Below are 229,238 nucleotides of genomic sequence, written 5' to 3' on the forward strand. Positions count from 1 at the left end.
CTCGAGTGCTGGACCCTGTACTTTTTTCAACGAACAGAAAAAAACACAACATGTGTAAAAAGCGATTTTATGATTTTACGATGAGTTATGACAAGATATGAGTCCCCTAACTATTTATAATGAATCATAATCTGTTAAAACAGCAAATACTAAATTCTAACCGTCTTACTAGTAAATCATGTGATTCATATCTTTTCTCGGAAAATTTAAAACTACATTGGTGTATTTATGTGTGGAATAGAGCTTGTACCCTTTCACCTATAAATAGCATCATCTGAGTTATCATTTAAACGTAAATAATTATTATATTTAGCTTAGGGTGGTTCTTAAATCATCCAGCCAACCCGTTGTTTTTTTCGGATGAAATAGCAGCTCTTGAATCTCTTCAGATTGGTCTTCGTCCCAAATGCGGTACTTTTGTTTGTTTACATACCAATTGACGTAAAAAGCGCCAAGTCGTTCCATACGTCAATCCGAGCTGCTACTCACTAAGCTTTTTCTACATACGTATATTTAAGAACCTTCCCAATAATCTTAAGACCTACTTTATATCAACTACGTCATCTGTTGTTATTAAAATAATATTTCATTTTGTTGCTTATCCGTTCCACATTTTTCTTCTCGCCCGTTAATATTACATACTTTTATTATTTATATTTTTACAACAATAAATACATACTATTTATGAATAAAAATACATTCTTTCAATATTTTTGTATAAATTTATTAATATTCTAAAAATAAATGTAAACTTTATGATGCGTAAAATTGTCAAAACAATATAATTAAATTGAAAATATTGTTACATCCGCTGATAACAAACGATTATTCTTTGTAATTTTGTAGAAATTTAATTTTAATATACGCGTTTGTTTTTCATTCTAAAAACAATGTGGGGTTACTTTTTCATATTAACTTAGGTGCCTATATGTTCGATATACATTGTGACAAAAAAGTACTACACACAATACATTTATGCCAACAATTTTTCCAGATCTCGTAACACTTTTTATAAGCGCATTTTGGGATGGACTTCAGCTCCTTCAGTGAATTTTGTCTTATCTCTTCAACGAGTTTTCTTCCGATGATTGTTGACTTGTCTGTATGTCAAACTCATAAAATCATCGGTAGTTATAATGCTCTCCATGAATACGGGATAGAAATTCGCAGGGTCAAGCATATCCAAAGCGACCTGTTTACGGTACTATTTTTGAAAAAGTTCTGCTTTATAGGGTCGAGTCGAACAAGAATGCGTTTCATAACCAAAATATCCACCAAAATTATTAGAACGGACTCGCGTGAGACGTCAAGCTCTCTTGCCATTTCTCGTACACTTTCAAGTAACATTTCCCATACTTTTTGATATTTTAATCAGCTGAAGAGGTCGAAGGCCGTCCAGAACGAGGCAAGTCTTCAACGATCTCTTGACCGTCTTTGAAGGCTTTGTACTAATCGTAGGCATGTGCGTTTGATAAAACTGAATCACTGTAAGCCTTTTCCAACATTTGCAATGATTCCGCGCACGAAATTTTCTTCGAAATACTAAATTTGAAACAAATTCTTGGTTCGATATTTTTTATCCATTATGAAAACCGCAACGGACTACTGAGGTGTACCGACTTAAGCAGCTGCTGTAAACGAATTGCTTAAAAGATCGCGCTCATATTTGGTATGGTAGTTAAGAACAGCCCTACCAACTTAGCAAAAAAAATTTTTTGAAATATCATTTATCGGGGAATTTAATTAGAATTTCCGGGTTCTTCAATGTCACAATGTATTTTATAAATGGAACATGGAGGCTCAGTAAGGCAATATACTAAAGATACCAAATCGAGTTCAGTTAATTTCGACAGTTTGAATTATTTTGTTAAAATTATTACAAAATCAAACTTATAATTTTGTTCAATCATAGTATTGAGTTCGGAAGCTTTAAATTATAATAATTTTCTGTATCAATACAGAAGCGTACGGCCTCATGTGGTTTCTGCTAAAGAATTCCGTTGTGCACGTTGTCGGAGCAGCAGGATTTCTCGATACACGGTTATCTCACGGAGACTTACCAATCTTGAAGTTTAGATTTGTGGACGTTGCATTTGTCTCACTGAGAGCTTCTCCACTGCCGCGTCTACGACATGAGCCTACCGACTTGTATGGCTATTGGTTAGATAAACTTTGAACTTTATTTTACTGGTTATAGCATAGATTGCTATCATTAATAGTTATTGCATGGCGACAAAATATCAACCATTTCGCTAGAGAAATCATTGGCACTCCAAATTTTTGAGGAATTCAGTGCAACCCAAAGTTGCTGTCCGGTACTGCTTATTGGCTATCCGCAGCTAACTCTTATAATATATCCAAAAGCCTTTCGCTATCCGTAACCTGTGACCCGTTCGAATTTTTAAATCTCGCTTCTAAATTTTGATCTGAAATAAATATAAAATAAGGAAAACGTTATCTTCCTCTGCACCAAAGCTCTAAAACTCTCAAAGGTAGATAAGCATTCCTCCCAAAGGGTAAGAAAGATCTTTATTCTGATTTCGATCAGTCAATTAGAATGGCAGCTATATGTTATAGGTCGGAGCTGAACAATTTTTTCGGAGATTATACATTTGGAGAATCTATGTTAAATTTTGTCAAAATATCTGGTTTTCCATACAAGGGCTTGATTTTAATCAGTCTATTTATAACTTCTATATTAAAGAATCGTTCGATAACAGCGATCCCGAAAAATGAACAGCTTCTTGGGAAAAAGAGGAAGAGTGCAAAATTTCAGATCGATATCTCAAACACTAAAGTTCTAGTTCGCAGACTCAACTCGTCACTCTGATCATTTATAACATTCATATATATATTTTATTTGTTCTCCGACGTTTCCTTCTGGATGTTATAAACTACGAGGCAAACTTAATACACATTACCTGTTCAAAGTATAAAACCTGACTTTCAACATAAACGGAAAAAATTCTGAATTATGTAAGTGTTTTAAAGGTGTTGCCATCTTAAAAATTATTTATCTCTCAAAGTCGAAACAGACCGCTTGTTGGTGGTCACGCTTAAGCTATAGCGCTCTCCAGGGAGTAAACTTATTTTTGATAACCCCAAGCGGCCTCACGTCAATTTAGAGTATTAAAATAAAATTATATTTTTACACACATGTGTATATGTATATGTACATATTTATATTTAAGTGCATAGTGAATAAATTATCGCCACTCGTAACTTGTGAATGAATGATGGCTTCATTTTAATGGCGCGATACAACCATTTTTTAAATAGCCTGAGTTGATAATCGAGACATTTTTTTTAATTATAGAAAATCTAATTAGATGCGAAATAGATGGTGTACTAAGCATATTTATATTTTTACTGATAGAAATAATAGGCCAATTAAAAAGTCCCCGGCCTATCATAATAGGTACTGGCCTACAAAAAAAATGTTTGTTCGAAGGCTTCCGTCGCCCCGGACGTCTTGGGTGCGGCAAAACGATCTTCGCTGTTTTTTAAAACTCCAATTCGGGCAAAAATTCCTGAAAATTGTGTCAAAAGTGTACAAGACGTCTTGTAAATTTACTATCAATTTCCTCAAAAACCGTATTGTGAGAATTTTGGAACTTCAGAATTTGCGTGGCCTTCCTAAATTTTATATGCTTAATATCGAAGATATTTAGGTACGTAAATAAAGGGGGGCGGCAGAACATCCTTGGCCCCAGGCGCCCGAAGTTATAGCTACGCCACTGTCGCACGAAAATGTTCACGAGTTAATTCCATTTTTTGGCCGAGATGAATTTTTTAATTCCCTGTAAATAAAACAATTCACGATTAAATGACAAAACGTTCTGAGTGATGTTATGCTAAAAAATGTCAAACTTTCCAATGGAAATGTCAGATTGCACCTGGCAACACTTAGTGTTGCCCTAGGCCAGAATATATATAGCAGCCCTCGTAGTAGGTAGCTACTAGATGTTTTTTACTGCTTTCTTATGAACTAGAGCTGATATGGAAAAATGTGACTTGTTTTCTCATATCAACTCATAAAATACATCCACAATCAGGTATAAAATCTTAGGCACCAAAATGAGTGTAGGCCAGGTAGTCACTGTTCACAGTCTTCGGTCCGTGATCTTTGATTTTCCAGAGATTTTCCCCTTCAAAAAGCTATATTTTATCAACACGTGAATTTCCTTTTTAGCCATTTTTCACAATAAAAAAGATGCTTCACTCCAAATGAAGCCATCTATGTGTGAGGCTGGTAACTTTTCAATTGACCTGTTACCTATCAACAAATGTTCAGAATTGACAGCGAATAAGACGTAGCTGTTAGTATATACATGAGTATGTATATACTATATGTGCATGAACAAAAATATTTGTAAGTGAGGCCGATGGAAATTTTCCTTATTACAACTTTGCAATGAAACTCACAGTAAATAATACGAAATTAAAATATATTTCCATTAAATAATATACTAATGTGTTTAGTAAATATTTTTATTTTAAAAAATACTAAAATTGATTAATTTTTATGGCATTTTAATAAGCCCATACACGCTTATTTCGAGCGTCTAATACAATAGATAATGTCTATTTATACATATAAAAATTTTTATTTTTATACGCCAATTAATATAATATGTACAATGTACATATGTATGTAAATTCTCTATCAGCCTCGAGCTTCACACCCCCACACGTGCCAAACAAAGCATAAATCACGTTTATTCAATCGCGTGAAATATCGCTCGTTGCTCGTGAAGCGAGTGGGTGAATCATTCATTAAATAGCACAGCTGTTGTGCTGAGAATGCGCTACATATGTACATATGTATGTACATACGTAAATAAATTATTGAATACGATGCTGTAATTATTATTTGAAAATTAGGCAGAAACAAAATTCATAATCAAATACATACATTTGGATTCAAAAATAGGTAATTAAGTACGTTATTATGGAAAATAAAACGCGCAATTTCTTCGATTTTTATACTCTATCTACACGATTTAATTCAATTTTTTGACTGAGATGAATATTTTTAGTTACTGTAAACAACACAAATAGCGTTCAGAATGTTGGAAAAGGTCTTCGGTGATAATTGTTGGCCGCGAGCAAGTATTTTTGATGGCTACAAATTATTAAAAGAGAGTCGCGAACGCGTTGACGACGAACCAAGTTCAGAACGGCCGTCAACATTAACTGATGATCAACACGTCAACAAAATGGAGAATTGGAGCATTAGAGTCGACGATCAATAGTCAGAGATCTCAATGGTATTGTTGAAATATCGGAAGGATCAGTGAAAACCATTTTGAAAGATCATTTGGGCCTAAGAAAAGTGAAAGCACGAATGGTTCCAAAATCACTAAATTTTTTCGAAAAACAGTTTCGCATTAACGTCTGTGAAACAATGCTTTCCGACTACCAGAATGCCATGAAATGTATTATTACTGGCGATAAGCCTTGGATCTATGCTTACGACACAGAAACAGACGATTAGTCGGCCGCATATCGTAAAAAATGTGAGCCGAAGCCGAAAACAGCACTTCAAAGCTAGTTAAATGTCAACGTTATGGTGCACTCCGAATGTCTTCAGACCGGCCAAATTGTCAACAAGAAATACTATTTGAGTGTCATGCGTCGATTGTACGAAGCTATTAGTAAAAAGAGGCCGGAACTTTGGGCCGACAACTATTGGGTTTTGCACCACGATAATGTACCATCGCATATTGCATTGCTTTTTCGTGAGTTTCTCGTCAAATTTTCAACCAATAGCGTGCCAAAACCATCGTATTCGCCCGATTCGGCTTCGTATGAATTCTGACTGTTCAGCAAACTCAAACGAGCGCTCTGGGGAAACCGTTTTGAGTTGATTGAAGATATTAAACGTGAATAGCTACGCGCTTGGAAGTTTATTCCAGAAATTAACTTTAACAATTATTTCTAGAATTGGCACAAGTTTATTGGGGCCGAGGTGATTGCTTTGAGAGTAACGACATAGATTTTAAAGAATAAATTAAGAATTTTAAAATTATGAACAAAGTCTTACTATTTTTTCTAAGAGACAAGTAATACGATAACTATAAGTTCTTTGCGTTTTCTACATATATAAATATATTTTTCCATACAGTGATCTACCAGTAATTTTTTTCTTTATTCTCTCTGGCTTTTTTAAGTTGTTACAAGAATTATTTTCTTCAAAAAACTATGACACGAAGGAAAAAAATCTCTTCAAATAAAGGCAATTCATGCTCAAAAGGAGCATACTTTTTATTTTGAATAAACTTGCCTGAAAACGCCATATGATTGAGGATGTTGAGCATCAATAAGGTATTATCACTTAATGCCGCTTATACGCTTTTCTGAGTTGCATAAAGGACTAATACCTACGAACTTAAGTGCTATGAAATACCTAGAAATATATATGACCTGGTCTACGAAAAGGCGGCTAACGTGCGAAAACTAGTTTTCTGGGAAAAGCTGTTAAAAATAATCGTCAGTTTCTCGTTATCTCATTAATTGTTCTCCTTTTTTTTGACACCTAAGACCCCTTTTCGTAGACCAGGTCACATATAATGAATTTCGAAGTATTTCTGTGGAGTGAGAGTCTGCTGTATTTGAAGGTGAATGTGTAATATGTGGTATGTAATGCTACTTTTTTAGACATGAGCGTCAGTGAAGTATGATCTGTCTGATCTGAATAGTTGTATATAGTCCAAGACTTTTCCAGGGAATAATTATCGGGGTCCATATAATCGGTATCTTGGGGCTCGAATAGTTTTGTTTGGATTTAGACAATTTTTGGTCATAAGGTATCACACCTTAAAGGAATTAGTGCGAAATTTAATCCCTTTATATTAAGTACTGCTTGATTTGTATACTGGAAAGTGAGAGAATCGGAAGGAATTTAAAATAGTGTTATATGGGAAGTAGGCGTGGTTGTGATCCGATTTCACCCATTTTCACACTATCACATAAAAATTTGAAAAAAATGCCACGTACTAAATTTAATCGAAATAGGTTGGTCCAGACCCAAGGTGCCCCGGCCGTCGTCCAATTTTACACACCGGCTCCCATAGAGTCCCCTCATGCCATCTTGTAGGTAAATTTTAACGTCTCTGGCGTGTCGAGTTGTTGATTTATTACGCTTTTAGTAGCTTTGAACAATACCGTTATATGAGGAGTGAGCGCGGTTATCTTCCAAGTTCATCCATTTTCACAATGTCGGTAGGAGTTCTTATAATATTTGCGTTTATCAAATTTGGTTGTTGTAGCTTAAGTTTCTTATAAGATTTCTACATTTACATTTTTTTTTTCTCACAGGTGCCTCTTGCTACTAAGATCACCTGCTCAAAATTACAGTTGCATATCTTAATTTAGTGCTTCGTAACAACACTTTATAGGGCATGGTGTTAGTTCGGTTACGCTCATCTACGAACTCGTAATTTTTTTGTACAAAAGACCCTGCATACCAAGTTTGGTCAAGACAGTATTTCAACTCGTCTCGTCATCCTGATCATTTATATTTGTATATACATAAATGACAGTTTATACGTACAACCGTTAGATGAAAAAAAACTATAATATTCTGTAGCTGTTGGTGCAATCAGGTCATGTCCGACTGACGGGCTCAATGTGGTCTTACATCAATTACCCATGGATATCTTTATTCACGAAACAGCAGCATTTGCGGTTATAAGAACAAAATAACTGGGTGTTTGGAACCAGCAGAACTACGGACATAGTGTAATCTTAAATAAGCTCTTCTTCTTCTTCTCAATTGGCGTAGACACCGCTTACGCGATTATAGCCGAGTTAACAACAGCGCGCCAGTCGTTTCTTCTTTTCGCTGCGTGGCGCCAATTGGATATTCCAAGCGAAGCCAGGTCCTTCTCCACTTGGTCCTTCCAACGGAGTGGAGGTCTTCCTCTTCCTCTGCTTCCCCCGGCGGGTACTGCGTCGAATACTTTCAGAGCTGGAGTGTTTTCATCCATCCGGACAACATGACCTAGCCAGCGTAGCCGCTCACCATCAATAAATCAGACTACATTCTCCCAAAGCTGGATTTCAATAGACACTTCCAGGTGAGGATACCATCTAGACGAGAAAGAAGAAGAGGCTCAATAAGACAGGAGGATACGATCTCAGTCTATACCGACGGGTCCAAAATGGACTGCGGAGTAAGCTTTATACGTCTACCGAACTCAACTAGCATCTTTCAAGCAGAAGTACTGGGCATAGAAAAAGCCTTCAAAGTTCTATTGAAAAACCACGAGAATATACATAAAGCAACTATATTTACGGATTGCCAGACAGCGCTCCTGGCTTTGTCTTCACCCATGACAAATTCCAGTATAATCCACAACTGCAAGAAAGCACTAAGCTCAATAAAAAACAAGCTCCAACTAGACTTGATCTGGGTTCACGGTCACAGGAACATTTGCGGTAACGAAAAAGCAGACGAGTTGGCAAAAGCAGGAGCTTTCCTGAACGAAGCCGAGGCGGAGCTAATACCAAGCCCGCTAGGATCGATCAATAGAGAGATCAATGGACAATTTCAACAAGTTGCAAATAAAAGATGGAGAAACATTACAAGAAGCATCATAACAAAACAATTATGGCCAACATATGACAGGAAAAGAACCAATGAATAATTAAAGTATCTACAGAGTAACAGCTACCACAACAGCGCACTGACCATTTAGGGAACATGCGGCCAAAATGGGTATGCCCTACAACAACATCTGCCGAGGCTGCGGAATAGCAGGGAACAAGGAAACAGTTTTCCATTTTCTCTGTGAATACCCAGCCCTAGCACAGATCCTACACAAAACACTTGGAATCCTTCAAGCACCAAACCTTGAATGGATTTCTACTAAAAGCATATCAGACATAAGTAGTCTCTTCGAAACCTCAAAATGATTTGAGAGAGAAGGTGAAACGTGATAGCAGATACAGAAGGTTCTACGAATAGTGCATGAAAATAGCACATCAAGTGCTAATTGAGCCCGGTAGACAAAAGGGCAGCACTCCTACCTACCTACCTGTAGCAACATCTTGCAAGAGTATAAATATTAAAACAAACTTACGATCAACATTTGTCCAAAAAACACGACGAACTTTCCAAGATGTTGCATAAAATGAATCATGATTTAAGTTTTGGCATATTTATTTGAAAACTATTATTTATTTGCATTTCCACCAGCTAGCAAATAAAAGTAGTGTATTTTTTCGAACTAAATGCTTTCGCAAATGTTGACAACCAAATCAACCCAGCGACCGAAATAAGCCAACACATCATCGACAGACTTTACTTAACATCTATATTTGCAAACTAGCAATTCAAGCAAAATATTTTCTTTCCAAAGAAGTAGTCAAATGTGATTTTATTTTATAAACGTCACAGAAAATGCGTCTAAATTCGAAAGCACATCAATAAAATCAATAAAATATTGGATATTTGCCCACGCAAATTGGCTAAAACGCAGCAAATAAACATTTATCAGCTGTGAGTATGTGTATGTGTGCGTAATCGAACTGCCTACCAAGTTGGCACCAATCAACTAACGCTTGGCTGTTGTCAATATCAAAATAATCCAAATTGTGTTGTTTTCGAAATTCAGATGTTCCATCACTGCCGCAAAGACAAAATCACTGGGAATTGTATACATTTCGGTAAGTGCTTACGTATTCATTGGTACTTGCCGTAAGTAAAATGTGTGTGAAATCTTATTTTTGGGTTGCAATTAGCCGAAATAGAATTTCTGCTGAAACTAGCACAGATTGTTTCAAAATATTATAGTAAACAACTTACATAGAGAGTATCGAAATAGAACTGCATCATTGCGCCGAAGGCCACAATGTCTTCATACAAATATGTCATAGTGCCACAACAAGGCAAGAAAAGAGGGTCACTTTCTATAAAATAACAAAATGGTATAAAAATTGTAATCGAATTTCAAATCTTCCAAGCGCAAACAACAGTTTTAATCAAAAACTACTTACCCGTAGCTCTCCAAGATTTCATTTCGTTTCAAGCCTGTTAACGGATGTTTATTTCGATTACTAATCGATAGTACAAATATTTTCACTTCTCATGAAACTGAAAAAGTCCCAGAAGCCCAATTTGGGTAAATATTTTGCTCTGTAATAGTGTTATTCACTGCGTCATATGTAATAAAGAAAAAAATACAAGTTTTTCCCCGAAATTCTGACAGTTCAGTGGCTTGCGTATACACAGGAACTTGAATAAAAATTTCGCAAACGGCTTCAATATTGTGAAATTCGTAAATGTCACCATATAACTTAGGGGGTATTCTGGTCTAGAAGCATGAATTTCAGGTAATTTTTAAAGTGTCGTAAAAAAGGCAATTAATATTTTTACTATCCATTTTTTTTATTAGTTATTTGTTAATTTTTGAAGAGTACAGAAAAAAATTAAAAACTAAAAAAAGTAAAAAATTTCAAAAATTATGAGCTGACGAAGTGGGGGGTCTCTAAAAATTTCCACGTGACCACACCCATGATTTCAACACTCCTAGTTATCTGAAACCAAAAAAAAAAAAGATTATTAATCTAGAATAATGTCGCAATGGCCGGGACTACGGTAAAGTGGGAAAAGATTTTTTTCACAAAGTGGCGGCTGCCTGAAAAAAAAGTTTTTTTGGTTGACTTTTACAGACTATTTCGATTTTTTTAAAAATAATAAAAAAAAATTTGGAGATGGGGCTAGTTCCAACCATAGACAAGCCTATAAAGAAGACTCTATAAAAATTTCAAGTAAATCGGTACAGTAGAACCTGAGAAATCGTGGGTATCGTTCCGAAAAAGTCAGTTTTGAGAAAAACGCGTTTAAAGTTTAGGAGACAATTCTAGTGAACACAAAATCGGCTGTATCTTCGAAAATAAGTCGAATTTTGAAAAAAAATCGATTTTTTCAAAATCCTAGACAAGAATACCCCTTAATGAGCCATTTTGATCAGCAAAAAATTCTTTCAACTGAAATGCAAGAGCATTAAGATAGAAGATAGTAATTGAATAAGAGAATGAAAATATTCAAACCACGGACTGACAGAGCTTTGAAAAAGAAATTAGTTTCGGCTCTGACATATTTCTATTTGCACCGATAGTCCAAAGGTATATTAAGCTTCACATATAAGTACATATATCTTCTACGGTGAACTCATAAAATGAGCTATATATGTTCAATCCTTGCGGTAGTTTTGCCATTTCGTTTTAAGTTCTTCTTTTCTTGCGGGGTGTTATTTACGGGACGGAGGTACGAGTATATTCACCTTCTCACTTTAGCTCGCCTTCATACGGATGTTTTTTGGCAAGCGCAAGGATCTTGGTCTAAGACTGGAAGTCGCGAATTGCTTGAGCCATAGTAAAAGAATCATTTCTGGCGATTCAACAGTTGCTACTTCGGACTAAGTAGGTAATTAAAAAGTAAAGTTCTCTCTCTACGAACGAATATCAAATTCTACAAGTCACTCATCATCCCCGTCCTGAGACAGAGGCATGGACGATAACAACATCTGATGAGCCGTCGTTACGACTTTTCAAGAGAAAGGTTCTGCGGAAGATTGATTATTCTTCGCGTATAGGCAACGGCGAATACGGCAGTCAATGGAAGTGTACTCGTAACCCTTATAATTTGGTCAAAAAATGTAACTGTTTTATTTCTTTAATTCGATGAGAATCATTTCCGAATCATTTTATGAAGTGTTGACTCAATTTTACCCATCTTTTGGAATTCTGGTAAAAGATTATCTCTGAATTCCAATAAAAACAACTATGGGCAAAATATAGTAAGACTTTTTAATTTAAAATTCGAGCGAATACCCATTCGTCGAAATATTTTTTTTCTAGATCATATGACTGTCAGTGACATCTGTGTCAAATGTCATGTTAAAATATAGTATATGTTTAGTATATACTTGCCTTTCTGATGTACATAAATTGCATTCGATGATTTTTACGATTGGTGAATTAATCAACAAAGAAGTTCAGTTAAATTTTGTGTGCGGAATCAAGTTTCGGAATGTTGGAAAATACCTTCGGTGATAACTGTTCGTCGCGTAGCAAGTATTTTTGATTGGTACAAGTTATACAAAGAGGGGGAGAACGAGTTGACGACGAAACACGTCCAGGCGGCCATCAACATCTACTGATGATTAACACGTCAATTAAATAAAGGAATTGGTGGTTGAGAATCGACAATTAATAGTCGAAGATCTTATTGGCACCATTAGAATATCGGAAGGATCAGAAAAGCTATGTATTTTGAAAGCTAATTTGAGCATAGGAAAAGTGAAAGCACGATTTGTACCAAAATTACTCAATTCTTTTCGAAAAACGCCGTCGCGTTAATATCTAAGAAACTATGCTTTCGACTAACAGGATGTCATAAAATTTATTTTTCCCGGCTATAAGTCTTGGATCTATGCTTACAACCCCGAAACAGACGATCAATCAGCCAAATATCGTGGTAAAGGTAAGCCGAAGATGAAAAAACCACGTCAAAGCAGGTCAAAAATTAAGGTTATGTTGACAGTTTTATTCGTTTATCGAGCTGTGGTACACTCCGAATTCCTTTCAAATGGCTTGCTTGTCAACAAGTAAAATAGTTTTAGTATTAAGGGAGTTTGAGTGAAACTATTCGTAAAAAAGAGTTCGGAATTGTGGGCGGACAACTCTTGGTTTGTACCACGATAATGCACCGTCACCTTGGGTTCTTCTTGAGTTCGCCAAATTTCCAACCAATGTCGTAGCGCAAATGCATCGTAATCGCCTGATTTAGCGCCGTGTGTTTTCTGGCTATTCAGAAAATTCCGGGGCGACCGTTTTGAGTCAATTGAATCCATTAGACGTGAATCGCTACGCGCGTTGAAGGCTATTCCGGAAATTGATTTTAGCAACTGTTTCGAGGATTGAAAAAACTTTGTCACAAGTGTATTGAGGACAAAGGCGATTACCATGAGGCCGACGCGAATAAATTAAGGATTTTAAAATTATGAACAAAGTCTTACTATTTTTTGATCATAGTGGTATCTCAAGGATATTAAAATCAAAAAAAAAAAAAACGGACGTAGACATAGACATACATATTCGGTGCAGGGGCCATGAAAAGTTATGGACGAATTTTGAAATTTTTGGAGTCGAGATGGCATCCTTTGAAGGCACAATTCATTCACAAAACATCATCTGTGCTTGAAAGGTGCGTAAAAGAATCAGACAGCTTTTAAAAATGTAATATATACTTTTTTGTGGCTGAAATTCTAGAAAGAAATCATTCGAAAAAGTTTATCTGAAGTAGCCTTAAAACCTGTTGAGGCGCGCGAACACGCCCACTACACAAAAAAATTATAACCACAGTTACCGCTTCTCAATTTGGTCCTCTGACTTAGTTATAGTACAATTTTAAACTTTTTTCAACTAACGGTATTTTTTAGCTCTAGTCCGGATTTTCGCATCTGCAATGCCAACTCTTCATGCGGCCAAGGAACATACAAGTCCAAGAAATAACTCAAAAAATAAAATGGAAACAAAATTTAGAACAGAAGAAAAGTAATAAAGAAAAAAAAACAGAACCTGTTCTGTGGACGATACTTTTAAAACTCGCTTATTCATAATAGTATTTCCAGCGATTACTTCATCACTTTTGAAAATTCTTTTTGAAATTTATTTACTTGTTCTTCTAATACATTACACTGTTCTATAGTGGTTTTGTTGCCCCAGATATAAGATCGAATTTGGATATATTTGTGGTCACAGTTCATGAAACTTCTATAGTTAATATAGATCAATATTTTATCATTTGTTCTCATTTACTTTTAAATCTTTATTATACGCTGAACAGGGTATATTAAGTTTGCCACGAAGTTTGTCGGAAGGAAGCGTCGGAGACCCTATAAAGTATACATATAAATGATCAGTATGTTGAGCTGAGTCGATTTAGCCATGCCCGTCTGTCTGTTTGTCCGTCTGTCCATCTGTCTAAATATATACGAACTAGTCACTCAGTTTTTAATATATTTAAGAAACTGTTCAGATCGGCTTACTATAGCATATAGTTGTTATACAAACTGAACATCGGAATCTAATGCTGGTATGCCAAACTTTTGCATTTGACAAGATATATTCTCGAAATTTGGTATGAGTAATTTTTTATAGAAATAATGTAATCTCTGAAGAAATTGTTCAGATCGGATTACTATAGCATATAGCTTCCATACTAACTGAACACATAGTTACTAAAAGAAATGCACCTGTGAAGGGTATATTAGCTTCGATGTAGCCGAAGTTAACGTTTTTTCTTGTTTTTATTTTATTTTGTATAAATCAGAAAGCATGAAACAGCTGAAGCCTTTGTAATGTCAGTTTTGTTTTGAAAAATAAGGAGGCATCGAAGTAAACAGAGAAACAAATATCGAAAACATATGTATGTTATATTTAAAAAAAAACTTGTTTTATGCGCTTCTCTTTTATAATTTTCCAGTCGACAATCTTTTTTAAGAACTAGCAGTAATCTACCATCATGTGAAGATCGCATCAGCATTGATACCGTTCTTTCATCACTTTTAGTTCCCAGTTAAATCGATTTCCCTTTTCCTCACTATCCTTACCGAAAATTATCTGAAACTTTATCCAGATTATTACAGATAGAGTTTAACTTGATATCCTTGTTTGCACCTAGAATCTAACAGTTTGTCAGAATATTTTTCGCAATTTATTTATAATTTGGCACTTAGTGGAAAGGAAATGGTTCCAAGGAAATTTTCGACTATCAGCACAAACCTTACCAAGCTTTAATTTCCGCAATATTCATAACTTTGAAAATGTTTTTATGAATCACCGTATTTGAGGGCTATGAAATAGTACACTTTTTCCTACCAAGCTTACGAAATTTGATCACGTATAATCATATAATTAAATCACTGAGTTCATTTTGAGAAAAAATCTTGGGATAGATGTTTCAGACTACATACGAGTATTATTCATATCATTTGGTAGACTGCACTGACTTCTGTGTATTAGGCGACATTATTGTCCAACCGATTTTAACAGCACGAAAAGTAGCTGCCATTATTCCGCGATGTCTGGATTTAGTATTCCCGCAAAACTAATAAGGTAGTGTAAACTTACTTTGAGCAATATCATCTAGTGATATTCTCATATCTCAAAATGACTCCCTATCGTTCGACTTATTCAATCTACTTCTGGAGAAAATAATTCAAGCTGCAGGGCAGAATGGATAAGGTACAATCTTCTACAAGAGTGTTCAACTGCTGGGGTATGCCCATGATATCGATATCATTGGCCATAGCAACCGAGCCGTTAGTTATGCTTTCTCCAGGTTGGACAGAGAAGCGAAGCAAATGGGTCTGGTAGTGAACGAATGCCAGACGAAATATCTGCTGTCATCATACAAACAGTCGTCGCTTTCACGACTTGACTCCCCCGTCACTGTTGACAGTCATAACTTTGAAGTTGTAGATAATTTCGTGTATCGTGGAACCAGCAACAATATCAGCCTCGATTGAGAAGAAAAGTTCTCTCTCGACGAACAAAGATCAAATTCTACAGGTCACTCATCATCCTCGTGCCGCCATATGTTTCAGAGGCATGGACGATGACAACATCTAATGAGTCGGCGCTACGAGTTTTTGAGAGAAAGGTTCTGCGAAAGATTTATGGTTCTTTGCCCATTGAAAACGGCGAATAACGCATTCGATGGAACGATGAGCTGTACAAGATATAAGACGACATTGACATAGTTCAGCGAATTAAAAGACAGCGGCTACGCTGTCTAGATCATGTCGACCGAATGGATAAGTACCCGCTGGGGAAGTAGAGGAAGAGGAAGACCTCCACTTCGTTGGAATTACCAGGTGCAGGAGGAACTGGCTACACTTGGAAAAACGACCGGCGCGCTGTCGTAGACTCGGTTATAACCTCGAAAGCGGTTTCTACGCCAATGAAAAAATATAGACTACAATTTTAAAAGCTTAAAACCTGCCGCATATTTTTTGTCATACTTCCGGTAAGGAGCTTGAGAGTAAGGTTTACGTAACGTTTGCATGTGCGAAAAAGGTGCGCAGAACACTAAACCCCGAGTGGTAAACTAATTGGTTATTATTAACAGGCCGATATTTGTCAAAATATTAGATATGCAATTATCTCAAAAACAAGAGCACGTCCAATATTTCCATAAAAAATATTGTGATCTGAACAGTAAAAGTTTCAAAATTTGCTAAATGAATGAATTGACTCTGGGGCAACAAAAAATAAAGTTTCTGTAGAGCGGTGTTGTCTACTTTTACTGTTTTCAAATATCGACTGCTCTCATTTTGAAGCATCTTTCCAAAACATCGAAACCATTGTCATATATTCATTTTATTTAATCGGCAACAAAATCAACGCTGTTGTTGAGAGACGACGCGTTAGAGATTTGTCTTTGCTTACGTATGGAAGATTGTATAAAGAGTTGGTTGGCATTGCAAATATTGTAAATTGTTATTATTGCAAAGATAATATACATAAATATACTATAAGCATTAAAGACCAGAGAAAATGAATAAAAAAGCACGTTTGAAGATTAGCGACCGGAAGGGTAACCAACCACGTAAGCGCTGAGAAAATATAACAAAAATAATAGCAAAGCGTCTAAAAAGGGGGTTAAGTTTTTTTTATTTCTTTTTTAAGTAACATGGAGAAACGTGTATCGCGCTTAGCTCCCATCGCTTTGTCAATGAATGAAATGCGTCAAAACTTGGAAATTTGTGTTGGTGTTAATTCAATATGTATATTTTTTTGACACAACTCTTTATTGTTGTTGTACATTCGCGTTTGCTTATTACGAAGCGTAGCGGTGTTAATATCGCGCTTATTTCACACTTCAAGCTGGTTTGTTGATTAATCATTGATTAGCATTTCAATTGGCGCTTAGGGTTTTTTTTATTATTATTTTTTTAGTTTTTTATTAATTTTGTTTTTGTATTTTTGTACATAATTTTTGTGTATTTCTTTACATTGTTGCTTTTAGTTTTTGGTTGTGCCCACTTTTGATATTTCAACTTCGCCGAGCGCATTAACCTCAAGCAAACAGAAGAAGGCAGGCGGGCATATTGATTAGCTATGCAATTAACAGAGGAAGAGAGTGAGAGAGTAGGCAACCAACTAAATTTAAGCTTAGAAAAGATGCGCTTACACATACATACATGCATGCATATGAACATATAAATATATGGGCAAAATAGGAAAGCACGCCGGAATGAAAGCATCTTTATAGGTGAGACTCACTGATTGTTAAATTACGCAAATGGCAAACTCATCTTTTATCAAGGAAAGCTTGATGACACATGCAATTCGACGAAACTCGTTAAATGAGTGAGTAATATTTAAATTATTATAATTTTTTTTATGCAAAAAAGTTTCCATTGACAATTTTTGAAGAGTGCCGATACTCTACAAGTATATATCGGTATATTATAAAACCCTTAATTTTGGATTTTTTCACAAAACGTGATACAAGAAATTTTTAATATTTACATTAAAACATCAGTTACGATTGTTAGTAATTATTTTATATTATATTCACTCAAACTTATTTACTATTCCTTAACAAAAAAGAGGCTTAAAATTCTTTAAAAACTTTCAAAATAGGCTTCTTTTGCGTCGATTTAGCGCTTCCAACGCGATTACGAAGCATTGAAGGCGTCACGGATGGCATTCTCCGGAATAGCCTTGAGAGCCGAGGTGCATGCTGTGTGGATCCCCTCTGTCGTCTCAAAATGCTTGCTTTTATAGGCATTTTCAGTCAAGGAAACAAAAAAAGTCCGGGGAACCCACATCCGCGCTGTAGGGCGACTGCAGAAGCGTTGGATTGCCGGGCTTGTTTGGGTAGCTATTCACAAGAAAGGCGGTGTGAGCCGAGGCTTTGTCGTGGTGCAACTTCCAATCGGCTCCGGTGTCTTGTGGCACCCGATTGACCCAAGTAAAACGAATACATAGTCGACGGTCTGAGTTCAAAACTTTGCGCCTACGAGTCACATTGTCGGTGTTTGTTGAAGTCGCAGGTCTCCAAGCACGGTCTTCATCAGTGACCTCTTCCCGACCCTCCAAAAAGGCCTGGTGCACACACCACACCACTTCTTGCTAATGTAACATCTGGATAAGCCTGCTTGATCATATCAAACGATTCTGTTGCAGATTTACCGAGTTTCACACCGAATTTATTCGCATACCTCTGCTCTAACGAACGCTGCATTTTCGGCTTGCACCACTCACAGAAACACGTCGCGCGAAAATGTTTGTCTTGACTTTCCAGTTGCTCGAAGACAACTCACAAGCCGCTCGTTCGTTAGCTAGGAACGCCTGATGTGGTAAACAAGGCTGTTTTTTGTTTGTCTTTCGCGTCGAGAACCACTTTTTCATATCTTCTCGACTCTTTCCTGGTAGAAAATTCGGTGGAATTGGTTCGGTTTGAATAATTTTTAGAAGTGTGAATCGTAAACGAAATTACTGTAAAAATTTATTTTACTGTTTACTGTTATGTTTATTTTATGACGTAATCTATCATGCTTTTATTTACTACGTCCGATGCTAAAACCTCCAACCAAAATAATAATTCTAGTAGAGGTACTTTTTCAATAGCCCCTTTTTGACAGATCACGCGTGAGTCGTGTGAAACTGTCATGTTATTTTTGTTCCATATTGTTGGGCATTTCATCATGGAAGGACTTACGCCGTAATTTTGGCGACATTTGGTTTCAACAAGACGGCACCACTTCCCACACATCGCATCAATCAATGGATTTATTGAGAGAACACTTCGGTGAGCTGATAATTTCAAGTTTTGGGCCACCGTTAGATTTTCCCAGTGGCGATATACTATATAAAGTGTAAAATCTATGCGAACAATTCCGCTTAGATTCAGACCTTGGAGCAAAACATCACGCGTATCATTTGTCAGTTACCAGTCGAAATACTCGAACGAGTCTTCAAAAATTGAACTCAACAGATGGGCTATCTGAGACGTAGCCGCAGTTAACATTTGAAAGAGATAATATTCAAAAAATAATTGCGAAAGAGCATTCTTTCGAATAATCAGTTTAAAGTTTCTGTGTTTTTTTTTTAAGTGAACCTTGAAATGGATAACTGTATACAAGCAGTTGATTAATATAGAATTATTAGAGCTTCTAGTACATTTCTTATGATAACACGACAGTTTTCCAACATAATTTCTTTTTCTTTTCACTATAACCGTTAATTGTCATATTTATTCAAAGTCGGTGTCGTGGAAAAACAGAGTTCAACGCAAGATTCGTTTACGTTGTGATTACGTGAATTTTTTTTCGCATCGTTTGACTTATGGTTTATAAGTACAAAGGTTTTAAAAAACGTAATAACATTTGTGGACCCCCTTATATCGGTTTTTTTTGTTGTTGCTTGAGACGCAATAAGAAGGCTTTTAGTGCATTTCCATACTCATTCCTCAAAAAACAAAAACGTTATTGACCTTTCAAACGCGCTCTTATCAAGCAATTTCCTCTAAGTACAAGTGTACTGAAGCATATATATAAACAAATATATTATATATGTATAAAAATTTATATGGTATAAGTATCTGCACTTAAAATTGTCTATGCTTACGACTGTCAAGTAATTCTCAAATCAAATTTTTATAGAATCAAATAACGCGACGTGTTCCAACTTGACGCTAAAAATGCACAAGCGAAATGTAGATCAAATGATAAAGAAAGTCACTCGGTTCATTGAGGTTATGGAATAGCTGATATTCATAAATCCAGTTAAAACTAGTTTATAAAATTTAAAAGTGTCACTATTTTAGTGATTATTCAAATTCACATAACTTCATAAAAAATAGCTGACAGCTGTTCTTAAGGTCATTTCATCATGCCGAAGATGAGACTAAAGCTTCAGAATTTTGTTACAAAATGTCTGTTTTGTCTAATGTGAAACGAAAGCTCATCGTGCCGATAATGCGTTACGTTTGCTTGGCTCCTCTCATATTAAAAAAAGTCTATTGATAATGCCGACATACTTATGTATGTATGTAATGTTCTAAAGAGAATATCCCTGCGGCTGATGAATGAAATGAGAGATTTTCTAATGTCAGCATTAAATTTGGATTACATAAAAAAAGATTAGCTCTGAGTTTAGATGCTACAAATCGAGCAAATGAGGTTCACGCCCTAGGGTTTAGGATGAGATAACCCATTTCTTTCGATTTTCTTCAACGCTTACAGCCATTTGAGGATGATAGGACTTGTTTGTTTCCAGACTTCATAAACTTACGTCTTGCCACCAGTAATAATGCGTGTCATGAGTGCAGAGTTTTTTGGTATGAGTCTAGCTTTAGCGCTCTTCAAAGCCAGAACATTAAACAAAATGAGTTGAGTTGACCATCAGATGTTGGCATCCTATGTTAACTCGCTGATGCCAACCGCCGCCGAGCTCATCTCTAAGTTATTGCATCAGCAGGCGACTCCAGAGTTGACATCAAACTAGGTGGAGAGCAAAGCAGCAATCAAGGCATTAAGCTCGTTTCGCATATCGGCCAGAAAGTTCTTGGGAAGCCGGTATCAATGGAGAGTAAGCAAAACGATAGATCAGAAATACATAAAGTTCCTATTTACTCTTCATAGTAGGGACTGTAAGAAACATGATTGGAATACTCACTAGACACATGCCTGCAGAATTGGGTTGACTAACCGATGTAGCTGCCAGCAATTTTAAGGGTAAGGCACCAGAGATACTAAGGAGTGGAGCATATTTTGTTTCACATTAGCAAGGCAACGCTTCATTTAGTGACCCCAAGGTAGTAAACATTAGAAGTAGTATCGCTGGCGAGGTCTACTGAAGCGCACGTGCAGCGCTGGCATGCTGAAGAATGATTACTTTTCATGAACTATGTAAGGGCACTTTATCTGGCATCGTCAAAAACCAAAACTGGTGTATGCGTGGCTCATTAGCTCAGACTAACCTGTCGTCTGCAGCCAACGTGATGATTTCAAAAGCTGTTTCTTTAACTAGTTGTCAATGACATCACGTCCTGACCACTTTGAAAAAGGATTGGAAAATAGAACCGACAGATGGTGTATATATTGCTCTCATGATGGCTATAGATTCTATTCGAACTACTTATGTAAATGCTATAAAAATTTCTAACTAAAAGACGCAAAAGTTTTATGTGAACCTTTAAACGAAAACCCTGTTATATTTTAGTCCGCTAATTTATTTTAATTGCATACTTAAAAATCTATTTATAAACTCAATACAGAAATATTTTATAATCATCATACAAAAACTCCCATGAAAAAGCTGCTGCAAAAACCATCAATAATGGAGATAACTAATTAATTTCCAAATAAGTGTCAGGCGATAAGATCAAAAGCTAAATTTAATTTAAGAAACAAGTGAATTGCATAATTTCGCATTTAAATTAATTTTTTGCGACTCGAAGTAGACTAAACTAATTATTTCCAGTTTTATTTTATTGAATTAATTTGCTGCTACATCAGACATTTCGAAAATATACATACATATGTACATATATAGAAAGTTAATTCATAAATGTTATATACTTACATATACAATATTATATATGTACTTACATATACATACATATGTATGTGTTATACTAATATACTTATTATATATCAAATTTCCTGCAGCTTTCTTTGAATGAATCGAAATTTACTTTATAAAATAAGAAGGCACCATCTAGAGACTGATCTTTTCCCACAGATTCACAGTTTTGTACGTGTATCTCTTGCAGGAAATGCGAGAAAGTATGAGTTTGAGAAATATATTTATTTATTTTTCATTATAACCAACTATCAACTTTAGAAGATTCAATGTGTGAAGTAGTGAAGCTAGAAGCTCTAAACTTTCCACTGATCATGACGAAGTCAAAAGAGGACGGAACATGCCAAAACATTAAATGAAATTCGCATTGCCCTACCTTTGCCTCCACAAAGTTTTTTTACAGAGATAACATATGCAATGTCTTCAAAGTCGTTAGAACTCCTGTATAGTTTTGATTTCGATTTTTTTCTTACTATGAGGAACATTATGAAAAATTGCAACCACTCTTACAAAGCCACATATCAAAACCTGACACTCACACCTCGTTGCCGGATGAGTCGGAGATAATGGCTACCATCAGCACATTAAAAGCAACAAAGCTCCTAATTCCAAAGCTTCTAATTCCTGTAGTCCATGGATGCTTACGAATATGACAGCAAGATGTGGAACATCACAGCGGGTGTTCTGTAAACGCTACAATATTTTTTCAAAACTTTGAAAAATTATGTAGGTATTTTGTTCAAGTGTTATTAGCAATGATAACCTCTGGGCCGCATCCAAACAGCTGCCGATCCATATCTAAATTAGAAGCCACTCACATATGGAGTCGGGAATACGAGGCAGAAACGCTGGTAAGCGGTCATTTCTATCACAACGAAAAAATATATGTAAGCATATGTTGACGATCCAAAGCGATCGTTCGTCAACCTAACTTCGTTTAAATGTGAAAAACAAAGTTTTTGCCGAATCTCAAATAAAATTCGAACTTTTTGTGTAATTACAACCTTCTAAAGGCTAACCTGTGCCGAAGAGCAATTACTGGGATTCAGAAGGTCTTAATTGACTACATAGCTGAAGATAGTCACAAGACTCTACGAGGCCGAATTATTGCGTCCACTCTATGCCGATTTGCAGAAAAGTGGCACCATTTAGCGAAGAAAAATTGCAATCCTGAAGCGGTCATAACCGGTCAGAAATTTGTGCCTGAAGAAGAGATTATAGCCGCCACGGTGGTCTACTTTGCGACCTCCAGAAAACGTTTCTTTGCATGTAAAAGAATTGGAGGTTCGCTGGGTCAAATGTATCGATCTAAAAGCAGACTAAAATGAGAAATAATTCGCCATTTTTCCACTTTTTTTTGTAATCTAAGTAGTAAGAAAAATCTTTGCCGTAAAAATTGTATGACCACTGATAACAGAGGCACTTTACTGCAAAATTTACTTAAATCAGGTTACTGCGTGCTTGAAGTATCATTATGTCACACTAGATGGGGAGCAAATATTTGTTTTAAGACTACTTTGATATTACGTATAACATTTCAGTTGCGATGCAATATTCGAGCATGTGAGTTCAACACACAATTTTAAGTACTCTTAAAACAACGTCAGAGCCATCTTATTCTTATAACATGATGATATATTTCCAAACAAGCGGCGCAGCTGATGATGATGATGTGATGACAAGTAGATAGCAAAGAATGAGAAATATGTTGTGTTGAAAAATTTATAATTACTCTTATCTATGGTATACACGTACTTTTGAGAAACTTAATAATAAGATTACATTACAAATACTTATATGTTCATGTATACACACATAGACGTTTACGAGCTGGATACCATACTATAATCTACTTAATAAAATACTCGTGTTTACTTGAAAATATAAATCTTTAAAGACCTTGTTCTGTGCATTAGCCGCAGAGACAGTTGAAGGTATTCATGGCTGTCATGATAAAAATATGCATCTTAAATTCTTCTCAACTTATCAGCAGCAGTGACAGTTCAAGGAATGCTCAAAAACAAAATTTACTCTTATAACTGTTGTCAGTTCAGGGATCTGAGACGAAATTGACTAGCCGTTATAGTTTTTTTGAAATTATTGATATTCTGCTGACTTTATTTTTCGCTCACTATGAGAGTTTGTTTAAAGGTCAATGTACTAAAAAGAAATTTAAGTTTATATTATCAGTTTTTAGTAAATTTATGGAAGACCGGAAATCTTAAAACATTGCCAAGTTCAACAAGAAAACGCCTAATGGATCAATTGAGACAAATTCATCAAATTCAACATCAATTCTTCCTAGTTTAACATATAACAGAACTTTTAACCATTATTAAAAAAAATTCTAAAAACCCTGTCGACTTTCTTTAAAGATGGGCAGTACAAGGTGCTTTCCCAAGTAAACAGGACTTTAAAAAGAAAACACAGAACAAATGGTTTTTTCAGCAAAATCAATTTATTTATTCAAAATAGTCTCCTTCTGCTTCAATACAGCTTTTTGCATGGTCCAAAAGCATGTCGAACGAGTGTTTTAGGCGGTAAGGCCGCCAGTATGCCGGTGCAAGCCTTTTGAATGGCCTCTCTGTCGCTAACGCTTTCCTTTCAAGGGCAAATGTATTTTTCCGAAAAGCAAGTAGTCGCACGGTGCCATTTCAGGTGAATACGGCGAGTGGTTAATGGTTAAAATGTGATTTTTGGTCAAATAATCGTCCTTCGAATGTTGGATTCCGAGCAATTTTTAGTCGTCAGTCTATTTGTGCGGAACAAACCGTACATACACCTTTCGTAAGCCCAAATAATCGGTCAAAATGCCATAATTCGATGTTTTGGAGATGTTCAATTCCATTTCCATGAATTGCACAATGACTTCGGCTGATTTTTGATGAATTCACGCACAGTTTCAATAGAATTTCCGGTGATCATGGACTTTGATTGGCCCATATGTTGATCGTCATTTCGTCCTCACGACCACTTTGAAAACGTTGAAACCGCTTGTGTGCTCTGCTACGGGATAGACAATCATCGCCATAAACTTCTTTCATCAATTGAAACGTTTCGGTAAAAACTTTACCAATTTTAAAACAAAATTTAATGTTGGCTTTTTGTTCGAAGCTTATTTTTGCACTGACTTCACTTTCAATCTATAAAATATCATGAAATGGACAATCGACAAAGGTAGTAGATTCTATCGCACCAGTGGACATATACATAGATGGCGACACCAGGGTGCGCTAGATTCTAAAAGTCCTATTTACTTTAGAACGCACTTTGAAACATTTCTTTAATAATTAAACTCTTACTCTTCTTCTTACTCATTTTATATTTCGAGAAATAATATTAAGAATCGACAATTGCTTTATTATTTTCATAATATTCTCAATCAGGATCCATTCACTTTGCATACGTTTGAACCAATTGTCAGCAATGTCGCCTCTCAGATTGAGATACATCCACAACCTGCGTTCGGGACGTATCAACCGACTCTTGAGGTGTCGAAAAATGTTAACCTCTTAGTTGATTTTTTACGAACGGGAATAAAAAGAAGTCATACGGTGCCCAGTCAAAACTTTACGAAGGATTACTAATCAAATTAATATTTTAAGTGCTCAAAATGCACTTGTTTCAGTTGATGTGTGAGAGCTAACTTTGCCGTGGTGAAGAGTGATTCAGGGCTGATACGTAGATGTAAACTGGGTCGATGAGGTCTGTTTTTAAGATATTATTTTTGCATCTAGCCTTACTTCAATAGTGCTAAACGGTTTTGTATGCAATGTCGGCCAGGCTCGTCGATTTTCATTATTTTATCGGTACATTGGACAATTGGCCTTCCACGACGAGGTGCATCTTCAACATCAACATTCCGGAACCGAAACGATGAACCCAAAACTGCTCTTGATTGATCCTCTAACGAAGTAAAACTGTAAAATATGGTGTATTTTCTCTTTTTTGCTGTCCATCATTGACGCTTGCTCAAATAATACTGAGTCAAGCAGTCATAAAACTGTCTGAACATTTTTTCCTACGAAATCTTATCTTGCAATCCGGGAAGTCCAATTAATATTATAGCGTGGATAATTTCTAGGGACCTGAAAGTTTGGTTTTTACTTGATTCTTGATTAATAATATGAGAAATTATACCAAACCCCGGAAAAATTAAAATGTAAACTTTTGGGTGTCCAAAGAATCAAAAAAACTCGATCGCACTTATACAATGCGACTACAGATCAATGGATAAATAATGTCATGTACAATATTTGAACTAAACTTTGGGAGAGATGTTGCTTAATTGAAAGGATTTTTTTCATTACCATGGAGCAAAATTTTATCAGGAAAGCGCATATGATAGCTGGATATGATTGGAACTCCAAGAAGTGCCGTAGCTACTGACTGCTTACACGTCGAAATTATGATTACAGGTTTGAGATCGGATTTCTTTTATACACTTCACACAATTCACTGAGGGTCATATCGGTAAGAGTTGAAGCAAGTTTACTTAACGGCTTAACTACTAAGTTCAAAACCTCCTTCTAGCATGTATTAAAATCCAATGAGTTCACTGACAGCTTCATGTCGATGCCTTTGATATTTGTTTATCGCGTGTTAAGAACCCCTTTAACTAAGTGATCTGAAGACAAGTGCACATTTTGAAAAGTTCACTGTCTGAAACGTTAACATTTGGAGTAAATATTTATGCATGATATGTATGTATGTATAGGTGATGATTTAAAAACCGTTCAAACGCATATGATACTACACTCTTTGGCAAATAAAATTAAAAAAAAATTCATAATAAATACAAATAAACAAAGTTTGTGAGGTTAAGCCGCTGCGAAGTAAATACTATTTAAACAAAAAAGCCACACATACACACAAATATTATTATTTAGAGTAAAGTAGCGGTTAGATAAATATTGAAGACTTGTGGTCAATACGCGAAAGCAGACGGTTCATAAATAATGAGTAATTCTTAATGGGTCTGACTCAAATTTAGCGTACAAACTCATTATTGAAATAATAATAAGTAAAGTGGGTTTATTGGTACTGTATACGTAAATATATTTGTTTGTATACACATAACGCACACGTTTATTACAGTTACAGCATGACCCAATTGTATTGGGTGGTACATATGATTTCACGGTTAATTTAAACACACACATCTTAAGAGCAAATTAGTACATACTTGTACATATGTACAGACATATACTTAAATTGGTATATATGTACTTATATTACATATGTTTACAAAGTGCATATTTAACGAATTACTTAATCATCCCAAAAAGTAGCGATTACGTTAACCTTTCAGTTACACAAAAGAAAGCCAATTGCACACACTTTCTTCCGGTTCCCTTACATTTTCTTCTTTCGCGTATTTGTTCAACTGCATCATTGCTAGGTTGGTTTGATAACACAGTGACTTTTCTTAATGGAATACCCATAAATTTAATCGCTTGTAACATTTCTGCTAAAGCCTTGTGCCTTCTCATATGGTTCGTATATTAAACACGTTGTCCATCCTACACATTTTATTGTACATCTAATGATTAACCTGAGGTATTCTCCCTATAAAAAAAGATCCACATGTTTTGAATTTACAGTTGAGACGTAATATTTATTCAGTCGGATTTTATTGAGAAGACTTTTGCTGTCGCATACCAGATTCTTCTTCTTCTTTACAGTTATAGCCGCATTAACAACAGTATTGCTGTCGCATACCAAATTCTTCTTCTTCTTTACAGTTATAGCCGCATTAACAACAGCGCGCCAGTCCACCTGCTCCCGCTGGCGGGTACTGAATGGAAAATTGATTAAAAGTGAAGTGTTTTCACCATACGGTCAACATGACCTATCTAGCTCAGCCGATGTCTCTTGATTCAGAATTACTTATATGTCAGTTTCGCCGTATATCTCGTACAGCTTATCATACCATCGACTGGGGTACTCGCCGTTGCAAATTCGCAAAAGACCATAAATCTTCGCAGAACCTTTCTCTCGAGCTTTCCTAAGGCCGACTCATCAGATTATGTCATTGTTCATGCCTCCGCACCATGTAGCAGAATACGAATGATGAGTGACTTGTAGAGTTGGATCTTTGTTCGACGAGAGAGAACTTGGCTATAGTGTACGCTTTCATTTAATTTTAAAGTAGGAGATAGATGGTTACAGGTTTATCAGGAAGATTTCTTATCAATTCGGAATTATGCATCTTATGGGGCTCGTCTACTTCAGCGGTAACTTTAGAATAAATATAAAAGGTTCCAATATTCCGAACAATTTTCCGAAAGCTACTATCCTTATGACTCTTTTTCAGTAAATGCCATTCATTTCAAGCGTAAGCAGAAACGTTTTTTTACTTTTAGCTTGGAAAAGGAAGAACATCCTGGGTGACCAAAAAAGTTTGAGAATGAGGAACTGAAAGTATTACTCGATGGAAATTGTTGCCAAATATGTACTAGAACTGCTCGCAAAATCTTTGGGAGTCACTCAAGCAACCATTTCGAAACGGTTAAAAGCAACTGAATACATTTTAAAGCAATGAAGTTGAATGTTAAGCCGGTAGGTATTGAAAGACGACTTTGCTTGTCAAAAATGCTGCTTGAACGCTAGAAAACGAAGTCTCTTCTGCAATGAATTATCAGTGATAATGAAACATGGATCCAACTTGACAACCATAACTGAAGAAAATCATAAGTAAAACACGGCCAACCAGCCAAGTCAATGACAAAGCCGAATATTCATAATGCCAACGTAATACTCGCATTTAGTGAGATCAGAAGAAAGTGAGTGAAATTATTAATAAGCAGGCAACGCTACCGACAACAACAGATAAAATTCAAGAGAGCGATTGCCCAAAAATAATGAAAAAACGCGGCTAGACACGAGACAATACTTTTTTAAGACCGTCTAAAAACTACTTAGTAAATTGAAGATGTTTTCCTCATCCGCCTTATAGTCCAGACCTTGCATCTTCTGATAATCATTTGTTGCGATCGGATGTTTTTTTTTTGGGATGGAATCCTCAAATTGACAGAAAGATAGGAAAATGACAAACATAGCTTCAGATGGCCAATGCTTTGTATCGGGTTTTCCAATAGGTACAATATGACTTCTAAGGGCAGTTTTGGTAATTTTCATGATCTGTAATTTTTTTTTTCATTGCATTCAGTAATGTTTACAATTTCAGCAAGGAAAGATATGCGCAAGAAATTTTCCATTTTTTTATCAAGATAATCGTTCTCCAATTGCAACTTTTTGTGTGCTTTTGCCATTTATGGTCGTAATAATCGTCCACCTGGGCTCGCTATTTGTCGAAATTTTGGACATTTCGAGCGTACATTACGCGTACTCGAAGTAATAAAAATATTGCCGCCGTTCAGGCAAGTATTGCTGAAGACCACAATTTGTCGATTCTAAGATGTTCTCAAGGATTGGGACTGCCTGGTATATTGTGAGAAAGTATTTAGGCTTGTATTCGTATAAAATTGTTCTCACTCATGAACTGAAGCCATTGAAACAACGTAAAAGCGATAACAAGTCTTTTAAAAAAGTCATCTTCTCCGATGAGGCTCACTTTCTCCTAAATAGATATGTAGTTGGGTGAGGTTTTTGGTCTGGTAGAATCAACGGTCCGCCTGTAGAGCGGTATAGATCGATGATAACTAACTTTTTATAGCTGTTGGAAGACTTTGATCTTGGCAACATCTGGTTTCCACAAGGCGGCGCTACATGCCACACAGTATGTGCAACAACCGAATAATTGCGAGAAAGGTTTAGAAATTCGATTATTTCAAAAATTGTGACATTAAATGGCCTCCAAGAAATTGTATTTTAACAGCATTAGACTACTAATTGTGGGGTTATTTAAAGTTGTCTTTAGCAATAAACCAGACCTCTTCAATCTTCAGAAGTCAATATTAAAAGTGCCGTTCATGACATATGACTTGATTTAGTGGATGAAATACTAGAAAATTACTTGATTTTCTTCGATAACAGCTTCCAATTGTTTTTAAATCCTTAAAGTTTAGTAAGCCGTTTGTTTAGCAACAAAAATAGTTACAGCAGCCAGACAAATTAGTTAGTTGGAATACTGTAAGAATGAGCTAATTTGGCTCCAAGTAACGTCTATGAACTTATGTTGATTATGATGTGGTGAACGATTTGTTAAGGTCATACGAAACTTTTCATAAATAAGATTAATATTATATTTACATCTGCTATACGAATATACTAGTCCTCATTTAACTTTTCTAAACATAACATAAATTTGAGTTTGTTTGCTCATTTTATGCCACATCTTCTTAAACATTAAAAATTATACCGGGGGTCTTAAAATCGTTCCTAAATTTTATTTTAATGCTTGTTTACTTTTTTCAGACCTTTAAGACTACTCTGCGAAGCCAAACATTATTTTGTGTTCAAAAATACTGTCAACACAGACTCACCAAACTATCCCCGTTTCTTCGCACATACTTGTAGTACCCAATATTTACCCAAAATGCATTTAAACCGAATATACACGTAACTTTCTATGGACTACAGCAAGACAGTGTGTACTTAAAGTATTTGCGCGAATTTTCCCACCCGCTCATAACACAAATCGCATAACTGTTGAGCGCAGCGAACTTCACACGTCAGACACGCAGTGCCATTGTTAGTCGGTCGGTAGGTTTTCTGGGTTTATTGTCGTCGCTACTGATCAATTCAACAAACTTAATTGGCAATCATCGCCGTCACAATTGACCGTGCCATTATTGCAACCGCATACGTATTTATTCATCTCTTTATATAATATAATATGTTGACACGTATGACTTGTACTTTTACCGTCATTACGGCATGTCATTTCGGTTTTATAAATTATGCAGTAAAATCGAAAGTGTGATTGCTCACACTCGCTCGAATATACACGAACATACCGGCTGCAGTCGATGTGGTTTTGCATGGGCGGAGCTGCACTTCACAGTGGGAGCATATGTGGGGGTGTCAAAACCCCACGATGTTTTTATTTTGGTTTCGGCAACTGACAGTATTTTTTGTCCTATTGCCATATTTAATGTAAGGAAGCTTTTAGTAAATTTTTTCAACCAACACAGTTTTTACGACAATCAAGGATTTGATAGTCATGTAGATTAGATAGATAGACGAGAAACTCACACGGACCTTAGGTCTACTGGGCCCACTGCTAAATCGCAAAGACTGATGTAAGGTAGTTTTATAATATCACTTTATTAGAAACTTCATTCCTTTGGACAAAAAACTTAGACAGCCGATTTTCACAAACTTCTCTTGAGGTGAATTTTTAAATGGACAAAAACAGGCTGTAATCAGTTGGTGACCTGAACTGTAAGCTGCATGTATTAGAACCTCAAAACCAAGCTTCTGACGAGTCACTATCGGTGCGAGTGGCTAAGCGTTGGAACACAATTCCTCTCCTTTTGGCCACATTCGAACGATTACTTCCTTTAGGCGTTCCAATTGTTGTCAGTACAAGTATAAACTAAAAGTTCGGTCAGAGGGAAGCAGCTCATAATACCATCTCATTTAGAGAGTTACATATTACACAAATCTTTTGGAAAAATAATGATTTTCTATTTATTGTATCGATTATTATTACCAATTTGGATAAGTTATGTAGAAAACAATTTATAAAGAACCCCTTTTCTTCTCTTCTCCCCAAACTAGCTCCTTTCTCAAGTGTCTTCTCTCGAACTTCTGCATTTTTAGCTATAACTTATAATGTAAAACATCACCAAGGGTCAACAAAAGTATCTAGAAAATTCTCGGTAGTGGTCGAATCAATTTCTTGGTTCTAGAAATGTTCACTTCATATTTTTATAAGCAATATTCGTTCTCATTTTCAGATAGGTCGTAGAAGAGAAGTCGTGAAAGTCATGGCTCGAATAGTGCTAAGTATTGATTTCATTTGACGATCTCCGAGTTTTGGTTTCTTTCGTCACCACGGTGTTCAAAATGTCTAATAGAATGTATTCTCAGTCAACCAATCAAAATAACAGTCATCTTAGAAATGTTGTCCAGGCCGGATCACTTTGGCATTATAATTTTTTTGTTTACTTAGGGAGCTTATTATGAGATATTTTAGTCTACTGAGCTTACTTCTAATTCTGAGCTCTTGAGGCGGAATATTCTCTCTGTGACGTTCAACATCAGAAGCCATTTGAAAGCATCAAAATACTGCTTCTCTTAAAGTATGACTAATACTAAAGAAACAATGTATCCCCTTCTATCTACACCTATGGTTTTAAGTACGTCAGCATATGTGCAGTTAGTCAGCGGTCTATGATGTTTTTGCATAAGTTTGTCTAAAAAAAGGTGTGTCAAGACAGCGTACGAGATTTTTACTCATGCTTTATGTAGCGTCATTGGAAAGCGTAAGTATAATTATTACATCATAGAATATGTGCTTAGATCAAGTTAACTCGGTATACATAGTACTTGTAAACGTGTTCTTATGTGTTACGTCATAACTTCTACTAATTACCGCTAAATGTCAAGAGCTGCTAAAAAAAAACACAAACGCTCGTATTTCATGGAAGCATCCCAAAAATGTCTGAATAAAATAAGTACTGACAATTTAGAAGCGCTCATGCTATTCGTGACATACATAGATTAAAGTTAAACACGATTAGCAAATGTGGGAAATTTTTAAATATTAAAAGAGTAAGTCGAGTTATTATAATTAAATTGCTGTATGAGACAATATTTCTCTAATACACACACATATGTACATATACATACATATATTATATATGTAAAAAAATATTGTGAAATAGAATATGCATCATTTGAGAACTGACTAACAATGTGGGATTGAAATATTTTCTAAGGCATACTACTATATAATACTTTTTTTTTCTAAAAATAGGCATAAGGCAAAATCTTTTAAAATATTTTCACGAACCGACAGGTTGATGAGCTTTAAGCTCAAGAGGGTGCTGCATATGAAAGTGATAAACTCTTTGGAATACAATCAAACAGAAAAAAGTAGAAGTGATAATTAGAAGGCAGAAAGAAGCAGCGGGCTTAAAATTTCTCTCTACAACATATCGAAAACGCAGCGGTTTGCCGATAAATTTTCATCAGCTTCATTCAGAGAAAGAATTATGAAGATATCAGATACCTTATCACTTTCCATGAGGACCATCAAAAGTACGAATTAGAAGCCACACCCGAGCTTAAAAATGTAGTTTGATTCATCATAATTCTAGAAAATCCAGATACAGCGGAATCACACGGAATTCTAAATTCTAATCCTTCTAGATTAAATTCTGGAATCTTGTGAAGCGATATTAAATATAATAGGGCAGTCCGATTGGCATCGAACTTTTGCTTCGAGAACTAAGAATTGGAGCAGGGTAGAAAAGAGAAAAAGTTTTTTTTTAATAAACCAAATTGGGATATCAATGATATTCTTTAGTTCCTGTAAAAGTACATTCGACGCCATTATGTATGGAGTTCGATTTCTTCTGCATGGCCCGCACGGGCACGCTTGCAGGAGTCCAGATGCTAAACCCAATTTTCGACGATTTTCAAGCATAAATCGGCCGATACTGCTACAATTTCACATTCGATATTCGTACGAAGTTCATCAAGCGTCGCTAGCTTGTTAACATAGACCACAGACTTGACGTAACCAAACAGGAAATACTCTAACGGCGTGAAATCGCACGACCGAGGTGGCCAATTGACTGGGCCATTTCGTGAGGTAATAAATAGAATGCGACATTCGCTGTGTGGTTTGTGCCGCAGTCCTGTTATTTTCCAAGTCTATACGTATATCATTAAATTCGGACCAAAAATAATCGGTTATCATTGAGCGGTAGCAATTCCTATTCACAGTAGCGCGTCGGTAACCCCGTCAAACCGAAAGTTTTCGGAATGCAATGGTGAGTCATGGAATACGTGTGGATGGCTGCCTAACCCATAACGCATATTTAGATTATTGACGAAGTCGTTCGCTAGAAATGAGCCTCAACCCAATTCACGAATATACGACGACCAAGCGGCTTCAGTTCTTGTGCCAAGTTGATCTTGTACGGATGTAGGCCAAGATCTTTTCACAAAATTCGACACAACGACCTCACAGAGATGCCCAACGCTTGAGAGGGACGTGTGATTTGGGTCTTTCTCAATTGATGCGCTAGCTGCAGCAATATTCTTGACACTACGGGCACTTCTTTGGCTCACTGGCACGGAAATATTTTGTACTGTACCTGTGGATTAAAATTTTTCCACTAGACGCTCGATTGTTGATCTGACAGGACGATTATGACGACCTTAAGTTGGACGTCGCGCTCTTAAAGTTGAGTCCGAATTTCGTTAGTAAATTTTAATAATTTCGACTCGTTGTTGGATCATATATCTTTCCATAATTATATAGCAAACTTTACTGAAGAGAAATGCCAAAAGAACGGAAAAATATGGTTTACTTTTATAGGGTTCCTATTGAAAAAATATTGTAAGGATGCTCAAGATTTGAGTCTTTGATTTAAGACCGAATTTCATGTTTATCCAGTTCCTACTTCAAAGAAAGCAGTCCCTGCTTTTGATAGAGACTTACATAGCAGAACATATTTAAAGTGGATCGATAGTTTATAAAGGCTTAACTCTACTCTGCTTTTGAAGGCTGAATCATAAGGTCCGAACTAGTAGTTAACGCTAAGTAAAGTGCGACTTTTATACCACAAGTAACTTGGGTGACAAGCCTTTTTCATTACTCTACACGCGTCAAAAACTGAATATGGTGTGAGTCACACAGAAGGCTTTAGTTAACCGCACTCCTTGGGAATACTGTAGAATAAAAAATCTTCTAAAGAATCAATTAGACCTACACAATAAACTTTACTCATACTTTTATTGATCAGTGTGACCACAAAAGGAGCTTACAAACAAATGTGTGAATAGCCACACAGTACTTAACGAATGTCGCAGAAAACAAAGGAACACGCCCACATTTCATTGCAATTTCTCGTGAGTCGGCGTTAGTCAGGTGAGATGTATCATCTTGAATAACAACAATGCGTCACTGAAGTTCAATGCCAACAACAATAATTACAGTAACAGTAAATGATCGAGTTCATCGAAATAAATGTGTCATGGCTATATTTTTTGTACGTAAATTGCCCATCAATGGACACCAGTCAACGGAGTGGGTTAGGTTAAGACGGGAACTATTAATTCTATCTAAAGCTCTTTCGATAAGATTGAAATATTTTACAAAATTGATTGTTTGCAGAAGATTTTAACCTTGACCTTCCACACGCTGTTTTATGGTGTACAGCTTTTTACAGTTGATGAGCTTTAAGCTCTGAGGGATGCTGGATATGAAAGTGATAGACCTTTCGGAAAGCAATCAAACACAAAAAAAAGTAGAAATGATAATTAGAAGGCAGAACGAAGCAGCGGGCTTAAAATTTCTATCTACAGCATATTGAAAACGCAGCGATTCGCCGATAAATTTCATCCGCAGGTCTAAGTTGGCCTTCAGCGCACATGAGAGTCTTTCAGGTCCTTCAGGTGGTCCAAGTGTTTATAGTACACGCACGACTTAAGGGCTTGGACGTAGGAGAACAGCTCATGATTTCCTGCCGATCCCATTAAATACGTAACAAAACCTGTCTAAAAAACCTCTAAAAAAATTAAGCCAACTTTCATATGTATTCATATTTCTTACGGTTTTTTTGTACAACATTTTTCGAATAACATTTCAATTTTCTGCTAACAACAATAACAAAATATTTTGTTTTTGCCCTCAATTAATGTCGCGTGCAATAAGATCGGCATTTAAGAGAGAGCAGCGCTAACTAAAAAGCGAAAAAATCAAAACACTTTAATAAAAATGCAATCAAAAGTGTTTACAACAACAAGCTGTAGGAATTTGTGTGCCGGCGAGACGTCATAATAAACAGCAATAAGCAAGATTTAAATAACCGCGAAGTAATATGCTGAAATTGGCAATTATTAAACACGACAATATGTCACCAAAACATAATAACAATAAAAACTGGTTAAAATTTTGTAAGACAAAAAAATATCGTTGGATATTATTGCATTTAAATACATTATATGTATGTATTTATTAGACATACGGCTGCATATTTATATTTTTCAACCGCAAATAATACTGATAGAGCAAACCTATAGAAATGCTACTAAATATAACTCTCAGACGCATACCCAAATGCCAAGCGATAAACTATTGCTATCACCCGATCCGATCGCATTGCGTTTCAACCGTTTTCTGTGAATATCGGCTGTTCTGCTGACGTCAAAATAGTTCAGTCACGTGTTCTTTATCAAGCTGGGCCGGCCCGAGAGATTTAATCGTCCTAGGAAAATGCAAAAGAAACGTATAATTTGCTTTAACGACAAAATACTATGCCATATATGCAACTTGTGAAAATTATACAGAATTATTTCAAAAGTTTAACAAAATTATAAGATTATAATTCGCTTTTTTTTGTTAATTTTTTAAAATGTTGGAAAAGGCTTTTGTTGATAGTCGTTTGCCACGAGCAAGTGTTTTTGATTGGTACAAATTATTCAAAGGGGGTCGAGAACGCGTTGAGGACAACCTCGTCCAGGATGGCCATCAACATCAACTGATGATCAAAAAGTCAATAAAATAAAGGAATTGATGCTTGAGAACCGACGATTAACAGTTAGAGAACTTACCGTACTAAATATGGGAAAGATCAGTGAGAATTACTTTGTAAGATCATTTGGGCCTAAGAATGCTTTCCGACTACCATGATATCATGAAACTTATTATTATTGGCGATGAGTCTTGGATCTATGCTAATGATCCGGATACAGACAATTATAGCGGGATTCTGTAACCAGTCTCTAGTCTCTATTTGAGACATTTCGAGGCAAAGTCTCAATTTGAGGCTAGTTACTATTCACTAAACAGTCTCTAGCGTTAGTCTCAAAATATTGAGACCTGGTAGTTAGCAGGTCACAAAACTAAAAAGAACTCTTGTCTGCCATTTTGAATATACTGAATAGAGATCATCATAGATATTAATCGATTGTCGTTTCTTTATATTTTGTAAGCAACTCAAACACGAAAAGGTTAAAAATAAATCAATTTTACATAAATTTCGTAAATATTATGAAACAAAGTCAACATATATTTTTATTTTCATTGATAATTATGTTTTTGACTATGTTATAGAAAATTTAATATTTTTTATCGACATATTTATTTTCATTCAAGTGTAAAAACATCTCTGAATAATGAAATGTAATAGATTTTGTGACTGTCACTTACAGAATAGCAATATCATCTCAAGTCTCAAAAATTGTCTCTAACTTAAAATCTCAAATTTAGAGACTTGAGACTGTCTCAAGTTACAGAATCGCACGGTTAATCGAGCAAAACTGAGCTGAAGCCGAAAATACATCAATACAGCTTTTTGCACGGTCCAAAAGCATATCGAACGAGTGTTTTAGCTCGTTGGCCGAAATGGCCGCCAATATGCCGGTGCAAGCGTTTTGAATGCCCTCCACGTCTGCATAACGCTTTCATTTCATGGTCAAATGCATTTTTCCGAAAAGAAAGTGCCATATCAGGTAAATATGGGGAGTGGTTAATGGTTAAAATGTGATTTTGGTCAAATAATCGGTCACAAGCGGCGATCGATAAGACGGCGCATTATTGTGGAACAAACACCACTGTTATCTTCGCAACATTCGGGCCGAACTTGTCGAATACGGCGCACCAAACGCTTCAAAATTCCAAAGTAGAATACCGCATTAATGTTTTGGCCGCGTGGAACAAATTCTTTGTGGACAATACCCTTAGAATCATAAAACAAATCAGCATTGTTCTTACTTTTGACTTCTCCATGCGCGATTTTTTGGGTTTCGTCTCGTCCGGTGCCTTCCTCTTAGCACTCAGGCGTTTCGGGATAATATTGGAAACTCCACGTTTCGTTTCCAGTCACAAAATTGTAAAGGAAGTTTTTGTTCTTTTTGACCTCTTTAATGATGTCCTTCGAATGTTGGATTCTAAACAATTTTCGGTCGTCAGTCAATTTGTGCGGAACAAACCGTGCATACACCTTTCGCAAGCCCAGATGTTCGGTCAAAATGCGATAAATCGATGTTTTGGAGATGTTCAATTCCATTTCCATGAATTTCAATGATAATTTCGGCTGATTTTTGATGAATTCACGCACAGTTTCAATAGAATTTCCGGTGATCATGGACTTTGATTGGCCCATATGTTGATCGTCATTTAAGTCCTCACGACCACTTTGTAAACGTTGAAATCACTCGTGCACTCTGCTTTGGGATATGCAATCATCGCCATAAACTTGTTTCATCAATTGAAACGTTTCAGTAAAAGTTTTACCAATTTTAAAACAAAATTCAATGTTGGCTCTTGGTTCGAAGCTCATTTTCACACCCATAACACAAACATACTGACACTTAAAACGCAATAACTTCACTTCCGATCTATGAAATGTCATGAAATTCTCACTAGGTAATCGATAAAAATAGCAGATTCTAACGCACCAGTGGACAGACTGGCGCTACCAGGGTCGCTAGATTTAAAAAGTCCTGTTTACTTTGGAATGCTCCTTGTACAATAACCTGCAAATCTTCGGCTGACTGTATATCAAAAATGTTAGTAAATTCGCGTGACATCTTAGGGAAACCAGTTGAGCATCTTTTCCCAAAAATAATGTGTCTGATACTGCTGATTTACTATTTTCCTAAAAATAATATGTCTGATACTATTGATTTGCCATTTTTACAACACGGCATAGAGAAACAGAGCTGTCACTTTCTTCTTTCAGTTGTGTCTTCGTCAAGCTAAAACTTCTACAGAGTGGTACCGGTCTAGTTTGGTTGTAGTATTTTTCTGATCAAAGTCTTTTGTTAACTAATTAGATTCAAGTTCTGAAATAGTATAAAATTAGTGGATTCGTTTGCAGGGTAAATGTGTTTCAAATAAATAAATAGTTTAACAACCATACATACACACAAATTGATCTATTAAGCTATTACAATAAGCGAGCAGCGCAATAAGTGGCCGACAATGAGAATGATGAATTAGCAAATGCAAAACACTTTTGTTAAATTATTTGTAGCATGCGTTCCGCTGACAGTTTAAATGTAATATTGTAATGCAAAGCAATTTAACTAATTTTACACGCTTATAAATAGTAAATGTATGTGGCTAGCAAATCATTTGTAAGTTAGTTTGAAAAGTAACTATTCTAATAGCTTGTACATACCCTTGTATCAACAAAGGGTATGTAGCTCTTTCAAATTGAAGCCACCGCAGTATTTAGGTACTAGAAATTAAGAGATTTGAACAAGAAACATATCGAAACTATTGTCTTTACAACTACTTACTACGAAAAATTATGTAATTTTTTTACGATATTTGATTTTTTTCTCCAAAACACTAAAATAGTCGATTTTCACAAACTTTTCTTGTGGCGGTTTTTTCACCATCAATAGCATTCTAAATAGCAAGGAACAGGTATGTATATCACTTGGTGTGAGATCAGGCCTATAAGGTAGATGCATAGGCACCAGCTAACTTAACTGGCGGAACTTTTGACGAGTCACTATCGATGCAAGTGGCCTGGCGTTGACGAAATGAAACGCAATTTTTTTTCTGTTGACTATAGCTGGCTACATCTGCAATATTGTTTCCGTTAAATGGTCCAATTGTTGAAAGTATAGATCCGAAATAAGAGTCCCAACAAATACGTAGCGAAGCCTTACTTACCGTCAATTTTGGCTTAAGGGGGTATTCTTATGTAATCACTTTGAAAAATTGTTTTTTTTTTATATTTTGACAGTAAAACCTATTGAAAACATGCTGTGAAAAATTCAGACCGAAATTCATAGTATTTGATAAGTTACAGTTCATAGTTGCCGACTGTCGTAAGCGACTGTCTACCAGGCGCCATGACAAGTCAGCAGTCTCTGGAAGCTTTAAACGCATTTTTCTCGAATCATCATTTTCTGAAACTGTCATGGTCCTAAAAAAAAGTATTCAACCAATTGCTTTAAAATATGCATATGTTCTTCTACTCATTTACAGTTATCGTCCTACCAGAATTGTTTATTTTTGAAAATATTTTCATATTTTTTTAAACGATTTTTAACGAAAAAAAAACATGTTTTTCGTGACTTTTTTTTTGAAGTTCGACATTTTTTTAAATGAAATTGATTATATTTAGTAGGCACGATAGCCGCAGAACTACTGAATAATAATCCAATCGATTTTTTTTTATTTCAGACAACATGAACAGCCGCTATCACTCTGACCAGTGAACTACTTTTTTTTGTTGGGGACTACTTTGATTTAAAAAAAAAATATTAAAAATATAAAAAACGAAAAAAAAATCTTTTTTTGTACATTTCAAAATACAAATAAAAATATATTAAAAAATTAAAATGATTGAATTTGTTGTAGCATAAAAAAAAATTTCCTAAAAATTGGCAAAATGTATGCGTTCACATGAGAGTACCCCCTTAATCAAATTAGCCTTAGTAAGTGACCCTCTTGACATAAGCAGTAAGTTTTGATTCAGTAACAATTCGCAGATGGATGTTTGAGTCATGAGAATGTTCGTTGTTAATCTTACTTCGGACCTATGCTTTCAACAATTGAAACATTGAATGGATATTCGATTCATGAGTATTTTTATGTTAATCCATGTGGCACCCATACACCGAACTTCTTCTTGAAACCAACTTTATTTAAATGGTTCAAATGGCTTTTTTGCCATGTTTAACTTAAGAGCAATCAAGACTGGGCTTCAATAACGATCGTACTCGACGATTTCCATTATTTTTTTATTGATATTCAATAATTGACTATTCAAAATCTGATTCAATTTTGACAACAAAGTTACCGGAACGGTGAAAACTTATTAATTTAACAGAGGTTGTTAACAAAATGGCTCTGCATAAGTTGAATCTCTGAAGGTTTGGCTGGAAAATTCATCGGAAAAAGAGGATCGAGGTTGAGAAACCGACTGTGGAGGACCAAAACATCAGCTTGAAAAATTGACGAGAAAAACTTCCTTCCAATTTCTAAATATATTTGAAAAAAACTAACTGAATACGCCCGTAGTAGCATATTGTAACAGAATAGGCGACTAACGTTTGCTCGTGTTTTATTCTAGTTTAGCTCATTCAACTTTCAAATTGAAAGCTTGAACTTAAAAAAGTTGAAACTAATTTTATGCTTTTCGCAAACTAACTATAAAATTTGCTAAATGGAACTCACAACTGCATATCATTAATTTTAAAATAAAGCAATTAAATGCCTAAAATTAAATTGAAAAGTTGATTCATTAAAACGAAAACATCACCGGCGCTCAAGAAATAAAATAAATTGCAAGCTAGTTGCTGCGAGAATATTTAAATTAATGTATGGTCTATATATAGAAATACAAATTTTGCTACAGTATACTCGTTAAAGAATGGATTAAGGCTGTTCTTATTTATATAAGATTTTGTAACAAGATACTTTTAAACAACAACGGACTGGTTGTTATTGCTTTCGTGCTCATAGTAAATGGTGTTTATTTCAATATGAACTTCTTCTTCATAATCTCAAAGTCATTTCAGCTAGAACTCAATACGGGTCCGACTAGAAACTCGGCGACAAAAATTACTAATTAAGAGCCATAACTCAATGTGGATGCGACTAGAAACTCGGCGAGAAAAATTACTAATTAGGAGCCATAAAAATGCACAGAAAAAGTTGTAGGCGGAATATTATGTACGGTTAATATATTAAACAAGAGACCGGATATCAATTGAGTGTGCCAGATCAACTACAACTGAAATCATTTCTGATGATTATTCAATTATTTTTGTCTAATAATAGCTGTCTTCGATTTGTTGAGCGTTGGAGAGTGGTGAAACGAACAAACTATATCGGTTGCTGAAACAAAGTAGCAGGACCCTGAGCTAATTCGTGCTCTGACGCATGCATCATTAGCTTAGCAAAGACTCTTTTTTTACCTCACTTAGAACAGTACGGAGCAAATATCGTCCGATTACACTAATGAAACCTTTTTTCAATATTTTATGTTCACGGTTGATATGATACTTCTGTCGATTAGCGACATTTTAACTTGTTTGAACTAGACTTCATCTCAAGTTTTTGTTTTTTATAAGTAACTACTATTTCGATTATACCTGCTGTGAAAAAACTTACTAAACTGATTTTAAACTAGTTCTGTGACGTAGTTGATGTGGACTGATTAATAAATGATATCTCATCAAGGATACACTCGTAACCTGAGCTTACTTATGCAGACGCGAAGCTAAAAATAAACTTTCATTCGTGCCAAATGAAAGGCAATTTGATCATGCCTAATTAAACTAGATTTAGACACACAGATGTGGCGAATAGAAAAGTGTTTTGTATGTTGTTTTTTTTAACTTTTAATTTTTAGTGAATAATGACGATACCGGAGCTGTGAAAAACCAAAATTTTCAAGCCTGACACATAGACGGCGTTACTAGAAATAAATCCATATGAGACCTGACCTTCAAAAAAATTGGTGAGTAAAGCAACTTATGTTATCATGAAAAAATGTATAAAAACGAATCTCGCGCGTTGATAAAATATTGCTTTTTGAAGGTAAACAATACAGTTAAAGCAAAAACGTGGCTTGATAACGAGATTCCGACCATTGCCACAGGAAAATCAATCATCAAGAATTGGTAAGCTAAGTTTGAACGTAGCGAAAAGAGCCCTGAAGACGGTGATGGTGGTTGTTACCGACGAACACATCAAAAAAGAAAGTCCACAAACTAATTTTGGATTGATTGGAAAGATATCAACTGAACATGTACATTATGTCATTCAGGAATATCTGGGTATAAGATAGCTCTGTGCAAAGTGGGTATCGCATGAGCTCATTTTTGACAAAGAACAACAACGAGTTGATGCTTCGGATCAGTGTTTGGAGATATTCTAATGGAATAAACACGCGTTTTGGCGTCTATATGTGACAATGGATGACACCGTCATTTCACTCCAAAGTCCAATTTGCGGACATCCGAGTGACCTGCACACGTTGAACTCTCCACAAGGCGTTGGAAAACGCAACAATCAGCTGGCAAGATTAAGACGTCTGTATTTTGGGATGCACATGGTATAATTTTTATTGACTACCTTTAACAAGGAAGGATCATCAACAGCGACTATTACATAGCGTGACTAAACCGTGTGAAAGTCGAAATCACTGAAAAACGGACGGATTTGAAGAAAAAGAAAATGTTGTTTTACCAAGGCAATGTCAGAAGCCAATGAAAATGATAGTAAAATCTCATGAATTGGACTTTGAAATACTTCTGCATCCACGGTATGATCCAGATCTGGCCCCAGGACTATTTCATGTTCTCAAATCTCGAAAGCACTTTTGCTTGCAAGAAATGTTCGTCGAATAAAAAAGTGATCGCCTAAAGTGAGGCCTACTTTGAAGCAAAGGACTAATCGTAAATGGTATCGAAAATTTGGCGGGTCGCTATACGCTCATCACTTTTTTCCCACAGTACCAATCCGCTTCAGAAATAGATAGATATTTTTGCGATTCTGATTGGAAATTCAATGCATGAAGTAAACGGTGATATGATGCTTAGCTCCTGGGCAATCAAATAATTTTCAGTCACACTTTACTCTTTCTAGTTTCCAACTTTGGCACTTGGTCAAAGAACATTCGATGTGTTTAACGTGAGTACCTGCTGGCGACAGCCTTACCCCACGGTGCTCAAAAGCACAGCGGATCAAATCAATGCGTTGCTCAGCAACTCGAAAATACAAAGCATTTTTCGTTACCAATGGCAGTGTGTAACTGGCACACTAACCACCTTGATACCACCCGGTTGCAATGCAACTCAAAATTCCTGATGTTCGAGCACATTAGACAATCTGCAGTGATATGTACCCAATCCTCAATGCGTAATCCACACACACACATACATTCAGACCCTTCCGATAAGTTTCTCTATGCAAAAATAATTCAAAGGTTCATGCCCAGTAAGTAGGAAGCCCATGCTCAGACAGAATCTGAAGTCTGAGATTCCTTCTACATTCCGAATTTACTCATAAATCACCCGACCGTTGTGGCTATTACCACAAGATTTTGGCACTTACTCCTAACCCTATCATCTAGAAGCCTCTTGTTCCTTAGATATCCTTCCTCCTTCCCCACATCGCCGTCATCCAGTCATTCTGCAGCAAACCGCTCCGTAACCTGAAAGCAACAGCTCGCTGTATGACAATCAGCTCAAGAGGAGGTGCTCCTAACAAAACCCGCATTGCATCCGTTGAGACAACGCTGTGCGAAAAAGAGTTTTTGACGCCCTTAGACTCTCGTGGCTGTTTCCTACCATACAGAGGCTCCATAAGTGGCACAGGCCACGATATATGGTGTGAATAATACCACCTCTGACCTCAATCACTCCTCAAGACGGACCTAATCCTACCCACGATTGCCTGCAGTCGCACCTTCACATTAACCAAATGTGAAGTGAAACACTTTCTTCCACTCATGGTCAACCTTAGGTATTTGACTTACGTCACCCCAGTTACCCGGTTAATTGGTGGACGAACCGGCGACAGTCTGCCTGTAAAAAGCATTGTCACTGTTTTGTCCATCGATATGCCCACACCCACACCTACGACCCAACTGTAGATAATTTCTAAAATTTCCACCTACTTGTTCAAACAATACTAAGCGAATCAATCATAAAACTGAAACTAGCCAAAAATGAAGCGAAACAGAAAAAAATAGTGCAAAGTCGATGGATGGATAATGCCGATATTTTTGTTCGATCTTATTTCATAGTAGGATTAAGCAACCTCTAATTCACTGTCCACAGTACTTGCTAGCTACTAAAAAATACACCTATTATCAAATAGCTGATGTGATTCTTTGGAAGACGTCTATATGGACGTTCGAAGTTAAACTTCAGATGCTTCGGCTAGTAAGATACAATACTTTTTTTTAATTTTATATTTATTACTCAGAAGTTGTATTCGTTAAATCACTTAAAATAACCCAAATCATTAACCTCGCTAATCATAGCCACAAGGCCATCCAGAGTTTCTTCGCCAGTGGGAATAATCTTATCAGCTGGCAGCCTGAAACCTGTTATCAAAGAATTTGGACCTGGACGCAATTCCAGGCAGAATGACATGCGAACACCGACATTGGCGTACGCCCAATCCACACTAGCACCCGAAGCAGGGTAAATAGCATCGTAAATATTACCACCGGTATATTTGGTGCCATAACGCTCCTTTATAGCATCCACAGTAACATCGAAGACACGTTTGTAATCTGCGGCATTGTCGGGTAGCTCTGAAGTGTGACCATAAGGATACAACACATACTGTGAGTAGGAATGGAATGAGACATACAATTGAATTTTGCCCTCCAACGATTTAATATAGTTGGCCAACGATTTAGTTTCAATTTCAGAGAACGCGCTTGGACCGGCATATGTGTCAGAGCAAGGATTAGTGCTAATACCGACAGTACCCCAGTAGAAGTCCCAATTACGGTTGGGATCGGCGCCATAGCAGCTACCATGTGGTTGACGTGTCTTACGCCACAAACGATCGGTGGTGTGAGTATAAACATAGCCATCGGGATTGGCATGTGGGAAGAAATACCAATCGTAATTCTTTGCCAAATCTTGTAAAACTGCATCATCAGATGTCAACAATTGATTGATGATATATGTAGTGGTTGCTGGTGCGATCCATTCACGTGCATGGATACCAGCCTCAATAAAGATACCGGGCTTTTGCGCTTGACCGTTGTTGTAGGAGATCTTAATACCCAAAATAGAGCGCTTTTCATAGGTTTTGCCACCTTCAATCAGTGTCACAACGCCTGGATATAATTTAGTCAATGAAATCAACCAATTGTAGGTATCATCTAGTGTTTGGTATGCAGTCCAACCATAAACATCGGCACGTCCCTTAATTTGCACTTCATCTTCTTGATCCAATTGTGCCTGCAAGTTATTTTCCAATAGCACATAGTCGATTTCATGATCGCCCATAGCTTGCAGAAAGTCGGGTATTTTATGTGGCGCTACGACCACTTCAATATCACGATCCACTGAATGTACACCCTCCATGAAGATGAGCGAGTCACTTGTGTCTTCCATATTTTTCAAGAAAGCCAACTCTGCGGCATTGGATGCGGTTACACGGTACACCCGATAGTTGTCATAACGCGCACGTTCAGCACCGTTTAGGGCCACTGCCGCCAGGCAGAGTGCCAAGATTAGACTAAATTTCAACGACATTTCGCAAGATCGCGTAAGCGAATAGCTTTAGCTAGTACTTCGAGGTCGTATTTATAGTAGAATTTTCAAGTGATAATAGTGGTATTACGGACAATTTACCACTGTATGCTATACCCTGATTGTCAATGAATTATAACTGTGGAAAACTCACTACGTTTTCGATGTTGCGTCGCCTGATAAAACCGTCTAACGGATATTACTCGCATGACATGTAGCCACGTATATGTGCTAATCTATCAACCTTTAAGTCGAAATTGTAAATTTTGACCGAGATTTCGTGGTTTAATTGGCATTTTTAACCATGTATGCCTCGCTATCAGTTTTTATGGACTCTTTCGATTTCGACTTTGAAGAAATCTCATAAAATCAATTTCTTATCAATTTTCAAATACCATACGTATTATATATCAATATCGTTGACATATCGTATAAATTTATGGCTGCAGAATGTAATATATCCGTGATATGTGTAATCAGTCATGGGCGTAAATTTATCAGTCTCAAAGATTGATTTGTATATATAGCCGTTATCAACGAGCTACTTCAAATAATCATTACTGTTATAGATTAAGCCTCGAGGGAAACCCTGTTTAGGAGGTAAAATTTTTAGAAGATTATAATCGAAGACAAAAGACGATCACCAAGTTAGGTTAGATTGATTTATTATCAGGACTCCATTATACTAAGTAGTTTTTTTACTTTAGAGGATACAAAATACTTTAATCCCATCTTCATAGATGACGGATATTTTTCGAGTAAAAGTAAAGCTCTGAGACTGATTTTCCCTTGATATACATAGATCATAACTTGTTAATTGCAAAACACGGCGGCTTTCACCTGTTTGACCGAGAGAACAGTTTTGTCCTCTTCAGTGCAGGTTCGCCTGGTGAAATCCAATATTTTAAGATTGATTTGTTTCGATGAATTCCAGTCCATTCATGCTTCGGTAGCGGCTACAAAACGATGCAGAAACTCTTGCATATTTGGCTTACATACCAACATGCAAAGCTCTAAGGTGATCGATTGGTTGCGCTTGGTTGCTTTGCCGAAATGGAACAGAAATTACGCAAATCGCTATAAACAATACGAAAGAAATTTCCGAAGGGGCAGAGAGGCGGATTAAAATGAGATGGAAAGCATCAAGTATATGCAGAACCACCAAAATAAGGTGCAATGGAAGGAACACACGCATGATTTTTACTAACAGGGTATCGAAAAGACTGCAGGATGGTTTTTGGCATAGTCAAAGATCAAAAATGCAGAGATATAGGCACGTTGGAACACAACCTGTTCCAAGGTCTTATATAGAACCATTTTTAGCGTGAAAATCAATCAATGATGCAGTGAGGTTTATACTGAAATAGAGACCGCATTTACAGATGCACTTGACTTCAATTATTTGCAGTGTCAAATAGCAAGTCTTCAAATTTCTTGTTATAGTAACAGCCGATTAAGTGGACGTACTTTTTTAAATTCTCTTGTTTTGTCATGTCATGTTATTTTTGTCCAATACTGTTTAGCATTTGTAATGGAATGACTTACGCCTGAACAACGTTTACAAATCGTTCAACTTTACAACGAAAATTTACGTTCTATAAAGAATGTGTTTCGCGCGCTTCGCTCAACTTATGGGCAATATAATCGGTCTACTGAGCGAACTACTCGCAACCTCATCACTCATCTTGAGACCCGGCATTTATTATTTGATAATACTCGACAGAATCGACCACCTCACGGGCATGATCGCTTCGCCAAGAGCCCATATCTTGAAAAGTTCCAAGAAGATCCGACGTTTTCAAGCCAAATTTTGTTAAGCGATGAGGCCCATTTTTGGCTCAAAGAGTATGTAAAAAGCAAATGTGCCGCTTTTGGGACGAAGAGCAGCTTCAAATTCAGAAGCTGTTATTTCATCCAGAAAAACCAACGGTTTACTATGGTTTGTAAGCTGATGAAATCATCGGTCCAAATATCTTCAAAAATGGTGCCGGTGAGAACGTTACCGTCAATGGCTACCCTTTTCGCGCCATTACAACCGACTATTTAATGCCTGTAATTAAAACTCGTGATCTCGGTGACATTTGATTTCAACAAGAAGGCGCCACTTCCCACACGTCGCATCATTCAATGGATTTATTGAGAGAACATTTTGGTGAGCATATAATTACACGTTTTAGGCCGTTCGATTGACCACTAAAATCGTGTGATATCACACCGTTTGACTTTTTCTTGTGGCTATATGTAAAGTCCAAAGTCTGTGCGGACAATCCCGCTGCGATTCAGGCCTTGGAGCAAAACATCACACATGTCATTTACCAGTTACCACTCAAAATGCTCAATCGAGTTATCGAAAATTGTACTCAACGGATGGACCATCTGAGACATAGTATCGGCCAACTGTTAAAAGAGCATCACCCTTTATTGGGGTATAATTTTTGAGGCGATTTGTCGTTGGTAGCTTAACTACTCAATAAGCCACACGCCTATAAGTAATAATCTTTATAATACTCATATCGGCCCTAGGCACTGATGACCGCCAACTCTTACGACGCTACGCAATTTATAACCTATCGCTGCGTTTTCGGTTTTTTTTCTGTTTTGTTTTGTTTTACTTCATTTCCAGTACCGTCCAGTTCAGTGGCCACAAGAGAAAACTTTTTAATGTGTATGTATCGGCACATATATAATTCAATTGACGTCAAACGATGAACAATAACAAAAGCATCGCAAGAAATCGCCACTGTTACAAATGGAGTAGCAAAACAAAGGTCTAAAAGCAAAAACAAAAATGCGAAAAAAAAAAATTTAACACACTTTTGTTTTGTTGATTTTTGTAGTTGCTTTGATCGTTTGATTTAATTTACTTTACGAGTATACGCTTGAATTTTATCATTTTGACATATCAATTTCGTTTGATAAACATACATATGTATGTACATACAAGGTCTGTCGCAAAAGACAAACTATCTAAATATAACTGTTTCTGGTGGCGCCATCTATTGGTGGGTATATGAAATAAAAATTTTGATCTCTTGTTGACATTTCGTAAAAATTTTAAGACAATTGGATAACTACAATCGATGTTATCGATCAAAAAGTAACAGCAGCTTTTGGTCATCGATCGTAAAATACAAAGAGCAAATATTAAATTTTGTTTTAAACTTGGGAAAACGTTTACTGAAATATGTCAAATGATGAAAAAAGTTTACGGTGATCAGTGCCTATCCCGTAGTAATGTGCATGAGTGGTTTAAGCGATTCCAAGAAGGTCGTGAGGACCACTGTGACGTTCAGAAGTTGGTCGTCTTCAGAAGTCAAAAATAAAGACAATGCTGATTTGTTTTTACGATTCCGAGGGTATTGTACACGGAGAGTTCGTCCCACGTGGCCAAACCGATTAATGCTGTGTTTTACCTTGGTGCTATGAAGCGTCTTTTGTCACGCATTCGTCGTGCTCGACCACAATACCGTGAGGCATGGTTCTGGCGCCTGTTGCACGATAATGCGCCGTGTCATCGGTCATTGATTTTTTGACAAAAAACTCCATTTTAACCATTAATCACTCACCCTACTCACCTGATCTGGCACCCTATGATTTTTACCTATTTGGAAAACTTCATTTGCACATGAAAGGGCACTGGTTTCAGGACATTTCAGCTATCCAAAAGGCGACGACCGATATTCTCAAGAGCATTCCGAAAAATGACATTAAACACTCATTTGAAATGCTAATTGACCGGGCTAAACGCTGTATCGAAGCACAAGGAAACTGCTTTGAATAGAAAAATATAACTTTTGAAAAATATTAATTTTTTGTTGTTTTTTTTAACAGTCCTGTTTCTTTTGCGACAGACATTGTACACAAATATAAGTGAAATAAATGCTTAAGCATGAAAATGTTAGACATATAAATATTTATATATATAGATATATATATGTACATACACACATCAATTGAAAAATGTTTAAATTTCGTTTGCGTTTTGATTTTCTGATATCTGTAACGCACGGAAACGCGCAAAAGTTCATTGCATTCCCCCAAATGAAGGCCTCAGTACTGGGCAGGCAGTGGGCATATACTATACATATAATATATATGTACACACTTACAAGCATAAAATAAAAATGCATGAATGCGCTTACTCACTATTATTCGCATTGCACGTTTCAAATGCTTATCCAGCGGCAACAACAAACGCGCATACAAAAAAGAAAAACTTAAATTCTCGAAAACCCAGAAAAACACATTGCACAAATTTGATTTGAATATCTTCTATGAATTTTACTGACAATGAATGATTGCTGTTGCAATTCTTTGATTTGCATATGCAACAGCAAGAGCAACAACTCGGCGCATTGTATTGTTTTTGGCGTTGGTTGGCATTGTTGTTGCCGATGGCACATGTCCAGTGCGCGTGCAGTACCGCTGTGACTGCGCTTACGCACACGGCATTGCACAGTGGACCAATTAAAGTGTTCTAAAAGACAAAATTTTAATAAGTCTTAAGTTGCTTAGAGAAATATGTCGCATTATTATAAAGAAGTAATTAAATTTTTGTAAAAAAAAAATTGATAAAATAAGTATATTTTTTGTTAGCTCATAATTATATTCGGTCGAGTCTTCTTTCCAAAAGTTTAAACAAAGCACGTACAGTGGTATTATTCAAATTATTGCCCATCGAATGCTATAACACTTTTCCAACTTCTTCCCAAAGAAATGGCCCGGCTTAGCGGACTAGAATCAATCAAGCCAATTTTTGCTATTAATGAAACAAATGGCTGTCAGAAGGGACAAGATCTGGGTGATAAGGCGGATAAGGTAAAAATACGCTGCCACTGTTTTCCAAATAGATTTTAACTGGTCTTGCAACTTAAGGGAAAATGGTGTCTTAATGGGATTATTGCCATTGTTGTAAGAGTTATCTGGTCCCCGTTGGGTTGGTAAAGTTTAGATAAAGATCGAGGTTATCTAACGGTAGTCCCAGGAAATGTGCTGTTTAGACGGGTGGGACCATAGGGAGAGGGGTGTCAGACCTGTATGGTTACCTTTGCAAAGCTGGTTAGGTATTTAACCTGCTACAGTATCCAGAACGAAGCTGCGCAAGGGTCACTCTCGATTCTCGCGACAAGTCGAGCTCTTCGTCTGCAATGGGTGGTGATTTTCTACGAAAGCACTTCAGCAGAAACTTCATGTCTAGTGAAGAATTCCGTGAATTCATTTCATTGATGAGTTGTTGTCGGGTTGCATTACTCGTTGAGAGCTTCAACTGGATTTCGAAGCTCTTAGCACAACATGCCCTTTGGATCCCACCAAATGCAGAACATTATCTTGGCCTTATGGATATTGGGGTTGGTTGTGGACTTGGCTGTTTGGAAAGTGTTCATGTATAACATCGTATGTCGCAATGGATCCTCTTTTCAACACCAGTGTCAATCCCATGCAAATACGACTTGTTTTTGGAACATTCAAGCCTCTTGGCTTGGATTCTTATGATTGCTTGGGTGATTCCCGCAAATTCTGCAAGCTCGTTCTATGCTTGGCAACATATCTTCATAGAGTAATGGTTCGAGTTTCCCATTATATTGAAATATACATACGAAAAGTTATTTTAGTGTCAAATCTACAATGTTTGTTCTAGTGCTTCTAGGTTATGAATAGGAAAACCATTTCTGACAGCGCTTTAATGCCTTTTGAAGCCCTACATTCTATCTCAGCAGTAAGAGAAAGCTACCTGACATTGTTCGGTGATGCAATATAACTTATAAGCGTTAATGTCCCAAATGAGCTTCTGGCCTAACCGTGGTAGATACCGTTGCTGTGACGACAACTTTGATGATCCGTAAAATATTTTCCACCCCTCACCGGCAAAACAAATCTAGGAAACCTATATATTAGCGTGTTTTTTTTCTTTGAACTATTAATTTTTTTCAGTCCCGTCACGAAATTTCCTTGGAAATACCCTAAAAAAATTCCTTGAAAATTTTAGCCCTTAATATAAACATTAAGAACTGGACCAAGGCCTGTACAAATTTTCTATAGAAAATATACTACAATCATGAGTTTTTGTCTTTAAATTCCTACAGATCAGAGGTATTTTATGGCATCGATTTCACTTTAGAAACATATCTCACAGAATTGTTCACTCTACAAAAGTGCCCAGTGGAACAAAGTCGTAACTCACACCGGCGTGGTAGTACGGGGTTCTAAACCGGATTTTTCCAAGAACTTCGCATTTTTGTGTATATATCTCGTAAATGACAGGAGCTATAGAAAAAATGTTCACGACAAATTTGTAGGAAATTTTAATTGCTATAAAAAAGGTCCACGGTTAAAATCGCTATCATTAATACTTCTCGAGATATTCGGCATTTAAGTAAGGCTATATGCAATTTTCATAGATTTTTTAATACGTACCATCTATAAAAATTCTATATAGCCCTACTTAAAAAGCCGAATATCTCGAGAAGTATTAATGATACTTGTATATGAATTTTGGCATTTATGGGATATTTTTGACGACCGATCATGAAGGAGATGATCGGATTTGGACTACTGTATGTAGTGCTTTTTAAAGCCATAAAAATATAACTTCTGCATCCGTACTTATAAGTCGACAAGCGCCTTGCGGCCAATAAAAATATGCTTAGGTGTTTAATATTATATATAATATATAATATAATAATATTAGGTTTAGTAGCTTATCTGAAAGTGTGAGCTCTTAAGTATTTAAGTCTTGAACTGAAGAATGCGGAGGCTAAGTGTTGAGATTTTTCCACCTCGTTTTCTTCGCTAGAGAAGCTCTCCCGAAGCGACCTACCCAAATATTTCTCGCCGAATGGCGGTAGAAGCTTTCAAACTAGAATACTTAAGCAGAAGCAATTCTCATATGGTCGTATATGTAACTGGTCGGGGGATTATGTACACGATTTTTTGTTAATGGAAAGTTAGGTTAATCTTTGCGAAAATGGAAATGGATATTTGAGATCATCGATCTCACACTCTATTATCTTTTGTTGAAATTCTACGTATGATCTTAACTCTTTTAGAAACGTTTCAAAAACAACTTAAAAAAACTAAAGAGAGTAAATATTGCTTCATGCTCGAACTAGCATTTACTAGTGAAAGAAAAAACAACTGACACGCCGCTGTCGACATTGCCAAAAACGCTCAGTTTATTAAAAGCTTGTTGAAAAAATATTTTAGAGAACTCGCTTTTGAAAGAACTTAACAACCTCCCCGATTTGGAAAATGTATGTGATCCCAGCGCACAATATTTATATATACTACCATTAAAATTCAATAAAAAAGTAAGAGCCTAAAGGATGGTTACAACTTATCGGTCTATAATTATTATGTGACCCACAGTGCATTTTTAATGGCGTTCTAGAAGAGTTTTGGTATTTCTTAATGCAATAAAATGCAACAATGAAAAAACTTGTAGGTTAAAATACGTTTCCAAGGGTAAAATTTTGCAAACGAAACGACGCCAATAAAAATATGAGGAAATTTTTGCCAAAGTGCGAGTTTAAAAACCGATGCGAAGGCCGAACGAAAGTGGTAATAATGGTAATTTCGTGTTTTCTCTTATGTTATGACGCTTTTATGAGTAATTTTAAAGAATGCTTTGCTCTAATGCATTTCAAGTGGACTAACCTATACATGATTCGCTGAAAAGAAAATAATTAAAAAGAAAATTTAATTTCTCCTCCGCTAAGTCCGAACTTCTAGAAAAAATTGCAAACCCTTTTATCTGAACTTATACCTGCTTCAAGTATGTAACTATATGCTATTCATTTGCAATGCCGATAGTGATGTATTCGATTACGAAAGCGATTTAAAAAACATCAAAACAGAAACGAGGTCATTTTTCAGCAAGTAAAGAAAACAGCAACCGAATTGTGCACAATGTAGATGGCAATTGGAAGAGCAAGTCGACTACTTAGATATGTACATATTCCAATTACACACAAAATAAGTAGGGGAAGGTCGAACACCGATAATACCGGCTGGCTAAACAAAATGCAAATAAATTGTTTGGATGGTTTTATTTTCGCATGCAACTTCTTCGGTTATATAAAGCGATTTGATTTCTTAACTTTTGATTGATGAGATAGTCGATTTTGTAAGTAGCAGGTCATAAATAGGTCAGTGATGACGTCGAGCATTTAAATTTAAGAGACTATAACAGAGGTTGTGGATATCATCACTCAAAATGCGACAATTTTGTTCAGTAACATACTCATTCAACCAAAAGAGAGCTTTATCGCTGAACATCGTGTGACAATCGCGATGGATGGCCATCTTGGTTTCGGTCCATTAACCGAACGTGTGAAGCGCTTGTTGGTCATTCAATTTGATTTTGTAAGCCCGAAAACTAAAAACCTTCCACAATATCTTCCATAAAGTGGATGAAGGCAGTTGCAATTTTTGCGCGCGATGGCGGACGGACTCATTCGAGTCTCCTTTGATAAACTGCTTCACAGCAGTATTGGCGTCTTCGGTGCGCATTGACAGCTGGAGTAACTAACTCGTCGTTATTGGCGAATAAGTATGATAGTCCATAACAGCAGCAGGTAGTAATAAATTGATGCCTAGTCCGAACTATAAGGCTCTCGGATCTTCTGGCGTATCGTCTGCCATTGTCAAAATATATTATAAACTCTCTTCAAACAAAGCTGATTTCTTCTGGGCCATTACTTCATACAAACTGTTCAATTCTAGACACTATATGTCCGAATTAAGAGCTTGGCCGTAAAGTAGTGGCTCATAGTAAATGACTCGCTGCCAAATCTCTCCAAACAAAACCTTTCTTCCCGTTAATTATGACTTTGCTACCAAAGTTGGGCTAACACCGACTACATGGCCCCACTTTTTAGCTGGGAAAAATGTTCAAAGTAAACATGGCATATGATGACTGGTGTAATGGTATGTTAGCTATGCGCAACACTCTAAACATCTATATGGATGGCTCGCAAAAGAACCATGTAGTTAGTGCGGGAATATACTGTCCAGAGTTAGGCCACTGCAGTATATTTCAAGCTGAGGTCCTTGCTATTGCGAAAGCCGCGGAGTTGGCCTCTAATGCTCATGCAGGCAAATACAGAGTCATCAAGCAGCAACCAAGGCAGTAATCTCGCATATCGGTCAGAAGTATCCTGGGATGCAGCAATGGAAAGTTTTTCCAGAAGCAAGCGACTTCACTTCTACTGGATGCCGCGTCACAAAGGCATTGAGAGCAATGAAATAGTGGACGACATTGCCAAGAATGGTGCACGGCTAGCACCCGAAAACTTGATCAATTTTGGGAAATTCATGCATTGTATGTACGACAATCTCCACAGAAAATGAAAATCAAAAACAGTAGATCGGAGTAAACGAAATTCTTATTAGCACTCGAAAGTAAAGGATGTGGGAACATGATAGGGATGCTAACTGGTCACTGTCTGGTGGCGACACACGCCCGCTGGATGGAGCTGACAGATCGAGAATACTGCAAACAAGTAAGGAAGGGCTAAGTTCGGGTGTCACCGAACATTTTATACTCTCGCATGATAAAGTGATAATCGAGATTTTATTATCCGTTATTTACATATTTTTTTATTTTGCTGTAAAATTAATTAGATTAGATCAATTTGTGTACTTTGAGTATTGAATTGTATTTTCATTTCCTAATGTATATACATACATATTATACAGAGAAGGCATCAGATGGAATTCAAAATACCGTTATATTGGAAGAAGGCGGGGTTGTGAACCGATTTCACCCATATTTCGTACATGTCATCAGGGTGTTAAGAAAATATTATATGCCGAATTTCATCGGTCAAGTAGTTCCTGAGATATGGTTTTTGGTCCATAAGTGGGCGACGCCACGCCCATTTTCAATTTTTAAAAAAAGCCTGGGTGCAGCTTCCTTCTGCCATTTCTTCCGTAAAATTTAGTGTTTCTGACGTTTTTTGTTAGTCGGTTAACGCACTTTTAGTGATTTTCAACATAACCTTTGTATGGGAGGTGGGCGTGGTTATTATTCGATTTCTTCCATTTTTGAACTGTATGTGGAAATGCCTGAAGGAAACACTCTATAGAGTTTGGTTGAGTAGCTATAGTAGTTTCCAAGATATGTACAAAAAACTTAGTAGGGGCGGGGCCACGCCTACTTTTCCAAAAAAATTACATCCACATATGCCTTTCCCTAATGCGATCCTTTGTGCCAAATTTCACTTTAATGTCTTTATTTATGGCTTAGTTATGACACTTTATAGGTTTTCGGTTTTCGCCATTTTGTGAGCATGGCAGTGGACCGATTTCGCCCATTTTCGAACTTAACCTTCTTATGGAGCCAAGAAATACGTGTACCAAGTTTCATCATGATATCTCAATTTTTACTCAAGTTATAGCTTGCACGGACGGACGGACGGACAGACGGACGGACGGACAGACAGACATCCGGATTTCGACTCTACTCGTCACCCTGATCACTTTGGTATATATAACCCTATATCTGACTCTTTTAGTTTTAGGACCTACAAACAACCGTTATGTGAACAAAACTATAATACTCTCCTTAGCAACTTTGTTGCGAGAGTATAAAAATGATCCAGTTCATTCCTAAGAAAGAGTGTTTATAATACTCATTCAACTTATATAAACTCTTGATTTAATATTTCTAGTCGATTTCGCCAATCTGTGTGATTTATAGCAGTTTTATTTACGACTTGCCAAGGTTTGACGAATATAAAACCGCGAATTTGCACACGCCTCCGTAAAATTGTATTTATTTCCCTTGGAAAAAACGTGTGTAAATATGTCATTAATTATCTTTGTTACTTGTAAACAATTACATCTAAAGTAGCAAACTCGAAATCACCTTTGAATCACTTAAGTATTTTATACACAAACAAAGAATAATTGATTGTATACAAATTGTATTTTTAACAAATGATGCCTGACTTTAAGAAGATCAAACAATTGTTCAACAGATGTTTTCATTCAATAGTATGCTAAAAACAATTAATACATGATGCGTTCAATATGTTTGTTTATAAATACATATACAATGTAAATACATACATACATATGTTCGTTCACTTGCATTAGCGTGTGGTTAAATCAACTAGTCACTTTCAAAAATTAAAAAAAAAGCTTAAAATCATTAGACCTCAGAGGGTGACGAATCAAACAAACGACTATGAGCAAAAAATAGTAAGACTTTGCCCACAATTTTAAAATTCCTAATTTATTCTTCATATTCTATGCCGTCCCTCTCAAAGTAATGGCCTTGGCCCAAATACACTTGTGCCAACGTTTATCCCAATGATCGAAATAGTTGTTAAAGTCAATTTCCGGAACAGCCTTCAATCCGCTTAGCATTTCACCTTTAATGTCTTCAATTGACTTAAAACGGTTTCTACGGATCGTTTGAGTTTGCTGAATAGCCATAAGTTACACAGAGCTAAATCAGGCGAATACGATGGTTGCGGCGGTGTATTATGTTGCTGCAAACACAAAGAGTTGTCGGTCCATGCTTCTGGCCTGTTTTTACGAATAGGTTCACGAGAACGAAGCATAACACTAATAGTATTCATTGCTGACAGTTTGGCCAGTCGAAAGGATTTCGGAATGGGCCACACCTTGATAATCGAAGAAAACAGTCAAATTACATGATTTTTGACCTTCTTTGACTTCGTTTTTTCGGCCTCGGCTCACCTTTGCCACGATGTTTGGTCGATTGATTGTCCGTTTCCGGGTCGTAAGCATAGATCCAAGATTCTTCACCAGTAATAATACGTTCCATGGTCATTTGACACAGATGTCAATGACAATCATATCAACCTGGAATAAAAATATTTCGACGAATGGGTTTTGGCCCGAAATTAATATTAAAAATGTCTTACTATTTTTTGCCCACAGTAGTGATTGTACATATAAGATTGGTATCATCGTGTGTAGAATAGTGAACGACTAAAAAACTTAAAAGGTAATAGGGACTACCTTTTTGCTGCTTTCATAAATAATCTTTTCACAAGAAATCACAACCGGAGCTTAGGGAGCAGAGAACTTATGTTGAAAATATTGTTTATCAGGTAAGTGGCTTGTGAATACGTATATTTATGTATGGTTTAGTATATAACGGTATTACGAAATCCACCATTTTTTTAGAATACGTCAAATTCGAGAGAAGACCCTCGAATAAAGTCGAACACCCATCGCCTTTTTGTCGACTTACAAGCCTTTTTCGACAGCACCGACATAAGCTGCCAATTCAACATTCTATCTAAATTTAGTTTTTCTTTGAGACTATAGCGGTTATGCAAAAGCATGTTGAACACAACCATCAGCCCCATCAAAATCGGGCAGCATCTCTCCCAACCGTCGATACCAAACGAGGTTTTAGTCAGTGTGGTACTCTCTCGTGGATCTTCTTTAATACCACGCTGGGAAAACTGAGCAATCTGAATCGCTGTGACGCTATCTAATCCAAAAGACAAAATTCTATGCAAATGATATTAACTTTGTATGCCTTAAAAACAGAACCGTCAGCGCAGACTTTTTCAGACTAGGACAAGAAGCGACAGAAGTTGGTCTTATCCTAAACAAAGTTATAACGAAGTACCTGGAGGTCATACACAAATATACCTTACGCCTTAAGAACTATGTCACTGCTGGGTGGTATAAAATTTAAAAATTAAGGACTTGGTCTATCTCGAAACTAGCATAATTCACTACCAATCTAAGCCCGGCAATCAAATGCAGAATACCTCTTGCCAATACGTGCTACCTTAGGATCGTTTGACAAATAACATCAGATCCCTCTCTTGACGAACAATAATTATACTCTGTAAGTCTTTTATCATTCCCGTCCTTGCGCTTGAAGTAGAGAGAACTTATGGCCGCAAGATTTTTAGAGCCGTCTGCGTGAGCGATGAGAACAAACCGTATGAGCTTTACGGCGATATGGTGTTTCATAAGGTTTTGAAGCCGTCCGCGTGAGCTGAGTATCGAAGAAGATGGAACCACGAACTGTTTGAGCTCTATGACGATGCTCCAGAAAAGTTCTTTCAATTCGAGCAAGCGCAGGCGCTCCCCCGAACCCAGTGGAAAAACCAAGTTCATAAGAATCTATCTTTATTTGGGACCACGGCGCCGCCGAAATAGCACGTCCCCTGGGCTTACCGTTGGATGACCTCGATGATGACTTATCTGAACCTTACCAGCCTAACGGGGACTAGATAACCGTTACAAGAACAACATGGGATGTACAACTGGCGCGACTTCGAAAAAACTAGAGACAACTGGCGAAGTAGAGTGTTCTTGGTACAGACAGACTCACGGTTGTAGTGTCAAAGAAGAGAAGAGTGATTACGAAGAATTTATATTTATATTTAAAAGAAATATGTTTTTTTTTTATATTTACAATGTTTTATATAAACCTTTCTTTATATAAATTTCTTTTAATAAATCTATCGATTCCGGAGGGAATATTTAACAGAAATATTTTTTACTTTTCCTTTCGAATTTTTTAATTTTCGTCTATAATAAAATTTAGTTAAACATACTGTGTCTGTATATTAGGGTGATTAAAAAAGAAAAGTTTTGATAAAATTTTTAAGTTTTTGAAAAATTTCGTGATTCTTAAATGGCTACTCTTCCTGTAAAGATAATCAGACTTTGTCTCAGAGTTTCTTTTTCTTTTTAATTGGCGTAGACACCGCTTACATGATTAGCTGAGCTAACAACAGCGCGCCAGTCGTTTCTTCTATTCGCTACGTGGCGCCAATTGGATATTCCAAGCGAAGCCAGGTCTTTCTCCACTTGGTCCTTCCAACGGAGTGTAGGTCTTTCTCTTGCTCTGCTTTCCCCGGCGGGTACAGCGTCGAATACTTTCAGAACTGAAGCGTTTTCGCCGATTCGGACAACATGACTTAGCCAGCGGAGCCGCTGTCTTTTAATTTGCTGAACTATGTCAATGTCGTCGTATATCTCATACAGCTCATCGTTCCATCGAATGCGATATTCGCCATGGCCAACGCGCAAAGGAGCATAAATCTTTCGCAGAACTTTTCTCTCGAAAACTGGCAACGTCAACTCATCAGTTGTTGTAATCGTCCAAGCCTCTGCACCATATAGCAGGACGGGAATTATGAGTGACTTATAGAGTTTGGTTTTTGTTCGCCCAGAGAAAACTTTACTTCTTAATTGCCTACTCAGTCCGAAGTAGCATCTGTTCGATTTCCAGGCTGACATTGTTGGTGGTGTTAATGCTGGTTCCAAGATAGACGAAATTATTAACGACTTCAAAGTTATGACTGTCAACAGTGACGTGAGAGCCAAGTAGCGAGTGCGACGACTGTTTGTTTGATGACAGGAGATATTTCGTCTTACCCTCGATCACTGCCAGAACCATTTTCTTTGCTTCCTTGTCCAGTCTGGACAAAGCAGAACTAACGGCGCGGGTGTTGAGGCCAATGATATCAATATCACTCTTATAAAAGATTGTACCTGCTCGATTAAGTTCTGCGAATTATTTTCTCCAGCAGCACGGTAGTTGGCGCAGATTGTGGGGTTTCCTTTTTTATGGATTGGGCATAGCACACTTAAATTCCAATCGTTGGGCATGCTTTCGTCCGACCATATTTTGCAAAGAAGCTGATTTATGCTCCTTATCAGTTCTTCGCCGCCGTGTTTGGATAGCTCGGCCGGCAATCCATCGGTCCCCACCGCATTGTTGTTCTTCAGACGGGTGATTGCTATTCGAACTTTTTCATGGTCGGGCAATGCAACGTCTGCTCAACGTCAAACGTCATCGATTGGGGCATCGGGTTCGCCTTCTCCTGGCGTTGTGCGTTCACTGCCATTCAGCAGGCTGGAGAAGTGTTCCCTCCATAAAGTAAGTATGCTCTGGGCATCGATCACTAGATCACCGATTTTTTTTACATATAATGGAAACATTTTCGAGGTTAAGAGTTGACAAATATTTTTGGAGTACCCTGATATATGCATATACTTGTACATCTATATATCTATATATGTATATATTCCAGCGACTAATGAACGCAGCAAACCCTGCATATGGTTTTGAAAAAAAAATTGCTTTTGCATTCCCTTCGGATTAATCATTTTCATTACCTCTAATGAGTTAAGTTGTTATTTCCTCCTTTTTTTCAATAACGGAATTCCCAATGTCATTAACAGTAAACACAAATATGTGCAAAGTGCTGATAAACATTGTTTTCGTAAATATTTGGTAAATACGATATCGGAGTGTTCGGAAATTATTTACAAACATACATATATGCGACGAATAATTTCTAATAGGTATATAATTCTAAGAACGATCAGACCAGTTGGAAAAAAATCTATGCCGTTGAAAAATATTTTCTTACGTACACATACTTATGCACATATTTATACTTCGATTTGGTAGCCATGAGGAATAACAGCTGGATATGCTTTATAAAAAGCTCAAGTCGAGGGAAGTCCTTTGTCAATCTTATTGATTTATGAGCGCTACATGGCGTATGAGTAACATTTATTTACACTATTTTTAAAAATCTATTGATTGGCAAACAAACATATTTTAAAAGATAAAATAGTATATTTAGTATGGTCTGTACTAATCCAGGAAATATGCCTCAGAATGCTATAATTTTAAAAGGAGAAGCAAAATTGAAACTTAGTAGAAATTTGTTATGGATTGCTAATCTTTCGTTTGACATATGAAATACTGCCGGACTGTTCTCTTTTTCCAATTAATGTTATTTTTTTTATCGAATTTCGCAAAACTAATCAAGATAACCGAATTTTTATATTCAACTGAAAAACTAAAAATTTTTTTCTAAAATTGAATAATCAAAATATTACAATATACGCAGAATAAGTATAGTCTATAGTAAAACTTTTTTTTTGGCAAAACTCGTTTTTTTAGAAGTCCCTTAAATAGTAATGCACTGAATATGGCGACCCTTCAACTTTTTGGTACCCATTTTGTAGTACGATTTGTCCTTTGCTTCAGAAAAGGTCTCAGTTTCGACGATCACCTCCTCATTCGACGTAAATTTCTTCCTAGCGAGCATAATTTTGAGATCTGAAGACAGGAAATAGTCGCTGGGGGTCAAATCTGGAGAATACGGTGGATGTGGAATCAATTTGAAGCATGAGTTCACTGATTTGTGACATTGTGCTTTGTCTATGTGAAACAGCACTTTTTTTCTTCCAATGCAGCCGTTTTTCGGCAATTTTGTCATTGAGATGATTGATGGTCCTTTCTTTTTCAAGGTAGTCAATAAAAATTATTCCATGTGCTACCTCAAATCACAGACGCCATAACCTTGTTAGCCAACTGTTGCATTTTTCCTCGCTTTGGGGCGGGTTCATCGTACAGGGTTTGGCGGCAGGTCAGTTGTCTTCGAGCTCCTGGATAGTCAGGACAAACATTTTCGCGCGACGTGTTTCTGTGAGTGGTGCGAGCCGAAAATACACCCTTAGTTAGAGCAGAGATACGCGATTAAATTCTATGTAAAACACGGTAAATCTGCAACAGAGTCGTTTGATATGATCAAGTAGGCTAACCCAGATATTACTTTAGCAAGAAGTGGTGTGTTTCGGTGGTACCAGGTCTTTGTGGATGACCGGGAAGAGGTCGCTGATGAATAAGCAAATCCAAAGTGAAAACGATACAGATTTTCTTTTTTGACATCAAAAACGTCATCCACCATAAATTTGTTCCTCCTGGACACACCATCAACGCCAAGTTTTACGTGGAAATCCTCAAGAGACTCAAACGAAGGGTCAATCGGGTCAGACATCGCAGCCGATTGGAAGTTGCACCACGTTGCTTTTCTTTTATCGCACTCGCTCTACAGTCCACTGGACTTTTTTGTTTTCTTGCCTGAAAAGGCCGATGAAAGGCAAGCATTTTGAGACGACAGAGTGGATCCAAGCAGCAGGCACCTCGGCTCTCAAAACTATTCTGTAGAATGCCTTACGTGACACTGCGCTTAAAACCCTGCATCGACGCAGAAGGCGCTTATTTTGAAATTTTTAAAGAATTGTAACGATTGATTCAATAAATTTTTTTTAAACGACTCAGTCCTTTTATTTTCCGGACAAACCGTGTAATATGGACTGGGCTGACTGTCACTTCGAAGGGAAATGATGAAACTATGATTCATGAATTGTGACATATTGAAGCAAAAACTCTGGTTTATTACGCTTGAATATCTCCATAAACTGCTCGGAATCATCAACTCGTCGTTTTTGGTCAAAAGTGAGCACGCTTGGCACCCACTCAAATATTCTTGAATGATATGATGACGTCCAGTTGATATCTTTAGAATGCATGCTATCTCGAACAACTTCACTTTATGGTCATCAAAATTATTTTCTGAACTTGTTTGATGTTTTTGTCGGTAACAACCTTTTTTTGGGCACTGTCTTTGTGGCTTATTTCACCATACATTTCTACTGAATACAGCAACAAAAAGGTTCGAAAAAGTTAACAGAAAAACGAATGATAAAATCTACTTTTATTAAAAATTTTGCAGTTTCACGCTCTAGGAAAATCGCTTTGGAAATAAAATTGCAACGTGTGAACCGTGCCTTAACAAGAATTTTATCTTATCTTTATGTGGTAAATGCGATGATTACACTTTGATAAATTTGTGTGTGTGTGTAAGTGGCGCGGGCATTAGCACTCCAACGACATGATACGATTTCCGTTTATTCGATGCGGAAATATATTCTTTACATATAGTATGTATGTATGTATATGTAATCGCTGTTATCGCATCACAACATTTGCATATCTTTTATGCGCCGCTTTTTCTTTTTTGCGATTCTTCGAATTTGCAGACACAACTATCAATGTGCTGCCGTGCCATGCCTTTACCTCGCGCAGGAGTCATTAACCGATGCTCGGGTGGTAAATAAATGTTTTACCTTGAATTTCGGAAATTTCTCCATATCGGCATGTTTGAATTCCAGCGAAATGTCAATAAACATATAAGGGAACATGCTGATTAATCGGAGAAAGACAGTGCAGGCAAGCAACTGGGGAAAGTCAGGAACAAAAATTTTTTTTCTATATGTACTACATATGTACATATGTGTGTTCGGTAAGTGCGCTTGCAATGCAAATGCCTTGTAAGTGACAATAATTGCCAATGTTAATGATTATTTAATTTGCAAATAGTATGATTGACGTCAGAGCATTTGGTATATTAAGTAAAATGTTGGGAAAACCCAAAGTCAATTAGAGATGCGTTCAATGACTTTGTGCAATGAAATCCGGGGACTGTTTTATCTACATTTGAAAGGTGTGGCTGAGCTAACTCTATGTGCAAAACTTAATAGGAATTTCGTAATATTTACGAAGGTAAGTAAAAAGGTGGGAGTGAACAGAAAAAGGACAAAATTTCTTCAATAAATCGATTGCTGCATGGCATGTAGCGTCGTCTTGTTGGAACCAAAGGTCCCTCACATCAACATCCTCTAATTCAGGCAAGTAAAAATTATTGCATTATAGCCGGCTACATTTTTTACGAAATTAGCTCAGTCCATAGAGTACACCAAACATTGACTTTTTGGGCATGTAACGGGATTCCACGATTAAACATCCCCAAATAGGTTGCGGCTGTCGACACCGCCGAGGCCGGATATATGATATATTATCTGTAGTACCAGATTCCAGCTAACGAAATTCATCAAATTACCTGGTTGTCTCTGGATCGAAAAGCCACCAATCAGATCGATAATGTTGAGATAGACTGAAGACACGTCTCCACGTGCGTAAGCTTCGAGACCCTAGCATTGACTCGGACACTATCTTGTTGCAGCAAAGATATGCAACCACAAGGAAGGTTCTACGTCTAGAAGCTGCAATCGAAATAGAGAACCGAACGATTTTCTACTTGACCTGCCTTTCTGCTCTCTAAAGGAGCACTTATCAGCAACTCGGTATAAGGGAACTGTAGGACGGCATTTCAAGCTCCTTACGTACAACTGCAAATCAAATCATTGGTTTTCGAAAAAGGCAAAAGATTAACTAGTACGATGAGTTGTGTCTTGTGGCAGTTAGGAGAAAACAGACTGCCTACCTCGCAACGCGTGACAATGAAAACATAACACCTTGAGATGGTGAAAGCGATTCCCCAATCAATGACGTTGGAGCAGACGTCGTTCCATTGCCCGAGCAAGAAGGAGTTCGAATAGCAATTACCCGTCTGCGGAACAAACCGGCGGGGCCGATAGCTTGTCGGCCGAGCTATTTAAATACGGCGGCGAAGAACTCATAAGGAATCAAATTTTCTTTGACCGGTGCATATCCCGTTTTGAACACCTTGCTATGCGCTTGATGGTCGTTCAGCTTCACTTTTTGCGCGAGTTGGAATTTGTAACCCGCATACTAAGATCCGTCCGCAAAATCTTCCATAAAGTGGATGGGCACAGCTCCAATTATTATGGAGGAACTTCGATTTACTCGGTTAGGAACTGCCGCTTCGATAATTAGCGCTGCAAATGAAAAAAGCAGTTCACCGATTTTTGAGAAGTATCGGATTCGTTGGAATGATAAGCTGTATTAACTCTTCTTTAGCAAACAGAAGCGATGAAAAGGCTCCAACTCTCAATATATACTCTTCGGCCTACTTCCCTTATAACACAATTCTAAACTCCATCTGATTCTTCATCTTTTCAAAACGTAAATCAAACATTGTTCGAACTTCCAGATATGAATGAAAAATTAATAAAAGTAGGTTGTTATATTAGGTTGTCAAATGTCTCCCTTCCGCCTTTTTTCTCTTTATTCAATGCTTTATAAAAAGTGTAACAGTGATCAGATTTAGTTCAAATATACCCCGTTTCGTTCATTAATCTGTTTCCATCTAGACAGCAACGTCAGAATACCCCCCTCGTAGGAACCCCCCTCCTTATTTGCGAAGGACTGGGACAGCCGCTTTTCAAAAGCCTCTTTTGAGTTCATCTTTTCACCTCACTTGGCGCTATATCCGGGCTATATGGTGGTTGCGATAAAACCTCCCATCCGAGCTCCCGTTGCTTCTGACGAGTCATCAACGAAGTGTGTGGTCTGGCGTTGTCCTTGTGGAACACTACTCCCTTCCTGTTGGCCAATTCTGTACGCTTCTGGTAGATCGCCTGCTTCAAGCGGTCCAGTTGCTCGCAGTAGATGGTAGAATTCAGCGTCTGACTATATGGGAGCAGCTCATAGTGGATGATTCCCTTCCAATCACAATAAACACACAGCAAAACTTTCCTGGCCGTCAATCCCGGCGTGGCCACTGTTTGGAATGATTCACCGGAATACGACCGTGAATCGTTTTCGCTTGATATTGTCGTATGTGATCCTTTTATCTTCGCCAGTCACCATAAGCTTCAAAAATTGGTGGAGTTCGTTCCGTTTCAGCAGCATAACGCAGGCGTTGATTCGATCCAGAAGGTATTTTTGCGTCAAATCATGCGGCACCCAAACACCAAGCTGTTTTGTGTATCCAGCCTTCTGCAGATGGTTTAAAATGGTTTGGTGACTAACTCCCATCTTCTGGGCGATGTCACGAGATGCCACATGCCGGTCTAACTCGATGTTTTCAATGATTTGATCGGTATTCATCGTCACAGGTCTTCCGCCGGCTGGCTTATCTATGGTGTCGTTTTCATCCACTCTGAAACGTCGAAGCCATTACCCCGCAGTTCGAAGTGATGGAGTACACTCCACCAAACCACCATTAATCTCACGGAACGTTTCTCTAGCGGATTTGCCTTTAACGAAGGAAAACTTTAAAATAGCGCGCACTTCGGCGTTAATGAACTCCATGTTTACACGTCTATAACTGTTGGACGCAATAGCCAAACTAATCATGCATAGCGTCGTTTTGTAGGTTATGTCAAGATCTTTCAAACGCTGTATACGATAATTTGCGAAATTCAAAAAACAAAAAGGCGGAAGGGAGATATTTGACATCCTAATGTAAAGAAGAACGTGATGGAAATCCTAGATGACTTTCAAATAATTAAAAGAACATATAATTACTAAATATATAAAAATTAGAAAATATAAAAAAAATATATATTGAAACAATCATTTAAATGAGAAAGAAATCTAAAACTAACCTACTTTAAATGAAATGATCAGATAAAAATGAATAAAGAATAGTTATAGAAACTAAAAACATAAATTAATTATGTAAAGCCATAGAAAAATAAAACAAAATAGCTAAATAAATAAAAATAAAAAATATAAAAAATAGTTTTTAACAAGGAAAAAATTATCAAATAATAAATAAAATAAAAAATAAATAAACATAATATAAAAATCAAAACAATATACGAAAAACAGAAAAGAAAAGTAATATAAAGAAATGTGAAAATACAAAATTTAAAAGTAAATGGGAAAATAAATATAAAAATAGCTTTAAAATTCAAAGAGATGAAAACAAAAATAAAAAATAAAAAAATAAAAAATAAAAATAAAAATAAAAAGAACAGCAAGAGTAATAACAAAGGCAACAAAAAAATTAGATAACAGAACGTAGAAAGTTTACAACACACTTAAAAATGGCGCAGTTAACTCGAAAGAAGTATACTGTTGAACCCAAACCATTTGTACTTATGACCATGAACTCCTATAAACTTCTAATGTATGCAGCAAATGTACAACAATCAATAAGAGACTGGCGGGCGTAAGGAGTTTGAAAAAAATAACATTTGAACTGGAGATAAGTACTAATGTAGATTACAAAAGGGATTAAGTACATTTACTTCAGTTTACAACAATAATTTTGGTAAACTATAGATATATATACAACTTTTTCTTTTCCAAATTCTCATCACTAATTTTAAGTTGAGAGAACGGTTTTAAAATTCATACGGCAAAAAACAGATAGAAAAAATTACCAAGATAATGACAAAGACGGGATAAACGCCAAAAATCGAATTATTAACATATATATTACTATATGTGACCTGGTCTACGAAAAGGGGGCTTAGGTGTCAAAAAAAAAGGAGAACAATTAATGAGATAACGAGAAACTGACGATTATTTTTAACAGCTTTTCCCAGAAAACTAGTTTTCGCACGTTAGCCCCCTTTTCGTAGGCCAAGCCACATATATTTTTTTATTTTCTTCAAATCATGATTTGAAGAAAAATAATGACAAATAAAAAATCGGTAGTAGAAATCTAATTACGGAGAAAAAAAGGGTGGATTAGAAAAAATGGTGCACAATCTGCCCGACGATTGAAATTTAAGTGTACTCTGCCAAATCCACAAAAAGGACACACTACAATCTGTGCCAACTACTGTGGGATAAGCCTCCTCTACATCGCATATAAGCTTTATCGAGCATACCTGGAAAATCAACAACTGATCAGATATTCACCATGCGCCAAATCTTGAAAAATACCCAAGAAAGGAAGATTCACACACACCATCTCTTCGTCGATTTTAAAGCTGCTCTTGACAGCATTGATATCATTGGCCTCAACATCCGCGGCGTTAGCTCTGGTTTCTGCAGGTTTTACAAAGAAGCGAGGCAAATGAGTTTGGTAGGGAACGAGGGCAAGATAAAATACCTACTGTCATCAAAAAATAGTCATCAAATTCGCGACTTGTCTCCCACGTCACTGCTGACAGTCATAACTTAATAAGATAGATTATTTCGTCTATCTTGGAACCAGCAGTACTGGTGCGCTGTTGTAAACTCGGCTATAACCGTGTATGCGACGTCTACGCCAATAAAGAAGAATAAGACAATTCAGAGGGATGCTGATCTATTTATTTTCTCTAGAACCACTTGGGAGTGTACGATGAAATACACTTCTCGCACGATTTCTAAGTCACTGAACCGGATTCAATCATGAAGTTCTCAAGCATTAAACCATCCGAATAACAGGATCCTCTTATACGAACCATTTTACCAACTAGTCTCGCCAAAAGTGTGTTGATATTTAAATGACGAATTATTCGTATGAGGACTAACGTTTCGAAGCCTTTTCTGAAGCATTTGATTGACCAGACATTGTTGCTATTAATAACTAAAAAAAAACATATGGTATGGTGTGTATTAAACTTCAGCCCTGCCCAGAAGTAGTACATCTATGCATGATAAAAATATATCTACTTGATATATACTGTAATATTAGTTTAAAATTAAAAAAAGTGTAGTTACGAGCTTTTATCGAAACGCACCAGACATATGTCTATGTTTGATTTTAGAATCAAAACAACAGCAGTCAGCAGTGAAATCAAATTCAACCACGTTGCGATACACCACACAACCACACCCTTTAACAAATTCATAGGACGACGGCTGGCTAGCGATTTCGGCGCCGCGATCACGTTTTAGCTCAGCTGCAGCATGACTTAACATATTTTTACAATGCAAATTACAATTGTCTTCTAAAGCATTAATCTTAGCGCAATAAATCTTCTATATTACTATGTAAGCTGGGGCGGGGGTAATGTGAGCGCAGTGCGGCGGAGTGCGGCTTTATTTGTTTCGCTTGCCTGATGTTGGGAGATCAATAAACGCTTATGCTAAGCAGCAGCACTACAATGTTGCGCTTGAGTGATCGTGTGACCGATGTGTTGAGAAAGAGATGGTCGTAGCGTTGAGTTGCAATAAGGCTATGATGTGTTGAAGAAGGTTTGCTTGAATATTTTATAATTGTAAAATTTAATTCTGTTTGCTATTGTTATTTTTATTTTATTTATTTTTATTTTTTAATAGGTTCCCGCCATGTATTGCTTGAAAATTGCGTTTATTGTTTATGGCGGGAGCCAGTGACATTGACATCGTACGATCACAGATATGCAGACGTCACATAGGTAGCAAAAGAAAATGTCTGCGATTCCGAAGATAGCGCCAGAAGTTGCCGGCTTCGCAATACGATAGCGTCATAGTATTCATGAAAAATGCTAATTGCAAGATGTTTAAAAAATGGCAAAAGCGATATGATCTTATTTTTTTCTTTATTTTTTGTGTTTCGCATTTTGTTTCATTGGCATTTTTTAAGAATCTGTGCAGGAGTAGCCCTTGAATATGATCGATTTCTGAGAAGCTCACCTTCATTTATTTACAAAAAATCATAATAAAATCTTAAACAAGTGTGGTGAATCAAGTACTTTTGTTAATGTGAAATCACAACGCTAAATCACTTAAATCATATGATGTGAGATCAAAAAAAGAAGTTATTCGCAATTTCAAGGATTCATTTATATCATTCTGGAAGCTTGGATTTTTTAAATTTTATATTTTTGTACGTATAAATATATCATTTATCATGTGCTTTTGAAGATATCAACACATCACTTGATTATTATGTGTCTAAGTATATTCAACAAAAATCTCGCAGCATTAATAAAATAATATTTTTTTGCTTTTTTATCATATCATAGTCTCGAATTACTTATATGGGATCATATCACATCACTTCAAAATCACAATATTTTTTATCACGTCATTACATCAACTCATCGGCCGAACGCATTTGATATCGTCGACACAACAGCAATAATTTTCTACCCAGCAGCCATATCACGTTATCGCTAGAGCACATGACATCCAATCGCATTATTATTTAAACTTATCCAGAAATTTCTGATCACGTTCGGTGTACTCAAGATAATAGCAATAATTTTTTACTACCAGTCATAGCATATCATATGACATCCTATCATATCAAATCACGTTGTGAGTTGATCACGTGATTTTCAATCGCAGCGTTATACATATTATAAAAAGTTAATCAATAATTTGTTGTCACATTTTTTTATCTGCCATCACAAGTCCTCACTTGAACACATGATTTACATATATTCGCATTCTGATTTCGACCGCTATATAATTTTAAATTATAGTTTATAAATTATAAAGCATGTTTGTTTTCAAGTGATATCACTTCCTCACTAGCGAATACTAGTAATGCTTGTAATGAACCGCTTGAACAAACACAGTGATATCATATTATACATTTCTTTCAATTTATTTATGTCATATCATGACATCACGTCAACATCATTATATCATATGTTTTTCATATAATTATGCATTATATCAAATCATTCCAACCAGAGTCTCAAATATTATCACAAGCAAATTACTTGATGTCACAAAACTTTATGATCACGTTATTTGATTATATCTATGTATCATCAATCATCAAATCATCTTAATTTACATTTTAAGCAAATTATTATATCAGATGATCTACATAGCTCCATATAAATGGTAGTTCAACTCAGTTCGCCAGACTTTATCAACTTTTCTCATATCACTACGATATCGCATAAGCGATATTACGTCAATTAAATGCCTATCTTATTTACCAATAATCTTAGAGAGTTAAATGAAGTGATATCATCATATGTATATGTATGTACATAAATTCTTTTGAAAACATAATATATATAAATATGGAAATATCATATGATTTTTAATGATTTCAATGCATGTACTAAGTATACAAATAACAGCTGTAACAAAAAAAAATCCAGTGTTTTTCCAAACTCGCGTTGTGAAGTGTGATCCATTTCGACGTTCCTCACTTTTTTATAAGAAAAAACAAAGAATTTAATGGGGAATATTTATTGTCCTTAGAAAGCACTTTCTTTGGAATTCATTTTTTGAAGATTATCTCTTTCAAACGTTAGCCGCGGCTACGTCTCAGATCATTCAATCCTTTAGTGCGATTTTCGATGACTCGCTCGAGCATTTCGACTGGTAACTGACGATTGACAGGCGTGATGGTTTACTACAAGACCTGAATCGAAGCCAGATTGTGCGCATAGACTTTAGACTTTACTTATCGCCACAGGAAAAAGTCTAACGGTGTGATTTAACACGGTCTTGATGGCCAATATATCAGCACAAAACGTGAAATTATCTGCACACCGAAGTGTTCTCTCAATAAATTCATTGTTTGATGCGATGTGTGGGAAGTGGCGACATTTTGTTCTTGTTAAAACCAAATGTCACCGAGATCATGAGCTTCAATTTCAAGCATCAAATTCTCGTTATAATGGTGCGATAACGGTCGCCATTGACCATTACATTCTCACCGGCATCATTTTTGAACAAATATGGACCGATTGTACTGAATACAAACCGTTGTTTTTCCTGGACTGAATGCAGCTCTTGAATCTCTTCAGATTGCTCTTCGTCCCAAATGGAACAATTTTGCTTGTGTACATACCTATTGAGCCGAAAATGGACCTCATTGTTGAACAAAATTTGGCTCGAAAACGTCGGATCTTCTTCGAACATTTCAAGAGGCCCTAGAGCGAAGCGACGTCAGTTGGGAAGGCTTCAGTTCTTGCACAAGTTGTATTTTGTACGCTTTCAATTTAAGATATTGGCGTAAAACGCGCCAAAACATTCCTTATGTCAGTTCGACAGTTCCGTGTATGGCGAATGATTTGCTGTTGAAAAACTCGCTTAAAGAGAAGTTCATTATTATATTACACAAATTGTAATTGCTACTAATGGCTGGCTCAGATTTCAACCAAGAATATGATATCAAAACTTTTTTAAAAAAACTCCATCGTGTTGTACCGTCTTTAGATCATTTAGCTGGTTAGCTCAGTATTTCTAACAGTTCCGATGAAAGTATTAATCGAAAACAAAATAATTCTTCGGGAACCAACGTTTTGCCTCTTTTTGCTACGAAAAAGGCAAGGTTTTTATATAAGCTTTTCTGATATATTTATTTCTATCACGATTGTTGAAGTAAGTCGAACTGTTTCTGATGGTTACTTTTTCCACATTTTTTTAGTGATATTATGGATGAGCACAAAGCAGTGTTTAACAGAAGAAGCGAAATCTCTTAATTCCAAATGGAACAACCGTTAATAAAACGCACTATTTCTTTGACCATAACTGTATAGCCATGTTTTTCGCATAAAATTCAGACATTTACCACTTTGATGCTTTTTTTGTCTAATTTCTTAGTATCCAGAGCGTGATTGCATAAAATCATGGTTCAATCGCCACAGTGACGCCAAGCCGAATCTGCGTATCCTTTTCATTTGAAATTAATTCGTAAAACTCTTTCAAAGTAGACATCCTAACATACATATATAGTACGCCACCACATATGCACTTATGATGGGTCGGCGACTAATTTCAAATAAATGTTCATGCTAAACGCGTCTGAAATGCAATACGCAGACGCGATTGATTTACATTTGTCACTGACATTTGATCGCCTTGACTTCGGGCTTTTGAAAGTGGAGGGAAGTAAGAGCCGCGCCAAACTTTTTTTCTTGATTTATTTTACCACATTTGGCAACATGCGCAGCATTAATTTGTGCGCTCTTGCTGCATAATAACAGTTATTTTTTAGACATAAAATGTGTGTTGGTGAGGTTTTAATGGAAATTGCATTAGGAATTCAGTGGAATGTACATATTTTGCACGCAATTCAATTTCAAATCAATTCAGTCGAAGTCAGGCTCTACGAAGAAAGATTTGCTACTCGTACGTTTCCCTTTCTCGACGAGTTCAAGGCTAACAAAAAGTGTATAACACACGAATCGATTGAAATCTCTACACGAAAAAGTACAAAAAATGTATGAATATAATGGGTTGTCAAAAAAGTCTTGCGGTATTTTTATTGACTTTTTTTTATTGAAATTGAAATGAATTTTTGATGACTCATGCCCAGCTCTTGACCGATGCTACGGCTGCTACTATGCCGGTCTCTTTCGACCAATTCAGCGATTTTATCGCAATTTTCGACGACAGGCCTTCCGGAGCGTGGCGCATCTTCGACCACCTCTACACCAGAACGAAAACGTTGAAACCATCGTTGTGCGGTGGAAATGGAAACTGTATCGGATCCATAAACTGCACAAATTTTATTGGCGGCTTGAGATGCATTTTTGCCTTTATCGTAGTAGTACTGTAAAACATGTCGTATTTTCTCTTTATTTTGCTCCATGTTTGCGACGCTATAACTCACGAACGACTTAAAAGAAACGACAATCAATCAAACACGTGTTAGCGCGTGAAATGAGCTTTCCAAAAAGGTATAGCATGACCCGATGCGACGAATAAAACTGGAACTACGCGCTTTCAGCGCCAACTAGCGAAAATACCGCAAGACTTTTTTGACAACCTAATATGCAAATATGTATGAATACTTATATGCTTAGCAACAGCCGAGATATTTTAGTCGGTTCTCAGATTAATTTAGTTGTTGGTTAGAAGAATTATAAATACCCATTCACAGCAATACAAAATTAGCACAAAAAAATTCATCAAAAATTCAAAGTAAATACAAGTAAGAATGGTGAAGTTCGGGTTCGGCCGAAAATTATATACGCGCAGAAATTTTAAGAATTAATGGCTTGAAAATATTATGGGTGTATGACGATATTGTATCGGTTTCGTGCACTTTTTATAGCATAAATTCAACTTTGACTATTTTTAAAACAGATCCTTGGACCTAGAAAAAGTACTGAACCGATTTTTAACACTTTATTATTATATTCAGGAAAAGCTGCTGATTTCAGTTCATAATATATTTCATAAATACTATATACCTTTTTTTGTAACATCAAACGCGTACATATTGGTTCTCATATTCAATTAATTAAGGTTATGTTAATTGTTCGATCCTAACAGGACTCTCAGTTGGGCATTTGGTCCGTTTTGGTACCTTAAACATCTATGTTATTGATCATAAGACAAATTGGCAAAGCGTTTTGAGCCGATCATAAATTGGATACGACAGCTAATGTTAGTTTCCGCTCTGCCCCTCGGTTCGCAGTCTAGCATGTATAGTAAAAACATACCACTTTGAAAATTTGCGTCCGACAGAGTTTTTAGCCTTGCAGCATGAATGCTTATTAGACCTTGCCCATTAAGAACATCTACAACTACGACAAGATGAACTTTATTAAGAGCAACCAGTTCAATAGATCTCTTACGTTGTACTCTGTGCCAGAAAGGTATCACATTCGCATAGAAGCTGGTCATCGGCCAACGTCTGTTAAGTATACGCAAGGTACATAGATCCAGTGTTAGAACGTCAGATAACGTCGGATAGCCAACTTATACAAGCTCCGGTTTGAACAGGTTAATCGCCTGGAAAGCTTCTAACGATTTCGCTATGGCCAGGCACCCAAAGGAGTCTTATAATTAAGTGCTTGATGCTATTTATAGTGAGGACAGACACTTCTTGACTAACTTTGGGCGCTTAGTTTGGGAGCTCCGCGCTATTATTGCCGCTCTGTTATCTGAGGAAATGCTCACTTCAGTGAAAAAGGCTGCGATTCGGAGCAATACGTCTACTCCTACCTTAACAGCAGCCACTTCTGCCTGAGAATCACTACAATAGATCGGTACAGTTTAAAGCTAAGCTTGACGTAAAGCTCCTTAAAGAAGATGCTCTCTCCTAGCTTCAATTTATTCGAAAAAAAAAAACTCAACAAAAGCAAGGTGGTAACAACATTTATACTTTTGTCCTTTTTGAACCATTTTAGGTACTTGAATTATTGTTGCTTGATTTATCATTTGTCAAGTTAAACAATTTGATGGAATTTAAATCGTATATTTTGGGAAATAACCGTGGCTTTTGAATTTCTCACATTTTCAAATAGAGTGAAAATGTTATGCATCAAATTCGGTTCAGCAGTTGGTAAGGTTAAATATTTCACCCAGAGGTGGATTGTGTCACACCCGTTGTCAATGTTTTCACCTTCTTCTTTTTTACTGTGTTAGAGTGTGTGGGATTCTCATGCAAAGCAGTTTTGATTTTCGTTCGCCTTCCAACGAATGTTTTTTGGCTACCCAGAGGATACTTGGTCGAAGAGCAGAAGCCGTAAGCTACCTGATCCATATGTAAAGGAATCGTTTCTGGCCACTTCCAAGTGTATGGTGCTCAGAGAACTTTCCTCACTTCCATGAGCTTCTACACATGATTCCATTTTTTTACTACATCATCTAATAAGAGACGAGGCCTCGCGCATTAAAGAAAAAAAATAAAAATTACCACAGTTGTCTTTCCCTACTTTAATGAAAGATTAGTTTGTATCTTAGTTATAGCCTTGCATAACTTTCCAATCTTCTCAGAGCGTCCAGAAACACGTTTATCAAAACCGGTATTCAAATCGTCTCGTCCTCATCATTTATATTTAATTAATCGAATTCGACTATTTTTTTTATTTTAGGTGTTTTGTAGAATCGTTAACGGCACAATGAAATTGTATTTTGTGTAGCATGTTGCGCTGGTATAAAAATATGAAATTATTGACGCAAACCATGCGATTCTACTATTTGTCTTATCTCTTTTTTTTTTGTGTTGCGACAGTGAGAAGTAGGGCCTCCATGGCGTATGAAGTGCAAATGTCAGCAAAGTAATTGCTATTTTTAAATTCACCAAAATTAAAAATACGTGTACTATAAAAAACTTGTTGTAAATAACACTATACAACAGCTGTTTTATAATGTTGAAGCTATAATATTTTTAATTTTTTGAAAATTTCGACTGTATGTGCCACATACTAAAACATACTAAAATGGTAAACTAATATTGCAAACATTTTTAATTTAACGGGCTTTTAAAGTGGACAATAAACATGCTTTTTTCTCGAAACAGAATTTTTTCATTCAGATAATTTATTTTGAGGTTTAATCCACGGAGAAGATCGGAATCACTACAGAAGTAGAGGATCTTGTTTTCACTGTCGTCGAAGATCGCGTGTAACTATTGTAAAATATTTCATACTTACTAAAAATTTATTGTGTGTCTTAAACATAAATATGAATATATCATTAAAATTTAAAAGAATTGATTTATTAGTTTTTTCTTGTTTGAATTTCCAAAAATCGTCTTTTTACGCTGTCACACTAGGTGTGCCCCTTTAATTGGTCTTGATGACTTTGATAAATGATTTACCGGTATTTTTTGCTTAACTATAGCGTACCTTATCCGAATGAGGATTTTTACTTTTATAACAAGCTTTTACATTTCCTATCAAGTGGTCAGAGATCATGGTGTCTATGTATGCAAAGAAACAGTTTTCGTTAGATGAAACGCCAATCTAGACCCATATCAGGTTTCCAATAAAACTAAAAAGAAGGCTCATTTCAAATAGTTAGTAATAAATATCAGAAAAATAGGCAACACTTCACTTATGGATCCAGTTCGAGCAGATATTACATGTTTTTTAAATAAATTTTTGTGTTAGATATAAATCGCTAAAATTTCTCTCTAGTTGCTTTATTCACCAATAGTGCCTATAACATATCCGTAACTTTTCTGAAAACAATGTTTAATGTTTAATTTGAAATCATTATCGTAGCTGAAAGTGTACACGAAGACCAGTGCCATTCACACTAGCTCAAACTGACGTATGGAACGACTTGGCGCATTTTACATCGAGATCTTAAGTTGAAAGCGTGTAAAATACAGCTTGTGAAGGAACTGAAGGCGCGCGAACTTCCCAGGCGAAATTGCATCCCTCCTTAAGCTCTGGAAAAGTTCCAGGAAGTACGGACGTTTCGTTTTTTTATTTTGCGATGAGGCCCATGAAGCGATTCAAGAGCTGATATTTCTTCTAGAAAAAAAAAAAGGTTTGGCGTTTGGTTTGTGGGTCGGTCGAATCAACGCTCCATTCTTCTTCAAAAATGATGCCGGTGGCAACGTAACCGTCAATGACGACCGTTATCGCGCCATGATAACCGAGAATTTGATGCCTGAAATTGAAGCTCATGATCTCGGAGATATTTGATTTCAACAAGATGGCGCCACATCCCACACATTGCATTTAAATAGCGATTGCTAAAAGAATTAATAATTTTTTCTTAAACTATTACAATTTGTTTATATGTTCGTGTGTTCTATGGATGAACAAAATTTACGCTCTATACATAAATCTCTAATCATTACCGTCCTATTATACGGCGCAGAAACATGGACGATGACGAATCGGGGAGAAAAAGCACTTAAAGCATGCGAGGGAACTATTCTAAGAACACGACAGTGGTAATCTTATAAAGGATAGAAGTTGGCGAAGTTTTGTGTTCTCGACACAGACTTTCCAACGGTTATTGAAACAAACTATAAGAAGAACTTGAAGCGTCGAGTTAATCACTTTAGTTAATATTTTGGTTATGAAGTGTGTCAGCACGTTATGAGAACTCTACGTTCATTAAACGCACTGATGAGGAGTCGTAGGGTTATGAATACGAGGGCTGCTATATATATTCTGGCCTAGGGCAACACTAAGTGTTGCCAGGTGCAATCTGACATTTCCATTGGAAAGTTTGACATTTTTTAGCATAACATCACCCAGAACGTTTTGTCATTTAATCGTGAATTGTTTTATTTACACGGAATTAAAACATTCATCTCGGCCAAAAAATGGAATTAACTCGTGAATATTTTCGTGCGATCATTTTTCACAACTTTCGACGTGGATTATCACGACAAGAGTGCATCGATGAACTAAAATCTTTGTATGACTATGAAGCACCATCCTATAGCACTGTGAAAAACTGGTACAACGAATTCAATCGTGGCCGACGCTCGCTCAAAGACGAATTCCAAGAAGGTCGTCCAAAAACAGTCGTTGTGCCAGAAAACATCGATGCCGTACGTGAACTGATAATGCAAGACCGTCATGTAACATACCTTCAGATAGAGGCATGCCTATGCATTTCTCCCACCAGCATACATTCGATATTGCATGAACACCTGGCCGTAAAAAAGGTTTGTTCTCGTTGGATCCCGCACAATTTGACAATCGCTCAAAAACAGGCTCGTGTGGATTGGTGTAAAGAAATGCTGAAAAAATACGATCGCGGTGCTTCAAAAGACGTTTATAAGATTGTCACAGGTGACGAATCATGGATCTATGCGTATGAGCCCGAAACAAAAAGGCAATCGACAAAAAAAAAAAAATAAAAAAAAATACATTGAACACGAGTTTAATTTTCATACAAATGAAATCTTTGAATAAATTTCAAATACAAATTTCTTCCAGCTAGTGACATTTTTTTGCAAGCTATTTATTTAAAGACCGCATTTTATGGAACTATACTGTTTTTGTAAAACTGTGGACGAGTACTTGGTTCCAATTTTAGCATAAATTCCAGCTAATTTGGAGAATTTCCTGTAAAATTGGCTGCGGTTGGTTAAATATACAAGAAATATCTGTAGTATTTTCCAAGAATTTTTATATACAAAAGAGGCTCTAAAATTTTCGGTAAAGTTATTCATTTTTTTTTTTTTTGCTGCACAGTGTAAGATTCTGATTAAAAAGACCATATCAAAATTTGTATTTGAAGGCACGTCGCGTGATTTGTGCTGAAAAAAAAATATTCTCTATGATAATAAATAAATTTGGTAGTAGATACAGGGTGAGTGTTTTACGTGGAGTAGAGTTTTAGGTTTTAAAAAAGTGATGTTGAAAAATTTTAATATATAAAAAAAAAAACTTTATAGCAAATATTTAATTTTTGTATTTCTTTTTAAATCTAGCTTGAGTTTTTATTTTCACTCCAAAGTATTGTGTCTATAAATACTATATCTTGTTTTTAATATTTTACTAACTTGTTTATTTATTTTCTTCAATTACATTTAATTACTAAACAAAATCATATGAGCTTCTAATGACTTGTGACTATCTTCGCATACGTCAATTCAGTTTCTGATACTCACCAGCGGAAAAATATCGGTGTTATCGCCAGTAATGTGACACAAATTAATATAAAAAAAGTCACAATCATTGCGTGCTTGACCGCAAAGTCCACATCGCGGGGGACAAAGTACCAAAATGCGCTTTGTCAAACCTATATACCTATAGTTTTGACGCAAACAAGCAGTTACTCGGAATGCATTACTTCTATAAATAACGATATTTCTTTGACATCATTTGTTTACAGCAATTACTTTTTTTTCTATAAATATATTCTTGAACAAAAGCATTAGATTTGAGTAACAGTGGTGTTCAAGGAAATGGTACTGTTAAAATGAAAGCGAATACAAATTGTAACTATGCTATAGATTTGGAACCATGGTGGAACAAGAAATACTCGCTTTCCGACGGCGTTAAAAAGGGGTTATCCACTATTGTATTGATTCCGGTTAAAAAAAATTCGACCAAAAGATATTGTCCACACAGAGACTTTCGATGAAAATATGATCAAAAATTGACAAATAAACGGCATTTTGTGGGCGTGACACTGGTCCGATAAAACGTGTATCAAGTTTCATTACGATATCGCAATGTTTACACAAGTTAAAGCTTGCACAAACGGACGGACGGAGAGCTGACATGCAGATTTCATCTCGTCTCGCGATCCCGATCATTTATATATAAGGTGATCCATTTCGAAGTCCCCAACTTTTTAAAGAAAAACCGCAGAAAGTTCAAATTTAGTGGGGAGTGTTTATTATCATTCGAAATAACATTCTTAGGCAATTATTTTTGGCAGATTATCTCTTTCAAATGTTGGCCGCGGCTACGTCTCAGATGGTCCATTTATTGAGTCCCATTTTCGATGACTCGTTCGAGCATTTCAACTGGTAACTTTAGACTTTACATACATATACCCAAAGAAAAGAGTCTAATTACACACTAATATCACACGATCTTGGTGACCAATCGACCGGCCTAAAACGTGAAATTGTATGCTCACTAAAGTGTTCTCTCAATAAATCCATTAATTGATGCGATGTATAGGAAGTGGCGCAGTCATATTGAAACCAAATGTTACCGAGATCACGACAACAAATAGTCAGTTATCATGACCCAATAATGGTCGCCATTGACGGTTATGTTTTCACTGGCATCATTTTTGATGAAATGTGTACCGATGATTCCACCGGCCTACAAACCACACCAAACCGTTGTTTTTTCTGCATGAAATGGCAGCTCTTGAATCTCCTCAGGTTGCTCTTCGTCCCAAGTGAAAATGCTTGTTTACATAACCATTAAGGCAGAAATAAGCCTCATCGTTGAAAAAAATGTAGCTCCAAAATATCAGATCTTGGAAGGGCGAGAAAAATATTCTTTAAAGAAAGTGAATTTTCGTAATAAAGTTGAACGACTTGTAAACGTTGTTCAGGCGTAAGTTTTTCATGATGGAATACCAAACAATACTGAACAAATATAATATGACAGCTTGACATGACTCACGCGTGATCTGCCAAAAAAAGGATATTAAAAAAAGTACATCTACTTAGATCATCTGCTATAACAGTGAGGGCGTTGTCCTACAATCGGAACAAATGTTAGAAAGTAGGGCAAGATCTACACATAAGGCGAGTGAGGCAACCGTTGTTTGCTGAATAGTTCCTAAAGGGTCTTGTAACATGGAAATTATTGCCTCGTGTTTGGCCGCAAATTGCCGTAGCTTCTGGGAATCGCTCACTTCAATTCAATGAGTTGTTGTCGATGGCGTTCCCCATTAATGGTTTCACACGCTTTTAGAAACTCAGAACACTGTACGTCCTTCTGATGCCACCGAAGTAAGAGCATTTTACTTTTTCGTCATTGGATATTCAGCTTTGGTGTTGATTTGGCTGGTTGTCCAGGGTTCACATATCACTCTTTGCGTTTTGAAATGTCTGCTTGCGTAACTCCCAAGTTTTCTGCATGCTCTTCTTGCGTTTGATAACAATCTTCAACGAACTATGCTTTCAATTCCTCATCTTCAAAAACGTTTGCCCACCAAGGCACCAATCATCATCTTTAAATCGTGCAAACCAATTTTGGCATGTTCGCTAAGCTAGAGCATGTTCATCATAAGCTTCCATAAAAATAAATAGTAATAGACCTAATATTAGTACTTAATATTTAAATAATACTTGTCAATGTTCTTTGGCATCATAATAATTTTACGAAGTTTTTAATAGATTCTTTGTAAGTGAAAAATTTGTATACGGTATTTGTGAGAAATACTTTTCAAAGCCACGTTCTCCGTAATAATATAAAAATGCCAATTAGAGTCATTATATTGTACAATGAAGTTTTACATAAAATTGTATTACTTAACTGATTTACATTTGAAGATAGTATTCAAAACCAGTAGTTTTCTAAACTTTTCACTAAAGTCGTTAAAAGAGAAAAATAAAGGGATTGTTTTAAGAAAATGATAATTTATCGACGTTGCGCTGGCTAAAATAAGTCAAAAACAATAATTTCACAAAAACAAAAAAAAACAAATTATAATAAGTCAAGCACGCTTATGCCCGCTGTTTATTGTTGAGTGTGTTCCGACATGCTTTTTTGAAAAATTTAAAAAGAAATAAATAAATCATGTGAAACTAAAAAAAATTAATTTACTTTTGTTTCTTTCGTTTTATTTTGTTTACCCTGAAGGGGGTATACTAAGTTTTTTTGTTTTCAAACAGGGTGTTTGGTTTGTAATACCAAACGATGACGAGGTATGCAATATTTAATTACCTCTGGTGAGGGACTGAAATTGATAGATACGTCTTCTGATGAGCAATATGTCATTCTTATATTATTTGATATTCTTTATATCACCCCGACTAAGTGGGCCCTTCGGTACCAACGCCATGTTCATTTTTAAACATACTCCCAGGCGACAAAAATTACTGCTGGAAAGATGACCGCAGCTTGTGATCGTCTCATTTTCTTTAACTATGTGACGTCGAGGCTGGTGGCTGCATATTCTTATTGTCATGTCACATAACGGTTCACGAGAACTATTCACCTTCTTGTGTTGTATTAGTGAAAGTTTACTCGTAACATTTTGTTCATATTCGTTGCAAAGGAATCCTGTCGATTTTTCCTCTTTCTCATCGGATGACGTTGTACCTTTGCTGTTATATTATCTTTTTTGTCCTTAATTAACTTCGAATTTTGTTGAGCATGTTTTTTTGACGGACATCCCATTTGTTTCTTCTCCTTGACTGTTGGGTCCAGTGTTGCTGCGACCTTTGACTTACTTTTATCTCGTTTAATCCTAGCACCACTTTGAAAACGTTTCTTTTTGGTTGTAGTACTATCTTGTGGTCTCATATATCCAGCCACTTTAATTGCCATGTCGTCATTTGACTCGCCGTCAGCGGAATCAGGGTCCAATCTTGCATCTATGACAACATAACCGGCTTCTCTAATTCCTCCGAATTTGGATAAATAAAAAAATAAAATTCTAAATAAAGTCTTTTTTCTGTAATTAGTGTAATCGTTCAATTCAAATCTTTGTCCAAAATTCTAACTGCTTCCACAATGTTGTACTTTCGTTAATTATGGAGGTGCTTGCGCTATTCTTCTGCTTTCCTCGTTTCTTCTACACTTCTCACTCCCTTTCTCTTTACGCCTATCTCACCGACGTCTTCAAAAATGTGTTCGGTTACTTCAGCTACATCTTCGTCTTCAAGAGTTTTGTCTTCTATGCGTAACTTGCATTCTTTCCATAGGTCCCCCACTCGTAGCTTACCTTATTTTTGTAACCTATTGTATTAAATCAATGCTCGATATCTCAGATTTTTCTTTACCATATAATATTTGACCGATAAAGAGAAAGATCTTCCCACAAGATATTAATACTCGTACCACCTGCGTAGACTATTATTGCTTCGACACAACCATATTGAACGTATTTTCCAAATGTCAAATTTCGTGAAGATATTTCTTCGGATTTCTTGCTATATGCTACAGTGGTCCAGTAACGGCGGTTCCGACAAATGTGCAGCTTCCTGTGGATAGAAGGACGTGTACAAACACGTGTAGATCAATATCTCAAAAACTGAGAGACTAGTTCGCGTATATGCAAATGGACAGACAGAATTAGCGGAATCGACTCAGCTCATCATACTGATCATTCATATAATGGGTTGTCAAAAAAGTCTTGCGGTATTTTCGCTAGTTGGCGCTGAAAGCGCGTAGTTCTAGTTTTATTCGTCGCATCGGGTCATGCTATACCTTTTTAGAAAGCTCATTTCACGCGCTGACACTTGTTGGTTTGATTTTCGTTTCTTTTAAGTCGTTCGTGAGTTATAGCGTCGCAAAGATGGAGCAAAATAAAGAGAAAATACGGCATATTTTACAGTACTACTACGATAAAGGCAAAAATGCGTCTCACGCCGCCAATAAAATTTGTGCAGTTTATGGACCCGATACAGTTTCCATTTCCACCGCACAACGATGGTTTCAACGTTTTCGTTCTGGTGTAGAGGTGGTCGAAGATGCGCCACGCTCCGGAAGGCCTGTCGTCGAAAATTGCGATAAAAACGCTGAATTGGTCGAAAGAGGCCGGCATAGTAGCAGCCGTGGCATCGGTCAAGAGCTGGGCATGAGTCATCATTCATTTCAATTTCAATAAAAAAAAATCAATAAAAATACCGCAAGACTTTTTTGACAACCCATTATATTCTATACAGTCTGTGACGTTTCCTTCTGGGCTTCAGTTCAGAGTATACAAATTTGCTACTAACTTCGGAAACGGAGACGAAAAACCAACTAAATCACTTTAACAGTCCTCGCTTACGCCGTGAATATATAATATATAGTATATACATAAATATTCATTCTCAGCGCATTAACTAATTATTGAACTTTGTTTAATTCGTCTAATTACGACTTTTTCAATATTTAACACTCTATTGAAACAAATTTCACAAGAAAGCATTAGGTTTGCAGCCGTATGTAGTACTAAGCTTGAAACAACTAACCCGACGACGTTGGTTTTATTATAAAAATCACAGTTATATAGTATGTTTACCCACATTTGTAAATAATTAAGTAATCATATAGCAGTACACAACACAGACGATTTTGATTTCGTTATCAGTTTTCCTTCGCTGACGTCAAACAGCTGGTTCGTATGCACTATCGTCGATTTTGACACAAAGGGAATTCTCTATAGACGTCTACATTACACATATGCATGAATACGCCCGTGGTGTACATATACATATATACGCAAGTAATTATGCATTATATTACAATAAATACACAAGCGCATGTTTCTTACATATACAATTATTGTATTTTGATCCATAATTCCCATTAACAGCCAACTCATTGCAATAATAAGCTTTATTCACTCCGTGGAAAATCGGATTTATTTGCACAATAACAAGTGAGGTGTTTTTGCTTAATGCAAAATGTTAGTGAACTTTGAGCGGATTTAGTGTAATTATCATACTTTTTTTATTTTTTGAATGACAATTTAAAACAGCTGATTCACCAAAATCTGTAAGTACTGATTAAAAAGTCTGGCTATGGAATTAAAATTATGATATAGTACCTTTGATAATTAATTTACAAAGCAAGATTAGTACAGCGCCATCTAGTGTAATTTTAATAAAATACGTTAATTTTGGTTACACCAAAACTATAAACCCTTCAAAAAATACAAAAGTTTCCATACAAGAACTTGATTCTGAAAGTTCGATTTATATAGCAGCTATCGTAAAGTGATCCGTTACAAACTATTTTTCAGAGATGAGATGAGGCCCATTTCTGGTTCGAAGAGTATGTAAAATTGCGCGCACTTGGCTCTAAGAGCAACCCGAAGAGATTCAAAAGTTGCCATTTCATCCAGAAAAAACAACGATTTGGTTTGGTTCATGAGCAGAGGAAAACATCGGTCAATATCTCTTCAAAAGTGATGCCGGTGAGAATGTAACCATCAATGGCGACCATTATCACGCCATGATAACCGACTATTACATGCCGGAAATTGAAGCTCGATTGGCCACCAAGATCGTGTGATATCACACCGTTAGTTTTATAGGGAAATGTAAATTGTAAAGTCTTCGTACCAACAATTAATCGGGTTCACAAGTTCCTCGACTGTAATAGCTTAACTTTAAAAAATAGCAAAAAAAACAGCTCTGTAAGCCGAAAAACTCATTCCGATTATGTTAGGACTACTCTAAACATTTTTGGTTTCTTTGGTTTTATCATATATTAAGGACCTAGTTGTATTTTGTAAAAGAACCAAACATAAATTCCATCAAATTCGAAAAGAACGTGGTACTTAATACTAATCGTAAATTCAGTTCGAAAGCGATCTTACATATGCCTCTTATGCGGTCTCTGTTGAAATTTGCGTTACCAGATAGGTTAAAAAACGTCCGCATTCGACTATCCAATTTTCTATGAGCAATATTTTCTTCCGATTGGCCTTAACCCTAACCACCACTAATCTTGTCGACCAGACACTTCTTAACCTAACACTTTGTATTTCTTCTTCTTAGTTCTTTTGGCAACGGTTGCTACAACAAAGTATGTCCCATCCAACCCCATTAACGTCTGCATATTTCCTCAGTTATTGGCGTTTGTGAGCATCTCGCACTTGCACCTTGTTTGACAGGACCAAATTTTATTGAGTTTTAGAAAGGCGATATGGGATTTGAAGTTTCTGGTACGTTCGTCGTCGGTTGCACCTTCATATATTGTGGTAATGTTACCAAGGTATGAAGTTCGCGTTCTCAATAACTGCGGTTTCTGCGACGTATTATCATTGCTGCCACAGACATTAATTTTCATTACTTTGGGCTTTGAAGCATTCAGTTTTAGACCAGCTTTGTTCGACTCGGCGATAAGATCGTTGATTTTGTCCTGTTTGTCAGACAGATATTCCCTCGGAGATATTATTTTATCTGAATAATAAATATCTTTAAGGTATTCGGCAAAGTTTCATGATATTGCAGTTACATCGGTCGATGGCTTTGGACATGGTCTCGTCAAGAACTATTAGAATCAAAATGTAAGACAACGCATATCTGGCAGCACAAACAATGTTCACTAAGTTCCTTACTTCACAATATTAATAATAGCCTTTTTGCAGTGAAAGTAAAAATTTAAAAACCTTGCAAGCGAAAGGTATGCTCGAAAAAGAACGCTGAATCCGTGGATTCCTCAAAATTTAACTAACCGATGAAAATGTGGCTTATACCGTCATTGATATATGGACCAATTTTTTTTGGTATCAAGGAAAAGTTGTTTTTGTCTCTGTTATATGTCTCATTTTCTTGGTGACGGTCTCGTCTTATTGCAATTTGGACCAATTTTCTGCTGAGAACGGAAACGGTTTTTAGTGACTCGCTAAAAAGTCTCATTTTCTTGATGGTTTTGTCAGAGTCTTGTTGCGGGATCCTTCGTTCCCATCTGAACCAATTTATCTGTTATGATAGAAAATGTTGTTTCTATCTCGCTTATAAGTCTCATTTTCTTGTTGACGGTCTTTTCAGCGTATTTTTAAGGGTTCTGCCGTTCCTACCAAACCAATTTTTCTGTTTCGAAAGAAAAAGAGGTTTCCATCTTGCCGTTTTGAACCATTTTTTTTTGTTGTGAAAAAAAAAATTGTTTGTGGCTCGATCTCTCATTTTCTCGGTGACGGTTTGGTAAAAGTCTTGTCACCGGATCTCTTGTTCCCACCATTTTCTTTTTGTTTAAGAAAATGTTGTTTCTGTCTCGATCACGATGTCGGTCTTGCCAGAATCTTGTCGCGGAACACAGTATAATCTTTCGTGAACTAAGCCTTGTTTTAATTACCGATCACTTTGACAATGATAAAACAATTTTTTAACGTTTCACTTATTTTTTATTTTGAAGCTCGTTTATTTTGCGCTTTCATTTCACGGTTCTTATAGGTCAATGTCAACATTCACTATTATAGGGTTGAATGCACAACTTGCTTTCACTGATTGTCCCTTACTACGTGCCCAATTTCAAAATCCTGTACATTTCCGTAGTTTAACTCTCTAATCTGCTATTACTTTAAAAGAACAAGGCTTGGATTCGCATGTCTGGTTGACTTACTGTGCTCTAAAATCGCAAATCGAAATATATATATTGATTAGCATTATACAAAACCAACAGTTTACTAACACTCTATACTACATAGTGCATGTAAACTACATAAAAACAAATTAGCTGCCATTACTAGTCGTGTTTCCATCGCATGCCTCGCTCGAACGAACACATAAATTAACGTAATAATTGTGCGCTTGCCTAAATGAGCGCATTCCAGTGAAGGGCTTGTAAATGCAAATTTTTTCTGCGAGTACTCGCAATTTACTGAATGTAATGCAATGCTACATATACCCATAACACGTGCGTATCAATTATAGTGAAAATTCATCAGGCATAAAAATTGCTGATTGGAAATGCAGCTTGGGTGTTCGAGTGAACCTAACGATCTTGCTTTAGATAATGATGAAATGCAATAAATGCGAAAATATATTGAAATTCAAGTGCAATCTGATTAAATGCATGCCTGAATGCGTCTCTCTTGAAATATATTTATTTCGAACTGAATATTGCTCTATCAGGCTTGTGGGTATTTTTGGATTATCAGTATAAGTATGTGTTTAAAGTGGGCGAGGCTGCTGAAATGCTGATAGGTTACAGTATGAACCTATCACAGCATAAACCTATCAGTTCAGTACGCAAATTAGAAAAACGTAGGAATTTTTTTGTAATTTTTTCTAGGTGAAATAAACCAACTATAATCTGCTTTGTTATGCGGTAAGATTTTGAATTCTCTCTAAGAATGCGCTCAATTTTGTGCTTCGGCTTACCGCCTCCAAATGTTGGCTAGTCTCCCGCATCTTCATCCTTCTTTGGGGATTAAAGTCTAACGCCGTTTTCCGCTATACAGACGATCCATAAACTCAGGTTTTTTGCGCTCGAATATCTCCAAACACTACTCCGCATGATCAACCCGCACACCCGGGTTTCTGCTATCTCGAACAACTTCAGCTTACGGCCATCCAAAATAATTTTGTGGATTTTTATACCATGAACAGGGTATATTCAGTTTGTCACGAAGTTTGTAACACCCAGAAGGAATAGTCGGAGACCCAATAAAGTATATATATAAATGATCAGTATGTCGAGCTGAGTCGATTTAGCCATGTCCGTCTGTCTGTCTGTCCGTCTGTCTGTATATATACGAACTAGTCTCTCAGTTTTTAAGATATCTTTTTGAAATTTTGCAAACGTCATTTTCTCTTCAAGAAGCTGCTCATTTGTCGGAACGGCCGATATCGGGCCACTATAACATATAGCTGCCATACAAACTGAACGATCGGAATCAAATGCTTGCATGGAAAACTTTCACATTTGACGAGATATATTCACGAAATTTGGTATTTGCTATTTTCTAAGGCAACAATGTAATCTTCGAAGAAATTGTTCAGATCGGTTAACTATAGCATATAGCTTCCATACAAACTGAACACATAGTTACTAACAGAAATGCACCTGTGAAGGGTATTTAGCTTCGGTGCAACCGAAGTTAACGTTTTTTCTTGTTTTAAATATTTTCGTCGGTAACAAGCTCTTTTGGGCACTCTGTTCACCGTCTTCGGTGCTCATTCCATCACGTCTAAACTTAGCATACCAATCCTAGATGGTTGATTTTGCTAGGGCAAGTTTTTACTTCAAATGTGTTTTTCTCCTTTTTTATCAACTTGGTTTGTGTACCTTTTTATTATTTTTTTCACAATAACAAAAGTTAAGTCACTTAAAATTATATAAATCACAAATGAATGGTCCGACGACTGTCAAATTATCTTGGTATGTACCCATACCATATATTCAAATCAAAAAAAATTCGAACAAGGAGTTAACTTGAAATTTTTTATTTCCATTGGAATCAGTGGCGTAGCTACAACTTCAGGCGCCCGGGGCCAAGGATGTTCTGCCGCCCCCCTTTATCTACCTACCTACAAGTTTCATGAGGTGGTTCGAACAACAGTGAATTTTTACAAAATATCTTCGATATTAAGTATGTATATAAAATTTAGGAACTAGAAGCCACGCCAATTCTGTAGTTCCAAAATTCTCACAACACGGTTTTTGAGGAAATTGATAGTAAATTTACAAGACATCTTATTGAAAGCCATAGAAAACACCCATCAACCAACTATCAATGGAAATATCCACCCGTTTCACAAATTTCGAAAAGCTTAATGATCGTTTCGGTTTTCTTTCTGATTTTGAACAAATTATAGAACTAACCAGAGACTCATATAATGACAAACTCGTCGAAATTAAAGAAAAATGCCAGCAACTTGTGACAACAGTGACAACAGTGACATTAGAGACGTCCTACTTTTATTAAAGAGAGCAAAGAAAAACGAAGAACAAATTGGATTTTCGCCAGAAAAAGTTTTATTATACATTTCTTCAATGGGACTTGAAGCCTACAAGACGTTAGCGACAGCTTTAAGAATACTACTCACTATACCTGTATCAGTAGCATCTTGTTGAAGATCTGTTAGCAAACTTAAATTGATCAAATCTTACTTGAGATCGACCATGAGTCAGAGTAGACTGTCCAATCTTGCGATTCTCTCAATAGAATATGAAACTTTTAATTACAATGATATGATCTGTGATTTTGCAGCGATCAGAGCTAGAAAAGTGCATCTTTAAGTTCTATCACTATTTTTAAGAAAGATATAAGCCAAAAGATGTAAGACAAATTCATAGACTGAAGAGTATTCGAGTAAAAATTAATATTTTTCATTGTTATTCAGATTATTACATTGTGAGTGTACAACTTTTTATCTTTTATAATAAATTTTATAAAAAAAATTGGTTGAAGTATTTTTCTGAATATTAAAAAACAGCGAAGATCGTTTTGCCGCCCCCAAGACGTTGCGCCCGGGGCGACGGCCCCCTTCACCCTTCCCTAGCTACGCCACTGATTGGAATCATGGCTCCGGAATTGTTAAAAGTTAAGTCTTTTGGATAGTCTAATTTATCACGAATATAAGAATTCGAGTAACACAAAGCATTTTGTGAAGGTCGGGAAGTCATCGTGTTAAATACGATAACATCGAAATACTTGTAGTTAAAGAAGCAGATATACAGCAAAGAATCTCAACATCTCTTATGGATGCTCACAAACTTTGTCACCAATAACGATGTGTATGATAAATATAGGGCTCTCAGTTAGATGAGCCGAAGCCGAAAAAACTAGAATTCATAGAAGGCCATCGTATGCGTGCTGATATTAACTTATATTGAAGGCGATAATAAAAATTTGTATTAAAATACTTGAAAATCTTGTCTGTCTAGTCAAATTTGATCAGATGTATAATTATATGTATGTATGCCCGATAAGTGGTAGGCTGACAGCTTATTTAAAAGATGGAGATAACGCTATATGAGGACAAATGAGTTATACTGTCTCTTGTAAAAATCAAGATGACTTTAAATTTGTATCTCTGTAGTAGAGGGAATTGAATATACATATAAACCTCTCGAATGAAGAAAACTTCAATTCATTTAGATTTCTACAGGCACGATGTAAGTTGAGACGCAACGAATTTTAATAATTTTTGTAACAAATTAATTTAAATTGCTTCAAAATTTGATATTAACCTCAAGAAAGACTTTCGAGATTTCACAATTTGTTGTTAGGGTAGGATGTAGGTTGCAAACCCCACACATTTACTTTCAAAGGCTCTGCTATATTAAAATATATAACCACTATCACAAATCTAATAACCAATTCACATAACCGTAAGTTCCCCCAAACTTAAAATATATATTTTGGTATTTCTTATATTAACAGAAAATATAAAACAATTATTACTCACTCAATTAACCCATTTTTAAGGTAAGCAAAATAAACAGAGATTATAAATATTTTTTCACAATTATTATATAAACAGCTTGCCGTTTTGTGCATTCTCTGCGACAATTAAGTCATTCTTCAAACAAAATGCTGGTTCAATAACCTCTACAAATATACCTTAACAAAGATAAAGAGTCATATTGAGTGACTTTATCAAGAAGGTATTCAGATTTCAAGAAATAACGGCGCCTACCACAAATTTGCTGAACTCAAGGCCGTTATTTGGATTAATAACTAAAGTAAATCGCTAAAGAAGTATCGATAAATATGCAGTTAAGTCATTAGAAAAAGCTAAAATTAAAATTTTTTATAAGCACGAGGCCATATAATGTTTCAAAGACTGTTTGTTGAGTTATTTACTCAATTTCGGAAAGAGCAAAAAATTATTTTTTTTTTACCTATAAAATAGTGTAGTGGAAGAGAATTAAAGAGGATAACTTCTTTTACGTAGGTTGCTATATATATTTCTGGCCTAATAATGTAAATAGGCATATTTATCAACGAAAACGGTTTTTTTATTATTTTTTTATTTTTATTATTATTTTTTTTTTGTCGATTGCTGTTTCCTTTCGGGCTCATACGCATAGATCCATGATTCGTCACCTGTGACGATCTTATAAACGTCTTGTGAAGCACCGCCATCGTATTTTTGCAGCATTTCTTTACACCAATCCACACGAGCCTTTTTTTGAGCGATTGTCAAATTGTGCGGGATCCAACGAGAACAAACCTCTTTTACGGCCAGGTGTTCATGCAATATCGAATGCATGCTGGTGGGAGAAATGCATAGGCATGCCTCTATCTGAAGGTATGTTACATGGTCTTGCATTATCAGTTCACGTACGGCATCGATTGTTTCTGGCACAACGGCTGTTTTTGGATGACCTTCACGGAATTCGTCTTTGAGCGAGCGTCGGCCACGATTGAATTCGTTGTACCAGTTTTTCACAGTGCTATAGGATGGTGCTTCATAGCCATACACAGATTTTAGTTCATCGATGCACTCTTGTCGTGAGTAATCCAAAATGATCGCACGAAAATGTTCACGAGTTAATTCCATTTTTGGCCGAGATGAATTTTTTAATTCCCTGTAAATAAAACAATTCACGATTAAATGACAAAACGTTCTGGGTGATGTTATGCTAAAAAATGTCAAACTTTCCAATGGAAATGTCAGATTGCACCTGGCAACACTTAGTGTTGCCCTAGGCCAGAATATATATAGCAGCCCTCGTACCAGATTAAGACTAAAATACCTTAGATGTCATACTTTTAGACACTCCGATGAAATAGCGGCAACCGAAGTATCTAAGCAGTTTTGTTTGAGACTGAAGGCGTTTTATCAAGAGTTAATATCCAACTATAGGACTTCTTGTGCGGCTCTACAATGGCCAATCAGTTTAAGTGTGATCCCTCTCCCCCTTAAGGTATCAATCACCTATGTATGCCTGATAAAGTAAAATACTAGCTAATATGGCAGCTCTTCAGAAGAACATCCTGAAAATTCGAAGATATTGCTTCTAACGGGGAATCCAAATATAAGTACTTTTTTCAATAGCAATTTTTTGACAGATCTCGCGCTCGTCGTGTCGTTATTTCTGTTCAGTATTGTTTGGTTTCGATAAGCAGATAATTTCACGTTTTGGGCCGGTCAATTAGCCATCAAGATCGTGTGATATCACAACGTTAGGCTTTTTTCTGTGAGGATATGTAAAGTCTAAAGTCTATGCTTCGATTCAGGCCTTTGAGAAAAACATCACGACCTTCTTCAATTGAGGCTCAAGCGATTCAATTTTATGTTGCCGACGTTACGGTCGCTTATCAAATCCTTACAGTACTTCAGTTTAACGCAGTGCGTTCATTGTAACTCATGCTTCCACGTTTACTGTCGGTTAACAAGTCCCTAAAGCTCTCGAGTCTAAGCAAATGGATTATATTCTCTTTTTAAACTGGACTCTTTGCGCCCTGTTGATTTTCCGATTTCCGAATGCTTAGATTTGCGGATTAATATAGCGATCATTATTAAAATGCGGCTTTATACCAATTTATGGATTCGTATCAATCTAGTAATTTGAAATTTAAACTAATCGAATACCCATCTGTGGAGCCTCAAAGGGTGTGGGGTTTCTTAGTACTTAAATAGTCGTACTGAATCAACAGTTGCTTAGAAATCATTACAACTCACACCGCATTTGGTTTCCGTTTAGAAAAACCCTGAAGTCTAAGCTGACCCAAAATTAATTAGGTATAATTTCAATACATTGATATATGGAGGTATTCAACATATTTCCCTTGAAATTTCTCAATGTTCATATAGAGATAAGCGCAAATATATTCAGTAGTTGTAAGAATCTCAAATCTACACATAAAAATCATGCATTATTTACCGTATGCCTAAGTAAGTTCGCCCATATATTGCGTCAAAAAGTATATAAAAATCCCCGTAAAAGACGCGTGACATATTTGGTACTATGAGTGCTTTGAAAATTCCATAAAAAGAAATTTTAAACATTCATTTCTTGTAGCGTATATTTACAGAGAATTTTTTTTCATAAAACACTAATTGAGTTATTCAAAGAAATAATTGCCGTACTTTCCAACAAGGTATAGGTAATTTTAATGGATGTGGGAAATTTGATACGTCTAAATGACTAAGAGTTTGACTACCCATTTTAGTATTGATATGACATTGAAGGTTCAAGGGCCAGACTTTTTAATTGTGTTCTTTTCACAGTGCTCTTCGATCGCTATCCGATAATATAGTTACAACCGCCGAGCATATTTTAGACGCCAATATTTGCATACAGTTTTTATAAGAGCTGAATGGACCTCTTACTGTAGGTTGAAGTCGAAACATGTAACCAAAAAAGGCAAACAAATAATAGATTTTTTGATACAAAGTATTATTAGAGCCTTTGTAGAAACATTGAAATAAGCCCAACATTACCATATGCTCTCAATAATTTAAAAGTATGTAATCGTAGATATATGGTCAAACTAATTAATAAACTCCTATTCCAGAATTGTAGTTGTAGCGAAGATACACAACCACCTCTGTACAGCAAAGCAAAGCCCGTCAACAAACACAAGGAAGTCGAGAAGCTACTATCAGAACCGACAGCGAAACGGTTCTCTATTCGACTGGCACTCCTACTCTCTGAGGACTCTCATCATCAAATCGGTATAAGGAAACTGTGGGATGAAATTTCAAGCTCCTTGTGTACAGCTGCAAACGAAACCATTGGTTTTTATAAAGGTCGAAAGAACAGCCGGTACAATGAAAACTGTCGTGTCGCAGTGGAGAGAAAGCAGACTGCCTATCTCGGAATGTTGCGGCCTATACATACCGTAAGTAGAAGAGGAAAGCGAGACGCATTTGCAGACAAACAAAGTGAGGCCGAAATGCGTGAGTACGAAGAGCTTGGCACAGCATGCTGGCCGATGATGGTAATACTCGAATATTCTACGTAAAGATGCGGCGACTAACGGAAGATTTCAAGACTCTTGTAGGGCCCAAAGTGGTGATCTATTGACTGATGTACAGAGCATACTGAAGTTATGGAGGGAACAATTTCTCAGCCTGTTGAACGACACGGAAAGTATAACATCTGAATATGGCGAACCCGATCCCCAATCGATGACGATAGAATAGATGTGCTATTGCCGGACCATGATGAGGTTCGAATAGCAATTACCCGCCTGAAGAACAACAAAGCGGCAGAGGTCTATGGATTACCGGCCCAGCTATTTAAATACGGTACATGCATCAGCTTCTTTCCAAGATATGGTCGACTGATAGCCCGACAATTGGAACCTAAATGTTCTCTGCCGAGTACACTAAAAGGGAGACCCCACAATCTACGCCAACTACCTTGGGATAAGCGTCAACAACATCGCATATAAGGTTCTATCGAGCGTGTTGTGTGAAATACTGAAGTCCACCGTCAACAAACTGATTCGACTTTATCAGATTGGCTTTAGACCTGGAAAATCTACATTTTCTCCATGCGTCAAGTCTATGAAAAAACTCGTGAAAGAAAGTTCGATACACCACCTCTTCGTCGATTTTAAAGCCGCCTTCGACAGCAGAAACTGCCTCTATACCGCTATGTCTGAACTTGCTATCCCCTTTAAACGCTACATCAACTTATTTCTCTAAGCTGGACGAAGAAATATAGGATATATAGCGAATTTTAAAGTCAACTTATGCTCAGCTTTTTCCAGTTAATATATTTATCGCCTTTCTACTTTGTCTGCACTTAACCTTTACGAAGACGGCGGTGACGACATAAAGTCATTCAACGGAAATATTTCAAATAATTAAGAACATCTCTACAAGAGCGAAATGACTCTGCTCTTTTTGAGTTCAATGGGAAAGTATTTCCAAAGCAGAAGTAAAGGTTGGATTAAGTAGGAAATGTTACGTGAGGTGTGAAAGTACGAAAATGTAAACAGAGCTAAAGTTTAAGAAACGTTAGTTGTTTAGGAATTCCTGTAGCAGAGGAAGACAGAAAATAAGCTCCAACTTACGGAACTCTTTATATAACTTTTATGTATCTTTGACTACTGCCGAAGATATCCGCAAATTCCGTCCAATTCATGATTAATAAGACCTAGTCAAACGAAATCCATTTCTTCTTCTATTGATAGCTTTAAGCCATCTCACGTTGTACAATGAGATTTGGTTAAAAATGTGGCATTAGAAAGATAAGATTTCATACTTTCAGACGGTTTTGTGACTGCCTGACACAGTATTTTTTGAGCACACCTCAATGAAGGACACCGACAAAGAGAAACTACACCATATTTTACGGTTTACTGGTGATGAAGAATGCTACATTTACGACAACGAAAAGCAAAACCGGTCGCCTTCGAACCGTTCTGACTAGGATTGATGGGCAGGAACATTTTCCTGTGTATTTAGTGGAATTGGCAGTGACAGGCAGCTGCTCCTCTAAGGTACTCATTTTGGACCTGTACTGTCAACAATTATTCAATCGTCAGAAGAAAGCTATTGGTCCGAAGTGACCACTTTGGTCTTTATTAGAAGAGATGTGTTCCATTATAGTCATACATAGCAATAGTGGCTCGCCACAAGCTCCGGAAGTTTGGTTGGAATATTCTTAAACATCCAACTTGTGGTCTTGAATTGACACTAAGTAATTATTACCACCCCTCAAGAGGAGGTTGTGAAAATTGTTTGTAACAGTTTTTTTGTCAATAAGGACGAGAGGTTCTATGAGTGTTGTATTATGAAACTGCTTTCAAAATGAAAACCTTTAATTTAATGCAAAAACAATGTTTTTTACTAGACCTGATATATACTGAGATTGTCGCTAACATGGATCTTCGCATAAATTCTCAAGCCTTAAGTAATATCGAAAGAGGTTTTAAGAAAAAATGTTGGACGCATATTATTGGTAGGTCAAATTGATGCAAATATTATGTGAAAACCATATCTATAGACAATTTGTTGTACTATCATACCGACTAGAATAGTGCATAATAATTTCGTATCGTGCTACCATGTAAACCCCCAAACATATGCGGTTCCTACCAATAATATTACTCGGAAATTGTGACGTGAATCAGATGGATTCCGTCACGAACTTTTATTAGAACTAAGTATGTATTTAGATTTCTAATTAAATTAACAGCGCCGAAGCATATGTTCTTGAACTGTAGATCTATAGACTTCAAAATAAAGTTTCAGTTATTTAATTATCTCGTGTATTTAATTAATAAAATTATATATGTATGTACATAGATACTTGAACTAAAATAAGGCGAGCGAAAATCCTTCCATTAAAAAGTTTAGCTTAATCAAATTCCAGTTTGTACATAAATACAGGTACATATGTATATAATATATTTTATATGTATACATATACTTACATATCTACATATTATGTACGTTCCATTCAGTTTTAAACGCCCAGTAATCGCGTGGCTTGGCTCTAGCTAGTGTTTACTTTTTGCTTGGTGATAAAAAAAAATGAAATATAATTTTCAACTGCATTCCAGAGCAATTCACATACATATGTATGTGTGTATTTAAATATACATATCTACATACATATGTATGCATATATGTATGCACACACAAGTATTTGCACTTATTTAAAACTTGGAGTAACTTTTGAGAAAATTTTATATGAAATATGTTGCATGGAGCGTGAGAAAATTGAGTAAAAAAAGTTGCTCCAGCGCAATAAAAATATAGAGAGCTTTAAGAACATTGAGCATTCTATTATTGAAATTAAAATTGTTTAACACAAGCATAAAGTGTTTTAATGCAGCTCACTTAAACACTTGGATGGATAAGTACTATAATGCAGAGCTACTGGACACTAAATACTCATACATAATTGGGAGAGTATTTAAAACTGGCGAGTATTTCAGGCTGAAGCGTATTTATGGTTGGCGAGTATTAAAGGCTGGAGAGTATTTAGTAGTAGAGAGCGCTGAGCGTTTATTAAATTATTTACAATTATTTTGAAACATAAAGCTCATAGCGAGTGTGAGAGTTTTCATTAATAGTGGCTAGAGAATTAACAGCGTGCTGTTAATGACACGCCAATCGACGATCGTAAACTGCGCTCCAATTAAAAATTAATGCTTAATACTATATACATACATAATTTAATTATTTAAAACCATAACACAAATAAAAAAATTCCCATACTAGATTTTTGATGGCACAGTTTGTATGACAGCTATATGCTATAGTAGTTCGTAGTCGAAAATTTCTTCGAATATTATAGCGTTACCTTGAACAATATTTCAAACAAAATTTCGTAAAGATATCTTGTCAAATAAAAAAGCTTGCCATACAACGATTTGATTTTGATCGATCAACTTGTATGGCAACTATATGCTATATTGGTGCTATATACATATGTACATAGGTGGTTTCTTCAACTGAACACTTATTTATGGAGAAAAGGGCGTGTACAAAATTTTCGAACGATATCTCAAAAACTGAGACTCGACTCAGCCTGCTAATCGTTTATATATAAACTTTATAGGATCTCCAACGTTTCCTTTTGGACATTACAAACTTAATGTACTCTGTTCAGCCTAAAATTATTTTCAGTAGCTTCCTTCGGCCACACCAGGCTTAAGACGCTTTAAAAACTCGTTACTTTATTTTATAAGTACATACATAGATCGCCTGTTCGCTGCCCACGCGCCTGTTAACAGACAGTATTTAACAGCAGACGATCGCCGTTCGCTCGCACGCGCACTCAGCACTGTTAACGCTGCCACTGAGCAGCCAACATTAAAGTCTCGCTAATATAAAGGTATTCGCAGAGGCGACGGAAACCAGTTCACCGTGAGATCTCGAACAAATTGCAACGCTAGAAAAGAATTCAAAATAATTCTATTGCAAGAGCAAAAGTAAAAAATGCAAGCGTATGAAAAAAGCATGACATGAGTGACGCGCGTTAATAAAGAGCAAGAATAATAACGCTTAGAAAATTAATTTTGCAAAAAAGTTCGGAATCGAAGTATGCGCATTGTGCATAGATTGCAAAGATTTACAATAAAATAACAGAAAAGCAACAAATATAAAGTGAAAACTGGCAAAACCGGTTTTTGGGTTGCTAAAGTGTACGCGACAACGGCAATAAACGTGACTTATTGCTGGGAACATATCAAATAAAAATTGAAAAGTGCATAGTGAGCGCAACTACGTGAAAAGTATTTGAAAAAAAAATTTACAAAAATTAAAAATTTTCCAAAAAATCAAAAAAGTTCTTAAACAATTGTGCAAACTCAGAAAACACTGAGAAATTAACAAAAACAACAGCAACCTAAATTGAAACGGTGAAGTGACGTTAAAACTGCCAACAGTTTTACATAAACAACAAATACAAATAAAAGCAAAAAAGTTAATTTTTTTGCGCAATTCTTCTGTTTTCTTAACGGTATATGGAAACTATGACTTCAACACTGCTACAACAACACGCCACACAGACAGCAACAACCACAGCACATCATTATCAACACCGCAGCCATCATCATCCTCACAACCACCACAACCACAACCACAACCAACAGCAGCACCACCATTTGCATTCGCATCACACAACGACGACGACCACACAAGCCGCTGCCGCAGCTACTGTCGCCGCCGCCGCCATGGCGTGGTCAACGGAGAAGTTACGCTTCTCCTGCGTGGATAATATTGGCTTGAGACAATTGTGGAAATTGATTGCATTGGATAGCAGCAGCAGTAGAAACAATAACAACAATAACAATAACAACAGTATCACAACAAATGGCGCTAATATTAATGAGTGCGTCGCAATGCAACACAGCAAGCACAACAACAATGTGGATACTGTACAACAAATGCAAGAGAATTGCCTTAGCAGCAATAACAACAACAATAATAATAATGAGGTGAGTTTTGAAACGGTTCATTAGTGTATGTTATCGTATTTATGTAATGATAGGGCGAGTTAAGGTGGCGCAAAATGGTGGAGTTGGGGTTAATTTTTAGTTTTGTGGGCGGGGAAGTGTTTATCAGCGTAAATTTGTTGGAAATGTAGGTGTATGTAATCATTGCTGGAATTTGTAGATTTTGCATTCCAAAATAAAACATAAAATTTCCAAAAAAAAAACTTTCTTAAATTTTCCAAAAAAATTCTCAAACATTTGAAAAGAATCCTAAAAAAAATCTGAAATTTCCTAAAAACGAAACGAAATTTCCTAAAAACGAGACTCCCTGAAACCTTAAAACAAATCGTTAAACTTCAACAGACTTTTAAAATTGAAATTGCTAAAATTTCAAAAAAGTTTCTAAAATTTCAAAAACAAAGTTGTAATATTTCGAAAAAGACACAAACAGTAAAAATTTACCTGAAATTTCAATAAAAAATATATACAATAAAAAATTTTAAATTTTTTTAACAATGTATTAGAATAAAAAGCTTTATGTACATATGTACATATATTTTTTGAATTTTTTTTTCATTTTTTACTATTATTATTATTTTTTTTTTTGGAATTGTAATTCATTATTATTTTTTTAGACTAATTTTTTAATTTAATTTTAATATTTTAATTTTTTTTTTTCAAAATTTTCCGCATACCTGACAATATATTAGAATAAAAAGCAGAATTTATATATATGTACATATATTTTTTGAATTTTTTTCTTTCATTTTTTACTATTATTATTATTTTTTTTTTTGGAATTGTAATTCATTATTATTTTTTTAGACTAATTTTTTAATTTAATTTTAATATTTTAATTTTTTTTCAAAATTTTCCGCATTTCTGACAACCAAATACATTACACAAATGCCACCAAAAAAAAATAATTTGTTATAAATTTGTTTACATTCCACATTCCAATATAATATATTATTTTTTAATTTGTTTTTTATTATTTATTTTTTTTTTTTAGATTATAATTTATTTATTTTTTAGATTAATTTTTTAATTTAATTTTAATATTTTAATTTTTTTTCAAAATTTTCCGCATTTCTGACAACCAAATACATTACACAAATGCCACCAAAAAAAAATAATTTGTTATAAATTTGTTTACATTCCACATTCCTCGAAATCACACGCTTCCCAAACAAAAACAAAAATTAAAATAAAAGTAAAAGTAAAGTAAAATAAAATAAAAAAAAAAAATAAATGAATAAATATTACAAAAATTCATGCAGTCAGTTCAGTATATCCAATCACGCTTGTATACACTGTACAAACAAATATTGTCGACACGGCGTCTGTCACTCAAATCGACTGCCCATTGTTCATTCATATCTACAGCGATCCAATAGACCCTAGAGCGGCAACTTTTGGGCTCTGTAAACATATAGTTACATAAATAAAACATATGTACATATATATATATAAATGCGGCAAAAGCCGCTTAAGAGCCGGGCGCCTGAGTTCATGACTCATATCATAAATTCATTAAACGTATGACAGATAAGTATGCAGACAAATCGTAAGAAAAGCGAAAACGCCGTCAACGCCCCGTCTGTGTTTAATAAATTTGTATATGTATGTTTGTATGTATGTGTTCAGGCGCTTCCGTTATAAAATCTTGAAATTAATGTACGCACTGCGCCTTTGCTTTTTAAACTGTTTATAATTTGCAAAGATTTCTGCACTATATTCATTCCGATTGTTATTTATTTTGAAGGTGTTAACATCTGTTTATTTTTTCTGCCATGTTTTGTAACGTTTTGTGGGAAGTTCAGTATTTTTTTTGCTTTTGTTTTTGATTTGCCGTTTTCATTTCTCAAGGTGTTAACTTTTATTTTTGCTTTGTGTTTTTGCATGAACTCTCGACTGTTTTTGTAGAGGTTATTAAGTTTTGTTATTTTTTGCTTTAATTAATTTTTTTTTATTCTTCTGTATATTTGTTTATTTTCAACCTTGCGCTTTAAACAAGCAATTACTTATTTGCTTTCCTCTTGAGTGTATATTTTCTAAGTCGGAAAATTTTCGGCGCAAAGTATCTGTAGTTTTTCAAAATTTTTGTTTAATTTTCTTGAATTTTGTTTTTAAACAAAAAATTGGAAATTTTTCGGCGCCCTAAATCTGCAGTTTGTCAGAATTTTTGTTTAACTTTCTTTAATTGTTTTCAATATTTTGAATAGCTATTGCTTGTACCTTTTTCTGTTTCTTTAATTTAGTTTTTCATTTTAATTTATTTATTTTAATTTTGTTTTTCGTTCTTAGTTCAGTTTTTTTTGCGTTATTTATTTTATGTTTGGCATTATTTATTTTATTTTTCCATTATTTTGCCCCCACGACTCATCTTTAGCTTAATAAACTATTGATCAGCATTTGTTGTTGCACAACTTCACGGTTTTTTCCTTTTATTACGTATTACTTTTCATATCTAATACATAGCTTCGCCTTTCTTATTATGTTTTACTTGCCTTCCTTTTAGTCTTCCAGCTACCCTTTTCAATAAAAATTTTCTTACCCACCTTTTTGTTTTTCTTACCCACCTTTTCGACTTGCATCTATCGCTTTCACTAAAAATTTTCCACTTTTTCTTTTACTTACCCACCTTTTCGACTTGCATCTATCGCTTTCCCTAAAAATTTTCCACTTTTTTTTTTACTTACCCACCTTTTCGACTTCCATCTACCACTTTCATTAAAAATTTTCCATTTTTTATTTTACTTACCTACCTTTTCTACTTACTTACTTACCCATATCACTAAAAAATTTCAACTTCATTTACGTCATTTGGTTTTTGTTTCATCAAATCGCTCCATTTATTTTCATTTCATGCTATTTCTCATAACTACGCTCTACTAACTCTCTTTTTGCATTTTTTTAATTTGTTTTAAAGGCCTACCATAACCATTACTCACCTAGAGTTTCCCCAAAATTTTTACGTCGTTTTCACTTCTCTTACTTTCTTGGCTTTCTTTATTGACTTCGCTAACACTGTTTGCCCAGACACTTCATTCATGGACAAAAGTGCATAGCAACTAGCATATAAGACAAAAAAATTATATAGTTTTGCCTTATATTCATCGCGTTTGGAGCGACTTTCTTTGCAAATTCGTTTGCCGACGTCAGTCTCACGGTAGTCAATTTTGTAGTGACGTCAATTGCGCTCACCAAAAGAGATTTATGTTTGCCTACCTTCAAAGGCAAAAAAGAAATAGGTATGCGGATATCCGGTTTTCTCTTGCACCATTAAAGGTGAAACAACGTCAGCGCTAACCTATGCATAATCAATTAGAAAGTCTGCGGGTTATTTGCAGAAATAATTTATATGAACTAGCATTTAGTGACTAACAGATATCTGTTTTTGAAAAAGTGGTTATCGATTTCTTGGAAATTATTACAAACGACAACGTAAAGCATGAAATACAGCTTTTCAAGAACACTTTGACTGCTTCTGTTTTTAGTATAATTGAAGAAATATTATACAAGCAGCAGTAAAATATTGAAACAAGCGATTTCTAAGCCAACGCAGACACCGGTACACCTGTTTGTGGAAAATGGAAATTCCGGCGGCATTATGAACGTAAATGCTTGCCTTGCAAAACAGTTGAAAATATGTGCAAATATTTGCATAATGAATGGCTAATTGTAACATTTACAAATTAAAAAATATATATACAAATGCATTAGAAGACTAGGTTAAACCATGCAATTGCATAAGTCTTGGAAAAAAGCTGATTAGTAGCCAAGTGTGACTTAATGAAAGCTGGTAACACAAGGCATTCGATTACAACGCTGCATTTAAACTCAAACCGTTAATCTATACTTTGCAATTTTTCTCGCTTCACAGCAGCATTTATTACAGCTGATTGGGTTCCAACACATTCCGTTGCCTGAAAGTCGCACTTTATCATAAATCGGAAAAGTAACCGTACATGTAAAGATTTAACCGTTACTCAATACTTTGCAATAATTCACACTTTCCTTTCGCAGCTATTGCGAATCGTTAGACGCCATTATATTTTATTGCCTTAAAGTCGAACTTCGTCGTAAATTTGTACCGCAATCAACACACGCTGAAATCATGAAAGTCGTGGAGGCATGGAGGCGTGTCGCGCCGTAACAAAAATTATGTCACATGCAAAAATCCAGTTTGTGATCACGCAGTAAATGAATACTTCACAATGCAAGTGAGGTTATCACAAAGTTGCGCTGGCAATAATAATAATTATAGAAGTCATAAAAGTTGCTATATTTAAAATAATTTTACCTTCAAAGTGCTTATAAGTATTTTTTATATGAATACTTATTGGCATATGAAGCACCCCCATACTACTAATATGGCACACAAATATAAGCGATATAGCTTATCGGCAAATAATGTACAATTGAGTGCGCTGGTGAACGACGGCAGCAGAATTTTTCAAATACCACCAAAACACCTGATAAGATGGCAAGCTAGTTTTGAGGCAAAAAATAAAATCGGAAACAATGAATTGCGCTTGCTGTATGATTTCATAAATTTTTTTTATATTTTTATAGATTTGCAGATTTTTTCTCTATATTTTTTTATAAATTTGACCACTGATAAGATAAGGTTATGTAGATTATTAGTGAAACACGTGTTTTTGACAACTAAATATTCTAAAAAAATAAAAAGTACTTAAGTTTGGCAACTTTTAAGAAATTTAAACGGTTTTTTTGACAAGCTAAAATATAAAAAAAAAAACTTTTAATGTTTAATTAATATTCTTTTTCATCGAAAAAACAACAAAATAACATTTTTTTTTCTCGAAAAAAACTACAAAATAACATTTTTTTTCTGGAAAAAAAAACTACAAAATAATATATTTTTCTCACGCACATAATAAACAAAATATGTATGTACATACAGTCACCACATTGACACATGACACAATTTCAGACAATGCGCCACTCAATAAACGCATTTGACAATACAACTGTCTGTTATTTATAGAAAATTCACTCATTATACGCTTATTTAGCGTAAAAAAGGGTAGCAATAAAGACCACTAAACTTTATGTATGACAAATCAATTAAAATAAGTCAACACATACAATTCATTCATTAAATTTTCAATTTGTCGGCAGCATTATAAATCGTTATTAGTTGCGCGCCGTCGTGGCCGGCAATGATGTTGCGCTCGTGTTGTCACATTTATGTAATGTCAATGACATATGGCGCAAGCAAACGAAATAAAAATGATTGATGTGTGCATATTTGTATTTAATTAAGAGAATTTTGAATGCTGTCACTTAAAAATTTCGTTTTCTATGCACAAAATATGAATGCAAATGTATCGATTTCATTATAAGCCGTTCTCATTGCGCTCGCTCTAATTACACTGTGTTTTCATGTAAGCGCAAGTGATGTAATAAATTTATTTGTCTACACCTTTCACATTACAATAAATTAAGCAAACAGCAATGGTATAACAATTTTTATTATAAAAAAAACTCGCTTGCAAATAAATATTTAAGGCTTATATATAATAAAAGTAAATCAGCTGCGTTGACAGACGTCAAACATCATGTGTTCATGCAATTAATTATAACAAATTGACATTTGTCACATGCCGGTGACAGACAACTGTAGCATGCACGTTGTTGTGCAAGCAAATATTGCAAGTTGCGAAATAAAATGCGGTCGGTAAAGCAGTTACCATACTTTTAAGAAATATGTTTGCCGCTTGCAGTTGAATGACACTGCTGTCAGTTTTATTTGGCAAAATCATAACAAAACATTTATATGCATATGATTATAATATATTTAAGGCATTTTGACGGCCTTTATTTGCACGTTTGCACTTATTTAGTGGCTTTATGATACCGTTGAACGCCTGCGCAGACTGGGTATTTCCGGCAATAATGCACATACATTAAATTATTGCAGTGTCGGGTTGTTTATTTTTCAAAGCGATTTAGTCTGGCGTTTGTTATTAATTTGTATAAATCTGTATTACTTTTTTTATATATTTTTATTTTATTTTTTTTATTATTAAATTTTTTTTTATTTGTTTCATATTTTCCAATTCTTTATTCTCTCGCTATTTTTATATTTAATTTTCCGATTTTTTTTAAATATGTTTTTTTTTAATTTTCTGATTTTTTTTTAATATTTTTAAACTTTTTTCTGCTCACCAACACACTTCAAAAATTTCAACACGCTCATTCAACTGTCAAACAAGGTAGTGCATTCACATTTTAGCCCATATTGACAGTTGACAGTACGCATGATATTCTCACACTTGGCCGCGTTCGCCAGAGTTCATGAACTCCGCACACACACTCGTCTTATAAATAATTATTATACTTATAAACGGCTTAACGCCTGTTTAACGCTCAACCTACCTTTTGAACTTGATGCAATTGCGCTTGTTCCATGACGGTTCGTGCCAAAAGTTGAAAGCAACACTAAACTCATTGCTAAAAGTGCAAAAAATTAGTTGTATATAAATATTTGACTAGGTCTTCTGCCATAACATAGAGTACTTACCGCTCGTTTGTACTTGTCTAAGGCACATTAGCATGTCAAAAAAGCTACTTAAGCCATTTAAAGCTTGTTAATTATGTTAATGTCAGCTGTTGTTGTTAGCAAATCACTTTATTATTGAATTTTATCTGATAAAGTGTATTAAACATGAAGAAAAGTGATTGCTGCACGATTTTAAAAAGCTTGCTAAGTTTGTGGGGGGCACAAGGTTGCATGCGCTTTGTGTTAGGAAGGCAAACGTCGGAGACCTCGTCTATCATTATTATTATTATGGACTATTGTGTAAGATAACGGTAGAAATTGTTTCGAATATATAAATATTTCGTTGGAGCTTTTACATTGGTATTAAGCTTAAAGCTTCGCTCTAGTAAAACCAATTACTCAGCCATTAATAAACGCTACATTTTCAAACCCACTAATGAAAGATTTAGTATTTAATTTTTACATTACAAATGTTTAAAGTGCTTAGCATATATTCTCTATAAATTTTAAAATAATAAAACAGTCATTCAAACTGCTTGACAGCCAGCAGACAACGTCAATTTCAATTGCGGCTTGACTTGATTGAATAGCTTTCGAACAGCACACACACTTCTTCCCAACGAACTTAGCACTTAACTTAATGCTGAAACGGGTTTGGCTATGATAAACAAAAAATAAATAAGAAAAAAAATTGTAAAAAAAATATTAATACAAAAACAACACATAAAACACATAAAACACAATCGTAAAAATATATTAATGTGTTTTAATGCCAAAACCGCAAAGCGCCCGTCACTTTGTCTGGAATAGCGAGCGACACATAAAAAAAATGTTCGCTTGAGTAATACAAGTCGTCGCTTGCGGTACATTGAACCGGTCCAGATGACGTGTTTTATGTATGAAAGCGCATGCGGCTGCACTATTTAAGCGTATGCCAAAAGAAGCGCTTTGAAAACTGAGATTTTGAAGCCCTACTCTACTCTCCACTGCCGCCACTATTTTGTGCACACTTTTCGGCAGTTAACCGGTTGCCGAAGTAAAGCACAACTTCAAAGCGTGTGCCGCTCAACAAAATGCGTTGACAGTTAATACAGCGAGCGACTGCGATCTGACGCTAGCACGCAAAACAAAGCTACCATACAAGCTGTTGGATGTAAAGGGAGGGTCTATCTGACTACAATGTGGCGCATGCTGACGTCAATGCAAATAATTTAAATATAAAATTTATAAATATTAAATAGCAATAAGCCGTTGTTAGCACAGTTTCTTAAGCAACAATTATGTTGTAGCGCAAAGAAAAATGCGAAAAATGCGAAAAACGCAAAAAATCAACAGGCGAGGCAACCAAAATGAAGAAGTGTGCAAGTTTCGCAAGTTTTAAAAAGTCGTCTAGTAAACGCCATTTAAAATCTAGAACTTGCAGCAAATTCAGAAAATTACAGCAAAAAAATTACACACAAAATTTTACATGTCAGGGTTGTGTCGTTGCCACATGTAACATTGTTGTAAAACTAGCTTTGCACCTTTTTACTAGCTGAGGCACCTACAAACTCAAGGTCAGGCGCACTACGCGTACTGTTAGCTGAGTATATAAAAAATATGTACGTAAGTATGTATTAAGAATGAACCCGTTATCGTGTGAAATAGCAACAAAATATACTAAAGAAATTATTTGCATTTAAGTATAGCGCTTTAATTGCTATTCAATAGCTTGGTAATCACTTTCGCAAACGTCAAACGGATTTACATACGTAAATATGTAAGTACAAATTGACAGCGATTTACTTTGCTAATACTTTGCTAAAATCTAATAATAAGACTCAGTAATTAGCAGCGACGCGTCAGGTGCATACATTAAAATTTTCCGCTTAACTGTATAGCATATGCGTATAAGAGTTAGTACTGGTTTTTGATATTTTATAAAAATTTTCTACATTTGGGGATACATTTTTTGACATTGCATTGATATAAATTTTTTTTCAATCTTTTGAACATATCGTTTGGTTTTTAAACATTTTTGACATTTTATTGGCAAAATGTTAAGCATCTAGCTGTCAAATTTGTTGACACTTGAAGGATTTTTATAAATGTTTGTCAAATTTGTTGACACTTGAAGTTTTTTTACAAATGGTTGTCAAAATTTTTGACATACTATTTGATAGTCAAAACTTTTGACATTTTATTGCCAAAAATGGAAGCAATTATTTTTCACTTTGACATACCATTTGATAGTAAACATTTTTGAAATTTTATACCCAAAATTTTTAGCATTTAGCTGTCAAATTTTTTGACACTTGAAGATTTTTGACATATCATTTGATATTCAAAATGTTTGACATTGTATGGTTAAATTTTTGGGCATATCATTTGATTGTTGACATTTGTCCGACAAAAAAACAACAAAACTGAACAGCTGTTTTTTATGTTTAGTGTCACTTCTCGCTGCAAATTGTGAAAACCTCAACTGTAACTTAAAATTTAACGAAAAAACGCGCTTTAAGTTAAATATAAATTTGCTTTATGCTAAAAACTGTAGCACTTACAATTGCAAATTGCTGGCGCATAAGTAGCACACGTAGATGCGCATACTAAACTGAGCTTAATAAATGCATTTCGCAAACGCACATGCAAATAGCAACGCTGCGCACGCATTTACTCACAGGCATACGCAGACGAGTGACGTGCCAATGACGTACGCCGACGCTGAACGCGCCTACAACAACTTACGTACATTATTGGTTTACTATAAGCGCATAGCTGACAAATCTCGTATATGAACAGCTGATGGTTGACAGCTGACGGATGTGTAAGTGACACTTCCCCTACAAACGGGCGAAATTTGCTTGCTGCAGATACATTTTTATATTTTCTTTTTTAATTTTTGTAATAAAGTTTCAGATTTTTTTTTCATTTAATGTATGTCTAATATACTATATATGTACGTATAAATATATTTTGATCTTCATCAAAAAATGTAAAAATGTGCATAGACCGCGTGTCACGCAAAAATGTTTACAAAATTGCCATGCACTATAATTTAGTGTAATTTAAAAAACGATTTCGTGATTAATATGCGGTAATTTTTGCAACCAAACTGTTGTTGTTTTGAAATAATATGTAATATTTACAATGTTGACACGGCAAAGCACGAAACTTCCACTAGACACGTGGTGTATAAAACGCTATTTTCTAAAAAAAAAAACTATTGCACGTCTGAAGAGTGCGCTGATTTCTCTTGGTTAGCGCTGAAAATTGCGTCTCGAATTAATGTTATACAATAAAATACGATTTTTTACGCACATATTAAAACACATTTAACACACGTGCCTGCATTCAGCTTCCTTTTGAGTCCACACTTTATGCGCGCCACATCCTCTTTGGCCGATTTCAACGCTGACTTCTTGTTGCATTTTTTCTTTGTATTTCTTTTAATTTGTTTTTTTTGCTTTTGTGGATTTTTTAATGCTCTTTTTTATTTAATCTTTTTGGTTTTGGTAGTTTTTTTAATTGCGCGGTTTTTTATTTTGTAAAATCTTTTTCTTTTATTGATTTTTTTATTTTTATTGTTATTTTATTTTCATTTTTTTGTTAATTTTCCTATATGTGTTGATTTTTATTCAGTTTTTAAATATGTTATTTTCACACACTTTTTTCGCGCTTCTTATTTACAAACAACACACCAGTCTTGCCATAATTTTCATTTATCGACCACACAAGCTAAATACATATCTCTTATGAGTTCAATACAACTTTAGCATTTTTGTTGTTAATTTTTATTTTCCATTATTAATTAATTCGCATCACGTTGCAGTTCATTAATAAAATTTTACGTTTTCTACGTTTTGAGTAGCGTGGTTAGCCAACTTTATGTCAGACGCAGTCAACAAAGAACTTGCCGAGGCGTTAAACTCGCACACTACGATTCCAACTTAAATAGTTTATATACATATTTGATATTTGCATAGCATAAAATAGCAAAAATTATAGTTTATTGATTGTATAAACTATAAACTTCATTATATCAAGTTGTTGGCAAACAAAATTTGCTAATGTGCAAATACTAGGAGATCCGCCTTCGCGCGAGCAAGTTATGTTAATAATCGTCTGCTAAACAAACAGGACGTTAAAAACTAGAAATTTTACATTTTTATTATTTATTTCTAGTTTTTTGAAATTAAAATTCAATTTACTCGCTTAATTGTAACAACTTGCTTTCCTAGTGGCTGACTTTATTTGATCGATTTCCATTAATAATCGATTAATAATTTCGTTGTAGAGTTTATATGAAGAAGAATGAAAAAGCAGAAATTATACAAGGGGGTTAAATTTGCGAAATAATAATGTAATTGGTTAAAATAAAATATTATAAACACTTCCAGCATGCGCTTATTAAAAAAACAACTTTTATAACCTCACTTTTTATGCAATTTTAAGTATAATTACGCAAATTTAATTATCATCAACTAACTGACTTGGCATATTATTTTGAATACAAGCATGATTAAACACTTTTCACGTAATATAATTAAGCGCTTTTTCACAAATGACTTCATGAAACGTCAAATGTTGGCGCTTATGAAATCTTGTCGAAAAACAACTAAATAAACATTAAAATGTGGTTTGCTTGCTAATAATAATAGTAATAAGCATTAAATGTCTAAAAATAACTTTCTATGTAAATATACTATATTATATATTTACAACAACAAAAAACTCATTAAAACGTCAACAAAAGGCAAAACCAGCAACAATTTCACGAGCATATTGTATAAATTTTCAATAATTTATTATGGTATTTTTATGCAAATTTTTTAGACACACACTGAACACGCACACACACATACAAATGGTTTGTATAAATACACAATAAGTTTAAGGTAATGAGAATGCTATACGTGATGGCATTTTGTTTTGCAATTATTTTGTATGATTATTGTTACAGCTGCTGCAGCATTTCAATATCAAGTTTAAAAACAATATTTTTTTCGATTGTCATTTCAAATTGGAAATTTTTAGCTTTTAGCTAAACATTTGTATAACATAATTTTTTGTTACAAATATTTTGTCAAAATGTTTGCTGCACGGAATTCCCCCTATAAATTAGAGATAGTGACACCCGTTGATGTCGCACCGCATTGACTCAGTTAGTCATTGAACGCATATTTTGGGCATAATATACAAATACTTTTTATCGCACAATACGTCAATTGATGCTAATTAATGCATGGCGATTTTGCTTAGTTCCCACAGTAGCCCGAAATTAATAAATTTTTTTGGTGATAATAAAAAATTGTAAGCAAAAAAATTGAAAATTATGTATGCCTGGCAACTCATTGTCTGAGTTTAGCTCATAGCTAAAAATATAATAAGCTTTCGAAGCCTTAAAACGTTAATTGTTGGCTGCTAATACTTTCGACAAGCCTTTGTCGTGTGACACTTGAAGAAATTTATTTTTAAAATATACAAAATTAATAAATAATTTAATCTCCCTGAACCGGCTGGCCGGCCATTGTACTTTCCAACCTTTCATTAATACTGCAAAAATAGTAACACAACGGGTTTTCGAAAACTCGACTTATACTACGGCAGCATCCGAACAATATAAGCAGAAGCAACCGATGTGACAAATCTCACCAAACAGGTTGTCTATTCTCAAATCATGTCACTTCTAACACACTGTACATTGCGCCGAAAAGATATAGCGAATTAAGGTCGCTATTGACGTCAGTAAGCCTAAAATGTGTAGACTAAATGTCGGTAACACGCATTGAGGTTTTGAAATGTTGACAAAACCAGCAGGGTTTTGTATTTGGTATTGAAAAGTCGGTGCGGTTTTGGTGGTTAATATTTTCAGAATTTCTAAAAATAAATTACAAAAATTAAAAAATAAATTATAAAATGTATAATAAATTATAAAAAAAATTAGAAAAAATAGATAAAAAATATACATATATAAAAAAAATGTTAAAAATAACGAAATATTTTATACATATGTATGATAAAATATAAAAAAATAAATATAAAAAATTTAAAAAATAATAAAATATTTTAAATGTATAATAAAATATAGAAAATAGATAAAAAAAAAATAAATATAAAAATATGTATAGCACAGAAAAAAGCAAACTTTTCCAACATAGAAAACTGCTTAACCACACTATTATAGCATAAAATAAACTGTTTTATGAGCTTTGCCTTGAAGAATGTATACCATTAATTTACTAGTCACTTACTTAATTAAATAGTCATTACTGATAATTATAATACTTCTCACTGCTTAAATAGCTGTTTATTAGAGCATATGTTACTCTTTACAGCAGCGTTTACAGCTTCTGTTATTTTAACAAGAAGCTGAAACAGCTATTTATTAGAGCAAATGTTACGCTTTACAGCAGCATTTACAGCTTCTGTTATTTTAACTCGATGCTGAATCACTGTTTAATACAGCACACGCTTCACGGAAGTGCTTACAGCTTCTATTACTTTAACAGCGGTAATGTCACATTAGACAGTAAACCAACAGCTTTTGAGAATCTGTGTATAATTTTGAATTTTCAAGTATTTTAGTGCTTTTTTGATTAAGAAAAGAACTAAATTACTAAAAAATAAAATCATTAATTTTTTAAAGTTTCAACATTACAGTCAGTCTTAAAAGTATACATATTAGTCAGCAATAGAAACAATAAGAATAAAAGCCAAGCGCACAATTTTTATAAACAACCAATTATGTCCACGTGAGTATGTGGCACAAAAAGCGTTTTATATGAATGAAAAGTGCCGTTGAACGCAGATCAAACAAAGTTATTAGCTTGTATAAATATTTAAGCCTCGCAAATAATTAAGGAGATAAAGCCTGTGCACATCGCAAGAGGCCCAACGTTAATTGTAAGGCGTTGACTTGCTTGCTGTACTTTCAAATAAGCCATAAAAATTAAGGTAGTGGAAAAGTTCGAGTAGTAAATACCTTAACCCTACAATATACTGTTGGTTCTAGTGATTTTTTTTTTTTTGCAATTTGTTTGAGCAAGCTTTAGCCTCAATTATGTGCATAACATTTGTTCGACCGTGTTAATTACCCGGCTTAGATGAGCTTGCGAAAAGTGAGCGTCGATAAGCAGAGGTTATCAACGCATTTACTTTGAGGCAAATATTTGAAAAGGCTTATGCTAATAAACGCCCCGCTAAGCTGGCGTAAAGCTGCCGTTGTGACGATATTTGAACAAAAATAAAAAATAAGCGTGTCATTTTATAGTATTTTTTTTAATTTTATTAAATTTTCATTTTTCCAACTGAAGCAAAATTCAATTTTGAATAGAATTTCAGCAAATTAACATATTTGAACTGACAGCAGACTAGAAAACTGATTTTGTTAGACTCGACCTAGGCACACAGTGGCGTGAAGAAAGCAGGCGCGCAATAAATAAGCCGTTTTAATGTCACTTTCAGCTATGTGTTATAATTATATGTGTATATTTTTTATTGAACTACTCTATAATTTGCATTTTACTAATTAATTATCTATTATATGTTTTATTGCTAACAGCTGGTTTGCCAATAAACCCTTTTAATTAATAGCAGTGATTAAATAATTATATAATAAATATTTACAACATACTAAGCATTAAATATCAAATTAATTATCAACACAACAACACCAAAAATATCAAAACCCCTACGTCCATAATACCCTCCACAAATACAAAATTTCCACCCAAACACATGATTTTGAATGTTCGCTTTGTATGACAGCTATATGCTATAGTGTTACGATCCGAACAATTTCTTCAGAGATTACACCTTTTCCATGAATAATTATTCATACCAAATCTCGTGAAAATATCTCGTCAAATAAAAAAGTTTTCCATACAATAACTTGATTTTGATTGTTCAGTTTGTATGGCAGCTATATGCTATAGTGAACCGATATCGACGATTCCGAGAAATGAGCATATTCTCGGGAATACGTGAATGTTCGCAAAATTTCAGTTCGATATCTCTAAAATTGACGACGATTTCGCTTATATGGTATACAGACAATTTTCCTAAAAAACTTCAACAATGAACTTCATTAATAACGAAAATTCCTCTTATTTTCGACTTTCTCAAAAACTTTCATTACATATGATGGACGTATTAAAGCTTCAATGAATTATCTACTACTATACAACTGTTTGTAAATATGTATGTATGTGTTGTATTAACAGCTAACCGAGTGTCATGACCGCTCAATCGTTTAAACGCCGACTTACGATCAAAATTCGTGAATCACTCGGTCTTTGACGCAGTTTTACATTGAATAAGATTTTCTTTTGAACTTCGTATGAATGGCTCAAGTACTTTTTTGGGTCATTGGGTTACTACTTTCGTATCTAATAAAAGTTGCATGACGATTCAATCATTTATGTACATATATCACTAGCGACTTTTATGAGACACCGGAAATCGTGGTGATAAATAATTCCTAGTTTTTTTGCCATTCTTCATTGTTTTTTTTTATTTTGTTATATGTTTTTTTTTTTTTTTTTGGGTCAGCACCATAAGCACTGCATTAATCAAATGATTGACGTTATCGCTTTTTGCGAGTTTGATGAATGAAAGAGGATCGTCAGCGAGTGTGAAAGCTTGCTAGTGCATTATTTATTGTATAAGTGGAATGTTTGTGTAAAACTAAACTAATTTTTTTTTGTAATTTATTATTATTAATTATTTTACTTAGTTATAATTTTTTTTTTAATTTTAATTAATTAATTTATTTTAAATTTTAATTAATTTATTAATTTTTTAAATAATTTTTTTAATTTTTTCTTATTTTTAAATTATTATTTTTTATTTTTTTTTTCATTTTTTTTGTTAAATTTTGTTTTAATTTGTTTTTAATTTTTTTTTTTATATTTTGAAATTTCGTTATTTACCTTTTTTAATCTTAATTTCTTTCTGTTTTACATTTTTCTACTTGCGCTTGTCAAGCACACATGCGTATGTGCTTCAAAGCATTTCATCAATGAGACTTCGCCACTTAAGATTCATGTATTTACTACTCAAGCGGCACTTTAGCAGCTTCTTCGGCAACTTTTTGTAGTTTCGGGTTTTCCCTAAAGCTCTTCAAGCACAAGCCACACACGCTACAAAGCGTTTGATGAAAAAAAATTTAATGATTTGCTAAAATCAAATATTTCACTTTTTTATAAATGTATCTACTGCCTTTTACGCTTGACATCACACACTTTAGCGCACAACATGTTTTGACATTTCTGCTGGTAATTGTTTTTCAAATCTCACAATCTAACAAAATGCTGTCGAGTGTCTTGTCCCCACCATGCAAGGGTGTTGAAAAAGTCGTTTACTATCTCTTTTGTTGTTGTTTTATATAAGTATACATAAGTATGTAGTTTGTAGCGATTTTCGGCGTGTTTGTTTGGTGTTGTAAACTTTTATCATTGCTTATCAAGCAGTAAATATAAAAAATACCAAAAAAAAAATATGACTGATAAGCGACAAACTGCCATATGCTCTCCTGGTAAAATACACCAGATACGCGACATTCATAAAATACTGGTCTGTTTTGTGTTGAAGATGGCGCAGTTGAATGCGTTAAACACAGCGTAACGGTTGAGTTAACTAGATGTGGGCGCGTCTTACGTTTGACGTGGTAGTAGCAGCGCATTGGAAAATATTGTTAAAGAAATTAGTTATTATAATTATTAGAAACAAAAAATATTAATATAAGAAAATCAAAAATTAAACAATTTATATTTCAACAAAAATTAAAACAAAAATATAAAAAAATTTCGAAAAATTTTTTGAAAAATTTTCAAAAAAATTTTTCGGAATTTTTTCAAAACATTTTTTTTTGTGAGAAAATTTGTTTTCCAAAATATTTTTTCCTAAATTTTTTGTTTCAAAAAATTTTTTTTTAGTGAAAGAACTTGTTATCTAAATTATTTTTTTGTTAAAATATTTTTTTTTCATTTTTTTTGTAAAGCAATTTTCAAACAATTTTTTTTTTTAAAAAGGTTAAAAAAATAAAATTTATTTGAAAAAATATTTGAACAAATTTAAAAAAAAAATTTTCGGAATTTTTTCAAAACATTTTTTTAAAACATTTTTTTTTTGTCAGAAAATTTGTTTTCCAAAATATTTTTGCCTGAATTGTTTGTTTCAAAAAAATTTTTTTTTAGTGAAAAAACTAGTTATCTAAATTATTTTTTTGTTAAAATATTTTTTTTTTAATTTTTTTTGTAAATAATATTTTTCAAAAATTATTTTGGGAATTTGAATTTGAATTTTTTTTTTTGTTAAATGTATGTATATATATTTTTATTTTCCTAACTATTTTTTCAAACAAATTGCTAATTTTGCGCATTTTTTCTTACTCTCTTGCAGAAAAACGACTTTGAAAACTATATGAACGACTATTTGAGTCAACGTGATATACTGCCGCCTCATCGCATGTCATTATTGAAATTTCTGGCCATCGTAAGTATTTACGCATACATAGCAAATATTTTTTAAATCAATATTTTTGTTTAGCTACAATAAATATTAACACAGTAAATGCAAAAATTTTCCATGCGCTTAAATCACAAGCTCATATCTACGCAACTTTGTACATATGTATGTATGTATGTTTGTATGCACAGCATACGTCACTCGCGCCAAAGAACTGAATTGCGTGCGCGAAAAAAGTGAATAAACGCGGCGTGCGAGATATGCGATTAAAACTGTAATTTTATTGCTGCCCGCGCACACAGGCGCAAAAATTCACACACTTTATATAATTTTGCACATTTTTGCTACACCAGCAGGCAATAAAAAAAGCATTTTAAAGAAATTTTAAAAATTAAAGGCGAAAGAAAGCGATCATGAAGCAAGACTTAAATTAAAAGGCTTGCAAGGGTGCAAAAAAAAGCGCGAAAATTAAAGTAAAATATTAAACACTTTAAACTGTAAATGTCAAACAATAAAAGCGCAGACTTGACTTCCTGCTTTGCAGCAACAAAACGGCAGGCAGACAGCAGCAATCCTACCACTGCGCGCTTTAGCTGAAGCGCACGAGTAGCAAGCTGGGTTGCCAACAGCGAAATATGTTTCAAAACACAATTCGAAAAGTCGAAAAGTTCAGTTTTAGCATTATTTTGTCGTATATTTAGCACAAATAATCAAACTTGATAAGCAAATGTCAAATGCCTTTCAGTATTTGCAAAGCAAGTGATGTTGCCAACACACCGCAATTGCATCATTTGTGTTTTCAAACTGGGCTTCACACGCTTTGCGGTGCGTTAAAATTGTTTCTTAAACAACACATTAAATTTCCTGATAAGCGCTACTGAAAATTGCAAAAAGCCGCAATTGCTGCCACTGCACACATTTTAGCAACAATTAATATGGTTAATTGTTGTTCATTGACATTTATTGACTGACAATCAGCTGTGTGAAGACAGTGTGAAGCAGTGACTTACTTTGGGTGGCAATAAAAAAAATAAATAAAGTACGAAAAAAAATTAAAGAAAGAAATAAAATAAAATATTTGAAACATTAAAGAAAGAAATAAAAAGACATATAAAAAATGAAAGCAAAAGTCATAAAAAGCACCCGAAAAAGCGGCAATATTAAACCAAGTGGGGTTCAATTAAAGGTTATGGAACTTATGCGCGTCATTTTGAGCATTCGCATCAGGCGCCGGGCGCGTGAAACATTTCTTCATTTTGAAACGACTGAAGAAGTACAGCAAGCCAAGCCGCTGAGCGATTTTTCTTTCAAATGTTTTGACGTTTGTCTGGAAACTGCTCTTTTGTATGGAAAACTTTTGAATTTGATAAAATATCTTCACGAATTTGGCATAGCTTGCTGTACAAACCAACGCTACAATCTGCGTAAATTTTATGCAAATCGGACAACTATAGCATATAGCTGCCATACAAAGTGACCGATAAAAATCAAGTTTTTGTACAGAAAACTTTCTTATTTGACAAGATTTCTGCGTAAAATTTGGCATAGATTATTTTCTTAGTCAAGGCTACGATCTCCATAAATATACATATGACAAATCAGACTGATAGTGCATGTAGCTGCCATACAAACTGACCGCTTAAAAACAAGTTAAATATTTTTATATACCCTTTAATGCTTTAAAAAGTGCAACTGTGAAGGGTATTATAGCTTCGGTGCAGCCGTAGTTAACGTTTCTTTTATTCTTCAACTTTATTTTAATTTAAAAATGCGCGGTGCTTACACTTCCTTGCACAACAAATTTCGGACTTTGTGCGCAACGCTCAACTGCGTCACTTGTGACCTTTAAAACAAATAAAAAAAGCATACCCTTTTGTTGATGCTGTTGTAAACAGTGTGTATAGAATTGACAATCAGCTGTTCGCCGTTTAGTTGTGTGTTGACATTTCAATTAAGCGCGGTAATACCTCATTCCTAGCTAGGAATTGGTTATTCGAAGTTTTAAAACAGATGTTAGGTATAAAATACTTTTTTAATAGGATTCTAACATTTGAAATAAAGTTTTTTTTTTAATTGAAGTTAAATATATATTTTTTTAATATCATCTCATGCAAATCACAAATCTACAAGCTTTTCTAATAAACGCACTTAAACAATCCACAAATTACCGGCGTCTAGCTGTCGTCTAGCCGCTTCATTGGCGACATGCGTTGACATTCCGATTATGGCGCCCTCGAAAATTTTGATTAAATGTAACAAATGCCTATAGATTTGGCGCCAGTCATACCCAAACATACATACATAAATACAGCGCTGCCTGGCTTTCCTATCGCCAGCCACTTATCAACGCATTAGCTGTGTTGAGGTTTATTATGATTTGTCAGACTTATTAAAGTCTGTTTATAAAACTTTGAAGTAAACAACTAATATATAAGTATTTCAATTTTGCTTTATTTCTTTGTAGAACGCGTTGGAATTGAGTGCGCCCGCAACGCCCGCGCTGCTGGAACACAATCAAAACAATCAGCATTTTAACGCCAACGTCAAGCCGCCAGGTTGGATGCAATTGTCCGGGCACCCAGAAAGGTAAATATTTCATAACTTTTTTTTTATTTATGCCACTGCTGATATTGCGAAAACCCTATACAATTATATGGCATCTCTTTAGCAATAACACAAACTTTACTCATACCCGCTTTTTTCTCCTTTACAGCATTGTCCCTACAACTGCCGGCATTGTGCGCAAACGCGTCGCCAGTCTGGCCGACAATGAGGTGCTCGCCTACAAGCTACTCACACAGGAGCCGCAAACAGCCAAAATTGTGCCGCAATTTTACGGTGCACAAGCATTGAATGGCGAAAACTTTATCGAACTACAAGATCTGTTGACCGGCTTCAAGGATCCCTGTGTGATGGATATTAAAATGGGTTGTCGCACATTTCTCGAATCCGAAGTGACCAACAAGACATTGCGTCCGGATTTGTATAAGAAAATGGTCGCAGTCGATCCATTGGCGCCCACAGCCGAAGAGGAGTCGGTGCAAGCTATTACCAAACTACGTTATATGCTTTTCCGCGAATCGATGTCATCATCACAATCGAAAGGTTTTCGCATCGAAGCGTTACGTCTACGCGGTCGTCCACCCGTTAAAGATCTTAAGACGGTACGTAATAGCGATCAAATTACACAAACTATCGAACAGTTTCTCGGCGCAAAGCGTACGGTTACCAAGGAACTGATCAAGCGGCTGAAACATATGCGTATGGTGATGGAGAAGTCGGCATTCTTTCAGCGACACGAGGTGGTTGGCTCGAGCATTTTCATCGTTTACGATGATGATAAGGTGGGCGCTTGGTTAATCGACTTTGCCAAGTCGCGACCACTGCCAGCGGGTGTGAATGTAAATCATCGCGCCACATGGATACCCGGTAACTGTGAGGAGGGCCTACTCAAAGGCATGGATGAGCTGATCAATGCCTTTGAAAATGTTTATGCGAGTCATGGCAGTCGGAAATGCTTACAAATATAAGAAATTGCACATAATGCAAAATGCAGCAGTGCTGCAGGCAATTAGCAAATAACTGTAATTAAATTATAATTGGTTGGTTAAAGAAGCGTTGACGTTTCTACTTTCATATTAGTGGGGGTAAAAATAATATGAAAACGTAAAATTCTACATAAAACTTACATGTATCTTTCCTTAATCCCGAAAAATATCCATTGTATAGTTTAAGTTTGTGTTTATACTGCCATAAGACTGATTTGCATTGCGTGCATTTAAACGAACATTTTCGCCACACCCACACACCCACACATACACCCATATTACCTGATTCATCACCACTACTTTAACGTATATTATTATTTACTTTACTTGCTGACATTTGTATTTTCCATATTGGAAAAAAGCCTTAAAGTAAAAAACAAAAACAAAAACAAAAACCTCATAATCACGTTCTTAAAATCATTTACATACATATTTACAGAAGACTTTGTCCTCAAAGAACTTGTTACTAGATATGTATAAAAACCATGTAAAAGTATTTCTAGTTAGTTGCTTGATTTTCAAAAATTGTATATATATGTATAAAATATCATGTGAACATTAATTGTAAACTGCAATTGTAACAAAAAACAGGAATTTTGCTTTAGTACACGCTTATAAGCGAACATTATGTCTAAATGTCTAAAGCATATGACAGCTGTCATTTTATAGGCAAGAAAGTTACTTAAAATACATCAATGTGTAATCCTATTTACAATTAAGCTTTAAATTTACGATCTTTTTATATTAATAAAAAAGGATATTGAAAAATGTGTATGAAATAAAAATTGTACTTGAATTTTGAAAAAAACAACTTGTATTTAATTGAAAAATGCAAGGTTGAACATCGCTGAGAGGAATGGAAGGGTCTTGGGGAATTAACAGTGTGGCCGACAATAAGTATCATCAAAGCATAGTATAAAAAATGAAAGAAACTGTAGAATTATACGATTTTTTTTGATAGAGAATACTTCAAAGATTGTTGAATTAAAGGGTGATCCATTTCGAGGCTCTCTCGTTTTTTAAGAAAACCACAGAAACCTCAAATTGAATGGGGAGTCTTTATAATCATTCGAAATAACATTCTTTGGCAGTTATTTTTTGAAGATTATCTCTTTCAAATGTTGGTCGCGGCTACGTCTCAGATGGTCCATCCGTCAAGTCCAATTTTCGATGACTCTTTTGAACATTTCGATTGGTAACTGGCGAATGACACGCGTGATGTTTTACTCCAAGGTCTGAATCTAAGCGGAATTGTTCGCATTGACTTTAGACTTTACATATTTCCACACGAAAAAGTCTAACGGTGTGATGTCACACGATCTTGATGGCCAATCAACCGGCCTAAAACGTAAAATTATCTGCTCACAGAAATGTTCTTATGTTAAATCCATTGATTGATGCGATGTGTGGGAAGTGACGCCGTCTTGTTGAAACCAAATGTCATCGAGATCACTAGCTTCAATTTCAGGCATCAAATAGTTAGATATCATGGCACGATAACGATCGCAATTGACGGTTTTATCCTTACCAGCATTATTTTTGAAGAAATATGGACCGATGATTTTTTCTGTATGAAATGGCAGCTCTTGAATCTCTTCAGGTTGATCTTCGTCCCAAATGTGGCAATTTTCCTTGTTTACATTCTCATTGAATCAGAAAAGAGCCACATCGCTAAATAAAATTTGACTCGAAAACGTCGGATCTTCCTGGAACTTTTCAAAAACCCATAGAGCGATGTCGCTTGGGAAGGTCGACCGATTACAATTTAAGATCTCGACGTAAAATGTGCCAAGTCATTCCATACGTCAGTCCGAGTTGCTGCAAAGTGCGCCGAATCTCTTCTATTCGTTTACACTCTCAGCTGCGGCTGCTATACCATTGGAATGATTGAGCTTTGGTTTCGAAGTCATAACCATACACCCATGATTCGTCACCAGTTATGATCATCTTCAGCATATCTGTGTCATTGTGGACTGAGTTCAACATCTTTTGAGCAATGTCAACGCGATGTCGGTTTTGGTCGAAAGTGAGCACTTTTAGCATAAACTCTGGTGCGACACGACTCATACCGAAATTGAAATGGCCGACCTTGTCAACATAAGTGGGGGATATGAGTACCAACATAACGCAACAATCGAAAAACAAACACACGTAGCCCGCCAAAGTTCTAATTTCGAGATGCTTTTTGCACAAATCTGGTACAAACCTGTGCAGTTTTGGCCATCTAACGGTTTCTTGTAAAACTAAACATAAATAAATATTGATACAGAGCTATATAGTATACAAACATAAGTGACTATCTGTCCATCCGTCAGTCCGTACAAGCGATGGTTTGAGTAAAAACGGAGATATCTTGGTGAAATTTGGTACGTGTGTTTCTTGGCATTCGAAGGACGTTGTTATTACAGATAGTCGGAATTCGACTATTACCACGGCCTCAAAATACTGTTAAAGGAAAGTCTAGTGCTATAACTAAGAAAGAAGATACAAAGTTCTAAATACAGTTATGAAGGCTTGGAGGGAAAATTGCAGTTTGTGATCTTTTAGAAAATTGACGTGACCCGCCCCCTAATCAATATATTGTACATATCAAGCTATATCAACCAAACTTAATAAGGGCGAAGTCTATCGGTACCTCTCAGTCACCGTAAGATGTGAAATCGGACAATAACCACGATTATAACCCCATATAAAGTTTATGATGAAAACTACCAAAATTGTGATAGCTCACTAAATAATTAGATCAGAGCCCTGTTTGACTACTAAGATTCACATATTCGACATAAGATTTGTTAGAAAAACGACATGCCACATACTAAAAAAATGTTCCCTGGGTTTCATTTAGGTAACTTATATACAAACACCAATCAGATGGAGTAAAGTCAGCCAGATGTTCGAAAATCATGATATCAGTTATGGGTAAGCTAGCTTTTCGCCCAATTTTTTTTATTTTTGGCACTTTTATGAGTAAAGCAAAATTATATAGTGCCCCCAATTCGACAACGCCCCCCTTCCCCCCTAAAATTCTACTTTGGATCCGCATCTGCTCTGTAGCAATGGTTTGAAAAAGTATGAAAAACAGGGAATTTTTTTTAGAAAATAAGAAAGATAACATTACATTGGGATTTTCAACTGCTGTTTGTGATATACCACTGACCATGGAATTACCTTATGCATTATGCATTTTAAGAAATATTTGCGGTCAAAAATATTGGGCCAACTTCAACTCGTTTTGTTTCAAAAACATAAACATGATTTGAAGGAAATTCCGGGCAAAATATTAACATTTTACTCATGCAATGACGTTTCATAAATCTCTGATCGATGTGCTCGCTCTAATACAACTATTTTAATTTTCAAGCCAGTCAGGCAATGTGTTTGTAGATGTAATCAAAATTCGCAAAATATATTTTACCGTTGTACCTACTATAATAAGGGTTAATAATAATTGATAATATGCATAAAATGATAAAAGACAACTCAATTTCTTGCGGTAGGTAGTCGTTATCCACTGGTAATGTACATTTTTCGAATGCTTTCTTTATAAAGAATATGCATATGAAGAAACTGATATGGCTAAGTGAATATTACTTTATTAATGATTATGTATTTATTAATAAAAATCTCTGGACCACTTTTATATACAGCCCAGAGTATACAAAATTGGTTAACTTTCTATATTTGATATTTTGATCATGAAACGAAAAGGAGACTTTTACAATTAACCTTTGCAGACTTACCGAAATATTATTTTGTCAACTCCATTCGACTTACTAACACACTAAACGCTTCTCCTCTTCTTCTTTATTGACGTAGACACCGCTTACGCGAGATATTTCGTCGTGCCATCGTTCACTACCAGACCCATTTGCTTCGCTTCTTTGTTCAACCTGGAGAAAGCAGTTGTTATGACTCAAGATATACATATGTACATATACGACAGCAGTTGTACACTCCTGTAGAAGCTTGTGCCTTCCACCGATTAAAGTAATAAATTCGATCGACATATTGTTACATAAACTACGAGAAACTTTTGATTAACTAAAACACCATTTGAAATACGACAAACACAACTTTTTAATCACTAAAACTTTCAACGCCTTGACTTGCAGGTTTAAACACAGCAACAAATTGTGTATATAGACTTTAATACACTTGCAAGCAAATATGGTATATTGAAACACAATATCTCAAACAACACGCCTATCAAAGCAAATAACCTTTTTAATTACTTTTTTCACTTAAATCGTAAACGAACGTGAAAATTGTTAATACATTATTTGAAGAACAACGCTTTTCTGCAAATTCGACTTTTAAACGGGCGAATAATTTCCACACATATGATGTCCACAAGCAAAAGGAAATGCGTGATACCAGATAACGGAAATCGATTTGAATGTGTTTTGTGTATACACTCGCTTTGTACTTGCTTTTTTGTGGTAAGATATATAATTTTTTTATTTTTGTTTTTGTTTTGGAGCCAATATTTCAAATCAATTTTATTGTGTATATAAACAAATGTCAACGGAATATGTAATTCTACACTGCTTTCTAAGTGCAGCCATCTGGCAGCACATCATAGATATTCATAACTGGAATTCTGCTCCAATCAGATTGTTGTGTTGCTGCCGGCAATTGTATTTTTTGTTGTACGTCATCCCCATCAATGAGCGAGGACACAGTGGTACGTTAAAGTGCATAAAAACGGATTCAAATAAATGAAATATGAAATTTTTTCCATTTCCTTATTTTGTGCGTGCATAACCAACGCGAAAATAGTCTATAATTGTCACTGTGCTCAATGGCGAAAAGTGGGTTGACAATTGTTTTCGGTCGATACTCCGACAATGCACAGCTGTGCATGAGCAAAAGCAGCAACAACAATCAAAACAAATGCAGTCAGCACAACACAAGTGGGAGGACGGCAACGGGTTGTTGAAACATGTGACGTCACAGCCCGAAACAGAGGAAGTGGAAAGCAAGAAAAAGTTTCAAATTGAGGTTTGTGTCTTCGATGATTGCAGTACGGATGGCACAAGGGAAATGTTGACAATTTGGCAACGCAAATTTCGTAGACAACGGATACGGATGTTTATAGTGCGAAATGAAAGTGAAAAGCCCAAAGGAGGTGCGTGCAAAATTTGTTAATGTGAAAATAACTAATTTTAAATAAATTTAATTAAAATTAAATTATTATATTTATGGTTAGTGGGTTATGGCCGCAATCGCGCTATAGAGCTGGCGAGCGGTGCCTACTTGTGCTTTCAAGATATCGATGATGAAATGCTGCCAACGCGTGTGCAACAACAATATTTGCTGGCGCGCGCCAATAAGGATGCCGTGAGTATAAACAAATTTTAATGTAATGTTAACATTTTTTCTTGTTAATACGCACTACATATGTAATTACGTATTTCAAGCTCATTGGCTGCAAGTTCGTGCGCACGCCGCCAAATTCCACCTGCCGCTTCACGCGTTGGGCAAACGAACTGGATGCAACAAAGCTGCCGCTACAGATATACACTGCCAATGGACCGACGGTAATTATGCCTACCTGGTTATGCCATCGTCGCGTTTACGAACGCATACCAGGTGGCTTTTGCGAACGCGGCCGTGGCACACCCGAAGATCTTATCTTTTTCTTTGCACATCTCGATCGCGGTGGACGCGTGCTACGTATCAATGAGTGCCTGCTGCTCTATCGTTATCATGCGGCGGCAACCACATTCTCAATTGTTGCCGAAACTATATGGCAATTGCTTATGCAACATTTGCTCACGCATGTGTTGTGTGTGGAGCCGTGGCGCAGTGGTTTCACCATATGGAATGCGGGTAAACGTGGACGTAAGTTTTTTCGCGAGTTGCCACAAGCGTTCAAGTGCAAAGTGTGTGCCTTCTGTGATGTAGATGAGAGTAAGTTAGCGTGTGGTGAGTTCGTATGTATTTAACCGTTATTAAATTGTTTTTCTTACAGAGAAAATCAACAAATCTTACAATCATTACGATGTGAAGGCGCACCGTTTCACGCACGTGGTGCCCATCGTGCATTTCACGCATGCGCGGCCACCGCTACTTATTTGTATGAAATTAGATCTCACCAATGGTGCTTTTGAAGCGAATTTAAGTAGTTTAAATTTGTGCGAAGGACGTGATTACGTATTATTCACGTAAATTGTGGTGTGCAAATAATAGAAAAAGTGCATTATTTTGTGCATTATTGGCGTTACAACATTATTTGAAGGTTATGTATACAAATATTAATATTCTAAGAAATATACAACCCCCTCCTGTGTTAAATTTGTGATTTACACAATATTATACAATTGTGATGATATTATATATTAGCAAACGATTTTATTAAAATAAAATTCACGAAAAAAATATTAAAAATTTGCATAAAATTATAAGCTTAATAAAAATAGACGGAGACCGGGAGAAAGGCGAAGGGACAGTTCCTCTCGGACCAGAGTTCTAATAGCGTTCTTGTTGTAGCAATCCTCGCTTGGGTGGTAATTTGAGCATGCAAAGAGGTGGTTAGAGACATATGGTGACTCATTGTACGCAGAACATATATTTGGTATGTCGGAGTCAATTTTAGAGAGACATATGCTACAAAATCCAGAACGAAGTTGCACTTGGATCACCCTATATTCTCCAGGCAACGGGATATTTTCGTCTGCGATGTGATGGTTTAGCTCCAAGTACGTCATTCACTGGGTTGAAGTCGGTGAAGGTGTTAATGGCAGCTTATATGAACCCCTGCCCCCGATTATCTCTCCGCAGCATCGATAATAGATATTTCGAAGTTTGTGGCTAATACTAATACTTTATTCAATTCGTCTCCACATTCAACCGCGACTTCAGAGCATTTGCACATAACGGTATAGCACATCGGTTTCTTCGAATTTCGGTACTGCATTGAAGTTACGCGGCACTTTGCAATATTCTGCATATATCTTTTGACTCGCTTCGCTCACGGTTGGCGGTTTAACTTGCAAGTACGAATCACTGCCATAATCACTTAATGGTTTCAATATGCTACGCTTTAGGTTAGCCATTTCATTATCACGTTCACGTGGTGCTGCTGCAGTTGAAAGCGCGAAAGCATTATTATTGCCAGTAGCCAATTTACCGAACTGCACATATTTACGGTATATATCCATATTTGCTTTAGATGGATTGGTAATCTTGCAACCGTATACCTCGTCCATAGGCGGCAACACCGATTCCAGCGTGAATGGTTCCTGGTCTATCAATACAGTTTGATTGGCATCCTTAACAGCATAGCCGGCGCTTATATCCTCATCAGTAGAGCTATCATCCGCTTCGGAACTGGAACTCGATGAATTGCTATTCGTTGAGCTGGTGGAACTTTGACCAGTAAGATTAGGATTTTTGCGTGCTTTGCGATCTTGTATTTGCCGCTGGAATGGCGAGTAGTTGGTGCGGAATGTGGGCATATAACGTAGTGCCAATTGACTAATCTCGAAAGCTATGTGTTCGCTGAGATCGGTCCATTTAAACGACTGATGATAATTCGAGTAGGCATCGATCATTTCGAGACCTTTGGAATGCACACGAAATAGTTCTTTGACAATTTTATTCGAGTCTGAAGTGGAGTGCGGTAGACAGGAGCGCACTTTGTGACGCACCCAATCGGTAATTAGACGGGTTTCATTCTCTGGTGTGAGTGGTTTGTAGACGTTGTGCATGTAGTAGTCTGTCTGCAGCTCCCATATTGGTTGGTTCTCTGCAAATAAACAAAAAAAAAAAAAAATATTGAAAATAAGTAAAACAGTTTGGACAGAAAAAGGGCGTGTGCAAAATTTCAGATCGTTATCTCATAAGCTGAGGGACTAGTTCGCGCATTGAAAACGGACCGACGTGGCTAAATCGACTTATAACTATTTATATTTTATAGGGTCTCCGACATTTCTGTCTGGGTGTTAAAAAACTTCCTGGCAAACTTAATCTTCTTTGTACAGGCTATAAAAATCAATCAAAAACATGGATGTTTGTATCTTTAGTGAACCTACGTTTTGTGTGACTTCCGCTGGGTATGTAATAGCCCAAGAAAAGATTAATGCTATGCTGTTTCTCCGTATCGCTGAATGTATTACTGTAGTAGCGACTCAATGTTTGCATTATATCGTTGCCTTGGGAAGCCCACGCCGCCGTTTTACGGTAAGTTTTAATACGATGTACTAGCTGCGAGCCACCATATTGTAAGGCGAGCGTATCGCCATGCTCCTCATACAGATTCTCCAACATGGTCACACAATCTGAGTCGAACTCGAGTTTCGCGGACTTAACGAAACCCAAACGCTCCAACTGATGACCCAAGGCACATTTGCCAATAGCGAATTGTGCAGTGTTGGTGCGATCCAAGCAATCGACGCAATTCGTACGCACTAGGCCTGTTTGAAAAGTGCACTCACTACCCCGTGCCTTGAAAAACATGCCGGTCTGTTGTACTACGCTCTCCGCTATGTCGGCTAACATTTCCATGACATTGCCGCCACCACGACTCTTGCGCGCCATATCGAAATGTATGTGTTTCATACGGTGTTGCGGTGGCAAAAACTGATTCAAATAACGTATGCTGTAGACAAGCTCTTTGGAGATGATCGATTCATGTTTACGTTTCTCGCGTTTCTTCACTAAATTCAACATGATTAGTGGTGAGCCATAGTGAAAAAGTAGACGATCGAAATGACGCGCCGGTGTTTGCGCAAATGGATCGCAAATATCCAACTGTATTTGTGGCTTCGGTACCATTTTGACAACATCTTGTGACCAGTGTGAAGGCACTGAGCCGCGCATTTGTGTAAACGAGCACATACGTTGACCGTCTGTGACTATTTGTTCCGTTTCCACTTCATTTGCCACATCACCCATACAATTGGCGCCGCGCTTAAGAAATCTTGTACCCGCAAAGCGTGTACTACGTCGTGCAATTAAACACACATTAACATGTCGTCCAAAGACGCTAATACACGACTGACTAATGTAGCCATGCGTTACTTCCAACATCCAATCCTTAAGCACAATGACACGCATCGGCTGCAAGAGGAAAGCATTCCAGACAAAGCGCGTACGTGAATTACTACGAAATGCATAGTTCACACGCTCATCCGGTGCCACAACATTATTGGTGAGTTTATCCCAGTCGGGCAACGGCTCATCGTTGTCCAAGTCTACATTCGGTCCTACAAAACGCGGTGCCGACTCATTATACTGTAGCGTGCGCGTTAAATCATATGAATAGGAAAAATAAAAATTACTACGCAAATCGATACTCTGAAACATTTTCTTGTAACGTTCTTCATGGGGATGTGGCGCACGCAATGTTGTGGGTTCATTAACGCGCACCATAACCGTATCTTTTATGGTGTAAATCAAATGCATGCCAATGTGTGCACAACATTTGCGTTTCGTGACGAGCAGCAGATAGTAGCCTTCTAGAAAGCGCACAAAACCCAGTACACCATAAGCGGATGTAACTCGCGCTGAGCTACCGAGTGAAATGAGGAATCTGCGTATTTCCAACGCATTCAGCTCGTTGGGATTCTCATCGATGGCAACACGGTCATGTTGTGTGCGATCAATTGTAAGCATGCGAAAGCGCGTTTCCCGATTGTTGCTGCCAACAAGGTAGAGACGCTAAAATGCAAACGCAAAATTAAAACTAATAGGAAAATGTTGTGGAAGGGGAAGTTACTCACAGTGCGTGTTTCGTAGAGTACCACCTTTTGTATGCCACTAATAAGTGGATTAAAAAATATATTTGGATTAGTGTTATTCATTTTATGGCTCTAATTTCAGCAATTTTCATGAATATTTGAAACAAATTTCATTTCATTGCGATTGTTTGAGATGACTAAACAAATTACTAACCCGTAACAAAAATAATCTCAGCTGACTGTTATTTTTGTGATAACACGTTGGTGTTGCCAGGATTTGAAGGTTGTTGGACCGTATTTCAAAAATTACTTTATATTTTTTAAAAGTAATTTTTTTATGATAAACTCTATTCTTTTTTAAAATAGTCTAAAGTGTTATTTTATTGAACATATCAATATATTGTTTTTAAAAAACTTCACAGTTTTTATGAATATTCTTGGAAATACGGTATTTTGGCAATCAGCTGCTCTTAGTTTGGCAATCAGCTGCTATTAGTTTGGCGAAATTTTAAGATATTTATTTGTTACATGTTTAAATAATACCTAAATAAATTAAACGCCGGTATTGAACAATGAATACCATACGTCCTTGCGGTTGCAAAGGTGTACGCACCTGCCTACAGTGCGAGAAGGATTTTAACATTCAAAAATCAACACTTCTTGAACAACTCAGAGAACTTAAAGCTTTTTCATTTTGCCCTATATGCGAACGGCTTTTCGAAGGTTGGAACCCATGGGAAGTGCGTGACCAACATCCAGAACACAACAATCAAGCAGGATTACCGTTTCCCGGAATGTATGTACAGGAGCATTTTCTCCGTATCAATGAAAGTGATGAGTTAATGAAAAATTTAGATGTGTTGCCGTGGGCAATATCACAAAGTGGACGCCGCAAACAAAATTTCGGACCAAAAACCAATTTTCGTCAACGAAAGTTAAAAAATGGTAACTTTAATGGATTTCCAGCAACTACACGTTTTGTACAACAGCGGCTACGTGAGGTGCCTGTATTGAGTGACTTTCAGACAATTGAGCAATGCTCACTTGAATATGAACCATCAAAGGGCGCATCCATCGATCCACATGTTGATGATTGTTGGATATGGGGAGAACGTGTTGTGACTGTGAATTGCTTGGGAGATGCTGTACTGACGCTAACCGCTTTTGATGCCTCTAAAAATCCTCAAAAATATAATTTGGATTTGGTATCGCATTATGAAAAACAATTACTTTTACCGTTGATGGGAGCAAAGCAATTGGATTTCTATAAAGATAAAGTTATACGTGTAGCTATGCCAAAGTAAGTGGAACCCGAATTTTATATTTTTACACTTAATAGTAGCTTTTTAAAAATGTTTATTTAGTCTCTCCCTGATGGTAATGTATGGACCAGCACGCTACCAATTCGAGCATTCAGTACTGCGTGAGGATGTGAAAAGCAGGCGTGTTTGTATTGCTTATCGTGAATTTACGCCTATGTATGTTGATGGTAAAGACAAAATAAAAGGCGATGAAGTAACACAGAATGCACATAATTTCTGGACGGAAACAAACAATGCAACAGTTGAAATTATTTAAAAAATAAAATCGTAATTTAATTTATAGATTTATAAATAAACATTCTGCTTTATTTTTTCTTTACAACAAAATTTGGACTATTAAGCCTGATATTAACCACAAAGCGATTTTATTTTGTTTTTGTAATTTTAATTATTTTTTAGTCGAGATATTCAGTTATATGTTGTGCAGTGTCATCTATGTAAATGCCTTCTCCACCACCATCAACAATTTCTTCTGTACTATTACCCATCACGAAATTTTTAATGATGTCCGTTGAATATGTCGTATCAGACGTTGTTGGATGCATACGTTTTACATGGGCGCGTAAATTGCCATTAGAACTAAGCTCTTTCCCACAATATTTACATTTAAAGTCTGTGTGTGATTCTCTTAAATGCGTAAACAAATCAATCGTTTTAACAAAGGCTTTGCTACAATGCTTACAAACATGCGACTTGCGTGCATGTGTCAGCAGAAAGCAGGGCGCCGTAAAAGCTTGTGGACAATATTTGCATACGTAAATGGAGCGTCCAGCATCATCAGCACTCACTGTGGAATACGGTAGAGCAGCTTGCTCGTCATTTTCACTTACAAATTCCTGTTGCTGTTGTTGCTGTTTATGTTGTGTGTCTGTGATAAGTTCCTGGTACGGTTCGCCTAAACCAGATTCAATTAATTCATTTGGCGGCACTTCATGGACGATTTCTTCTATTTCCGGCACCACGGTATTAACTTTCACATTTTGCTCACCGCCTTTTTCTATGACATTCGGTATGTGTTCCATAAACAAATTGTGATTACTTCTTTCTTTTTTCTCAAGTAGTGTATGCATATCCACATCATCTACTTTTCTTTTTCGTTTATGTGGGCTATATAGGGTATTTGAATGAGACTCCTGCGAAGTGGCTTCCGCAGGTAGCTCAAATGTGGTGGCGCCTGTTGCATGTGTAAGTAATTGTGTTACACCGCCTGTGAGTATGAATTTTGGATTTTTCACAAATTTACGTTTCTCCGGTTGCTTAAGTGTGTTTTGTATACGTATTTGAGAAGGTGCTGACACTATTTTTTCGATACATTTTTCAGGCAAGTTCACGTGCTGATCAGGTTGTGACTGTTCTGTTGCATATTCTACATATTCAACTAAATTATTATCATATTCCACTTCTTCATTCACAACTGGCTCGGCTACTGATACTGTTTTACATTCTTCTTGCTGTAGTGCTTCTTCGTAAAGCTGTTTTATTTGCTTGTTAGCGGCGCATAAGCGTTTGTAGAAGATGTACTGTGGTTGTAGGTCAAGTAAACATTCTTTGCAAATCAGTTGTAGTTCGACGTCGAATTCAAGTATTGAACGCTATAAATGAGAAAATTTTAAAAGAGCCAGTTTCCCAATGCTATTGTAAGCTTACCTGCCAGTCATTATACATTTGCAATACTTCGTGTATGGTAATCGCAGCTGCATTTTGTGCGTCAGACTCCAGCGAATCGTTTTCTATCGTATTGTCGTTCCAAAGCACTTTGTGCTCCCACAAATTGTAATCGCCTGCACCCAAACAAATACGACACAAATTACGTAGATTACCAGTGTTTAACTCAATTTCCATTTATTTGTTTACAATTTTTTGTTGTTTTAGTGCAAAAATATCACAACGGCTACAAAATCCAGAAAGCTACTACACTTTAAAAATCTTCAATGCGCACAATTGTCAAACTCTACAAAAGGCACGGTGGTCCAATTTGCTTACATAGTAATGGAAAAATTTGTATTAAAAGAATAGGGTTCGCTTCTTGCTCCTACCAAGCAAAATAATCATGCTTTCTATACCGATTGACGCACAGAATACAATATTGCGAATAAAAAATGGCATTTGACAATTTTTAATATATTTTTATAGCAATTCAAAGTTATTTTCGCTATACTGCTTAATGCCGTTGTAACAAAGCAAACAACTAAATTATTTCACCACCCGGCAACATTGTGGAATGCATTCCATCATTTGTTTAATCACAAACAGCTGATCTGTTACAGCTTTCAATTAGCAGTCGACAGGTAAAGGGTGTCTTCAGATTTCTAATTACAACAGCTGCTTTTGTATCGTAAATTGCTAAATTTCTCAAGTATAAATTAATTAAGTTTATCTAAATGTGTACGAAAGTGCTACGAACACACAAATATCAACGAAAATGAGCGCCAGACAGCAAAACTCATATCATAACGTAGTGCAAAGCGTTTGTTGTTGTTGATATGAAGATGAAGTGGCTATTGTGTTGGCATAAGAAATTGAAAAAAATGCTGGTAGGTTGGAAGCCGTTGCACTGGTTCGCTTTCAGTGCACTATGCCTTCTTGGCTTGGGTGCTTATTGGTACATTTGGTCATCGGAGGTGCGCATTGAAGAGACCTGGAGTAATGGTTAGTACACGTTTATTATAATACTTATATATTTACTTTAACGATATTTATATTAGCGATTAAACCTCTGGGTCGTGTAGCTGCTGCTGCAAATGGTGGTTCACTTGCACTGGACAATTTCGATTATGAAGAACAATTAGTAGTGCTATATAATCGTGTGCCCAAAACGGGATCCACTAGTTTTGTTAATATTGCTTACGATTTATGTAAGCGTAATAAGTTTCATGTCTTGCATATAAATGTGACGGCAAATATGCATGTGCTATCGCTGCCCAATCAGGTGAGTAGCCTTGACGGTAGTCAATTACATATTAAAAAGTAATTACTATCTTAAAAAATACTTTTTTTTGGCGATTTTGGCAGATTACGTTTGTGCGTAACGTCACCAAATGGCATGAAATGAAGCCGGGTAAGTGCGTTTCTCATTTTATGTTGCACACTTTAGTAAAATCTTACTTTAATATATTTTTTCTTTAATAAAGCCCTTTATCATGGTCATATGGCATTTTTGGACTTTTCCAAGTAATTTATGCAGCATTACCTTATAATTGCTTGCTTCCAGTAATAATACATTATATTTTTTTTGCAGATTTCAAATTGCGCACAAACCTATTTATATTAATATAGTACGTAAGCCATTGGATAGGCTAGTTTCCTACTATTATTTTCTACGTTATGGTGATAATTATCGTCCGAATTTAGTACGTAAAAAGGCGGGTAATAAAATTGTGAGTATGCCCATTTTAATAATTTCTTGAAAAATATTTATGCTACTTTTACCTTGTAGACTTTCGATGAATGCGTTCTATCGAAACAACCAGACTGTGATCCGAAGAATATGTGGCTGCAAATACCATTCTTTTGTGGTCATGCAGCAGAGTGCTGGTATGTTAAACCATCTTTCATAAAAAGCTATTTGTAATTTAAAAAATTTTACATAATTTTTTTTTTTGGTGTTTTTGTAGGGAGCCAGGCAGCGAGTGGGCATTAAATCAAGCTAAGCATAATTTAGTTAATGAATATTTTCTGGTTGGCGTTACCGAGCAAATGGCGGACTTTGTGGATCTGCTTGAGCGTTCATTGCCGCGGTAAATACACGAATACGCACACATACGTATATTGTGCTTTTAAAAATTACAATAACATGTCATTGTTTTGCTTTGCAGCATATTTCATGGTTTCCGCGAACACTATCAGCATTCCAATAAATCCCATCTACGTCAAACGTCGTGGAAGATAGCACCCAACGACGACACAATAAATACCATACATAAAACGAAAATCTGGCAAATGGAGAATGAATTGTACGAATTTGCATTGACACAATTCGAATACAATAAGCGCAAATTGACGGTGCCCGATAATAAGCATTTGCAAAAATTTATGTATGAAAAGATAAGACCCAAATGATAGCATTTGCGAAGTGCTATTGCGAAAACGTCAAAAATGCGCAAAAAATGCACAAATGTGTGAAATTAAGTTTTGTGTGTGTGTATTTGTTTATTGTGTTTGGCGGGCGCAACTGTTGTCACTTCATCGTTTGTACACATAAAGCACTGTTTGTAGTGTGAAACTTCTATTATAACATGGCGGCTATACACACACACTTTTTTACATGAACCCTCCAATTGTAGTCATATTTTTTATTTTTCTCTTTTCTTTTTTTGTTTAGTAATTAGGTAGTTTTGTTTATTTATTTCTGTTGTTCTTTATACTTAAAAAAACTTAGCGCATTTATTTTTTGTGCCCACAATGTACTTAATATAGAAATAAGCACCTTAAATATGTAACTTCGACTAAGCAATGACAATTATGAGAAGACAGTTATTCTAGTTTTTAGTGAGTTATAATTTTTTATGCATTTTGTTTAACTTTACAATTTTTTAAATTTTTATTTTGGAATTCTAAATTTGGTTTTATTGATCTAAATTGTATTATTTTCTTTCTTTATAATATAAATATATTATTAATGTACATGTATGTTTTTTTATTAATACTTTTTTAATTTTTTATTTAATAATTATTTCTTATTATTATTTTTTCTTTATTTATTTATTTAATATTTGTTTTAATTTATGCTAGTATGTAATTTTTCAATTAACATATTATTTTTTAAATGTAATAATTTTTTTTTTATTTAATAGAAAAAATTTAGTTGTATTCAGGGTTGCGAATTTACTTGTGCAAGTTTTTTTTGGAATAAAAAATAGATTTTCAATTTAAAAATTAAATTTTCAATTAAAGTTAGATTTTCAATGTTTACTCCTAGGTATTTGGGTTTTAAAAAAATGTTTTATTATTATTTTGTTTTTTAAATTTGATTTTTATTTTTAAAAGTTTTGAATAAATTTAATAACTTTAAAGATTAAATAAGTTTTTATTAAAAATAAAATTTTTAATTGTAGAACGCAATTAATTAATTAATTAATTTGTAATTGTAAATGTGTTAATTAGTTTTTTTATTTTTGAATTCGGTATTTGGGTAAAAACTTTATCTCTTTATAGTTATTTTGTTTAATTTTTTGTAATTATCTAAAAAAATTAAATTTTTTGTTTTTTATTAATCAGTTTTCAACTGTATTGAACGATTATTTTTAATTATAATAATTTTTTTTTTTAATTTAACTGTATGCAATTGTTTATGTTTAGTTTGTTTAATTTTTTATCAATATTCCATATGTATATTATGTACATACATACATATGTATGTACATAAGCAAATATATTTTTTATTTTTTGGCAGTTTTTAAAATTATATTTAACAATTCTTTTAAATTATATTTAACAATTTTTTTATTAAAATAAAATAAAAAATATATTTGCTTATAATATAAAATATAATTATTATTTTTGTATTTTTACTATGTGCAATTGTTCATGGTTAATTAATTTAATTTTTTGTAATTATAAGATCGGAAGAGCACTTTTTTATTAGTATTTTTATAATTTTTTATTTAAGATTATAATTTTGCTTCTTTTTTTAAAATTTTTTAAATTATGTTTAACGATTCCTTTAAATTATTATTTTGAAATTTTACTACATTCAATTGTTTATAGTTGATTTATTTAAATTTTATAGATCGGAAGTATAAACAAAATTTTTTTAATAACAAAAAAAAAAAAAAAAAGACGTGTGCTCTTCCGATCTTTTTTTTTATTTTATTTTTTTTTTTAATAATAATTTTATTTTATTTTTTTTTAGCCATTATATGCATTTTGTTTAAATAATAATTTTATTTTATTTTTTTAGCAATTATGTGAATAATTTTTTTTACTTTTATTTGAATTTTTATTTTAATGTTTTTAGCGATTTTTTAAAGTATATTTTACACTTTTAAATTATTATATTTTTTACCTTTACTATGCGCAATTGTTTATAGTTGATTTATTTAATTATAGTTTTCTAATTATATAAACAAAATTGATTTTTTTAATATTAATTTTATCAAAAAAAATTTTAATTGTTAAGCATTTTTTTATATTTTATTAGACACATTTAAATTATTTTATTTTTTACTCTTACTATGCGCAATCATTAATTTATTAAATTTTTTTTTAATGATATACAAAAATTAAGTTGTTAATGTTAATTTTATTATATTTTTTTTTATTTTGGCAATTCTTTTAATTATGTTTCAAATTTTACTGTAAGCAATTGTAATTCTTTTTTAATTGATTTAATTTTTATTCCATTGGCATTATTCATATTTTTTTGATTTATATTATTAATTATATTTTTAATATTTTTGATTTTTTAATTATTAATATTTTTTAATTACTATTTTTCTATTTAATTTTTATTTACATTTTTATTGAGTACAAATTATTTTAAATATAATTTTTTTAATTAAATATCATAAATAATAATAATTAACTTTTTAATTTGTTAATTATTATTATTTATGATATTTAATTTTTTTAATTACTATTATTATTTTTTAATTATATTTTGTTTGTGTTTTATGTTGTTTTTTGTTTTTATTTTATTCTATTTTTTTTGGTTTTTATTTTATTTTTGGAAAAAAAATTTACATATTTTTATTATTATAATTTCTTTAATACCATAAAAAATAATAATTAACTTTTTAATTTGTTAATTATTATTATTTATGATATTTAATTTTTTTAATTACTATTATTATTTTTTAATTATATTTTGTTTGTGTTTTATGTTGTTTTTTGTTTTTATTTTATTTTATGTTTTTGGCTTTTATTTTATTTTTGTAAAAATTACATATTTTTTATTATTATAATTTCTTTAAATTATATTTTTTTGTTATATTATCATATTTTTTTATTATATTATTATATTTTTTTTATTATATTATTTTTTTATTATAGTATTATATTTTTTTATTATATTATTATTTTTTTTTCCGATCTTATTATTATTTTTAAATTTTTTTTATTTTCTTTTTCTTCCTTAACTCCTACTATAAGCAATAACTAGTGAAACTGCAGTTGCAACATACATACAATACATAATACTATTAGAAAAAAATAGTGTAAAATTTTATAGCATATCATAAATTTTTAGTAAGTTTTATATGTAAAACTCTAACTGTAAATTACTGTAGTCCTAGAAAAACTTAGTTAAATTGTGCGAGGAATTTTTGAGTTCTTTTCTATCTACATAAAACATATTATTACTCTATCTACATATATAAATATACATATAATTACACGTAAGTACATACGTACATACAAGTAAATTATATACCTTTCTCATTTCAACATTCTTTCCTTTGTTAACGGCATATTTGTATACGTAAACAGCACATTATGAGCGATCCGAACGTTTTTATACTGACAATACAAACAATAACTTAAGTGAAATGTATGAATCATATTTAATATTAAATGTATACATATGTACACATAAAAAGCAGACATCAAAAAGGCAACTTAATTATAATAGACGTTAGCTGATAAGAAATTTGCACGTATAAATGGAATTAAATGTAGTCAAAAGGTAGCTAAAAGAATAAAAAAAAAAATATTAAAAAAGACAAAGAAATACAATAACAATATATATGTATGTAAATTGTTATATGATTTTAATATATGTATGTATGTAATGCAAAATATTGTACTCGGAGTAATGATATTTTGTTGAAATAGTTTACACTTACATCTCATATGTATGTATGTATAATTAGAGCATAAATTTAGTGAAATTTCGTAATTACAATTACGTAAGTATTTAAATGTATGTGTATGCCATTAAATGTACATAAATATTACAAAAATAATATGATATTTATATTTGGAAAGAAATTGTTTTTTTCTCCGCCTTTTTAAGTTAAAGTGTCTGTGATATTTCCGTCGCCCTGATATCAGGTAATGTGAGCTGATTACCCATACAAAGTACAAGGTGCGTTCCAAAGTAAACAGGACTTAAAAAAAAAAACAGAACAAATGGTTTTTACGGCAAAATCATTTTAATTTTATTTAACATGGCCTCATTCTGCTTCAATATAGCTTTTTGCACGGTCCAGAAGCATGTCGAACGAGTGTTTTAGCTTGTTGGCCGGTATTGCCGCCAGTATGCCGGTGCAAGCCTCTTGAATGACGTCTACGTCTGCTTTAACGCTTTCCTTTCATGGGCAAATGCATTTTTTCGAAAAGGAAGAAGTCGCGCGGTGCTATATCAGGTGAATACGGGGAGTGGTTAATGGTTAAGGTGTGATTTTTGTTCAAATAATCGTCCTTCGAATGTTGGATTCTGAGCAATTTTTGGTCGTCGGTCAATTTGTGCGGAACAAACCTTGCACACACCATTCGTAAGCCCAATTGTTCGGTTAAAATGCGATAAATCGATGTTTTGGAAATGCTCACTTCCATTTCCATGAATTTCAATGATGATTTCGGCTGATTTTTGATAAATTCACGCACAGTTTCGATGGAGTTTCCGGTGATCACGGATTTTGATTGGCCCACATGTTGATCGTCATTTATGTCCTCACGACCACTTTGAAAACGTTGAAACCACTTGTGTGCTCTGCTACGGGATGGGCAATCATCGCCATAAACTTGTTTCATCAATTGAAACGTGTCGGTAAAAGTTTTACCAATTTTAAAACAAAATTTAATTTTGGCTCTTTGTTCGAAGCTCATTTTCGCACCGATAACACAAACATACTGACACTTGAAACGCAATAACTTCACTTCCAATCAATGAAATGTCATGAAATTCTCACTTGACAATCGATAAAGATAGCAGATTCCAACACACCAGTCGACATATAGATGGCGCCACCAGGGGGCGCAAGATTCAAAAAGTCCTTTTTACTTTGGAACGCATCTTGTATTCTTACACACATTTCTATCATAGCCCGAACATACAATGAAGCTGTCTTTCGACACCAGAAAACTAAGGTATTAGTACATTACGAGCGATGGGTCGAATTTAATCAGTTGTTTTTTTTTTTGCGGGTGACAAAGTGGAAAATATCTTCCGCACCATCAAATCTGTCGTCACAGCAACGGTGTGTGCCGTGCAGGTCATTAAAGAGCCAATATCTTACGCCGGTTTTCATTTTTTAGCAAAGAGCCATCAGCCCAACCTGTTGACATTAAGAGCTTTCTCTTTTCTTGTGTGGGCACTTATATATTAGCCATTAGTCTGCTAAGTTGGGAGATGATTTTCGTTTCCTTTCCTGCGGCGTACCCGATTTGTATTCAGAAGGTTAATCTGGGGTCCAGTCTTACTAACTAGAGGCTTTTTGTGTCCTTAGAATATTCTTAGTCGTTTGCATACTTATTACGAGAGGAATGTGCTGGTTTGTCAGCAGTAGTAGTTCTGGTTTTTCTATAGCGAGCTGGAGGTTATGCGAGTCAAGCCATGTTGACCTGATTCAGATTTCTTCGGGCTTCCTCAGTGTCTCGGGCTGTGATTACTGCTGCTATGTCGTCGCATAGCCGATTAAATATGATAATGTCTATCATTTCAAGTTACAGTATTCCGTCATAAATAATGTTCCACAGTTCTGCTCTTAAAATGCACCCTCGTGCTGCTCTTGACGCAACTTCTATTTGTCGTGATTCCTTTCTAATCTGGTACAGTAGTTTTCTGTTACTAAGATCGGAGATACTACAATTTTGAAGGCGTTTTGAACGTCTAAAGACAGAACTATTCGCTTGTATTTGGAGCATCTACGCTGTGCGACTTCTATACTTTCAATGACGTTTCGGATATCGCCTAGAGTTGACGTTACAGGCCTAAAATCGTGCTGTCTAGGAGAGAGTCCGCCAGTGTCATTGATAGCTGCTTCTAGACTAGGTTTAAGTAGTCGTTTGTTGTGTTGTGACAATGTTGTCCGCATTTAGAAGGCCGACTAAAATGTGCAGCTTACTTCGTTCTATTTGCTAACGAATGCATTTGAAAGACATATGTTCAGCGTCGTTCTCGAAGCATCATTGTATATACATGACGACTTTTCCCATTTTATATAGATACTTCCCAAAATATCTGTGACTGGTTAGCATCTACGTACTATAATAATTCACCTCGCCACGTTTCCCGCAGGACCACTCTTTTACATTTTTGATTAGCCTGGCCGTTTATCTTCCACGACGTCCTCGCTCCCAATGAGTTTGCCATCGCTCCAAGATATCATTCTTTATTCCTCTTTTGTAGTGGTGGCATTTGTTCCTTATTCCTTCAACGTCCGCATTTTCTTTGTTCCAAATATTAGTAAGATGATGGGCGTGATTCCGCTTATTACCGTTACAGCTTCGCCTGAAACTGTGAGGTATGCCGATACTACCCTTAGAATAGCTGTGCTATACACTTTTCTAGTGCTTTATTGCGATTGTATTTCTTCAATAAGTACGCCCATAATTCTGATCCGTAGGGTCATTCGATATTAAAAGCTTTCGTTTCTGCTGTGCCGGCCATCAGCCTACTAAGTTTAGATGTATCGCCGGGCATTTCGAGGCTTAATAAGGCGTCGTAGTTGGCATTCCAGATTTCTGAACCGAGGATTGATCACTGCGCCGCTCTAGATGTGCTCATTTAAGTGTCGTGGTAAAGGTTTCATATACCAAGATGCTGCCGTCCAAGTAGCACCTCATTATTATGCTGAGATATGTGGGTATTTTGAAGTGTTCTTCTAATGCCTCGACAATATTTTTCTATTGAGCGCTATTAAAAGCATTCACTACAGCTGGGGTAGCGTGTAGAACCTCTCGTCTGAGTTTTTTGCAGCCTCTGTGCGATTCTTCCACACTCCTCATAATTTCTTTAATAATTTTTCATTCTCAATTGCCTCCAGTGTTAATCGGCCTGTTCTTAAACCATATTGCTTGTGTAATAAACCGCCCGTCATCGTAATTGCTTCTCCTATTCGTGGTTTCAGGAGTCTTTTGAGAGGCTTGTGAGGTGTGGCAGACATCCTGAAAGGCCAGTATGCTAACGGGCTGACTGGATTTCCTTTTCCTTTACTAAATAACTAATACTTTTATAAATATTATTATCGCCAATAATTTAGCTTTATTATATAATTATTTAGATAAGTGTTTGCCAATATGTTTTCAAAACGATTTCAGGCGATTTCGATTACAGTCGAGAGGCTCAATTTTCGACTACTTTTTGCAGCAGTTAGGACCGTTAGGGACCAATCGCCTCGAATTTATCTGCGTAGACAAGCGACTACGTATAACTTCACAAAAAATCTCATTTCATTAAATCGCACGATCTTGGAAGCCACGACGCAGGCCCACGACGAGCGATAAAGCGCTCAGGAGATGTTTCCTTCAATATATTGATGCTTTCGTTGGCTGTGCAGCAAGTTGACTCGATTTCTTGGAACCAAAGCTCGTCCACATCAATATTCTCCAATTCAGGCTCGAAAAAGTTGTTAAACATGTTTCTATAGCCTTCCCCAATGACTGCAACATTATGGTTAGCTTCATTTTTGAGGAAGAATATGGACCAATGATTCCCTCTGGTAAGAACTTTTGCATCTCAGATTGAGGTATCTCCACGACATTCGTTCTGAACGCATCAACCGCCTCTTCAGGTGCCAATAATTGTTGACCTCATAGTTTATTTTTTATGCACGGGAATAAAAAAAAATCATTCGGTGGCAGGTCAGGACTTTGCCATACCATCCATCCTTGCCATCGATAAATACTGGTCTTTGATGGAGCTTCATCGCTAAATATAGAATAAACTTCTTGCACTGTTGCTGAGATAACCCACGCCGAAAGTTGTAGAAAATAATCGTGCGAAAATGTTAAAATATTTAATTCCATTTTTTGATCGATATGAATATTTTAAGATACTGTAAAGAACACAAGTAGCGCTGACAGCAACACTAGGGTTGCCAAATCCCGAAACATAAAAGGCAACTTACGTACAATACGTCAATGAAATAAAGTTTTAAAACTTTTTTATGCGCTAGTTGCCACTTTCATTAACATATTATTACCTGGAAAATAGTCAGCATTAATCGGTCATTACGGATAATCACGGTGAACAATTGTTTAAAATTAAACCTGTTTCATTACAACAATTGCAATAAATATCTTATAAATAATTATAGTAGCAGATAATATTTGAGAATGATTACGTAAAGTCGAAAAGGTCAGAAATATGCAATTAAACGGGTAATTAGAATGAAATAACCGTACTTGAGCGTTCAGCCATTTGGCAGAAAACCAACAAATGTATGTTAGTTTTATTAATATATCTACACAAATACAAACTACAAACTTATTCCTTTTGCAAGTTAGTCGCTGTTAGAAGGTGAGCCTTGTTCACCTGTAGACTTTGAGCGGTATTTATGTATCTAGATAGATAGATATGAGCTATGAGCTTTTATGGCACTTAATCACTTCAAATTGATACATAGTATGTAGTTAAGTTGGATGTGTTTACATTCCAGATCGACCTGTTTGTTGATTTGTGTTCTAGACAACTGAAATTGACAAGTCTTATTTGATAGTTGAGGGGAGTTTCGGATTGAAAAGTCGATTGAAGAAAAAAGTGATTAATGAGTTAGAATCAGTTGATAACTACAGGGTCTGGCACTCGACCAACCAATTAAACCAATTAAAAGAGCCATAAATTCGGTTTGAAAAATTATTTTTATTTATTTTAAAGTACAAAATGTGTGAAAATAATCATAAATTCAGAACCAAATCACTTTCGCTCGTTATGACCACCTTTTGCCTTAACTATGGTCTCCAGACGGTCAAAAGACGAACCGCAAGCTGCCCGAATGTGACTTGGCGGTATTTTGGCCCACTCACGAACAATGGCTTTGTTCAGCATCTCGAGACTGGTGTATTTTTTACTTCGGACCTTGCTCTCCAAAATGGCTCAGAGAGAATAATCCATTGGATTCGCATCTGGTGAATTCGAGAGCTATTGTGTGGTCGTAATGAAGTTCGGAGCGTTGTTTTTCAGCCATTCTTGGTTCACTCGCGCTTTGTGAGACGGTGCTGAGACTTATTGAAACGTCCATGGTTTGCGACCGAAATGTTTGTTTGCCCACGGCTTCAAAGCCGCCTCCAGAACACTTTCCCGATATTATGTCGCATTTACTTTGACGCCAGGCTCGATGAAAATAATTGGAGAGCGCCCTTCTGCGGTGACAGCGGGCCAAACCATTATTTGTGGCGGGTGCTGCCTGCTGGTGGCCAACCGATGACTTAGATTCTCGTATGAACGGTAGTTTAAGTAAACCCTATCGTTTTGAGAGTTTACGAATTGTTCAATTGGAAAAATTTATTCGTCAGAAAACACAATGTTCGGAATTTGACCGCTTTCGGCCAAGCGAGGCAACTGCTTCGCTCTCTCAAGTCTTACTTGTTGCTACTACGGTGTGAGATCATGGGTCTTTTGGAACTTGTAAGGCTTGACCTTGATTTCAATTTATTTTCAGTACTTTAGCCATTTGATTGGCACTTCGCCGTAAATTTCGCTCAAGTCGCCTCTTCACTATCCGAACCATCTCACGTGACGTTGCAGTCTTTTGACGATCACCTCCATGGCGTTTTGCGATGCTACCAGTATCATTGTAACGAGTGATTGTGCGATAAACAAAAACTTTATTCACATTAAGGTCGCAAACAATTGCTGGCTGTGATTTTCCAGCTAAATAAAAAGCAATCACATTATTACGTTTGAGTTCCATCGCTAATCACTTTTTGTTGCGTTCACTTTTTGGCAAAACACTTTTGCACACTTGTGAACAATACTCCGAACTATCATTCATCAAATTTATAATCAGCTGATTCCAGTGTGACAGCTGCGCGAACGGTCTGAAGTTGGTTACACTTCGAGTGCCGGACCCTGTACAATAACTGTGTGAAGAAATTACATATTAAGACTCTTTGACTGAGCTGTTAGATCACATACACGTAACATATAGGGGTTTCGATCTTACGAACGAGCTTCTTGACTTCAGACCATAGAGGAGGAAAAAGGTATTGATAATGAATTAAATAAAATCTGTATTAGGAATTATACGATCAAAAAAAGGGTATGTGCTCACTATGTAAATCAAGCTATGGGTATTGTTTGGATAGTTGATTGAGGCGGTTATAGCCGAGTTTATAACAGCACGCCAGTCGTTAGTTTTTTTTGGAGATTCCATGCTAAGCCCGGTACTTCTCCACCTGGCCTTTCCAACGAAGGTCCCGATGGGTACCACGTCGAATACTCTTAGAGCTTAAGTGTTCTAAACAATCCGGACAACATGACCTAGTCAGCGCAGCCGCTGTCTCTTCATTCGCTGAACTATGACATTGTCGTCGTATATCTCGTATAGCTCATTGTTCCATCGACTACGGTATTCGCCGACGCCAATGCGCAAAGTACAATAAATCTTTCTCAGAACCTTTCTCTCGAACACTCGTAACGCCGACTCATCAGATGTTGTCATCGTCCATGCCTCTGCATCATATAGCAGCACGGGGATGATGAGTGACTTGTAGAGTTTGGTCTTTGTTCGTTGTGAGAGGTCTTTGTTTTGTTTGATGACAGGAGATATTTCATTTTGCCCTCGTTCACTACCAAACCCATTAGCTTCGTAGTACATAAAATTTAGATTACATTTTCACGGCACTTCTTACGAGGGCATCAAGTTAATGCCAAGAGCTAGTATGATATCTGATTGCTCTCCCTCACTTGGTTTTTTTTACCTGGGCTGTCAAATAGGAAGTGCTAAGTTCGGGTGTAACCGAACATTTAATACTCTCGCAAATTTGTCGAGAAAATATCTTCAAGTGTTGGCAAAACTTCTACTAAATAAGTAAAAATCATCAGATAACCGGAAAACGATTTTCACTAATATATGCAAATTAACCGGATGTTCGAACAGCCAATATTATCGGTCCAATGTCAGCTGTAAGCACTGTGGTACAAATTTTCGGTTTCTGGTGGCTTGATCCGATTTCGATAAATTTTTGACATGCGATACTAGGCGCTCTCTAAGATTTGGACATCTCTGAGCCTCTCGGGAAATTAACTGAACAGATGCTCTGAGCAGGTCAATAATTTCAAGGTCGGGAGCTTAAATGATATCCGAAGGGGTGCATTTCAAGGAGGCGCGTTATCTCCACTTCTCTGGATGTTTTTATACTCTCGCAACAAAGTTGCTAAGGAGAGTATTATAGTTTTGTTCACATAACGGTTGTTTGTAAGTCCTAAAACTAAAAGAGTCAGATATAGGGTTATATATACCAAAGTGATCAGGGTGACGAGTAGAGTTGAAATCCGGATGTCTGTCTGTCCGTCCGTCCGTCCGTGCAAGCTGTAACTTGAGTAAAAATTGAGATATCACGATGAAACTTGGTACACGTATTTCTTGGCTCCATAAGAAAGTTAAGTTCAAAGATGGGCAAAATCGGCCTACTGCCACGCCCACAAAATGGCGAAAACCGAAAACCTATAAAGGGTCATAACTAAGCCATAAATAAAGATATTATAGTGAAATTTGGCACAAAGGATCGCATCAGGGAGGGGCATATTTGGGCGTAATTTTTTTGGAAAAGTGGGCGTGGCCCCGCCCCCTACTAAGTGTTTTGTACATATCTCGGAAACTACTATAGCAAACTCTATAGAGTCGTTTCCTTCAGGCATTTCCATATACAGTTCAAAAATGGAAGAAATCGGATAATAACCACGTCCACCTTCCATACAAAGGTTATGTTGAAAAGCACTGAAAGTGCGTTAACCGACTAACAAAAAACGTCAGAAACACTAAATTTTACGGAAGAAATGGCAGAAGGAAGCTGCACCCAGGCTTTTTTTAAAAATTGAAACAAAAACCATATCTCAGGAACTACTTTACCGATTTAAATGAAATTCGGTATATAATATTTTCTTAACACCCTCATGACATGTACGAAATATGGGTGAAATCGGTTCACAACCACGCCTTCTTCCAATATAACGCTATTTTGAATTCCATCTGATGCCTTCTCTGTATAATATATACATTAGGAACCGATGATGATAGCGGAATAAAACTTTACACAAATACGGTATTTGAAAAATATGTAAATGACGGATAATGAAATCTCGATTATCACTTTATCATGCGAGAGTATAAAATGTTCGGTGACACCCGAACTTAGCCCTTCCCTACTTGTTTTATATAAATTTTGTCATAACATTGTCAATAAATTATAAAAAATTATGAATCTAGTAGGGCGTTTTGTGCACATTTAAGAAAAAAATTAAGCAAATCGGTTGAGTAGTTCGACCGGAATCATGTCCGAACAGTTTAAAAAAGTGTATTTTGAGAAAAACGCGTTTAAAGTTTGAGGTACTGCCAAGTGTGCACTCCGAGCGCTCCGAACGTCGAGCTGTATTATTATTTTTGGGTCTTCCAATAGTAAAGTGGGTTTCCACATTAATTCTAAGGGTATAAGGGAATAAAAAATATCAAAATAAATTTTTTTTAAAGATTAATTACTGACCCCTTAAATGGTACCAAGCTAGTAACAGTAGATAGAAGGAGAGGTCAGCTACTTGGGACTAATTTTGGATAGGAGCTCTGACCAAATTCGGAAGCTAAGTTAAAAAAAGCAGTTGCAGCTTTCTACACTTGTAAAGTAATGGTGGGGCCTAAATGGAGATTAACATCTCGATTACCTTATTGGCACTTCACAGATTTTCGAAATCCTGCAGAGTTCATTTTAAACTCGGTCCCAAATTGTGCCCTCCCTTCCAAAGAATAGTGGGAAAGAGGCGAGGTAGACAAGGGCACAGAGACTAGCATCTATACGGGTGGTTTCAAACTGTAGTGTCTTAGAATCGGAGATCACAGCAATTAAAGAAAGTCTTCTTGTTCTGACAAGGAGTGTGCTCACAACAGGGAATATATTTATACATACAAGGTGTGTTCCAAAGTAAACAGGACTTTTTAAATCCAGCGCCTCCTGGTGGCGCCATCTATATGTCGACTGGTGCGATAGAAGCTGCTATCTTTATCTATTGTCCACTGAGAATTTCATGACATTTCATTGATTGGAAGTGAAGTTATTGCGTTTTAAGTGTCAGTATGTTTGTGTTATCGGTGCGAAAATGAGCTTCGAACAAAGAGCCGACATTAAATTTTGTTTTAAAATTGGTAAAACTTTTACCGAAACGTTTCCATTCATGAAACAAGTTTATGGCTAAGATTGCCTATCCCATAGCAGAGTGCACGAGTGGTTTCAACGTTTTCAAAGTGGTCGTGAGGACATAAATGGCGATCAACATGTGGGCCAATCAAAATCCGTGATCAACGGAAATTCCATCGAAACTGTGCGTGAATTCATCAAAAATTAGCCGAAACCATTATTGAAATTCATGGAAATGGAAGTAAACATTTCCAAAACATCGATTTATCGCATTTTGACCGAACATTTGGGCTTACGAAAGGTGTGTGCATGGTTTGTTCCGCACAAATTGACTGACAACCACAAAATGCTCAGATTGATTCGACGCTTGTGACCGATTATTTGACCAAAAATCACATTTTAATCATTAACCACTCCCCGTATTCAACTGATATGGCACCGTGCGACTTCTTCCTTTCCGGAAAAATGCATTTTCCCATGAAAGGAAAGCAATATGCGGACGTACATAGATGCCATTCAAAAGGCTTGCACCGGCATACTGGCGGCCATACCGACCAAGGAGTTAAAACACTCGTTCGACATGCTTTTGGATGGTGCAAAAAGCTGTATTGAAGCAAAAGGCGACTATTTTGAATAAAATATTTTGATTTTGCCGAAAAAACCTTTTGTTCTGTTTTTGTTTTGGAACGCACCTTGTATACTATAGAAATAGTCAGGCGGCTTTGATATTAGTAAAGTCTGTCAGGGTTTCGTCTAAGTTATTAAAATAATGTAGTGGATCTTATATCCTATTTCACGATAAACTAATTCATTGCAAAATTCTATGACAAAATGATTTTTTTTGTAACAGTAAAGCAGTTGAACTAGAGAGAGCTGGAATGAGACTACGGAAAATAGGGAATTTATATGCCTTTGACTACTTTCAGATATCTAATTGACAAATATGTTATAAACATAGCTGAGTCTCGATTGAATCCATCCCTGACTTAAATGGAATATCTGTCGCTCATGCCGACTATCAAAAATTAAAATAAATAATATAAGAACACTAAAAAGGGGACAAACAGGTCCCCTAATAGGCAAACATGTCAGTAAATTTAGAACGCCATATAACCACAATTATAGAAGATGTCAGTAAGTAGAAGAAGATGAGACTATTAATCATTTTCTGTGCGATTGTAATGCTATACTTGTATATAGGGAAAAAATCGCAACTACGGTCGTGGGTATGACGACATATCGGAGGTTGCACAGACTTTTCGTACTGATGAACTTCATCAGAAGCACGGGGTGGTTTAGAGGGGAGCCAATAGAGTGAGAGGTCGAGGTCCTCTTCGCTCTTCCGCTAGACATATTTTCCTATTATCTGTTTTCTTATGTAAATCTTATATCTGTCTTTATTTCATTGTTGATCTTTAATCCATTCCGTTGTATTCAAGCAGCAATTGCGGTTAATAACTAGTCATTGTCAGAACATTTCTATACAAAAAAGTCCCCGCATGCTAATTTCTTAATTCGCTTTTTAATTGAAAACCTTTGGTTGATTTGATTAAGTGTTGAAATCTTGCCGCCACAATGAAGGGTAGGAGTGAGTCGCACTACGTGCTCGCAAAATCCAAAGTACACATACGATATGATCAAGATGATGAGTACATCTCAAACAATGTCTTTTTGTACTTTGGCCGTTTTCGCACATATACATTTGTATATTATTTATAAATACTTAAAGTGATGTTTCAACACATATTTATTAACAATTATACAAGTAGATTATCACAGCTTATGCACATGAGAACATACAGGCGTTAGTAAACTTTACTCTCGGACTCACTCTACCTGGAACCTGTTATTTCAATCCGTTATAATTCATACACATATATTTCTTGGAAATGCTGTTCCTGTATTGGAATAACTCGGCGAGTGACTTGCATACTGGCTATACTTGGAACAGTGGCGAACGCAGGAAAAAATTTGAGGGGGGGGCGTTTCTAGGTAAAAAGACAATGTTTCATTATTTTATTCACAAATTGAAGTCTAATCTTCTTTTATTTTGGGCCATAACATTTAAAATCTCTTCCTCCGTCACGTCTATATCTCTATGGATATTCAAGAGAGCCATTCCGTTCAGGCGTGCTTCTCCAGTTTTATTTCTTAAATGTGTTTTTGAGCGTTCACTTGAAGTGACAGATATAGGGATTGCTACTCCAATCTTTAAAAAACGATGCACTAAAAAAGTTTTGGATCTCTTTGTTTGATTTAACCAGTTCCTGAAAATATATTCAAAATTTTAGTTAGAAAATATAATCTGAAGAAAAGATTTTTAACCTTTTCCACATTCTAAATTCAGCAAATGAAAAACAAATAATAAGTAAAGTTGTGTATCTAATTCAGACCAGTTTTTTCTGGTTGTTTTTATTAAAAATATAGACATTTTAGTTAAGACACTCAAGTATTTTTTGCAAATAGCATAATTTTTTTTAATTTAAATTTATTTCACAACAGTTTGCTCATGGAACGAAAACTGAAAGTCATAATAAATGAGTTTTTATTTTTCCTGTATTATGATTAACAATAAACTCTAAAAAAAATAATAGAAACCTTATTGGTGACTTTTCAGTTCAGAACTAATTTTCAAAAGAAGTCCATTTTCGACTCACAATTCCCCTTAAATCTAAAAAAAATCCAGTTCAGCAGCCACAGAGTTATAAGGCAAGCTCATTACTTTGAAGCAAATTAAAAAAATGTCTCTGTCCAGTTTATATTTTTCTGGGTTTTTTAATTGGCCTACATTCCCACAACTTTTTAATACTATCCAGATACAATAGGTTTGTTTTTAGTTTAACATTTTCATAGTTTCAAAAAATTAAATTCTATCAGCAGAAAAGTATCAAAATAGGCCATTTGTGAACAAAAAAGTATCAAATCACAAAATTTAGAAAAAAAGTATCAAAAAAGATACAATTGTATCAAAACGGCAACGCTGTTAGTGACTAATGTATTTATTTATTTTCCATATTCATATATCGTCGGCAGAAAGATTGCTTTGAAAACAACAAATTACAATTTTTCAAATGACTATGTAGAATTAAATTCTATTGTTTAAAAATTCAATTACTTTAGGGGGGTTTTAACACCCCAAAACAACCCCCCCCCCCCTGCGTTCGCCCCTGACTTGGAACGTTCTATTATTGTCGATGCCATTGCTTTCAAGGGTTAAAAATGTTCACATAAAAAATATACTCGGAGATATGTCAGAACGCATTGCTGAATGAAACTCCACCATCCGCAGAGACCCCCTAAAATGCAATATATTATTCTTACTCGATCTGTGAAGATATTGCTCGAAGTATTTTGCACAAAGCAAAGGACCTCGCACCAAATCAAATATGAACCGGACTGACTACTGTCCTTCAGAGCTTTAAGTGAAATTTGTTTTTGCGGCTTACGTTTTGGAACGCCATTCTCTAGATAGTTGGATAGTTTCAACATAATATTCATAAACCTTCGCCTCGTCACCACTAATGATGCGTTTGATTAAGGTGTTACATGGGTTTCCACGAGTAAAAAAACAACCTTTTTTAACAATTATACATATAAAAAATGAAATATGGGATAACTTCTTACAGGATCATCTAAATTGAAAAAATATGTATTTTAGTAAAACCTTAAACTAGAACTTGGACGAAGGAAAAAAACTGAAAATTGTATTTTTGGCACACATATCTATAAAAGAATTAAAATTTCAGTGAAAATTTCACGACTTTTTTTTTCAAATAATTGTATTTGGAAAAAAATCCTGACCATATCTTTAAGAATTGTCTCTCAAATACCTGTGTAAAATTTCATGAAGATCGGTTGAGAAGTTCTCGAGAAATCTTGCCAACCGACTTCAAAAATACAGTTTTGTGTTTAAATACGGCGCACTTAGTTCAGCTAGTCTCGAGCTCACAAGTTCTCAAGGCTGTAATCCGAAACTATTACTCGGCACGACTTGAAAAGGACAATATTATAGAGATGTTGTATAATTTAATAAGACAATAAAAAAATCGATTTTTTGAAACCCGTAAACCCATGTAACGCCTTAATGGAGGGTCCTCAGTCACATAGCGACATCTATTCGACGCCTTTTTTGCGAAATATTCAGGTTTTTGGATACGAATCTAGCATTGACACACAAGATATATGTTGAGTCGATCCACAAGAGATGATTTAAGAACAAAGATATTTTTCACGCACTGCTTCACTGACCCAGGAAAATGAACCATCAAGGATTGATAGACTAAGTTTAGACGTGGTGAAATGAGCACCGAAGACGCTGAATGCAGTGGACGTAAAAAAGTGATTGTTATCGACAAAAACATCAAGAAAGTCAACAAAATAGTTTTGGTTTTCGGTAAAGTGTAGTTGTTCGAGATAGCAGGCATTTTAAAGATATCAACTGAGCATGTGTAGCATATCATTTGCGAATATTTGGGCATGAGAAAGCTCTGTGCTTAGTGTGTGCCGCACGAGCTAGCTTTTGACTATAAACAACGAGGAGCTGAGAATTCGAAGCAATGTTTGATGAAGCGTAATGAACTCGAGTTTTTACGATGACATGTGACAATGGATGAAAAATGTCATCATCCGAGTGGACTGACCGAGCGTTATTGGGCCGTTTGAAAGACGAATAGAATAGCTTTCGCATCCGCCGTATACTCCACATCTGGCACCAATCGACTATTTCCTGTTCTCAGATCTCAAAAGAATGTTATTTGAAGCAAAGGACAAATTGCATTACAAAAATGGTAACGAAAAGTTGGAGGGTCGCTATAATCAGTATATCACCTTTAAAAGGAACTATGTAGAATAAAAAACGAATTTTGCCAAAAAAAAGGTGTTTTACTATGGTAAACCGTGGACTTTCAATTGACTTGTTGGTTGTGTTGGTGATATTGTATTCCGAACGTTGCGGTAACGTAGACCCGATTTGGAAACACATAAGTATATTAGAGAAGTAAATAGCATCTCTGCAAAGAAACTCGCTCTGGTTCATGTCTTCTAAAATAATATCACTTGAGATCTGAGATTATTAAAATATCGTTGGGGACCAGATCTGGTAAGTATCGATGTTTCTAATCGCTTCTGGACTATTTTTATGAAATTTAGCAAGCCGCTTATGAATGATTGCTTCGTTCTGAGCCCGGAGAGCTGACGTAATTTTTTTTTACCTTGTTCAGGATATATCCCACGAAGTTTGTAACACCCGAAAGAAGGGTTGGATACCTTATAAAGTGTAAGTTTAATGATAAGCGTGGCAGAGCAAATTAAACGATATCTGAATTAAAATCTCTTGGCTTCCGCTTATGGAAACAATACGAAGTTTTCAGCCTGCTGAGTATAATTACCAGTTTGGTAGAACTTACTTTTATAAAATTTTGATTGCCCTGCTATATATTATATAATTAAAACCACATTACTGAAAGTAAATAATCTCAGAAGCGCCCACTTGTTTTACTTTGAACTTGAACTCATTGCGAATAATGGCAAGACAAGTAAACCAATTAGTGATGAAATTAAATTTGTTGTAGTAATATTACAAGGGCAATACTAAGTAATTTCTCAATGGATAGAGCTTCGTCATTCAACATGCAAATATGAGCGATGAAAATTCTAGCTTACTTATAAAGAGTGATCCATTTCGAAGTTCCCTACTTTTTTAAAGAAGAAACACAGAAACTTCAAATTTAGTAGGGAAGGTTTATTATTATTCGAAAGAACATTCTTTATCATTTATTTTTTGAAGATTAACTCTTTCAAATGTTGACCGTGGCTACATCTCTGATGATTCATCCATCCATCCATCCGTTGAGTCTAATTTTCAATGACTCGTTCGAGCATTTCGGCTAGTAACTGGCGAATGACACGCGTGATGTTTTGCTACAAGGCCTGAATCGAAGCGGGATTGTCCACATAGACTTAACATTTTACATATCCTCACACGAAAAAGGCTAACGGTGTGATATCATACGATCTTGCTGGCCAATCGACCGGCCCAAAACGTTAAATTATCTGTTCACTGAACTGTTATCTCAATTAATTCAAGCCGTCTTGTTGAAACTAAATGTCACTGCGATCACGAGCTTCAATTTTAGGCATCAAATAGTCAGTTTGCATGGCGCCTTGACGGTTACATTGGTAACAGCATAATTTTTGGAGAAATATGGACCGATGATTAAAACGGCTCACGAACAACACCAAATCGTTGTTTTTCTGGATGAAATGGCAGCTGTTAAATCTCTTCAGGTTGCTCTTCGTCCCAAATGCAGCAATTTTGCTTGTTACATACCCTTTAAGCCAGAAATGGAACTCATCGCTGAACAAAATTTTTTTTCAAGAGTCCATAGGGCGAAGCGATGTCGCTTGGGAAGGTCGAGCGACTTCAATTCTTGCAGGTTATGCACGTTGTGTACACTCTCAGCAACGGCTGCTATATTTTTTTCATTGGTTGCTGAACGTGGTCTATTCGGTCGAATATTATTCAGTATGCTGCGCCTCAAGATGGGTGATGATGTCCAGTAGGCCGGTTATGTTGACCATAAGTTGAGCGTAGCTCGCGAAACAAATTCTTTACAGAAAGTGAATTTTCGTAATAAAGTTGAACGATTTCTTGACGCTGTTCAGCCGTAAATCTTTCCATGATGAAATGCCAAATAATACTGAACAAAAATAACATGAAAGCTTGACAAGACTCACGCGTGATCTGCCAAAAAATGCTATTGAAAAAAAGTAGCTCTACTTGGATCACCCTTTATATTTGTAAAAATCAAGTGACAAATCAGCTAAAGCAACGTGGACTTGTTGAAATTAAGCACGTGTTTTATACATTCTTGAATTTGCACAAAAACATACTCAATTTCGCATATTTATAATATATTAGGCATTTATAAACAATTGGGTCTACCTTGAAAATTTAATTCAATTTATTCGATTTAGTTTTAAGCCGCAGTATATGCTGAACGTTAGCCCAGAATATCTAAACCAGAGCGGGATTTCACAAAGATTGTCAGCTGCTATTGATGAGTGTTTATAACTGTAAGGAAAATAAAAACAAGAAAAAACGTTAACTTCGGCTGCACCGAAGCTAATATACCCTTCACAGGTGCATTTCTTTTAGTAACTATGTGTTCAGTTTGTATGGAAACTATATGCTATAGTAATCCGATCTGAAATTTTTTTTCGGAGATTATGTTATTACCTTAAGCATTAATCCATGTCAAATTTCGTGAAGATACCACGTCAAATGCGAAAGTTTTCCAGACAAGCCCTTGATTCCGATCGTTCGGTTTGCATGACAGCTATGTGCTATAGTGAACCAATCTCAATAATTTCTTCGGAGATTACATTGTTGCCTAAGAAAATAATCTATACCAAATTTCGTGAATATATCTTGCCAAATGCGAAAGTTTTCCAAACAAGAACTTTATTCCGATTGTTCTGTTTGTATGGCAGCTATATGTTATAGTGGTCGGATAACGGCAGTTCCGACAAATGAATAGCTTCTTGAAGAGAAAATGACGTTAGCAAAATTTCAAAACGATATCTTAACAAGTAAGGAAGGGCTAAGTTCGGGTGTCACCGAACATTTTATACTCTCGCATGATAAAGTGATAATCGAGATTTCATTATCCGTTATTTACATATTTTTCAAATACCGTATTTTTGTAAAGTTTTATTCCGCTATCATCATTGGTTCCTAATGTATATACTCGTATTATACAGAAAAGGCATCAGTTGGAATTCAAAATAGCGTTATATTGGAAGAAGGCGTGGTTGTGAACCGATTTCACCTATATTTCGTACATGTCATCAGGGTGTTAAGAAAATATTACATACCGAATTTCATTGAAATCGGTTGAGTAGTTCCTGAGATATGGTTTTTGGTCCATAAGTGGGCGAGGCCACGCCCATTTTCAATTTTTAAAAAAAGTCTGGGTGCAGCTTCCTTCTGTAATTTCTTCCGTAAAATTTAGTGTTTCTGTCGTTTTTTGTTAGTCCGTTAACGCACTTTTAGTGATTTTCAACATAACCTTTGTATGGGAGGTGGGCGTGGTTAATATTCGATTTCTTCCATTTTTGAACTGTATATGGAAATGCCTGAAGAAAACGACTCTGTAGAGTTTGGTTGGCATAGCTATAGTAGTTTCCGAGATACGTACAAAAAACTTAGTAGGGGGCGGGGCCACGCCCACTTTTCCAAAAATATTACGTCCAAATATGCCCCTCCCTAATGCGATCTTTTGTGCCAAATTTCACTTTAATATCTTTATTTATGGCTTAGTTATGACACTTTATAGGTTTTCGGTTTCCGCCATTTTGTGGGCGTGGCAGTGGGCCGATTTTGCCCATCTTCGAACTTAACCTTCTTATGGAGCCAAGGAATACGTGTACCAAGTTTCATCATGATATCTCAATTTTTACTCAAGTTACAGCTTGCACGGACGGACGGACAGACGGACGGACGGACGGACAGACAGACGGACAGACAGACATCCGGATTTCGACTCTACTCGTCACCCTGACAATCACTTTGGTATATATAACCCTATATCTGACTCTTTTAGTTTTAGGACTTACAAACAACCGTTATGTGAACAAAACTATAATACTCTCCTTAGCAACATTGTTGCGAGAGTATAAAAACTGAGGGACTAGTTCGTATATATACAGACTGACGGACAGACAGACAGACAAACAGACGGACATGGCTAAATCGACTCAGCTCAAAATACCGATCATTTAAATATACTTGTATACTTTATAGGGTCTCCGACGCTTCCTTCTGGGTGTTACAAACTTCGTGATTAACTTAATATACCCTGTTCAGGGTATAGAAATTAAAGGGATGTCGAAAACAGAATGCTATATGAAATGAACTTAAAAAAATAAAATGGTATATTTTAATGGATCTTACAGAAAAAGTGTAAATTAGACATTAAGGCTGATTATGTCGTTGGAGATCACAATATTACAAAATGAATTATAAATCCAAAATAATGTCGAGCAGATGTCGCGAAAGAGATGCCTGACAACGTAGCTGAGGAACCTGCATTCCACAAACGCATAATTACTGGTCTCGAGAGCTGGGTTTATGAACATGATGTCGAAACTCTCCGAAAATCTAGCGAATGGCGATCAAAGAATGAGACGAAACCGAAAAAAACAAAATTCGATGATGTTACTGAAGTCTATGCCAGCTGAGGCTTATACTATAAGAGGGGTATGGCATATTAGTTTAAGTGTTGACATGCTTGCAATAGCTCAAAAGGAGCCTATTTTGAAAGCGATAATAAATATTTGTATTAAAATACATGAAAATGCTGTTTTTGTTTTTGTCAGTGCAGGTCAAATCATCAGATGTTATATTCAATTCTAGAGTAATATATAATTTTCTTCGCTCAGACAACTTCGACATATCGGCCAAATATTAGACTGACCGCATAGACGTCCAATGGGCAATTGCCAGTTAGTAAACTTATAACTAGGGAAATGTGAACCTTTTTTTATAGCAAGTAAATTAATGCACCCGAACAAAAACCAAACATTACAAGTCACTAATCATCCTCGTTCAACTATATGGTGCCGAGGCATGGACGATGACAACATCTGATGAGTCGGCCTTACGAGTTTTCGAAAGAAAGGTTCTGCGGAAAATTTATCGTTCTTTGCGCATTGACAACGGCGAATATCGCAGTCGATAGAACGAGGAGCTGTTCGAGATATACGACGCCATTGTCATAGTTTAGCGAGTTAAGCGATAGCTACTACGCTAGCTAGTTCATGTCGTCCAAATGGATAAAAACACTTCAGCTCTGAGAGTATTCGATGCAGTACCCGTCGGGGGAAGGAAAGGAAGACGAAGATCTTCACTCCGTTGGAAAGACCAGGTGGAGAAGGACCTGGCTACACTTGAAATCTCCAATTGGTGTCAAACAGCGAAAGGAAGTACGACTGGCGCGCTGTTGTAAACTCGGTTATAGCCGCGCAAGCGCTGTCTAAGCCAATAAAGAAGAAGAAGAAAACCAAAAAATACAAAAAATAAAAAATATGTGTTGAAATATACACACATAAATCTTTACTCGTGTGCTTGCCATACGTACAGATTGATATCTCATATTTCATAAGCAAAAAAAAATATTCCCTACACGACAACATCGACCATTTCGCTTAAAAAATACCAGGAATCGGATGTAAAAAACTAAGCAATAGAAAGTGCAAAGTACAAATGCGTAAACTCGTAAAAGAGTTTATGATTGTGAGCTAAATATATATGAAACCAGCAATTAAAAGAGAATAAATAAGCAACAAAAAACTATAAAACTCCGCCAGCTGTGGCGCTAAACTTTTACTGCCGCAATAGTTTTTATTACAAAAGTACAAAAAAGTGCAAATTAAAATTGAAATTGACATTTAACTGCGGCTAAACGTGCTAGCAATGGAGTGCACTGCACGCATGCGCGCACAAAAGCAAACAAATGATTATGAGTAATAATGTCACAACAATGCTTAACCAGCTTACAGTGGTCAATGTGTGCACATACAATACATATAAATATGTAACTATGTTGTACATATCTATGTACATATACGCATGAGTTATGTTGGCAATTAATTGAGTTTGAGCTTTATTAACCTCCGGCGCGAAGTAGTTTTTCATTGTAGTTTTCCTTCCACTTTTAATCTTTGCGTTAGTTGTTGTTTTAAGTTAATATTTTTTTGTTGTCCACTACTAAGCTAGTTTAGACGTATTTGTGCTTTACTATGCCTGAGCACGTGTACAATTAGTATAAGTCATTGACGTAGTTACCGAGTGAGCGTGAAGAGAGCATCGAATAAAAATATAGAGTAATCTACAAAGCTTTTATGAATAATATTGGTATATATATTATATATATACATATATATCGACATATTTCCGTAACGAATGCACTTATATGCTCGCATATATATTTTAAATTGCATCTTGTCATTGTTTCCAGAAATAGGTGTTTCACTCATTCTATGCACTTTACATTTAAAATAATTTCATGCGTCTTATGCTAATCGTTTTTACTTAAAAGTTATTCATACACTGTAAATAAAATAAGTTCTAGAGAAGACTACGTGGTATTCTTGCCTCGAAATTAAAAAAAAAAAACGGAAACAATTTCATTCTGATATTCAATAATATCTCCCGAAAAGGATTTTAAAAATTCAAATTATTTTCAAAGTTAAACTTAATTCTTTAATCGCGTTTTTCTTGAGCTAAAAATTCATGAAAATATGCCATGCAAATTTTATTACAAGCAGCGAAGAACCCAGTGGACGACTAAAAGAGAATGTTAAGGGGGTATTCTGGTCTAGAAGCGTGAATTTCGGGTAATTTTTAAAGTGTCGTAAAAAAATGGCAATTAATATTTTTACTATCCATTTTTTATTAGTTATTTATTAATTTTAAAAGAGCACAGAAAAAAATTAAAAACTAAAAAAAGTAAAAAACTTCAAAAATTATGAGCTGACGAAGTGGGGGTCTCTAAAAATTTCCACGTGACGATACCCATGATTTCAACCCTCCTAGTTATCTGAAACCAAAAAAAAAGATTATTAATCTAGAATAATGTCGCAATGGCCGGAACTACGGAAAAGTGGGAAAAGATTTTTTTTCACAAAATGGCGATTGCCTGAAAAAAAAAAGTTTTTTTGGATCGCTTTTTCTGACTACATATTTCGAATTTTTAAAAAATAATAAAAATAAAAATTTGGTTTAGATGGGGCTAGTTCCAACCATAGACAAGCCTATAAAGAAGACTCTATAAAAATTTCAAGTTAATCGGGCCAGTAGAACCTGAGAAATCGTGGGTATCGTTCCGAAAAAGTCAGTTTTGAGAAAAACGCGTTTAAAGTTTAGGAGACAATTCTAGTGAACGCGGACGCCACGTCACAAAATCGGCTGTATCTCCGAAAATAAGTCGAATTTTGAAAAATCCTTTCAAGGTCATATTTTTGAAAGTCTAAACTTTCAAGATATGCAAAAAAAAAAATCGATTTTTTCAGAATCATAAACAAGAATACCCCCTTAAGGGGTTACATGGGTTTATGGGTTTCAAAAAATTTAATTTTTTATTGTTTTATTAAATAACAACACTATAGAATATCTAGATTATTGATCAAAATTTTCTAGTTGATCCGAATAATAGTTTCGGAGACATAGCCTTGAAAACTTGTGCGTTCGAGGCTAGTTGGGCTAAGTGCGCCGTTTTAAACGCGTTTTTTTTGAAACTGTGTTATTGAAGTCGGTTGACAAGATTTCTCGAGAACTACACAACCGATCTTGGTATGATGATTTTGAACGCGTGAACAATGAAGTAGGTGTGATATGCTAACACTTCACAGATGTCAGAGGAACGTGTTAAAACGTGACCCAGCGAAGGCTGACATGCCTCAAATCCGACGATTGCAAAATGCATTGAGAAGCATATCGCTGGAAAGATGTATCGTTCGACAGAGAGCGAAACGAAGTTCTTTGAAAACGAAGAAGTGCAGGGACGCAGCCGAGAAACTAGACGTTAAGCACGCGGGTGACAAGCCCACAACGTTCAGGGCAATTGCGGCAGCAATGAGATTACGAAACGATATTTTCCTTAATCCTTATGAAAATGCTCAAATTGAGCTAAAAATGTAATTGTTTTTTACGATACGAACTGTTCATGTTGTCGGTTACTTCTCACAATGGTCTTCTAACAAAACCGACGGGACGAATTGATTTCAAGATATTTGCCTGTCCATCTTTTAGTTGACATATAACTACGCCCACCTTCCATTTCATCAAAATAGATAATATACAAACTGGTATTGAACGAAGGCAAGACGAAACATGCCCTGTCATCAAACAAACAATCGTCGCAATTGCGACATGGCTCCCACGTCACTGTTGGCAGACATAATTTCGAAGTCGTAGATAATTTCGTCTATCTTGGAACCAGTAACGCCAGAACGATGAGCTGTACGAGTAATACAAGGTGCGTTCCACAGCACTAAACAGGACCTTTTGAATCTAGTGGCCATCTTTATGTCGACTAGTGCGTCAGAATCTGCTTTATCTTTATCTTTATCGATTGTCCAGTGAGAATTTCATGACATTTCATTGATTGGAAGTGAAGTTTTTGCGTTTTAAGTGTCAGTATGTTTGTGTTATAGGTGCGAAAATGAGCTTCGAACAAAGAGCCAACATTAAATTTTGCTTTAAAATTGGTAACATTCAATTGAGAACATAAATAACGAATCAATCAAAATCCATGATCACCGGAAATTCCATCGAAACTGTGCGTGAATTCAACAAAAATCAGCCGAAATCATTGAAATTCATATAAATGGAATTGAACATCTCCAAAATATCGATTTATCGCATTTTGACCGAACATTCGACGGGTTCGGTCCGAATATCGCGAAGATGAAAGTTGGCGTTTATTGCACGATAATGCGCCGTCTCATCGATCGACGCTTGTGACCGATTATTTGACCAAAAATCATGATTTAACCATTAACCACTCCCCGTATTCACCTGATATGGCACCGCGCGACTTCTTCCTTTTCGAAAAAATGCATTTGCCCATGAAAGGAAAGCGTTAAGCAGACGTAGAGGCCATTCAAAAGACTTGCACCGGCATACTGGCGGTCATACCGGCCAACGAGCTAAAAAAATTAATAAAATAAATTGATTTTGCCGATAAAAACCATTTGTTCTGTTTTTTTTAAGTCCTGTTTACTTTGGAACGCACCTTGTACGTCGACATTGACATAGTTTAACGAATTAAGAGACAGAAATAGATGAGCTCAGCTGGGTATGTTATGTCGTGGACTAAAATACTCCAGCTCTGACACTGTAAGAAGAGGACGATGAAGACTTTCACTTCGTTGGAGAAGGACCTGACTTTACTTGGAGTATGCAATTGGCGCCAAACAGTGAAAAGGAAGAATGACTGGCACGCTCTCGTAAACTCGGCATAGACAACGCGCCAATAAAGAAGAAGAAAATAATATACAATATTTATAAACTAAACATGTTGTGTAGTTGCTTTTGTGTCAAATTTATCAATCAATTTCTGAGAAATTCAATATCAGAGAAATTAAAAGTTTTTTTCTAACTGCAGTGCACCTTATCTCAATATAATGATTTTCATTCTTCCAGTTAACTTAACCCCGTGTAGTTAAATCGGTTGATCTGCGATAGATTTTAATGAAATACCATGAACATGAAATTAAGTGACTTGTTCGTGACTGAGACTAAAAATTTTCCCTAGTTGTGGGGCTTTTAACAGGCCATTGCCCTATTGGCGTCCACACTGTAAGGTTGGGAATCTTACCAGACGCCATTTACAGAAGCTGTATGGAAGAAGATGAGGTGGAAACAACTCAACACTTCCTTCTTGACTGTCCCGCGTTTGGAAGACCAAGCCTTAAGCACTTGGGGGGCGTATACCTTCAAATTTGTATTGGCTAATTACTAACCAACGAACATAGGAGTTCTTCTTTTCTATGGTTTCACAAATTACTACATATGTCAGTCCAAGTGCGATCAGCCATATAACTTAATGCTTTGAATTCTTGATTATTGTGCCCTGAACAGGGTATATTAAGTTTGCTACTTAGTTTGTAGCATCCAGAAGGAAGCGTCGGAGACCCTATAAAGTATATCCATATATAAATGATCAGTATGTTGAGCTGAGTCGAACCATGTCCGTCTGTCTGTCGGTCTGTATATATACGAACTGGTTCCTCAGTTTTTAAGATATCGTTTTGAAATTTTGTAAACGTCATTTTCTCTTCAAGAAACTGCTCATTTGTCGGAATCGCCGATATCGGACCACTATAACATATAGCTGTCATACAAACTGAACGATCGGAATCAAGTTCATGTATGGAAAACTTTCACATTTGACAAGATATATTCACGAAATTTGGTATAGATTATTTTCTTAGGCAACAATGTAATCTCCGAAGAAATTGTTCAGATCGGCTCACTATAGCATATAGCTGCCATGCAAACCGAACGATCGGAATCAAGGGCTTGTGTGGAAAACTTTCGCATTTGACGTCGTATCTTCACGAAATTTGACATGGATTACTGCTTAAGGTAATAACATAATCTCCGACAAAATTGTTCAGATCGGATTACTATAGCAGATAGCTTCCATACAAACTGGACACATAGTTACTAAAAGAAATGCACTTGCGAAGGGTATATTAGCTTCGGTGTAGCCGAAGTTAACGTTTTTTCTTGTTTTATTTTTTTCTGAAAGATGTTTAGTAAAACAATTTTTTTCTCAGTGCATCACCTTTTGACCAATGTGAATAATTGTTTTACCTGGCTGCCAACAAAGTAAGAAAGAAGCAAAGTAGTAAAGCAGCAGCAAAACTGACTTATATTCCAAGCCACCTGAGAATATCATTTTATTTTAAAAGCTGCCTTTGAGAACACTGCACACACACGCACACGGCGAGAGAAGTATGCAACGTTAATAAGAAAATTGCATTTGATTTTGATTGAATTTTATATCAATTAATAATACATATCAAAGTATATGCATATAAATATTTACACTTAGACGTGTACGTATGTATGTAAGTGGGTTCGTGCGTTTGCTCTTTGCTTGATTTGCGTTTGTCGCGTATCGTGATTGAGCTGCTGTTGTTGTTGATTGAGTCTGGGGCCATACTCATGTAAATCTAATGAATTCAGTATAAAATTGAATTGCATTTAAAAAATTAGTTTATAGTTTTATACGGAATAAATGATACACAGTACAAAGAAAGCGTGCGCGTGAGTAAGGTCGAACGAGTGAAAGCGGAGTGTTTTGTACTAGTAGAAATTCGCAATTTGTGAAAGGACAATAATATTGTGATTGAAGTTTTGAACAATAAAGTGACGTCGAGACAGTAATGTAAGGATACATTTAAAAAAAAATTAAAATAAATGAAAAATATAAAAATAAATAAATAAAATATAAAAGAACATGACAAAAATATATATGTATATATATATATATATATATATATATATACATATATACATATATAAAATAAAAATCTGAAAATAGTATGCAAAAAATAATACTAAAAATTAAAAAAATAAAATAAAAAAATTAATAAAAAATTAATTAAAATAAAATAAAGCGAAAAACTTAATTTAAAAAATATGTAAACAATTTGTTTGTGTTTGAAATTAAGTATATGAACACAAATATGTAATATGTGAAATGCTTAAATATATGCATGTCATCTAAAAAATACCATAAATTAGAAAAACTGCCTAGAAACTGCTGATGTGCCGCCCCTCTTTTTAATGTGTCAAAAAGTGTACTTGACATACATATGTACTTACATACATACATATACAATTTGAATTAATATCGACGTGAACCTTCAATTAAATTCGCAAAATACATACAAATGTATTTGCATATATACATACACACCCATATATGATTATACATACATATGTATATACGACTACATTGTACATATAAGAATTGGCGTTTGCATATGCCGTATACATACATACATACATACAATATGTGCATTTATATGGTCAATTCTTTACCAAGTGTAAAAAAAATGGCAAAATACGCCACAAAAAATTCAAAAAAGACAACAAATATAAAAAACAGCAAAATAACAACAAAAAAATTGTTAATGAAATCGCATAAAATCAAAAGTTTATTTACATTTCAATTGTGTTTTTTTTTTGTTTTAGCTAGCGCGTTGTGTCTATATTCTTCAGCGGTCATATACTTAGGCGTCGTCGGCACTTTGGTCATTAAACGCTGCGTTGAACTTTTACTGGAAATCTTGTGTTTTTTTTAATTGATTCTTCATTCGTTTGCTGTTTGTAAAGAACTTGGTAAGTATGAATTTCAGTGAATATGTTATAAAAAATAGAATAAAAAGTGCAAGGAATATAAAATTCTTTGGCTATTTGCGTGTGTAAAAAAGTGCAATTCATCGTATTTATGTTTATAAAGGCAAAATGCAACTCTAGCTAAAATATGCATCTCTTCTTCTTCTTTATTGCCAGTCAGACAATGTGAAACAATATACAAGTTGATTTAGCACAACTGAACTTTCAATATAAGACGTACTACGTCGGCCAGTTGTAATACAATTCATTACCAGAATTGTATAGAATTTAAGTTTTCGAAGCATGTTTAACAACCCAATCGGTTAGCAAACATATCTTCTTCTTCTTTCTTTAGCCGAGTTTTCAACAGCGCGCCAGTCGTTCTGCCTCTTCGCTGTTTGGAGCCAATTGGTGATTCCAAGTGTAGTCTGGTCCTTCTCCATCTGATCTTTCTAACGAAGTGGAGGTCTTCCTTATGCTTTCGTCCATTTGGACGCTAAGACTTAATCAGCGCACCCGCTGTCTCTTAATTCACTGAACTATCTGCATGTTAATGTCGTCATACAAGGTGCTTTCCAAAGTAAACAGGAGTTAAAAAAAAAAACATAACAAATTTTTTTTTTCAAATCATCAATTTATTTCAAAATCAATTTATTTTATTCAAAATAGTCTCCTTCTGCTTCAATACAGCTTTTTGCACGGTCCAAAAGCATGTTGAACGAGTGTTTTAGCTCGTTGGCGGCCAGTATGCCGGTGCAAGCCTTTTGAATGACCTCTACGTCTGCATAAGGCTTTCCTTTAATGGGCAAATGCATTTTTCCGAAAAGGAAGAAGTCGCACGGTGCCATATCAGGTGATTCAATTCCATTTCCATGATTTTCAATGATGATTTCGGCTGATTTTTGCTGAAATCACGCACCATATGTAGAAGTTCACACAAGTGAGGAAAGTTTTATGAACACCTTTCACTTGGGAGTGGCCAGACCCCCAACACCCCCAATGTAAATATATACTTACCTTTGTATATTTTTCCATATAATTGAACAATCTTAAATTCCCTAACTCGAATCACATAATCCAGAAAGAAACTTCGAGTAAGAGAGACTTTGAGTTATGAAAGGAAATTTGCAAGAAATTGGATTTCTAATGCCAATTCACGAGTTCGAGTTAGATGTTCGAGTTTTAAAAGTTCAACTGTAATTAAAAATACACAATTTTTTATATTTAAGATTTTTTAAATTAGGCCGTTTGGAATTTATTTCGACTATTTCAGATTATCATCAACCCTTTTAGCTAAATTTCCATTACATTCCATCAATTCGGGCGGTATAGCATTGATTCAGGCAGGTAATAATTCTAGAATAACAGGCGTATCCTTTGCTTTTCCTAACTTTACTGAGCCCCCACAGCTAAGGGGAGACTAGCCTCCCTGAGGATCTCGATCGATCTTGGTGCAAAGATTTTCCAACAACGCAAGAACCGATGGTAGCCCAGTCATCTAGTAATAGAACACACGAAGAAATTAGAGCACCGATACGTCCCCATTCTACTCATGGTGGAGGTGGGGTGCCTTTCTTTGCCAGTTCATAAATTTTGCAATTACCTGCGATTCCTCTGTCTCTGTGGGCTGAGACTATTACCAGACTTTTTATAAAATTACTCGATGCTGTTGACAATGGTGTAAGGCATTCCTTAATCAGCCTTGAGCGCATGGTTAGCCAGCTCAAGGCTAGTATCGTCGCCCTGCTATCAGAGTGGATAGTCATTTCGCCGAAGAAGGCTGTACTCCGGAGCAGTAAATCTTTCGTCATGACAGCAAACTTGGATTGAAAAACGCTACAGGAGTCAGTACGTCGGTTGGACTTCGAGCCAGCCGCAGTGGTTACTTCGTCGAAATAGCTTTTAAAACATAATGGCAAATCTCTGTCTTTATCGACTAGAATTTGATTGAACACTTTAGATGGCAGCCAGATGTTATTGTGGTCCGATATGGGCGTTTTCGATAATTATACAGCTAGGGGTTAGACGGACATGGCCAAATGAACTCAGCTTATATCGCTGATTATTTATTTACAGGGTCTCCGACGTTTTCTTCTAAAGCTCTGTTATGTGAGAGAACTACTTTGTAGCCCAAGACCCAATATAAAGCAAACTATTTTACCAAAGGCGAACAGATTCGAAAGTATTTTAAGTAGTTTGGTCTTATTAAAGATACGACCCCAAAAATAATGGACGACGATGATTGTTAGTTGCGAACTTGTGGCAGGCTTTTTAAAATTAAAATAATTACAAGTTACCATTCTATTAGCCACTATATTAATTTTTTTTATTGTGTATGGCTACTAAACTCAATTGCCAAAGATCAGTAGTCGGTTTCCATAAGTAATACAAATTTTTAAGTTGTTGGTGGCTACTATACAAGCGCCGGTTGCCATACGTAATAGAGTTGTTAATATTTTTCTTGTTTTATTGCAGCAAACAAGGTGAATTTGCAATGTTTTATTTTCGAACATCCTCATTCTAAGCAATTTTCGTCAATTCGGCATAAACTGAAACACTCAAGCACCAAAAAATAAAAGCAGCGGTGGGTGGGAGGCTTTCTTAAGTATGTTTACACGTACTATACGTAACACTGAGCGTAGAATACAGTTTTTGTTGTTCGTGGCTATGCTGCACTCTGCACGAATATATCTATTCACTGTTGCTAACAGCGCACATGGCCATAACAGCATGAAAGCCTTTTAAACATTTACTTGATTAGTAAATATGTCAGTAATGCATTTCCGGGAGAAGCAATGCGAAGACAGTGACCATCAAAATCAAAAATGCACAAACACAACTATAAAGTTTTTTGCACAGCTGAGCATAACACTTTGCGCTCATGCTGTCAATAGCAAAGCAAACGCATGCTGTTGACTTTTCGTGAACATTGTTATGTTATTGTTATTTCGCCCACCGCTTTTTTTCGTGGGCAGCTAACAGAAATGTTTGGCATAAAACTTTGTACTACTCAAGTGAGTCACACAGTTGCAGAGCGAAGGTCGTTCGTGGCGGTTCGTAAATTGTGATTAAAACGTGTTAGGACGTGTTAAATTACATGTGAAAATATTGTGGAAATAATTTGCTGTAAGAAAAGCACGTGCGAGATTGTCAACAGTGCAGAGGAAAACTAAGAAATAAAGAGATTATAAGAAAAAAGTTAAGCAAAAGGCAAAGAAAATCGTTTAAAAAATATAAGAAGTGCAGCGTTGCGGGCGACTTGCTGTGCATTGGTTACATTAATAACGGCAATTGTAGCAACAAAATTTCGTTACAGCAAATTATTTCAATTTGTTGCTTTTGTTAGCTGCAGTGCCCTTTTACATAACCTCATTTACACGCATCGAGTATTTTCTTTGCAAATAACTAAATGCATTTCAAATAACGGCACATAAATTAGTGTTAGTGTTTTGTTGTTTATGTTTATACAGTTACATAGAAGTGCTGGTTACACTATTTTGTGCGCTTTTAATAATTGTTTAAAAACTCGTCGACTTGCCACAACTGTGACTTTGTCAATAACGATTTTTTCAGCAAGCAGTTGGAGTGATTGCAAGCTATTATAATTACTTGAACGACCAGTTTTCAAAGTAAGCGGTCGAACAAAAATAAACACAATTACAGCAGCAGTAAAAATATGGCATTGATAAGTGCAGAGCTGCCGGTAACACATCTTAATGGCGTAGCAACATTTGGTGAGCCAAATAATTAAAATAACATAAATGTTTATTAATTTTTTAATAGTACGTAAAAAAAAAAATTAAGAAAGAACGTTAACTTAGGCTGCACTGTGGCTATAATTCCATGCACTGGTATATTTTTTAGAGCCGAAAAGACATCTGGAATATATTCCATGCCAATGTGGAGAAGAAATCTAGTCAAATAAAAAAAAGTTTTTTATACAAGAACTTTAATTTGTCTGTCAGTTTGCATGTCAGCTACATATGTGCTAAAGTAGTCCGATCTGAAAAATGTGTTCAGAGGCTATACTGCTGCCTGGAATAATACTGCAAACCAGATTTCGAGAAAATACCTGGTCAAATAAAAAAAAAAATTCCATACAAAAGCTTCATTTTGATCGGTCAGTTCGTATGACAGCTATATGTTACAATATTCCGAACGGAACACAACAATCTGAGATTATAGCGTCGCTTTGGAAAATAAGCTATGCCAAATTTTGTGAAGATACTTATCTAAAAACTTTTCCACACAAGAACTTGTTTTTGAGCGGTCCTTTTTGTATGACAGCCTTATACTATAGTGGTCCGAAATCCAACAAATTAGCAGTCAGCTTGATCGCGTAAATACCGATAAACAGTCAGACACGGCCAAATCGATGTCAGGCTTACATATCTTTTACATAATTTTAATGGTTGTCGACGTTTTCTTCTGGATGTAACAAACTTCGTTGCTAACTTAATATAATCTTTACAGGGTATAAACAAAATATTGAAACGCCTCAGCGGCCACTGCTGACAGCAAAAAAAAAAAACAAACTTTCATAAAATACATGAAGGTTGAGTTGACATTTACGCTGTCAGACTCAAACTCACAAAAACTTGTTTAGAACACTGTAAATCTGTTCTAGCCGCTAATGTGTGGAAAAATATGAGGCCATTAATGTTCGAAAACTTGTTAAGATTAGCAACCACATTCACTTAAAAAATAATTACTTACATAAATTCAGTTACAATCATTTTCTTCGTTCATGTTTGCCAATTGTAGCACTCCACTCACTAAATACATACAAGTATTTAATATAAAAATTCCCCAGACTCAAGTTTCAACTGTTGACAACGAATCCACGCGACCTTGGCTATAAGTTCTGTCTTGATTCTTTAATTGGCCCTTTAACAGTTACGAATGTGCTCGCTCCTTTTGTTTACTGTAGAACATGTGATTTGTAAGTGTAACTGTGAACGCTCAGCTGTTATGTAAATAAAATTTAACAGCAGTCGTCGGAGAGAATACTAAAGACAGAAAATTAAAAGAATTCGTATGAAATAAATTGATGAAATTAAAAAATTTTAGATTTCGATTTTGTTAAAGTAAATTATTCCTATTAAAAATTTTATTATGAAATATTTATGCATGTTGCTTAAACGTAGTCCGACTCTATTAGCTTTTTAAAAAAATTATGTAATTATTAAAATTTCTTCAAGAAAAAAACTTCTTTGAGAAGAATTTGCTTAATTTTCCCGATATACATACATATTTTAATAGAAAATAATAACAATAAATACATAAGGCCTTTTTATATTGAACACAAGAAATATTACTATCATTACTCAGCTGTGACTAGATGAATTCGCCTAGGCACCATGAACTGATCTAATATCCTACTGTTGCTTTTACAGAGGCTTCTTAGTGGTTTTCGCTCTGTCAATATGAGACTATTTTACAAAAGTAGTAGTAAGAGAACGACTCTATAAGAAGCTCGTCTATAGTAGTAGAGAGGAGCGACTCTATAAGAATATGTATTGTATTGGATCTATATGTGTTATTTTTTTAAAAGGAACGATCATTTAAGAAAAATATATAAAAGTAGTATTAAAAGCATTTTCCATCCGGAGTTATAACATTTTTCCATCTTTCGCGCAATTTGTGGACTCCAAACCGTTTTCCAGTGAGCATGTTCTGCATGGACCGGCAAAAATGTTAACCAGAAGGGGCAAGGTGTAAGCTATACTGTGAGGCTTCTCCGCCGCTGTTCTTCAAATGGTTTTTACTTGGTCCTGCAACATGAGCTCAGGCGTTCTCATGTTGGAAAACTATTAACTCTTGCCTAGCCGCAAATACTGAGTGTTTTTCGGTAATCGCTCGCTTCAATTTAATGAGTACTTGTCGGTACCGTATTAATAGTTTTTTTCTGAGTTTAAAATTAGATGATTTTGGTATTTAGGGTTATGGCAGTGAATCCATTTTTCATCACTAGTCAAAATACCGTTACAAAAACGACTTCTTTTTATAGCAACAAATCCTCTTTCAACGTCTCTTGGCTTGAATTCATATGACAACCAATTTCCTTGCTTTTTAATGTATTCAATTGCTTTTAAACGTTCTCAATTTAGCTACTCCCAAAAATTCCGCGCGCTTTTCTTTATCGAGTAATACTTCCTGTTCCTGCTTTTTAAACTTGTTTGACCGCCCAGGACGTTCTTTGTCCTTCAAGCTAGAACCACAACTATTAGACAAAGCAAACCAATTTTGACACGTCGGGCAACAAGAGAATTTTACCATAAATCCACTTAAATATGACTTATCAAAAAAAATTAAAAAAGCCATCATTTCGGCTTGGAAAATTATTTTGATTTATTTTAAGGTACAAAATGTGTGAAAATAATCATAAATTCAGGACAAATTCACTTTAGTTTGATATGACCACATTTTGCCTTCACTATGGCCTTGAGACGGTCAAAAACCGAATCGCAAGCTGCCAGAATGTGACTTGCCGGTATTTTGGCCCACTCACGGACAATGGCTTTCTTCAGCATCTCGACACTGGTGTATTTTTTACTTCGGACCTCGCTCTCCAAAATGGCTCAGAGAGAATTATCCATTGGATTCGCATCTGGTGAATTCGAGAGCCATTATGTGGTCGTAATGAAGTCCGGAACGTTATTTTTCAGCCATTCTGGGTCCACTCGCGCTTTGTGAGACGGTGCTGAGTCTTGTTGAAACGTCCATGGTTTGCGACTGAAATGTTTCTTTGCCCACGACTTCAAAGCAGTCTCCAGAACACTTTCCCGATAATATGTCGCATTTACTTTGACGCCAGGCTCGATTAAAACAATTGGAGAGCGCCCACTTGCGGTGACAGCGGCTCAAACCATTATTTGTGGCGGGTGCTGCCACCTGGTGGTCAACCGATGACTTAGATTCTCGTGTAAACAGTCGGTCAAGTAAACTCTATCGTTTTGAGAGTTTACAAATTGCTCAATTGGAAAAATTTTTTCGTCAGAAAACACAATGTTCGGAATTTGACCGCTTGCTTGCTGAATGAAACTCCACCATCCGCAGAGACCCCCTAAAATGCAATATATTATTCTTACTCGATCTGTGAAGATATTGCTCGAAGTATTTTGCACAAAGCAAAGGACCTCGCACCAAATCAAATATGAACCGGACTGACTACTGTCCTTCAGAGCTTTAAGTGAAATTTGTTTTTGCGGCTTACTTTTTGGAACGCCATTCTCTAGATAGTTGGACAGTTTCAACATAATATTCATAAACCTTCGCCTCGTCACCACTAATGATGCGTTTGATTAAGGTGTTACATGGGTTTCCACGAGTAAAAAAACAACCTTTTTTAACAATTATACATATAAAAAATGAAATATGGGATAACTTCTTACAGGATCATCTAAATTGAAAAAATATGTATTTTAGTAAAACCTTAAACTAGAACTTGGACGAAGGAAAAAAACTGAAAATTGTATTTTTGGCACACATATCTATAAAAGAATTAAAATTTCAGTGAAAATTTCACGACTTTTTTTTTCAAATAATTGTATTTGGAAAAAAATCCTGACCATATCTTTAAGAATTGTGTCTCAAATACCTGTGTAAAATTTCATGAAGATCGGTTGAGAAGTTCTCGAGAAATCTTGCCAACCGACTTCAAAAATACAGTTTCGCGTTTAAAGACGGCGCACTTAGTTCAGTTAGTCTCGAGCTCACAAGTTCTCAAGGCTGTACCTCCGAAACTATTACTCGGCACAACTTGAAAAGGACAATATTATAGAGATGTTGTATAATTTAATAAGACAATAAAAAAATCGATTTGTTGAAACCCGTAAACCCATGTAACGCCTTAATGGAGGGTCCTCAGTCACATAGCCAAACAACTCTTTAGCGACCTCTACTCGACGCCTTTTTTGCGAATTATTCTGGTTTTTGGATACGAATCTAGCATTGACACACAAGATATATGTTGAGTCGATCCACAAGAGATGCTGAGATCCTCTACTATATCTTTGATTTCAAAACAAAGATATTTTTCAAGCACTGCTTCACTGACTCAGGAAAATTAACCATCAAGGATTGATGGGCTGAGTTCAGACGTGGACGTAAAAAAGTGATTGTTATCGACAAAAACATCAAGAAAGTCAACAAAATAGTTTTGGTTTTCGGTAAAGTGTAGTTGTTCGAGATAGCAGGCATTTTAAAGATATCAACTGAGCATGTGTAGCATATCATTTGCGAATATTTTGGCATGAGAAAGCTCTGTGCTTAGTGTGTGCCGCACGAGCTAGCTTTTGACTATAAACAACGAGGAGCTGAGAATTCGAAGCAGTGTTTGATGAAGCGTAATGAACTCGAGTTTTTACGATGACATGTGACAATGGATGAAAAATGTCATCATCCGAGTGGACTGACCGAGCGTTATTGGGCCGTTTGAAAGACGAATAGAATAGCTTTCGCATCCGTCGTATACTCCACATCTGGCACCAATCGACTATTTCCTGTTCTCGGATCTCAAAAGAATGTTATTTGAAGCAAAGGACAAATTGCATTACAAAAATGGTAACGAAAAGTTGGAGGGTCGCTATAATCAGTGTATCACCTTTATAAGGAACTATGTAGAATAAAAAACGAATTTTGCCAAAAAAAAGGTGTTTTACTATGGTAAACCGTGGACTTTCAATTGACTTGTTGGTTGTGTTGGTGATATTGTATTCCGAACGTTGCGGTAACGTAGACCCGATTTGGAAACACATAAGTACATATTTCAGAGAAGTAAATAGCATATCTGCAAAGAAACTCACTCTGGTTCATGTCTTCTAAAATAATATCACTTGAGATCTGAGATTATTAAAATATCGTTGGGGACCAGTTCCGGTAAGTATCGATGTTTCTAACCGCTTTCGGACTATTTTTATGAAATTTAGCAAGCTGCTTATGAATGATTGCTTCGTTCTGAGCCCGGAGAGCTGACGTAATTTTTTTTTACCTTGTTCAGGATATATCCCACGAAGTTTGTAACACCCGAAAGCAGGGTTGGATACCTTATAAAGCGTAAGTTTAATGATAAGCGTGGCAGAGCAAATTAAACGATATCTGAATTAAAATCTCTTGGCTTCCACTTATAGAAACAATACGAAGTTTTCAGCCTGCCGAGTATAATTACCAGTTTGGTAGAACTTACTTTTATAAAATTTTGATTGCCCTGCTATATATTATATAATTAAAACCACATTACTGAAAGTAAATAATCTCAGAAGCGCCCACTTGTTTTACTTTGCACTTGAACTCATTGCGAATAATGGCAAGACAAGTAAACCAATTAGTGATGAAATTAAATTTGTTGTAGTAATATTACAAGGGCAATACTAAGTAATTTCTCAATGGATAGAGCTTCGTCATTCAACATGCAAATATGAGCGATGAAAATTCTAGCTTACTTATAAAGAGTGATCCATTTCGAAGTTCCCTACTTTTTTAAAGAAGAAACACAGAAACTTCAAATTTAGTAGGGAAGGTTTATTATCATTCGAAGGAACATTCTTTATCATTTATTTTTTGAAGATTAACTCTTTCAAATGTTGACCGTGGCTACATCTCTGATGGTTCATCCATCCATCCATCCGTTGAGTTTAATTTTCAATGATTCGTTCGAGCATTTCGACTAGTAACTGGCGAATGACACGCGTGCTGTTTTGCTACAAGGCCTGAATCGAAGCGGGATTGTCCACATAGACTTAACATTTTACATATCCTCACAGGAAAAAGGCTAACGGTGTGATATCATACGATCTTGCTGGCCAATCGACCGGCCCAAAACGTTAAATTATCTGTTCACTGAACTGTTATCTCAATTAATTCAAGCCGTCTTGTTGAAACTAAATGTCACTGCGATCACGAGCTTTAATTTTAGGCATCAAATAGTCAGTTTGCATGGCGCCTTAACGGTTGCAATTGACGGCTACATTCTTAATGGCATAATTTTTGGAGGAATATGGACCGATGATTATAACGGCTCACAAACAACACCAAATCGTTGTTTTTCTGGCTGAAATGGCAGCTGCTAAAACTCTTCAGGTTGCTCTTCGTCCCAAATGCAGCAATTTTGCTTGTTACATACCCATTAAGCCAGAAATGGAACTCATTGCTGAACAAAATTTTTTTTCAAGAGTTCATAGAGCGAAGCGATGTCGCTTGGGAAGGACGAGCGACTTCAGTTCTTGCAGGTTGTGCACGTTTTGTACGCTTTCAATTTAAGATCTGGACGTAATATGCGCTAAGTCGTTCCATACGTCAGTATGTCAGTTCGAGTTACTGCGAACGGCATGGACTCGACTTTTCGCGGTCTTCGTGTACACGGCTACGGCTGCTATATTTTCTTTATTGGTTGCTGAACGTGGTCTATTCGGTCGAATATTATTCAATAATGAATGCTACGTCTCAAGATGGATGATGATGTCCAGTAGGCCGATTATGCTAACCGTAAGTTGAGCGTAGCTCGCGAAACACATTCTTTACAGAAAGTGAGTTTTCGAAATAAAGTAGAACGCTTTCTTGACGCTGTTGTTCAGCCGTAAATCTTTCCATGATGAAATGCCAAACAATACTGAACAAAAATAACATGACAATTTGACAAGACTCGCGCGTGATCTGCCAAAAAATGCTATTGAAAAAAGTAGCTGTAGTTGGATCACCCTTTATATTTGTAAAAATCAAGTGACAAATCAGCTAAAGCAACGTGGACTTGTTGAAATTAAGCACGTGTTTTATACATTCTGGAATTTGCATAAAAACATACTCAATTTATAAACAATTGGGTCTACCTTGAAAATTTAATTCAATTTATTCGATTTAGTTTTAAGCCGCAGTATATGCTGAACGTTAGCCCAGAATATCTAAACCAGAGCGGGATTTCACAAAGATTGTCAGCTGCTATTGATGAGTGTTTATAACTGTAAGGAAAATAAAAAAAATTAAAGGGATGTCGAAAACAGGATGCTATATGAAATGAACTTAAATAAATGAATGAAATAATATATTTTAAGCGATGTTCACAGAAAAAAATATAGAGTAAATTAGACATTAACCCTCTGTGACTGACGTGATATTGTTCTAACAATTCTAATGACGTGGTAGACTACCAGACACCATTTCTATGTCTTATATTTTCCAAGTTCCGTTTTGTAAAACTAATACAACCATTTTTATTTATTGTTTATAAGTTTAAGTTATTATTTATAAAGGTATTTTTTTAATTCAAAGCGAAAATTGGTGTTACGTGTTATTTATCGGTATGGCATGATTTTTCTGCAAAAAACATAGACCTGTATTAGAAGATCAAAAAACAACTCAAAAATAATTTTTTTTGAACAAATGTTTTTAATTTTTTATTATTTAGACTTCAATTTAACAGTTGATATCAAAAAGTAATAAATCCAGTGGTAAAAAAAAGTATCAAACATGTTAAGTGGCACATTAAAGCCTATAACTTAACAAACAAAAAATATTTCATGTTATAATTTATGTAGCAAAAATTTTAGATTTTGCTTCATTTGCACTTAAGTTAAACAGTCTTAAGACTTGAGATCATTTGTATATATATTTATGTATAAAAACTACAACTTTTCCTGGCAGGTTTCACAAAGAGGCTTGGAGCACTGGAGGCAGATTGGCTTTAAGCAATCACAACAGCAATACCTTGTTACTCTTTGTATTTTTTGGGGACAAATTGAACACAATTTTCTTCCACTTGGTGGATTAGATCGAATAATTGGTGGAGGAGGGGGTAGATCTTGGCCAAGAACCCTGGTGAGAATCATTCTTAGTTCTCTTGGCAACCTTTCATTGTACACCCGGAATTTCATATGGTCTAGCACCAATTCTCTTGCCAGATTAAGCATAAATGTTTTTCTTCTCATTTTTACATCACTGTCAATACACATTTGATATAAGACAAAGGTATTAACACCAACCATATCTAGTACTCATTTAAATACTGCCATAGGCCACGACGAATTTTTCGACTGCATGAATATATCGAACACTTTTTATCAATTTCGTCAACTCCTCCTTTTGTATGGTTGTAATCAACTATCATAACAGGTTTTTTTGTATCAGTATCTATTTCTTGACAATGGTGAGAAGACGAAATCAGCAAAACAGCTTTATTTTTTTCGGTACATATGATAATAGGCTAAATTCTTTCGTAAAACCATACATTGAACTCCCGACTTCTCTAGTTTTGCACGGTAAGAAAGAAGGCGGTATCTCAACTTTATTTTTTTTTTAGAGTTCCTAAGTAAGTCAATCCCTTTTTCAGCAGAGCTTCCATAAGTGGTATAGAGCTAAACCAATTGTCAGCCGTAATGTTCCGGTTTGAGTTTTCGACAATCTTCACAAGTCTTAACACAGACTGAGTTGGTACTGCCAATTTCCTTTCCTGTTCATTTAACCCTATGCCGTCAGAATTTTTACCATGATAAATATAAGCATTGTAAATGTAGTATGTGCGAGCATCGACTAACAACATTATTTTAATGCCATACTTTGTTGGTTTCTGAGGCATGTAAATTATAAACTTGCAGCGACCTTTAAACGGCAGTAACATTTCATCGATGCAAAGGTATGGTCCGGGTGTATATTGAAATTGACTGTTTAGGATAAATTTGTTGAAGAAATTTGAAATTGGTGCAAGTTGATCTTCTTTGAGACGCTCCGCTCTGGTAGTTGAATCGTCAAACCTAAGGCAGTTTACCAAAGAAGAAAAACGTAAATTTGACATCCCACAACGAAATATTTCACGGCCACTGCCATCGGTTGCGAATATTGTATGAAGATCTGCGTCATTACATTTAAAAACTGAAGTGTAGTATAGTAGGCCAATGAATGCTTTCATTTCCGTTACATAAGTATCCATAAGTTCCACCTTTGTAGTATTATTAAATTTAGCTCGGTACTTACAGAGTTTTTGATTAGTATATTGTACTAAACATTCCAACATGGATTCGTCAAACATTTTGGACCAAAGCTATAAATATCCTTCAAAGGTAGAAGTATGCAGACGACCTGGTAGTCTAACTATGTTATGGGCTGCTGTTCTAGATGTTTTTGGTCGCTCTCTTGCACTCCACATAAATCCTTTCTTACCTTTGTAGTTGTCGCTTGTTGGATGTTGATTCACTTCTTCACAAATATATTTTGGCTCAGAGGTAGTCGCATGTTGTTCTTCATTGTCTTCATCATTATCTAAAAGTGCCGTTTCTGGCTGAAAATTGGGGTCATTGCATTCACCATCCATATCGCTGAACTCATGCTCACACTCTTCCTCCAGCCACTGTGGTATTACCTCATTTCGGTTTTTAAAAGTTCCACATGAGGTTCTCTTAGAACAATGTGGCTCTTGCGATATGTTTGATTTCTCCATAATAACAAAACTATAAAATAACAATTTTACTGACGTGTTGTTTAGGAGACACTATGAAAATATAACAAAAATACTGATGTGATTGTCTCACAGACACCTACCTTAATATTGATGTGTTTGACTCGCAGACACTTTATCGATTAAAATGGCACGTGTGCTTACATCAATCGATCTGAACAAACTAACATAGGCATGAGTACACAATAAGAAGGTACAGAGAACGAGAGAGTAGATGTATGGAAAATAACGGTACAAAATACTCTTTTGTGCCTGTTGGTGTCTGCTAGACTACCACATCAGTCACAGAGGGTTAAGGCTGGCTATGTCGTTGGAGATCACGCTATTATAAAATGAATTATAAATCCAAAATAAAGTCGAGCAGATGTCGCAAAAGAGATGCCTGACAACGTAGCTGAGGAACCTGTATTCCACAAACCCATAATTACTGATCTCGAGAGCTGGGTTTATGAACATGACGTCGAAACTCTCGAAAAATCTAGTGAATGGCGATCAAAGAATGAGACGAAACCGAAAAAACCGAAATTCGATGATGCCAGCTGAGGTTTATACTATAAGAGGGGTATGGCATATTAGTTTAAGTGTTGACATGCTTGCAATAGCTCAAAAGGAGCCTATTTTGAAAGCGATAATAAATATTTGTATTAAAATACATGAAAATGCTGTTTTGGTTTTTGTCAGTCCAGGTCAAATCATCAGATGTTATATTTAATTCTAGAGGAAGGCTGAAGATACAATTTTCTTCGCTCAGGCAACTTCGACATATCGGCCAAATATTAGACTGACCGCATAGATGTCCAATGGGCAATTTCCAGTTAGTAAACTTATAACTAGGGAAATATGAACCTTTTTTTAGAGCAAGTAAATTTATGCACCCGAACAAAAACCAAACATTACAAGTCACTAATCATCCTCGTTCAACTATATGGTGCCGAGGCATGGACGATGACAACATCTGATGAGTCGGCCTTACGAGTTTTCGAAAGAAAGGTTCTGCGGAAAATTTATCGTTCTTTGCGCATTGACAACGGCGAATATCGCAGTCGATAGAACGAGGAGCTGTTCGAGATATACGACGAAATTGTCATAGTTTAGCGAATTAAGCGATAGCTACTACGCTGGCTAGTTCATGACGTCCGAATGGATAAAAACACTCCAGCTCTGAGAGTATTCGTTGCAGTACCCGTCGGGGGAAGGAAAGGAAAACGAAGATCTTCACTCCGTTGAAAAGAACAGGTGGAGAAGGACCTGCCTACACTTGGAATCTCCAATTGGTGTTAAACAGCGAAAGGAAGTACGACTGGCACGCTGTGGTAAACTCGGCTATAGCCGCGCAAGCGCTGTCTAAGCCAATAAAGAAGAAGAAGAAAACCAAAAAATACAAAAAATAAAAAATATGTGTTGAAATATACATACATACATAAATCTTTACTCGTGTGCTTGCCATACCTACATATTGATATCTCATATTTCATAAGTAAAAAAAATATTCTCTACACGACAACATCGAAAAAGTTTGCTTAAAATATACCAGGAATCGGATGTAAAAAACTAAGCAATAGAAAGTGCAAAATACAAATGCGTAAACTCATAAAATAGTTTATGATTGTGAGCTAAATATATCAAACCAGCAATTAAAAAAAAATAAATAAGCAACAAAAAACTATAAAACTCCGCCAGCTGTGGCGCTAAACTTTTACTGCCGCAATAGTTTTTATTACAAAAGTACAAAAAAAGTGCAAATTAAAATTGAAATTGACATTTAACTGCGGCTAAACGTGCTAGCAATGGAGTGCACTGCACGCATGCGCGCACAAAAGCAAACAAATGATTATGAGTAATAATGTCACAACAATGCTTAACCAGCTTACAGTGGTCAATGTGTGCACATACAATACATATAAATATGTAACTATGTTGTACATATCTATGTACATATACGCATGAGTTATGTTGGCAATTAATTGAGTTTGAGCTTTATTAACCTCCGGCGCGAAGTAGTTTTTCATTGTAGTTTTCCTTCCACTTTTAATCTTTGCGTTAGTTGTTGTTTTAAGTTAATATTTTTTTGTTGTCCACTACTAAGCTAGTTTAGACGTATTTGTGCTTTACTATGCCTGAGCACGTGTACAATTAGTATAAGTCATTGACGTAGTTACCGAGTGAGCGTGAAGAGAGCATCGAATAAAAATATAGAGTAATCTACAAAGCTTTTATGAATAATATTGGTATATACATATATATAATATATATATATATATATCGACAAATTTCCGTAATGAATGCACTTATATGCTCGCATATATATTTTAAATTGCATCTTGTCATTGTTTCCAGAAATAGGTGTTTCACTCATTCTATGCAATTTACATTTAAAATAATTTCATGCGTCTTATGCTAATCGTTTTTACTTAAAAATTATTCATACACTGTAAATAAAATGAGTTTTGGAAAATATCACGTGGTATTCTAGTTTCGAAATTTGAGAAACAAATTCATTTCTGATAATTAAAAATATCTTCTTAAAATAACTTTCAAAATTCAAATTATTTGCAAAGTTAAACTTAGGAGATCGTCTCCGTCAGGCTCTCCGAAAAATCACTGATTTTCGCGATTTTTTTTTAATGGTGGAATTAACTAATCAGTTTTGGTAGCGGTTTGAACAAAAAGTATCGATTTTTCCCTTTTTTCAACAGTTTTTCGTAGAAAAAATAGGAAGATTTCAAAAAAAATGAAATCTTCCATAACCCTATACCGAATGAAGTTAAAAATATTCTCTCCAAATTGGAACTAGATATCTCCAAAACTTTTCCTTTAAGAGTGGAAACCGTTTTGAAAAACACCATTCTGAGAAAAAAGCGTTTAAAGATTGGAGTCGCTATGTTTCCCACTCTGTTCTCGTTCTACAAGAAACGCTGTAGCTGCCGCAATAATTTTAATTTCCATTTAAAAATTTGAGAGAATGTTTATTATAGTGTATACTATCCGATAATCAATCAAATAAAAATCAGTTTCTCTAAACTTTCATACTGAGACGATCCCTTAACTCTTAACTTAAAATTTTAAACGTGTTTTTCTCGAACTAAAAGTTAATGAAAATATGCCCGTGTTTTTATTTTTTTATTAGCAGCGAAACCGATGAACCCAGTGGATGTCTAAAAGAGTATGTTAAATATAATTTGGATGATGATTTTGGACGGGAAGTGGGTGGGATATGCTAACAATGAACAGATGTCATAGGAACGTGTTAAAACTTGACCCAGCGAAGGCTGCTATATTTTCCCAATTATCCCAATCTCAGAAGGAAATGAATGAGTGAATACAACGGCTGTTGTTAATGAGGTTCTTGGCTAGGGGCAGAGATCCGCGAGTTTTAAAAACTCAACATTGATGTCGACAAAGGAAAGAAACGTACTGGGATATCAGTACCCCAGTTCTACGGGGCACGGGTGCCACAGTCCATGAAGATTCAGACCAAGAAATCGCTGTGTGCATAAACATGGAAAAGGAAAAAGAACTTTTTCGAGAGAGTCCAGGCAGAAGCCAAACAAGTGGGATTTGAAGCCAAAAACGCGGTATTAGCAGGCGATCGAGATATGATATCAACTCGGGGGTACGTCCAACTTGAAGGAAGCAGACGTGCCTTAGGCCAGAGAGGAAATTTCGCTACTCGTAACTGGTGCAATGCCTTAAATTCGTCTGATGTTTGCAAAATGCATTGAGAAGCATATCAGTGGAAAGTGGCATCGTGCGACAGAAAGCGAACCGACGGTGTTTGAAAAAGACGAAGTCCAGTGTAAGCACGCCAACAACGTACAAGGCAATTTCCGCAACCAATGAGATTGCGAAACGGAATTTTCCTTAAACGTTATGAAAATGCTCACTACTAGCTAAGACTTCAAATCGTACAATAAAAAAATTATTAAAAAGTTGGAAGCTCGCAATAATTGTTATATCGCCATTGGATGATTGATGAGACGAATTGATATTGAGATGTTTGTCTGCCCATCTTTTAGTTGGTATACTATAAGTACAACTAGGCCCATTTTCCATTTCATTTTTAAACCATTCAGTTTTTTCTTCAAAATAGATAATATACAATATCTCTACAAACTAAATTTGTTGTGTAGTTGCCTTTATGTTGAATATATCAATCAATTTCTGAGATATCTCAAATAAATTAAAGGGATTTTTTTTTTAACTGCAGTACATTTTGAGTATAAACTAGTTCGGTACCTCAATATAATGATTTTCGTTCTTCCCGTTAAAGAACCTCGTATATACTGGTTGATCTGTGATATATTTTAATGAAATGCTGTGAGCTTGAAATTAAGTGACTTGTTTGTGATTGAGACTAAAAATTGATAAAGTTGTCACAATATTTTTTGTCACCCATAAAGCCAATACAGCGCTTTCCGTTCAAACGATCATACTTGTATATTGGTTTTTGATCCATGAATTGTATAGAGCCGACACTTTTTCCAGCTCTCAGTTTTTGAATTCTTGCTTATTATCCGCCGAAAATAGCGATTTTTCCAGAATTATTTCTGAGAAAACTTTTAAATTTATTGGTCCAAAGCTTTTTACACATATTATGGTATCTTTTAACTATATTTTAAGACTTAGTATTAGTAAAAATATTTGAATAAATCAAAATAGATTTCGTTAAAGTAATATTAAATCTAATAATTAATCGAAGGAATAAGCAAAATAAAAGTTTTTGACAAAATAGTGGCTTTTAAAAAAAAGGTTTTTTGACCAAAATATCCGCCTTAAATTGTCTTAAAAAATATTTTCCGGTGAGAAAAAGTCTTCGATTAACTATTAAAAAATATATTTAAGAAGCTCGTGTTAAAATTTATTGGTCAACGACTTTTAAAACACCATTTTGAGAGAAATGCATTAGAAGTTTGGAATGTACTTCGTAACTTCGAAAATATTCCCAGCAACGATATAAAATTTTCTGTGTATATTTTTAAATATAAGTATGTACATTAAGAATTTTTTGAGGATTCCAACTGTATATAACCCCTTAAGTTTGCTACGAAGTTTATAACATCTAGAAGAATATGTACAAGGTATAGAAAGTCCCGGATATAATGCCGGCAAGAATGAAACCGCAAAACAAGGAGCTAAGAAGCTGACGAAAGATTTTGTTAAGAAATTCGAATACTACGTAATGGATGACGAGACCTACGTTTTAGCAAACGTTTCTCAGCTACCTGTAGAGAATTTTTAAACAGCCGATTCTCGAGGAAATATTACTGAAAATTTTAAAGCTAAAAAGGTGACAAAATTATCAAAGAAATGTCTAGTGTGGCAGGCAATTTGCAGGTGTGGCATTGCATCGGGTACATCGTTACATAGGGTACAATCCACAGCAAAATATACGTGAATGTTGAGAGCTATTGGGCTTCAGAAAAAGCCAGAAGCGGGCAACAAAAACAGTAACCAAAGACCTTCAAGACTTTAAAAGAAAGTGGTCTTCGGCAGCTATGAGAGTATCGGACATTAGTGTTAGTGCTAAAAGCACTAATGGACGGGGTTCAGGAAAAAATAAAAAATAAACTATTAATAAAACATAATTTTTGGTTTTATCTCCTAATATACATATGTATATAAATGATAAGATAGAGCAGTTGAGTGAGTATACGCGAACTAGTCCCTCAGTTTATAAGATATCGATCTGGTATTTTACACATGCCCTTTTCTCCCTAAAAAGCTGATTATTCATCTGACTTTATCTATAATACGCTACAACCTTAGTTTACATTTTTTTGTTTTTTATTTTTTTTAACAGATTTTTCGTAACACAATTTTTTTTCTCAGTGCATCACCTCTTGACCAAAGTGAATAATTGTTTTACCTGGCTGCCAACAAACTAAGAAAGAAGCAAAGTAGTAAAGCAGTAGCAAAACTGACTTATATTCCAAGCCACCTGAGAATATCATTTTATTTTAAAAGCTGCCTTTGAGAACACTGCACACACACGCACACGGCGAGATAAGTATGCAACGTTAATAAGAAAATTGCATTTGATTTTGATTGAATTTTATATCAATTAATAATACATATCTAAGTATATGCATATAAATATTTACACTTAGACGTGTACGTATGTATGTAAGTGGGTTCGTGCGTTTGCTCTTTGCTTGATTTGCGTTTGTCGCGTATCGTGATTGAGCTGCTGTTGTTGTTGATTGAGTCTGGGGCCATACTCATGTAAATCTAATGAATTCAGTATAAAATTGAATTGCATTTAAAAAATTAGTTTATAGTTTTATACGGAATAAATGAGACACAGTACAAAGAAAGCGTGCGCGTGAGTAAGGTCGAACGAGTGAAAGCGGAGTGTTTTGTACTAGTAGAAATTCGCAATTTGTGAAAGGACAATAATATTGTGATTAAAGTTTTGAACAATAAAGTGACGTCGAGACAGTAATGTAAGGATACATTTAAAAAAAAATTAAAATAAATGAAAAATATAAAAATAAATAAATAAAATATAAAAGAACATGACAAAAATATATATGTATATATATATATATATATATATATATATATATACATATATACATATATAAAATAAAAAATCTGAAAAATAGTAAAAAATAATAATAAAAAAATTAAAAAAATAAAATTTAAAAAAATAATAAAAAATTAATTAAAATAAAATAAAGCGAAAAACTTAATTTAAAAAATATGTAAACAATTTGTTTGTGTTTGAAATTAAGTATATGAACACAAATATGTAATATGTGAAATGCTTAAATATATGCATGTCATCTAAAAAATACCATAAATTAGAAAAACTGCCTAGAAACTGCTGATGTGCCGCCCCTCTTTTAATGTGTCAAAAAGTGTACTTGACATACATATGTACATACATACATACATACATTTACAATTTGAATTAGTATCGACGTGAACCTTCAATTAAATTCGCAAAATACAAACAAATGTATTTGCATATATACATACACACCCATATATGATTATACATACATATGTATATACGACTACATTGTACATATAAGAATTGGCGTTTGCATATGCCGTATGCATACATACATACATACATACATACAATATGTGCATTTATATGGTTAATTCTTTACCAAGTGTAAAAAAATGGCAAAATACGCCATAATAAATTCAAAAAAAACAACAAATATAAAAAACAGCAAAATAACAACAAAAAAATTGTAAATGAAATCGCATAAAATCAAAAGTTTATTTACATTTCAATTGTGTTTTTTTTTTGTTTTAGCTAGCGCGTTGTGTCTATCTTCTTTAGCGGTCATATACTTAGGCGTCGTCGGCACTTTGGTCATTAAACGCTGCGCTGAACTTTTACTGGAAGTGTTGTGTTTTTTTTTAATTGATTCTTCATTCGTTTGCTGTTTGTAAAGAACTTGGTAAGTATGAATTTTAGTGAATATGTTATATAAAATAGAATAAAAAGTGCAAGGAATATAAAATTCTTTGGCTATTTGCGTGTGTTAAAAAGTGCAATTCATCGTATTTATGTTTATAAAGGCAAAATGCAACTCTAGCTAAAATATGCATCTATTCTTCTTCTTTATTGCCAGTCAGACAATGTGAAACAATATACAAGTTGATTTAGCACAACTGAACTTTCAATATAAGACGTACTACGTCGGCCAGTTGTAATACAATTCATTACCAGAATTGTATAGAATTTAAGTTTTCGAAGCATGTTTAACAACCCAATCGGTTAGCAAACATATCTTCTTCTTCTTTTGGCGTAGGCACCACCCACGCGGTTATAGCCGAGTTTTCAACAGCGCGCCAGTCGTTCTGCCTCTTCGCTGTTTGGGGCCAATTGGTGATTCCAAGTGTAGTCTGGTCCTTCTCCATCTGATCTTTCTAACGAAGTGGTGGTCTTCCTTAAGCTTTCGTCCATTTGTACGACAAGACTTCATCAGCGCACCCACTGTCTCTTAATTCACTGAACTATCTGCATGTTAATGTCGTCATACAAGGTGCTTTCCAAAGTAAACAGGACTTAAAAAAAAACAGAACAACATTTTTTTTTTCAAATCATCAATTTATTTCAAAATCAATTTATTTTATTCAAAATAGTATCCTTCTGCTTCAATAGAGCTTTTTGCACGGTCCAAAAGTATGTTGAACGAGTGTTTTAGCTCGTTGGCCGGTATGGTCGCCAGTATGCCGGTGCAAGCCTTTTGAATGACCTCTACGTCTGCATAACGCTTTCCTTTCATGGGCAAATGCATTTTTCCGAAAAGGAAGAAGTCGCACGGTGCCATATCAGATGATTCAATTCCATTTCCATGACTTTCAATGATGATTTCGGCAAATTTTTAATGAAATCACGCACCATATGTAGCAGTTCACACAAGTGAGGAAAGTTCTATGAACATCATTCACTTGAGAGTGGCCAGACCCCCAACACTACCAATGTAAATATATACTTACCTTTGTGTATTTTTCCATATAATTGAACAATCTTAATTAAGGATGGGATAGATAGATACTTAAATTATGGAGAGAACACTTCTCCAGCCTGCTGAATGGCAGCGAACGCACAACACCAGGAGAAAGAGAACCCGATTCCCCAATCGATGACGATGGAGCAGACGTTCCATTACCCGACCATGAAGAAGTTCGAATAGCAATTGCCCGCCTGAAGAACAACAAAGCGGCAGGGGCCGACGGATTGCCGGCCGGGCTATTCAAACACGGCGGCGAAGAACTGATAGGGAGCATGCATCAGCTTCTTTGTAAAATATGGTCTGACGAAAGCATGCCCAACGATTGGAATTTAAGTGTGCTATGCCCAATCCATAAAAAAGGAGACCCCACAATCAACGCCAACTACCGTGGGATTAGCCTCCTCAACATCGCATATAAGGTTCTATCGAGCGTATTGTGTGAAAGATTAAAGCCCACCGTCAACAAACTGATTGGACCTTATCAGTATGGCTTCAGACCTGGAAAATCAACAACCGACCAGATATTCACCATGCGCCAAATCTTGGAAAAGACTCGTGAAAGAAGAATCGACACACACCACCTCTTCGTCGATTTCAAAGGTGCTTTCGACAGTACGAAAAGGAGCTGCCTTTATGCCGCGATGTCTGAATTTGGTATCCCCGCAAAACTAATACGGCTGTGTAAACTGACGTTGAGTAACACCAAAACTCCGTCAGGATCGGGAAGGACCTCTCCGAACCGTTCGATACCAAACGAGGTTTCAGACAAGGCGACTCCCTATTGTGCGACTTCTTTAACCTGCTCCTGGAGAAAATAGTTCGAGCTGCAGAACTAAATAGAGAAGGTACCATCTTCTATAAGAGTGTACAGCTGCTGGCGTATGCCGATGATATTGATACCATCGGCCTCAACACCCGCGCCGTTAGTTCTGCTTTCTCCAGGCTGGACAAGGAAGCACAGAAAATGGGTCTGGCAGTGAACGAGGGCAAAATGAAATATCTCCTGTCATCAAACAAACAGTCGTCGCACTTGCGACTTGGCTCTCACGTCACTGTTGACAGTCATAACTTTGAAGTTGTAGATAATTTCGTCTATCTAGGAACCAGCGTAAACACCACCAACAATGTCAGGCTGGAAATCCAACGCAGGATTGCTCTTGCCAACAGGTGCTACTTCGGACTGAGTAGGCAATTGAAAAGTAAAGTCCTCTCTCGACGAACAAAAGCCAAACTCCATAAGTCACTCATAATGCCCGTCTTGCTATATGGTGCAGAGGCTTGTACAATGACATCAACTGATGATTCGACGTTGAGAGTTTTCGAGAGAAAAGTTCTGCGAAAGATTAGCAGTCCTTTGCGCATTGGCCGCGGCGAATATTGTATTCGATGTAACGATGAGCTGTACGAGATATACGACGACATTGACATAGTTCAGCGATTTAAAAGACACCGGCTACGTTGCCTAGGTCACGTTGTCCGGATGGACGAAAACACTCCAGCTCTGAAAGTATTCGACGCAATACCCGCCGGGGGAGCAAAGAAAGAGGAAGACCTCCACTCCGTTCGAAGGACCAGGTGGAGAAGGACCTGGCTACGCTTGGAATATCCAATTGGCGCCACGTAGTGAAAAGAAGAAACGACTGGCGCGCTGTTGTTAACTCGGCTATAATCGCGTAAGCGGTGTCTACGCCAATTAAGAAGAAGAATAACAATCTTAAATTCCCTAACTCGTATCACATAATCCAGAAAGAAACTTCTAGTAAGAGAGACTTCGAGTTATGGAAGGAAATTTGTATGAAATTGGATTTCTAATGCCAATTCACGAGTTCGAATTATGAAGATCTTCGAAATGTAGATGTTCGAGTTTTAAAAGTTCAACTGTAATTAAAAATACACAATTTTTTATATTTAAGATTTTTTTAAATTAGGCCGTTTGGAGTTTATTTCGACTATTTCAGATTATCATCAACCCTTTTAGCTAAATTTCCATTACATTCCATCAATTCGGGCGGTATAGCATTGATTCAGGCAGGTAATAATTCTAGAATAACAGGCGTATCCTTTGCTTTTCCTAACTTTACTGAGCCCCCACAGCTAAGGGGAGACTAGCCTCCCTGAGGATCTCGATCGATCTTGGTGCAAAGATCTTCCAACAACGCAAGAACCGATGGTAGCCCAGTCATCTAGTAATAGAACACACGAAGAAATTGGAGCACCGATACGTCCCCATTCTACTCATGGTGGAGGTGGGGTGCCTTTTTTTGCCAGTGCATAAATTTTGCAATTAAACCAGACTTTTTATAAAATTACTCGATGTTGTTGACAATGATGTAAGGCATTCCTTAATCAGCCTTGAGCGCATGGTTAGTCAGCTCAAGGCTAGTATCGTCGCCCTGCTATCAGAGTGGATAGTCATTTCGCTGAATTCCGGAGCAGTAAATCTTTCGTCATGACAGCAAGCTTGGATTGAAAAACGCTACAGGAGTCAGTACGTCGGTTGGACTTCGAGCCAGCCGCAGTGGTTACTTCGTCGAAATAGCTTTTAAAACATAATGGCAAATCTCTGTCTTTATCGACTAGAATTTGATTGAACACTTTAGATGGCAGCTGTATGTTATTATGGTCCGATATGGGCGATTTTGATAATTAAACAGCTAGGGGTTAGACGGACATGGCCAAATGAACTCAGCTTATATCGCTGATTATTTATTTACAGGGTCTCCGACGTTTTCTTCTAAAGCTCTGTTATGTGAGAGAACTACTTTGTAGCCCAAGACCCAATATAAAGCAGACTATTTTACCAAAGGCGAATAGATTCGAAAGTATTTTAAGTAGTTTGGTCTTATTAAAGATACGACCAAAAATAATGGACGACGATGATTGTTAGTTGCGAACTTGTGGCAGGCTTTTTAAAATTAAAATAATTACAAGTTACCATTCTATTAGCCACTATATTAATTTTTTTTATTGTGTATGGCTACTAAACTCAATTGCCAAAGATCAGTAGTCGGTTTCCATAAGTAATACAAATTTTTAAGTTGTTGGTGGCTACTATACAAGCGCTAGTTGCCATACGTAATAGAGTTGTTAATATTTTTTATAACGGGTATACAAATTTATTGCAGCAAACAAGGTGAATTTGCAATATTTTATTTTCGAACACCCTCATTCTAAGTAATTTTCGTCAATTCGGCATAAACTAAATTACTCAAGTACCAAAAAAAAAAAACGCACTGCTGTCTACAAGCAGCGGTGGGTGGGAGGCTTTCTTAAGTATGTTTACACGTATAACACTGGGCGTAAAATACAGTTTCTGTTGTTCATGGCTATGCTGCACTCTGCTGTTACGAATATATCTATTCACTGTTGCTAACAGCGCACATGGCCATAACAGCATGAAAGCCTTTTAAACATTTACTTGATTAGTAAATATGTCAGTAATGCATTTCCGGGAGAAGCAATGCGAAGACAGTGACCATCAAAATCCAAAATGCACAAACACAACTACAAAGTTTTTTGCACAGCTGAGCATAACACTTTGCGCTCATGCTGTCAATAGCAAAGCAAACGCATGCTGTTGACTTTTCGTGAACATTGTTATGTTATTGTTATTTCGCCCACCGCTTTTTTTCGTGGGCAGCTAACAGAAATGTTTAGCATAAAACTTTGTACTACTCAAGTGAGTCACACAGTTGCAGAGCGAAGGTCGTTCGTGGCGGTTCGTAAATTGTGATTAAAACGTGTTAGGACGTGTTAAATTACATGTGAAAATATTGTGGAAATAATTTGCTGTAAGAAAAGCACGTGCGAGATTGTCAACAGTGCAGAGGAAAACTAAGAAATAAAGAGATTATAAGAAAAAAGTTAAGCATAAGGCAAAGAAAATCGTTTAAAAAATATAAGAAGTGCAGCATTGCGGGCGACTTGCTGTGCATTGGTTACATTAATAACGGCAATTGTAGCAACAAAATCAGCTCTCGTTACAGCAAATGATTTCTATTTGTTGCTTTTGTTAGCTGCAGTGCCCTTTTACATAACCTCATTTACACGCATCGAGTATTTTCTTTGCAAATGACTAAATGCATTTCAAATAACGGCACATAAATTAGTGTTAGTGTTTTGTTGTTTATGTTTATACAGTTACATAGAAGTGCTGGTTACACTATTTTGTGCGCTTTTAATAATTGTTTGAAAACTCGTCGACTTGCCACAACTGTGACTTTGTCAATAACGATTTTTTCAGCAAGCAGTTGGAGTGATTGCAAGCTATTATAATTACTTGAACGACCAGTTTTCAAAGTAAGCGGTCGAACAAAAATAAACACAATTACAGCAGCAGTAAAAATATGGCATTGATAAGTGCAGAGCTGCCGGTAACACATCTTAATGGCGTTGCAACATTTGGTGAGCCAAATAATTAAAATAGCATAAATGTTTATTAATTTTTTAATAGTAAGTAAAAAAATGAAGAAAGAACGTTAACTTAGGCTGCACTGTGGCTATAATACCATGCACTGGTGTATTTTTTAGAGCCGAAAAGACATGTGGAATATATTCTATGCCAATTTGGAGAAGAAATCTAGTCAAATAAAAAAAAGTTTTTTATGCAAGAACTTTAATTTGTCTGTCAGTTTGCATGTCAGCTATGTGCTAAAGTAGTCCGATCAGAAAAAAGTGTTCAGAGATTATACTGCTGCCTTGGATATTACTCCAAAAGCTTCATTTTGATCGATCAGTTTATATGACAGCTACATACATATATGTTACAATATTCCGAACGGAACAAAATAATCTGAGGTTATAGCGTCGCCTTGGAAAATAAGCTATGCCAAATTTTGTGAAGATATCTGGTCAAATAAAAGCGTTTCCACACGAGTACTTGCTTTTGAGCGGTCAGTTTTTATGGCAGCCTTATACTATAGTGGTCCGAAATCGATGGTCCCAACAAATTAGCAGTCAGCTAGATCACGCGTAAATAACGATAAACAGTCAGACACGGCTAAATCGATGTCAGGCTTATATATCTTTTATATAATTTTAATGGTTGTCGACGTTTTCTTCTGGATGTAACAAACTTCGTTGCTAACTTAATATAATCTTTACAGAGTATAAATAAATATTAAAACGCCTCAGCGGCCACTGCTGACAGGAAAAAAAAACAAACTTTCATAAAATACATTAAGGTTGAGTTGACATTTACGCTGTCAGACTCAAACTTACAAAAACTTGTTTAGAACTGTAAATCTGTTCTAGCCGCTAATGTGTGGAAAAATATGAGGCCATTAATGTTCAAAAACTTGTTAAGATTAGCAGCCGCATTCACTTAAAAAATAATTACTTACATAAATTCAGTTACAATCATTTTCTTCGTTCATGTTTGCCAATTGTAGCACTCCACTCACTAAATACATATGTATGTATGTATGTATATTTAATATAAAAATTCCCCAGACTCAAGTTGCCACTGTTGACAACGAACCCACGCGACCTTGGCTATAAAATTTATCGTGATTCTTTAATTGGCCCTTTAACAGTTACAAATGTGCTCGCTCCTTTTGTTTACTGTAAAACATGTGATTTGTAAATGTAACTGTGAACGCTCAGCTGTTATGTAAATAAAATTTAACAGCAGTCGTCGGAGAGAATACTGAAGACAGAAAATTAAAAGAATTTCGCTAAAGAATTCATATGAAATAAATTAATGAAATTAAAAAATTTTAGATTTCGATTTTGTTAAAGTAAATTATTCATATTGAAGAATTTATTATGAAATATTTATGTATGCATGTTGCTTAAACGTAGTCCGACTTTATTAGCTTTTTAAAAAAATTATGTAAAAATTATAATCAAGAACAAAACTTCTTTGAGAAGAATTTGATTAATTTTCCTGATATATGTATGTACATATTTTAATAGAAAATAATAACAATAAATACATAAGGCCTTTTTATATTGAACACAAGAAATATTACTATCATTACTCAGCTGTGACTAGATGAATTCGCCTAGGCACCATGAACTGATCTAATATCCTACTGTTGCTTTTACAGAGGCTTCTTAGTGGTTTTCGCTCTGTCAATATGAGACTATTTTACATAAGTAGTAGTAAGAGAACGAGCTCGTCTAGCTTGGACTTGGGCTTTTTTTCAGCATTTCAGCATTGAGTTACGCTAAAGTCGTGCTACAAGCTTGAAAACCCTTGTATTGAGTTCATACCGTCCCGCATTAATAGTTTTTTTTTGGGTTTAGAAGCATATGATTTTGGTATTTAGGGTTATGGCAGTGAATCCATTTTTCATCACCAGTCAAAATACCGATACAAAAACGACTTCTTTTTATAGCAACAAATCTTCATTCAACGTCTCTTGGCATGAATTCATATGGCAACCAATTTCCTTGGTTTTTAATGTATTTTAAACGTTCTCAATTTAGCTACTCCCAAAAATTCCGCGCGCTTTTCTTTATCGAGTAATACTTCCTGTTCCTGCTCTTTTAACTTGTTTGGCCGACCAGGACGTTCTTCGTCCTTCAAGCTAGAATCACAACTATTAGCTCGTGCAAACCAATTTTGACACGTACGGTCAACAAGAGAATTTTACCATAAATCCACTTAAATATGACTTATGACTTCCGATTGGAGTTTTCTTCATATTAACGTTAGAATTGAGAATTCAAGAAGAATGTAATATATTTACAAATTTCATTCCCAAAAGCCACAACAAAGATGATAACCGAAAGAACTAAAATTGAAAAAAATAAAGAACTTAAGCACATGTCATCTATCACGTCAATAATACATTTTGCCCTTCAACCATCAACTGTCGTTAGAGTCAACGACGTCCAATGTACTTTGCGCGCAAAAAGCATAAAATCAAAGGATCAGACATACACATTAAAAATTCAAAGCATTACTTGCCTAATTACGTCAAACAAAAATATTAAAGCAAAAAATGTAGACAAGCGTAAATTAAAAACGCACCGAATAAGCGACACGCTGACACGACAATAATAAAACCAAAGCGTGATTCTAACTGCCATATATTGCAAATGTTTGCGTTATGGCTTCAAAAAACCTTTACAACAACTGTTAGACAGTTAAAAAAGTTCGTTCGTAATAACAATAAAAAATTGGCATAAAGTGTGCGACGATTTTACACACATATGTGTGCATATATGTATATATATATAGAACATATCCTACATATATACATATATATATTATGTATATGTACATATATACCTACATATATGTATTTATGCATATATATGAATACATATAGTATGTATGTACGTGACATGTTTGTAAAAATTTTACTTAAACTTGTTTTATTTGGCATAAATCGTTGATCTTGATATCGAAAGTGAGTGAGCAGTACAAAGGTAGTTTTTAGGATTTAGGAATTAATTGCAACAATTTGTGTCGTGTGATGTGACAAGTGTAGAAGTTGCTTAAGCAAATAAGTATTTTATGTTTAGGAAAATTATGATCGATAAGATCTTTGCAAATCATGATCATGAAATAAATTCACAAGTTTCAGATCATACAGGGTCCGGCACTCGTAGTGTAACCATTTAAAAAAAACAATAACTTCGGTTTGGAAAATTATTTTCATTTATTTTAATGTACAAAATTTGTGAAAATAATCATAAATTCATGACCAATTCACTTTTGCTCGATATGAAAACCTTTTGCCTTAACTATGGCCTTGAGACGGTCAAAAAACGAAACGCAAGCTGCCCGAATGTGACTTGCCGGTATTTTGGCCCACTCACGGACAATGGCTTTCTTCAGCATCTCGAGACTGGTGTATTTTTTACTTCGGACCTTGCTCTCCAAAATGGCCCAGAGAGAATAATCCATTGGATTCGCATCTGGTGAATTCAAAAGCCATTGTGTGGTCGTAATGAAGTTCGGAACGTTGTTTTTCAGCCATTCTTGGTTCACTCGCGCTTTGTGAGACGGTGCTGAGTCTTATTGAAACGTCCATGGTTTGCGACTGAAATGTTTCTTTGCCCACGGCGTCAAAGCAGCCTCCAGAACACTTTCCGATAATATGTCGCATTTACTTTGACGCCAGGCTCGATGAAAACAATTGGAGAGCGCCCATCTGCGGTGACAGCGGCCCAAACCATTATTTGTGGCGGGTGCTGCCTCCTGGTGGCCAACCGATGACTTAGATTCTCGTATGAACGGTCGGTCAAGTAAACCCTATCATTTTGAGAGTTTACGAATTGCTCAATTGGAAAAATTTTTTCGTTAGAAAACATAATGTTCAGAATTTGACCGCTTTCGGCTAAGCGAAGCAACTGCTTCGCTCTCTCAAGTCTTACTTGTTGCTGCTTCATTGTTAGATCATGGGCCTTTTGGAACTTGTAAGGCTTGACCTTGAGCTCATTTTTCAATATGCGTCGGCTGCTGCGGTCGGATATTTTCAGTTCTTTAGCCATTTGATTGGCACTTCGTCGTGGATTTCGCTCAAGTCGCTTCTTCACTTTTCGAACCATCTCACGTGACGTTGCAGTCTTTTGATGACCACCTCCATGGCGTTTTGCGATGCTACCAGTATCATTGTAACGAGTGGTGGTGCGATAAACAAAAACTTTATTCACATTAAGTTTTTTGAGCTCACGAACAATTGCTGGCTGTGATTTTCCAACTAAATTTAAAGCAATCACACTATTACGTTTGAATTCCATCGCTGATCACTTTTTGTTGCGTTCACTTTTTGGCAAAACACTTTTGCACACTTGTGAACAATACTCCGAACTGTCATTCAGCAAATGTATAATCAGCTGATTCCAGTGCGGCAGCTGCGCTAAAGGTCTTCGAGTGCCGGACCCTGTACATGTATGTATAAATAAAAGCACATCATTAAACCAGTAAAATCCTTTAAACACTACTGTGCGCAAAAAATAGTAAGACTTTTTAATTTAAATTTCCCGCAAAAATCCATTCATCGAAATATTTTTTTCTAAGTTTCTGTACCAAATGTCACATCAAAATAATCAGTAGTGTTTAGCATACGATTCTTTTTCGAAAGTAAATAAAGTTTATTCGACGATTTTTACGTCAAGTGAGTATTTAACAAAGTTCCATTGTCAACGGTTGCTACTTTAGGCTGAGCAGGTTATTGAGAAGTAAAGTGCGTTTTCGATGAACACAGACCATACTCGTTGAAAAGATCAGTTGGAGAAGGATCTGGCTACACATGGAATCTCTAGTTACCAACAGCAAAAAGGAAGAACGACTGCCGCGCTGTTGTAAACTCAGCTATAACCGCGTAAGAGATCAATCGGCGAAATATCGTGGCAAAGGTGTGCCGGAGTCGGAAGAACCACGACAAAGCATTGAGGTGTGGTGCACTTCGAATTCCTTCCAACCGCCCAAACTGACAGCAAGGAATACTATTTGAGTATTATGCGTCGTTTGAGCGAAGCTATTCGTAAAAAGAGGGCAGAATTATGGGCCGACAGCTCTTGGTTTTTGCTCCAGGATAATGCACCGTCACATACTGCATTGATTCTAAGTGAGTTGTTTGCGAAATTTTTTTTCCATCAATATTGTGCCGCCACCACCATATTCGCCTGATGTATGTAGCTCCGTATTCAGTTAACTCAAACGACCACTCCATCGAAACCGTTTTAAGTTAATTAAAGACATTAAACGTGAATCGCTACTTGGATGCAAAGAGGCATGTTCTGGTTAAGTAAAAGTTTAATCTACAATATCCTGAACAAAGTTTTCAAGGGTCAGCCTAATTTCATGTAGCCCGAGCAAGGTGTGCGGTGGGTAGTGTTTAGACATTCCAAGGACGCCGTCATTCACGTAAAAGGAGTCAATGAAGATGCCATTAGCTTCGCTGTGAATGGTGTGAATTTTGTTGTGTCTGAAATCACGTGGGTATATTGCTCTTGATAAACTTGATACACCTAGTAGACGGTTCCGCTCCGAGCAAAAGACTTCTATGATGATCTTTGTGAAAGCCAGCAGAAACTGTTTGCAAAGGAGTGCGTTATGCTCTGTAATCGGAAGCATGCGGACCTCACCATGAAGAGGGCAATAGGCGAAATCGAAAGACGTCCTATAATAGTCCGAAATGCCGTGCTCTGACATAGTTGAATTTTTTTCCGGGCGACCATATTGCAGCTGCGTAAATTATGACTGGATGTGATTGTCTATTATGGTTATAATGTTGATGATATGATTATTATTTTTATTGTTTCATCTTTTGACTTAAATTTTTCTTTTTTTTGATGAAATCACTATTAACTCTATGCATGAAAATCGTTAATACTGCGTATTAACCCTTTGAAATACCATTATTTTAGTTATGCATGAAATATTTAAAAATTATTTGAAATTTAAATACCCACTTATTTATATGTTCCAATTTTATACAAAAACACATTTTTACACATACAAAAACTTAAAATCAGTTGTCTTCCAGCAGCTTTTAACCTTTGTAAGGTCATTACTAAAAATAAATATGTATGACCTACTTATTATTTTGAAATTTTACTATTAATAAAGAGCATACCAGTAGCTTGCAACTCAAAAACTGCATCGGAGAACTTGTTAATGCCGATCTTTTGTCGATAATATTTATGGAAGTATATAGTTAGGCAGGTTTAAAAGCTGCTGGCATATGTCAATATGTGCAATTTATGTAATAAAAGCATTGAATATGGGTACAAGTTCATATATGTAAGCAGAGAAGTTAAGAGCTCAGAGCTCCTTAGTTAAATCAAGTACTTCGGTTGATCAATAAATATATGGGAAGTACATGGCTTGCAGCACGTGAATGCAACGGCATTGTGCTCGTATAAAACTATACATATGCATGTATACAAGTTACTCAAAAGGTCTCAAACGCCGCTCACCATCGCCACAACCCAATATTATCAGTCAAAATCTTTACTGTAGAAAACAAGCTCGTCTCTGCTCAGTATTCTCACAAACCAGGCTTGGTAAACAAAGTCATTAATACCATGTTCGAAATTGAGCGTACACTCAATCAACACAGAGAGTTACTCAATAAAAATTTTGATTTTCGAACTTTTAAGCTGAGACAGCGGCTTGGCCTGAGATTAACTGCTACCACTTTTGCTCCCAACAACATTCAATTTCAATTTCAAAGAGTAAATGGCGAATTTGCTACGCTCTGAAAGCAATTCAACTACCACTCCTCTGCTGACTCCAATTAGCACACATCCATTCACACCAACTTCCCGACTTGATTGAGGCCCTGAGTTCGTTTGCAGAGTCAGCATGCTCCAAAAGCGCAGCTGAGTTGAATATTAGCTGGTCACGAATGCTTTTTACTCGCATTGCACTTAAGTATACATGCATTTTATATATATAGGCAGATGATTGGGGATTCTGTGTAGAGAATAATTCAATATATAAAATATCGGCTACCTAGTAAGGGCATAAACAGTTTGCTTTGAACTACGACACCAACTGGTTGTCCGGTTCAAAATTAAGACGCGCTTTCGTCTTCGAACAAGTTTACTACTCGGTCGTGCCGGTGTTGGAAATATACGGAATATAAAAAAATGTAAATTGCCAAAGTTGTCCAATTAAAATTTTGTGTGTTTTTAAAAAATGCTTTAAAACGAGTTTTTTCTGTTTTATAAAATTCTGTTCAGGAAAGTTGATTTTGAATGCGTTGATATTCAAATACAGTGCAATGTGTATGGAAAAATTTGCGTTAATTGTGCGAGAATTAAAAATTTGTTTTGTTTTTGGCGAGATAAAGATTTTGAAAAAAAAAATAATAATAAAATTCGAAATGATCTTAAGTAAAAGCTGCACATATTTAAAGGTGTTTTTATAGTTGTAAAGCAACTTAATTGTCTACTTAAAGTACAAGGTCATCTTAGGGTATTTGTACTAAGACTTAGTCATATATCACAATTTGCAAACGCAAGGCCACTGAATTTCAATAAAACTTAAAATAAAAAATTTTACATATATAAAATAATTACACAATGCAACAGCGAAGAAAATATTTTTTTTTCAGAACCGAATTTTAAATCGCAAACACACAAAACTAAATTGCTTTAAAACGCATTTATGTAGTTACACTAGTCAACCAAAAATTATTTTAAATAAAATAAAAGAAAAAACATTTTTAAATTAATAAAACAAGCGCTGAAAAATGTAAATTTTTTTTTGGAATTCTTTGTACATTTTATGGCAAAACATTATTTTTTAGAAAATTAGGATTTTTGCAAATTTTTACAAATTTGAATATGAAATTTTGGAAATATGATTAAAGTGGACCTCCTAATGTCATATGTACATATGTAATATAATAACTTTTTTATTTTTTTAAAAATTAAAGAAAATTAATTAATATTAAAGAAAATTTATTATAAAAATATATTAAAAAAATTAATTTTTATTTAAAATAAGCAAAATAAAAAATATTAAAATTCCTTAAAATCTCAAAAAAAAAACAATTTTCAGAATTTTTGATTTTTTTTTTTATAAATTTTTATATAAAATTTAAAAAGTATAATTAAAATGGTTATATTTAATAAAGGAATTGTTTTAAATTACATTAAAAATTAAAAGCAAATTAATTAATATTAAAAAATAAATTACAAAAATATTCAAAAGTTATTTTTTTATTTAAAAATATAAAGAAATTAAAAAAAAAAAAATTAAATTCTTTACTATTTCAAAAACTTAAAAACTTTTTTTGGAATTTTCAATATTCAAAAAGTTATTTTTTTATTAAAAAATACAAAGAAATTATAAAAAAAAACTAAAATAAATTAAATTCTTTACAATCTCAAAAAATTAAAAACTTTTTTTGGAATTTTTAATTTTTTTTTAATAAATTTGCATATACATATGTATGTATGTATGAAATTAATTTTTTTTTCGGTTACTGAAATTATTTCGATTCACATTTACTTGCGTAAAAAACAAAAACGAAAGAAAGAAAAAATAAAACACGTTAACCCTTAACAAATAAAATGTTTTACATACAAAAACTTCATTCAGCTCGTTCAGTGTGTATGGCAGTTATAGGCTATAGTGGTTCGATCGTCAAAAAGATCCCTCGGAGATTATACCGTTGTTTTTGATAATAATGTATGCCAAGTTTCGTGAAGATATCTCTTCAAGCAAAAAAGTTGTTCATACAAAAAACTGATTTCGATCGTTCAGTTTGTATGGCAGCTTTATACTTTAGTGGTCCGATCTGAGCAATTTCTTCAGAGCTTACACCGTTGTCTTGTATAATTATTCATACCAAATCCTTCGAAGATATCTTCTCTAATAAAAATATTTTTCATACAATATATGGCAGCTATATGCTATGGTAGTCCGATATAGGTTTCTGCAAATAAGTAGCTTTGTGGAGAGAAAAGAACGTGTGAAAGTTTTCAGATCCATATCTCATAAACTGAGGGACTAGTTCACGTAAACATTGTGACAAAAATGGATCCGAAAATTATAAATAAAACGGACAGTATTTAATTATTCACCAATATTTATTTTGTCGTTTTCAAAGTAATTCTCAACAGATGTTATACACTTATGCCAATAGCATTTCCAGCCCTCGAAACACTCTTCATAAGGACAGGACTTATTGGCCAATTTTGTTTTATCTCTTCGATCGACTGAAAACGGATTTACATGTCAAACTCATAAACTCATATCTCATCTGCAGTTATAATGCTCTCCATGAATATGGGGTCGGTATCCGCACATTTCCAAAGAGACTTGCTTTACGGTACTCTTTTTGAATAAATTCAGCTCTATTGACTCGTCCTCGCGGGAGATTTCGAGCTCTCTTGCCATCTTCTCACGATCTTCAAGCACCATATCCTTACTTTTTTTTACGAGGCACGTTTTCAACGCTCTCTCGACCGTTTTTGAAGGCTTTGTACTACTCGTAGGCTTGTGTTTTTGATAATACTGAATCACCGTAAGCCTTTTCCAACATTCGCAATGATTCTGCACACGAAATTTGGTTAGAAATACAAAATTTTAAACAAATTCTTTGTTCGATATTTTTATCCATTGAACGCATTACTGAGGTATACTGACTTAAGCAGCAACTGGTTAACAGATCGCGCTCATATTTGGCATAATTAATGACTGTCCTGCAAAACTTACCTACATTTTTTTGAAATATCTTTTACTCGGGGAGTTTAATTACAATTTTCTGGTGTTTGTTTGTCTCAATGTATACATACAAACAGATAAAAATGACTAAATCGACTCATCGACGCGCTGATAATTTATTTAATAGAATCTCCGACGATTCCTGCTGGGTATACAAACTTCGTGGCAAACTTAAAAAATCTTGTAGGGTATAAAAAGCAATTTAGGAAGAAATCGGTTACCAATTCTTATAGAAAAAATCTGTCAGGTAACACTACTGACTATTCCGAATTAAAAATTGTGTGGAAAAAATCATAAACTGCTGATTAGATGTAACCCTCTATTTTTAATTCTTATAAATCAAATGGCTATTGATTTCACATAAAGTGATTAATTGAACGGAATTTAGGCAGCTGGGCTTGAGGTTGAGCTTGAAAAATATATAAAAACATTTATTTCAAGTACATACCATATATTTTTTTGCAAGAACTGTCTGCTTCATATTTAAATAAGTAAAAATAAATATTTATTTTACATATTGATTTTTGAACCAAGATTAGCAGCTCTATTAAAAGGTTGTTGTCTCAATAATATATTTTTAATTTGCGAGATTAAATAATTGCAGACTTTGAGTGTTTGCTTGTAAATAAATATTCGTACTTGACAATTCAAAAAATTATTGAACTTATATATTGATAATACATAATAATTAACGAAAAAATATTTAAATGCAATAAAACGTATTACATTGTTATCAGTAAGTGAGGTCATTGTTATAAATATTTATTAAATATAAATATAAATTATGATAATAACTTAAAAAATATATAAAATTTGTTATTTTGAAAAAACTGTCTCTTAAAAAATTTATTAGTGGTTTCTTGGGTTACATCGAGTAAAAAAGGCCTTTTTCAACCATTTCTTTCTCATATAAAAAATTTATATATTTTATTAGAATTGTTTATTGTTACAAATATACACTATTAAACAAAGAAATTCTGAAAATTTTGGGAAAAAATCTTTTAAACTCGGCCATTGTGACGCTATTTTCGGTTACTCCTCGGAAAAAAGATACTCCCGCGTAAAAGGTATTAAGCATTTCTTTATATATATTTGCTCTTCATTTGATTAATTCTTATCAAAAAATAGACGCCAAACTCAATACCTTATCCAAAACCCATTCAAATAAAACAAATAAACACTATAGTACATATTCTTCCTCATTTTCGCCTCACCAGCTCAGTGAGAGCACGTGTAAATTTGAGTTTGTTGACCAAGCCGGCAATTTAAATAAATATTTATTTCTATTATTACTATCCATACTCTATATATACATACATACAAGAATATTTATTTGCAAAGAAATTAACATACTATTTCCTCTTACACGCAATAAATTCCGATATACGCAAATATTTCTCCATTCTCCATTCAGCGAAGCTATAATGGACAGTGTAGAGCTAGTTCTTACATGCAAAATTAAACAATAATTATTTTTAAATACAACTGAATAAATATTTATATTGACTAATGGAAAAGCTTTTGTGAATAATTATTTCAAATAATCGATAAATTGTGTGTAAGCAGATGCTTAATGCTACGAAATTAATTTTTGGGCGTAAATTTTGGGAAGTTTAGTTTTTATGCCTGTTATGGTTGTTTTTTTACAGGGCGGGTCCCAAACTCAGCGCCTAACCATGGGTAGGGATGTTTCACTGATGTTTTTTCGGCTGCACAGAGGATATTTGGTCTAAGACCGGAGGTCAAGAGCTGCCTGAGCCATTTATAGAAAAATCGTTTCTGGCCGCTCCCAAGTGAACTTGGGACTCAGTGACCTTTCCTCACTTGCGTGAACTTCTGCACATGGTTCCATGCTCATCTAATAACACCAGCATATTGTAAATTTGCGACTGAGATGCTGGAGGCTGTTTCTTGCTAATTTTGGGTTCCTAAAACCGAATATGATAGTAAAACTTTGCAAACACGTAGGATTTTTTATGTTCTAGTCAAGGGGTGTAGGGCTCAAAACACATCATTTACTAAAATAATAAATAACGTAAATAGCTGTACGTGTTGGAAAATTTTTGAACTGAAATTCGTAAACAGGACACTTCAAATACCCCACAGACCACTTAACACATCAGTCGCAATTTTTTTTTGTTCAGATTTGTTGAGTAGTGTAATCAATTTGTATATCTAAATAGCTCAGTTCATTGTTCTCAGTTAGAAATTATTATCAATTATTGTAAAAGTCTAGAGTCGGGCGAGAAACCTCTGTAATTTCATGCATTACACCAGAAAATTCGTTAAGTGAACTTGTGGAACGGCTTTAAGAATTAGGCCTTATAGGATTTATTGTGTCTTTGTGTTTATTAACTTGTATATTGATTAATTTTTTAAATTACTGAGCTTTTTACGTTTTTGAATAATTTATTTTTCATAAAATTCCACCAAAATTAATTTAAACTTCGATCTTTTGTTTCAAAAATTTGTTCATTACTTACTAAATTTTCCACTTGTAAAATTGTTTATTATTAATACGAGTACATTGACACGTTATAAATTAGATTTTTGTTTGTAAACAATGATTGAAATACATAAGTATGTCAGTATGTACTTATACAATAAGTATATTAATACATAAATGCCTTGTCTCAGGTGAACTGGTTTCGCTTAGTGTGTGGGCAAGTTCCAATCATGCAAGCTTACGTCAGTTTTTGTTTGTCGATATTTGACTTCTATTGAACAGCTGATTAAGCACATGAAAACTATGAAACAAATTCGTAAAATGTTGAATTCAAACACGCAAGATATTGCATGACATGTGTGTATAACTGAAATATGTAATCAATATGGTGTCAAGTTTGAGAGCTCTCCATAAATAACAGTAATATAAGTATGATGCATTTAAGATAAATCTGTAAACAGTGATATGAAATGTCAAAAAGTACGACTATCAGAAACCAACGATTGAATTTAAGGCATGCAATTTCTTGCACTGAAAAATATATTGTCTGTTCAGTAGCGAATAAACGATCAAAATGTTAGAGTATATCTCAAGATCATGAAAAAAGTGTTGAAGCCTGCTTAAGGTTTGGTTCTGATTTTCATCAACAGAAGATATTGTGAATTGCCTATTTTAAACCAACTATAAATATTAGGCTCTAGGTTCTGGGTTCTGTAATCGATCTCTCGTACAACAGATATTGCCCTAGCAGGAATAAGGAAACAGTTCTCTACTTGGATTCTGGTTCTTTCATATAGTATCACACATATATAGGAAAATATAATCTATTAATTCTATAATGGCCCTCTATTAAACAGCACTGAAACCAAAGAACTAAAAATAATTACATTCTTGGCATATTTTCTATCACTCTTCACCACAATGGTGCCTTCTTCCGTCTTAGAAAAAAGCCTGTTCGTAGTAGTGATTTTCAACACAGTTATCGGGTGATTTTTTAAGAGCTTGATAACTTTTTTTTAAAAAAAAACGCATAAAATTTGCAAAATCTCATCGGTTCTTTATTTGAAACGTTAGATTGGTTCATGACATTTACTTTTTGAAGATAATTTCATTTAAATGTTGACCGCGGCTGCGTCTTAGGTGGTCCATTCGGAAAGTCCAATTTTGGGCAACTTTTTTGAGCATTTCGGCCGGAATAGCCCGAATTTCTTCGGAAATGTTGTCTTCCAAAGCTGGAATAGTTGCTGGCTTATTTCTGTAGACTTTAGACTTGACGTAGCCCCACAAAAAATAGTCTAAAGGCGTTAAATCGCATGATCTTGGTGGCCAACTTACGGGTCCATTTCTTGAGATGAATTGTTCTCCGAAGTTTTCCCTCAAAATGGCCATAGAATCGCGAGCTGTGTGGCATGTAGCGCCATCTTGTTGAAACCACATGTCAACCAAGTTCAGTTCTTCCATTTTTGGCAACAAAAAGTTTGTTAGCATCGAACGATAGCGATCGCCATTCACCGTAACGTTGCGTCCAACAGCATCTTTGAAAATATACGGTCCAATGATTCCACCAGCGTACAAACCACACCAAACAGTGCATTTTTCGGGATGCATGGGCAGTTGGCCACCAAGATCATGCGATTTAACGCCTTTAGACTATTTTTGTACGGGCTACGTCAAGTCTAAAGTCTACAGAAATAAGCCAGCAACTATTCCAGCTTTGGAAGACAACATTTCCGAAGAAATTCGGGCTATTCCGGCCGAAATGCTCGAAAAAGTTGCCCAAAATTGACTTTCCGAATGGACCACCAAGACGCAGCATTCAACATTTAAATGAAATTATCTTCAAAAAGTAAATGTCATGAACCAATCTAACGTTTCAAATAAAGAACCGATGAGATTTTGCAAATTTTATGCGTTTTTTTTTTAAAAAAAGTTATCAAGCTCTTAAAAAATCACACGATATAATTCATCAAATGTGATGACAATGTACTATCTATATACCGGTTGCTGCTTAACAACATGGGAACTATCTCAGAAGCAACAACCTTATGTAGTGGTTTAAATTACAAACCTCGGTGGAGTAAAGTCAGAAAATTATCTCTTTCAAGTTTCATAAAGGGTCTACCAACAAGAACGACGTGATGTTAAAATGAAATAAAATACTCAAATTTGGTTTAAGTGTTTTTTTTTTTTGTTATGTAGATAATTTTATGCCATTTCATGCCAATTTTCGATGACCCGGGGCTCTTGGCGGCTATTTGACCCGGTCAATCCTCGACGAAAATCGAGGCGGCGCACTGTCACGTTGAATGTAGAGATTCTCTGCGTCGATTTCCTTAGATTTCCGGAAAAATAAGTCGGTTGGCTATTGATGGTAACGGCATTTCATGCCGCAATTTGTAAGAAATAAGGTCCGATGATGCCGTGATACAACAATCCGCACGGTCAACTTTTGCGGGGACAATTTTGTTTGTTGACGAAGCCCTTAAGCTAGAAATAGGCCTCAACTGAGAAGATGTTTTTTCGATTAACGTTTTCTTCACGAATGTGAATTTTCATAATTATCTTCGACAATTTACAAGCGCTAAACCAAAGTAAAGCGTGACAAGATAAAATGGTAAACCTTACTAAAGCGAACTTCGACACAAATACGTAAACAAACATGGTCACCGTGTCAAAATCACGCCATCCCTATTGGTAGACGCTATAAATTATCAATTACATAAATATATATGTATATATGTATATATTTTGTTTTATCTAGTTATACCCCCTTAACTTGTATTTTTATTTATTTGATTAGTTGTTTGAACGGAAAGGTTGAAAATTTATGATTTTATTGATATAATAGCATTGCACACAGCGATATTAATCGTATTTTACGAGTTTAGTTGAACGCCGCAGGTGGCTTATATTGTCATATGCTGAAAGTTTTATATCAATATGATAGATTCACAGATTACTAGTTAAATTTACACACTATAAGGTATGACAAATTCCTTACTTTCGAACGAAGTTCAATTATGGGTTGCAGAACTCTAATTGTTGCTAACTAATAGAGTATATGTGATTTATGCGAGTTGCTTGTTCGATTTGTATCTCCCCAATTTTCCCTAATTGATTACAATTATTCAAAATACTTTTTTTTTTGTTTCAGAGGTTTTTAATAATATTTTTCCCCTTTTTTTACATAAAATGGAAGGAAAAAAAATTAATATTTTTTTTTGTTTTTTTTTGTTTTATACATTTTTAGCAGACTTAGAAAAAAAATTTTACTACGTTGACCAGTGTACGTGAAATTAATATTATAACAATATTTCCAAAAAATTATATGCAAAAAAAGTAGGATTTTTAGATTGATTTATTAAAATTAATTTATGTCGAATAGGTTGACTAGTGTAATTGAATTTTTGCGTTAATTTTACATTAATTAGTTTTTAAACTTGTTGAAACTAAAAAGGAATAATTGTTAATAAGTGCAATGTTTTTTAAATTTACAAAAGCTATGCAGTATGTTGACTAGTGTGCCTGAATTGCCCAGTTAATACTTTAACAATTAATTTAAAAAATAGTAAAGGATAAATTAAGTTTCAGTTTTGTAAAATTTAAATTAAATCAAATCAAAAAAAACAAATATTAAGAAGTATTTTGTTTTTTTTATTGAAGAAAATAACGACTATGTTGATTAGTGTATCTCAAATGCTGTGTTGACTTTATTATATTTAGTCATTAAAAATAGTAGAGAAAAAGCGAGGTTTGAATTTGTGTTTATTTTTTTTTAATTAATATTAAATCGAATATGTTGACTAGTGTAAAGGAATTTCTGTGTAAATTTGACAATAATAATATTAGAAGTGGTGAAACCATGAAACAATAAATTTTATTATTTCAATTAAAGAAAATAACGACTATGATGATTAGTGTACCTCAAATTTGAATTAGCTTTATTATATTTTTATACCCTGAACAGGGTATATTAAGTTTGTCACGAAGTTTGTAACATCCAGAAGGAAGCGTCGGAGACCCTATAAAGTATATACATATATAACTGATCAGTATGTCGAGCTGAGTCGATTTAGCCTTGTCCGTCTGTCTGTATACATATATACGAACTAGTCCCCTCAGTTTTTAAGATATCCTTTTGAAATTTTGCAAACGTCATTTTCTCTTCAAGAAGCTGCTCATTTGTCGGAACACCCGATATCGGACCACTATAACATATAGCTGCCATATTAACTGAACGATCGGAATCAAGTTCTTGTATGGAAAACTTTCACATTTGCCAATGTATCTTCACCAAATTTGGTTCGATTATTTTCTAAGGCAACAATGTAATCTCCGAAGAAATTGAACAGATCGGTTAACTATAGCAGATAGCTACCATACAAACTGAACGATCGGAATCAAATGCTGGTATGGAAAACTTTTGTGTGTGTAAATTTTACAATAATTAATTTAAAAGATTGTTACAAAAATTCGGTTTTATCAGAATTAGAAAAAAATAGTGAATATGTTGACTGGTGTAATTTCATTAAGCAAATAAAATTGTAGCAATTAATGCAATAAAATATATTTAGAAGTTCAGTTTATTAAAAATTTACATGAGTGTTAAAAATAGCAGTTCTTGTTATAATTAAACGAAAAAACGCGAATATGTTGACTAGTGTATTTCATTAAAGAAAATAAAATTGTAGAAACTAATTTAAAACATAGTTAGGAAAAATACAGTTTATTAAAAATAACTAGAGTATGTTGACTAGTGTATATAATTAAATAAAATAATGTTCATGAAATTAATTTAAAAATGAGTTAAAAAAGTTCAGTTTATTAAAAATAACTAGAATATGTTGACTAGTGTAATTTAATTAAATAAAATAAGGTTAATTTAAAAAAGAGTAAAAAAGTTCAGTTTATTAAAAATAACTAGAATATGTTGACTAGTGTATTTCAATTAAATAAAATAATGTTCTTGAAATTAATTTAAAATATAGTTAGGAAAAGTACAGTATTACTATTAAAAATAACTAGAGTATGTTGACTAGTGTAATTTAATTAAATAAAATAAGGTTCTTGAAATTAATTTAAAAATGAGTTAAAAAAGTTCAGTTTAGTTAAAAAAATCGATTTTATCCAGTTTCAGTATTATTCATTACCATAAATAGTGGCACTCTGAGTTCCATAAGATACCTCAGATATTGAACAATATACTATGTACATATATATAAGGGAAAAAGTCAAGCAGATGTTCGAAAATCCACATATTAGTTATAAGTATGTGGGCTAAGACAAGTTTTCATACGATTTTATATATTGTCATAAAACAATTCGAGCCGAATTTCAATACTAGACCATGCAGATTGATCGATTTTATCATTAAAAATTCAAAAAAAAAAAAGCAATTTGTTAACTAGTGTAATTAAATCTATACAAAATTATAAAATTAGACCTTTTATAGACCAGCAATTGCACCATTTCAGCTTATTATCATAAAAGCAATAAGGTAGCCTACCAGCACACCGTTTTTCAAACATTTTAAGAGTGTCATAAATAATGCGAATATAATGCGAATTTTTTGAATTTACTGCATTTACAATTCGTGTGCGAGTTCAAGTTTGTTTGCGATTTTATTGTTATTGCTGCTTTGCTATGCTTCTTTTTTACTATTTTAAACAGCGCCTTCGCAAATTGTATCTGTTTCTTTCCAATGTCAAGGTTGGCATTTGTTAGCCAAAGCGGGGAAATTCCATATAAATAACTAGCAAAAAGGCAGGGCATTTGTATCGGTGCCAGAGAGCGAAGCTCTTGAAAGTTCAGTGCATAGAAAATATGCATCATTCAACGTAATAGTGTTGATATCAACCCAATTAGTGGCAGCCTTACTTTTTCTCCGCAATTTTACGCAAGTTTCTCAAGTGTTGCAAAAAGTTTAAATAAATAATGAATACATATGTATGTATATATAAATAAATAATTATAAAACTAAAAAAAATCGTTTTAACGCATTTAGCATAAATACATAGAAAATATATACATTAATGCGCAATTAAACTCAGCCATATTTTATCCACAAACAATTAATTTGCAATTACAGTGATTGGAAAAAATAATTTGAAAAAAATTCACGGAAAAAGCAGCAACAAACCATAGTAATTAAAATACAGCAAAATGAGTAAGTAATTGTGCAATTAACTGATTAACTGTTGAACAAATTGTCAACTCTGATATTGTGCGGTAAAAACTAGTGTGTATGGCTTGTGAAGGGTTTTACTCGAAATTAATTTTTATATCCGCAATTATTATTATTAAAATATTAAATTATATATTTATGAATATATTAACTGCGCAAAGCATATTACCAACACGTTGTGTATATAAATTGGTAATTAACTCGTCCGGTGCTTGGAAAGTTATTAATTAACCCAACAGATTTTCCGAAGGTTAAAAATTTTATCGCACTGGAATTATATATAAATATCATGCTGCAAGAATGTATGTATTGTTCGCAACGTCCACAGATCATATTTGTAATTAAACATTATTGAACAAAATTTTGAACACAAAATATTTTTGTGTAAGGTAATATTAAAATACTGCTATGAGCAAAAAATAGTAAGACCTTATTCATAATATAAAAAAAAAGACTTTATTCATAATTTTAAAATTCTTAATTTATTCTTCAAAATCATCCCACTCAAAGTAATCCCGCATTCTTCTTCTTCTTAATTGGCGTAGACACCGCTTACGCGATTATAGCCGAGTTAACAACAGCGCGCCAGTCGTTTCTTCTTTTCGCTAAGTGGCGCCAATTGGATAATCCAAGCGAAGCCAGGTCCTTCTCCACCTGGTCCTTCCAACGGAGTGGAGGTCTTCCTCTTCCTCTGCTTTCCCCGGCGGGTACTGCGTCGAATACTTTCAGAGTTTTCGTCCATCCGGACAACATGACCTAGCCAGCGTAGCCGCTGTTTTTAATTCGCTGAACTATGTCAATGTCATCGTATATCTCGTACAGCTCATCGTTCCATCGAATGCGATATTCGCCGTGGCCAATGCGCAAAGGACCATAAATCTTTCGCAGAATTTTTCTCTCGAAAACTCGTAACGTCGACTCATGGGTTGTTGTCATCGCCAAAGCTTCTGCACCATATAGCAGGACGGGAATTATGAGCGACTTATAGAGTTTAGCTTTTGTTCGTCGAGAGAGGACTTTACTTTTCAATTGCCTATTCAGTCCGAAGTAGCACCTGTTCGCAAGAGCAACCCTGCGTTGGATTTCCAGGCTGTCATTGTTGGTGGTGTTAATGCTGGTTCCTAAATAGACGAAATTATCTACAACTTCAAAGTTATGACTGTCAACAGTGACGTGAGAGCCAAGTCGCGAGTGCGATGACTGTTTGTTTGATGACAGGAGATATTTCGTTTTGCCCTCGTTTACTGCCAGACCCATTTTCTGTGTTTCCTTGTCCAGCCTGCAGAAAGCAGAACTAACGGCGCGGGTGTTGAGGCCGATGATATCAATGTCATCGGCATACACCAGCAGCTGTACACTCTTATAGAAGATGGTACCTTCTCTATTTAGTTCTGCAGCTCGAACTATTTTCTCCAGAAGCAGGTTGAAGAAGTCGCACGATAGGGAGTCACCTTGTCTGAAACCTCGTTTGGTATCGAACGGCTCGGAGAGGTCCTTCCCGATTCTGACGGAGCTTTTGGTGTTACTCAACGTCAGTTTACACAGCCGTATTAGTTTTGCGGGGATACCAAATTCACACATCGCGGCATAAAGGCAGCTCCTTTTCGTGCTGTCGAAAGCAGCTTTGAAATCGACGAAGAGGTGGTGTGTGTCGATTCTTCTTTCACGGGTCTTTTCCAAGATTTGGCGCATGGTGAATATCTGGTCGGTTGTTGATTTGCCAGGTCTGAAGCCACACTGATAAGGTCCAATCAGTTTGTTGGCAGTGGGCTTCAATCTTTCACACAGTAGAATACGGTGGTTGCGGCACGATATTGGTTGAAAATTTGGAAACTCACGAAGAATCAATGCAATATGCGACGGTGCAAAAACCAGTAGTTGTCGGCCCGTAGTACCGGCCTCTTTTTACGAATAGCTTCGTGTAAACGACACATAACACTCAAATAGTATTACTTTTTGTCAGTTTGGCCGGTCGGAAGAAATTCAGAGTGCACTACACTTCGATAATCGAAGAAAACTGTCAACATAACGTTGATTTTTGACCTGCTTTCACGGCGTTTTTTCGACTTCGGCTTCGGCTCACCGTTGCCGCGATATTCGGCCGATTAATCGTCTGTTTTTTGGTCGTAAGCATAAATCCAAGACTCATCGCCAGTAATAATACATTTCATAACATCCTGGTAGTCGGAAAGCATTGTTTCATAGATTCAAAAAAATTTAGTGAGTTTGGAACCAATCGTACATTCACTTTTCTTTGCCCTAAATGATCCTCCAAAATGGTTTTCACTGATCCTTCCGATATTCCAACATAGTACAAGTAGTTCGTCGTCAACGTGTTCTCGACCCTCTTTGAATAACTTGTACCAATCAAAAACACTTGCTCGCGACAAACAATTATCATTGAAGGCCTTTTCCAACATTCTGAATGCTTAGGCACCAGAACTTCATTGTTGAATAATTTCACTCGTCGTAAAATTCGAGGAATCGTATATGTAAATTACTGAGTTGGAGGATGGTATGATATAGATATCATCGGCCTTAACACCCCCGCCGTTAGTTCTGCTTTCTCTAGACTGGACAAGGAAGCAAAACTAATGGGTCTGGCAGTGAACGAGGGCAAGTCGACGTTGCGAGTTTTCGAGAGAAAAGTTCTGCGAAAGATTTATGGTCCTTTGCGCGTCGGCCACGGCGAATACCGCATTCGATGGAACGATGAGCTGTACGAGATATACGACGACATCGACATAGTTCAGCGAATTAAAAGACAGCGGCTACGCTGGCTAGGTCATGTTGTCCGGATGGACGAAAACACTCTGAAAGTATTCGACGCAGTACCCGCCGGGGGAAGCAGAGGAAGAGGAAGACCTCCACTCCGTTGGAAGGACCAAGTGGAGAAGGACCTGGCTTCGCTTGGAATATCCAATTGGCGCCACGTGGCGAAAAGAAGAAACGACTGGCGCGCTGTTGTTAACTCGGCTATAATCGCGTAAGCGGTGTCTACGCCAATTAAGAAGAAGATGACTTCAGCAAATTCTCTCTGTTTTTTCCGGCTCTTTTTTCGACGTCATATTCATAAATCGATAGCAATGACACGTTTTATGATTGTAGAGCCTCAGCTACGTTGTCAAGCAATATTCCACACGACGTCATTTTGCAAAGGATTCAAGTATTTTGGCCTGAGTCTAGCATTGACACGCTTCCTACCCAAAACATTAACCAAGATGTGTTGAGTCGATCCAGCGATGTTGCGATCCTCTGCTATTTCTCTTATGCCAACACGACGAGTTTCAAGCACTGCTTCTTTAACTGTTTTGATCCATAGAAGTTGAGACGCTCTGATATTTCATTTGTTTCTTTAACTTTTTCGATCTTTTTCCACTTTTAATCGTCATTAACAGGAATTTAAGGAGGACTCGCAGTCGAAAGGCTTTTGGGATGATTTTACACCTTCAGCATGTCCAACGATTCTGCAGCTGTAATATTATTCCATGAACTAGCAATTGTAAGCAAACTCTTGCATAAAACTCGAATTGTATCGTTTAGTTGATTGTTGAGAAAACTGTATTGAAAATTTATTTTTAATTCTCATATATTTTTTTCGAAATTTTGCATCGTTTTGGCACCAAAAAGTTAAAATATGCACATTTTTAAGTTTGTGGCTAGAACTTAATTTAAATTTTATAATTAATCCTTTCAAAGACGAATTTTTCTAGGTTAAACCGTTTGTGTTAGGTCAATGAACCGTTTGTGTTGGTCTTTAGTGACACCGGAAGAAGTTCGGTTACTAGGTCCGTGAAGTGTAGACATCCTTTAGAATACCTGCGCATGACGCGTATTTTAACAGACTCTGTGGCCTCACTATCGATACCTCCTCCAGTGTATCATACCGTGGGCAGCCCAGATGCTGACCGTGTAGTCGTGCCAATGCGGGACAAGTTTAAAAAAGATGTTCCATTGTTTCTCTGGTGCCCTTGCTTAATTCATTTCCCGCAGTCTTCTTGGTCTGTTAGCCGCATTCAATAAACCCTTAAACCAATAAAATGTCTTCTTTTCACGCTCTAAAATGAAGACTTTGATATGATTTGGCATAAATCTCCACTCCAGCCACCACTTGAAGCAACACTGAAAAGCATCCAGTTGCCGACTTTGAGAATTCTATAAAGTTACACCTTTCCGCCTTTGTTCTACGGTTAAACGTTGTGCATACATCTCTAAAAATTATTAGAAGCTTTTAATTTAAAGTTGAAATTATGTCTAGGAACGCAATTGAAATAATGTTTAATTTATTAATACAACAAATGAATGACTACAACCAGACTACTTCAAACCACAGTTCGCAAATTAAACCAATTAGTCACCACATTTTAAAATCAAACTGTTGAAGTTGCTCTCAATCAAACTCGGTACTGACAGCGTTTTTAATTTATTTACTTTTTTTACAAACTTACTCTATAAAATACATGTGAGACCTTACTATACTCGTCATCTTTTTTTTTTTACATTTCATGCCGAAGTAACTCATTTTAGCTCAGTCATCTAACATGTGTACATGAAAGCCCTCGAATGACCTTAATTTCTGTGTACTCACTTAAATAGTTTGTTGGCTTTGCACAAACATTTTAAGTAGACTCTTTCATAAGTTTAATTAGCTGCGCAAAGTTCAAATGTTTTTTTTTATCATCTGACTTTGTGTCATGTTCAAGTTAACCAGACTGAAGTTGGTGAAGTAAGATGGAAACCAGTTTGACCCAGCGACGGTGTCAAAAGGGCTAACATTAAGTGATGACATAGCATGTTTTCTGTTGAGAGAAACATAAATAGTACAAGTAAAAAAGACTGTACTCCAATTTAGAGACAATTTTAAAGCTTTAGGCGGGTCCTAAATAATACGCTGATAAGATTGGCTTATAAATCTGTTAAGAAATTAACAACATTGGTTTCCTTAATTACGTTTAAACTGTAATTATTTAAAGGGTTTGAACCACCTTTTAATGAGTTTCCAGATTAACTAAGAGAGAGTTATGCAGAATCCACTAACCATTAAACAAATTAAAAAGAAATTGGGTTTCCAGTCAGTGTTCGCGAGAAAAATTCTACGACAAATTTATTCGAGTTTACGATTGCAACAACGAATATCGCATAAGATACTACACGAAACTCTTGAGAGCTTTGGATGACAGAAGCCAAGCTGACCGACTTAAAAATCATTATTTCCTTTGGCTAAAATATCAGTTTTGAACCTTGCAGGTTTCTCTCGACTTTGAACTTCGATATGGTGACATTAATTAGACAAACATCGAAGTTTGGAAAAATCTAAGAAGAATTTCGATGAAGTCTAGATATGGCAACTATAAAGCACCTGAGACTTGTCTAATTTTTCATAATTATGTTCTATCAAACTCATGTACTGTATGCCTTATCATAAACTTAATGTTTTTTTGCCTAATTCCCAACATGCTTCCTGTTTCCTGGATCTCTTGTGAGTGCGAGTTCTTTGTTAATCTCAAAATTCCCAGATATCAGTGGAACCTTATGGATCTACGAAGCGTTTTGAGCTTACCACAAATTCGTTAAGGCCATGAATATCAATCCCAGACACTTTGCTTCATTATGTTCGCGAAGATGTGTCCACCGAGATGTTTTAAGCTTAGTCTGACAAAAGCTGTACAGTTTAGAAATATCTAAATGATATCAGCTCGCCTTCCTTCATATAACATTTGCAATTTGTAACGGACAAAATATGTAGCCTCGCCTCATGTTTGCTTATTGAACAATATCCAGTGACAACACCTCCAATTGCGGTGAGATGAACCTTGCTAAGAGCGAATAGTAGCACAGGACTTTCAACTCCAATTCAGGATCTCGCAGGCACACAACTACTGATTCACAGAAAGGTTCATAGATTGAACTCTAAAGAGCAAGTGGACCGTGAATTACCAACTCGTTCTCAATCTGATGAAATTAGGATAAGGGCACTCTCTCTAACACACAGCTAAACAAGTCGGATAGCTAGATGCTGATAAAGAAAACACACGCTCTTTGACTTGTTTTACCTTTTGTTAAATGATATTGCTAACAAACCCTAAAACATTCAGAAGGCTTAGGTTCAAAGGCTAAGGAAGACCCGTTAGATCAATTGTAAAAAAAACATTTGAAGCTTTAGTGCTAAGTACTAAGAGCCAAATCTTAATCAAGCAGTGCGGTGTATACGGTTTACTTAAAAATTCTATATATTTAACTTAATCAAATCATATTACGATTACTTCGATATTGGTAGATGAGCTGCACAACCTACTAGCCGTAGAGAGGCTCGACAAAAAAAAATACAATATAATAGAGAAATACAAGTACTGCGGAGAACTTAAATTGAATATTGAATATGGTTCTAGCAAATATAGCAAATATTTTTATGCAAATACTAATTTGAATTTATCACTAAATTCTTCTTTTATTTTTCAGGGATCCCAACGATGCTTTCCGAGGTTACCGAACTGCCCGCCGTGCAATTGGGCGAGTATACGCTGCAATTTGAATTGGGCGAACCTACAGAACGTGCCAAGGAAGTGGCCCTAAAGGAGCTACGCGAAACGCCAGAAAATAAAGAAGCGGCGACTAAAGAACTAAGGCAGTTATTGGAAGGTAAGCACTCACGTTAATACTTTGTAGTTTGCCCATAATTTCTCAAAATTACTTCGCATCGTCGGGCCAAACTCTCCACTAACTTCTGGCAGCTGCTTTGTAGAATTGCGTACCATGCCTACTCGATACCAATTCAAACATCCTCAGCATTTTTGAATCTTTTATTAGCAATTCGCATCTTAACATTGCACCATAAATTTTCAATGAGCCAATTCTTCAAATTTTTAGCTGCGTGCTTTGGATCCAATCCAAAATCCAATTCACAGGCATCGATTCGAATATTTCCATAGTATTTTTGAGAATGAAATTGGTCCATACTGCCATCTATCCTTACCAATGATCCAACGCCAAATACGCTCTCCAGACAATCACCCTACCTTCGACTGCTTAATGTTTTCTGTGGTGTAACTACAATTCTATGCCTGGCACCTGGGGCGAGAGACAAATCGTTGTCCAACAGATGCAATACGATTCACCTTTGCTTCATCACTCCAAAGTACTCTTTTCTAAAATTTGTCGTCCTTTTCTAAATGTTTATTAGCAATGTTCAACCGTGCTCTTATGTTTTTTTAGGCAGCAATGTTTTTTTCGACTAATTCGTTTAAACCCCTGAGTGTCAATGAGACGTCTTCGTATAAGTCTACTGGATACGCTAAACCTAAGTTATTCATTTTAGCCATATTCTATCGGGAAGTGTTAAAAGGATCAATCATGCTTTTTCTGATGATGGCTCTATCAGCATGTTTCATTGTTTTAAGTGCTTCTTGTGCGAATGGTGTATGTGTGTGTAATGCCCAGAGCAGTATAACAGCTCAACTGGTAGTAGTTTCAGCTACGAGCTCTGACCGGAGACTTATTGCTGGTACCACGGGGAGCAGGAGCCCTTGAAGTTCGTTCCAACCTGCTCACGCGGACTGGCCTTTTGGGGAGTATCGTTGTAGTTATGGTTAAAACCTGACTGAAACTTTGTCAGCTGAATGTGGAGTTGTATTGCAACCGGGTGCCGGATCCAAAGTACGACAGTGGTTTTAGTTGGGTCTCGAGCCCCACTAATATAATTAGTGTGCCCATTCCATACTGCCAATTGGTACTAAAAAATCCTGCCATTTTCAAGATGCTGATCAACCTATTGATTTGATCCGCTGTGCTTTTGAGCGCCGTGGGGTAAGGCTGCCGTTAGCAGATACCCACATTCAGCACACTGGACGTTGTCAACAGTGACGTAGATGATGACAGGAGATATTTTGTCTTGCCCTCGTTTACTGCCACACCCATTTGCATCGCTTCCTTATTCAATCCGGAGGAAGCAAAACTAACGGCGCGGATGTTGAGCCCAATGATATCTATTTCTTCGGCGTACACGAGCAGTTGTACATTCTTATAGAAGATGGTACCTTCTCTATTCAGTTCTGTAGCTCTAATTAATTTCTCCAGCAGTAGATTGCAGTGAAGTCGCACGATAGGAAGTCGCCTTGTCTGAAACGACATATTTTCCGAAGCTGACGGAACTTTTGGTATTGCTCATCGTCATACGGCATAAAGCCAGCTCCTTTTCGTTCTGTCAAAAGCAGCTTTGAAATCGACGAAGATTTGTTTTTTTCACGAGTCCCTTTCAAGATTTGACGCATGGTGAATATCTGGTCAGTTGTTGATTTTCCAGATCTAAAGCCACACTGATAAGGTCCAATCAGTTTGTTGACGGTGGACTTTAATCTTTCACACGGTGCAGTCGATAGAACCTTATATGTGATGTTTGTGGAGGCTTATGCCATGGTAATTGGCACATATTGTGGGGTCTCCTTTTTATGGATTGGTGTGCCCTTCCGACCATATTCTACAAAGAAGCTGATGCGTGCACCTTATCAGTTCTTCGCTGCCATGTTTGAATAGCTCGGCTAGCAATCCAACGGCCCCCGCCGCTTTGTTGTCCTTCAGACGGGTAATTGCTATTCGAACTTCTACATGTTCGGGCAATGGAACGTACGTATTTTAATTATACTCTCGCAACAAAGTTGCTAAGGAGAGTATTATAGTTTTGTTCACATAAAGGTTTTTTGTAAGTCCTAAAACTAAAAGAGTCAGATATAGGGTTATATATACCAAAGTGATCAGGGTGACGAGTAGAGTTGAAATCCGGATGTCTGTCTGTCCGTCCGTCCGTGCAAGCTGTAACTTGAGTAAAAATTGAGATATCGTGATGAAACTTGGTACACGTATTTCTTGGCTCCATAAGAAGGTTAAGTTCGAAGATGGGCAAAATCGCCCCACTGCCTCGCCCACAAAATGGCGAAAACCGAAAACCTATAAAGTGTCATAACCAAGCCATAAATAAAGATATTAAAGTGAAATTTGGTACAAAGGATCGCATTAGGGAGGGTCATATTTGGACGTAATTTCTTTGGAAAAGGGGGAGTGGACCCGCCGCATACTAAGTTTTTTCTACTATAGCTATGTCAACCAAACTCTATAGAGTCGTTTCCTTGAGGCATTTCCTATACAGTTCAAAAATGGAAGAAATCGGATAATAACCACGCCCACCTCCCATACAAAGGTGATGTTGAAAATCACTAAAAGTGCGTTAACCGACTAACAAAAAACGTCAGAAACACTCAATTTTATGGAAGAAATTGCAGAAGGAAGCTGCACCCAGGCTTTTTTTAAAAATTGAAAATGGGCGTGGCCTCGCCCACTTATGGACCAAAAACCATATCTCAGGAACTACTCGACCGATTTCAATGAAATTCGGTATATAATATTTTCTTAACACCCTGATGACATGTACGATATAGGTGAAATCGGTTCACAACCACGCCTTCTTCCAATATAACGCTATTTTGAATTCCATCTGATGCCTCCTCTGTATAATATATACATACAATAGGAACCAATGATGATAGCGGAATAAAACTTTACAAAAATACGGTATTTGAAAAATATGTAAATGACGGATAATGTTAATGTTTAAAATGTTCGGTGACACCCGAACTTAGCTCTTCCTTACTTGTTTTATTTAACATTTAGGGAATTGTTTCTCTGTATATGACTGTAAATTTCAAGCATAAAATTACGTCAATAATCTTTTTAATTACCGCACAAGTTGTTAACAACTTCTAGAAAAACAATTAGAAAGCTTCAACACCATAAACACTGCCACTTGACTGTGAAATTATAAATCAATACTAAAAACAAATATTTGTCAGTTCACATTTGAACTATGAACTTCTCTGTATTTACATATGTATGTATGTGTAAATAATTTCCACAATTGTCACTAAATAGCTGAGCATTTAATTTTTTTGTTTCTAAACTTTCTACTTTTGGCATAACATAAATGGTATTTGCAAATATTGTCATAGCAATTACTGTAAAGTGACGCGTTTAGTGTTGTAATTTACAGTTGACATGCGAACGGCCATTTAACTTCCTACAAAATCAGAACTTTCAAAAATTCCCAGACAAACTGAACATTTATTTTTCTCATACACTATTTTAATAACTGCAATAAGGTTTTCAATTAAGCATGTATTTAATTAGCAATATTTTTTTAAACAGATAAAAGTACATCTGAAACACTACACATACAAGTACAGTATTACCCGCTTAATTGTACCCATAATGTAATTAAGCAAATAGAACGTAAAAAGTCTGGTTAAAAGCGATCCATTATTTTTGCAATAAACACTTTTTACCAGAAAAAATGTTTACCATAGGCAGGAACAGGTAGTAATCATTGCTGCCAGATCCGGTTTGAAAGTTGGCTGCATAAGAACCTCTTCCCAAGCTTTTGTAGTTACTGGCGAGTCACTATCAGAAAGTTTGGCCCGGCGTTACCCTGTTGGAACACAATTTTTTTTCTTTTTCGCCAAAGCTGGCCCCATTCTGATGTTTACTTTTTAGCAGTTTGGCTGTAGAGCAGCACCTCATAATAGATGATTACCTGTCGATTCCACCAAACAATTAAAACATTTCGGGTCTTCATACAGACTTGGCCACCGTTTGCGCCTCGATTAAACAGCGATTCAGAGATAGAAAATCGGTCCATACATTTCTTTTTGCTTTATTTCGTATGCCACCCATACATATAGCTTTTTAATACTTTTTGTTCAATGTTTAGCTGCGGGTCAATACATACAAACAGAGCTTACAAGACGAACGGACTCAACGATTTTCATTATTTTATCGACTTTTTTAACAATAGGCCACCTGGATTACCGGTATGGTATCGACGAAATCAAAATTTCGCGGAATTGGCTGTTACAGTATCGGGATATTCACATTTTCAGTCGCCTGGTTTGCATTTTCGTTTATTTTTTCTCGATCGCACTTACACAACGCGAGTTACAGATTACTATAGCCAGCTATTGGAAAGCTAATGGATTTATTTATTCTAGACCTTACTTTTTAAGCAAATTAAGCATTGTTAAATACCTTCAGCACAACAATTTAATGTTGTTCAATCATCGACGAATTTGAATTAAAAGGTCAATTGAATAGTAACAGGGCCTACCATAGTAAAACACATTTATGTAGTGCTATGATTTGCACTTTACTTCAAGATAGGACTTAATTTCGGCGACTACCTTTTCATTCGAAGAAAATTTCTTCCTCGCAAGCATTCTTTTGAAATCAGAAAAAGCAATTCAATCTTAGTTCATGAATTTTTGCCATCCTTTTTACTGACTTGCGATACGGTACATTATCTTGACGAAACTGTTTTTTCTTTTTCTTGAAATTCATTTTTTTTTAGATTTTTTGATGTTTTTGTGGGTCCAGCTAATGGATTTATCTTCGGTGCTCATTTCACCACGTCTAAACTTAGCATATCAACTTTGATGGTATATTTTCCTGGAGCAGTGTCCGGAAACTCGTCATAAAGCCAAGTTTCTCCTTCAACTAGTAATATTTTATCAACATACGAAATTCTTTTTATGTATTTTATTCACAAAAACAAAAGTTGTTTCTCTCAAAATGACATAATGATATATGCCTCCTTCTGGACGACCTTCGACCTCTTCAACTGATAAAATGATTAAAAAAGTGAAGGATATGGTGCTTGAAAATCGTGAAGCAAGTCACGATGTTAGAGCTCGACATCTCGACATCTCCAGTGAGTCCGTCCGGTGGATATTTTGGGTTTGAAACGCGACTCTTCCCGATAAAGCAGAATTTTTTTCAAAACGATTACCGTAAACAGGTCTCTTTGGACATGTTTAATCGTGCGAATTCTGATGCCATATTCATGGAGGGCATTATAACTGACTTGACATGCAAACAAGTCAACAATCCTCGGAATGTAGGGGAAAGAAACCAGCCGAAACCAAAAAAAAAAAAAAACACTTCATTGTCTATTGTCCTTTTTTCGATATTCGTGGTTTGGTGCGTCAGGAATTTGTTCCGGAGAGACAGACGTTTAATAAGGAGTTCTGTTCAACGAGTGAGAACAACCGTCGAAAACGACCGGAATTGTGGAAGATCCATTTATGGATTTTACAAATTCATCGCACCATCGCACCGAGCCACGCATTTAAAATAAAACACGTTATAAATACCATCGATCAACTGCCGTATTTACCACATTTGGCTACATGTGAATTTTTGTTCCCCAAACTGAAATTGCCGCTCCGTGGAACCCGTTTTCAATCGTTCGAAGAGATAGAACGAAATTCGCTGAAGGAGCTGACGGCCATTCCAAAAAGTGCTTATGGAAAGTGTTTTAAGGACTGGAAAAATTTTTGGCAAAGGTGTATTATATCCGATGGGGATTACTTTGAAGGCGACAAAATAAATATTGATGAATAATTAATTATTTTCGGTTTTATTTATAAATTCCGGATACTTTTTGAACACAATTTTATACAGGGTGGGCCATCTAACGTTTTAAATTTGAATTATCTATATTTCGACATTCGAAACGTCAAATACCATTCGGAAAGTGACAGATATTCAGTAAACAGTCTAAAATTTACGAAATGGGTCGCTATTCACTAGAAGAAAACTGGGAAATATTGAAAATTTGAAAGTTTGACCGAGGATGGTCAATTTTACCGAAAAATCATCTTTTCGGACGAGGCTCATTTCCACCTCGATGGTTACGTTAACAAGCAGAATTGTCACATTTGGGGCGCTACGTGCCATACAGCAAACGCTACACTCAATCTTTTACGCCCTTCTTCGAAAATCGCATAATCAGCAAAAGAAGTGATGTGAATTGGCCTCCCAGAAGCTGCGAGTTAACTCCGTTGGACTATTTTCTGTGAGGAGCTGTTAAAGATAAATGTTACGCCAACCATCCAGAAACAATTCAAGATCTGAAGTACGAGATTCAAGCTGCTGTAGCTGCCATAAGGCCTGAAACCATCGAGAAGGTACTCCAAAATTGGGTGGATCGGATAAGCTACTGTAAACTCAGCCGTGGTGGTCATTTGTCCAAAATTGTTTTCCACAAATAAATTTCATAAAACAACCATTTAAATAAATGTTAGACCTTTGAAAAATATCAAGCCGTTTTTTCTTTATTGACTTTTTAAATTTTAAATTTTATATGGCCCACCCGTTATATGTATCAGTTTTATCAGAAAACGGGAAATCCCTGTATTAATATAATATATATATTTAAGTACAAATAAGTTAAAAATTTTACTTTTAATTTTCTCCGCTTAAAGCAGAAACATTATTTTTTTAGAGAGTTGAAGGTCACGGTGATGAGTCGCACAGTAAAGGGTTATGATTGTAATAAAAGCTGTCGCAATTATTTTCAGCGAAAAAATATCGCATGGGAAGCAGCACATGTAAAGCGCGTACAAAAACAAATATCTACAAATGTATTAAAAATATTTCATAATAAAAAGCGGCAGGTATATTGCAACACAGCAATATAAATATGTATGTATGTATGTATATGCATGCAAGTCAGTGTCAGCGCAGTGCTGAATCAGTTTCAGAAAGTGTCATTTTTATCATCACGGTCACAGCTAGAGGCATTTTTTTTACAAACATTCCCAGATTTTCACTCGTCATCATCACTGTTGGGGCTGTCATAAAGTCATAAAATGCTTTCGTTTGTTTTGATTTTTTTGTTTTTTTTTTTCGGATACACCATTTTATGCTTGTGTATGTATATACATATGTAGTTCTGCGTTGTATAGGAAGCACCTTAACATACATACTACTTGCGTTCTCCAATGCTAAAATAAACGGAACCAAGTTACCGTTTTTTGTTAATAATCTTAATTACCCAGTAGTCAAATCGGAATGCAATTTTTTTTAGAAATAAATAATCACAACGTTTTATGCTCAAATTTATATGTTTGCTTGTATGGTATGCCTAATAAAGCATTTATTCTTTTTTTTAACTACTTCTCCTTTTAGTTGATTTTTGGTAATTAGCTTTCTTATCTCCGTTTTCTCACTCGTTTTCAAATGTTTGTTGTTCGTTAATTGATTTCATGCGTTTAGCACTAAAGGCAGTTGTTTATTGTTTACAAATAATAAATAATAAGTTAGGTTAGGCTAGCGATGCGATGAAGAACCCAATGTTTATGTACCATAGGACTTAAATACAATTTGAAAGCTAAAACATGTTCAGATTTACTTGTACCTAATGATAATTAAACTAAACTAAACTCGGCTATAACGGCAATAAAGAAGAAGCATGCTAAGTTTAAAATCTCTCAGAAGTGCAGAATGAACTAAAATAAATTTGTCTATTATTGCACACTGTTATATTTTTGATAAACTCTGCTTCATATTGAAACCATTTTATATTTAACAATTTTCATGGGTCCTTAACATTTTTCACTTATTTTGCACTAGTTAACTTTTTTGGTTGGGTGGCAACGCTGTTTGAAACAGGTAAAACCGTTAATTTCGGCTGCAACAAAGTTTCACAGGTGGAATTTTAATAACATACATTATTTTAAAAAAATCTTTTATTCTGATTTAGAAAAATTTGTTTAGATTTTAGCTATAAGCTGTAGTGATCGAACTGAACAATCTTTTCTGAGTTTGTGGCTATGCCTTAGATAATAATCTCTGCGAAATTTCTTGAAGATACCTCGTGAAATGAAAAACTTTTCCATTCAAGCACTTGATTCCGATCGTTCAGTTTGTATGGCAGCTATATGTTATGATTGTCCAATATGGGCAGTTCCGACAAATAAGCAGCTTCTTGGCGAGAAAAGAACGTCTGTAAAATTTCAGAGCAATATCTTAGAAACTGAGAGACTAATTCGTGTATATATAGGCAAACTGACGGATGGACTTATCTCGTCACGTTGATCATTTGTATATACATACTTACATACTACTGTGCCCAAAAAATAAGGTGACATTGTATTCATTTTGAAAATTCTTTATTTATTCTTCCACATCAATTTCATCCCCTTCAAAGTAATCCCCTCCCAGATGCAAGGCTCTTATGCCAACGAATTTTCCAATCTTCGAAACACTGGTTGTAGTCACTTTCCGGGATGGCCTTCAGTTCCGTCTTCGCTGCGGCTTGAATCTCCTCTATCGTATAAAAACGGTGTCCCCGGAGCGGCCTTTTGAGCTTGGTGAACAGCCAGAAGTCGCTCGGCGCCAGATCAAGTGAATACGGTGGTTGCGGAACGATATGGGTTGAGTTTTTGGCGAAATGATCACGAATTACGAGGGCAGTATGGGATGGTGCATTATCGTGGTGTAAAAACCAATTTCCACAATTCCGGCCTTTTTAGGCGGATATCGTTACGACGTCGTTAAACGACGCATAACGTTCAAATAATATTCCTTGTTGACTGTTTGACCGGTTGAAAGGAAATCATAATGCACAACACCACGATAATCGAAGAAAACAGTCAACATGACCTTGATTTTTGAGCGACTTTGGCGTTTAAATGCGTTTCAAGACACCCTGGTAGTCGGAAAGCATCGTTTCACACACTTCAACGCGACGTCTTTTTTCCAAAAAATTCAATGTTTTCGGTACCAGTCGAGATTTGACGCGCTTGAGGCCCAAAACATCCTTCAAAATGGTATTGGCTGAGCCTTTCGATATGCCAACTTCATCAGCAAGGTCTCTAATTGTTAATCGACGGTTTTTCAACACCAAATCTTTGATTTGTTGAACGTGAGCTTCGTCGGTTGAGGTTGATGGTCGCCCTGGACGCTTTTCGTCTTCGACACGTTCACGGCCGGCTTGGAACTCACTATACCACTTGTAAACATTTTTTTTAGACATAGCCTCATCACCAAAGGCTTTCTGCACCATCCTCAACGTATCCGCAGCAGAAAATTGATTCCGTAAACAAAATTTAATGCAAATTCTTTGCTCAACAAATTTCGACATCGCAAAAAACGAAAAACTCACTTTTAGCAGCTCACAAAACGACACGTATCTCAAACACTAAAGAATATTTTGACATGTAATTTGACATAAATGTGACTGACAGTACTCCGCTTCTTCTTCTTAATTGGCGTAGACACCGCTTACGCGATTATAGCCGAGTTAACAACAGCGCGCCAGTCGTTTCTTCTTTTCGCTACGTGGCGCCAATTGGAGATCCCAAGCGGAGCCAGGTTCTTCTCCGACTGGTCCTTCCAACCGAGTGGAGGTCTTCCTCTTCCTCTGCTTCCCCCGGCGGGTAGTACGTAGAATACTCTCAGAGCTGGAGTGTTATCATCCATTCGAACGATCCATGACCTAGCCAGCTTAATCTCTTAATTCGCTGAACTACGCCCATGTCGTCGTATATCTCGTACAGCTCATACATCGTTCCATCGACTGCGGTATTCGTCGTTGGCAATGCGCAAAAGACCATACATTTTCTGCAGAAACTTTTTCTCGAAAACTCCTAACGTCGTCATCGTCTGCACCATATAGCAGAAGGGGGATGATGAGTGACTTGTAGAATTTGGTCTTTGTTCGACGAGAGAGAACTTTACTTCTCAATTGCCTACTCAGTCCGATGTACATAGCACCTGTTGGCGAGTGGACGCTGTTTTTGGTGTTAATGCCGGTTCCATGAAAAAAAATTATCTACGATTTCGAAGTTATGACTATTAACAGTGACGTTGGAGCCACGTCGCAAATGCGACGTCTGTTTGTTTGGTGACAGGAGATATTTCGTTTTGCCTTCATTCACTACCATATCCATTTGCTTCGCTTCTTTTTCTTTGTCCAACGCGGTTGTTATAGCCGATGATATCGATGTCATCGGCATACGCCAACAGTTGTACACTCTTAAAGAAGATTGTACCTTCTCTATTCAGATCTGCAGCTTAAATTATTGTCTCCAACAGTAGATTAAAGAAGTCGCACGATAAGGAGTCGACTTGTCTGAAACCTTATTTGGTATCGAACGGCTCGGAGAGGTTCTTCTCGGTCCTGACGGAACTTTACCGGTACCGCTCAACGTCAGTTTACACAGCCGTATTAGTTTTGCTAGGATACCAAATTCAGACATAGACATTTCTCATGAAATTTGGTATGGAAAGGAAAATGAACCGATCAAGGAAATGCAACAAACTCAGAAGAATTTTTTTTATATTAGAATATAGCTACCATACAAACTGAACGATCAAAATCAATATAAAGATCTTCAGAAAAATATTTCTTTTTCAACAAATAACCATAATTCGACTTATAGAGTTATCAACTCTTCTTCCCTTGCAGCCCAGACAGACTTGCTTTACCCAAAGGACAATGATGAATGGCTAGTGCGATTCTTGCGGCCCTGCAAATACTATCCGGAAAGTGCGCGTGATTTGGTAAGGAAAACTTGAAAAAATATCAATAAGAGTATTCAGAAGATTTTCAACAGAAATAACAATTGTTGCATTGAAAGTAAGTTTAATATAAAAGCACGTAATCGAGCACACTAATGATTAGTTATGCGAAACAGAAATATAATTCCAGTGTAATCAGCCAGCCCGGCCACATACAACTTGACTAACAACTTGAATTCGTGAATTTAATATTATTTTTAATTACATACACTTCCATGGCACCCGCTCATTATGTAATTATTTTCAGATTAAACGTTACTACGCCTTCAAGCAGAAGCACGCCAACGTCTATGACGGCCTTACGCCGAGCAAAGAGGCGAACATTTTCGAGCACAACATACTCACAGTTTTTCCGAATCGCGATCAATGCGGTCGGCGTATCTTGTTACTCGAGCTGGGCAGTAAGTACAACTATTTATTATTGTTGTTGGATCCGGTTAGTAAATATGTATGTAAATATTCCATTTTCTATTGCCGCAGAACGCTGGAAGCACAAGCAAGTCACACTCGATGAGGTCTTCAAGGGCGCTGTACTATTCCTCGAGGCGGCCATGTTGGAGCCGGAGACACAAATTTGTGGCGCTATTGTGATATTCGATATGGACGGTTTGAGCTTGCAACAGACCTGGCAATTTACGCCGCCCTTCGCCAAGCGCATAGTCGATTGGCTGCAAGATTCTGTGCCGCTGCGTGTCAAGGCCATACATATTGTGAACCAGCCGAAGATTTTCAACGTTGTCTTTGCGCTCTTCAAGCCATTCTTGCGTGAGAAACTGCGTTCGCGTATCTATTTCCACGGCAATGATCGCGATTCGCTGCACAAACACATCTCGCCGAAATGCTTGCCAGCCACGTATGGTGGCGATTTGGAGTTGAAACGCGTCGACGGCAGTCAGTGGTATGAATTGCTGTTGTTGTGCGATAAGGAGTATGTGGCGATAAACTCGTATGGCTATAAAAAGAAGTAAGCTGCTGTGGGAGTTTGGGGTTAATGGCGCGGTAGCGCAAGCTTCGGGTAGTGAAAAAGTGTGTATAACTTCTGCTATGTTGCCAATTTTCTGAAATTATTGTCGAACAAAAATATACCACAAAAGCACTGCGTGCAATAAAAAAAAAACAAATTTTTACAAATAAATGTCTACAAATTTCCAAATTGCTTAAGTGATAATAATTATAAATTTTCAAATAGCTATAAGTTAAGTGTATTTAAGCTGTGGATCAGACATTTTCAAAAACGTATAAATACAAACTGTCAGGCAACACAAAAATCAGTCAGACAGCTCAAAATCTAAAAGAAAAAATTTACAAAAACATTTTCGTACTTAAACACTTATATGCATAACTACAAAATTTATTAGTTTAACCAAATTTTTAGGAAATATTTTTGGTATTCACTTTACAAAAATACTTTTATTTTGTATAAATTGTTTATTAATTTAGAAAAAACTTTATTTTAGGGCTAACAGGTATAGTTTTAGTGTTTTTTTCTTTAGCTGCATTTGTAAAGTGAA

At 35.6% G+C, this 229,238-nt stretch overlaps 8 protein-coding genes across 13 annotated transcripts; 5 read left to right on the plus strand and 3 right to left on the minus strand.

Moving 5' to 3' along the window:
- Positions 1-44,608: 44,608 nt before the first annotated feature.
- Positions 44,609-45,969, minus strand: LOC120769626 (zinc carboxypeptidase A 1-like). Its single transcript, XM_040096731.1, has one exon. The coding sequence runs from the start codon at positions 45,949-45,951 to the stop codon at positions 44,677-44,679; it is 1,275 nt and encodes a 424-aa protein (XP_039952665.1). The 5' UTR covers positions 45,952-45,969; the 3' UTR covers positions 44,609-44,676.
- A 52,901-nt stretch (positions 45,970-98,870) lies between these two features.
- LOC120768338 (inositol-trisphosphate 3-kinase homolog) lies at positions 98,871-121,205 on the plus strand. The gene is made up of 4 exons (XM_040094990.1): positions 98,871-99,952; positions 116,865-116,957; positions 119,395-119,516; positions 119,644-121,205. The coding sequence occupies exons 1-4, from the start codon at positions 99,479-99,481 to the stop codon at positions 120,458-120,460; spliced, it is 1,506 nt and encodes a 501-aa protein (XP_039950924.1). The 5' UTR covers positions 98,871-99,478; the 3' UTR covers positions 120,461-121,205.
- A 3,878-nt stretch (positions 121,206-125,083) lies between these two features.
- On the plus strand, positions 125,084-126,710 carry LOC120768471 (UDP-GlcNAc:betaGal beta-1,3-N-acetylglucosaminyltransferase-like protein 1). Its single transcript, XM_040095177.1, has 5 exons — positions 125,084-125,162; positions 125,258-125,606; positions 125,688-125,818; positions 125,899-126,391; positions 126,453-126,710. The coding sequence occupies exons 1-5, from the start codon at positions 125,145-125,147 to the stop codon at positions 126,647-126,649; spliced, it is 1,188 nt and encodes a 395-aa protein (XP_039951111.1). The 5' UTR covers positions 125,084-125,144; the 3' UTR covers positions 126,650-126,710.
- Positions 126,711-126,807: 97 nt separating this feature from the next.
- Positions 126,808-130,383, minus strand: LOC120768470 (polyphosphoinositide phosphatase). Its single transcript, XM_040095176.1, has 3 exons — positions 130,204-130,383; positions 128,515-130,141; positions 126,808-128,228 (listed from the first exon to the last, which is right to left on the minus strand). The coding sequence occupies exons 1-3, from the start codon at positions 130,282-130,284 to the stop codon at positions 127,339-127,341; spliced, it is 2,598 nt and encodes an 865-aa protein (XP_039951110.1). The 5' UTR covers positions 130,285-130,383; the 3' UTR covers positions 126,808-127,338.
- A 270-nt stretch (positions 130,384-130,653) lies between these two features.
- LOC120768397 (alpha-ketoglutarate-dependent dioxygenase alkB homolog 4) lies at positions 130,654-131,802 on the plus strand. Its single transcript, XM_040095070.1, has 2 exons — positions 130,654-131,461; positions 131,526-131,802. Exons 1-2 carry the CDS (start codon positions 130,734-130,736, stop codon positions 131,737-131,739), a joined length of 942 nt encoding a protein of 313 aa, XP_039951004.1. The 5' UTR covers positions 130,654-130,733; the 3' UTR covers positions 131,740-131,802.
- LOC120768395 lies at positions 131,755-133,416 on the minus strand. The gene is made up of 2 exons (XM_040095068.1): positions 133,131-133,416; positions 131,755-133,075 (listed from the first exon to the last, which is right to left on the minus strand). The coding sequence occupies exons 1-2, from the start codon at positions 133,323-133,325 to the stop codon at positions 131,879-131,881; spliced, it is 1,392 nt and encodes a 463-aa protein (XP_039951002.1). The 5' UTR covers positions 133,326-133,416; the 3' UTR covers positions 131,755-131,878.
- Positions 133,417-133,800: 384 nt separating this feature from the next.
- On the plus strand, positions 133,801-136,002 carry LOC120768396 (heparin sulfate O-sulfotransferase). Its single transcript, XM_040095069.1, has 8 exons — positions 133,801-134,132; positions 134,189-134,412; positions 134,496-134,541; positions 134,615-134,654; positions 134,722-134,860; positions 134,920-135,017; positions 135,098-135,220; positions 135,299-136,002. The coding sequence occupies exons 1-8, from the start codon at positions 133,967-133,969 to the stop codon at positions 135,540-135,542; spliced, it is 1,080 nt and encodes a 359-aa protein (XP_039951003.1). The 5' UTR covers positions 133,801-133,966; the 3' UTR covers positions 135,543-136,002.
- Positions 136,003-164,543: 28,541 nt separating this feature from the next.
- LOC120767851 (alpha-tocopherol transfer protein-like) lies at positions 164,544-229,028 on the plus strand. Of its 6 annotated transcripts, none has more exons than XM_040094156.1 (6): positions 164,544-164,671; positions 165,484-165,630; positions 216,784-216,963; positions 227,615-227,709; positions 227,975-228,128; positions 228,208-229,028. In XM_040094156.1, the coding sequence occupies exons 3-6, from the start codon at positions 216,795-216,797 to the stop codon at positions 228,693-228,695; spliced, it is 906 nt and encodes a 301-aa protein (XP_039950090.1). In that variant the 5' UTR covers positions 164,544-164,671; positions 165,484-165,630; positions 216,784-216,794; the 3' UTR covers positions 228,696-229,028. The 6 variants fall into 6 exon arrangements, with proteins under 6 accessions (XP_039950090.1, XP_039950085.1, XP_039950089.1 ...); XM_040094155.1 differs by lacking the exons at positions 164,544-164,671; positions 165,484-165,630 and adding exons at positions 185,373-185,514; positions 186,342-186,489; XM_040094152.1 differs by lacking the exons at positions 164,544-164,671; positions 165,484-165,630 and adding exons at positions 198,980-199,109; positions 210,229-210,306.
- The last annotated feature ends 210 nt before the right edge of the window (positions 229,029-229,238 follow it).

This window comes from Bactrocera tryoni, chromosome 2 (genome assembly GCF_016617805.1).
Source record: "Bactrocera tryoni isolate S06 chromosome 2, CSIRO_BtryS06_freeze2, whole genome shotgun sequence".
In the NCBI taxonomy this organism is placed as follows: Eukaryota; Metazoa; Arthropoda; class Insecta; order Diptera; family Tephritidae; genus Bactrocera; species Bactrocera tryoni.

Excerpts from the sequence above, each read along its gene's own strand:
- LOC120769626 (XM_040096731.1), bottom strand. The coding sequence starts at position 45,951 with ATGTCGTTGAAATTTAGTCTAATCTTGGCACTCTGCCTGGCGGCAGTG.
- LOC120768338 (XM_040094990.1), top strand. The coding sequence starts at position 99,479 with ATGGAAACTATGACTTCAACACTGCTACAACAACACGCCACACAGACA. Across the intron at positions 116,958-119,394 it reads TATTGAAATTTCTGGCCATC|AACGCGTTGGAATTGAGTGC; the intron begins GTAAGTATTTAC and ends ATTTCTTTGTAG. Across the intron at positions 119,517-119,643 it reads TTGTCCGGGCACCCAGAAAG|CATTGTCCCTACAACTGCCG; the intron begins GTAAATATTTCA and ends TCTCCTTTACAG.
- LOC120768471 (XM_040095177.1), top strand. Across the intron at positions 125,819-125,898 it reads CGCGCGCCAATAAGGATGCC|CTCATTGGCTGCAAGTTCGT; the intron begins GTGAGTATAAAC and ends ACGTATTTCAAG. Across the intron at positions 126,392-126,452 it reads CTTCTGTGATGTAGATGAGA|AGAAAATCAACAAATCTTAC; the intron begins GTAAGTTAGCGT and ends TTTTTCTTACAG.
- LOC120768470 (XM_040095176.1), bottom strand. The coding sequence starts at position 130,284 with ATGAATAACACTAATCCAAATATATTTTTTAATCCACTTATTAGTGGC. Across the intron at positions 130,142-130,203 it reads TACTCTACGAAACACGCACT|CGTCTCTACCTTGTTGGCAG; the intron begins GTGAGTAACTTC and ends TTTGCATTTTAG. Across the intron at positions 128,229-128,514 it reads CAGCGGAAGTCACACAAAAC|AGAACCAACCAATATGGGAG; the intron begins GTAGGTTCACTA and ends GTTTATTTGCAG.
- LOC120768397 (XM_040095070.1), top strand. The coding sequence starts at position 130,734 with ATGAATACCATACGTCCTTGCGGTTGCAAAGGTGTACGCACCTGCCTA. Across the intron at positions 131,462-131,525 it reads ATACGTGTAGCTATGCCAAA|TCTCTCCCTGATGGTAATGT; the intron begins GTAAGTGGAACC and ends ATGTTTATTTAG.
- LOC120768395 (XM_040095068.1), bottom strand. The coding sequence starts at position 133,325 with ATGGAAATTGAGTTAAACACTGGTAATCTACGTAATTTGTGTCGTATT. Across the intron at positions 133,076-133,130 it reads AAATGTATAATGACTGGCAG|CGTTCAATACTTGAATTCGA; the intron begins GTAAGCTTACAA and ends TCTCATTTATAG.
- LOC120768396 (XM_040095069.1), top strand. The coding sequence starts at position 133,967 with ATGAAGATGAAGTGGCTATTGTGTTGGCATAAGAAATTGAAAAAAATG. Across the intron at positions 134,413-134,495 it reads TGCTATCGCTGCCCAATCAG|ATTACGTTTGTGCGTAACGT; the intron begins GTGAGTAGCCTT and ends CGATTTTGGCAG. Across the intron at positions 135,221-135,298 it reads CTTGAGCGTTCATTGCCGCG|CATATTTCATGGTTTCCGCG; the intron begins GTAAATACACGA and ends TTTGCTTTGCAG.
- LOC120767851 (XM_040094151.1), top strand. The coding sequence starts at position 169,304 with ATGGCATTGATAAGTGCAGAGCTGCCGGTAACACATCTTAATGGCGTA. Across the intron at positions 169,362-216,783 it reads TAATGGCGTAGCAACATTTG|GGATCCCAACGATGCTTTCC; the intron begins GTGAGCCAAATA and ends TTTATTTTTCAG. Across the intron at positions 216,964-227,614 it reads ACTAAGGCAGTTATTGGAAG|CCCAGACAGACTTGCTTTAC; the intron begins GTAAGCACTCAC and ends CTTCCCTTGCAG.